We start from the raw sequence: 287,941 nt of genomic DNA, 5'->3' as shown, positions 1-287,941 counted from the left end.
AGTATCTCAAAGAGCTGTTTGCACACTCATGTTCATCACAGCATTATTAACAATAACTAAGAGCTGGAAGGAACCCAAATGTTTATCAACAGATGAATGGATAAAGAAAAAGCGGTGTCCATGTACAATGCAACATTATGGAGCCTTAAAAAAGAAGGAAATCCTGTGGCATGCTCTAACATGGATGTCTCAAGAATGCTGCGCTGAGTTCAATAAGCCAGTCACAGAAGGACAAATACTATATGATTCCACCTACATGAAGTATTTAAAATTAGTGTGGTTCGTGGGTTTCAGTTTTACAAGATGAAGAAGTTCTAGAGATCTGTGCATAGCAATGTGAATACTACCGAATGAGATGTCATACTGTTGAACTGTACGCTTACAAGTGAGTAAGATGGCAGAATTTAATGTTATGTATTTTTTTTTTACCACAATAAAAACAAAGCTGTGTGGAAATAGTTAAATAAATAAATAATAATGTGCTTTTCTGAAAGCATACAATTCAGCCTTTAAAAACAGTATGTAAGAATTTCTTTTTTTTTTTTAAAGATTTATTTATTTATTTATTTGACAGAGAGATCACAAGTAGACAGAGAGGCAGGCAGAGAGAGAGAGAGAGAGAGAGAGCGAAGCAGGCTCCCTGCTGAGCAGAGAGCCCCATGCGGGACTCGATCCCAGGACCCTGAGATCATGACCTGAGCCGAAGGCAGCGGCTTAACCCACTGAGCCACCCAGGCGCCCTGTAAGAATTTCTTTTTAAGTTTTGTTTTTTTAAGTAATCTCTAAATGCACTGTGGGGCTTGAACTCATGACGCCGAGATCAAGAGTCACATGTTCTCCCAACTGAGCTAGCCAGGTGCTCCTAAGAATTATTTTTCATAACATGATAAAATATTTATGATATAATACAAGTATTAAAAACAGTAAATGATAGTATTAACTAAATAAGGAGCATATGCTTGAATAAACTATGTTTAAAACAACTGAAAAAGGGGCTCCTGGGTGGCTCAGTGGGTTAAGGCCTCTGCCTTCAGCTCGGGTCATGATCCCAGGGTCCTGGGATCAAGCCCTGCATCGGGCTCTCTGCTCAGTGGGGAGCCTGCTTCGTCCTCTCTCTGCCTGCCTTTCTGCCTACTTGTGATTTCTGTCAAATAAATAAAATCTTTTAAAAAGAAATAAAACATCTGAAAAAACAACTAGAAGAAAAGATCTCAAGGTATTAACAGTAGGTACGTTTGGATGGGGATGATGGATAACTTCTGTTCCAGGTTCCTTTTTGTAGTTTTCCATACTTCACCAATATTCCACAAAATGCATTACTTTTATAATCATGAAGAAGCTAAAACATAAAAACTTTTATTAAGTGTCAACTAAGCATGAGGGCTCGGGAAGCAAAGATGAAGAACATGAAGAACGCTAAACTCTTGCTCGCAGTGGGCTTGGTGTAGCCAGACGATAAATTCCTGTCTGTGTGGCCTCGGCAGCTAGCCCAGTGCCCCGGCTTGGGGCTGAGCTCTGTGGAGCGGAAACCACGGTCAAAGTCATTTTTTCCCATCCAGACCTGAGCATTTTTAGATCTCTCCTCTCTGCTTGAACAGTAGTCACATCTCCCGTGATTGGGTTTTACCAAGCCACACTCATTCTTTTGAAGCTAATCACCTTATCACGGGGGTTATATTTAACAGATTATAAAAATGGATCATAAAAAATTATGAGGCTGGGTGCCTGGGTGGCTCAGTGGGTTAAGCCACTGCCTTCGGCTCAGGTCATGATCTCAGGGTCCTGGGATCGGGTCCCGCATCGGGCTCTCTGCTCAGCAGGGAGCCTGCTTCCTCCTCTCTCTCTGCCTGCCTCTATGCCTACTTGTGATCTCTCTCTGTCAAATAAATAAATAAAAAATCTTTAAAAAAAAAAAAATTATGAGGCTTTGCCAAAAAAAAAGATTATGAGGATTTGAACTACCGATGCCTCTCTGTTGGCACAGAAAAGTCTTAAACCTGAATGTGAGAAACTTGAGAACTCCTTTCTCAAACACTGCAAATTTGACTCTCCTTGTCACTCTGATTCTAACTTCCTTCTGTGCTCCCTGTCCCTGCAAAGCCTACCACCTCACCCTCCCACTGTTGCCTTCCCCACTGCTGTGTTCCACTGTGGACAAACGCCTGTGGCCCTTCACGTATATCCCTGGGTGCTTTTTACCACATCTCTCCTGACAGAGATCTGGCTGCCCCCTGAGTTCCCCCACTTCCCTCCTGGTCCTGTCCCAAAGGGAGGCTGTTTATTTTCCCCTTCCTGAGAACTTCAGAGCCACTAAATACCAGCATTGTCCTAGTTGCTCACTGCAGTTCCAAATCACAACTCCTTCGTCTTTATATATTAGAAATACTTCCCTCAAGGTTTGGGCTGTACCCTTCCTGTTGCTGTTTCCAACAATCATCTATCTGCCTGGTTGCCTATCTACATTCTATGAGCCCTCTGGAATCCAGCCACAGGTACTGATGACTTTTGTGCTCAGGAGCATGAGTAATCCTATACCTCAGTCTCAGAGTACTTGACCTTTACCTGCACTTCAGTTCCTCCCTGCCAACGACACACCCTGGACCCTGTCAACCTCATTCCAGTCCTTTTGTGTTCCTCACAACCCTTCAGCTCTGACATAGACCAGTTGGTTCCTTTTTCTTCTAGTTTCTACTTTGGGATCCCCTCAATTCACTCACCCATGACCCTGGTCCATTTGTTTATTTTTCTTGCAATATCTAAACCAAAAGTAAGTCAAACTATGTTCCTCTTAACTCTCAATCCAAGCTGCTGAATTAAGATATAGGAGAGAGGGGCGCCTGGGTGGCTCAGTGGGTTAAGCCGCTGCCTTCGGCTCAGGTCATGATCTCAGGGTCCTGGGATCGAGTCCCGCATCGGGCTCTCTGCTCAGCAGGGAGCCTGCTTCCTCCTCTCTCTCTCTGCCTGCCTCTCTGCCTACTTGTAATCTCTCTCTCTGTCAAATAAATAAATAAAAAATCTTTAAAAAAAAAAAAAAGATATAGGAGAGAGGAGGTCATTCATGGGCTGGAGGAACATGTGGATTGAGAAAGGGACGAGTGGGTTGAGGGTCCCGCTGTGACTGGAAATGTCAGTATGCAGAAATACCAATTCACATGGTTGTATGATTTTTTTCCAGAGTCCCAGGGTAGGAATAAAATGCACACGTGGTTGGATTTGGGAGTGGCAGTGCCGGGGAACAGAATGACAAGACAGAGGAGGAACTGAGATTGATGAAAGCAAAGGACCACAGCATTTAGATTGAAGAGGAAAGGGAATGAAATATGACAACCTCTGTTATCCTAGCATGCTGTGCCAATCTACTTTTTTTTCCTTTATTTGGGGTATATGAGAACCTGGCACATTAAGATCCAGAGTGTTCAAAGGAAGAACTTGCAGATCAGCCCAAGGTGGTAGAATCTGTCCCATCTCTCTTGGACTATTCACCAAGGATGTGACTGTGTTGATATGAAACCTGAGGAGACTGAAGGCAATTACGCAGTAGGGGCCAAGGGCTAGATTTTATTTTTTAGCATAATAAGATGTAGCATTAATAATTAAGAGTGTAGGTTTGGAGGCAGACAAAGCAGAGTTCTACTTTGGACCTGCCACATAAACAACTGTAGCAACTGGGCAAAGTAACTTCTCCTTGGTTTCTTTGTCTATAAAGTGAGGACAATAAGAATATATATCTCATAGAGCCGTTGTGAGGACTACATGATGTCCTGGGCTATTGTTAGTATTATTGTTGTAATAATACGATAGCAGAGAGGACGGATGCTGGATCAGGACTAATTTCCACCCTAATCTGGCATCTAGCTCAGAAGATTAAGATCATCAGTAACTTTAGATGATCTAAATCTAACTCAGCCTCCTGATATTTTCCTATGGACTCTTACTCCAATTTGTCACATATCCCATCTTATCTCATAATGAGACCTACATGTTCCTATGTATCTTTTCTCTTGGGTTGATCTTATCCAGACCTGTGGCTTTACACCAACCATATGCAGATAACTCTCCAATTTATATCTCATTCTGACCTCTCCTATGGACTTCAAATACTTACATGTACAACTGTCTCCAAACTTATACAGAGATATAAGTTTAAAATATTAATATACTTAATTTCATTTTTATATTCAAAATAAAACTCTTCTACAGGCAACGAAAGAAAAAATAGATAAATTGGACTACCCCAAAATTTAAAATTCTTGCGCATAAATGGACATGATCAACAGAGTGAAAAGACAACCATGGAATGGGAGAAAAGATTTGGAAGTCACGTATCTGATAAGCACTTAACATCCAGTATATAGAAAGAACTCCTACAACTCAACAACAAAACAAACAGCACAATATAAAAATGGGCAAAGGACTTCATAGACATTTCTCCAAAGACAAGATGCAAATGGCCAATAAGCACATAATATGATGCCCAACAACACTAAACATCAAGTAAATACAAATCATAACCACCATAAGATATCATCTCATATGGCTACTATTTTAGGAAAAATAGAAAATAACAAGTGTTGGTGAGGATGTGTCATAACTGGAACTCTTGTGTGCCATTGGTGGGAATGTAAAACGCTGTAGTCCCCATCAAAAACAGCACGGCAGCTCCTCAAACAATTAAAAATTGTACTGCCATATGACCCACACAATCCCACTTCTTGGTGTAGACATAATGGAATTGAAAGCAGGGACTCGAAGAAATATTTATGTACTTGTGTTCATACAGCAACATAATTCATGAGAGCCGGAAGATGGAAGTGACCCACATGTCTATTGACAGATGAATGAAAGAACAAACTGTGGTATATACTTACAGTGGAATATTATTCATCCCTCAAAAGAAGGAAAATTCTGGCACATGCTCTGGCAACACACGTGAACCTTGAGGACACTGTGCTTAATGAAACAAGCTGGTCACAAAAGGACAAATTCTGTAGGATTTCAGTTATATGAGGTACCTAGAGTGAACCAATTCATAGAGACAGACAGTAGAAGCGTGGTTGCTGGGGGCTGGGGGTAGGAGGGAAGTGGGGAGTTATTGGTTAACAGGGACAGGGATTCAGTCTTGCAACATCAAAAGAGATAGATGGAAAAAGATGGATGGCGGTGGTGATTGTACAATGGTATGAATGTACTTAAATGCCATTCATCTGTGCTCTTAAAAATGGTTAGGATGGGGGCGCCTGGTTGGCTCAGTGGGTTAAAGCCTCTGCCTTCGGCTCTGGTCATGATCCCAGGGTCCTGAGATCGAGCCCTGCATCAGGCTCTCTGCTCTGTGGGGAGCCTTCTTCCACCTCTTTCTCTGCCTGCCTCTCTGCCTACTTGTGATCTCTGTCTGCAAATAAATAAATAAAATCTTAAAAAAAAATGGTTAGGATGATAAATTTTAGGTTAGGATGATAAATTTTATTAGGATAAAATTTTAAAATAATAAATAATTTCAAATTGTTTTTAATTTAAAATAAAAAATTTTAGGGGCGCCTGGGTGGCTCAGTGGGTTAGGCCGCTGCCTTCGGCTCAGGTCATGATCTCAGGGTCCTGGGATCGAGTCCCGCATCGGGCTCTCTGCTCAGCAGGGAGCCTGCTTCCTCCTCTCTCTCTCTCTCTGCCGGCCTCTCTGCCTACTTGTGATCTCTCTCTGTCAAATAAATAAATAAAATCTTTAAAAATAAAATAAAATAAAAAATTTTAAATTAAAATGAAGTAGAACTCTTAATTTTCTATGCCCGCCACCCCTCCCAATTTCTTCATTCTAAAAACTGGCACCAAGTTGGTTAGGCCAAAAACCTAGGATTCATCCTTCATTTCCTTCCCTGTCGCCTATATCCAATAATAAGTTATGTCACCTTTTGCTTCTGAAATATATTCTGAATTCATCCATTCATCTCTTCTACAGATACTGCTGTCCTTCAGGCCATCACATGCTCTGGTCCGTGATGTTGTAATGGCTTGCTAACCAATTGGCTTGTTTTCATTCTTGTCCACTCCAGTCAATTCACAGAGCAGCCAGAGCACTGTTTAGGGTAGAAATCACACCTTAATCTTTCTCTTTTTAAAAATACTCTGATAACTTCTCACCACACCTAGAATAAAATTCAGACCCCTCACCAATGTTTACAGAGCGCTAGATGATCTGGTGCCCATACACACTGGTTTCCTGCCAACATCTCCGACCTTATGTCTATCACCATTCACTTTGATCACTATGTTCCAGTCACGCTGGTCTTTCCTCTGTTCTTCCAACACCCCAAGCATATGCCCTTTCCTTGAAGCCTTTGCATTTGCTGCTCCTCTGTTTGGTACACTCTCTTCCCACATCTTCACATGATAGGTTCCTTCTGATTCCTTGTGTCTCAGCTGAGTTATTGCCTTCTCAGAAAAGTACTCATTTACCATCCGATTGAAGGTAGCCACCCACTGACGATCACACTTGACCGTCATCCTCTTTTCTCTCTTCTTGGCACTTACCATTATTAGAAATTCGTATTTGTTGTCACAAGTTTATCAACAGCTTCACCATCCCCCAACTGCAGTGTGAGCTCTGTGAGAAGAGATATCTTGTTTGTTTCTTCAATTCCCAGAACCTGAACACTATTGGGCGCATAACTTCCTAGTCAAATATTTGCTGACTGAAAGAAGAAGTGAATAATATTAATGATCCAATTTTCCTTCTGTGTCATATATATATGAATATGTATGTATATATGTATATCTATAGTGTATACGTGTGTATATATATACACACAATATATGTATGTATGTATTTACATATATATGTATGTATGTATATGTGGTGTGTGTGTGTGTGTGTGTGTATCCCTTTTGAGAAGGGGTATCTGGATAGTTTAGTCAGTTAAGCTTCCTCTTGATTTTGGCTCAGGTCATAATCTCAGGGTTGTGAGATCAAGCCCCAGGTAGGCTCCATGATGGGTTAAGATTCTCTGACTCCCTCTGCCTTTCCCCACCACTTGTGGGCCCTCTCTCTCAAAAAACAAAACAAAACAAACAAACAAACAAACAAAAACCCACCTTTTGTGTAGCTATCACTAGTGTCTTTTCTATCTATCCTAGAATGTGGTAACCGATCTTTAAAATATAAGCAGCATATCTGACATTTCCTTTTATGTAGGTATACCCTGAAGAGAACAAGTTTACATTCCTACTCTGGCCCAAAGTGTAGCAAAGTCTAATTATTTATATGGAATTTCAAAATTGTCCTGTATTTTTAAAACCAAATTGTAAGCTTTCATATTGGAAATTAAACTCATTCAAAGTAGAAGTCTAGACATTGAAGTCTTTAAAAGATTGTTGAAAGTATTTCATCGTATATTTTTCTAGTCTAAAGAATGCTTCAAGGTTCATTCTCTTTATGGTTAGTTATCTAACTGCCCAGGCCAAAATAGACTGGGCTTAAAGGGCAGGACCATATAGCAGCACAAAGGTGACTTCTCTGGTCCTTTGACTATGCAACACCAAATCTCCTTCAAAGTCAAACTTCTAACCACAGCTGGACTCGTGAATATAGACCATTCTGTCATTATTTTTTTTTTTACTTTTCATAAATAAAGTAAGAGTTTATTAAGAGATTTAAAAAGATAAAGGAATATTTTAATATAACAGTTCACTTATGGATTAGCTTTCCATAAACTGAATGTTCAATCTGACGCTTAAAAGGATCATTCCTATAGGAAAGTGATTTAGCTTCTCTGCTCCATTTATATACTAATAAAAGAAAAGATGAAAAAGTATCACTTAGATAATAATAATAATAATAAAATGGTCTTAATGAGACAATGTTAAGGATTTCATTGCGACCTCCTCATAACAAACACATAGTTCATCGTAAAAATCTCTAAAATTGTAATATTTAATCAGAAATAGATACACAAGTTTACTCTGTAAACAATTATACTGAATTGAAAAATTAAGGGAAAGGGGAAAGGATTGAGTCTAAATTTTATAACTATCCAATATTATTAGGAAATATTCTATCTGGACTCTGTCATTAATATTATAAATCTAGGGGCAGCACAATGATTTTGTGTTGGTTCCATGTTAAAATGATAATATTTTAGACATACAGGGTTAAATAAGACATTATCTGTCACTATTTTGAAGTGTGTTTACAGTGGACAGCAGGAAAATGCCTGCATTTTCCCACTGACAACTGAAGTCCTGTTATGCCAAGTTCAACTACAGTGGCTCTAGTGGCCCCAAACGCTGATATGCATGGGTCATGACATGCCACTTGGGATGTCTGATGAGGTGGACAGACTCCTGTTCTTCCACCCTTGAGTCACACTCTGGTGTTCTGAGGCCAAGGCAAATAAAGTCTCACAGACATCTTGGCAAAAATAGCTATTTCAGATTTTACTCAAAGTGCCCATTCCATAAAAACTGTACATGATCTGTAAAATCAACAGCAGAACATGGACAGACCCTCCGAATCATCCTTTACTCTGACACTGAAGCCTAGACCTCCTCTCTCTTTTCCCAAAGGAAGAGTCCTTTCTTGGGAGGCTTCCCCTTCTCCGGGCAAGTAAGGGCTGACATCAGCTCACATAACTATAAAATGTCCAAATCTATAGAGAACACATAGTTCCTAAGATGCTTCTTTAGAGTTAATAATCAAAATTAAAATAATAACTATAGCTAATATTTCTTTCACACTTAACATGTGCTAGGCACAGAGCTAACCACTACCATCTAGAAAATTGAGGTTTGCAAAGTCTAAAAACTTGCCCAACTTTACAAGCTAGGACTTGAAGGAGTCAGAAACTGAATGTTGACAGCTATGCCCAGAGGCTATGCTCTTAACCAATACACTATATTGTCTCTTATCCTAGAGGTAATTACAAGGTTTATAAAATTTTATCCTGTTGAATATATGTTAAAACAAATCAAGGAGGTATAGATGTTTATTATTTCTTATTTTATTTTTTTATATTTTATTTTTTAAAGATCTTATTCATCTGCCAGAGAGAAAGAGAGAGAACAAGCAGGGGGAGTGGCAGGCAGAGGAAAAAGGGCCTGATGCGGGACTCCATCCCAAGACCCTGGGATCATGACCTGAGCCAAAAGCAGACACCTAACAACTGAGCCACCCAGTCTTCCTTATTTTAATTCAACATATTGTTTAATAATCTGTGTATTAGTTATTTATTGCTTCATAACAATTCACTCCAAAATGTAGCCACTTAAAACAATAAACATTTATTACCTCTCTCAGTTTCAGAGGGTCAGGAATCTGAGAGCCACTTAGCTGAGTGGTTCCAGTTCAGGTCTCTCATAAGGTTGTGGTCAAGCTGTTGGCTAGGGATGCAATCATCTGAAGGCTCAATTGCAGCCTGGCTAGCTTTGTAGTAGAACATATGACTCTTGATCTCAGGGTTATGAGTTAGAAGACCCATGGAGGATGTATAAATTACTTAAAAATAAAATCTTAAAAGAGAGAAAGAAACTCAACAGATGCTGAAGTCACTGCTAACAAGCTCTCTCACACAGGTACAGAGGGCAGCAGTTCTGCATTGGTTGTTGACATTAGCCTCATTCCTAGGCCCCACCTGGGCCTCTTAAAGGGCTACTTACTACATTACAGCTTGATTGTCCAAAAAAGAAATAGAAAGGGGGGAGGGGAGAGTAAAGAAACAAAGAGGAAACACTCAAATCTTGTAAAACATATTCACTTAAGTGATGAAACATCACTTCTGCTCTTTGCTATTGGTCACAGAGACCAATCCTGGTACAAAGTGGGTGGGGCCTAAGCAGGATATGAATATCAGTAGACGGGGATCACTGGGTGTCACCTTGGAGACCGGCTGCTGTGTCTGCTAGCACTTTAATCCATTTAAACTAGAGTTCTAACCTTGAATCTACTATCTGCCATGTAAATCAGTTTTACTTTATATTATTTATAAAATGGGAACATCCTAAACTCAGAATCTTGAATGTTGGAAGGCCTCAAGTAGCTGATTCTCTCAGAGTCTAAGTTCAAACTCTCTTTTAAAAGAATCAATTTCAATAATAATAACATTCAGATGGTAATCATGGCCCCACCTAGAACTGGAAGATGCTCCTTCGCTTTTTGCAGTGACAAGCAGTTTTTGGCAAAACGTTTCTTTTCTTAATATCTGCAACTTCTCCCATAACCTATTGAATTGTTTTCAGACCCCTTCAGGAGTGTTTTCTGATGTCCAACTGATGTTTCTCTTTTCTCTTTTTTTTTTTTTTTTTCAACTGATGTTTCTTAAAGTAAGACTTTTTCACATTGTTTGGTCTGGACACAGGTCAGCATTCTTCTCATAGAAGCTTTCATTTATTTTGAAATATTGAAACAATTTTGAGAATTGATACAAGAAACAAGTTTATTTTCAAGACGCTTGGTTTTCCTTTTCAGTTAGTTCCAGAAAAGGACTGTTACTTGAGATAAGATGTTAGAAAGGATTAAGTGTATTTCTGAAGCCAAAGTCAGCCATCTTCTGCGGACAGGAATATTGAACAGTAAGTATAAACAAAATGACTAAAACCTGTGTTAAGATTTTAATCTTCACTTTTAAAAAATTCTATTATGCTTTAAGGAAATTTTTATATTTCCCTGCATAAAACATGCTGGCTTGCTCTTCTTTATTTTTATTTTCAATTTAGAATATAATCACTATTAACTAGTGTTTATCCAATAGATCAATTTAAAAATGTACATTTAGTTCTCCATCACTAAGCCACTGTAATTACAAAAAGTAATATGCTGCAGTGTTAAATTTACAGCCCTCATTCTTAAAGGCTTTAGAATAGTGTTGTCCAATAATGGCCACTAAATAGCCATTAAAGTTACATGTGGCTACAGAGCACTTAAAATGTGGTTAACACAAACTGAAATGTACTGTAAAATACAAGGTGGATTCTTAAGATTAGTGGAAATGAAAAGGATGTAAGACTGTAAACTATCTCAATAACTTCTATATTGATTACATGATGAAATGGTAATGTTGGATATAATGGATTAAGTATCTTAACATTAATTTCATCCATTCCTGTTTACTTTTAATATGCAGGGTTGCCAGATAAAAATACAGAACACCCAGTTACATCTGAATTTCCTATGTCCCTGCTCATATATTAATATTATGAAATTATTCCTTAACTGAAATTCACATTTTAACTGGGTTTTTGTATTTTTATATTTTTATTTGCTAAATCTGGTAACTTTTTTTAATATGACTACTAGAAAAGTTAAATTACAAATGTGTTCTATCAGACAGTGAGGCTTTAGAATTATCTAGTTTTTTGTTTTGTTTTTGTTCTACCGACTGAGTTAACTGTGCAGAAATGCCTAATCTGAACATTTAATCCTAGACTGGGATCGACAATATGCTCGAAGTTAAATTTTTACATTTGTCTTAACAAGTTAAAGGCCAACGAAGGGGATATGTCGCAGACCAAAGTATAGAAAGGGCATTTGGATTAGAATTAAAAGGCAATGCTTCCAGCCTCCCCATCGGGGTACTTAACGGTTCCGGTTTCAAAATAATCCCTGCCACTCTCACACGGATGGGCGGTGTCAAGGGCAGCTACCTGGCAGTGGAGACTCTGGGCTAGTCACAGTCCCTCAGGAAAAAGTTGGCGGGGGTGGAGGAGGCAGTATTTTTAATACTTGATCCTCGTACCCTGCTCGTCTACACATCTCCTCTTCTGACTCTCAGGTGCTGGGCCAGCGACCTGGGCCTCGGACGCCGGGGCTTCGACCCTTACTGCCTTCCTTTGCCGAGGCCTGCAAGCTGGAGGGGATAGGCCACCGCCAGCCAGACCCCTCGGCCGCTGCCCCGCGCGAGACCCAAGTCCGCGCGGCGGCCCGGGCCCGCCCCTCCGCCGTCACGCACAGCCCCAGCCCCGCCCCCCCGTCCGAGCCGCACAGCCCAGTCCCAGAGCCCGCCCCGGCCTTCAGCTCTATGTAAGGCGGGTGTCTGGGGCCGCGGGAGCTCCCCAGCCGGCTCTAAAGGAGAGCCGTCTTTCGGCCGGTCCTGCGTTCGGTCGCGTACCGAAGGCCCGGCGCGCACGCGCACGCCCCGCCTCTGTCCCCGCCCCCGCGCGGCGCCGCGTCCTTCGACCCCGGGCAGCGCACCGCGGGCCGCTGCCGGCGGCATGCGGGACTACGAGGAGGTGACCACCTTCCTGGGCGAGTGGGGGCCCTTCCAGCGCCTCATCTTCTTCCTGCTCAGCGCCAGCATCATCCCCAACGGCTTCAATGGAATGTCTATTGTGTTCCTGGCCGCCGTCCCGGAGCACCGCTGCCGGGTGCCGGACACCGCGAACCTGAGCCGCGCGTGGCGCAACCACAGTATCCCGCTGCGGCTGCTGGACGGCCGCGAGGTGCCTCACAGCTGCCGGCGCTACCGGCTAGCGGCGATCGCCAACTTCTCGGCGCTCGGACTGGAGCCGGGGCGCGATGTGGACCTGGAGCAGCTGGAGCAGGAGAGCTGCGTGGATGGCTGGGAGTTCAGCCAGGACATCTACCTGTCCACCATCGTGACCGAGGTGGGTATCAGTCCTCGCGCCGAGGGCGAGGACCACAACGTGGGGAGGACCTTCGCTCTCCACCCCACATGGTGCGTTCTGGATGCTGTCCTTCTGTCCCCCAACACATTACACACCTCCAAGTGGGCATCCTCCAGGCACCACTTAGCGAAGTGACTTCTAACCAGACCGTGCCCCTCATAGCACGGGTGTCCTGCTGGCCACCAGTCTTGATGGGCACCTCGAAGAGGGAGCCAAGAAGGCATGGTAGCCCCTGGTAGATACTCTAAGACCCTGAATAATCAAAGACTTTTTCTAGATGGAGGTGGGAGTGTTGAATGGAGCAGAGCCAGAGCAAGCCAGAGCTTGGGCCACGGGCTGTCACAGTTTTTCCTCTGGTCTTTTGGCATCCGTTCAGAGAGAGAGAGAGAAAAACACCCCTCTTCTTTCTTGAAGAACTTTTAAAGCTAAAGGAAGCATGTGTATAAAATTGTCACGGCCTCCCTTCTCCAGTTACTTTCCTCACCCACCCTCACCCCAAAACGATAGTCTGGTCATACCCTATCAGGAATTGTTTACCTTGTGCTTTGGATTAGTTATCAGAATTTTATGCATCGGAAGATCCATTTGGGGTGACTTGTTGGTCTGGGATGTTTGGGAGTATTTGAAGGTAGTGTTGTTGGTTAGATTGACTTAAAGCATACAGGGTTTGTTTTTTGTTTTTTTGTTTTTTTTGGTAGGAATTGTGTTTGGGGGGGTGGGAAATTCTCATTCCCCAACCCCTTGGATTTTCCTTTTTAGGTGGCTTTGTCTGTCCCCTGGTGACCCTGCAGCCATTAGAGCTACATGTATGGCTGGTGTAAATGTGCTTTGCGTCTTACCCAGATGCTGGAACTCTAACTCTGTAGAGTCTCAGCAGAAGTGATCTAGCAGAACACTAGAAAGAGTCCTCAACAGGCAGCAGTTTCTCTGAGTTCAGGATCAGAGATTCACAGACTGGGAAAGCTTCCTGGAAGTGGCAGCCTCTCTGAGTCTGGGGTGTTCAGCTCTTCAGATGCCAAGAGGGGAACAGCAAGCAACAACCTAGAAGGAGGGCAGGGTTCACAGGGAAAGGGCTAATGAGGAGGGTGCACAGGTCCTGGTATGGCCTCAAACCCTCTGGGAGACTCAGAAGTCTTACAGGGGTTTTGAGGCCCTCTCTTATGTTTGTTCTGTGGGTGTCACCCTTCAGGGGAACCTAATCACTGCTCCGAGACACATGTGTGCATATACACACTTGCACATGTGCGCTTGCTCTCTCTGTCAGTATGTTTCGACGTTTGATGTCCTTAGCATCTGTGCCTCCTTAACTCCCCCAAATATGTAGTGGGAGTGTGATCTGAGTCCCACTGGGATCTCTCAGCTAGTGACATCATTCCAGTGTCCTGAGGCGTTGTTATGCCTCACAAGCAAGTTTCTCACACTCCTGGAAGCCAGTGAGGGTTGTGGAAACAGAGGCTGTCTCTCACGTTGCTGACAGAAGCCTCCAAGAAGTCATGCTTTGCAACACAGGAGTCCCTACAAATTCTGCTTCTGGCTGCCCATGGAAGGGGAAGGCATTGAAGTCAGAAGAAGCACCTTCCATGTTTTTGGATTTTGCCCTGACTTTTAGGTTCCCTCAGCTTACTCTACTCATTTGTTCTTGCTTCACCGCCCCTATTCTGTCTTGGGCTGAGGCTGGTGTTGGCACTACTGAGCTCCCAGCGGTCGGCTCTAACGGAAGGGTCCTTGAGCAGCAGCTACTTTGCTGCTAATGTCAGTCTTTCCTTTTTTGTATTTAGCCTATTTATTTAGCTGTCTTAGCGGTTTCGTAAGAGCTGTGTGCCCTTTTACCTACTTATAGGTTGTCAGCCTTTGCAGGGAGGCAAGGTTAATAGTTACTTAGCCTTTTGTTTTGGGATGCTGGAATGCCTGACTCTTAAGTCCAAGGCTGCCTGTTCCTCCCAGGTGAACAGCCACCCTCGGAAGTTACTGCATTAACATTCTGATTTTCTTTCAACCCGGACCTGGCTTGCTGATCACTGCAGCTAGTTCTGTGTGTGCTAAATGTTTCAAGCCTGCCCTCTGCCCCAGATCACAAGTAGAGGTGTTTATAAGTACATTGGTATTAAATTCTTCTTTGTTTTTCAACAGAAGATGAAAACTGTAGGTCTCCTGTTTGATTTTTTTTTTTCTTTGTTTAAGTATATATGTGTAGTATTAAACTCTGTGGTAGTTTTACATCTTGGCATCTCCCTGACATCATGCTGGATACAGACAGGGATACCCAGGGAAATTTTTGTTGAATGTGTTAATGAGAAATTTAAGAAAAATTATCTACAGTTTAAGAGCTAAAGGAGGAAAGGACAGTTTATTTCATAGAAGGGAAACTTGGGGCTGGTCAAAAAGCATTGACTGAAATATTTTAAAAGAAAATATAATTGCCTAGCCCTCAAATTGTGGCCTGCCCCTCTATGGATCTGCACAAGTTATTGGGATTGGTGGAGAAGAGGCGAAAGGGAATGTTTTGGGAATAGTTTGGTGGTCGTGCTTCTAGGCTGGCCCCTTCCCCGGCCCGTCATTCATGCATGGAGTACTTGGAGAATCAGCCATTCCACCTGCAGGGCTGCTCCAGTCTCTGAGTGCTTCTTGGCCCAGGACTGCCCCCTGCTCTGAAACCTGGGTGATTTCTCAGGCTGCCTGGGCTGCTTGCTTTTAGGTGTCTCCCTAGCTCAACTTGTAGCCAGAAAGATTCTTTTAAAAACTTACAGTTCTTCTTGCACCCATAAGTTGGGGTCCCTTCATCTAAGACCTGGCAGTTGTCTGTGTCCCTTTGCTTCTGCCCTTTCTGTACTTCTCTGAAGCCTTCTCCCCCAGCCCATAGCAATATTCTTACTTACTCCTTGTCCTGAAAAGCCTCTTTCTCTGGACTGTGTTTTCTGTCGGTGTTATCTCATGTACAGATCATCTTGGAAGATAGGAGAGCCCCAGCTATTATCACAAGCCCTCCTGAAGGACAAGCCACATCAACCTGGGAGGCAGGACTGGGCTGACTCCTTGCGGAAATACCTGGAATGTGTGCCCCACTGTTAAGTCTTTGCTGACTGCCTCATTTAAAGGAAACGCAGATCTTAGCCTTGCCTTTGGAGCTCAGGGCAAGACAGAAATGTCACTTGCAGGGCCCCTGGGGCCCCTGTGCACACAGAGTCATAGCAGACACATCTGACCATGAATGGTCAGATGTAGCTCTAGTCTAGCTAGCTGAGAACCAACACCCTGGGTCAAAGTTCTTAGAGGTGACACAGAGAAGAGGTTGAAGGAGCAAAAAAATAAATAAATAAAATCTATTCTAGAGATTGAAGTTCAGGGTTCATCTGGGTTTCGATCAGCCAAGCCTAATGTCCAAGCCCTTTAGTGTTGAAAGTTAACAGCCCTTTTTTTCATCCCTTCCCTCACTCACCTATGTACCAAACAGCCTTTCCTCTGCGGGGCACTGCCAGGCATTATAGAGGATATAGCAGCAAATTCTTTGTCTCCTTGCCCTGACAACCTTGGGGCAAGATCCACCTTCAACTGCAGCAAGAGGCAGGACAAAATGTGGGTAGGAATACATGGCATTCAGTAACAGGTGCTTATCAGGGTGTTTGACCATTGATGCGCTTAGGCCGGGTACATCTCAGCAAAGAGCTTGTGCCCTATGGGCACAGACCCTATCTTATTTCCCTTCCAGCCAATTCACAAGTAAGAACATTTAGTTCTCAGGGACTTCATCATTTCTGTATATCTCATAACTGAGAAGGAGTTCTAATTATATGGTGTGTACGAGATACATAATTCTCTCTCTTCGTAAAATTGGGTTAACAGCTTTATTGAAGTGTAACTGACATAAGTGGCAAATAAGTAAAGTGTACAATTTGAAAATATTTGAGAGAGAGAGATCCTTGAAATCATCACCACTAGAGAGGCACATTTCTGACCAGGAAGGATGGCAAGTCTAGGCCCCTTGCCAGAGTGGCTCCCAGATTTTTTGTAGGTTGTGCCTACTCTCACAGCTCACCCAGCTGAGGGGTCCCAGTGCTAGACTCATGACGTGAATCCTAAACCCACACATCTAGTTCTAATTCTGAGACTTGTTATCATCAGCCAGTCCAGCCCATCCCACACAGCAAGTGGAAGCATCAGTGAGCTAGTCTGTAGCTGCTTTAGTCCCAACTGGGGAGCCAGGACCTCAGTAGAGGAACGCTAGATTCCTTTGCAAATGCAACAAGCCTTGGGTGCATAGCTTGGACTGTCTGGGCTTCTCATCCTACCCTCCAAAGGAGGGTGCAAGCCAAGTCCTAGCTCCACTGCAGTTCATTAGGTGGTTGACAGGTAAGTGAATGGGCTTGGCTGGGTAGGATCTGGTCTGTGCGTGCCCTTGTGTTCATATTTTGAGATCTGTTATCTCTCCTGGCCCTACCCTTAGGCTCCCTGTGGCCAGTGGGCAGGAAGTGTTGGCTTTTGGAGTTTGGCTTTTGGAGGGCCCAAAACCAGGTCCCAAGGATTGTTAAGAATCATCAGTGGTGGGGGTGCCTGGGTGGCACTGGTTGGTTAAGCTTCCGACTCTTGATTTCTGCTCAGGTCATGATCTCAGGGTCGTGAGATTGAGCCCCACGCTGGGCTCCACATTGGGCTCCACTGGCAAGGAGCCTGCTTAAGATTCACTCTTTCCCTCTCCTTCTGCCCCTCCCTGCCTCAAGAATAAACAAACAGGGGCGCCTGGGTGGCTCAGTGGGTTAAAGCCTCTGCCTTCAGCTCAGGTCATGGTCCCAGGGTCCTGGGATGGAGCCCCACATCGGGCTCTCTGCTCTGCGGGGAGCCTGCTTCCTCCTCTCTCTCTGCCTGCCTCTCTGCCAACTTGTGGTCTCTGTCACATAAATAAATAAAATCTTTAAGAAAAAAAAAAAGAATAAACAAACAAACAAACCAACAAACAAAAAACAATTGTCAGCAGTGGTTGGAGAGCCCAGTTACTCCAGGGGGTTACATGTTTGCCCAGAGCAAGAACAGGCTGGACCCAGTGACAGGGGTGAGGCTACGGGCCCTAGAGAGATGCTCAAGAACCTACCCCAAGATGCCTTGTCAGCTGCAGAGTATAGTCTGACCTGGTTTGGGGTAGCACTGGCCTTGTCAGCCCAGAATTCCCTACCAGCCTGTACTGGGGGACCTGACATTGTTAGGGGAGGGGGCTGTAGAAGACCTGTCAGTTTGTAGTCTGGCTCAGCTATATGAGCCTCCAGCCATTGTGAGAGTCCCGATGAGAAGCAGCTCCTGACCCTTTCTGCAGTTTTTCATCTCTGTTGCTACAAAAGTTAATGTGTGCCGGCTGGAAATGGATCCCGTCATAGGAGCCCCAGTAGCTGTAACCTGGCCCCTGGAGCTCTGCCTAACACCCTGCCTTACACCCGGATGCCAGTACACCAACACCACGTCCCCCAGCTCTGACTCCCTGGCCGCTCCCATCCCAACTGTATTTATTTATTATGATTCCATTTATTCATTTGTCAGAGAGAACGCATAAGCAGGGGAAGCGGCAGGCAGAGGGAGAAGCAGGTTTCCTGACGCTGAGCAAGGAGCCAGATGCGGGGCTCCATCCCAGGTCCTTGGGATTATGACCTGAGCCCAAGGCAGCCGCCTCACTGCCTGAGCCACCCAGGCGCCCAGCCCATCCTGACTGTAACAGCCATGTCTGTATGGGGGCTGCCCTAGGAGCACTCACCCTTCTAGAAGGCAGTTGGTGTCTGGGTGCTAGCACCCCCGAGGCTGCAGGGGTGGGAGGGCTGCTATATCCTGAGCACTCAGGTATTGGTGCTCCAATACTTTTGCCTCCTGCTAATCTGAATTTTCTTTGGATTTGAGTTTGAGATCTCTGCCTCTTCCTTGAGATCTCAGCCCACCCAAGGTTTATTCCAGAGTGAAGAGCTGACTGTGTGGCTAAGTGATCCTTACCATTAGCTGCAGGTGTTCTTTGTGTCCGCCCTGGGGACTGCTTCCTACCCCTCTGAGGTGCCCTGAGGCTTTGTGCACACACTGCCTATCAGGGAAGCAGACTTGTTTCTCCTTCTGTCGCTGGTCTGGAAGAAATGCTCTCTTGGAAGCTGTACATGCCCTTTGCCTCTGTGACTGGGGAGCCAGCGGGCTGCACCGAGTGAAGGCCAGCAGCCTGGCACCAGCTGGGCCAGGGTCTGAATTCTCTGGAGGGCAGCGTTCTTGGTGATTACTGAGCGCCATCTCTCTGCTCTGGGAAACATTCCTTGGGAATCACCAAGGTTCTAGTTTTGGCTTTTCCCTTTTTTCAGCTCCTTGTTAGGCTTGGGCGACCCAGTGTCTGAATGTTCAGCTGCTTCCCTCTGCCTGCAGGCCTCTTTTCCTGGGAACTGTAGATGGAACTGCCCATTACTAGCTGGGAAACTCGAGCAGTGCAGCCTCTTCATGCCCCATCCCTGTTTCATACTTGGGGAAAAAGGCAAAATGGTGGAGGGGGGGACATCTTGTCTGACATTTGATAACCAATAAACAGGGGAGTGGAAGCTAAACCCAGTTTCTTGACTCCCAGCTCAGAGCTCTTGGCTGTAACTGGGCCTAGTGCTGTGGGCACAGCGTAAGGGATCCCAGCTGTTAATGTCACCTGAATGTCCCAGGGCTTATTGGCTCAGAGTGGCACCTGAACAGAACTGCAAGAACAGATCCGGGTGGTGTGTCCTAGGCCCTCTGGCCCTAGTCCCTTGCTGGGTGCTTGGACTCTTATAGCCCCAGAGCCCTGCTCTAGAACCACTCCTGTGCCATTCGAGTCCATGACCTGAAGCCCACTGAAAGGGTACCCTGCCCCATCCACAGCCCTGGGCTCCCCCTCCCCACCCTTCCAGGTTCCCAGAAGCAGCCATGAAAGACCTCACCTTCTCCTGGATTGACAGATGAGCACTGTACTTGCTTCCTCCCTACCCTCCCTCCTCTAATTAGTAGCAAAACAATGGAGCTGAAAACTATGAAAATCAGGGCATGGAGGGGGCCCACTCTCCATGTGAGGGAGGAGCTTCTCTGCTTTGCTGCCCACAGAAGCCTTTGCCTGCCTGCAAGAGCTCAGGTAATGGTGCAATAATGCAAACAGAGCCTGCAGGGGTAGAAGATACTCTCATTTCATTTTCCAAAGGGCCATAAATGTAAAACATTTAACAAAAGAAGTGAGTGATACATCTCTTTACTCCCCTTACAGTGGAACCTGGTGTGTGAGGACGACTGGAAGGCCCCGCTCACAGTCTCCTTGTTTTTCGTGGGTGTGCTGGTGGGCTCCTTCATTTCGGGGCAGCTCTCAGACAGGTAAGGTGGGTGTCTGTCTGCTGCAGCTGCAGGGACCATGGCACCAGACGAGGAGCATGTATGTGCCTGGCTCTTGACTTCAGATGGTGGTGTTCTCTCAGCCCAGGGTCTTGTGTTTTATAAAAGGAGAGAAAGCTCTGTCTGTGGTATAGACTTCATACCAAGCAAAGAGCCAACAACTTCTTCCCCCTCGTTCTTCCTGAGCAGAACAATCTGAGCTAAGTGTATACATAATCAAGTAGACCAGGAAATATGCCGTGATTCACTGCTTGTACCAGCCTGGCTGGCCTTTCCTAGGTTACTCTTTCATGTCTCCGAGCATGGGAGAGGTAGACACCACATACACATGCAGGTGAACTTTGTCGACGATCCTAAGGCATCCAGTGAATGGCCACCTCTGTATTCCCCAGACTGTCATTCTATCTGTGTGATGAGAGGAGGGCTCACTGGCCAGTAGGGCTGTAATAAGCAGAACTCTTGTGTTCACAGGGCTGATGCCCCTTAGCTTAGAGCTTTTAGCACCTACTTGACAGCAAGCAGGACATGTACTGTTTTGACCCATAAGAAGGTTATTTATATAATTCCAAGGCTTTTACCTCAAATTCCATTTATGGCTTAAGGAGTTCATCTACTCTTGAAATTATGTGCAAAATTTTAGAGATTGTATATGAACATTTTTTCTGGAGAAAGGTCCACAGTTTCCCTGAAGTTCTCAGAGGGGTCCATTATGTGGTATCTTTCTACCCCAGGGCTCCAGGGTCTATTGGAGAAGCCCGCGGTGAGAAGAGTAGCCTTCACTAAGGTCCTTGGCCATCCTGGCTCACTCAGTGAAGTCTCAGCATCCTCCTAGCTGGTTGAGTACTAATAGAGAAGTTCAGGATAAGAATGTCGTCCTACTTTAAGAGCAAAGTTATATTATCCCAGAGCACAAACTCAGGTGATGTCCTGGCATGTTTACCTCTATAGATTATTGTCTTTACCTGAGAATTCACTCCTCATAAGAAATATGTGCATTTCTCACTAGATTTATGTTTCTCAAGTGTCATCTAGCCATTAGAAAAGGGACAAATTATTGTAATCTCCAGTGAGCACTAAAGAGTCACATAGGCCACGACCACTCATTGACAATTCTAGACAGGCCTGAGCCATGTGCCCTTTCAGGGGAAAGATCTTTGCTTCCTGAGATCCTTAATCTAGCAGCAAGTATCAGTTGATTATTTATATTTATCTAACAAACGCACTGCACCTAATATGTGCCAGCCACTCTTAGAAGCACTATACAAATTTAAAAGAATGAAAAGCAAATAATCCCATCATAACCCTTTGAAGTAGGAATTATTATTATTTTTTTAAGATTTTTATTTATTTACTTGACAGACAGAGATCACAAGTAGGCAGAGAGGCAGGCAGAGAGAGAGAGATTGGAGGAAGTAGGCTTGCTGCTGAGCAGAGAGCCCGATGCGGGGCTCGATCGCAGAACCCTGGGACCATGACCTGAGCCGAAGGCAGAGGCCCTAACCCACTGAGCCACCCAGGCGCCCCATGAAGTAGGAATTATTATTACTCTCATTTTACAGGTGGGGAAAATGAAACCCAATGGAGTTACATGACTTGCACAGTCCCAAAACTGGCAGGTGGCAAAGCTAGGATTTGGGCCCAAAGAGTCTTGACCCCCCTGTTCTCGGGCCATGCTCTTCTAGAACTTGCCTTCTAGCAAGGCAGAATGTACTAAACAATTAATTGAGAGGTATACTTGTCCTTCGTGGTGTAAATGATACAGAGAAGTACAGGATGCTAAGAGAAGGTCTGATGGAGGAGGCCCGGAGAGGCTGCCCTGAGAAGGTGAAGAATGCCCTGGGAGTGGAAAGAGGAATAGAAATCAAGCAGCTATAAAGGAGTGGAGAGAGGAAGGAGCATTGGAAACAGTAGAAGCAAAATTAATGAGTATGTTGAGGACCACCTTAGTCCTTTGAAGGGCAAGTACAGTGTTTTACAAACCCTCTAGAATCTCATCAGTAGACTTCTTTAAAGGGCATCTAAGTCGAGTAGATGAAGTAGCTAAAAGTGTGGCTGTTCTGACTGGGGCCCTCCCTTCAACTCCCAGCATCACCCTACAAACTTGGCGACATCCCCATGGAAGATGCCAGACCATATGGGATGGACAGTTTCTGATCTCATTACTTCTAAGTAAGCTGGCTCAAAAACCTAGGCCAAACAAATGACCTCAGAGCAGTAGATTCATACCTCAACTTGTCTGGGATAACCACACTTTTCCTTTAGGGCAAAGATCAGTAAGCCTGAAATTCAAGAGCAATGAAAATAATCCTGGATGGTCACCATGTTTTATCTGACCTTCTTGAGTTACCTTTGTGTGCATGAATTACAAGAGGGGCACAGCCCTGGGAAGAGGTAGACTAATGCTTACTGTTTTTTAAGCACATTCATGGTTGACATCTTGTTGACAAACTTTAAGTCTGAGCCCAACCCCAGACTGGTTGCTGAGGACTGGTGCTATGTAAGGATTCGCTGGGTCTTTCTCTTCCCTACCATCCATCCCAGGGAGCCCATGGGAGGAAAAGCCATGGGTAGAGGTCACACCTGTCTCCCTGTAGGAGGGGACCTTCCCTTGGTTGTCATGTTTCATGCTCTTATACAATCATGCAGGGGGACTTAGTCTCCTTCTAAACCGGGTTTCTCAACCTTGGCACTATTGACATTTTGAGCCAGAGAATTCTGTGTGATGGGACACTATCCTGGGCATTTTAGGATGTTTAGAATATCTCTGGCCCCTACCTGCTAGATGCCAGTAGCACAAAAAACCAACCAAAAAAACCTGTTTCAGTGGAGAGAAGTGCCAGACTCTTTAATGTGGCAGTAAGGGTTTTGCAGCATGGTCCCCAGCCAATTCCTGTGGTCTTCTGTTGAACAGCTGACACCAGGCCCGCTGTCTGCTGTCTGCTCATGTCTTTGTGCCCCCTCCAGCCACGCCTGTGTGTGCTCTTCTCAAAATTCCCCAATCACCCCCATGACCTTCCTTGACCATCAAGCCTAACTCAGGGTCCCCAGTTTATATTACCCTGCTTTCTTGTGCCTTTTCTTCATAGCACGCATCAGAAATTGGTAAATAAGAGGTGTTATCATATGTAATGTTGGTCCCCTCCACTATACAATGAATATCATCAAAAGTCTGGTCCCTATCGTCTACTCCCCCTCATCAATAATAACTTCTTTGGGCCTCATCTCGGTGTCCCGTCATCAGGGAGAACTTTCCTGAATCCCTGCGTCCCCAGCCCCTACTCCCAGGCCAGGGTAGGGTCCTTGTGAACCTTGTGTCTCTTGTGAACCTGGGTGCTGGTCCTTCAGCACACTTGTGTCATTGTGTAATTGCAGGTTCGATAGTATGAGTTGTTTGATGAGACTATGATTCCTGTCTGTCTTAACCACCTATAGGCCACAAGCCCCTTGAGGGTAGAAACAAGAGTTTTTTTGTCTGTGTTTTATAATTCCCCTGTGTCCCTAGCACCTAGTATATATATAATTGAGGTTCAAATATATATTCTTTGAATGAAAATGGGTGTCTGGCCAGAGTCAGGTGGAACCTGCTAGGTTGAATGAAGGACATTGACTTGTTCCTCCCTAACAATGACACTGTCTTTAAAACAGATCAAACCCATAAAAAAACAACATTAAAAAAAGAATTTTTTTAATGAACACAGATACAGAAAACCATGCAGAAAAAATGTGTGGGTTGATGAATTATTCCAGGTAAATAACCTTGTAACTACCACCAAGTCAAGAAATAGGACCTTGCTGGCCACCAAAGAACCCCACCCCCCATGCACATGTCCCATCCCAGGAACCACAGCCCTCCCCCACATAAATAACCACCAGCGTGGCTATTACAGTAATCCCTTCCTTGTGGGGTTTTTGCAGCTTTATCAGCCAGATGTGTATCCTTAAACACAAGTTTAATCTTGTCTACTTAAAAATTTTTGATAAGTTTTTGCAGGATTGATTAAGGGATTCTTCCTCCATCCTTTTCTTTGCCAGATGTTTTATCTTTTGCACTCAGGGCTTTTCCACTATAGAAATTTCCAGTCTGCATTTTGCTGATTGCATTCTCATGTGCAGTTCAGCACACTCCTCCTTTCTTGGTGTTTCTGCAAATTGGTGGTGGATCTGGAGACTTCATCAGATCCAGGCTCATACCCTTTAGCGAGAGTAGGAATTATGCTAATTCAGTTATTTCTTCAGGGAAAGACTGTTAGTTGTTAATGAAACACAGTGCCCCATCATAATGCCCATTTGTTGAGGAATATAAAATGGTGATATTCTAATTTTATCACTTCTTTTTCATTTAATAGTTGGAATACTTCTATAAATGATATTTTCTTTCATCTGTTATTGGTTCCTATTCATATACTTTATAGTAATTTCAGGACAAGTGTTTCTTTCCCCCTGTTTGCCAGTCTTCTTTTAAAATGACTTGTTTCTTTATCATCCTCCAAAGTAAATCAGTTCTTTTAAAAAAAAAAAGAAAAAAGCCATATGAATGTATGGATTTAAGCATAGTGAATGCATTTTGATTTCTTGCAATCATTATCATAATTCTGGCACTGCCTTGAGGGCAGTCCTGGTGCCTGGGGGAGAGGGGTGAGTAAGAGCCCTGGGACCAGAGACAGGGACTGTCCATGCCCTGTACCCTGGCAGCCTCATCCATGACGCCTCCCTGAATGGCTCTGGAGAAAGTCCCTCTTGGTGGGCCCACTTCTGCTGCCTTCTCCCAGCTGGAACTCTGTTATTGTCTTTTCCTTTCCAGGTTTGGTCGGAAGAATGTGCTCTTTGTGACCATGGGCATGCAGACGGGCTTCAGCTTCCTGCAGATCTTCTCAAAGAACTTTGAGATGTTTGCTGTGCTGTTTGTCTTTGTGGGCATGGGCCAGATCTCCAACTACGTGGCAGCATTTGTCCTGGGTATGACCATCAAGTTGGAGTGGAGTACTTGATCCTGTGTTTCACTGTCACTCCACCACCCACTCTCTAGAGACAGCTGTGGTGCTCCTCAAGGGGAAGTGGTCTCTAGCAACACCAACCAGCGCTGTGTGGTGAACTCAGTTTGCCCAGCCTTGAGTCCTCAGGAGCACGACAGCCTGAATGCTGAGTTCCAGATCTTTTCTGGTCTTGGAGATGTGCACCTTGGTCCCCTTAGTATTCCATAGCCATTTTACTAGAATTCACCCAAGACCATCTGTGGAAAAATGGGACCTTCCCAGATCTGAGGTTGCTGAGAAAAGATAAGAGACATGATATAAGGAGCAAGGGCCACGAATGGCAGGCCCACCAAGAAAGAAGGCTGCCTCTTCTGCATAGCATTGTGTCCAGAGAAACTGACTGACAAGAACGAATTGATGTGAATACACTTGAGTTTCAAGACCTTCAGAGTTTTAAGTCCGAGTACACACTGTGGAGCTTTGGCTTGTTCTCACTGAAGAGTCACCAGTCTCACTCTCTGGAGGAATCTAACTCTAGTGTATTGATCTTTGGATTCCTTGGGTTGTATGTTGAAAGGATTGTTTCTTTCTCTTCACATTCAGTAGAATAGCCTTTTAAAAAAAAAATACTTCCTTGAGTCCGCATGTGTGTCCTTCATGATGACTTCCCCTTTCATAAATTCTTCCTCATGTGAGGATTACACGTTGAGACCTCACGTGGCATCTTTAGCACATGGCATGAGGAAGTGATGAAATTTGCAAGACAGAACCGTTCCTGGGAAGCCTAAAAGGTCATGGTGGCAGTGGGGGTGGGGGCACCCCAGCAGGTGGTCAAACTGCAGCAGGTTCAGAATCCCATCCCTCCCTAGGGCGCGGCTGCTCTCTTTCCTGTATGTTGAGAATTATACAAGAGAAGATGAATAAGGAAATGACCTAAATGAAAGGACTAACATGCCTCCTCCCTTGTTTCACACAGGAACAGAAATTCTTGGCAAGTCGGTTCGTATTATCTTCTCCACGTTAGGAGTGTGCATATTTTATGCATTTGGCTACATGATGCTGCCACTGTTTGCCTACTTCATCAGAGACTGGCGGATGTTGCTGCTGGCGCTGACAGTGCCTGGGGTGCTGTGTGCGGCTCTCTGGTGGTGAGTGTCGCCTGCGCCCAGTGGTGCCCACCAGCAGATGTCTTCTGTCCAGCATTCACTAGGGGGCAGCAGCAAGCCACAAATCCCTATTAAGGCTCCCAGAGACCGGAAGTAGCAATTCTTTGTAAGTCATTTCAGAATGTTTTCTCCATACTCAGAAGAGCCAAAAAGAAAACAAGATGAAATTCCCAGACATCAACAGACTTGTTCTCAGTCCTGTGCTGTGCTGATCGAAGTGCAGGGAGAAGAAGTAGTAGTAGCTGAGAGATGATGGGGTCTAGCATGACCTTCAGGAAGCCTAGGCGCTAGTTCTGGCTTGTGTTCCCGAGGCTTCACAGTGCAGGTGCTGGAAGAAGAGGGAGAGCACTGGAAGTGAGAGTCCTCAGGGTGGCCACACAGAGGAAGCCAGACTCCATATGGGCCTCCAAGATAGAGGAGTTAGGCTACCAGAGAGGAGGCCCTCCTTACCCAGAGAGGGAACACAGCAGAGAGGCTGAGGTGGGAATCGCACCTTGTAGGTGGGGTTGTTGAGATCACGGCTCCCCTCAGAGCTGAGAGCATTTCAGAGCATAATGGAAGAGAACATAGAGCATAGCATGGGTCCTGGTCATGACCAAAGGGCAGGGGCCATCAAATGACATAGGAAATAAGATCCACAAAGTCTCAAAGTCCCAGGTTCTTTGATAAACTTATGTAGGGGATCTGACAAGTCACTTGTGTGGATTCCGTATAGGGAGTGAGGAAAAACTGTAGGCGAAGAGGTCAGTGCAGAAGCTTCTGTGGATGCTAGAGCCAAGCCAAAGAGTACAGTGGGGCAAGGGGCTGGGCCAGCCTGCACCCACCACAGAAGCCAGGCTTCCGGAGCCCATCTTGTGCCTGTCTCCTCACTGTCCAGCAGGTGGCACCACCGCTCTTCAGAAATGAAGGTGGCCAGCCTGAAGAGCAACAGGCCCCTCTAAATTTTATGCACTCCAGGATACTCAGAAGCTCACACTTTGGATCATTAGTGGGTATGGTGTGAACCATCTCTGGTTGGTCTGGAAACACCAGACATTCCCCAAATGCATGTCTGGTTCTAAAAGCCCGTTTTCCTGCCTCCACATATGTTCCACCTGGTCTGTTGGGCAGGATGGTCTCAGCAAGATGGCTCCTTGTACTTCCAGGTTCATCCCTGAGTCCCCCCGGTGGCTTATCTCTCAGGGACGACTTAAAGAAGCAGAGTTGATCATCCGCAAGGCTGCCAAAATGAACGGGATTGTTGCACCCTCAACTATCTTCGAGTCAAGTGAGGTAAGCCCTGCAAGGGAGCTGGTGAGAGGGTCTCGGTGACCATGATTTTAGGGCAGCACCATGCAGGAGCCCAGCCCTCTCTCTGCCTGAGCCCCAGCAGCCCCCAAGCAGGCCTTGTTAAAATTCACAAGTTGGGGAGAAGGCACCAGCTGTTAAATCTCTTCACCTTTCCTGTGGGTTTTAAGTTGACATACTCTGTAAATTCTTTTCTAGGCAATCATATAGTCAAACCATTAAGAAACACTTTCAGTAATAGGCGTTTCATGAAATTGGCATTGTGGGAAATCATTGCTTCTTAATGCCTTATAGTTTCTCATTTTAAAAGAAATATAGTACATAAAATATGAAGCAGAAGTAGGTTTGGAGTTAGAAATGTTTGGTCTCCTTCCACTCACCAGTCATTAGTTGCTGCATATCCCCTTGCAGCCAGGTTCTTGATATCAGCCCCTTCCCCCTACCCCACCCCTCTTGCAAACCCTGTTCTCATGCACCATGAGTAATTTCCTGGCTCTGCCTGATTCCTGGGTCTTGCTTCTCCTTCCTGTTCCCTCTCCCTCCGCCCTCTGCAGCAGGCAGTTTTTCTTAGTCTCATGACTACCAGAAGAGGTTAGAAGTTGTAATTGCTGGCTGATGAGCTTCTGGAATGTGTCTCTGATCTGATGGGAAGATAAGGGACCTGCTGTGAGAACAGCCACCAGGAGTCGTACTCAAGTGTGTTCAGAAGGAACATGAGAGACGCTTGGGACTCGGGATGCAGACCCAGGGCTTAGGAGAGGGAGACCAGCTACCATGGGCTCAGAGAAGCTGCTGTATTGGGCCTCACAGTTAAGTGCTGGCTCAACACCAGCTCCCACTCAGCATGTTCTGGAAGGGGCTCGAAGCTCAGACGTCAGGGTAGGAGGAGGTGGCAGGGAGGGCTTTTAAGTGTGGGAGCCTTGGTGGCTTTTCATTGGGGGGTCTGTCTGGGGGAACCCAGAACCCCACTGGCATTGTTGAGGAAATGAGGCTATTTCAGGGGATCCATTAAGTCAGAAGTTGACCTTTTGTTGAACTGCTAACTCGAGAAAAACAAACTCCAAAGCTGGGTTTGCTTAAGAAAGCAACATCAGTGTGTTTAGACGTGTGGTTTATTAATGTTTGTGGCTGTGCCAAATTTCATAGGAAGTAACTCTGGGTGAAGCTGAGGTCAATTTTCCTGTTTTTCTATCTGAAATTTTTTTCCTTGGAAATAGACCAGTAACTACATGGTATGAGGACTCAAAACATTAATTCTTTTAAAATATCAGATCAATAAACTACATAGTCAGTTTCTCTCTCTGACCAGAGGGCAGGGAGCCAGCCTTGGGAAGGAATGCTCAGAGACCTCCTTGGAATGTGGTCACTGATGGAGGCCGGAGGTAGGGCCAAGAGGCTTGGGCCTCTGCCTTGGCTGCCTCTGCTGAGGGGCTGGTCACCACTTTTTCTCCTTATTCTCGTTCACTAATGGGTCATTGACAAGGCCTGGGGACGCCTTCTGCATCTCAAGGTGCACCCACTAAACTTACTCTTCTTTCAAAGAAACATAAAACCCTGGCCAACTCAGAGACACAGAAAGCTAAGGTGCTAGGGTTTGGGGTTTATTATTGGATCCCTGAGTCTCCAGCCTCTCCCTCCCATGCCCTTGTCATATCGTTCGTGCAGCTGCAAGACCTGAGTTCTGAGAAGCAGCAGTCCCACAGCATCCTGAATCTGCTTCGAACCCGGAATATCCGAATGGTCACTGTCATGTCCATAATCCTGTGGTGCGTAAGTGAGACCTACCTGAAGCTTCCAGACAAAGCGTCTGGCAGTGGCTGCCAGGTTTCTCATTGGCAAATGTGTCTCAGACCAAAACTGATCTGTGTCATCAAAAGTGGAAAGGAGCTGCCATGCAATGAGAAAAGTGGGCATATCATAATTCTGAGCTCGATGGAATCTCAGAGAAGGAGTATGAAATCTGTTGGATTTTTGGGAAGCTGTGGAGTCTTCAGGGAATCCTTCTAGGTCATGAGACAGATCCTTGGTCACTGTGGGCCCTAGTTTGTTTCTGTCCCCTGTGCTTTAGACAGTGACTGAAGATCCTTTAAGAAGGATCTAAGTGAAATCATTATGTCCTTTCCATTACAGAGACTGCTGGGTACTGTCTGGAAATGTGGAAGCAGGACATCCTCACTCTGGGATGTTCAGAGACTGTCCTGGAGGCAGGGCTGTGGTTCCTTCTAAGGAGGCATTTCGCCAAGTGTGTCAGAAGGGCATTTGTGAGTTACCAGAGAGAGGGGACACAACCTAGTGCCTCAGTAGCATTTGCTCAAGGATTCTAGCATTTGCTAGAATTCTAGCAAATTCTAGAATTTGCTAGAATCCTTGGGATTCTAGGAGAATACCTGAGCCTGCTGGGTGACAAAGGCAGACTTCATCCCTGAGTCCTTATTACTAGAGTCATCTAGCTTTGGGCCAGCCAGCTCTTTGGCTCACTGAAGGGGTTACTGTGAGTCACTTATTTCTAAGGAATGGCCCAGGATCCCTCAGGGTAGTGCACCACCCTTGCGTTGGCCTCAGACGGGACCAGCATTCAGCCTGCCCAGCAGACCGGCAAGCCTGCGATGAGTCATCTGTTCTGTGGTTCACCCAGGTGCTCCTCCAGCCCTGGATTCCCCAGGGACTCCTGGACATTTACTTTCCCCAGATGGCACCAACTGTGGTTTCAACGTGCAGATGAGTTAAAAACCTCTAATCCATAAAGGTCTGGTGTGCCAAAGAGTGCTTATCATCAGCAGACAGAGTGCCTGCTAGAGATGGGGTCCGGGCCTGGGATGCCAGGAAGCATGTGGATGAGAGGTGATGTGGCCCCACCACTGGGGGCCCCTCCCCTTCTCCACGAGTACAGTGGGGTTGGGGTCTGCTGCCTCTATTCAACCTCCTGGCTGGTTGCCACAGAAAGAAGGTCTGCTGGGGGGGGTCTTTCTCCCAGTGTTTGACCTAATGATTGTTCCTCCTTTTATCTGATCCCTCCAGTCCTGTCACACCCCACTCCATACTGTCCTCCGTGCTCACTCCCTCCCTCCTTCTGCAGTTGCTAGATTTGGGGAGGTTAGAGGGTAGGGAAGTAGCTGTTGTAGGTACTTCAGCTTAGGGGTTTTAAAGCCAAAAGGCAGGTTAGAGGGTGTTACTGGGTTTTTGGTGTTTTGTTTTTTTTTTAAGAAAGTAAATCTGTCTGAACTCTATACGCCTTTCTGCTGGGACACTTCCTGTTTGAAATGTCCTGATACTGCTCTGGCTCAGAGTTAGCATGGGGATGGGAGGATATTATTTTCTGTTCTAAGAAGACTTGGGGTTAAGTCTGCTCTCCTCCTGGTAAGGATAGTTTTGAATTTCCTGCAGTAATTGTATTTTTAAAAGTTGTTCCGGTTGCTGCTTCTCCAGCTTCTCCAGCTTCTCCCTGCACTCTGTTTCAGGATGACCATATCAGTGGGCTATTTCGGGCTCTCCCTCGACACTCCGAACTTGCATGGGGACGTCTATTTGAACTGCTTCCTTTCGGCAGTGGTTGAAGTCCCCGCATATGTGCTGGCCTGGCTGCTGCTGCAGCACGTGCCCCGACGCTATTCCATGGCCACAGCCCTCTTCCTGGGCGGCAGCGTTCTCCTCTTCGTGCAGCTGGTGCCCCCAGGTAGGGACGCTGTGCATCTGCAGTCTGGGGTTTTCGCTGAGTCACTCACCTCTACTGGGCTGTCTTCCCCAATTCATAAAGAAAATAAAATAGTGCTATGCAGCCTTCACCAAAAAATCAAGAGGAAGTGTCTCCTGGGACCAGACACTGGCCATGGCCGGGGCTTTTGGGGAGTGGTGAGAGCAGCCATATGGGCTGTGGTTAATGGTACTCTCTGCCCCAAGTTAATGAGTGCGTATGTGTTTTTCTCTGAAGAGTAAGGAGTAGGAAAGGGAGCCAAACCCATGGCTTTTTATTTTTATTTTATTTTATTTTTTTATATTTATTTATTTGTCAGAGAGAGAGCGAGCGAGAGCGAGCACAGGCAGTCAGAGTGGAAGGCAGAGTCAGAGGGAGAAGCAGGCTCCCCGCGGAGCAAGGATCCCGATGTGGGACTCGATCCCAGGACGCTGGGATCATGACCTGAGCCGAAGGCAGCTGCTTAACCAACTGAGCCACCCAGGTGTCCCACCCATGGCTTTTTAACCTGGCCTACCTTAGTCATTTATTTATTCAGCAAGTGGCTCTGGAGTGCCTCCCTGAGCTAGGCACTGTTTGGGGCATGAAGTAATGATGCAGAAGCAAACAGGTCGGGCAGAACACCAGGCCTGGAGCTCACACTCTAGTTGAGAAGACAAGAGACAAGTAAATAATATGCTTAATATGGTACAGACTGGGTTACCTTTTATCATAACAAGAAAGGAAATGGAGAACTAGTTTATATAGAGTGAACACGGACAAGGGCCCTGAAGAGGGGGCAGTGGAGCAGAAACATAGATGAAGTGAGAAGGAGAGAGTCTGAGGAGGAAGAGGGAGCTGAGCTGGAAGAGGTGAAGGGAGGGGCCGGGAACAGCGTGGGTCTCACAGGCCATTAGCTGGATTTGCTTTTCCAAACTATCTTGTATCCCACAGATGGGTGGGAGGGAGCCCTTTTCTGCAGTTTATAGAACACTTTGTGGACCCTTGTCTTCCATTGTGGTGCCCAGAGTTGTCAGTGTATGTATGGATTTGGGGGTCTCTGGTGATCTCTATGTGCCGGTCCCTGAGCCCCACAGCACTCTGCACAGGAACAGTGTCCCCAGCCTGGCAGGGGAGTCCATCAGGGTACACACAGAGGGGTTCACCCCAGAGCCCAGGGCAACCCACAGGCCAGAGTCTCATCATCGGCACAGCAAGCATGGTGGTTCCGGGGATCATTCCTGGGGGTCTGCTGCCCTCTGAATTGTTGAGGTCTGAGTAGAGGGAAACTTCCATCATCCACAAGTCCTTCAGTAACTCCAGTACATGCAGAGTACCCTTCTGGGGTGCCACCTGACCCCTTGACTGGCGCATCTTTAGTGACTTGTGGCCTGGAGCAACTTTACTTGGGCTGTTGAGGGGCTCATCACAGTGGTATGTAGGCTGAGGAGGAGAGTGCGTCCTCACACAGTGGCAGGTCCCAGCCTCCTCTCAGTAATCAACTGGGAGGGACAGCTTGGCTACATTCACTTATCCCACAGTAGGACATCAGAGAAACTGTCCCCCATATCCCCAAAAGCAGAAAGTATGTTTGCTTCAGGCACGCCCTGTAGCAGCACAGCATGAGTTGGTGCCTTCTACTCTCTTCCCTTTTCCTCTCCAGGTTGGTACTACTTGGCCACCATCCTGGTGATGGTGGGCAAGTTTGGAGTCACTGCTGCCTTTTCCATGGTGTATGTGTACACTGCTGAGCTGTACCCCACCGTGGTCAGAAACATGGGCGTGGGGGTCAGCTCCACAGCATCTCGCCTAGGCAGTATCCTGTCTCCCTACTTCGTTTACCTCGGTGAGTGCCATGGGCTGAGGGCACGTAGGAGGTGGGTTGGAAGCACTGAAGGCCCTTGATGTGAGCCATTGGGGGTCATTAACGGCAAAGCTGGCACCCACAGCAAGTGGGTCTGTCCAGGACGGCACCTGTGCCTGCACCCAGGCACCCTGGGGAGGACACATTCACTGATACGTGGAAAACAACTTAAAGACTAGCTGGAAATCAGTGAGATGAGCAAGCAGAGTTTTTCTGTTTTAGCCCTCCTAGGCCTTTCATCAGAGGATACGGTTTCTTTATCCTAAGAAACTGCATGGTGGTATCAGGAACCCATGTACTTAACTGGAGAAATTTCTTCTTGGAATCAAAGTATAAAAGGAGCACAGAGGGAAAGATGGCCATTTAGGAGGTCTGATGTGCTGAGAATTATTGTCATTTGGAGCAGTTTGGTTTTATACTGTGTATAGATCTGCCTTGTACCATTTTTTTAAAAAGATTTTATTTATTTGTTTGTTTATTTGAGAGAGAGCAAGAGTGCAGAGCAGGGGGAGTGGCAGGCAGAGGGAGAGGAAGAAGCAGGCTCCCAATTGAGTAGGGAGCACAACATGGAGCTTGATCCTAGGACACCGAGATCATGATCTGAGCCGAAGGCAGGTGCTTATCCGACTAAGCCACCCAGGCATCCCTGGCTTGTGCCATTTCTGTGTAACAGGGAACCGATTTATTCTTCCTTGAAATTGTTCCCTCATGGCAGCTGCTGTTCCCTGGCACAGCCCTTGCCAGCACATCTTTGGGGTGCGTTGGCAACCATCTTGAGAGTACTCAGGATGTGTTGTGAACATATTACATGTATCTGACAAGCAGAAACACCTTATCAGGCCTCAAGGCAAATCAAGCAAGTTGTGACCCATCTGGAGAGGTGGAGGAGTTATTCCTGTCCCTGGATGAGAATCTGGAGTTCTGTGGAAACCCAGCATTGAGAAATAGGAATAGTAATCACAGCTCAGTTCCCCTCCTCCCTCCTCCTGGTCTGCTCCCTTTCCCTGCACCATGGGGCGCTGCGGGACATCTGGGAACCTCTGTGCCGGCTCAGTTCTGAGAACTGTTCCGGTGCCAGATGCCAGTCTGGCAGCTCGGACTGTGAGAGATGCAGAAGCCTAGGAGGCATGTGGTCCCCTATGGAGTCCTGAGAGCACAGAAGGAGGGAGGGAGGGAGAACAAGTCTGACCACATCCTTGGCGTGAGGTTCTGTCTACTCTGCCGTAGGTGCCTATGACCGCTTCCTGCCCTACATTCTCATGGGAAGTCTGACCATCCTGACAGCCATTCTCACCTTGTTCCTCCCAGAGAGCTTTGGCACTCCCCTCCCGGACACCATTGACCAGATGCTAAGGGTCAAAGGGTAAGGTTGCTCTCAAGTTGTAGTGTTGATGCCCTGGGTCCAGGCCTGGCTGAGAATTCCTGCACAGACTCTCATACACACCATGGACTAGTTTAGCCATCAGAGGGGCAGAAATGACGTGTTTACAGACTGTCCTGTCTGGTCTGACCCAGACCACCGTGTTGCCATGTACCTCTTGAGTACCATAGCAACTCTGGGACAGCAGAGACTAGGAGAAGCCTTTCAGAATCTGCTCTAAGACTTTTTTCCCCCTTAGTGAGATAACCTAAGATTATCTGGGTTTTGTTTGTCTGTTTAGAGACTGGTAGACATCTTTTTTTTTTTTTTTTTTAAGATTTTATTTATTTATTTGGCACAGAAAGAGAGAGACAGTGAAAGAGGGAACACAAGCAGGGGGAGCGCGAGAGGAAGAAGCAGGCTTTCTGCTGTGCAGGGAGCCCGATGCGGGCCTGATCTCAGGACCCTGGGATCATGACTGGAGCCAAAGGCAGATGCTTAACGACTGAACCACCCAGGCGACCCAAGACTTGTGGACATCTTTTTAAAGATTTGTTACTAACATTGGTTTTGCTTGTTTTTATAGAATAAAATACAGGCAAACTCCAGGCCACACAAGGATGTTAAAAGATGGTGAAGAAAGCTCCACAGTCCTTAAAAGCACAGCCTTATAACACCACCTCCAATACATGAGGTGAGGAGGGAAGACTGTGTCTTGTCAGAAGCAGCTTGTGTAGACACGGAGTCCTTCAGCAGGGGAGGTCTTTGCTGTTCATCCTCTTACCCCTGGGTCTGACTTGCTCCTGGCTGGACAGCTGGACTCGGGCTGCCTGTGGTTTAGGCACACCACCTTCCCTCCAGACCAACTTGAGATACGTCCGAATGTGCAGACTTGCCAAATGATGGATGGGTGCTTCCTAAGAAGTTAACTATTCACCAGGACCTATGGGACCTGGAAAAATAGGAGAGGCACGTGCTAAATTTACATATTAATTTCAGACCTCCTGGAAAGACTGGAGGTCCCATCTCCCCACCTAATCTTACCCCCGTTTCCCTCTCATGGTGCACTTTAAAGGAAAAGAAAGAATCGCACAAGGAGTTTGATTTCTCACACTTTCTTAGTCACAGGCCACATTAACTGGGATTGTTGGCTTCCCCAGGCACAAGAGCACAGTTCTGGGGAAGTCTAAAAGTAATTACTTTGGAAGGAACTGAACAGGTTTAGAACAAGGGCAAGTACATTGATTTGTGAGCTCTTGTACCCCTCAGTGTGACTCCTGGGTAGACTTGTTTACATCTGATCCAAGCACTGGGCTTGTCCAGGCCCATACGAGATGCATCAGCAAATCTCTTCTCGTTTTCCACTGCGGAGTAAATCACATCTCCTAGCTACTGTGGTTTCTGATGTGTGGTTTGAAGGAAGTCTATCAGTGAGAAAGAGAGACAAGCAAACTCATCTCTTCTCTCAAAACTATAAGGTAGAATTTATTTGTGTTTTGTTTGTTTGTTGTTTGCTGTAATGTCTTTTTCTGCTTAAGTTATTTGCCCTTTAGAATACACTTAGGAAGGGCTGGTTCCCAGCCTCCTGATCTGTGTCCTTGTGTGTGTTTTTGTGTTTCTCAACCCAGAATCCCTCTGGCGAAGGTGTGCAGTTGCCGTTTGTGCAAGGCCTTATCAGCCTTCGCCACTAGCACCTTCTCTGTGTGCCAACAATGCCGTCATTGTCTGTGTTCCTTTTGTGATACCTAATCATGGGGAAAAAATTACAAAGAAGAAAGTCAAATTGTGTTCACAGTCTTTCAGCATTGCTCACTTGAGAGATATTTTGTGTTTGGTGTAACTGTCTTCTATGATTATGTTACCATGGTACTCCTAAAGCATAAGCCTCACCTGGATAAAAACCGTATTTTTGTGAAAGCTCCTGAAGTGCCTTGGGAAATGAAGATGTTTTAATAAAGAAAATGATTTTTTAAATAACAGCAACTGCCTACCACCTTTATTTCCACCATTTGGTGAGTCAGGCTGTACCATCACCTCACTTTGGTCTGTGTCTCCTTGTGCTCATTCTAGCCATGATTGGTACTTAGTGCCTGAGGCTCGGATTTCATCCCTTTCACCCTAGTAAGTGACTATAGACAGAGCAGCCTTCTTACACAAGTGTCTTGGACTCAGTTCCCCTGAAAGCAGGGGCTCAGACCAGCACTTCTATGTGGCTAGGTAGTGTATTTGGGAACAGGATTCCAGGGAGCAGGACTAAGGATGGGGAGGAAACAAGGAGAGGGGGAGACCCAGCGTGAGGATGTTAGAGCCAGCCAGAGCTTCTAAGGAGCCTTAGGGAATAGGTCTCAAAACCATCTGATCTGCCTCATGGACAGAAGGGCATTTATTTTTTGGCCCCCCTTCCCATCCATCAAAAGCAGCCCTACGGGAGTCCCCTCCCCACAATTCCAGGTTGCGCCTGTGTGAGTTCTGAGCAGGGTCTTCCTTCCGGGTAGAAAGCAAGAGGAAATCTATCGCAGCCTCCAGGGTGAGGCACTGTCAGGTTGCGCGTCAGGGAAAACAGTCAAAGCTTGTGTGAACTGGTCAGTGCAACAATGGCTGGAGTAAGTGGTGGGGCTGGGCAGACAGTGGTTTGGACACAGTCCACAACACATGTATATATAAAATGTGCCACAGGGTGATTTGAGCTGGAACGTACAGAGAGACCTGGGTAAAAAACTCCAGTGTTAGGTAAGTCAAAGGCCTGTCGCATAATATAATACGCAGCATCAAATTCAGGTGGGAAGGAAGGAAGCTCATCTTCTGTAACCCTGTTGGCTTCTCCACGCTCCTCAAACTTGATTCTGTGCCATGTTTCTAATTAACTGCCTTCACGGTGACTCCAGAATATAAATTATGGTCCCTCCTGCCCTTTCTCCTGTTGCATGAATGAACAGTTTCTGAGTTTTCTCTCTTATTTTCAGTGCTACTGATGTCAATCATTTGTGGCTTTCTGGGGGCCAAAATCACAATTACCTGAAAGCTGAGAACTCTTCCTTTGCCAAGGCAATAGCCCATGTTACTGCTTCTGGGGATGAGCCAAGCATCTGAAAGTTTAAGCCCTCTGTCTGGTCCTGCTGGACCTGTTTCTGTCAGAGCCATGGCTTGATAACCAAGTTATCCTGACCAGGGAGTCTCCTCTCAGGGAGAGAGGGGTGCATAGCCTTTAGTCACAGGGGGAGTTGGTGCTCAAATTAATACCCATTAGAGTTAGAAACCAGGATACCCACAGAAATACAAAGGGCAAAGCAAATGAAGTGAAGGAACAATTCAGATTCAAAAACTATTAAGGGTTCTGCCACAGATAAAGATAAAAGCAAGAGTATCCCCTAATGATCTTTTTTCTTTACTGGCAACTCAGAGTTCCCTAAACAGTCTCATGAATTCCAGAAGGGGTAGTGTTGGCCAAAGAGAATTATTCTATGTAACACCTAGTATAAGTGATGGTGAATGAGTTGGGCAGAGAGCCCTGTTCTCTATCAAGTAGTAAGTAGCCCAACAAATCTTTCCCCTGGTTGTTTATCATCTAATTGCTTTTCCTATAGGGCTTTGAGGTCAACAGAGCCTGGATTCAACACAGTATTAGCAATACCTTATGTTTTGTGTGCCATCGCTATACAAGCAATTTGGAAAAACAGAGGCCCAATCTTGTTTTATTTATTTATCTTCACTTTGTTGTGCTTTTTACAAATTGAATGTTCAACATATTAGCGGACAAAGTCACAGCAGTGGTGGTGGAAAGAGCAAGAGAACTAGAATTAAATTAGGTGTGGAACCCAAAGTTGTGACTCACTCGCTCCCATCTCATGGTAGAACTTGAATGGATGAGGAGTTGCTTCCTGTGGCTGAGAAGAGAACATGGTTTCTTGAGACTGAATCTACTCCGGGTGGAGAGGCTGTGAAGATTGTTGAAATCACCACAAAAGGATATAAGATATGATTTAAACTTAGCTGATCAAGCAGCAGCAGGGTTTGAGAGGATAGACTTCAATTTCAAAAGAGGTTCTACTGTGGGTGAAATTATATCAAACAGCATCACATGCTACAGAGAGACAGAACAGAAAGGAAGAAGCATTCAACGTGGCAGATTTCATTGTCCTATTTTAAGAAATGGCCATAGCCTGCCCGCCTACAGCAACCTCCACACTGATCATCAACATTGGTCATCAACAGCAAAAAGATTGCTACTGGCTGAAAGCTCAAATGATGTTTAGCACTTTTTTTTAGCGTCAAAGTATTTTTAAATTAAGGTGTATATGTTGTTTTTTTTTTTACATATAATTCTATTGCACATCTAATAGACAATAGTGTAAATATAATTTAAAAAATTTTTACTTATTTATTTAACAGAGATAATGAAGAGAGAGAAAACAATCAGGGGACGCAGCAGGCAGGGAGAAGCAGGCTCCCCACAGAGCAAGGAGCCCGATGTGGAGCTCTATCCCAGGACCCTGGGATCATGACCTGAGTCGAAGGCAGACATTTAACTGACTGAGCCACCCAGGTGCCCCTAAACATAACTTTTATATGCACTAAGAAACCAAAAAGTTCGTTTGACTTTCTTTCTTGTGATATTTGCTTTATTCCAGGGGGCTGGACCAAACCTTCAGTATCTCCAACATATGCCTATTCCTCTATTTGCTCATTTGATCCTTACACAAATTCTATAAGATTGACAGAGGCTGCCTAGGAAGAAAAAGTCAGAGGTTCCTCAGCAGAAGGCACATGTCTTCCTGGAGTTTCAGATGGACCCACCCTAGAAGGTCTAACTTTGGGAGGAAGGGGCTTGACTCAACAACAGTTGTGCTGGAAGTTGCCAGAAGACACTGGAACATTATCTTTCTGCTGGGTCAGCCAGAGGGCAGCAGTCAGGCACCTGACTAGCTCTTTTTACCTTAGAAGAAGTTTCACATGAGACACTCTTCTCATGAATGTGTAGAGTTGTGGGTATAGACTGTACACATCAAGGACACAGTGCTAAGTGCATGCAGTGGTATGAGTTTTTCACAGAGCCAATCTCCTGAGGAGATCTGAAATATTTATCAAGTAACCTTCAACCAGTTTTGAAAATTCCAAAAACCCTCATAGAAGTATGCTCCCTTACACCCGTCAAATGAGTATAAAAAGGTACAAACCTATGAAATGTTTTCAACAACATCAATCAAACAAGCATGCAGCATGATGTAAAACATACTCTTTAAAAATTGGTGAAAGGAAAGAAGATTCTAACACTGTTTCTAGAACATTCTGTGTACATCCTATCAATGTCATACCTAATAACCCCTACACTCTTTAGCGATAGTAAAAAGTCATCAACATCTGGAACAATCTCCCTAATATTCTCAAATCTGGGTGACAGCAGACTAGATGAAGGCCTCTATTTACTTGCCTCTTCAAAGATTTTTGGAAACTATTATAGAAAACATGCATGAAATGGAGAAAATGGACAGTGGGGCTAATCGCTGAAAAGAGTGTGACCTGCCTTGTGAGAAATGTTCAAGAGAATCCTTCAGGATGAAATGAAAGGATACTAGATAGCAGCTGAACTCCACATGAAGGAATAAAGCACATGGATAAAGGGAACAACCTAAATAGATACAAAAGACATTTAATTAATGAAAGTGAGGAAATTATTCCCAACTTTCCAGAAATAATAAGGATTGTAAGAGAACCCTATAAACAATTGTGTGCCAACAAATTAGACAACCTAGAGGAACTGGACGAATTCCTAGAAACACAAAAATTACCAAAACTGACTCAGGAAGAAACAGAAAATTGGAACAGACTTAAGGAGAGAGATTGAATTAATAATCAAAAACCTCCCAAAAAGAAAAGCCCAGAACCAGATGACTATACTGGTGAATTCTACCAAACATTTAAAGAAGAATTAATACCAGTCCTTCTAAATTATTTGCACACATAAAAGAGGAGAAAACACTTCCTGACTCATTCTGTGAGACCTACCCTGAGACCAAATCCAGACAAAGACATCAAAAGGGAACTTTAGATCAATATCCCTTATGAACATAGATGTGAAATATTCCATAAAGTACTAGCAACCCAAATACAGTAGCATACTAAGAGGAGTATATATTGCAACCTAGCAGGTTTATCCCAGGAACACAAATGTAGATCAATTTGAAAATATTAATGATGTAATACAACACATGAATGAGCTTAAATAAAAATTCTATCAATTGATGCAGCAAATCATTTGACAATATTCAACATAATTTCATGATTTTAAAAAAACCCTCAATAAACTAGAAGTAGAAGGGAACTTCCTCAACATGATAAATGACATCTACGAAAACACCACAGCTAACATTTTACTCAAAGTTGAAACTGAAACTCACATCCTAAGATCAGTAACAAGAGAAGGATGCCACTTGCCACTTCTGGAACTATGCTGGAAGTTCTGGTCGTAACAATTAGGCAAGAAAAAAATAAAAGCTATCGAAGTTGAGAATTAAGAAGTAAAGCTGCAGTAATCAAAACAGTGTAATACTGGCAGAATGACAAATACAGAGATCAATGAAAGAGAATAGAATCCAGAAGTAAACCCTCACAGATATAGTCAAAAAGGGTGAATTTCAAAAAAACCGCCAAGACCATTCAAGCGGAAAGAACAGTCTTTTCATGAAAAGATGCTTATAAAACTGGATGTTGTCCACAAGCAAAATAATAAAGTTGGACCCTTGTACCATATGTAAAAATTAACTCTAAATAGATTAAAAAACTAAACATAAGAACTAAAATCCTAATACTTTTTAGAAGACAACAGAGGGGAAAAAGTTTCTTTGGATTTAGCAGTCATTTCTTGGATATGACACCAAAAGCACAAGCAACAAAAGAAAAAAATAAACTGGACTTAATTAAAAACTTTTGTTATATGTCAATTACATCTCAATAAAGCTAGGGAAAGATGAAAAAATTTTGTGTATCAAAAGACACTATCAAGAGTGAAAAGGCAACCCAGAAAATGGAAGAAATTATGTATCTACTAAGGTGTTAATATCCAAAATATATATAAAGAATTCCTACAGCCCAACAATGTAAAAAAAAAAAAAATAGGCAAAGGGCTTAAGTAGACATTATCTCCAAACAAGATATACAGATGGTGAATAAGCACATGAAAAGAAGTGCTATTCATTAGGGAGATATTTTATTTGTAATCAAAACCACAATAAAAAATCACTTTAGGGGCGCCTGGGTGGCTCAGTGGGTTAAAGCCTCTGCCTTCAGCTAAGGTCATGATCCCAGGGTCCTGGGATTGAGCCCCACATCAGGCTCTCTGCTCAGCAGGGAGCCTGCTTCCTCCTCTCTCTCTTCCTGCCTCTCTGCCTACTTGTGATCTCTCTCTCTGTCAAATGAATAAATAAAATCTTAAAAAAAAAAAAAAATCACTTTACTCACTAGGATGGCTGTTGTTAAAAAGAAAAGCAGAAAATAAGTATTAGTGAGGACATGGAGAGATTCAAACACCTGTACATTGCTGGTGGGAATGTAAAATGGTGCAGCTATATTATGGAAAACTGTATATTTCCTAAAAAAAAATTAAACATAGAATTACCATATGATCCAGCAATTCCACTCCTAGGTAAATAACCAAAGGAATTGAAAGCAGGGACTCAAACATTTGTACACCTGTGTTATAGCATAGATAGCAGAATTTTCTACTGTAGATAAAAGGTGGAAACACTGAAGTGTCCGTCAGTGAATGGGTGGTTAAACAAACTTCAGTATATACATACAATGGAATACTATTCAGCCTTAAAAAGGAAGGGAACTCTGATACTTGTTAAGCACTGAAGAATAATGGTTACCAGAGCCTGAGAGGAAGGGGTAATAGGAGTGATTGTTTCATGGGTACAGAGATTAGTTTGAGATGATGAAAAATTCTAGAGATGGATGCTGGTGTTGCCCACTCAACAATGTGAATGTACTTAATGCCACTGAGTTGTACCCCCAAAAGTAGTAAAAATGGGAAATTTTATGTCACATATATTTTACCACAATAATTAACTTTTTATTTATTTTGTTGTTGTTGTTGTTGTTGGACGACTATTTTTTAATGGATTTGAATGGAGTTAGTTAGGTTTTATTTTGAAATTCAGGTTTTATTTATTTTGAGTGTTTTAAAAATTATTTTATTTTTATTTTTCAGTGTTCCAAGAGTCATTGTTTATGCACCACACCCAGTGCTCCATGCAATTTGTGCCTTCCATAATACCTACCACCAGGCTCACCCAACCCCCCACCCTCCTCCCCTCCAAAACCCTCAATTTGTTTCTCAGAGTCCATAGTCTCTTATGCTTTGTCTCCCCCTCTGATTTCCCCCATTCACTTTTCCTTTCTGTCTCCTAATGTTCTCTATGTTATTCCTTATGCTCCACAAGTAAGTGAAACCATAGGATAATTGACTCTCTCTTCTTGACTTATTTCATTCAGCATAATCTCCTCCGTCCTGTCCATGTTGATACAGAAGTTGGGTATTCATCCTTTCTGATGGAGGTGTAATATTCCATTTTATATATGGACCATATCTTTTTTATCCATTCATCTGTTGAAGGGCATCTTGCCTCTTTCCACAGTTTGGCAGTTGTGGACATTGCTGCTATGAACATTGGGGTACATATGGCCCTTCTTTTCACTACATCTGTATCTTTGGGGTAAATACCCAGTAGTGCAATTGCAGGGTCATAGGGTAGCTCTATTTTTATTTATTTTTATTTTTTTTTAATATTTTATTTATTTATTGGACACAGAGAGAGAGAGATCACAAGTAGGCAGAGAGGCAGGCAGAGAGAGAGAGGAAGGGAAGCAGGCCCCCTGCTGAGCAGAAAGCCCGATGCGGGGCTCGACCCCAAGACTGTGAGACCATGACCCGAGCTGAAGACAGAGACCCAACCCACTGAGCCACCCAGGCGCCTCAGGGTAGCTCTATTTTTAATTTCTTAAGGAATCTCCACACTGTTTTCCAAAGTAGCTGCACCAACTTGCATTCCCACCAACAATGTAAGAGGGTTCCCCTTTCTCCACACCCTCTCCAACACTTGTTTCCTGTCCTGATAATTTTGGCCATTCTAACTGGTGGAAGGTGGTATCTCAATGAGGTTTTGATTTGAATCTACCTGATAGCTAATGATGATAAACATTTTTTCATGTGTCTGTTAGCCCTTTGTATGTCTTCTTTGGAGAAGTGTCTGTTCATGTCTTCTGCCCATTTTTTTATATGATTATCTGTTTTTTTGAGTGTTGAGTTTGAGAAGTTCTTTATAGACCTTGGATATCAGCCCTTTGTCTATAGTGCCATTGCGAATATCTTCTCCCATTCCGTAGGTTGTCTCTTTGTTTTGTTGACTGTTTCCTTTGCTGTACAGAAGCTTTTAATCTTGACAAACTCCCAAAAGTTCATTTTTGCTTTTGTTTCCTTTGCCTTGGAGACATATCTTGATGGAAGTTACTGTGGCTGATGTCAAAGAGGTTACTGCCTATGTTCTCCTCTAGGATTTTGATGGACTCCTGCCTCATTTTGAGGTCTTTTATCCATTGCGAGTTTATCTTTGTGTATGGTGTAAGAGAATGGTCAAGTTTCATTCTTCTATACATAGCTGTCCAATTTTCCCAGTACCGTTTATTGAAGCAACTGTCTTTTTTCCACTGGATATTTTTTCCTGCTTTGTTGAAGATAATTTGCAGCACCAAGCACCATAAGATACCATACATAAGATAGACCATAGAACCAAGAACCATAGGATACCTTGGAATAAACCTAACCAAAGAAGTAAAGGATCTGTACCCAAGGAACTACAGAAAACTCATGAAAGAAATTGAAGAAGACACAAAAAGATCAAAAAGCATTCCATGCTCATGGATTGGAAGAATAAACATTGTTAAAATGTCTATATTGCCTGGAGCAATCTATACTTTCAGTGCTATCCTGATCAAAATTCCACCTGCATTTTTCAAAGTGCTGGAACAAACAACCCTAAAATTTATATAGGACCAGAAAAGACACTAAATAGCTAAGAAAATGTTGAAAAAGAAAAACAAAACTAGGGGCATCACATTGCCTGATTTCAAGCTTTACTACAAAGCTGTGATCACCAAGACTGCATGGTACTGGCACAAAAACAGACACATAGACCAATAATTAACTTTTAAAAAGAATTGTTTGTGGATAATGGCAATAAAAATTCTCAAATATCCTATTCAAATAGTAAGGTGACCATGAATTCTTTTTGAGAGAAACTGTTTAAAAATTATGCCTAGGGATGCCTGGGTGGCTCACTTGGTTGAATGTCTGCCTTCAGCTTGGGTTGTGATCTCAGGGTCCTGGGATCGAGTCCGACATTGGGCTCCCTGCTTGGGAAGGGGGTCTGCTTCTCGCTCTCCCTCTGTCCCCATGCTCCTACTTTCTATCTCTCTCTCTCAAATAAATAAATAAATACAAGTGAAAAAATTAAAAAATGAAGTCTAAGCTCATAATTAATCCATTTGCAATTCATATAACAAAGAGCTGACTTACCTAATATAAAAAGATTTATACAAATAGGAAAAAAACCAACCCCAATTTAAAAATGGCTAAGAGGAATAAACAATATACTAAGGTTGAAATTGAGATGTCTTTTAAACCTATGAAAAGGTCGGGACGCCTGGGTGGCTCAGTTGGTTAAGCAGCTGCCTTCGGCTCAGGTCATGATCCCAGCGTCCTGGGATTGAGTCCCACATCGGGCTCCTTGCTCGGCAGGGAGCCTGCTTCTCCCTCTGCCTCTGCCTGCCATTCTGTCTGCCTGTGCTTGCTCTCTCTCTCTCTCTGATAAAAACAAACAAACAAACAACAAAAAAAACACCTATGCAAAGATCATATACCTTACTCCTAATAAGAGAAATACAAATGAAAACAATACTGAGATATTTTCACCTACTCATCCATCCTCTTCTCTGTATAAATGTGAAGAAAATGTATAGAATATTTTTCTAATAATATATAGCAATACCTTTTAGATGGTACCAACATTTGGAGAAGCTTTTAAGGCATTTATTGTACTTTCTATAGTGTTTATATTCCTTACAAGGAGCGCATACATGTTTCAAAGTGGTTTTAGTTTAAAAAACAAAGCTGGAAGTAGATACGCAAGATGACAATAAAGATGAATTTTTTTCTGCATATTTTTTAGTATTTTTAAAAACGTCCCCAACCTTCTCCCAAACCTTCACATATTTTTAATTTTGATCCCTGATATAATACTCTCCCAATTCTACATTTTTCCTAGACACGCCTGTCGCCATCCTTCTTCTTTGATTTCCCAATTCTACCCACGTTCAAAGTTCACCTCAAATGCATTCTCTTCCTGGGATGCATGGTAGCTTATACAAGTGCACACACCTGGAGCAGATACGTGGTCTAGCTGGTCCAAAAGTAGCTTACCAGCTCTATAACATCAGGCAATTCACTCAATCTTTCTGAGACTCAGTTTCCTTACTTATAAAATAAATGACCTGTCTCATTGGGGTATCAAATATTTTATTTATTTATTTATTAAAGATTTTATTTATTTATTTGACAGACGGAGATCACAAGTAGGCAGAGAAGCTGGCAGGGAGAGAGAAGGAAGCAGGCTCCCTGCTGAGCAGAGAGCCCTATGTGGGGCTAGATCCCAGGATCTGGGATTGATCATGACCCGAGCCAAAGGCAGAGGCTTTAACCCACTGAGCCACCCAGGTGGCCCAAAGATTTTATTTTTTCCTTTTTTTTTTTTTAAAGATTTTATTTATTTATTTGACAGACAGAGATCACAAGTAGGTGGAGAAGCAAGCAGAGAGAGAGGAAGAAGCAGGCTCCCTGCCGAGCAGAGAGCCCGATGCGGGGCTCGATTCCAGGACCTGGGATCAATCATGACCCGAGCTGAAGGCAGAGGCTTTAAACCACTGAGCCACCCAGGCGCCCCCCAAAGATTTTATTTTTTAAGGAATCTCTACACCCAATGTGGAGCTCAAACACACAACCCTGAGATCAAGAGTCACACACTCCACTGACTGAAACAGCCAGACACCCCTCTTTGGGGTTTTAAATGGATTAAATTAGCATGTAAAATCTTTAACCATACTAAATATGTGTTGACAATAATATTGCTATCCCTCTGGGGCTCCCTAAGGCAATTATTAACTCTAAAAATAATTATCCTTGTTACGTTCTGTTTGGTCCATCAGGAAAATTATAACTACCTTTGGGAGAAGTCTCTTTACTCATTCATCCCTTAATGAAAGCCAGAGCCCTCAGGAAAAACTTCATGATGCCCACACCCCCTCCTTTCTCTTTTTAGTCCAAACAGGCTAATGATATCTAGGCTTCTTTTTTTTTTCCAAAGATTTTATTTTATTCATTTGACAGAGAGAGATCACAAGTAGGCAGAGAGGCAGAGAGAGAGAGGAGGAAGCAGGCTCCCCGCTGAGCAGAGAGCCCGATGTGGGACTCAATCCCAGGACCCTGAGATCATGACCTGAGCCGAAGTCAGCAGCTTAACCCACTGAGCCACCCAGGCGCCCCGGTATCTAGGCTTCTTGTAAACTCCCCTACTGTCAGCCTCCACACTTGACAGTGAGATGGATATGGGCTGTCTGGGGTCTATAACTAGTCAAAGACATGTTGTTTGACTTATGAGAGAGGTTAGTGCTCAAATCATAGTCATGATGTGTGTCCAAGCCTGATTTAGGAGGATGAACCAATGTTGGACTTGAACATAACCTGCCATCTCACAGGGATTCACTCAGACCAGATGATGCGGACTGCTATCTTCATGACAGGGCTATCCTCTGCCAGCCTCTCAAAGGACGTCTTGCTCAGGCAGACAAACATCAAAGCAAGAATGCCTTTGGGAGTACTGGCTCCTTTTCCCCACAGAGAGACAGATTTCCTTCTGTGCTGGAAATAGGTAAGTGTTTTCCTTTAGGAACACTTATGAGAGACTACTCCTTTTCCCAGGAAACCAAGGCCACCCAAAGCAAAATTACTTCTCTTTGTTCAAGAACAATTGTTCACTCATTTTCTATTTGTTTACTTTTCCCTCCTGCTTAAGAAAGTTATAGGATATTTTTGCTATTGGTAGATTGTATTTTTCTAGATGCTGTTTTAGTTTTGAGTTCTAAACTGAGGTTTGGAGGTTGTCCATGGAACAAACACTTCAAGAGAAGACCAGACTCTAGCTCACACAGAGGACATAGTTGATAGTTGATAGTAGCAAAGCACAAACATAACGTATGAGTGGGAAAGTGGACATGAGATTCTCTGCCCACCTGACACCTCACCCAAGATGGACAGAATCAAAGCCCCACAAATTGTGATCCTTTCCCAAAATTCTCCAGTTCAAAGAAGGGCAGCATTGTGTTAGTTCAGGTCCTCTTGGAGCATATGCCAAGATGGAATTAAACACACAAGAACTCTGGGGCACCTGGGTGACCAGTGGGTTGAGCCTCTGCCTTTGGCTCAGGGCATGATCTTGCGGTCCTGGGATCGAGCCCAGCATTGGGATTTCTGATCGGCGGGGAGCCTGCTTCCCCCTCCCCCTCTGCCTGCCTCTCTGTCTACTTGTGATCTCTCTCTCTGTGTCAAATAAATAAGTAAAATCTTGAAACACACACACACACACACACACACAAGCACTTTTCGAGGAAAATTCTCATGAAGGGTAAAGGGGAGAAGGAATGAGAATAGGCAGAGAGAGACTCAGATCATGACACAGGTCTATTCCCTCTGGAAAGGGACAGTGAAGGGAAAAGAATCGGGCAGGAAGAGCTTCAGTCTGCAGATTAGTTCTGAGAAATTATTGACTACATTGATGGGAAGCTGCACAGCACCGATCGCCTGTTAGAGGAGTCCCAGCTTGGGCAGAAATGGCCTGCCTCCTGTACCACCACTGAGTTCATTCATTGTCTGAGAGCAGCCAGAGAGTGTGTAGCCTGGTGTGTGTGCTGCAACAAATCAAAAGGGGAGGCAGCTAGTGGCTCTCAGCTCTGTTCTTTGTAGAAGGTTCTCTTGAAGGGTGGTGTGAGTAGCTACATGTCCACCACAATCATTCATTCAATTATGCAACCTGCCTGATATTTTCTCCTTTAAGACCCAGTCCACTGGCAAGATGCTAACCATTTCACCTCCTAAATATCTCTCACATCTGTCTGTTTCTATCTCCTCCACCACTACCACCATCATCTTGTTTCCAGCTGATGACCATCTTTCCATCTATTCACCCTACAGCATGTAGAGCAGGCTTTTTATCTTAAAAAAAAAAAAATTTCTTTTTGGTAAGATTTGTTTTTAAGTAATCTCTACACCTGACATGGGGCTCAAACTTATCACCCTCAGATCAAGAGTTGCAGGTTCTACTGACTGAGCCAGTCACTTGCCCCAGAGCCATCTTTTTAAAACATAATCAGATCAGTTTAAACAACATCAGAGCTCAGAGGATAAGGATCTAGGTCCTTAGTATGACCTTCAAGGCCCTGCCTATTATGGCTTTTGCCTTATTCTCCAGTCTCCTGAGGACTTGGGCTGTCCTTACTCTCTCTGCTCCATTGATCCTTTGAGCATCAGTTAGATAATAGTTCAAATCTAGCCTCCTTCGTTACCCAAATGCTCCAAGTTCTTTCCTGCCTCAGGACCCTTGCATATATTGTTCCCTCTACCAATTATCTTTTCTCCAATCCTATTCCCCTTTACCCAGTTAATTAATCCTTATTCCTTAGCTACCAATTCAAATATCATTTCTTGAGGGAAGCCTTCTCTGACCATCACACAAGTTTGAATCCTTTGTAATTTTGTCTCATAGTAAATTAAATGGACTTTGTAGCATTTAGGATGGTATTCTGTATTTGATTAATTATCTGATTGACTACCTCACTATAACGTGTGTTTCCTGATGGTAGAGACCATATTTTTTTGTCCATTTTCATTCACTATGGCATCTCTAATATTAGCAGAGTGGCTGCATTTTGTAGTTGCAACAAAACATTTGTTGAATAAAGGAAGCCTCTAAAAGAATTATTTGGTATTTTTTCCTTTTTATTTGAGTCACATTCCAAGTGTTTTCTAACCAGTGAATTTTCTTTCTATTTATATTGTTCTCCAGTGGCATGATCTCCCCCCACCACGTCTACTCCCACCCTTCACCCATGGTAAAATCTGTGAGGGCTGGCCTTGGACTTTGGGATTTTTCAAGGCTTCCTTGATGAGCACTGCAGGCCTGGATAAAGTGCATGTAGTGGCACAAGATTTTATTCTAGAGCTAGAAGGTCAGGGAGTCAGGGAGATAGGAAGGAGAAAAAAGTGAGTTGCCTCCAAAGAGCTGGGATACAAAGTTGCTCTTTGAAAGTTAAATTAGAAAGCAGACCAATCAGAGCAAAGATATACAACATGCCTCCTTTAAGACCAATAAGGACTCCAGGATCTACAAGGCCTAAAAGTAATGTTACTCACTATGGCCTTGCTCTATCTAAAAAAGAAATGTGTTCATCTAAGGAGGGACAGCCCTGGTACATTAATAAGGAGAACAGAGAGTGTCCACTGGGCACTGCCCCCCCCCCCAGGAGAAGGGCTAGCCAGGATAGCAGGAATGAGTGGCCCATCCTCCCAGAAGCTTGTTTGACTCCTGGTGTGGAGAAAGATACACCAAGCTCCCCAGGGCTGATTTCAGTCACATAATTTACCCTTCTGATTTTGGCTTTGAGCTCACCAAGCCACCTTCTGACAAGTAGGTTCCAAATTGTTTAAGAAGAGAGTGCACTCATCAGCTAACCTCAAAAGTCTTTTGTTCCTGACCGTTTTGCTTCTAACAGAAATGGTTAAGCTCCAGGCCTTCATATGAACCCTGACTCTACCACTTACATACTGTACATACTAACCTTGGGAATTCCCTCCATCCTTTTTACCCCCGCTGAAAAAAAGATCACAACATACCACATGATTGCAGGGAGAATTAAAGAAAGCGATGCATAAGCAATGTCCACAATAGCCAAACTATGGAAAGAACCTAGATGTTCATCAACAGATGAATGGATAAAGAAGATGTGGTATATATACACAATGGAATACTATGCAGCCATCAAAAGAAGTGAAATCTTGCCATTTGTGACGGTGTGGATAGAACTAGAGGGTATTTTGCTGAGCGAAATAAGTCAATCAGAGAAAGACAATTATCACAAGATCTCCCTGACATGAGGAAGTTGAGCAGTAACATGGGGGAGGGGGTTGGGGGGTAGGAAAGGAATAAATGAGACAAGATGGGATAGGGAGGGAGACAACCATAAGAGACTCTAATCTCACAAAACAAAACATGACAGTTGCCAGGGGGAGGGGGGTAGGGAGAGGGTGGTTGGGTTATGGACATTGGGGAAGGTATGTGCTATGGTGAGTGCTGTGAAGTGTGTAAACCTGGCAACTCACAGACCTGTACCCCTGGGGCTAATAATACATTATATGTTAATTAAAAAATAAAAAAATTTTAAAAAGAAAGCAATGCATGTGCTGTACTTAGTGTAGAGTTTAGCAAATAATAAACGAAATCACTAAGTTCACCTTCTGATTTTATACAATGTGGATTTTTAATCAACACTGCAACATTGAAAAGATGGAATTTGGGGTCCCACAAGATCAAAGACCAAATCTAGACCGTGGGAAATCACCAAGATGATAGACTACAGGCGAGTCTTTTACTCCTGGCACCTCTCCTGTCACATGGATTAACATCTATAAAAGGTAACCAGGACATGGCTTTAAAATCTTGCATCCCTACCTCTCTTTTCTTAACCCTCATCTCCCACACATACTTTTTATGCAGAAACAGATTTTCAGATTTACCTCTACTTCACTCTCATGGAATTAAGAATGATTGTCCTATCACAAGGAAGAGCTCCAAGAAGTCCCTTGATTTTTTTTTTTTTACTTTTTCCTTCATGCTACAGACCAAAAGCGTCATCTCCTGGAGGGGGAAACACAGGCTCTTGTTTTTCTAAGGTCACCATTTGGCCTGCCCCACTTCCCCACATGCTCTTGAGGGAAATACTGCAATTATATTTAGAAAGCCACAACACCAGTCACAGATCAAGGCTTCCATCATGCAGGGAACATGCCTGAATTTGAAACAGGCAAACCAAAGTGACTCTGCCAGATTAGACAGTTAATTTTGTTTCTCTGTTCCAGTTATTAGACTGTTCCATGACAAAAATGAACAAACACACACATTGTAAATTTGGTTTGGAGTACGGAGTCTTATCAATGTTTTCCAAGTAGAAACGCTTACTTACAAAAGTATTTTCAGATCTCAGTGACTGATGCTGGGAAGAGCTGTAGGGAGTTTTCTCAAACTTCAGTTGTAGCAGCACTCTACTTTAACAGAACTGGTCGATCCAGTGGCATAATTATAGGGGATAATTTTCAGGTGAGGTGTGAGGTGCCTTCCAAAACTACAGGGCCTCTTCAGTCCTTCAGAGTCAAGATAACACAATCTAAACTCTGAAAACGATTTTATTGTCATGGAGATCTTCAATTTTATCTGCTGACATTAGAGAATGTCTATAGGCATCCAGAAAAACAATGACTCGGTTGTTGCCCTCAAAGAACCCACCGACAGCCTCGCAGAAAATGCCAACTGTTTTCTCCCTCATATCGTTTCATTGAATTCCTACAACCTTGAGGTAGGTATGGTTACCATCCTCGTCCCACCAGGAAAGAAATTAAGGCTAAGGGATTCCACCCCAAATCACACAGCCAACAAACAACAGGCCACCAAACCTGATGGGCACCAGTTAGAGCAGGGAGTCCAAATCCTAAGCATGCTGTTCAGTTTTTCCTATCAAATGACGAGTCCCCCATTTCACGGGTACCCTTGACTTCTATATCTCCTTGGACCCAGGATGAAGAGCCTGGCACCTCGTGGTCACAACCAGGCTGTTCGAAGCCAGGGCACCGCCAGCTCGGCAGAGGGTCCCGTGCGCATGCCTGGGCCTGGGGGACCGGCCGAGCCCTGAGGGTCTGAGAACCGAACCTGCCTGAGGTGGCTCAGCGTCCCAACCCAGGACCCCTCAGAGACTCGCTCCCGGCCGCCCAGGCCAGACCCGTCTCCTGAGGGCAGAAACCCACGAAGCGCGGCCGTCAGCCCCCAGGCCTAAGCCGGAGCTGACTGAGGGGCGGCAGGGGAAGCGGCCCTCATGGGCCGAGCGAGACGCGGTGGGCCGCGGGGCCGAACGAAGGCGCGCGGCGGGGCCTCTTCCCTTGCTGCCGGGCTGCCCGCCTTCCTGCCCGGCACCGGCCCGCCGAGGCGTGCGCATCGGGCCCGCTTGCGGCCCCTCGGAGGCATGGGGCTCCGTCCGGCCTGCCGCCCGCGTGCAGGCCTGAGGCCCGAGCCCCCGCCTCTGGCTGCCAGCCCGCGCTCGGCGTTTCACCGCGCTCGGCCGAGGCCCGCCTCTAAGCCGTTTTCGCTTTCGCTTTCCTGCCGCCGTCGTTGAGGAAAATGAAAGTGACCGTGGCGGGGGCCCGGACTAGCGCAGCAGCTCGTCGGAGCGAGGGGCGCGGAGAGCCGCCGCAGTCGGCGTGGAGCCTGCGAGCTGGAGCCGCGGCCCGCAGCAGACTAGGTAAGCGCGGCCCCTTGGCGGCCGCCTCGCGGGCTCCGCCTTGCGGACCAGGCGGGCGAGACGCCAGGAGGAGCTGTGACGCTAGACGGGCCGGGCGGGTGGGCTCCTGCCGCGGGGCTGCGGGCGCTGAGCCGCGGCGCCGCTGGGGCCGGTGTGGCTCGGGTCCCCCAGGCCCGACTCCCAGGCTGGGGGAGCGCAGACTAGCGTGCCAAGGGTCTGGCAGCCTGGGGCCGAGGTCGCACAGCGGCACGGCAGGCCGTGAACGATTCCCATCACACGTTTCCTTTTTGGACAACGCCACCGGTCCCCTACCTCCGCCGGCTTTCAGTAACAATCCAAGTGGGAGTAAAATGCCGAGCAGAGTGCCTCCCCTGAGCTCAGCAGGGAGGAACTCATCATTTGCCCCTGCTTACCGTTCAGACTCCACTTCCTTCCCCATTTGGCTCCACTCCTCGTGTAGTTTGCCTTTCTGCATTTTACAGATAGGGTGCACTTGGGTGCCCCTGGGGTGCCTTCCAAGGGTTCGCTGAGCTGGCAAGCTTGCAGCTCGCCACTCTTGGCCATGGGCATGGACATCAGCTAGTCCAGGATGTCGCCCCTTCCCCCAGGCCCCGCCCATGAGAAGACAGGGGCTTTACTCCGCAGAGACTCCAGCACCAGCCCCCCTTCCGGGCTGGCGAAAATGGTCAGAGATGGGACCTCTCAGGGACCGAGTCCTTCCCAGACCAGGAAACTTCCTGTCGGCTGCATCTGTCAGCAGAAGGGTGAAAGAGAAGTGCTCTGGTCTTTGCCGTTCATCACATATACACTAACTTCATCGTGGTATGGAGAACTGCGCTCCACCTCAAGGCTGTGGAAACAACCCCTAGCAAGGAAAAAAAAATTTTTTTATCTCTACCTCTACCCTTACCCCTACATGTACTGTATCTATGTATCTACACATACGAGTTGCCCACGTGGCCAGTTGTGTGAGATGAGCTTACAGGGTAGAAGGCACTAAGTGTTGAAAGTAAAGGGACTAAATTTGCAGGCACTTGACTTCTATTTGAGTGATGACACTGTTTGTAGCCAATACCAAGAACCCCCTTTCAGTCAACTTTTGTCTCAATAAAAATGAATTCAACCTAATCACATGGATCTGATCATACAGCCCATTACTGAAGCACAACTCCAATGATCTTAACTTTGAAAATAGCCATTTGAATTTGACAAATGATGACATAAGATCTTAATTTTTAAAACATGGAATCCCTCCTCTGCCCTGCTTCAGGGCTATGTTGAGTATTTATTGCTTTTAGAAAATGACTTTATCATGAGCCAGAAAATCGGAGTCTTGATTCAATGAGCTATTCCCTTTCTGCTGAATTCCCTGATGTCCTCTTTTCTCTTCCTCCTGTTAACTAAATTTGAACCGTTGTGGATGGTTCTCTCCTTTTGCTCCCCTAGCTTCGTCTGCAGGGGTAAGAGGTGGTGTGCTGGAGATACTATGCCCGGCATTTCTACCACCCTGTGTTCTTGCTTCCATGTTCCAGAAAACGGAATTACTCAGCAGAAGACCAAGCAAGCCCCTGTCTTTCCTCCTACCTTCTTTTCTCCATAGCTTTGTGATTCATTGAATTAGCCAGCAGCATGTGATGGACCTTCTTATATTTTTCACTGAAAAGTAATGCGTGGGATTTTGTGTGCTTTCCTAAGTATCTAAGGTCTACCAAATTTAATTGCTCATGCACCTTAGTTCATGACACACTAATCCTTGCTCTATCTAGAGTCTCTCATGTACTTTACTTTGTTATTTCCTCCCTTTATACTCCAGTTCTCTGTCAGTACCCTCCTCCCCGAGCACACAGGAACAGACAGCCCTGCGGGTGTATTTGTTTGTTCTTTTAAACTCCCTTTCATTATATTTTCTTGTAATATGTGTCATCTTTGAAACCTATGTCATGTTTTGCTTTTGTTGCACTTACCTAAATAAATATTTTTAGGCTAGAGATGCCTGGGTGGCTCAGTCAGCTAAGGGTCGGTTAAATGTCCGACTTTGGCTTAGGTCATGATCTCAGGGTCCTTGGTTGGAGTCTCCGTACTCAGTGGGGAGTCTGCTTCTCCCTCTCCCTCTGCCTGCCACTCCCCTTGCTCATGCTCTCTCTCTCTCAAAATAAATAAAATCTTAAAAAAATAAAAATAAAAATAGTGACACCTGAGTAGCTCAGTCAGTTAAGGGTCTGCTGCTCAGGTCTGGGATCAAGGCCCTCGTTGGGCTCCCTGCTCAGCGGGGAATCTGCTTCTCTCTCTCTACCTCTGGCCCTAATCCCACTCGTGCTCTCTCACATTCTCAAATAAACAAATAAAATCTTTAAAAAATGCTTTCATGTCTAAATCTCTTACTATTTCTTTTCCCCCCTACATTATGTTTTTGAGTCAAACCGTATTGCTATATGTAAATCTGATTCATTCCTCCTGGTTGTTACAGAATTTCATATGAAAAGTATACACCGCAAGTACTTAATCAGCCTCCTGGGAATAGACGTGAGGTGGCCTGTGACTCCTTGCTTGCATGAACAATGCTGCACCAAACATCCTTTATGGTGTCTCCCTGTGTCTTGTGCAAGAATTTTTTTTTTTTTTTTTGAGACAGATATGAGATTGCCGGTTCTAGAATACTTGTGGGATGTCTTTGATTAAAAACTGCTACTTTGTGCTGCAGAATGGCTTCATCAGTTTCCTCCCACTAGGAGAGCTTCAAGGGTCCCTTTTCCAACATCTGCTGGCACTTACTCTTAGCTCACTTACGAATTTCGATCTTAACTGGTAGGTTAAAGCAGTATCCATTTCTGTTTTAACTGAGCATTTCATCATATTGTTTTGCCATTGGTAAACTGCTTACCCATCTAGCCATCTAATCTGCCCCTCTTTTCTTTCAGATTTCTGATATTTTTCTCTATAGGGTTTGCATTTTGTTCCTTATTGGCATCCTTATAAGTTAAAATGGTAGTTCTCTGTCAGATGTGGATGTTTTCAGTCTTCCCCTAATCTTGTTACCCGTCTGTTAACTTCATTTATGGTCTCCTTTTTATTATTACTAATAACTTTATTATAAAAGTAAGTAAATATAACTAAATTCAATAAATATAATAAAAGTAAATAAAAAACAACATTTATATACCATAAAATTCACTTATTTTTTAAATTATACAATTCAGTGGTTTGTAGTCTATTTAGAGTGTGTAACTGTCACTGTAATCTAATTTTAGATTTTTTTTTTTTACTCTGTGGGCAGTCGCTCTCCACTTTTCCTTCAATATGCCCCTCCCCAGCCCCAGGCAAGCACTAAGCTACTTCCTGTCTGCATTTGCCTGCTTCTGGACATCTCATACAAATGGGATGATTCAGTATGTGTTTGTTGTGCCTGGCTTCTTTCATTTAGCATAGTGTTTTATAGGTTTATCCACATTATAACATATATCAGTAGTTTGTTCCTTGTTAATGCCCGATAATATTCAATCATGTGGGTATACTGCATTTTGTTTATCTGTTCATCTGTTGATGCACATTTAGGTTGTTTCTACTTTGGGGCTCCTGTGAATAATGCTTCTGTGAACATTCATGTACAATTTTTGTGTGAACATATATTTTCATTTCTCTGGGATATAGACCTAGAAGTGGAATGACTGGATCATATGGTATCCCGACATTTAAACTTTTGAGGAACACCCAAACTTTTTTCCAAAGCAGCTGTGACATTTTCTGGTTTTACTGGCAGTGCGTGATGGTTCCATTTTCTTCAAGTCCTCATTACCACTTGTCCCTCATTTGGGCTAGAGCTGTCCTATCCTAGTGGGTATGAAGTTGTAGTACATGGTGGTTTTAATTTGCAATACCCTGATGGTTAATGATGTTGAATGTATTTTCATGCACTTATTAGCCATTTGTGCCTCTTCTCTAAAGAAATGTCTATTCAGAACTATTTTTAAAATTGTTATTTTTCTTTTATTATTAAATTGTAATGGTTCTTTATATATTCTTGATACAGTCCTTTTATCATATATATGAGTTGCAAATAGTTTCCCCTTTTCTGTTACTTGTCTTTTCACTTTCTTGTTGGTGTTCTTTGAGGCAAAAAAATTTTCAGTTTTGTTGATGTCCAGCTGGTCAATCTTCTGTCTTATCTTCTGTGTTTTTGGTGTCATGTCTAACAAATCCTTGCCTAACTCAAGGTTATGAAGAGTCATTCTTATGTTTTCATCTAAGAGCTTTATAGTTTACACTAAATCTATGGTCTACTTTTTTTAAAAACATAAATCTTTAAAATTTGGTAGTCATAGCTATCATTTTTCTCCTTTTAGCTTATGCTATTTACATCTCATTTAAGAAATCCTTACCTACCTGAAGATTGTAAATTTTTTTCTATATTTTCTCCTACTAATTTTATTATTTCTTCCTCTACTTTTACATCTTTAATCCAATTAGATTTTGTTTTTATTATGGCTTTGTAATATGTCTTAATATCTACCTTTTTAAAAAACTTTTTCTTATCTTTTCATGAGCTTGTTCTTTCATAAACATTTTAAAATTTGTAAAGTTCACAGTAGTCTTTCTGAAGTTTTGATTGGAAATTAATTGAAATCATTGGTTGATCTGGGAAGAAATTATACCTTTTATTGTCAAGTCATCTCACCCATGAATATGGTTTCTTCTCTCCATTTATTCATATTTTCTCTTAGATGTACTTTAATAGAGTTTTTCAAATTTTCTGCACAGGTCTCTTGCATTTTTTATTAATATAATTCCTAGCTTCAATAATATTACTAATATAAGTGGTTTCTTATTTAGTCGCATTGTTGCTGGTTACACTGTTACATATCCGCCCCCCTTCTCTCTGATTGTTTACTGTTAGTGTGAAGAAATGCAATCAGTTGTTTTTAGATTGATTTCACTTCTAACTACCTTTCTGAACTCATATTAATTCTAATGGCTTTTCTGTGGATTTTCTTGAGAGTTCTATACGAAATAATTATACAAGTTGCAAACACTGAGGTTTATCTCTTTCCTTCCAATTTTATACTTCGTTTTACTTTATATTATTTCTTATAGTGGCTACTTTTTCTATAATTGTATTACATGGTGGTGGGACTAGCTGCATCCTTGTCTTGTTCCATTCCTTAAAGAGAATACAGTTTTCTTTTAAGTATGATGTTACCTATAGGTTTGTAGATGATAGTCTTTGTTAAGGAAAGGAAATCCTTTTCCTTAGGATCTGAGATACCAAGAAACATAGATAAAATTCATATAATACTTCCTAATGAAAGAATTGTATAATAAAGTTTATCACATGTGGTGGCTAAACCAATTATAATCAAGCTTTGAAGAAAAGACAGTGGTGGGGAAGACAGGGGCTTGGTCTCTTAATTCTACTTCTTTAAGACCTAGGTTTTGTGATTTTTTTATTTTTGTTTTTGTTTTTGTTTTTTTTAAAAGATTTTATTTATTTATTTGACAGAGAGAAATCACAAGTAGATGGAGAGGCAGGCAGAGAGAGAGAGAGGGAAGCAGGCCCTCTGCCGAGCAGAGAGCCTGATGCGGGACCCGATCCCAGGACCCTGAGATCATGACCTGAGCCGAAGGCAGCGGCTTAAACCACTGAGCCACCCAGGCGCCCCTTGTTTTTGTTTTTAACTTGAATTAGTATTGAACTTTGTCAAATGCCCTCTCCATACCTGGTGAGATGATTATCTATTTCTCCAGCCCAATTTTCCATGTATTATTAGGGTATATCATCTTAGCTGTTTTAACAGTCCCAACATTTCACTGGCTTACACCAGGAATGCTATTTATTTATCACTCATGACACAATCCAGGGTTGTTGGTGAGATAGTGGACTCTCCTTTACTTAGTTGTTCAGGAACCCAGGCTCTTTCTTGCCAATTGCTTCCTCATCTCTTTGGACCTAGGTTCTTCATCGCGTCCTCCATGATGGCCAGAGATGACACAGAGCACTGCTCCTCATATTCCATTGGCAAGGACTAGTCACATTATCCCACCTATTGTAAGGTGGCTGGAAGTTTTGTAGATTTTTTTCTTTTTTTCCTTTTTAAAAAAATTTTATTTATTTATTTGAGAAACAGAGTAATTGAGAGAGAGAGCATGAGTGGGGGAAAGGAGCAGAGGGTGAGGAAGAAGCAGACTCCCCACTGAGCAGGGAGCCCAATTCGGGCTTGATCTCTGGACTTTGGGATCATGACCTGAGCAGAAGGTAGACACCCAACCCCATGGTGGGTGGGAAGTTTAATGGCATTCACAGGAGGAAAAGGACAGCAGAAAGGTGGTCATCAGTAGTAACTTCTTCTATAATCCATTAATGTAGTGAATTACCTTGAGAGGTTTGCTGACTTTGAATCATCTTCTGTTACTTTATCATGACATACTCTTAATACTTTTCTAGATTTGATTAGGTATTATTTTATTTAGGTGTTTGGCATTCATGTTTATAAGTTTAACTGGCCTGTATATTTCTTTTTTTGGACAGTCCATATTCCAAATTTCAAAATTATAGTAACTTTAGGTTGGGCAATGTTTCCTCTTTTTTTTATTTTCTAAAGTAACGCATTTAAGTAAAAATTTTCTGTTCCTTGGAAGTTAGTGGAATGCTCTTGTAAAACCTTCTGGACTTGAAACTTTGTGGGGAAGAAGTGTTTTAAATTACTTCAGTTTCTTAAATGGCTATTCATGTTTGCTATCATTCTTGTGACATTTTGTGGTAATTTTGGCAAATTTTCCAGAAATTTATTGATTTCAAAATGTATTGTGTGTCTTCAAAATTTGTTGTCATATAGTTATTTATAGTTATACAGAATAATATAGAATATTACATAATATTATTACATAATATAATAATATATATTATTATATTATATTCTATATTATAGTTATATAGACTAATATAGAATAACAGAATAAAATTATTAAGATCTTATCTTATTCTTTTATAAGTTTTTAAATGTTGGCTATATTTGTCATTTCCTCTTTTTTTCCTTTAGTCTTTTACATCTTCTGTCAATTATTCTTGTTTAGTCTCTCTTTGTTTAAAGAACTACTTTGATTGTGATGAGCACTGAGTAATGATATATAGAATTTTTGAATCACTATATTTTATACCTGAAACTAATATAGCAGTGTTTGTTAACTGTACTGGAATTTAAAAACTTAAAATGAAATAATATGAACTTAACTTTAAAATAAATTAAAATTTAAAAAACTCAAATACTTTGGGTTTTGTTAATCACCTTTATTTATTATGCTCTATATCTTTTATTTCAGTGATTCTGCCCTTATATTTATTATTTCATTTCTTCTTGTTTCTTTGGTTACACGCTAGTTGTAAAAGTTTCAAACAATGTAGACACTAGTAAAGTGAGATAGGAAAGCCCATTCCTGTCTTTTATAATCTCACTATAAGCAACCACTCGTACCAAATTGGTGTTTTTCTGGATGCTTTTCTCTGCTTATACATTTGTCTACAACTCTTCTAAACTATGTAAGTCGTGGGTCTGTTTTTCTGGTGTACACAACACACACATCCATTAAAATGGCATATCATAATTTACTTATCTCTTTTCCGCTGATGGGCAAATAGGTTGAAAGTCTTGTTTTTTTAACAGTGGACTTTAATTGATTCATATTTATTTTGATCACTAATTAGTGTGGCCTTATTTCTGCCACCTTGTTTTGCCAAATATTGATCATGAGTGCTTCCTTTTCTTTTTTCCTTATGATTTCTTCTGTATTAATCAAAGTGTCTATCTCCATTCCTTCCTTCCTTCTTTTTATTTGGTGACGTGGAATTCTGTATCTTACAAGGAGCCCTCTTTAATTTCTTAAGCACAGATAAATTTATGTTTTCCTATAAGTACCTAAAATTAATCAGAATCTCTAACATCCTCCCAAACATAAGAACCTTTTTTTTTTTTTAAGATTTTATTTATTTCTTTTGAGAGAGAGCACAAGAAAGTGAGCACAAGTAGGAGGACGGACAGAGGAAGAAGGAGAAGTAGACTCCCCATTGAGCAGGGAGCCTGATGTGAGACTCAATCCCAGGACCCCAGGATCATGACCTGAGCTGAAGGCAGACACTTAACTGACCGAGCCATCCAGGTGTCCCAAGAAACTTTTTAGTGTGTTTTTAATTCTCTTCTCTCCCACTTTTCCCTCATAGGCACATACTCACATAAGTGTCTGCCCAGGAATTACAATCTGGAAACTTCCTGTTATTACTAATTCTTCGTGCTTCAAAATACACTTTTCTTTTTCTACTTTAGAAATCTTTTTTTAACAATTGCATTAATCCGTAACCTATTTGTGTAGTTGCCTACCACATCAGGATAGGAAGGCTCACACATGTGCTTCTTTTAGAGTTTTCATTGACTTCCTGAATATTTATAGTGATTGGTGTGTCATGAGTAATGCTTCTCTGGCTTCCTTATTTCTCACAAGTCTACTTTGGAATCCATGCTATTCTGATCCTCATTTGACCTTTGCTGGCACAAAAACATTCTGAAGTATTTGCAAATGCTAGTCACTTCCTCGTGTTTTACTGAGTTTACTTTAGCTTGGTTAAATCAAGAGCAATATCAGTTTGTGTAAACTTACCACTAACTGAAGGCTCATGTAATGGCCCTGCCCCAGGGTCAGAGACTGTCTAGAGAAATATAAAAATCTCTTTGAAAATTCAGCTGCTGACTATCTTATGTTAAAGAGCTTAACATTTTAACATTTACTTTATAATAATTAACTATTTGAGGGTGAAGTAAAATGGGCGCTGTCATAGGGAAACTATGGTAAAACTAACTTGGATGGTGTTTATCAAAAGCTTTTTTTTTAACTTTCTTTAATTTATCTTTTTAAAAGATCTCATTTTTAAAAATATTTTTTAAATGTATTTATTTGACAGAGAGAAATCACGAAGTAGGCAGAGAGGCAGGCAGAGGGAGAGGGGGAAGCAGGCTCCCTACTGAGCAGAGAGTTCGATGCGGTCCCTCCATCCCAGGACCCTGCGATCATGACCTCAGCTGAAGGCTGAGGCTTAACCCACTGAGCCACCCAGGCACCCCTAAAAGATCTTATTTTTTTAAAAAATGTTTCTTTTTAAGATTTACTTATTAGAGAGAGAGTGTGAGTACCCCTGAATGGGAGGAGGGACAGAGAGAGAGGGAGAGAAATCCTCAAGCAGATTTCCCACTGAGCACGGATCCAGACACACAGCTCAGTCCCAGGACCCTGAGATCATGACCTCCCTATCAACAACTTTTTAAAGTGTCCATACACTTTTATCTCAATAATTCTACTTCCAGGACTTTATCTTAAGACATGTTTCCAGGTGCGTGGGTGGCTTAGTGGGTTAAACGTCTGCATTCAGCTCCAGTGGTGATCCCAGGGTCCTGGGATTGAGCCCCGAGCTGGGCTTCCTGATCAGTGGGGAGTCTGCTTCTCCCTCTCCCCCTAACGCTGCCCCCTCCACCCACTCATGCTTACGCTCTCTCTCTCAAATAAATAAATAAAATCTTAAAAAAGAAAAAAAAAACATGTTTCCTATGCAAGGTGATTTCAGGTGATGCAGGGTAATTCTAGGTGGTCTAACCCCAATTCACATAGTGGGAAAGTCATTCCTGTCAATTCCTTTTCAGTCTTCTGATCAAGAGAAGGAGAAAGCTTTCATTTTGGTGCTAGTATGTCTTTAACACCTCTCTATACATTTCCAGTCTCCCTTTCAATATAAAAGAATGAGCAAAGGAATAGCCATATCTTAATTCCATTTCCACAATGTTGTTTTGTTTCCCATTGTATTTGTCTTTATGATTGCCTTTCTTTATGACATAAGATGCTGGTTTTCCATTTATAGTAGTAAATAAAGTTTGCTTTTAGGACTCATTTATTTGAGGGCAGAAATGAATTGATTTAAAGAGAAAGGCTAAGTATAGGGCAGTTAATATTTAATTATGCTGAAATAGTTGTGGTGTTTGGATAACTGAAATGTGAGGAGCATGATCCTAAGAATGACCAGAGCTTCAGATACAGATTTTATTTTATTATTTTTTTAAAGATTTTTTATTTATTTGTCAGAGAGAGGGAGAGAGACCGAGCACAGGCAGACAGAATGGCAGGCAGAGGGAGAAGCAGGCTCCCTGCTGAGCAAGGAGCCCGATGTGGGACTCGATTTCAGGATGCTGGGATCATGACCTGAGCCGAAGGCAGCTGCTTAACCAACTGAGCCACCCAGGCGTCCCGAGATACAGATTTTAAATGGGGGGTGCTTAAATATAAAAATGTTCCTCTCAGTGAGACTTCTGCTATCAGAAAGTTTGAAACCACTCAGGTGTCCAACAATAAGGCATTGTTTAAATAAATTTGAGAGGCATCTGGGTGGCTCAGTGGGTTAAAGCCTCTGCCTTCAGCTCAGGTCATGATCCCCAGGGTCCTGGGATTGAGCCCCACATTGGACTCCCTGCTCAGGGGGAGCCTGCTTCTCCCTCTCTCTCTGCCTACCTCTCTCTGTCTACTTGTGATCTCTCTCTGACAAATAAATAAATAAAGTCTTTTAAAAAATGAATTTGATATCATCCTATGATATGATACTATTAGATATTAAAAAGTATATTTAATGACATGGAAAAATTACATACTGTTAGGTAAAACAAAACTGGTTGCAAAAGAAAAATATATACAGTATAATATACAAATATTATTGTTAAAAAGAAACTATATATATATATATATATAATATATAAGACTCTGTATGCATTTGTTTTGTGTGTGTGTGTGTGTGTGTATACACTAAAATTATTGGGAAAAGGAGTAGAAAAAAATAATTCCAAATAAGTTATGTTTGGGTGGTTGGGACTACAGATTTTTGTGTTTTCCTTTAATAAACATCTATCACTTTGTTACAAGAAAAACAATGTACACATATATCAATATCTATGTATATATATATATTTTTACACATATCAATTTTTTAATTAAGCTGTTCCCACTCTAACAGGGCTGCTTGGCATTTCGCCATGTGCAGGCACTCCTGAGTCCTTACACGTTCCTGGAATCCAATTATGTCCCTGTAGCCTGCTGCAGAACCAAAGGAAGATAGTGCTCTCAGGACTTCCTTGTGACCCCTCAGTACACTCCAAGATACTTGGTCTTTGTGGGTGTATATTTATACTTCCAGAGTAAATCAGAGGAATATATACAAAATTGTTTGGAATCATTTTAATTGCCTTTTCTTCTCAACAGTCCTATCAGGCAGGCTCACATCAGGATCCCACTTTTTTCAGTGGGTTTGGATCATTAAAGAAGAGTAGAGTAGATGCTGAAAGGGGGTCTCCTAGTTTCTCATTTGTTCTCATCCTATAATTTCTGCATTATTTTACTGGGCATGTTTTGTTTTGTTTTGTTTTTGCTTCTTAGATTTTTATTTGGAAATAATTTCAAACTTCCAGAAAAGGGACCAAAATAAAAATGATTAAAAGAATATCCAATAGTAAAAAGAATAGTTAAAAAATAAAAGTAAAAAGAATCTTTACTTGGATTCACCTATTAACATTTTACCCCATTTGCTTTATTTATATCTATATATAAAAATATATATATTTTTCTAATTTCAATATATAAAGTATATACTCCCAGTATATAATACATATGTTATATATTTAAATTGTGTGTGTGTGTGTGTATATGTGTATTTCCTGCACCATTTTGCCATGAAATTTCTATATGTCAGATATAATCATGGTTCCACATCATCTGGGTTGGAGGTGCATATATTTAAATTTGGATGCCATCTTTCCAAGATTACAAAATCTCTGTTAGGAAGAAAAAAAAGATGTCCACTGCAAGGCCTAATCCTTGGCAGAAACAATTGCTACCTTTGCCTTCTAGAAATTCCTAGGATGTTACTTCTTAGAGCTTGTTCCTGGAAACCCCTGGATTCCTTTGTGGGAATGGGGTTGGCAGGTCCCTGTTGAGTGACTAAGTGCTATCTCTCTCAAAGACAGCTTCCTTCTTTTACAAGGGTGCTGGGCTCTGCCCAGGACCAACTAGCCAGGTCCTGAACCTAACAGAAGCCTGTTGTGGCAATCCAGTAATATCTGCCAAGTTGTAGCAAGACCTTTGACTGGCCAACATCCCCCACCTCCGACTGCCCTGCCTGGGGTCCTTCAACTCCTCTCGACACCACTGCTACCACTGCAGTGATTCAGGCTGTCACTTCTCTTGTCAGTAACCTCTGACTGGTCTATCTCCCTTTACCTCTTGCCTATTTTTTCGCAGAAGCCAATTTGTGTTAGTCTCCTATTGCTGCTGTAACAAATTACACAAAACTAGTGGCTTGAAACAATACAAATTTATTTTTTTACAGGGACACCTGGGTGGCTCAGTTGGTTAAACTTCTGCCTTCAGCTCAGATCATGACCTTAGGGTCCTGGGATTGAGCCCTCTGTCAGGCTCCCTCCTCATCTGGGGAGTCTGCTTTTCCCTCTCCCTGTGCCCTTCCCCCCAACACTTACGCTCATGAACACACACACTCTCTCTCTGTCAAATAAATAAATAAAATCTTTTAAAAAATAATTATTTTACAGTTCTGCAGGTCAAAGTCCTAAAATCAAAGTTTTCAAGCTGTGTTCCTACTAGAGGCTCTGGAGGAAACTCATTTCATTGCCTCTTCCAGCTGCTTGAGGCTTCCTGGATTCCTTGGCTCATGGCCCCTTCCTCCATCTTTAACACCAACAAGTCTTTCTCATGCCACCCTGCTCTGCTGCTCTTCTTCTGTAGTCAAATCTCATCTGTCTCCATCTTGTGATTACACTGAGCCCACCTGGAGGATGCAGGATTATCTTCCCATCTCAAGATCCATAATATAATCCCATTCTGCAACATGCCTTTAGCCATGTTAGGGAACATACAACTTCTAGCGATCCAGACATCAGACAACTTCTAGCGATCCAGACATCATGTCTTTGGCAGGGCCATTATTCAGCTTACCACACAGTGTAGCCCTTTAGAAACACACAAACATCCAACCACATTATTCCTCTGCCTAAAAGTCTAATGTGGTGCTCCAATCCTCAGAGGATGAGGGCTTCTTGGGCCTGGGGGTACCATGCAAAGGCTGCTCACACCCCTTCTTCACCTACTCTACCTCCTCCCTCTCTCCTTGGCCTCTGGCTTGCTGTCTATGATCCAGCCTTTGTGCGTGGTATGCTTTTTACCAAGGATGTTTCTCTTCCCCACACTCCATTCCAGGCCTTTGCGAGGCTCCAGACAAGGTCCCACCTCCCTAGGATGCTCTTGTAGTGGCCTATGTCATTCTGCTGTCACACTTACCTGGGCTGTTATACCTTGGCATTTATTTAAGTGATTATTTGATTCATATATGCTTCTCCTATGTGGGTAAGTACCCCACACAGGCTGGGACCATGTCTGGTCTTTGCCCACTGTTGCATCCCAGCATGGTATCTGGCTTATGGTAGATGGTTAGTGAGTACGTGGGAATGAATGAACAAGTGAATGAATATTAATAGCATGGTCATCACTGCCCGTCCCCTCCATGCTGCTGCTGCTTCTGCACAGCATTTATTGCCTCTTCTCTTGTCCTTTACCTTCATCAGAATGGAAGCCCACAAGAGCAGGGAGTTTGTCTTTTGGGTGCATGTCTGGTCCATAACAGAGGCTTGAAAAATGGGGGATGCCTTATATCCAGGGTGCTCTGAACCTCTCACAGAGTTTTCATATCAGAGCCCTCTTGAAACTGGCTATTATCAAGTTCTTCATTTTAATTATTTATGCTAACTCAGTAATTAGGCAAATCAGCAAAGACCTTTAAAATGTTCAATTTTGGGGGGCGCCTGGGTGGCTCAGTGGTTTAAGCTTCTGCCTTTGAATGGAGCCCCATATCGGGCTCTCTGCTCAGCAGGGAATCTGCTTCTCTCTCTCTCTTTACCTGCTGCTCTGCCTGCTTGTGATCTCTCTCTCTGTGTCAAATAAATAATAAAATCTTTTAAAAAATAAATAAAATATTCAAATTTTTGGTGAAGATTAAATGAGTTAATAAATGTGAATCATTGAGAGTGGTGTCCAGCCCATGGTAAACCCTGTGTGAGTTTGCTTGTTATTGCTGTTAAGACTATCAAGGACTTGATGCTCAAGTCCTTGATAATCTAGAATGTTTACTGACTGTGTCTGGCGCAACACTGTGGTAGAGCCACAAACACAGAGCTGAGCGGGTTCACCTGGCTCTCGCACTTGGATGGACCCAGCTATTCCAGTTGCCTGGCGCTTAAGGTGAGTGTTCTCCACAACTTTGTCCTTTTCCTTGTTTTGCCTGCAGGTGGCAGCACGCCCTGGAATTCTCTGCCCTGCAAGCAGTCCCCAGGCTGGACCACAGAGAAAGAAGAAAATGGACTCCCAGCTGCCATCTGCAATGTGAGCATTTGTGGGAGGATTGTTTATGTGGGAGGATTATTTCGACCCTATTTTCCCTGAGCAGACAATAATTCTAAGTTGCGTATTTGGGAAAAAGGGTGCTTTCTGTCCGTAAAGCTAAGGGCAATGCACCAACCACTTTTTGGCCTTGTCATGAGAAGTCTAGGAAAGACCCTTCTTGATTTTCAGCACCTGCTTCCTTTGATGATGTTTTGTCCTTACTTGCAACCCCTTTAGGGCCCTGCCTGACAGTGACCCCATAACATCTTCCTTTAGTGTCCTGGTCTTTATCTGTAGGGAGCTTAATGAACCCTGTCCTTCCTCCTCCCCCATACCAACTTTGCACCAAGCCTCTGTGTGTCGGGCGTTGTGCTGTGCAGTTTCCACCTCATTCAGTCCCCACAAAAACCTGGCCAAATTAGGGGTATTACTCCTTTGTTACAAATGGAGCCAGGGCTCAGAGGTTAAATTATGTACAGAGCTCAGATGTAGCAAATGCAGGGTAGCAGCCTAAGGTCTCTAGAACTCTTGCCTCTTACCAGAAAATGAGGTTGGCCGCCTATGGGTAGAAAATGAACCATATTTGTTCTTGTAGACCTGAAAAAGGAACAAAGTAAAACTAATGGAAAACAAATTATAATCCCTAAATAACCTCCCTCTCTAAATTTACCATCCTAACTTCACATAATCCTATTTTTCTTCATGATTTCTTTTAATCTGAATTGTTGACTCACTAGTAAAATTTGCCTTTGTTGCTCTTTGCCTTATGCAAACCCTTAGGTGTTTTATTCTATGTACCACCTGATGCAAGGTAGCTTTGTGGTTCATCTGGAGAACCTGTATCCTCCATAAACTGGTGGAGTTTGAAAAGTGGCAAAGTGTGAAGAGTCTTCTGTGCCCAGGAGGTTGGGCAACCCATCTGAGGGTCCACACACTGACACCCCTGAGTGCCCCAAGCAGGACTCTGTCTCAGCTTAGCTCTCATGACTGGTGGTGCAACCTAAATCTTAAGTATCATTACAATGAGCTATTTGATCAACCAGGTCATTCTTAAGTCCCTGCCAATATCTGAACATTTTAAAATGCTACAGTTAAAATTGTGGTCAGCAAAAGACAAACTGTCCTTTTCCCCAGGGGGGTTACCTTCCTGAGCACAACTTTGAGACATTTCATTTCTGGCCACTCAGGACAAATAGCCTCAAGGACACATTCACTGTGGATGTTTCAAACTGATAGATTTACACAACCAGTCACTTACACAAGCAACAGTCACTAACTTATGACTGTGAGATATTTTTTCCTTGTCCTTTTTTTTTTTTTAAATAACAGCTTTATTAGGCTGTAATTCTCATACCATGCGGTTCATCCATTTAAAATGTGTGATTGAGGGACGCCTGGGTGGCTCAGTTGGTTAAGCAGCTGCCTTCGGCTCAGGTCATGATCCCAGTGTCCTGGGATCGAGTCCCACATCGGGCTCCTTGCTCAGCAGGGAGCCTGCTTCTCCCTCTGCCTCTGCCTGCCATTCTGTCTGCCTGTGCTCACTCTCTCCCCATCTCTCTCTCTGATTAAAAAAAATAAATAAATAAAATGTGTGATTGAATGGCCTTTAATATATTCACAGAGTTGCATGTCCATCACCAGAGTCAATTTTAGAACACTTTCATTACCCCAAAAGAAACTGCACCCCTGCATGTTTGCCCACCTTCTCTCTGCCTGTTTCCTACAGTACCCCCACCCCCGCCACCCCCACAGTGGCTCATCTACATGCCATCCCTGTAGACTTCCTATACTGGGCATTATGGAGATAGCGCCTCACCACCTGTGATCTTCTGTGTCTGGCTTTTTCCATTTCACACGATGTTTTCAAAGTTCGTCCATGTCACACCATGTGTCAGTCCTCACTTCTTTTCATTGCCAAATAATATTCCGTTGTGTGGTTATACCACTTTTGTTTATTCATTCATCATTTGATGGACGTTTGAGATGTTTCCAGTTTGGGCTATTGTGAACAATGCTGTGAATATTTTGTGCAGGTTTTTGTGTGGGCTGTGGTTGTGTCTTGTGAGTCCATAAGCTGTAATGAGCAAGTCTAGTTTCTAAGCATTTGAGAGAGAAATAGAACCATGTTGATGTTGTTTGGGATTTAAAGGGATAGTTGCTTTGTGTAGACATAGATTTGCACTCAAAGAGATTAACTACATGAGACAAGGTTAAATCCAAAAGGTATTTAGATCTCATTCTTCTCCAGATCACTTGAGTTTTCTAAATTCTGTTTTGCTATTCTTTGCCTTAAATAAATAAATAAATAAATAAATAAATAAATAAAGGAACAGGGAAGAAATATGTGTTGGTCCCAAGGTCTCACTTGAAATAACGTGGAAATCGTTTGGGGGAAGGGTGGCACGAGGATTTTTTTTTTTTTTTTGGGGTGCATTTGGCAGCTGGCTGGGTAAGGTGGAGGTAGGGACCAGAGAGAGGAACAAGAGAGGAGGAGAATGTGGGGTCACATGTGCCACCCATCCGCGTGGTTCAGCTTCCTGGTGGCCCACCCTTATGGCTATGGGGCATTGACCGGTCACACTTAGTGTGGCTATTGCTTGTTAACTGGGTGACAGCTGAATACCTGTGGGTCTAGTTTTACTCTGCTTCTGACTCACAGAGCTCTGGTGTTGGGCTGTTGTTTTTTAGTAAAAGCAGGTGTTAGGAAGAATGTGTTGAAGGACAAGTGAAGCCCCCAAGGGACTCTGCTTTAGATGCAGGACTAAAAATATTTCCGGGCTTTTTGTCGTCATCGTCATTGTCGTTGGGGTGTGTGTGTGTGTGTGTGTGTTAACCCCATTTAAATTTTCAGTTTAACTGTGTTTTCCTTCCTGAAATCTTTAAGTGAGGCTATTCCTTGTGATTTATTCTATGCATTTTTTAGGGAGTTCCTCTACTTCTCACATCTGGGTTGGAGTTAGAGACCTTTTTTTTTTCTTTTCACACCGACCCAGGTTGCAGAAATAGGAGTGATTTGAGTTTGCCTCCAACTTAACTTATTTCTTTGTCTTTATTTTCCTTTCCTTGGGACATGAGAGAGTATTTGAGGGGGGAGGTGTTTTTAACTGAATTCTGACTTCAGATGAGTCAGCAGGAATTTTTATGTATTATTTAATGCCTGATGGGAGACACATCTTAAGAAAAGAAACAGGCACCTTCTAATTTGAGAGTCAAAACTGTTCCCATCTGTTTACGTGCAATCCTGAGGCCACCAAGGGCCCACTTGTGAGCGCCCAGAAAAGCCCAAGTCGGAGAAGGCTTTGTGAGGTGGCTCCAGCACCTTAGTAGATGGGAGAGAGAAGGTGGGTGGTAGTTGCAGGCACATAGGCGTGACAGGGAATAGGAGGGTCAGGAAGAGTCCAGAGGGGTCATAATGAGTTGACAGGATTTGGGTGGTGGTAGGATTTGATCGTCAAGCCAAGCAGTTTGGCTTTAATACCATAAAGAATAGGAAGTAAAGGGGCTCCTGGCTGGCTCAGTTGGTAGAGTCTGTGACTCTTCATCTCTGGGCTGTGAGTCTAGTCCCATATTGGGTGTAGAGATGACTTAAAAAATAAAATCTTAAAAAAAAAAATAAGAGGGCGCCTGGGTGGCTCAGTGGGTTAAGCCACTGCCTTCGGCTCAGGTCATGATCTCAGAGTCCTGGGATCGAGTCCCGCATCGGGTTCTCTGCTGAGCAGAGAGCCTGCTTCCCTCTCTCTCTCTCTCTCTGGCTGCCTCTCCGTCTACTTGTGATTTCTCTCTGTCAAATTAATAATAAATAAAATCTTTAAAAAAAAAAATAAGAATAGGAAGTAAAGACTTTTGAAGAGGAACACACACTGAAGCAAAGACTTCTTTTTTTCCATTTTACACCTGGGTAAAGAAGTACCTTTCAAGTATTTTCTTTTCAAATAATTCTCCAAGACCCTGTGGCCAGGGGAGGTTGGATATCACTGACCCCAGAGTACATATAGGTGTGCCCTGGCCTGAGTCTTGGGACGGCCAGGGTGTCAGCCAGCTCCGCCCTGCGTGGCCCTGTGAGTCCCTGCGTGACAGCATCTGTTTGTCAGCGTCCCTCCCTGGGCGGAACCGGTTAGGGACAGAGGGGGACTTTGAATAAGTCACTTCCCAGCTTGTCAAAAGCCCTGGGAAGGCAGGGGCAGGCACCCAGCCAGACCTCCATGGTCAGTGCAGCAACAGTCCAGGCACGTTCCCAGAGCTGCAGAGACCTGCAGGGAGTTTGGGAGCTGCAGGGCCCCAGGCAAATCTCTCCTCCCCAGTGGGAGCCACAGGGCTGAGGCGGTCTGGGCAGGCCAAAAGCCCAGCTGCAGCCCCAGCACACGTTGCCTCTTGTTATGGCCCTGCTGCTCCAGTGCACTTGTTTTGTTCCGAGGTTTCCCAGTCATTCCTTGGCTCACACCTTCACAGAGTGTTCGGCAAACAGCTAAGCACCTGAAATGTTCGGGTGAGCTCATGGCAATGGACAGAACAACCCAAGGCCCTCGATTCCCCTAGCTTTACCCTTCTGGTCTCACCTGTAGACTTTGGCTAGGCATAGAGTTCTGGTCCAAAGGGAGGGAGGAAGGAAAACAATGACATGTTGAGGGTCTCTCCCTCCTTGGTGATCTCTGATTCTATAGACAGATTCCATAGAAAGTTCTTAAAGGGGTTCGGAAGATCCCTTAAGTCATGTCCTGGGGTTTGTGATTTATATTTATATTTATATTACACAACCCCTGTCCCACCCAGCTTTTTATTTGCTTTCAAAACACTTTTACAGGGCGGCTGGGTGGCTCAGTGGGTTAAGCCTCTGCCTTCAGCTCAGGTCATGATCTCAGGGTCCTGGGATCGAGTCCCGCATCGGGCTCGCTGCTCAGCAGGGGGCCTGCTTCCTCCTCTCAGTCTCTGCCTGCCTCTCTGCCTACTTGTGATCTCTGTCTGTCAAATAAATAAATAAAATCTTTAATAAAAAAAACACTTTTACATCTGTCCTTGAACTTTATAAAGTAATTCTGTAGGTCACAGTGGACATGGTACTGAGACCCAGGTCCACTTTTACTGACCATGGACTATGGACATGTTCCCTAACTTTCCTGTTCCTGCACAGTTTCCTTGTCTGAAAATGGATATGAAAACCATACCTACGTTGGAGGGCACTCTGAAGATAAATGTGACAATGTTTCTAGCACAGGACCTGGCTCAGAGTAAAACCTCAGTCATTGGTGGTTATAATGATGTAATTATTCCCATTTAACAGGAAGGAAAACCTTAGGTCAGGGAGGTTAAGTGACTTGCTTAAGGTCATAAGGAGAGTTAGAAGCAAAGCCAGAAATAGGAGCCAGGGCTCATGGGTTCCCTGATCAGTGCTCTTTCTCCCTGGGATTCATTTTGATCTCAGGAGAAAATGTCAGTACACATGGACAGTTCTGTCTGAGCCTGATCCTCTGGTAGCTGGTTCTGGCTTTTGTAGAGGATTGTAGGAGGTTTCCTCAGCACACAGGACTCTTGATCCTGGGTAAGAGGAGCCCCTCAGGGAGGGGTACCTGTGGGACTAGAGGACAAGGAGACTCCCTCTTTGTTTTCTGAGAAGCATAGAGGGCTTGAAGGCAGTGGGCTTCCAGTGCTCCTCTGCTTCCCCCTTGCCTGCTGTGGCCAGATCCTACAGATCTCCCTGGGGCTTCACAGAGACCCAGCCTGGCCTGGGGTGGGTACTGGGAAAGGCATGCAGGTAGCAGGTGGGTACTCTAAAATTCTCTATCCCTGAGCAGAGCTGGACCCTTACTTCTGTGGGAGGACTCCTTGGCTTAGTTAGGCCTAGGAACCGGGTATGGGTGGAGTCTCCTTAAAACCCTTTGGAAAAAGAAACCTGACTTTTGCCGTATTGGGCAGGGGTGGCAGACGCCCTTTGCAGCTGCCCCAGTCACCCTGTCACCAAAGGACTGTTCCCACTGGTCTTAGGTACACAGTGGTGGCCCTTGCTTCTGGTGAAGGAGAGTTAAAGACTTCCCAGATGGGTTTTCCCAGGAAATGGACAGTACTTTGAATTTCACTTCAGGCAGTCTAGCACAGTACAGAAGTCCACAGTCCATCAGGTGTGGATTTGAATCCCAGCTCTGCTTCTTGGTGTGTGGGGGTGAATAGGTGACACAAGCTTGGAAAGTTACTCAGCCTCTTCAGCTCTAAGTTTCTACATCTGTAAAATGGGAATGAGAACACCTACCTCACGTGAATGCAGTATGAAATAAAGTAACTATGCGAACATGCATGTGCTTGACCTGTGGGGTCTGTCATTCTTGTCATTATTATTAAAAACATCACTGGGCCCCACGAGTGTGTGGGTGGAAAGGGCTGTCATGTGTCACCCAGCCTCACGGGTGGAGGGAGCCTCACCTCTGCCGCCAGTGAGCCAAGGTGCTCCAACCTCTCTCTGCTCTGTGGTCGTTGGCAGTCATTTCTGGTGTAGTGGGTCATTCACTGTCTGCTTCTGTGTAGGACCCTGTCATCTTTTGCCATTTCCTTTCGGTTTAGTTTGGTGTTTTTGAAAGGAGAAAGGTAATTATATAGTTAAATGTATTGAGGTTTACTCTAATGAAGTTTTAGTGATATGATCTTCTTAACTCATGTACCAACCAGATGAAGACACAGAGGTTAAATGTTGGGCAAGCCTTCACTGTTTTCATGCAGCAGACCCCAGCTTCACTGGCCGATTCTAGAACCCACATGCAGCCCCCTAAACAGGTGGTGATCAGATTCTCTGGCCTGTTCCCCAGCCTGCTCTCTGGACTGAGCTATGTATCCCAGAGGAGAACATCTGCCCTACCTTAGAAACTTTTCTGGGGACACTGCAGATCCTTCTTTAGTAGCCATTCCAGGGTCTTATAGGGATGGTGGCTTCTCCCTCATTCTCCTGGCAGTGTCCCTTTCAGGCCATCCATCCTTCCTCAAGAGTTGTGAGGGACTCAGTTGGACAGTGTGCTCAGTGCCTGGGGTGGACAGGCAGACAGCAAGGGTGATGTTGCACTGGCATGTGGACAGGCCATCTGCTGCTGTGACTGCAGGATGCAGCATGCAGGGCTAATGTAGCCAGACAACCTCCCAGCCTTCCCTCTAGCCAAGCTGCCAGACCGCAGCTGGCTCCTTCCTCACAGGACTGTGTCTTCTTGGCTCTAAGGAAAACAGGGGGCCACCTGGATGGCTGAGGAGCTGATGGCTGGAACTGGCCCAGCCTGCCGTCCCTGGCTTGACTGGGGTGATGGGCAGGGGGGAGAGGGGATAATCTGCCCCAGCCACAGCAGCCACTGAGTGGTTATTTAAGTACCTTGAGGTCTGAGAACGAACATATCCCCAGAGGTGCCTTTATACAATGAGCATTTATTGAGCACCCACTGGGCGCCTCAGGAGACCGTAAGAAAGAGGCCTCACACAGGAGTTGATCTAGAGCTGCCTCCAGCCCAGTCGGCAGGGCCACCAGTGGCCACCAGGGAGCTCCACTGCTCTCAGAAGGATCCAAGGCTGAGGCCAACCGAGGGACCAGGTTGGTGGTGTTGCTGTTCATTGGGGCAGCTCCCATGACAACCAGGATATAAACACCTGAGGTCAAGAAAAGCCTGGAGCAAGATTAGGTGTCTGGATAGGGTGGGGCCTGTACTGTGATTTGGAGACCCTTAGGTGACCAGAATCTTCCAGGTGGCCTCTTCAACATGCCTACTTAGTTGTTTTAGTTAGTTAATTAATTAATTAATGCCCCACCCACTTCCAGAGAAGATTCTAAGTGACTCTATTCAGCAGGTGTCTTAGAGGGAAGAGGGTGACCGGAGTTTGCTCTCAGTGAAACACTGGGCTTTAGGCTCTAAATGGGGCATTTACTAGCTGCCAGTTCAGCTCCATACTCCCAGGTCTGGACTCCCTGAGAAGCACAGCCTTTGCAGCTTCTGTAATCACCTCTGGGTCCCTTTGCAACAAGTGGCTCAGACACCTTCCTGCCTTGAAGCAAATCATGTGACTTCAGAGAAGCAAATCTGACCTCAATTACCAGGTGCAAATATCAGTCACTGGGAGTAACCAGGAGGCCAGTTCCCTGCTTGTTTCAGCCTCTGGCGTTAAATATTAAGAGTGCACTGTTGAGGGTGTGATAAAGGCTGTCTCTAACAGTTTATGATTTCCAGTAAATCCGAGGGCTTCAAGGAAGGGCCAGGGCAGGTGAGAGGCTCTTGGCCTGGCCCTCAGCTGAGCTGGCAGAGCCCTTTCTGCAGGAACAGGAGGGGCAGGAGCAAGGCCACAGTATCTCCAGGCTCGCCTTATTCTACCGCAGAGCCCAAGCACTGCAGGTCTGGGTTTCTGCACCCAGCCCAGCAGTGCTGTGCACTCTTGGCAGCCCTAGGGGGGAAGGAAGACGTTGGTCAGCGGCCACCCATGCCTGCTTCCTGCTGGATGCTGGCTGGCTTCAGAGCTCTCGACGAATTCCTGTGTCTAGCTGGCTGGTGGGCAGCTGGAGCTGTGCTCCAGAAAGCTGGAGGAGCATTAGCAGCCCCTGGGACCCACCAATGCTGAGCTGAGATTCCTCAGAATCCAGCCACTAGGAAGCTGGAAGCAGGCAGCATACACCTTTGGCCTAGAAAGGGACCTGAGGTCCTCCTCCCACCTTCCATTGCCATGAGGGAGACCCATCTGAGTTTCTCTGGAGCATCTAATTCAACAGCAGAGATAGAGGATGTGCACCAAATCAAATCAGAACACAGTAACAGTAGTTCACATTCGTTTAACAAATATTTAAGGAACACTTTGCTGCGTGGCATACACTGTGCTAGGTGCGGTACATGAAGCTATGAACAGCCATCCCTGCTCAAATGGAGCCAACAGTCTAGTGGTGAAGACTGGAAATAATTAAACACATAAATAAAATGTTCACAGTAGCAATACGTGGTAGGTAGCAAATTAAAATGCACTAATGTGTAATCAAGTGACCAAGTGGCTGCTTTGGATAGGGTGGTCAGGGATGGCCCCTGAGGAGGTGGCATTTACAAGAATACTTGAAAAAGAAGAGAGAGGACAGAGGAGGTGAGCAGTCATAAGGTTACCTGTCCTGATTGCTGTTGGGGCAAGAGAGCGAGGGTGACAGCAGGAGACAAGGATGTTTTAGAACACATAGCTGAGGGCGCCTGGGTGGCTCAGTGCGTTAAGCCGCTGCCTTCGGCTCAGGTCATGATCTCAGGGTCCTGGGGTCGAGTCCCGTATCGGGCTCTCTGTTCAGCAGGGAGCTTGCTTCCCTTCCTCTCTCTGCCTCCCTGTCTGCTTGTGATCTCTCCCTATCAAATAAATAAATAAAAATCTTTAAAAAAAAAAAAAAAAGAAAGAACACATAGCTGAGTTAGCTCGATGCTTTGGGACTTGTAACATTTCTTATTTTCTGAATTATGCCCTACGCATTCATTCAGGAAACTTACCGAGTGTCCCCTGCGTGCCAGGCACTCTGCTGAACACAGTGAAAGCAAGATGGGCATGTCAGTGTCCCTTCTCAAGTCTGTTGAGTCTGTTGTGAGGGGGGAAGGCAGGGAACCAAGATAGTGTGGGAAGAGCTGTGGGTGAGAGAACCAAGGAGGGGCTTCCCAATCCCTGTGGGCCTTGAGGTAAGAAGACACTGTATGTGAGGCTCCCTGAAGGAGGTGATGCCTAAGGCATCCTGAGGGATGAGGTTAGCCAGCCAAAGAAGAGCGCTCATCTGCTCTAGGCAGAGGGAGTGACCTGTGCGAAGGCCTGGGGGGAGGGGTAAGCAGATGGGAGAAGAATGCCCTGGGGCCTGTACCACACGTTAGAGAGTGGCTTGTGGAGTGAAGACAAGTTCTGAGGGGGCCAAGTGAGCAGCCGCAGGCTTGAGGAATGAACAGCTGAGGCTCACAAGCTCAGATCCCTCTGTGGGCCTCCCCTCCCTCCAGGAGCCATCCCATGGGAGGACTAGCTCCCTCCACCACCATTCCCCAGATCAGAATAGAGAAGTCACCTGAACCAGCCACCCAGATGGGAGCAGGCAAGTATTTGCACATCCATGGGAACACATTTGAATGCTTGGATTTTTGGAGGGAAGGGAGCACTGAGATAAAATCTGTTCATCTAAAAGTAGGAACGAAGTTTTGCATTTCAGGCAGGAAGGCCTTTGCGAGTCTCATTAGGCTTTCTGGCGAGTCTGACTAGGCTGTAAAATTGCAAAGACTGTTATCACATCCCAATAAATGCATAATATGATCATGAAGTAGATAATGCTGGGTTTATTCCAGCCTGATGGGAGCATTCAACTCTCTCTCCTCCTTTCCTCTCTTCTCCCCTTCTTTTGTTTCCCTCTTACATTTCTAGCCCCCAGAACCCCTGGTCATCTTTTTTATACACTCATTACTCCTTCAACACCCTCCAACATAGATAACCACACTTGATTTCTGGGAACTCATCTCAACCTGTGGAAAACCAGGAAGTAAGCAGTAAGTTAAAAAGGTAGCGAGAAGAGAGAGAGAGAGAGACCAAAGTCCAGAATTAATCAGTATTTATTGAGGATTTGTGGACTTACTATGTTCAAGAACTGTGCTAAGCTTATCACATTCTCTATTTCGTTTAATGTTCCCCAGACCTCTTCCATTTGCCCCATGAGATCTGCTTCCCACCCTCTCCCCTTTCTCTGTGCCCTGGGAGGCTGCCTGTATGCAGTGCAGTGCCATGCACCTTGTTCTGGCTTCCAGTTTTGGCCGATGGCCACCACTGGCAGAAGATCAGTGGGTACAGGAAAATTAGGTCGAGAATTTATCCCCCTGGATCCACATCAGGTCATTACAATCCTGCTGCATCCTCCATGGAAACCCACAGCTCCTGCCAGACACCCATCCAGATGGCTGCCTTCTCTGGGCTCCCTTACCTCTTCCATTCTTTCACCCCTTCAGGCTGGAGGAGGTACCAACTCCCCACTGTTGCTAACCCTAAAGTGCTCCTTTATCCATTGTTGGTTTCCTTAAACCCTTCCAGTGTGAGGAGGCCCTCTGTTTCCCATAGGATCCTGACAGTAGGGTAAGCTTTATGAGGTAAGTACTGTATTCACCCCATTGGAAGAAAAGGAAAGTGAGGCTCAGAGAAGTTTAATAATTTGTCCAACGGTGTACAGGATAAAGGGTAGAACTAAGACTCAAATCCAGTATTCCCGATACCATGTTCCTGACGTGACTAAGCACATGTCTGTTTAGTCATTCCATCCCCACTGCTTCCCATGTGCTGGAGACCATCTCCCCATACTCCACTAAGTAACTGTTTGTTCCTTTATTTTGTTTCCCGATCCATAACCATTTAAAAAGAGCAAAAATTCGAAGTGGGTGCTAAAGGCAGGCTGTCTAGTAAATAGTGAGAAGGACCTAGTGACAGTCTGCAATGGAGAAAGACCTCATAATGATTAAAAACAGGCTGAAGCACTTCAGAAGCCTTCAGACTCCACCCTGGCCTTTCTATGTGTTCCGAGGGATGGCGGCATTGACATTATGAGCCTCTGGAGCCAGAAGTGAAGCTCCGAATTTGCCAAAAGTGTGACCTCAGGGTTGCCTAATTCTCCCTGGCCCTGGTTTGAATTTTAGTGGTCAGTTTTCAGGCCTAGTTTGTAACACCCCAAGCACAGGGCAGAGGTTCTTTTTAGTTCTGAAACTGCTGATTCAGTTTGCATGAGGATATTACTTTTTAAGGAACTTTCAAAAACACCTAAAATTTAATTGTAGCTATAGTTTAGTTAGAGAATCCCTGGGTAAAGAATTTTCTCCACTTCCTAGCATTTCAGAGTCTGACATCATTCAGGTTGGAGGGAGACTCTGGGGAGAAGGGCCAGGAGCTATTCGGTAGGTAGAAGGGCCTTTACCCTGAGACTCTGTCCACAGGCAGCTAGCTGTACCTGGGTTGTCATGAGGACATCACGTCCTGGATGTCCCGCCAATGGCTTGTCTGGCCGGTCCTTCAACATCATAGCTGGACAAAGCCATAGAGGGCTGCTTGACGTTTATTTGATTAGTAGTAAGGTCGACCCTTAAAAAAAAATTTTTTTTTAATTTTATTTATTTATTTGACAGATAGAGACCAGAAGTGGGCAGAGGCAGGCAGGGAGAGAGGGGTGGGGAAGCAGGCTCCTGTGAGCAGAGAGTGTGACGCAGGGCTCGATCCCAGGACCCTGAGATCATGACCTGAGCTGAAGGCAAAGGCTTTAACCCACTGAGCCACCCAGGTGCCCCTAAAAATCTTTTATATTGTATTTATTTTGGTAATTCTCTTCACGTGTATGGTAGAACTTGCTAGTTGCTTTCCAATATCCTATCTCCTCTTCTTTCTTAGTAACAAACTGAGTTTTTAGCAGAGCCCTTTGCCACTAATTAAAAGATTATGTGTCCTGGGCTTCCTTGCGGCCAGGTTTGGCCATGTTACTGAGTTCTGGCCAGTGAGATGTAAGTGAAAATATCATGTGGGATGCCCGAAAAGGAGAGGGGTGTACCTTCTACTCATTCTCCCTGTCTCCAGCCCACTTTCTTAAATGAGGGTACAATGACCAGTGCTAAGCAACCAACATGGACTGTGAGAACTGTGCCCTTAGGGATGGGGCAGAATGAGCTCGAAGAAGGATAGGTCTCTAATGACTCCTAGAGCCACCATACCAGCCCAGACTGACACCTCTGGATTTCCTTTTTTTTTTTTTAAAAACATGAGAGAAAAATACACTTCCATCTTATTTAAGCCAGTGTTTTTTTCTGTTATATGTAACTGAGCTAAATTCTAACTAACACAAAATGCTCTGTTTTTCTTCTGGAGCATGTTTTTTCTATTACTGATCAGTACTCTTTACATAGGAAGGATATTTTCTCTGTAAATGTAGTGATTATTCTCCCCACTTTTGTTTGCCTTTTGATTTTATGTATGAGTTTTTTTTGTTAAAGCATAGTTTTTTTTTTATGTTAAAATCTCTAGAGTTTTTTTTTTTTTAAGATTTTATTTATTTATCAGAGAGAGAGAGGGGGAGAGAGCGAGCACAGGCAGGCAGAATGGCAGGCAGAAGCAGAGGGAGAAGCAGGCTCCCTGCCGAGCAAGGAGCCCCATGTGGGACTCGAGCCCAGGACGCTGGGATCACGACCTGAGCCGAAGGCAGCTGCTTAACCAACTGAGCCACCCAGGCGTCCCAAAATCTCTAGAGTTTTAAGATGCTATTTGCTCTTGTGTTTGAAGTTCTTCTCCATTTGGAGCAGATAAATATCCACCAGTATTTTTCTAGATTAAAAAAAAAAAATGATTCACTGTTTATACTTAGCATTTCATCCATTGGTGAGTGCTGCTGTTGAATTTTGAACCTCTTGTAAGTCATGAGTTTCTAGCCCCAAGTAGTCTCCTGAGATGTAGGACAGGAGTATGTTACCTCTCGTGTCCACCATCTTTCTTGGCCTGAGCCTCCTAAAGGGCAGCATACTCAGCATACATACTCTCTCCTGTGCCTTCTCCCACTCACGCCTGTGGGTTTTCTGCGTGCTACTCAGGATAGCACCCTGGGCTGCTTCTGGGACTTTTGTCTTCACTATCCTCTTGTTCAACTCTATTCCAGCTCATCTCAAATTCCTGTTTACCTAGACCAGGCCATTGACAGATTTCCTAACTATCCCATTTTTTAAAATTATTTTTTCTCTGGAAAGGCAATATGAGGAATTTTTATATCTTTTTCTAAGTAGACATAGAGGTTTTTTTTTTTTAAAGATTTTATTTATTTATTTGACAGACAGAGACCACAAGTAGGCAGAGAAGCAGGCAGAGAGAGAGGAAGGGAAGCAGACCCCCCGCTGAGCAGAGAGCCCGATGTGGGACTCGATCCCAGGACCCTGAGATCATGACCCAAGCTGAAGGCATCGGCTTAACCCACTGAGCCACCCAGGTGCCCTAGACATAGAGGTTTTTAAATTAAAATTTTGTTTTCTGTTATGAGAAATGAAACATGTGCATCATCTAAAAAATCAGAAAATATGGAAAAGCCCTAAACAAAATAAAATTAAAAGCCAGAAAGTCTCCATTACTGCTACTTTATAAAGACACAAAACAGCCTTGTATGATGACAGATAGAAGCTACACTTGTGGTGAGCATAGCATAACGTAGAGTTACTGAACTACTATGTTGTATCCCTGAAACTAATGGAATGCTGTTTGTCAGCTCTACTCCAGTTAAAAAATAAAAATACACAGAGTAAAAAGTGAAATTCCCTACCACCTCAAGAAGTAACCTCTATCAACAGTTGGAAGTATTTCTTTCCAGATTTATTTATACAAACAAACATAAAAGATACGTATATGCACAGTCTTGTTCCTGAAAATTCCATCATGCTGTAGACTTGTTTAGCATCTGGCTTTTTAAAAACAGCAATATACTATGTACCTCTTGCTCACACAGTAGAGATACCTACTGTCTACCTTCCAAAGGCTGCATGGAAGGATTTCCCTGCATGGATACGTCATTATTTCCTCTTCCCTCCTGTGATGAGCATGGAGTTTTCCAATATCATGTAACTAACTGTATATGAGGCCGCCATAAACATTCTTATCCTTACACTTTTATGCATTTGTGCCCCGGTTCCTATTAAATTTCTAAAATTGAGGCTGTAGAATAAAAGGATACCTACATAGTAAATGACACAGGCTGCCAAAACCTCTTACCAATAAATGCAGTGTCCATTTAAATAACTCTTTCATCACCCACTTCCACACCACTGGTTTGCTTCTCACCCTGATGCTGGATTACTTTTGCAAAGTTCAGATCTGATCCCACCCTCCCCTGTTGAAGAAGCCTCGATGGCTCCTCATTGCCTACAAGACAGAGGCCAGATGCTGAGCATTCATCCAGGGCCCTCAGTCGGTTTGGGTCCTCTGAGAGGCACACGCCCAGATGGAATTTGGGGTGAGGAGACTTATGGGGGTGCCACCTGTGAAAGAGAAAGGGAAGGGGGCAAGGGTAGGCAGGCAGACTTCAGCAGAGATCTGAGTTCTGAGACACGGGGAGGAAGATCCTCCAGCCGTGATGCAGGGTGGAGAATGTCTCCGCATCCCTGTTGGGAGCTCCAGTGCAGATTGCCCACAATAGAAATCACACTCTGGGGAGAAATAGGCAGGCCCTGGCACCCTTGCTATCATCTGCCATTGGCTAGGGGTTTCCCAGGAGAAAATGTGAGCTTGACCTGGATGGTTTGGCAGATCCCGAAGTTGCAAGCTGTCACTCTGAGCAGCAGCTTCTCTGAATGGCACTTGTCCATGCCTGTCATGAACAACAGCCTGCCTTTTCTTTCCTGCTTCCAGACCCTATGCTCTGACTACCTGTCAGAGCCCACACAGCCTGCTGTCCATAACCCCCCAAACCCCCGCCCCAACCCTGACCTTTGCTCACCCAGTTCTTTCTGCCTGGTATGCCACTCCTCCCCAGTTATTCCAGTCTAAATCCTAATGTGTTTTCAAAGCCCAACTTCAATGTCACCCTCTCTGGGCCATCTTCCCTGATCCCACCATGCAGAATTAGTTGTTCCTTGCACCTGTGGTGCTATTTGTAGCTTAGTACTTCCCAGACTTGGTGTATTCTTAGCTACTCTTTTCTCAGAATCTTGTCCCCTCAAACCTCAAAACACAGCATAACAAATACTGACTGAGGTGTTCACCTGCCCCTCTCACAGCACCTTGAGGCTAGGGACCTCTGCCTCCTGGAAGGGTTGGAAGCACACAGTCAGTGACCCATAAATGTTGAATTACCTGGCCCTCATATGGGCAGGGCAAGGTCTTGGGGAGAGGGTGGGATGTTTATTGTCATTGAGCATCACCTAGCTTGGTACGAAGTCAGAGTTTCAAAACTAGAGCACGTCTTCCTCTGTTCATATATTCCTCCATGATTTGGAAAGACCCCAAATTTTTTTAAGTCATCATTTTATTGCCTCTGGTCAACAGATGGGAACTTTTGGGGGGGCTTCCCTCTTTCAACCACATTTTTAGGAGTTGGGATTTTGCATTTGTTCATCACTCATTCTCCTTATGGGTGTAAGAAGAACCATTATAAGACCCGGGATGAAATCTCCAGGTCAGATGAGTAATCATTTTTTGGTTGGGTGTTTGTGTAGTGGAGGAAGCTGGGAGGGATGGAAATATTTTTTCCTCTTCTTCTTTCCCACAACCACCAATTAAAGAACGCCTCTTGGAGGGGACCTGTGGGAAATGGCTGAGGGTCTCTGGAGTGGGCATAGTTGGGCTAACATTAGAGCTTGGTGAGAATGAGGGTGGGTGGAGAGAACAGAGGAAGAAACGCTGGCCCAGACTCTCTACCGTCCTCGCCCCCTTTAGATTTCCTTTAGCTGCTGTCCCTCAGCTGCAGGAGCCTGGGGCTGGATTGGCCACGCCCTCCATTCCCTCCCCACCGTCTCCAACCTGTCAGGATCTCAGGAGACACCCAAGGGTCTTCTTCTTCTTCTTCTCCTTTTTTTTTTTTTTTAAGATTTTTATTTATTTACTTATTTGACAGACAGAGACCACAAGTAGGCAGAGAGGCAGGCAGAGAGAGAGAGGAAGGGAAGCAGGCTCCCTGCTGAGCAGAGAGCCCGATGCGGGGCTCGATTCCAGGACCCTGGAATCATGACCTGAGCTGAAGGCAGAGGCTTTAACCCACTCAGCCACCCAGGCACCTCTCAAGGGTCTTCTTATATCAGAGTGAGGGCCATGTGCCTCTGCCTTCTCCAGTACTGCACTCTGTGCAAGTATCAGCAAGGAGTTTCTAGACTGAGGCCTTGGCTGTTGGTGCCTGTTTGGCAGTGGTTAGGAATTCTTAGAGCTTATAGTGTTAGGAAGCCCGTTGTAAGCCCAAGGTTTTTATCTCTGGGTTTACAGGCTTATCTTCAGAGGTTGTTGGACCCACCCTCTCTCCTCAAGTGGTATCAAATTATACATTTGGTGGAGTCAGAGTTCTCATCAAATTCTTTTTTTACCAGTAAAGTCCATGATCCAAACCGCTTCTTTAATCCAAAGAAGATTAGTCTTTCTTAAAAAAAAAAAAAGAATGTTTTCCTATGGGAGCCAGATTCTACTTGGATGGTTGGCACTGAGTAATGGAGACACCAGGTTGATTCTAGGAAGAAGCCCAGATCATCATCTTCACACTGTAATTGTCCGCTGAGGAGCTTTGCATCCCCTTTGTAATCAGAATTTGTGGTTTAGGGACCATATGGATTTGGTTGGCACAGATCCACAGAGCTGAACCCCTTAGAGTTGACGCCCATCTCCAAGGAGGACAACACAGAGACAGCAGCCCTTGCATGTGTGTAGAGGGCGCGGAAGAGAGCCCTGTTGATGCTAGTAAGCACAGAATATCTATGAGAAGACACTGTTGTCAGGCTTTTTAAATGAATTACAGCATCATTTTTCTTAAACACCCCTATAAACCTGAGTTCTAGACAGATTCTGGTCTCTAGGGTGACAGTTCTGATGTGCCCAGAAACTGTCAGAAGCATTCAGTGCACAGCAGCAGACCTTGAAGGGAAAGAAAACCAGAAAAGGGCAAAAGGGCATGAAAAGAAACTTCTTAAAGTAGAATAAAATTTTGAAGGGGGTTACGAAAGCACAGAACTTTAATGTGACAGCCCCTCTAGTTTTGACAGCCCCTCTCCTTGATTTTTTAAGTCCTGGCCACAGTCACAAACAGGGAGCCATCTCTGTTGAGACTTCCTGAGGGTTACATAAACAGTTTGGATGGTTCTATGTATATACGTTTTTTAAACAACAGTTTCTGAAAACACTGGAAAAACTCCCACTTATTTAACAGCGTGATGTCTGAGCCAGCCCTGGGAGTCCCTGGGCTACCTTACAGAATCACTTCCTCCTTACTGTAGTGGGGGCAGGGCCCTGGCTAAGTCGGAAGGCTCAGTGAGGGACCAAAGGAACAAGAGCTGGGTCTTCAGATTATTCCTTGTGAGGGCAGCTATGACTTGTCACCATTGGAGAGTGGGGGCATAGAATGTAGCAGACATAGGTCTTCTAGGGACATCGTCCTTGCAGGAAGGAGTGTGTGCTCCAGGCACACTCTGCCCATTTGAATCTTGTATGACAGAAGCATGGTTCCTGGGCCCCTAAGTCAGGGTGGGAATCTTCTCTTCTTTTTCAAGGTCTTAGCAGCCTCAGTGGCCTTGAGGGTTTCTGAGACCTGCGGGGCTGGGCTCCACCTGAGAAACGCTTATGTCTTTTGACACATCCTCATCACCGACTCCCATTCCCCCTTCCAGTAGCCTCTGAAAAGTATCTCGAGAGAAAAACTGGTTTTATGCACTATTGATAGTGGCTTAAAGGAAACAAGAAGGACCTCCTCCTTCAGAGTCCTCCTCCCCCTGCTCAGGTACCTCAAGTTTGCCATTAGAAATGTATTTCCAGTTAAGTGTTTTCCTTGCTCGGCTGTTATTTTGGAAGTGCAGTTAGCTGAAGATGCATAACTCATTAATGCAAATTAACTTTATCAAACTGATGCATTCTATTTAAAGAGGCCTGGCCCAGTGGTTCTAAGCCTTGTGGAGGTCACCCGCCCCTTCCAGAATCAGAGGAAATAGATGAACAGACACCCAGAATTTTACACACTGTGTGTGGATTTCAAGGACCCTTTTCTTGACCCTACCCTGGAGCTCTGAGTTCTGTGAGAAGATGGTAAATGGGAAGAGGTAGTGGGGAGGGGCGGCACAAACAATGAACCTGGGTGCTTCTAGAGATCACTTGTGGTTTTCCCCAAAGCTAGTAGTGCGAACATGTTAGAAATGAATGTCTGTCACCCAGCTGTGGTCACTGCCATGCTCTAGAGAGGAGGTGTGCTTCCGTCCACTCATGATGTTGGGGGCTTATAGGCAGTGTCTCTGAGCTCCCCAAGCTGCATGCACTCTATCTCCATTAAGCTGGTTGAGGAGAAAGACACCCATCCCACCAACTCCAGAGCTGACTTTCTGCTGGAGGAGGCAGAAGGAGGCTTGGGTCCATCTGTTGGGTTGGGGTCCTCTTGGCAAGGGGACAGGGGCCACCAGCCTTCTACAACCACCCCCAGCTCCCTCCAGACTACATATTAGAACCCTGAGTCTGAGATCTGTTTTATTTTCTTTGGGGAAGTCAATTTCACAAGTCAGCTTGTGATTCCCTGGGTATTGTTCTGTTCAAACTGGGGGAAACATGGGGAAAGTTTTTGGATCCAGACTTCATTCGAAAACCTCACAGGGGATTTTGGAGGTGATGCAGCATAGTGAAACAAGCGTAGTGATCATTTGTTGTCCCGTGCTTGTTATGTGAAGCTCCTTCTGCCAGTGGTGACTCAGGGAGGGGAGAATTTCCCCTTCTCGAGCCAGCTGGACAAGTGTCAACACTTCTTTCTTTGCAGACTCTGGCATGGGAGGAGGAGCAGGGCCTGGGGTAGGGGATGCCCACAGGGTTTGGGGGGCTGGGCCCAGTTGAACACACATGAAAAGAGGGGGTTCTTCTCTTGAGTCAGTCAGTCAGGGGTCCCCTGCCCTCACAGAACTGTTCTCAGCCCCTGCCACAGCACCCCCCCCCCAAACTGGACACCAGTTTGTGTGCTTTGAGCTGTTCTGAGACACACCTCTCCCCTTCTTCCCATCCCAGAACAAAGCCCAGGTTTTGTGTGGCACACTCAGGCAGGCACACCCTCATGAGCCACTGTTTTTCCCAAACTCACACTCAGACTTTCTCCATTACTTTGTGTTTTTTTTCTAGTAGTAGTGATTTTTGTCATTATTTCTGTGTCCACTGGTTTGCCTAATGTTAAAATAAAGAGTTCTCAAATAGAATGCCAGCAAACACTAGTCATAGATGAAGATATAGATAAATTGACATTTTATGAACTTCTCTTCCCCAAAAGTTACCACTGGAAGGGTGAAAAGGCAAGTCACAGACCGATATTTTCAGTAATGTACCTGACAGGGGACTTCTATTTAGAATGTACAAAGAACTTCTTTTTTTTTTTTTTTAAGATTTTATTTATTCATTTGACACAGAGAGATCACAAGTAGGCAGAGAGGCAGGCAGAGAGAAAGAGAGGAGGAAGCAGGCTCCCCGCGGAGCAGAGAACCCGATGCGGGACTCGATCCCAGGACCCTGAGATCATGACCTGAGCCGAAGGCAGCAGCTTAACCCACTGAGCCACCCAGGCGCCCTGTACAAAGAACTTCTGCAGGTCAATGAGAAAAAGACAAAATAAGCAAAAGTCTTTTTTAAAGATGTATTTATTTGAGAGAGAGAGAGAGAAAGGCCCACAAGAGTGGGGGAGGGGCAGAGGGAGAGACCCTCGAGCAGACTCCCACCAGTCTCACCACCCATGAGATCATGACATGAGCTAAAACCAAGAATCGTCCACTCAAGCAACTGAGCCACCCAGACGTCCCCAAAATAGGCAAAAGTCTTGATCAGCAACATCTTACAAGTGGATATCTATATAGCCAATAAACAAATTAAAACTTACAAGATATACATTCACCCAAAGGACTGAGACTTGAAAGACTGATAATACCAAATACTGCCAAACCCTTCTGCACTCCGAGCAGAAGTGCCAATTGGTATAATCACCTTGGAAAAATTTTTAGCAGTACCAACTAAAGCTAAGATTATGCCCATTTCATAGGCCATGAATTCCACTTCTGGTATATGCTCAAGAGGAATGAGTGCGTATATCTTCCCATGTTTGTAACGTTTTTATTCACAGAAGTCCCAAACTGGGGCACCTGGGTGGCTGAGTGGGTTAAAGCCTCTGCCTTCAGCTCAGGTCATGATCTCAGGTCCTGGGATCGAGTCCCGCATTGGGCTCTCTGCTCAGCGGGGAGCCTGCTTCCCTTCCTCTCTCTCTGCCTGCCTCTCTGCCTACTTGTGATCTCTCTCTGTCAAATAAATAAAATCTTAAAAAAAAAAAAAAAAAAAAGAATTCCCAAACTGGAAACAGCCCAAATGTCCCCTCGTAATAGGAAGGATAAAGAAATTGCATCATATCCGTACCATGGAATATACCACAGCCATGTAAAAAAAAGAACACACTATGGTGACACAGAGCAACAGAGACGAATCTCACAGACATGTGGAACAAAAGAAGCCAGACACCAAAAAAGTGCATATTATATGATTCTGGGACCACACCTCTCATCTGGGAACCCCCAGCTTGGCCCAGTCTCTGCCACATGCCACAGGCTCTCCGTTGATGTTTGTGGACAGTGAGTGATGTGAGACCCTTACTGCTGAAGGTGCCTTTAGAGCAACGTGGTTGTAAGCAGTAGGGTGGAATCCGTCTGGGAGGCCGCTGACAGGCTTACAGTTCTGCTGCACAATGAAGCAGAACCTGCATGCTGTGAAGAGGAGCAGAAAGGAAGCCTTTTCACCGCCAGGCGGAGGGGCTGCATGTTCTGGGAAGAGACCCTCACAGGTGCGCAGGGGACTAGGAGGGCTTCCTAAGGGGATAGTATGGTGTTGAGAGGACAAGAGACAGAAGAGGCCTGAGAAGGGCAGCCCAAGTTCAGGCAGCTGCATCACCAGGTGGTTCCTGAGCATTAGTGAGTGCGTGTCAGAATTGCCTGGAGGCCTTCTGAAAACACAGATGGCTGGGCCCCACCCCAGAGTTCTGAGTGTACCCAGAGGTTCTGAGAATTTGCATTTTCTAACAAGTCCCAGGTGATGAGCTCCTGGTCTAGAAGCTCCACTTTGAGAACCACTGGCTTAAGCCAAAGCCACCTGGTCCAGCCAGTTGTACCTCACCTGAGCCACAGTGTGAGGTAAGCCAACGGCAAGATGAGTCGGGGGTGTAGACAGGTGTAGTGGATGGTGACCGGAGGCTGAGGAATTTAGACTAATTTATAGACTTAATTTAAGGCCCATGGATAGACATGAATAAAGGCTGTTCTCTGGGAACAGGGTTCTTCCCACTCCATGGTCTGGGTACATTCAGCCTGAAGCTTAAAGCTATACAGATATGCAGGTGATAAATGCGTACTGCATTTGGCCTTGTAGAGATGAGCTCTACATGCATCATATCTACGGAGGGATACTCCATTTATACTGATGGGCAAACATGGACTTTTAAAAGGCTGTTATTTTACTTTCAATTTTTCTAAATGTAATTTTTAAAAATTTAATTCCAGGATAGTTCACATACAGTGTTATATCAATTTCAGGTGTACAACATAGTGATTCAGCAATTCCACCAGTGCACTCCTTAATTCCATCACCTATTTCACCCATCCCCCCACCCACTTCCCCTCTGGGAAGCATCAGTTTGTTCTCTAGAGTTAAGAGTCTGTTTCTTGGTCTCTCTCTCTCTCTCTCTTTTTAAAGATTTTATTCACTTATTTGAGAGAAGGAGTGAGATGGAGAGAGATCACGAGCAGTGGGGAGGGTAGAAGGAGAAGCAGACTCCCCACTGAGCAGGGAGCCCGATGGGGGACTGGCTCCCAGTGCCCTGGGATCATGACCTGAGCCGAAGACAGATGCTTAACCAACTGAGCCGCCCAGGCACCCGTGTTTCTCTCTCTTTGTTTTTCCTTTGCTCTTTTGTTTTGCTTGTTAAAGTCCACATATGAGTAAAATTGTATAGTAATTGTCTGTCTCTGACCTATTTCACTGAGCATTATACTCTCTAGCTCCATCCATGATGTTGCAAATGGCAGATTTCATTCTTTTTTATGGCTGAATTATATTCCATGGTGTGTGTGTGTGTGTGTGTGTGTGTGTGTGTGTGTGTGTGTGAATGTATATATTCACACAAACACTTACCACATATTCTTTATCCATTCATCTTTCCATGGACACTTGGGCTGCTTCTAAAATTCAGCACTTGTCAGTAATGCTGCTATAAACATAAGGGCGCATGTGTTCCTTCAAATTAGTGTTTTTGTATTTTTGGGATAAATGCTTGTGTGATTACCGGGTCATAGGATAGTTCTATTTTTAACTTTTTGAAGAACCACAGTGGCTGCACTAGTTTGAATTCCCACCAACACCACATGAGGGTTCCTTTTTCTCCACATCCTCACCAACACTTCTGTCTTGTGTTGTTGATTTTAGCCATTCTGAGGGGTGTGAGGTGAGATCTCATTGTAGTTTTGATTTGCATTTCCCTGACAATGAATGATGTTAAGTATCTTTTCAGGTGTCTCTTGACCATCTGGATGTAAAAAGGCGTCATTTTAAATATGCATCATCAAGATTCTTTGTAGCCATGCAGTACATGCATGCTGTGGGGACGGCCAATGGAAAAGCAATCTGCTGATCTGACCTTTCATGCAAAAGCAGCAGTTTTACTCTTAATAAAGAGAAAACTGCTCTAGATTTCTCTTTCTAGTGGCCCACATCCCTCCCAGGTTCCCAGGGACAAAGGGGTTACACCACACACCCAGTCCATTTCTATCACCAGAGGGACGCATGGATCCTGGAGGTTTCTCCCAAAAGGTCTCTCCTTGGCTAAGGGTGAGATAGTCACTTGGGTGGGGCTTGGGGAGGGAGGTCAACTCTGAATGCCTCAGGTGAAGAGTCCCTGCCCCTCCCCGGATTGTCCTGGTTGGGACACTGGACCAGCCAGACAGGCCATTTCCTGGATGACCCAGGTACAAAAAGCAGATGCCATCTGTCGTCCTGGGTGCTGGCTTCCAGTTATACCTCCGATAAGTTACACTGAGTACCAGCTTTCTGTCAAGAAATCTACTGGGAGTGGTAGAAACACAGATGAATCAGCCACAGACCTACTCTCCAGAAACACCCGATTTAATAGTGGGGAAGGAGACAGAGGCCATTCCTGGTCATTAAAAACCGTTCTTCGCAGGGGTGCCTGGGTGACCCAGTTGGTTAAGCGTTTGCCTTCAGCTCAGGTCATGATACTGAGATCTTGGGATTGACCCCCATACCCAGCTCCCTGCTCACCGGGGAGTCTACTTCTCCCTCCGCTCTTCCCCCACCCCATGTGGGCACTCCCAGATGCACTCTCTCTCCCTCTCTCTCAAATAAATAAATAAAATCTTTAAAAACTCTTCTTCCTGGTCTCTTGTTCCCTCCTTTCACATGCCTGGTCTGGGTCTAGCTTCCAGCACTCCCCAGCCCTAGAGGCTGGGGGCTGTCACCATTCACCAGAATCCTGGAGTCACAGAGATGAGTAAATCAAGATGCTTTTGGTCTGGTGGAGAGCCCTTCCCGCCCCATACCTGGGGATAGGGCAATTCTGACCAGGTGCCCTCCAGCCATTCCCCATGATGCTGAGGACATGACCATCAGCTCTGGGCTGGGGAAACCCAAGTCCCCTTGCTGGCTGGGCTCCACATTGACCAAGGGAGCCCAGGGACCCCTGCCTTTGCATCGACCTGGCCCAAACCAATCAAATCGCAGGTCTCTGGGGATTACAGCTGCTGCATACATGATTATCCACAGGAAGATGAGACAGGCTCAGGTGACTCAGTGCCTGCTGACTTCCCGAGGACCTCCTTTTTGTTGGAGTCCTGCCTCCCTTATTCCTTAGGGACCTGGAAACTGGCTTGCTCCCTCCTCACCGTCACCCTCATGTCCCCTTCCTCAATCCCATTTGCAAGAGAATCACTTACAATAGAACAGGGACCCAGAGATCAGAAGCAGATTTAGATCTTGCTCTGCAGCTCCGTTGGTGTGACTAGGGCAAAGCACCTAACCTTTCTGAACCTTAGTTTCCTTTATCTGTAGAATGGTGATAATGACCTTGTTTACTTCATAGTATTGTTCAGAGGCACAGAGGGTACAGAAGCAAAATTCTTGTCCTTAAACCGCCTTAAAGCCTAACAAGGGAGTTGGACAAGCACACTCACTGTGTGATCTGTACCAGACCAGAGGCTTGTTTGGGGTGCAAATAGTGAGCAGAGTGGAGGCAAACTAATTCTATCTAATAAGGGGGACCTGCAGAGCTATCATGAGGTGTGGGGCATGGAAGCAACTTTCCAGGGCTTTGGACTGGCACTTGTTAAACACCAGACACTCTGTTAAGCATTTTACCCATGTTTTATTTAGTCCTCACAATAAGCCTGTGAGATAGGTTTTATAATCCCCATTTTATAGATAAGCAAACTGAAGGTTAGAAAGGATCATGCATTGCCTTGGCATAGTATTAACTGAGCATCACCTACATGCTAAATGTTGCCTGTATAACAGTACACAAAACAGACCCAAGTCCTCTGCTTCTGGAGCTTGCATTCTATAGGTGAAGTCACTTGCCCAAAATGAAACTGGAATGTGCCAGAGCTGGGACTCAAACTCAGGTCTGGTGGCCTCCTGGGCTTGTGCTTTTCCCACCTCACCCCAGAACTCACTGCTCCCCAGGACACTCCTCTCATTGGGGGCACAGACTGCTCCTGCCAGCCCTTCTGGGGAATTTGGAGATTCCAAAGCAAGGCTGGGTCAGAGATAGGAGAGGAGCTGACATTTCTGTAGAACTTTCTGTGTCCCAGGCCCTTCCTGTCAGCACTGCCCCCCAAAAAGACTGAATGCCTGACTACTGGATGTTTTCCCTAGGGAGGGATGGAAAGGGGGAGCTTCCCCAAGGGGGATTCAAAGGAAGATGGGGGGCTCTGTATGCTTCCCTCAGAGGGAGACACCCTCTTCCTGGCTAAGGTAGGGAATCCCTTTGGATTTCACTGGGTTTAAGAATGGGGCCTATTGTTTCCCTAGTGTTTAGACCATCTGAGGGAGGAAAACTCCAGACCAGGGTGTATCTGAGGATAAAGTCAGCCTCTGGCATCTGAGTGGATTCTGGCTCCTTAGTAAAAGGCTCAGCTCTGCTCTTCCACTGTTCTGGGCTTCAGGCTGCTTCTTGTTGCCATGAGACTCATGACACTCCCACTGGGCAGTGATGTTGGTTTCCTCAACCCAAGAAGACAATCAGGGATTTGCAAACCTACCCCACTAAGAAAAAAAGATGCAGTTTACTCCTAGTGGCAGTCACTTGGAAACAATCTAAATGGCCAATGTTCGGGGATTAAATGAATTATGGCAAAAACATGCATTAAGTAGAATACTGTGCAGACATTAAAATCGGCACGTGGAAGAAAATTAATGGCATTAGAAGGGTGCTTATAATAGGTTTAGTCAAAATTCATAACTAAAACAGTGTACACAGGGGCACCTGGGTGGCTTAGTGGGTTTAAGCCTCTGCCTTCGGCTTGGGTCATAATCTCAGGGTCCTGGGATTGAGCCCTCCATCAGGCTCTCCACTCAGTGGGGAGCCTGCTTCCCCCTCTCTCTTCTGCCTGCCTACTTGTGATCTCTCTCCGTCAAATAAATAAACAAAATCTTGTGTTTTTTTTAAGTGTACACAGAAAAAAATGGATAACCCAATCTTGCTTTTTAAAAAAAGATTTATTTATTTATTTGAGAGAGCACGAGTTCAAGTGTGGGGAGGGTCAGAGGGAGAGAAGCAGACTGCCCACTGAGTACAGACCCCGGACCCCCAACCCTAACCCCACCAAGGCTGGATCTTGACCCTGAGATCATGATCTGAGCTGAAATCAAGAGTCGGTGCTCAACTGACTAAGCCACCCAGGTGCCCCAACCTGATCTGATTTTTAAAAACTCTGTGTATATTGCAGAGAAAAATGTGTCCAAGGATGTATACCAAGTATGAGCAGTAGTCCTCTCTGGGTAGTAGAATTGTAGATTTTTTTCCTCATCTTTTCCGCATTTTCCAATCCTTCAGTGAAAATGCACGTTTTTCGTAACCACGGAGAGAAAATCTCATGGTATATATTAAAGAGAGAAGAGAAAAAGAATGTCTCCTTTTGGCCCTGTACTTAGATAACCGCAGGCCCTGGCCAGCTCTGGGATATTTGGACGCCGAAAAGTAGTGGGTCAGGGGCCAGCATGCAGAGAACTAGCCCAGCACGAACACCACGCCCAGACAGTCCACCCGACCCCAAAGCTTCCTCTCACCCCATCTCATTGGTTGGCTTTGCTGCATTTGTTGGCATCTGTCTCCCCAGGACGATCGCTTCCTCCACAAGTCAGGCTCTATTACCTCTTCTGTTCCCTCTCACTTCCCATCAGGAAAAGCGGCTCAAATGAGATCCTGGTTTGTAGCATCAGAGGACATACTCAGCAGCCCCAAGCTCTGGGCATTGATCCTAAAGCGACAGGGGCCAGTGAGAAAAGTGGGAACTCCTTCATGAGAGTCTAGAAATAGGCAGATAGCTGGCTTATGGGGACAGAGGCTGGCTGAAGGTCAGCAACCTGCAGAACCTGGTCCAGGTTGGTAACTACGGCTGCCACTGAAATGGGCTGTGGAAATGCCAGCTTGGTGTGAAGTACAGGTGGAAGCAATTCGTCTGATCACTTCTTCCCCCTTCACTCCCAGGGCTCCCAGGGTTCCCAGGGCTCCTGCGGCCGCCATCTCACTTTGCCTATAGGCTGGTGACTTCAGCTCTTCTCTTTTGAACCTGTTGCAGTCAGGTTGTCATCCCAGCCCTTCCACTGAATCTGCCCTTGACCAATATCACCTGGGACTCTAAGTTGCCAAATCCGGACAAGTTCTTTGTCCTCACATGACTTGACCTATCACAGTGGATTTGGCCATCCTCCTTGAACCCCTCTTTCCTGGTTTTCCTCCTATTGTACTCCTTCTCGGTCTCCTTTACTGTCCCTCAGTCCTTAGAGTTTCCCTGTTGACAGTCACCCCCTTGGTGGCCTTACCCTGTGTCACTGCTTTAAAGAGCCACACTCTGAGCACTTGCAAATCTTCATGGCTAGTCTAGACCTCTCCCCTGAATTCGCATATCCACCTGCCTACAGATCTCTCCATGTAGTCTCTAAAAGGCATCTCCTACGTAACATCTCCAAAACTAAGTTCCTTATCTCCCCCCTCCAACAGGCTCCACCAGCACAATGCAAGCCAGATAGTAGCAATTCGAGTTCTAAGAATTCTTTATTTCAAACTCACCTCTAATCCATCGGTGATCCTGTTGGCTCTCCTTTCTAGAATCTGACCACATGTCTGTACCTCCATGCTGCCTCTGTAGTCCAAGCCACTGTCATCTCTTGCCAAAATTTCTGTAGTAGCCTCCTAACTGGTTCTACCTGTGCTCCCCAATTTATTCTCAACATAGTGTCCTGAGTGATATTGGGGGGGGGGCTTTTGTTTCGTTTTGTTTTGTTTTTAAGAAGTGGGAGGAGAGGGAGAGGGAGAGAGAGAATCTTAAGTAGGCTGCATGCCCAGCATGAAGCCCAGTGCAAGGGTGATCTCATGACCCTGAAATCATGACCTGAGCCGAAATCAAGAGTGTCAGATGCTTAACCAACTGAGCCACCCAGGCGCCCTCAGAGTGATATTGTTAAGATGTGAGTCACATCATGTCACTTTTCTGTGTAAAACTGTCCAGTGGCTCCCATCTGAGTCAAAGCTCACGTTCATCCAAGGGCCTTCTTTTTGTGCCCTGCATGTTCAGAACCTCACTGCCTCTCTGATCCCCTATCTTACCTCCCCTTCACTCACCCTGCTCTGGTGTGGCCCCACCACCCTTCCCAATGATCTTTACCATGTCAAACAGCCTCTCACCTCTGGGCCTTTGCACATGCTGTTATGTTCCCTCCACCTGGAAAGTTTCTTCCCCATTAAATGTCAGGGTTCAGACCTTTATTTCTTTCAGGTCTTTATTCATAATTCACTTTCCCTGGCCATACTATTTAGAGTTTCAGTACTCCTGCCCACCTGCTCCAACACTCCCTTGACTTTCTCCTGTTTGCTTTTCCCTCCAGAACACTTTCCTCTCCTGAATACTATATACTGTATTTTATTTCCTTCTCCCGTTGTTGGTCTTGCCTCATAGAATGCAAGCTCCACAAAGGCAGGGTATTTGTCTCTTTTGTCTACTTCTGTATCTCCAGAGCCTGAGGGCAGTGCCTGGCATATAGCTGGTGCTCAGTAAATGCCTGATGAATGGCTCTATGACTCAAAATACATGAAAGGATGATTTTCTGTTTATAAAAGGCCTTGAGGGGCCCCTGGGTGGCTCAGTGGGTTAAAGCCTCTGCCTTCAGCTCAGGTCATGATCCCAGGGTCCTGGGATCCAGTCCTGCATTGGGCTTTCTGCTCAGCAGGGAGCCTGCTTCCCTTCCTCTCTCTCTGCCTACTTGTGATTTCCGTCTGTCAAATAAATAAATAAAATGTTTTAAAAAAATTTAAAAAAAAAAAAGGCCTTGAGACATGGTGGAAAGAGCCCTGGAGTTCCTGCCAGCATAGGAGCATCGAGAGACCAAATGAGAAAGAAATGCCCCCAGTGGAGAACGTCCAGGTGTGGAAGTCTGATGTGGGCCAGCATGCAGCCAGCTCACACCTCGGTGGCTTCTAAAAAGTCACCACAGATGAAAGGGGTCCCAGTTCTCTTCCATCCAGACCTTTTCTTGCCCCAAGGCCTGCCCTCAGGACTCTGTCTCAATCACTTACTTTCCTTTTCTTCTCTAGGTGCCAGAGTTTGTAGCCTTTTGGAGGAAGACAACAACAAGGTAAGAAAACAATAAGACTGTGTCTAGTTTGGGACTTCCAAACTTACAAGGCCTTGGAAGGTATTCAAGGATGTTGAAAGTGTTGGCAGCTGGATGAAGCGAAGGTCCAGAGGACTCGTCTTGACTTCCTGGATAGAGTGTGGGTGCTGGGACAGTGAGGACAGCTCAGTATTTAACAGTGGATCATCAGCGGTGGCTGCAAGGTCTCAGACCCAAGAAGATTGTGCTCCCCTTGGGAAGACAGGGCAACCTCCCCCAAGCCAGTGGGCTGTGCCCATAGCCTGGCTCTCCTGCTCTGCCTCCCCGGCCTCCCTCCAGGCCTTTCTCTTTCACCCCTTGCTTTTCTGCCAGGCCTGCTGAAGTCAGGGTGTCCTGGGCATGCTTTCTTTTTTTTTTTAAGCAAGGATGGTTTGGATGTAAATTTAGAGAAATATAGGATGCTTCCTGCATAGGGGTTCTCTGATTCTGGGTTAAACCACAGTCCAAATTTTAAAGAGTGAAAACACTCAGTAAATAATGGCTGTGGGGAATTGTGTACCAATATACATAGTGTTAAAAATGTGTCCAGCATTGGACCAAGCAATTCCACTTTCTGGAATTTATCCTAGGAAAATAATCATAGTTATGCAAAGATGTGTGTACAAAGATAATTTGTCACTGCATTGTTTTTATAAGAAGGAGTGAGAGAGAGGAAGGAAGGAAAGAGAAAAGAAAGGAAAAGAATTGGAAAGCCTAAGAAAAAGGAATTGGTCCTTTAAAATCTGGCACATCCACACAAGGGCATGTCACACAGCAGAATGACCTAGGTGTATACTTAATGGCAAGAAAGATGTTTGCATATATTGCTAAGTTAAGGAACAAAAAAAAAAAAAAAAAAAGGAAATGTAAAAAACTCAGCAAACATGCAAAGCGAGTGGCTTGGGAAACAGGCTGGAGGGCTGAAATCCAGGTCAGTCTCTTTTAACACATATGAGCGCTCAGGCAGGTGATTTGATCTCCCTAAGTTTCTACTTCTTTCCAGTAGAATGGGCATAATAACACAGGTCTTGCAGAGTTGTAAGAATTGGGTGGGATTAACACATCTAAAGGCCTGGGCACAGAGTCCAGCCTGTGTTGAGTGCTCAGCAGGTGGGCACCCAGATGAGGTGTGAACCAGTAGTATTTCTACTTGTGTATAAGCCTGGAAATGTTCTGGAAATTCATAGTCAAGTAGTGGTTTTATTTGGCTGGTAAAATATTGAGTGATTTTCAAATTTTTTTTATTTATTTAATGATGGTGTTATTTTAAAAAGGAAGTAACAATTGAAAAGGTTAAAAAAAAAAAAAACCTGCCATGCATTTGGCAGGCAAGCCAGCTGTGCAGCCTGGGTGAGTAGAGGTAGGAGGGAGGGGGAGGAAGAAGGGTAGTGGGTAAAGGAAAGAACTGGAAGGACTGTTGGACCTGAGGGCTGGTGCCCAAGGAGATGCACTTCAGCAGCTCAAACTGCTATAGGCATGTCCCCCACTCTGGCCCCTCCTGGGGAGCTTCTGGGGCTCTCCTGGCAGGAGATATGGTGACTCAAGGCCCATCTGTCCCATGAGATGGCGATGAGTGTGTGCAACCAGCTCCGGCAGCAGAGCACATCAGCGGAGGGGCCCTGGGCCTTCAGAAACCCAGCATCTTGTCCAGGCCCAGAGCAGGAGAGTCAGGAAGTCCTAGGGAGTTCCTCAGTTCCTCAAAGAATGACTTGCTCCTCTCTTCTTTGGCTCCCTGGCCAGATCCACACTCAAGAGCAGGATCTCCCCAGTCAATACAACCTTCTGGGAAGGGGAGCCAGTGACTGGTGACCCCCCCTCGGTTGCTGTGTGGGCTCCACCCTCATCCCCAGGCACCAACAGCCTTCACTGGCCAGTGAGATTGGAAGAAACTTTTCCACGTTAAGGAGGTGCCAATTTATTCAGCATTCTCGGGGCATGGCTCATCCATGCAAGTGACTTCTCCAAATAACCAAACTTAATCCCATTGCATTGCAATTTTTCACTGTACTCATTTTTAATTAATTTCTGTTTTATCATGTTGATCAAAATAATGCAGGCATATGGTTTCTGTATCAACAGTACAGAGAGGCTGGGAATAAAAACCTTCTCCCTTAGCTTCCTCAGTCCTGCTCTCTCTAGAGATAGCCTCTTTCCACTCTTTCGTTAGTTTCTATTTCTGCTTATACTGTTATTTCTTGATTTACCAATTTTAGACATCTGTTGACTTGTGGGAGATAAGAATTGAGCTTCCTACAAAGTCATTTCCAGTTCTCCCCCATCTCCCAGTAAGAATATAACATGATTTTTGGTTAATTCAGTAGTGAATGTAGCGGTATTCTTCACTCCTGAGCTAAGTAGTGTGTTGTGTGGGGGAAAAGTCTTGTATCTTTGATAATTTTCTCGCTTCTATTTTACCCTGTTGGACCTACTGGATTTACTCTTCTGATTTTCTTATATTTTCTCTATTTCCCTGCCCATTGCCCTTGGGTCTCCTTTCTTGGGCAACTTTACTTGACTTTATCCTCCAACCTTGCTGCTGATGTTTTAATTTCGACTTTCATATTTTTTTTAAACATTTTATTTGTTTATTTGACAGAGATCACAAGTAGGCAGAGAGGCAGGCAGAGAGAGAGGAAGGAAAGCAGGCTCCCCGCTGAGCAGAGAGCCCAATGCGGGACTCGATCCCAGGACCTGAGATCATGACCTGAGCCGAAGGCAGAGGCTTTAACCCACTGAGCCACCCAGGTGCCCCACGGCTTTCATATTTTTAACATACAGTTATTCATTCTTATCTTCTGTGCCTTTTTTCATAATCGCATTTTTGTTTTATGGATATACTCTTGATCTCTTACCTCCATGAAGGCATTGTTTATTTTTCTTCTATTTGTTTTGTTTTTATTTTCTTCTATTCTCTTTATTATCTTTGTTTCTACCTAGCTGCTTTTTGCATGTTTGTTTTCTCTCTTTCATGTTGGAGGTATTCCTCAAATGTCAGATGTCCTGCCTGTCTGTTGATACTTATTAATGAATGGAGCAATAAAAATCTGAATTAAACTGTATGTTTGGGGACAACGTATCAGCTGGGGCTTTGCTATAGGGAGCAAGCTGGTCTTTTCATTAACAAGCCTCTAAATGTCAGGCTCTTTTCATAGAGCTAGGTTTCTTAACTTTGGAGCTATCGATATTTTAGTACAAATAATTCCTTGTTGTCAGGGGCTCTTGTGCACTACAGAATGCTTAGCAGTATCACTGAACCCCCAGATGCCTTTTCTAGACTTGTGATAACGAAAAATGTCTATAAACATTGCCAAATGTCCCCTGGGGGGCAAGATCACCCCATTGAGAACCACTACTTAAGCCATTCCACTTCTCCAGAGAAGCATTCTGACTCTTTGTTCCCATTACTTATGACTGCATAACAAGCCACTCCAGAACTTAGCAGCATAAACAACAGCCATTTTCTTCTTCTACAAGTCAGGAATTCAGAAAAGGCACAGCTCCACAATGTCTGGAGCCCAGGTTGGGGTGACTGAAATGACCAAAGGCTTGAGTCACTGGGATTTGGAACAGCTGAAGCTGAAGGATACACTTTCCAGATGGTTCTCCACTTGGCAGGGATAGCTGGGCTATCCCAGGGATGGCTGGGCTCAGCTGTGACTGGTGACCAGAGAGGCTGCACATGGCGTCTCTAGCATCCAACCTAGTAGCTAGATCTCTTACGTGGTAGCTCTGAGCTCTGGTGTGAATGCTCCAGCAAGCAATGTGGGGACTTGCATGGCCTTTTATGGCCTGGTCTTAGAAGTCACATGGCTTCACATGCAGTCACTTACCACTGCAGTCACAAGCCCCCCCCCCCCCCCCAGATTCAGGGGAAGGGACTGATTGATACCCACTTCTCAATGGAAGATGTGTCAGAAAAAAATTTGCAGCTATGTTTTAAATTCACCCCACTCCAAGAACAGGGTGTTATATGCCTGGGGCAGGGTGAGATGTGAGGCGTGGAGGCCTTGAAGCTCACTGTTCAGTCTTCAGACTTTGTCCTCATCACCCATTTGCATCCTTGTGTTCATCTGCCGTCTCCTCTGCCTCCGTCTCTCATGTTCAGAATCTTTAGTCTCCTGCTCCATGAGGCAGAGCATGGAGTAGGATCAAGAAGGATTTACCTGGTTCCTTAGCCCACTGACTCCTATGTCTGACTCCCACCATCATCATGACTAATTTCCCTGAGGTCTGAGCTCATCCAGGGTTCTGGGGGTAAAGGGGCTGGCCTCCTGTCAGCAGCCCTGTCCGTGGGCCCTAGGAGAATAGCTTCCTCCAGGCCAGCCCTCATTCCTCCCTCTGCTTTCTCTCTTCCTGGAGGCTCCTCAAATCTCATCCACCCATGTCTCCTTTACCATTCCCTTTGCACTTGAAGGTTGATACCATTTTCTTTCTTCTTTTTTTAAATTTATTTTCATTTATTTTTTAAGTTTTTGTTTAAATCCCAGTCAGTTAACATACAGTGTAATATTAGTTTCAGGTGTACAATATAGTGACTCAACAATTCCAATGCAGTGACCACATTTAACTCTTTGCTGGTAATTCAGAGTCATCTTTATGAATGTTCATGTTTACCTTGGAATTATGAAGCTAAGTAGAGCAATTTGTCCCTGCATGAGGGGGACTGGGATCACTGTGCTAAAATCCCTTCAGCCTTTTTTCATGGTCATCTCGGTCTTGGAATGCCTCTCATCCCATTCATTTGTGGTGAGGGTGCCACATTATAGCACATGAACTTTCTTTTCTTCTTCTTCTTCTTCTTCTTTTTTTTTTTTTTTTAAAGATTTTATTTATTTCTTTGACAGCGAGAGAGAGAGAGAGAGAGAGCAGAAGCAGGGGGAGTGGCAAGCAGAAGCAGGCTCCTTGCAGAGCAGGGGAAGACCTATATGGGACTCGATCCTGGGACTCTGGGATGATGACTCAAGCCAAAGGCAGTCGCTTAACTGATTGAGCCACTCAGGCGCCCAGCCATGAACTTTCAATCTATTCCTCCAGAGTGACTAAACCAGATGACTCTTCAGGGTGTCCCTGCCATGGCCTTGCTCCTACCTATTTCCTACCTACCCTTCCTCACTCCTTCCTGCATTCAACTTTTGTGGATTGCCTCAATCTGGCTCCATGGTACTTGCTTCCAGTTGGATTTGGCCAACTGAAGACCCCTGGGGGGGCTTGGAGAATAATGGTGGGGTGCTTTAGGGTCCTTTATCCCCCCAGTTACCTCCCTTGCTATGCCTCAGGTCAGGAGGATCTGGGTTCTTCACTTTAAAGCCACAACGCCTACAGCAGCCTTCTCCTCTAGCCTTGTGTAGGTTCGACTAACCTCTCCCTTCAGGTTGGAGGTAACAGCTCCCTCACTGTAGCTGACTCTAGGGGTCTTCTCTTCTCATTGTCCTTCTCCTTAGTCCTGCTCACCGTGGATGTGTACAAGCTCTCCTCAGTTACCTGGGCAGTGCGCATCTGTTTCCCACTGGGACTCTGACAATACAGAGACTTTTTCTCATTTGCATCTAAAGCAAGAATAGTCCCCGAGAGAGATCCTCCCAGTTCTTTGTATGAGCTTTGTGACATCTCAGGGCGACACAGGGGCTTTTAAAAATTCACTTTCGAGTTTTTAACTATGATGCACGATAGAAGGTACTGGATTAGTGACTTCTCCATATAGGGGAATGTGACTCACTAAAGTGTTTTGAGGAGGAAAATAAGCCTGTCAATAAAAGGAAGCCAGGAGAGAGAGAGTATATGGTGACTTTCAGAAATTATATGGCCGACTGGAAAACATCAACAGTTTCAGAAAATGAAGAAATACCTTCCTGAACAACAGATTCTTGTTGGGTCTCTAAGGTGAAGTGTAGGTTTGGGGGACATCCAGGCCATGTCTGGGTTGGATTCCCCTATATCTGACATGAGGAGTCCCTTAGGTGAGACCCACTAAGCTTGTGTGTTTCCAGCTCAGTGGCCTCCTTGATGCTTTTGCTTTGAGGAATAATGGGAAGCTTGTTCCTTGGATGAGGATGACTTGGAGCCCAGACAGGCCCACAGCCTAGGCCCTGGTCACATCTCACACCCAGGAGGAGCACCCGGAGCCCACCTGTCCTTCAGCCACCTCCAGATCAGTCTGCTTGACTCCCCTGCTGGAACACTCTCTGGATTCTCTTGCCTCCTCGATCTCCTGGGCAGGTCAGGCCTGAGTTTTTGGTTGGATTTGTACAGTCCATTGAAGCACACATACCTCTAGGGAAAAAGTAGAATCAAGTACTCTTCTTGGCCACCCATTTCCTGAAGCACAAAGAGGAAACATTTCATCAGTGCTTTGTAAAGGTGATGACAGGAAGGGGTAGTGGCTCCCTGGCTGGCAGGGCTGGCTGCATGGTGTTTCACAGATGAGGGAGGTGAGATGGCACATGGGCGGGGAGGCCCCAGCCAGGGACAGCACAGGCACAGCCCTGGGCACAGTGTCCCATGGGTTATTCCGGCAGAGCCATAAGCCCTCAGCCCTCCTGGGCAGGGAGGAAAGGCCTGGGGCATCACCCCCATTTCCCAGGGGGGAGACAAAAGCCAGATAAATGGGGAGTGACAGCTTCAGTGGAGAGACACTCCTGTCTTTACACCCCAGCTTCCTTATTCATGCTTCTTTCACTTCCACGGATTTCTTTTCTTTTTTTTTTTAAATTTGGGGAATGGAGACTAGACAGTTGAAGACAGATTTGTTTCTAACCTGGCTACCTTCCAGCGATGTAGCCTTTATCAGTTTAGCTTGTCCTCTTCCAGCCTACGCCACTCTGTGTCCCTTGGCCAAGGAAGCTCAGCCAAGCCCCCCCCCCCCCAGCGTCCCACCCAGGAGAGCTGCAAGAGGCCCAGGCCCCTTCCTGTTCACTCCTATTCTGCAGTCCATGTAGGAACATAGACATAAGGGGCAGCCTCCAGCTGGATGGTGGAGGGCCCCGGAGGGCTGGGGGAAGCTTCTGAGAGAAGCAGAGTCCTTCCCACAGCAGAAGGTTCATGGTCTGTGCACATGGGGGATGAGGCCCAGGAGGACAGAGCTCCTGTGTAGGCTGTAAGCCCATGTCTTGTCTTTTCTTGTCCAAGCTGCCCATTGTGGACGACAGTATGCCAGAGGTGGCCATTGCTGGGATGGCTGCCTCTAACCACAAGGAGAGGAAGGAACATTCTCAGCCTGGGCACTTGAACCCAGCACGCTGCAGTCCTCAGCAAGATGTTGCAAGTTCCTAATCTGGACCCAGAGGCCAGGGAGTTTAGGTATCCTCTGGAACCCAGAGTTGACTGTTAGCCACAAACACAGACATCCATGGGGCCAACACTGTCCCCTCCCCAACATCACATCCTCAGCAGTGCCTCTGGTCTGGGTAATATCCTGGGCAAGCCTAGCTGCCTCATCTCTGTAAATGGCCCTGCAGCAGCTATGTGACCAGCCACCTCTCTGGGGCGGGGGCGGGGTCCACCTCGCTGCCACACACACCATGACATACTGATGCAACCAGCTTTCATCAGACACTGCCAGGGAAGAAACACATTGCAACAGCGTGTGGCTGTACTTCCTCTGCCCATGCACGAGGCTTGCTCACCTCAGCCAAGATGGACCCCTTCCCAACCCAGTGTCGCACCCCAGCTGTGAAGTGCCTTCAGTCAGGACCACATGAAGCCCCTGAGCGGATCTCCTCCTCCCAAGAAATTAAACCAGTGGCTTTCAATCCTGGCGGGGCATTGCAGTCACCAAGGATATTTTAAAAATATTGATGCCTGGACCTCACTCTCACTCCAAAGATACCAACTGAATTGATCTGGGTTAAAAAAAAAAATCTAAGTGTGTGGTGAAGGATCACATACAGGTATCAGCACCGCCACAACAAACCCAAGGTGTAAATCTCAATGAATTTTCACTCAGTGAACTCAGTTAGCCGAAGTAACTGGCGTCCAGGTCAAGAAGCAGAGCATCACTAATGTCCCCTGGTGCTCCAAAAGGTAACCACCATTCTCACTTCTAATGGTAGAAATGAGTCTTGCCTGTTTTCAAGCTCTGTGTTATATAAAGGGAATCATATGGTATTAGGGGTTTTGTCTGGATTCTTCCGCTCAACACTGTGTGTGTGAGATTCATGCAAGCTGTGGCTTATAGTTGCTGCAGTCTGTTTGTTCTCATTGCTATAGAGAATTCTGCCATATGGATACCACTGTTGCTGGGTATTTGGGTATTTGGATTGTTGTTTGGGGCTTGGGGTTAGGACTACTACTCCGATGAGCATTCCAGTGGTGTCCTTCAGAGCACATTTGTATGCATGTCCCTTGGGTGCCTACTTAGAAGTGGCATTGCTAAGGCAAGTATGGATATGAATGCGTTCAACTTTCCTACCTTATGCCAATGATTTTCCAAAATGGCCATACCCATCTGCACCCCTCCAGCAATGTGTGAGAGTGCCAGTTGCTTCATATCTTTGCCAGCAATTGGTATTTTGTATCTTTTTCATGTTGGCCCTTCTGGTGGGTGTGTAATATCGCAGTGTGGTTTTCATTTGCATTTCCCTGATGACTAATACAGTTGAGCACCTTTTCTTATGTTTATTAGCCATTTAGATCCCCTCTTTGCAAAGTGTCTGTTGAAGTATTTGGACATCAGTATTTTTAAGAAGCTCCTTAGGTGGTGGTTGTGTGCAGCCAAGGTTGAAAACCATTGAACTAAACCACAAGTTGAGTATCTGCTACTCTGTTTCTCGACATCCTGCCCTTGAAATCAGAGTATTTTGGACCTGAGGGAACTTCATGAACCTAGGGAATGGTGACCTTTACACCCCCTACCCCACCAAGATGGGCCTACCTAGAAGAAGCAAGTGATTGGAGCTGGAGTTCAGGCAGTTGCAACTCTCTGGGAATGTAGCCTCCACTTCAGAAGGACCCAGAGAGGGCCTGTGGTGTCTACAGCTGCCACAGACATTTCCTGACCACAAAAATGATTCCTTACTGATCCCCCCAGAGCCTCAGGCAATCATGTGGAGGAAGTGGAGGGGCCACATGCCAGGTACTTCCCAGTTTCTGGGCCAACACGAACAGGACACAGCTCGTGTGGGGGTTGTGGTCAGCCAGGGACAGTGAAACATGTGTTACAAGGGCCTGGGTGGGGCTGAGGGAGGCCTGCCATCTGTGGCCTTTGTCCTGGGTGAAAGGGCAGCTAGTGAGGCTCTCCCACATGGGTCCAAGACTGGCCAGGTCTTGAGTTCTGCACGTTTGCACAGAGGTCCCTGTTGTTGTTTCTCTCACCTGTAATGATCTCCTTTGTCCTCTGCTCCTCACTGTTGGGGCCCCGCTCCAGGACCTTCCCTGGCTACCCCACCCTGTGAGCCCCTCACCCTGCTGAGCTTGTACAGCACTCAGGGAGACCATGCAGTGGGGCTTCTGGTTGCATGCTGCTTTGTACTGCTATGCTGTGTCATCGCTCATCACATCCCCACTCTGGACTGCACTCTGTCCCCGGGGACTGCTGAGCACCTATCTCTGGCTCCCCAACAGTGGGTAGAATGGCATTTGGTAACTCAGTGACAACAACCTCCAACTTGAAAAGAAGGTGCAATAAAAATATGGACCATACACCAAGTCAGCATTTTCCTTCCCTCAGACAAGAGCTGTGCAAGTGTCAAGCAGAGCTACCCTTTGTGAGTTCCCCGCTGGCACACGTGCCCCACATCTGGTGGGTGAGGAGCTCTGTGCAGTGAGTCTGGATGAGACCTCCAGCAGGGTACTAGGATGGGTGTGCAGAAAGGCCCCTTAGGCAAAGGGGATCCCAACACCCTGATGGAATTCACCATGGTGTCCAGAGCTCGGGAAGTAGGGCAACAGCCTCGCCAGTGCCCGTCCACACGCTCTTTGAAAAGAGCACAGTCCACCTTCCGTTGACCGAAGTCCTGCCGGCGGTGTGACATGCGATGGAGGCGTGTGGGCGAAGTTGACATATGGGAGACCTGTGAGCACAGAATCAGCTCTGGACTCCCTGTTGTGCTGCATTGTGTGGATTCAGGCCTATCTTGGAAATTGCTCTGGACACAGAACTTTTTGTGTCTGGTGGTCTAAGTACAGACGTCAGTGTTCTCTTGATTGGCACAAATGGTAGTCCGCATCGCCCAGTGACCAGGGTGCAGCCTGCAGCCTGGCATGGTGACGGATAGAAGCCTCTCTGTGGCAGTGCGCGAGCGTTCCAGTTGCTTCACATCCTTGCCAACAACTGACATGTTCTGTCTTTGGCCATCTGAGTCTCATAAATAGACCCCTCTCCTTCCCCTGAATGTGCATCCCAGCCTCTCCCCTTTCAGCAGAGCCCCCTCCCAGCAATCTTGCCCTTCAGTTCTCTCAAACCTGGGTCCTTCACGCTCTCATCCACTGGCTGCAATGGCACGGTGTTTGATGTGCTCCTGCCAAACTGTCTGTGTCATGCTTCCCTCCCCGCTTCCCCACACAGTCCAGCCATGCTGTCTGCCTCTCCCAGCCGAGACTCTGGAAAGAGAGAGCTCTTCTCTCCTCCTCCTCCTCAGGACTTATTCATGGTATTCATTTGACCCCTGCCTGTGCTGGGCTTCACACACAAGTCCCCCTGGGTCTGCTCTCATGAGGCTTCCAGCTGAGGAGGGAAGACAGGCATTAATTATTAACAAGAGCTCATGGAATGGTGGTGGGGATAAGCTCTGCCATAGCCTGATAACACCGCCCATATCCTCTCTGCACATGAGCACCTGCAAATGTCCACATGTCCTTCGAGGCTCAGCCCACATGTCACCACATCTGTACCACCTTCCCAACACTGCATCACCCAACAGGGTGGCCCTTTCGGTCCAGAACAGTCTTGGTTATAACTGCTCTGCACAGAGGATGAAATCCAAGAGCAGAACCCAGATCGTGCTCCCCTGAGTCCCCCACCCAGCATAGAGCCCAGAGCACTCATCAGAGGTACTTAGTAGATGAATGTAAACTCTTGCCAAGACCGAGCTAATGTGTGTGAACATCTTTGTGGGCTGAGAATCTTTGCTTGCTTGCTTCCTTTTTTTTTAATTTTAATAGACTTTTGTCTCTTTTTATCATGATGAAAGTAATTTGGATTAGGTCATAACAATGTGAATTTACTTAAGAAGACTGAATGGTACACTTACAAATGGTTAAGATGGTAAAATTTATGCTATGTGCATTTTACACAATTTACAAGAATAAAATTATGCAAAGAATAAGTATAGATGAGAGAATTAAGGGAGAAAGTTCCAGATTATTAAGAAATAAAGGACAAGGGCTTTGATTCAGGATTTGATTTAGACAGAATTGGATTAAAAATAAGTAATTTGCATTAGGGAAATGCAAATCAAAACCATAATGAAATATGACTTCATACCCTTTAGGATGGCTATTATCAAAAAAAATAGAAAATAACAAGTAGGGGCAAGAATGTGGAGAAATTAGAACTCAGTGCATTGCTGGTGGGAATGTAAAATGGTGTAGTTGCTTTAGAAAATTGTATGGTGTTTCCTGAAAAAAATTAAACATAGACGGGTGTCAGCATGGCTCCACTGGTTAAATATCTGCCTTCAGCTCAGGTCATGATCCCAGGGTCCTGGGATCAAGTCCCACATCAGGCTCCCTGCTCAGTGGTAAGCCTGCTTTTCCCTCTCCCCCTGAGAGAGTGCTCTCTCACTCACTGTTTCTCTCTCTCTCTCAAATAAATAAATAAAATCTTTAAAAAAAATTAAACAGAAAAAGGAGGCAGCAAGCATAGACAGACATGCTAAACACTAAACATTCTGAGAATAGTGCCTGTGACATAGAAAGAGCTCTTTAAATGAAAGTTACAAAGAAATCCATGCTATTATTCAACTATGACAACTTATAAGATAATACCAAGAAAATGGTGCAGAATATAAGAAACCAGGAGAAAAGGTAGAAATAATTCCTGATTCCTGCTCTCAGAATTGGTGAATTTTTCAGAGTATCGGGATGTCCATTTCTTTGAATTAACTTAGGCTGTCTAGGAAATTCTGAACTTCCTAGATCTATTTTTATGATCTTTAATCAATAATTTTCAGACACCACAAATTTATCTGCTTCTATTTCAATATTTAACATCTATTCTGCCGTCATGCTTCTATCTTAAATAAAATCACTTGACTTGTTTTAGTGATGATAGCAATTTGCTAAAGCATTTTGAAAATGTTATTTTTTTCGGTTAACCATAATTCAGTTAGAAAATTGTTCCCTAAATAATGAGTGTGTACAGTTGTTTGTGTGTAAATAATGTGTATAGTGATGTGTTTTTCTTTTCTTAGACACAATTTTCTTTCTCTCAAAAGGGTTGAGAAAACTGCTGTAGTTGATCAGTACTTGAATGATATTGGTGTAATTTCTCAGTTCAAAACTAATGTTCAATTAGAGGGTATCATGCTTAGCAAAATAAGTCAATCGGAGAAAGACAACTATCGTATGATCTCCCTGATATGAGGAAGTGGAGATGCAACATGGGGGCTTAAGGGGGTAGGAGAAGAATCAATGAAACAAGATGGGATTGGGAGGGAGACAAACCATAAGTGACTCTTAATCTCACAAAACAAACTGAGGGTTTGTTTTGCTGGGGGGAGGGGGATTAGGAGAGGGGGGTGGGGCTATGGACATTGGGGAGGGTATGTGCTATGGTGAGTGCTGTGAAGTGTGTAAACCTGGCAATTCACATACCTGTACCCCGAGGATAAAAATATATTATACATTTATAAAAAATAAAAAATTTAAGAAAAAACTAATGTTCATTAAAAGTTATTACATGATGAATATTTGACAGAAAAAAAAAATTGAACAGAATTTCCTATGATCCAGCAATTCCAATTCTAGATATATACCCCCAAAATTGAAAGCAAGAACTCAGAGGTGTTTTTTGTTTTTTTTTTTTTTTTTAAAGATTTTATTTATTTACTTGACAGACAGAGATTGCAAGTAAGCAGAGAGGCAGGCAGAGAGAGAGAGAGAGAGAGAGAGAGAGAGAGAAGCAGGCTCCCTGCTGAGCAGAGAGCCCGATGCGGGGCTCGATCCCAGGACCCCGGGATCATGACCTGAGCCGAAAGCAGAGGCTTTAACCCACTAAGCCACCCAGGCACCCTCAGAGGTGTTTTTATACTTGTTTTCATATAAGCATTATTCACAATAGCCAAAAAGTGAAAACAATCCAAATGTCCATTGACAGGTGAATGGATAAACAAAATGTAGCATATACACAAAATGGAAAATTACTCAGTCTTAAAAAGGAATGAAACTCTCCCACATAGGTTCATCTGGTGTGGATGAACCTTGAAGATATTATACTAAGAAATGAAATAAGCCAGACACAAAAGGACAAATATTGTATTGTCCCTCATTTATATGAGGTAGCTAGAGTAGTCAAATGCATAGAAATAGAAAGTAAAATGATGGGAGTCAGTGGCTGCTGGTGAGGGGAAGAGGGAATTAGTTTAATGAGTTTGGTGTTTATGTTGAGGACGACAAAAAAAATTTGGAGCTGGATGGTAGTGGTGGCTGCATGACGAGGTGAATGTGCTTGTCACCATTAAATTGCACACTTAACAATGGTTGAAATGGGACACCTGGCTGACTCAGTTGGAGGAGCGTGTGACTCTTGATCCCGGGGTTATGAGTTCTAGCACCACTATGGGTGTGGAGATTATTTAAATAAATAAAACTTTTTATGTATGTGTGTATTTCTTCTTAAAGATTTTATTTATTTATTTGTGAGAGAGTGAATGAGCAGGGGAAGGGGCAAAGAGAGAGGGACAGGCAGGCTCCCCACTGAGCAAGGAGGAGCCTGACAACCATCAGTTTGACCATCAGCTTGATCACAGGACCCTGAGATCATGGCCTGAGCTGAAGGCAGACACTTAACTGACTGAGCAACTCTGGTGCCCCATAAATGAAACTTTAAAAAAAAAAAAAATGGTTAAAATGGCAAATTTTATGTGTGTGTGTTTTACCGCATTTTTTTTAAAAAGTAATTTGGGTGTATTATGAACATTTTAGAAACCACTGGTAAGCACAAGGAGAAAAAATTTAAATCTTACCAGCTAGAGATAGCCACTATTAAAACTGAGGTGTGTATGTTTCTATTCATCTCTTTCCTTTCTATATCTCTCTCTCCAAAAAAAAAAAAAAAAAAGTGTGTGTGTGTATTATTCTATCTTCGGAGACCCCATTCAACCTATGGGAAGTCTCTTCCTCACATGTATCTCTCAACTGTTCCAGTTGACGCCGTTTCCTCCCTGGGAGCCACCCAGGACAAGTCTATCCCTGTCTGGTCATCAGCCTGGAATAATTTCTCACACCCAATTTCACCCCCCTGCACCTCCAGGGTGACAGTTCTCTGAAAATACCCATTTCCTCTGTGTTCCTGAAAACACGGTACAAGAGTGGGACCAGTCATGAGTTGGTAAGGGTCGGAGAGAACAGCAAGTGCCTCTACCCTTTCTCAGATTCCACACATCTTAGATGGGTCCATATGAGCATGTTGGCTTCTTATACAACAACGCACTTGTTGCGGGTCCTGCAAAAGCTGCCAGCTACTAAACCCCTGAGTCTGCTGGTCTGGCCTGCACTTGCCCGGGTCCTCGTGCTCTGCTTTGTTGTCTTGCTTCTTGGACCTGGTGCTGGACCTCACATTATCCCTGTTGATTCTAGCCTGTAGATCTGACTTCTGCAGTCTGCCAGGAGCCTGTGACCTCGTGCCCCAAAGAGCACACCCTCCCTCTCCACTGTGAGGGAGCTGTGAGAGGAGTGAGGGCCCCATAGCCTCTGACCCCGGCTGGGCCCTGCAGAGGAGCAACTGCTTCCTCTCTTCCTCCCGTGAGAAGTGGCCCTCCTGCTCCATCCCAGGCACCACCATGCCCTGCAGAGCTCTAAGTCAGCAGGAATGAATGAAGCTCTCAGGAAGAGGGGCTCCCTCCACCACGTGGGCTAGTGGGTGGGCTGTGGTAGGGCTAGTGGGTGGGCGGTGGTAGTTGCCCTGCTTCCACAGTCCTTGGCCTGGCCCCAGAGCCTTATCACACTGTCACATCCTATGGATGTGCCCCCAAGCTCCCACATTTGGGCCCAGGTACAGCCTCCGTCCCTACCTCTGCCACCTGGTCTAGGAGCCAGGGCGTGGCCAGCTTCATCAGCAGTGAAAAATGAAGCAAGAGGCCCCAGCCACTCAGGTGACTGAAGTTCATGTCTGTACCCCTTGATTAGCGATGGTGACTTCTTTTGCCTCCAAATCCAGCCACAGACGTAAGACTGTTCTCTCTTCACTTTGAGGCTTCCACGGAAGGGTTTATTCAAGGTTTCGACCAGGATCTTTACAGCCTCGTCCTGAGAAGATTATCTTTTTATTGCAACTTTGATTAATGATTGATCAAAAACTGATACTAGAAATACCGAAGAACAAATTTGCCCTAGAGATTAGGAAAGGTCTACATCTGCCAGGCTTAGGGAGCTCACCACCTGTTCCCTCCAAGGTCAAACTAGGGCAAGGGTACATTAGAAGGCCCACCTCACATACACACATACACACAGACACACACATACAGACACAGACACAGGGCAAAAAAACAAAAACCAAAACAAAACAAAAACAGATATAAATGTCCTTACAGCCTTTTTGGAATTAAACAGGCTATGAATTGCAAATAAATGGAACAAAGAACTGAAAGAAAGACCCCAAAGTCTCTCAGTAGATTTTTTTTCTTGCTTGCTTCGTTTCTATTATGCCTATTACAAAGTAACATCTTTTTTTTTTTTAAGATTTTATTTATTTATTTGATAGACAGAGATCACAAGTAGACAGAGAGGCAGGCAGAGAGAAGAGGGAAGCAGGCTCCCTGCTGAGCAGAGAGCCTGATGCAGGGCTCGATCCCAGGACCCTGGGATCATGACCCAAGCCGAAGGCAGAGGCTTAACCCACTAAGCCACCCAGGTGCCCCACAAAGTAACATCTTAAAGAGAAACTTATGTGAAGACCATAGGCTGGGCTTCTTGTAGACCTCTAGTCCTAGAAAACGGTCATCTGGAATGTGTTCAACACCTGCTAGGGAAAGGGGGGGATGCTGAGCAAAGTTTCACAAGCGTTCCCCACAGGAAGAGCCTTGGGGAGGGAATGGACCACACCTCAGCTATGCTCTAGGGTCGCCATGCCCCATCAGAACCACTGAAGGGCCCAGACTTCCTCCCACATCAGAGACTGGGCAGCCAGGAACCTGAATTTAACAACCTCCTGTACAGGGGGCTCGGCCAGTCCCTACCTTCTGGCAGCCCCAGGGAACAGGTGCTGGCAGGAACACTTTTCTTGCCGGCCTTCACTCCCCTGTGGTACCCTGGAGCGTGGGGAGTGGAGCTGCTTCTAAACGGAAACTGGAAAATGAAACTGGAAATCACAGCCTCGCCACCCTGAGTGCCGGGGTTTCTTTCCCACAGGGAGAGTCCCCGATGGGGGAGAAGCATGTAGGTAATGCAGTCGGTCGTTCAAGAAGCAGCCTGGCCCGGGGCAACCAGCGCACGCCGCCTGGGCAGCCTGCGGGCTCGGCAGCGCCAGCACCGGGAGCTGGCCGGTTGGCCTCAGTCTGTCTAGTGTTTCCTCACTAGGAAAATGTAATTCCATGATTTATATTGAAAACCTCGGTTCAGAGGTGCTTTAGAAAGGACCTTGGCTCTTGGTTAATCTGAAAATGTTTCATTCCAAAACCGTTTCTCAGAACTAACATGTCATACCAGCAGCTTCTTGCCCCAGCGGCTTCCTTCACCCCCATGGCCTGCCAGGGCTCCCACACTTGCACAACGCAGGACCCTGATGAGGAATGGAGGTGCTTGAGTGAAGCCGAGGCTCAGAGGTGCAAAACCATAGTCTCTCCCAGCACTAAAGCAGCTGCCAGCAAAGACACTGGCCAGGGGCAACTGGGACGACAACAGCAGAACGGGTTTCCTGGCAGCAGATTTCCTCAAGGGACCGACTGCGGGAGAGGAGGGCTGTGGGATGGGGGCCAAGAACCACTCCCCACCAGCCCTCTGTTTCTCTGCATTGCTCACCTCAGGGAATGGCCGCCCTAATACCCAGCCCCACACACTTCTTCTTTGATTAAGATCCTGGGGCCCCTGGGGTTCAGTCGGTTAGGCAGCTGCCTTTGGCTAAGGTCATGATCCTGGGGTCCTGGGATGGAGCCCCACTTCGGGATCCTTGCTCAGCAGGGAGCCTGCTTCTCCTTCTCCCTCTGTCCACCCCCCACCCCCAGCTCTCTGTCACTATCTTTGTCTCTCTCTCTCTCTCTCAAATAAATAAATAAAATCTTAAAAAAAAAAAAAAAAAAAGAACCTAAAGTTGCACCCTCTCCTAGAGCCCTGTGCTCTTCGGCTGTCTTTATGACTATTTGCCCAGTGTCTGTCTCCCTCACCTGAACGAAACTCTGCCAGGCCTGGAATTTGGTCTGTTGTGTCCTCGGTGCCCCTGGAATAGGGCCTGACACATTGGAGTTGCCCAATAAGGTGTGCTCGATACATGAGGGCAGCCTGAGGAGCCCAAGGAAAGGACAACGCTCCAGGGAAGGGTCTGCACCACACTCCAGCCCAGCCCCTTGGAGTGCCATCAATTGAGGATGCTGTGAACAGATGCCCCAGCTCTGCTGTCCAAGGTCCCCATAGCCCAGTCTGTGGAATGCCTTAACTATCCTGGCATGTGCAGGAGGTTCCTGACACTGCGGGCAGGGACAGGACATCTCCTGTGGCACCTCCTCTGAAGGGCCTGGCAAATGGACTTCTGGAGCGTCTTCCGGATAGGCCGGGACATTTGGCTCCCCAGGCTACCCAGAAGACAAAGGCCACTTTTAGCCTGGGAGTCAGGAGTTGGGGGTGGGGGCAGATACAGGACACTGGTGGTCGGCCCTCGGGAAGCAGATGTGGACAGGGACAGCAGCTCTGACTTCAGGCTGCACACCCTTTCACCTTCTGACTTCAGGCCGCACACTTTCTCGGACTCACTTTCTCACCTGCAAATGGGATCTGTTCTTGTGCGTGTGCTTTGAAAAGCAATATTAACAGAAGATAATGGGGCGGACTTTGGAATTGAGCTCTCTGGGATAAAATCCCAGCTCTGTCGTTCACAGGCTATGTAACCTTGAGCTGGTTACCGAATCCCTTTGCCTTTTTTTTTTTGTCTCCAGTAAAGTGGGAACAAGGATAGTGGATCCTATGAGTTACATCATGTCCCTGACACATGGTGAGGCCTCAGTTATCCTTAAGTATTATTACCTTAGCCAGGCTTACGAGGATCCAACAAGACGGCGTATGTGAGCACAGGTCCTCTGGACTCAAAGATGCTGTACAAATAGGAGGAAAGAGTATTGTTTTGGAAATACTGAAGGCATAGCTTCTCTCCCATGTTTGTCTGGGGTGGGGCAACAGTTTCCCTTATTTAATGTTAGACTAGAGATGCACAAAAGGGAGGTGAAAAACAGAAACTGCCGACCGTTTGAGCTGTAGGCTACACCAAAGCAGTGCGGCTGGTGCAGATGGTGAGGGCCTAGGCAGGCCAACTTCCTCTCTGTGTGCCCTGGGTCTTCCTCATACCAGCCGCTTCCCAAAGCTGCAGGAAGCGGGGCCAGGAACTCTTCAGGGTGTGGGCAGAGAGGCCTGGGCAGGGGTCGGCAGCCGCCAGGGTAAGAACAGAAAACTTTGCTGTCCTGGATGGGTCCAGGGCCCCTGGGGCCGTAGCCCCTGCCCTCTCTCTGCCCAGCACGGGTTTGTAGCAGATGCTTCCCCCTCAAGCTTGCAAGTGATTGTACAAGAGGCATCCAACCCGTGAGAGGCAGGCTGGAGAGGAGAGCGAATCTTTTCTCAAAGGAAATGCAGTTGCGGTTTGGAGACGTTCATTTCACATCTGTGGTTGGCGTTTCCCAGGGTTCTAAGAGGTGAATGCAGGGTCAGCCTCATGTCGCCAAATAAGGTTCACCAGTGACCCTAGCAACAGGCTTTGCTGCCCATTGGCTGCCACGGCGCCGCCTGCTAATGTGGCTTGCTGGAGGCCGGCACCAAAGCTGGGCTGAAGCTTCCACGTGCTCAGGGATCCAGCTGCTCCCTGTCACAAATCAGTGCCAGAAATCAGCAACCACAGGTAAATGTAGGTGGGAAGCTCTGGGCAAAGGTGCCTGCATGCCTGTGTTTCAGAGTGCACCCTGCTAGCACCTCACTGACCGTTCGCACACACAGCCCTGGATCAGCTCCTGCAGCTTGGTGGCCGGGTACCCGCTTGCCAGGGTGAGCAGTTCCTTCCCCCTCCCTGCCGCACTTTATGTGCCGGCTGTCAGTCTCAGGCACTCCACCAGTCCCATTCCAGAGTCCTACTCATGCCTCCTCTGTGCCAGCACTCTGCAAAGCTCCTTCTTCACCTCGTCTCTTAACTCAGTAGCCCAGTGAGTCAGTTAGTCCATTTTACAGGTGGGGACACTAAGACCAAAGGAAGCCAGCTAACTGACCCCAGACTGCATCAGGAAGCAGGGAAGAGTCGAGTTAAACCCAATTTACACAGGACCAGATCCCACACTATGAACCGCTGTACTCTATGGCCAGTCATTCAGTGTCCCTGTGCCTCAGTGCCTTCATCTGTGACACGGGGATGGTTACATGTACCTAACAGTGTTGGTACACAGTGAAGGCTGCGTGGAGTGACCTACGTGCAGGAATCAAGGGCAAAGTGCACTTTGGTAGTCCACCTTGCCCCTGTGGGCTTGGCGCCTCTAGGGCTGCTGCTCAGGCAGCTCACATGTTCCTCTCCCACGGAGTATGCTGCTGAAACATTGAGGTCTGTGAACCGGACTTCTCTGTGGCCCTCGTATTTGGTTTCCACTTCCTCATTCTCAGCCTCCTCTCCCCCCTACCCAGCTGCATCACTGAGGTAGGGAGGCTGGCGCGGAGCCTGCTGCCAAGGGGCCTTGACCTATGGGTACCGGACGGCATGGGGCGGCCGGCTGGGCTAGAGAGGACGAGATTCTGAAGACGGAAGGTGGGCTGATCAAACTGCAAGGGCAGGCATACCTCATTTCCTCTACCGCAGACAATGCTGGGGTGTGACAGCCCTATTTCCCCGAGAAACTTTTTCAGAATTAAAAAGTACATCTGGTGATCTGGTAAAGAAGAAGATACACATACCCTATAATCCAGCAGCTCCACTCCTCAGGATCTGCTCTGACCAAGCTCTTACCTACATGTGCATGAGAATGTCCACACAACACCAGGAAGCGTCCGAATGCCCATCAGCATTTGAGAATGCAGAGAAATTGTGCAACATTCCTACAGTGAAAATGAATGAACTACTGCAACTTGCAATAGCTGTCATATTGGATAGTAATCATGTAATAATGAATAACTCTCATCAACATAATATTGAGTAAAACACACAAAAGAACTCATCCAGTATAATTCCTTCCAGGAAAAGTTTAACCAGTGACAACACTGGACTATATTGTGTTTAAGGATACATGCAGAAAAGGTAAAACTATAAAAAGCACAGAAATCACTGTCACAAAAGCCAAAGTAGACATGATCACAGACGTGAATGTGGGGTGTTGTGATGGGGAGGGGCTCACGGGGGGTCTTGGAAGGGAGTCGGCATTGTTTCACCCCTTGACCTGGTGGCGGTTGTACAAATATTTGCTCTCTATTTGATACTTATTAAACGGAACATGTTATTAAAAACACTGAACATACGTGTTGTGCATTTTTCTGCATAATTACTGCTTCTTGATGATAAAAAAAGGTATACGTGTGTCCATTTCAGCCCTGAACGGGGCAGTGAGTGGACAGGGCAGGGAGTGGAAGCTGTACCCGCGGCAGCCTCTTCTGGATCAGCTCCTCAAGCGCCACACCGGTTGCCGACTTATAACTTACTGCAGACTGAGGGCCCTTGCCGGGAGTGGAAGATAAAGACTGGTATGTGATGTAGAACTGGAGGACATCCTTTGATATGTCACTATCACTCGGGAAGGTCACCCAGTGGTTCCTGACTCTGTCAACTTAGGGGGCTGGCATTTCCTAAGGTTGTCACTTGTTTTATTCATCCTTATTTTTCTAGACTGGAATAGGGCAGAGATGATAGTCAATAAATGCTTATTGTGTGAGCAAGTTACACAATGGGAAGTAAGGCCTCTTCAGGTCCCAGAGAGGCAGCCCACCAGGCTCCCTGCTTCTCTGCTCCATCCACAGGCAGCCCACCCAGCTAGAGCAGGCCCCCTTGGGGGGCACTGAGGGCTAATGCCTGCTGGCCAAGAGCTTGTCGGGTGTTACAGACAACCCTCCTCTTTCTTTTCGAGCTAAGTATCAGCAGTTTCTACAACTGTTTGTCTTCTAGCCCTCAGCATTCTAGTTGTCCAGCCTGGAGAGGCAAAGAGTATCCAGATATAGTCCGAACGTGGATGCAAATGGGAAATTGGGCTTTGTGGGCTTTGGCTGTCGCTGTGGTCAAGCTGTGATGGTATGGTCTCTGACATGGTAGAAGGGTTTAGGCTTGCTACTCATCACCATTCCTTCTTTGGTGTTCTCATGGCCTTTATATAGATACTTTTGTGAGCTTATACCCATGCTGTATGGTCCTTGTCCCAGTGTTGTATGTTCTCTCAGCTCACCTGAAGGCTCCCTGAGAGCTGGCTTGTGGTAGGCACTCCATAGATACCAGCTCATATTAATTATTTTATTGTTTTATTCTTTGAATGGACAGCCGTGGATTCGTCACTTATGGAGCATGTAATGCTTGTCAGGCATCGCTGGGTGCCAAAATATTGCAGTGAACAGAATAGGCCTGTCACTGCTCCCAGATGCTCTGGGAAGACTTGGGGAATTGAATGATAAACCCTGGTGGAGCTCACTATGATCACTGCCAGCACCCGACATTCACTGGGTGCTCCCTGTGTGTTCCACTCACAATCCGCCCCACCCCCCATGCTGGAATGTGGGAGTTGTTCAGGAGGACATCACAGGGGGTGGGGAGGAGCAGTGAGCTTCAGGTGAACTGAATAGAAATCAAGTCCTAGCTTTGCCACACACAACACAGACCATGTGACCATGGGTGATTTCGCTTGGCCTCTCTGAGCTTCAGTTATATTATCTTTGAACTAGGGATGACAATACAACCCTCAGAGGCCAGGGAGGATCAGATAGGGTCCCCACACAGCACAACTCCAAGGGGTGCTGTTCCCATTTTCGTCTCTGTCATGGCTGGTGGCCTGGGATTAAAAAAGAGCACATTGGCTATGTGAGCTGAAATTTAGAGCCAACAAACAAGAGCTGCTGTTATGCACGAGTCAGAGAGAAGCAGGGGTCACTGTGGGCCAGCAGGCTGCACAGGCAGCCAGGCTTTGTTCTTCAAGGAAGGGCAGGGCTCTGAGAAGTGCAGCCTGTGAGCTAGGCACATGCCAGGAGGCAGGGACTCCCAGGGCGAGTCTGAGAGAGGCAGACTGCAGCGGGGGGGTTGTTTCTACCTCAAGTCCTGAGTGAGGAATTCTCAGAGCACAGAGGAGCCCCTGGAAGTTGGTCAGGGAGCAGGGGTGGGTGAGAGGAAGGTGACGTCATTTTTGGGCTGCAGAGCAACTTATCCAGCCTCTTGTCTCACAAGGCCTGCAGGGGCCTGGCAGGGGAAGTGCTGAGTCTCCAGGGTCCCACAGGGTCCCACAGGAGGGAGTCCTGGACAGGTTCAACCTGAAACTGGTTCAACCCTGGTTCGTGGCTCCATAAAAGAAAGTCCCTGGCATTTCTGGACAGAACTCCCTCCTGTGCAGAAGCTGGTTCAACCCTGGTTCGTGGCTCCATAAAAGAAAGTCCCTGGCATTTTTGATATATTCATATATGTATTTTTTCTGACTGTAAAAGTGATCAGAGGTCATTGTAGAGCATTTTTAAGTTAAGGAAATAGTAAATAAATAAATACAATCACCTATAATCCCACCACCCAGTTTCTTCCAGTAGGTAGTCCACATAAAGTTACAATATTCATTAGATCGGAACCGTACTGATTGTGCATAATTTCCTATTCTACTTTTTCTGTATAAAAACGTGAGTGTTTTTATGAGAAGGAGGGGCTGTTTTCAATGTAAAAGAAACTCTAGAAAATTATTTTCCTTTGGGAAAAATAACAAGCTCAAAGCCATCATCTGTGGCGGTTGGTAGGACAGTGTGCTGGCCGCAGGATGGCTGTGTTTCATGTCTGCAGGGGCTCCGAACCAGGGGCTCCAACAGAGACAAGTGTTGCTCTTTTCTCCAGGCCAGGCCGAGTGTAGCCTCCTGCCTGCAGGCAAAGCAGAGCTGATGAGTGTGCCCTCCCTTCCGTCCCCAGTACAGGATGTGTGATTACCCACTCCATCCAAAGGCACATGTGGTTTATCGCTATTGTTTATTAATAAAAACACTGTCTGTGTTGGTGCAGCATATTTCCTCTTGCGTCACCTCCCCCTGTGAAGCAGGTAAGACAAAAGCTGTTACACCCATTGTATAGATGAGGAAACTGAGGCTACAGGAGGTCTCATCTGAGACCACAGAGCTAATAAGTGGCAGAGCGAGGACTTGATGCAGATCTGGCTGACATCCAAGTTAGTGATTTTTCCTCGAAACTTTTTTCATTCTAGTCCTAGCTTTTTCTGAGCCAAATTGGATTCCCTTAATGAAGCCAAAGACTAAGGGTGCTGTAAGTATAATAGGTGTGTGGAAAGGACAGAACTCCACCCTGGGAGGACAGGTCAGAGCCAGCACCGGTGGAGATTAGGGAAGTGGGGTTCAAGGGGGTGGCTATTTCCTGGAGACATGTCCAGCTGAGCCACTATTCTTTGGGTATCCTTCTTGACCCACCCAGGCTATGGGGGCCCATTCCCTGCCCAGTGCTCTAGAGTCTCAGGGACTCCCAGAACAGAATAGAGGCTTCCTCAGAGAGACTCTGGGGCTCTGTGAGACTGACTCTAACCAAGGGACTTGGAGGGACTGCCTCCCTCATCCGGATTCCCATATTGCTGCTGTCACAAAGTACCATAAACTAAGTGGCTTAAAATATAAATTACAGCTCTGTAGGTCAGAAGTCCAAAACGAGTCTCACTGGACTAAACTCCCAGTGTCATCAGGGCTCCGTACTTTTACCAGAGGCTCTAGGAAAGAATCTTGTTTCCTTACCCTTACAACTTTCTCAGAGGCCACTTGCATTCCTTGGCTTGTGGTCCCTTCCTCTGTCTTCAAAGCCAGCAATGGCTTTCACATAATGCCACCTCTCTGGTTCTGCCTCTCCTCCCTCCTTCCCCACTTAAGGACCCTCACCTGACTACATTGGATCCTTCCAGATAATCCAAGATAATCTCTTTAAGTAGCTGATTACAAGCTTATTTCTACCTGCAACCTTAATTCCCTGTTGACATTAAGATACCATAGTCACAAGCATTAGGATGTGGACATCTTTATTCCACGGTGGACCATTATTCTGCCTATTTCTCTGGTCTCCAAGGGCCTCATCTTTAGGCATAGACAGGCCAGACCACAGTCAGGATATGCCCACCTATGTCAGAGACGTTCTTTCTGCCCAGGTCCCCTCCCACCTGCCTGCTTCTCTCTCAGCTCATCCTGTCCTGGACTCCTCTTCTATTCTCTATTCCCAGTCTTAGGTAGAGAGAAGCTAGGCGGGCAACATGCACAGGTTTGGACACAGAGGAGGAGGATATGAGGCTGGGTGCACCAGGGCTGTGGAAAGCTCCAAGGGGCTGAGCACTTCCCACCCAGAGACCCTGCACTTTCCAAGAACTAGGGCCAGAACCTAGCCTATGATGACTCAGACCCTGAGGTCTAAGGGCAGCTCTTGGGCAGGAGGGATAGCTGGCCAAGTATGGGAGCCCCTCCAACTCTGGGCTGCTCTGGACAGCCAGGGCTCACCTCGCCATCTTCCCTCAGGGGATATTGCCTTCCTGCCCTTATTCATTCCCTTTCCCCCATCCTTTCCTGAGCCTCACTTGGGAACACTTGGAGGGGGTGTGCCTAGAGGGAGCCTCTGTCCCAGAGCTGCTTGGCGAGTTCTTAGGGGTTCTGAGATGCAGCAGGATGGCCTGAGAGCAGTGCACAGAGAGAGGGGCTGGACAAGGCCTTTGGCTTTCCAAGTACAGTGACCATCTCGCCCCAGTTTCCCCAGAACTTTCTCAGTGGTAGCCCTGAAAATCCCTCTCCTCGGTCCTGAGTGAACTGGGACCGTTGGCTACCCTACATCCAAGGCCCTTTGTACCTGCTAATCTACTCTAGATTACCTCTGCAGCCTGGACATCCAGCTCTTTGGACTCTCAGAGGCCAAGCGGTGCACAATATGTGGGCGCGGAGAGACCTGTGGGCTGAGGAGGGGCCCCAGGTCAGTGCTGGGGAGTCAATTGCACCATTGCCAGTGGACGTGTCACACACACGGAGACCATGACTGCGTCTGCATGGGACGGAGCTTCTAAATGCCTGCATGGGGGCCTGAGAAATTGTGTTTGCACCCAAGTCTCTCAAATTGTAATAGCCTGGTTACCTGGGTGGGGTCTTCCAGGTGGCTTTCACAAATGTGTCTCTTCACTCACCTGTGTTTCTTATTCTGTAAATTAAACTTTTTACTCATGTACATTGTTTATAAAACTATGAATGACTCTGCCTTCACGTCTCCAGCAGTCCTGCTGAGGGATGTGGATGGGATGTGCTGCACGCAGCGGGACACAGTGGCCTGGAGCCTGTGGCTCCCTGGGCTAGAGCCTGTGGTCCTGGCTGCTGGTTAGTCATGGGCCGAGGCTCTACTGCAGGGGTCAAGCTAGCTACCACTCTGTCCTCCCTGCTCTCAGCCTGCTCCCTTGCACTCCAAAGTCCAGCCTGGCTTGTCCCCCAAGGGAGGGCTCAAAGAAGCCAGGTGGGCGGTGGACAGAACAGGTAAGCAGATGCTGACCCAGGGTTTTATAAGAAATGCTCTCAAGGGCCAGTCCTACCTTGGCCCCCTGAGACTACAGAGGAGATGAGCTGCTTGCTCCTGGGAAGCTTCCAGTCTGGTCGGAGAGATTGGGTGTCCAACAGACCACAAGGGGAGTGGCAGACAGTAAGGGGATAGGCCCTGGATGGTGAGGCTGTGCTCTTGGGGGCCATCAGATAAGGGTGGGCCCCCAGGTCACCTTGTTTCTTAGGATGGCCAGAGACCAAATATGGGGTCCTACTGAGTGACCTGAGGTGGCATCCACCCCCAATAGGGGCAGATGGTCTCCAAAGCTGAGAACTCTGGCTGCTGGCCAGTTCATGACAGCAGGATCGTGATGAATGGTCACCAGCCTTGGAAAGTTGAACACCCCTTCAGGCCCTCCTGTCTACCCTGCCCTGCCCTCCATTTATTTGGGAGTGCCAGGCTCTATACCTAAAAGCACAGCCCTCACCATGGCTCTCAACATCCTCACATCTGCTCTTCTTCCCACCCTGGAAAGCCCAGAAGGAGCATTTGGAGGAGAGCTCTGGGTCCCCAGCAGAGACAGTTACCCCTTTCTCCCACAGGCAAGGGCAACAGTCCCCACCAAAGTCCACCATCACCCTGATATGACATGACTTCTTCATTGTTCTTAGTTTTAGGAAAGCAATAGCTATTCTTTCCTAATGACTCCATCCCTCTCTGCACCTGATCCCCAAGCCCCAACTCTGTATCCTTATGATTCCCTCATTCCATGAAGTCAGCTTTCTCAGAAAAGCCTGGCGCAGAATTACCACCACCTTCAGCCCGAGACTCCTATGGCCTTGGCCACTTATGTCATGCTCCTGAACTAAGATCTCAGGCATATCCCTTCACCTGTCTTAGCAAAACTGTGGCTATTTGTAATTGCTGTGGAAGAACTCACTGTACCTGCTCTGAATTGACTCTGGGCCAATTGGCTCTGGGCCAATTCAGGATTGACAGTGTGAGTGAGAAGTGGTAGGGCAGAAACAGAAGGAGACCCAGGCCAGGCCAAGGCATTTGTACAGAAATGGAAGTGAGGACCCTGACATCTAGGCTAGGGTCTGGAGGGCAGGGAAAAGCTTTTCCTGAAGGAACCCTGCAAGTGGGTCTGAGAATCCCCGCTGATGTAGGGCAGCAAACAACCAGTTGCCAGGACTGCTGTATTTTCTCAGGGACCAAGAAGCTGGGTTAGACTCAGGACAGCCATAGGGTGACTCCAGTCTCACGGCTAGACATGAGGATATACCTGTGAGTGGTCCTGGCTGATAGACTCACCCGGAGTTCAGATTGCTGAGTACCCCAGGACCTAGCAGAGGGTGTGGTTTACAGCAGGAGAACAGGAGAGTTCTTGTTGCCTTTCTCCCACAGAAGCACAGCAGAAACGTTCTCTTTGATCCCTAGGGCCAAGATAAGGCCTAGTAGGCCAGAGTCCCCTGCAGTTGGAAGCAGGTTCATAAACACGCTGGGGTGGCTAAGCTGCCCCCTGCCCTGAGGCCAAGTTACAGGCCAGTCTATGTCCCATTCCCCTAGGGCCCCACCCCTTGAAACTGCAGGTGGCCTCCAGGGCGTAGATGAGGCATTCCTCCCTTGAGGACCAGGCCAAACCCTACCCTACTGGGGCCCAGGAGCTTGGAGCAGCAGAGCAATATTGTCTAGGAAAAGGGGGAGCAGGGGAGCTGAAGGCGGGACCAAGTCCCATGGTGTCCACAGCAGATGCAGCCTTTGTCGCCTTCCTTCCAGGTCCCCAAATGCTTTCTCGGCACGAAGTGCTAGTGTCCTGCCCCAGGCAGACTCTTGCAAACGTCCTTCCCAGGCCTCAAGTTTCTTCCTCTGCTGACAGCCTGATACTGTGGGAGCCATCTGGGTACTGGGCACAGACAGGTGTGGGTTGGAATCCAGGCTCCATACTTTTTAGCTGAGTCATCGGGCAACCACCCTATACCATCCGAGCTTTGCTCACCTGGTCTGCAAACAAGGTGGTGTGGGCGCCAGTAGGATAGTGTGTTGGGGTGGGGGGGGGTGGTACCTGCTGCAGAGGGAGCACCCCAGACCTTTGTTGTCATTACCTAGCCAGAATTTAAGGTCCTTCCCCATTCCTCCCATTAGTGAGCCTGTGGAACCAGAGGAGGGCTGGAGGGCTGGATTTCTGCCTCTCCTCTTATACGCAATCCCTGTATCCTTGCCTCAGTACCTCTAGTATCCCCCAACTGAAATTAAACTGTTAGCATAGACTCCCTAGGCCTGCCACCCCCCTAAGCCTACGGAAGTGGGGGCTGCTTCTACAATCCCTACCCCCAGAATATCAGCAGAAATGGGTCTCTTGGGAGCTGCCTGGAGCTAGGAAAACAACATGGCCGGCCAGCTATGCCCTTGCACTGCCTTAGACTTGGCCTCACAAGAGAACCCTAGCTGGCAAAGACAAACCTCACTCTGCCCTGTAGGCTTAATCCTGGAAGAGCGAGTGCACCAGCTCCCCATTCTCTTGTCCTTGTGACCACTGGCATTAGTGGGAAGAAGTCAGTGCGGGGGTCCAATGAATTTCATGCATCCTCACCATGGAGGGTGAGTCGTGCCTGAGTTAAGCAAGCACATTACATCTGACAGAGACAAAGCCTCCCTGGGTGTTTCCACAGGGCTGTTGAGGAAAACTGTACCCTGCGAATACAACTTTGGAATCTGCATAAAGTGTGAAAGAAGACCAAATGGTCCCAGAGAATGATAGGTTAGGCATGGCCCAGCCCCCACAGCCAGCAGGGTTCACTTCCAGAGGAAAGGACTCCACCTCTAACCAGGCCCAGGACTTTCCCTTGTCTTCGGCAGTCCCTGCCTAAAACTTCCAGAGATCTGAGGAAGCTCTTATCTTGCACACAGCCTGCTGACAGATGTTGAAGACTGATATATCAAGAAGGTATGGTTTGTATCTGTCTTCCCTGAAGATTTTCTGCCTCCTTGACCCTCTCTGTGGGCAGCTAACATATTAGTCTCTTTTTCTTCCTATTATCAAGTGAGCTAAATGAATAAACCAACCCAGTTCATGTGATACCTTTGGACTAAGGCATTGAAATGCCTATGACTAACTAGAAATATCCCCGAATGTCCATAGATTTAACAGGAGTTCTAGCTGGTATGACCATGCCCCAATTTGCCACTTTACCCCAATGGAAAGTAGTCTTAATGACAATGTTATCACAACTCCAACAAAACAGATCTTTCATTGACGTCTTAGATTCTTTAGTCAAGACTTTCCACCATTAGTGCTTAGGCCAAAACTCTTGGGAATGAGCCACAAAAGCTTTAACAGACCCCAAGAATGACCTTAAATTATTATGACCAAATTTGGCTCCCATTATATTGATGTTGCTTTGTTCAGCCACTGACTGGCTCATGAGTTAGTGTCAGATGCTGTCACAGGTACTTTCTCCCCATCAGGCCTGGGCCAAGGTCCATGGCAGGGGGTGATGGGACAGATTGGAAGGTCTGGTTTTATCCCACACTGCTTCTCCAGGCCTGGTCCCCAGAACCCAGCTGCCTTGTGATGGGAGCAAGTAGTGTTTGGGAGTTCCTCCCCAGACATATCAGGGAGTTCTCAACTTTTTAGGACTCCTCAGATAAGAGCTAGAAAATGTCAGGACTTTGCCTTGGCTTTGGAGACTGGAGGCCACCTGCTACTTACAAGCATGACAAGATCAAGCAACAATACTTTCTGAGCTTGGCAGAATATATCAGACTGATCCTTGCCCATTTTCTAGGTTTTTCATCATTTTCTCACTCAGCCTTTCCTTCCCCACCAGGGGTCCATACTCCGTCCAGAGGGCTGGGCCCAGGAAGGGGATCTAAGTCCAAGCAATTTCTGAGACTAAGACTGGGGAGAAGTGTCCCAGGGCTTGGTTTCCCTGAGTAACCTCCTTACTGCCATGACCTCACTCCCTAGATGATGCTAGTGCTATCAGCTGATTTCCCTTGGCCAGCCTGCCTGCTGCTGGATACTGTTTATGCCTCAGGGCCAGGGACCCGGGGTGGGGAGACATGAAAAAAGCCCATATCCAGAACTTGCCCTCAGTCATTCCTTTAACTAGGCCTTATCTGAGGGGAGTACTGCCATATGGTAGGGGTTCCCAACCTGTGGTTTTCAGAAACATACTCCTTCACAGAGATTTTGTGTGCCTAAACTCAGCCAGAACCCTGAGAAGAAACGAAGGAAACCTGCTTCATGTGAGGTTATCCAAGATTTTCCTAACACTTTTGTGCACAGACCTGTCATATAGTATACTGTAGGGCTTGTATTCAGCACCAGTGTAGCTATTGCTGGCCATCAAAATAGCAAAATACTCTTGAATTGGCAGGTAAATAGCCCCAAGTCCGTCCCTAGTGTCCACCAGCCACCCCAGCCTCTGCTTCTCAGATTTGTCCCCAATTCAGTATCTATCTGTACTGTCCAATGTGGTAGCCATTGTCCACCTGGGGCTATTTGCATTTTAATTAAGAATTCAGTTGCTCCATTGCACTGGCCATATTTCCAGCACTCAGTTGACATATGTGACTTTGCCACTGCCTACTATAGTGGACAGTGTAGAGAAAGGACATGTCCAGAACTAGATCAGTAATGCCTAGCACAACAGGCCTCCGGAACCAGTTTTGGGCTGGTGTCTGTGGTGGTTGTCCATGACCAGACCAGTACCGGGTGTTAACTTTTTTGAAGTAGCATCTGAATACACTTGGATTTGAGTTTAGTAGGACATAAAGTTTATGGCAAGGTACTCAGAACTCAAAACCTAACACTCTCCAGGCTTTGGAGCCCCAGTTCAACTCACAGCCTGGCTATAAAGCCAAGGGCAAGTGACTGCATCTATAGACTGCATCTATATGAGCATGTCTGTATGCTAGGATTGTCCCCTCTTCCTGTCACCTTCTCTGTGAACATAACTCAAGGTTTCTGCAATAGGTGCGTGCCACTGCTCACCCCGAGTCAGGTGCAGGCAGGATGCCCAGAATGAGTTCTTCAGAATGTCACTATCAAAAGTAAAACCATCTGCAGTTTATCTCTAAATAAAAGGCCACACCCTTTATAAACAATTAACTTTTTATAAAAAGACAAATGTACATATTTACACACATGTATGTATGTGGTCACACATGATTTAGTGATTAGATGGTATTTCCAATTTTTAAAATCACACCAAGGCGCTCACACTTCCCTCCCAGGGCCTGCTGAGGGCTGCTGGGGCCTGCCTGAGGGGGGCAGGTGGGCGCAGGGCAAGGCACGATATAAATAAATGCAAGGCTGAGAGCTTGGGGGAGTCGTTAGTGTACACCTTGATCAGGAAAGTGGCAAGGTCCACCAGAAAAAGTGCCATTTTTTTTCCCAAGCCCCTCAGCCCGAGCAGGACAGAGCTCCTCTGAGGCTGAGGGAGCACTGTCCTGCAGGGCCCCGTTTTCCTTCACATTTCGCTGGCTTTGGAACAGTCCCTAGGGCTCAGCTGGGAAGGGAGGGGGATTCTTTGGGAACAGGATTCACTTAGTGCAATCGTCTCTTAGTGCAGAGTCAGCCCTGGGGTCAGCGCTGTGTTTTTCTGAGGTCACTGGTCTGTTCCCTTGGGCCACCTCAGTGACAGTGAGACCCTCTCTCAGCAGCTGGGCTTAGAGGGAAAAGCTGGAGGCTGACTCCTCTCTGAGACCTCCACCTGACACGTCCTTCTCAGAACCCCATCTTCCCAGGAGCCAGGGCCAGCTTTACCCCGCAAGATAAGTCCAGACCATGGCATGACTGACTGCAAGAGGTCACTATCCTAAGGAGGGAGGCCCCATCCCTGCTCAGCAGTGGAGTAACACTCTGCCATGTCAAGGAGCCCACAGGAGTCCTGTTTCTCTGCATCACAGCTACCGTGATGCCAGGTCCTGCTTGCCTAGGGGAGTAAAAGGGGCTGGGGCCCAGCTACGGCGCACAAGGAATGGCCTGGATAGAGGGCAGCCTGACTGGGGGCAACAGGCCCTCCAGCCAGTTGGGGTCCATGGTCTTCAGATCTGAAGATATCAGTCCAATATACCCTAGAAGATGTGAAGAAGGCTGTATGAGGATGGAGGATGAAGACAGGTGTGTTCTCCCGCCCCCTCAGCCTATCCCGGCCACAGACACAGCTGCCTCTACTGTCCACCCACAGCAGTAAGCCCCCCTCATCTTTAGGCAAATCTAAGTACTTGGGAGCAGCAGCCAATTCACAAGAAGCGTTTAAGAAAGGTGGTTTGCCTCTGCTGCTCCCTGGCCCAGTCCCCCACCTTTTTCCCACCCCCTGCAAACTTCTCCCTTATAGGAGAAATCCTTAGCTCCAGGGACTTCTTACCTCCAGGGCTGTCAACTTCTGGCTCCTCCTTGCAGCTGAAGTCTCCATAGAGAGGGGTGGGCTGGGCCCCGGGTTCATTGAGCAGGTACCCCTTCCCATCCACGTTTGTTGGCTGCCACCCTGTCTGCTCCAAGAGCTATGGACAGAGGAGCAAGAAGCCATCAGCTTACTTCCAGTGCAGACTCATCCTCTGGCCCTGCCTTCAGTGAGCCAAAGCTTCCCTGCCAGCCTAGTACCCTTGGCCCTTTGCACATTCTCAGGTGGATGAAGTTGTGGAATGAGGCTAGGAAGAGGCCTGGGAAGGGAGGGTCTGCCCTGGACTCCCACTCCCACATTTACCCTCTGGCACAGAATCTCCAAGACTTTCCCCCTCAACTGGGGGAGTAGGACATACCAACTGGGAATGTGGCTTAATGCAATGGGCAGCATTGTGACTCAAGAAAAGATGTCTAGAAAACCTGGAGATAAAGAGCTACAGCTATGTTTCAAGTTTTCTATGCTGATGAAACAGAGCCTGGGTATAACTACTGCAAAAATGTTTTTATATTCACTTTTAAAACTGAAGGGAAAAAAAAGGAAGAAAGAAAGAAAGAAAAAAAAACCTGGAGAATAATTTGCTTTAAAAAAAAAAAGAAAAGAAAAAGGGAATAAACCCCATCAGATTACAGATCCCAAAGGCTGATTATGAAAACCTAATGTGCACTCCCTAACCAGCGGGGCAGCAGGCCTGGGGTGTGCTGGGGCAGAGGATGCAGGCCAGGGACCCGGTGCAGAGAGTGGCTGACTCAGCACTGTTTCAGGCTCTGGAGCTTTGCTCCTGGGCAGCTGGTCAGAGAGCAGCTCCCTCCTATCCTCACTTCCACGGTGTCTCTCCCAGTAGCCAAGGAGGGCACCATAGGTGGGACACCTGTGGGACTAGGCAAGCAGTCCAGTCACAGGAGCCGCTGCCTATGCCCTCTGATTTGTAGGCTCTGAGTGGCTTTCTCTTTCCTAAGCAGCCACTTTGAAAGAGTGCCCAGGGAAGAATGGGCTTTACCTTCATGATGTCCTCAGTTAATTTCCCTTCTTCATCCTCATCAGTTGTGGCTGTGGGTGGGAAGAGCAGAGAGAATGGCTCAGCCCTGCAGCTCGGGCACCACCAGTGCCCTCACCTTTCATGCACGCACACACACTGGCCTCCCAGCAGACATCTGCGACCACAGAGATGCCAGAACAGGACACAGTCCTAGTGACTCAGCCTCCCGAACCCCGAAGCCACACCTCTTTCCACCCTCCCCCCCTGCTTCCTTCCTCGCCCTCAGAGACTGGGCAGCAGAGGAGGCAGGAAAACTAGCCATCAGAGACCAAAGTGCAGCCCCCGCCTCCCTCTCTCTTTTCTCCAGCACAGTCAGCTCTGTCAGTGCCTGGTGGAGTTCTGAGCATCCATCCTCTCTCCCTCAGGGAACCCTTCCCAGGACCCAAACAAGAGGCAGGCAGGCAGCCCTCAAAAGCACATACCTTCTGAAGTGGAGGGCATGGGTGACACCTGGAAGTTGTAGGGGTCACTGGTGCTATCCGGCACAATTTCCACTGGGATATGCCAGTCAGGGAGCGTACTAGTAACGGCACATGGGGACAGAGCTGAAGGACAGGAGAAACCGCAGGTCAGAACTGTGTGCTTTCTCAGTTTGCAGGACACCCAGCAGCCCTGGCCCTGCTGCCTGCTCCAACTGGCTACTGTCCTCAAGCACAGTGCCCCCTAGACCCAAGAGAAGGAGCCATCCCCATGACCTACGTGCTCTCATGCCAGAACCAGCCCAGCTCACCTGGAGTTAGGTCCCGCTCAACCTCCAAATCCTGCCCTATGTAGCCCTGGGCGGTGTAGCTGCTGTGGTCATCGGGCAGGGTGGAGCTGCTGAGTGCGTCGGAGAAGGTATCAGGACTGGAGTCACCACATGGCTGCAAAGGGAAGGAGGCGCTCAGGCCTAGGCTTGCTGTGGCATTTCTTCCCCTGCCCACCCTGACTCCCAGGAGACCAAAGACTAGCAGCTTAGGACCACACTCACCTTCCTCTTGGCCTTGCTCTTAGCATCTCGGCTGGACTTGGACTTCCTCTCTGTGAAGCAGATAGGCTGTCAGTCTTGGGACAGGCACATCAGCCCCAGCAGCCCTTCTCACCTCCTCCCTACCCCCCTCCCTAATTGCTACCCAAAGACCCAGAGCTCTTGGTTACCTTTCCTCTGGTTCTTGGTGAGGGGCGGGAGCATTCGGTAGACCCGCACGGCTGAGCTGCCCTTGTTCCTGCTCTGGTCCTTCACTTCCTCAATGTCTGGCAGGGAGTTCATGGCACAGCGAAAGTTGGCCTTCCATGTCTTGGGATCTGGCTCCTTTTCCCCTGCTTTGTATCGGCCTAGTGGGCAGAAGAGGGAAGAGGACTATCAGGGCCATAGGTGGGGATCTTCAGCTGCCCCCTGGCTTGGGAGGGGGAAGACAAGAGTAGCCCTGAGCTGTCATACTGCCAGAGACCCACACTGGCCAAACAGCCAGTATTCCTGAGTGACCATCTGCAGGCCTCAGGAGTTCTCAAATGCCCAGGCTCAGCTCAGACACATTCAGCAGGCCTCTCCGAAGGGCCCAGCCAGAAGCACTAGAGGGCCCATATGTCCTAAAGTGCTGTACTGGTGCTATACCATGACCAGTCTCCTTGCTTGGGCTGTCAGCAGAAAGCAAGTAGGGACTAGGGTTTATCTGATATTTCCAAACACAGGAGTGGACAAAGAGCAGGCATCAAAGAACAGTTCCTGATAGGCATGTTGACTGATCTGAGATGGACCAAGAGCCGCAACCCTCAAGGATAAAAGGAGGCTGCTAACTCTATGGGCCTTGGGTCAGGACCTTGGTGATCATCAAGAAAATCAAAGACCTGGGTCTCTTTCAGTATCCCAGCTCACAAGTGCTTGTGCCAGGGGGAGCTTTCAACCAGCCACGAACTCCTTGAAATCATACTTTCTAAGATATTGACTTCACAAGTTCCTTTAAGAACTTGGTGAAATGACTGACCTCTTCCCCCAGAAATACAAGTCCGCCCCCTCCTCACCCCCCAATTCTTTACACAGTCTCGGGAACTCAGAGACCCCAACAAAGAACCTCTGTGTTAACAGAAGTGACTCCCCTTGTCTCTTCCCTGGACCCTTCAGGGCTGGAGACCAGGGCACACACCTGTGTGAATGGCCCAGCTTCGGAACAGACAGGCATCCTTGTTAATGTCCCAGCCATGTTTGGCAGCGTGCTTCCATGGAATCTGGAAGATCATCTCCTCCTGAATGGCACACACACACATATACAAGGCTGTGTCATCTCAGAGGCCACAGGCTTTTTGCATGAGTCTGCCCAGCCCCCCAAGTCTGGGAAAAGTCTGACTTCCCCTTTTCACCCTGACATCTGGCTTGGGTTGACCCATCCTGAGAATGGCTTAAACAGACAACTGTATAGCTCTCAATCTCTCAGTAGGGACTCTGGGTTCTGAAGAGCTATGGCAACATCAGCTCAGCAAAGGTCTTCCTCTGCATGTTACAGATGTGTGGGACACACACAGAGCACGTTGGGATGCTCTCTGGCTTTCAGCACCAACATGGAAGAGAGGGCTCCATCCATCATACAGGACTGCTTAGGACACCTGGGACCACTGGCTCCTACACAGGGGGTCCTGGCCATATACCTGAGGGAGCCCTCTGCCAGTCTTCGATGCTGACTACCTGTGTGACACTGGCACTGTCACAATACCTCTTGGTCCCTCACTGGTCTCTGTGAAATGAGAAATCATAGTGACAAATATAAAGAATAAGCCCCACTTTTGTCATGATGGTGGTTAACGCTATGGATTTTTGAGTGCGACTATTCAGGTTCAAATCTTGGCTTTATCACTTCTTCTGTGAACTCACTGTCTACCTTTCAGTGCCTCAGTTCCCTTATGTGAAAATGGAGACACTAAAAGGATCTACTTCACAGGGCTACTGTGAGGACTCAGTGATGCAATATAAGTGAAAGACTTAGCACAGTGTCACACTTGCTTGTAGGGAGTGTACCCTAAGCATGAGCTATCGTTATTAATATTATTATTACTACTAAGTCTGCAGGGTCTGTGTTGCCGTTTGTGCACCAGCATGAGGTTTCCTGGGCCTGGGCCAATGAGGCAAGGTTAATTTTTGGGTCTGCTGCTGAACCAGCCATTCTTCTTGTCACTAGTGCCCACTTCTCTGTCTCCTAGCTTCCGGGAACCCTGTAGGATGCTGTGTGTTTGTAGTCTCCCTCAGAAGAGATCAGAACTTCTGGCTCTGCAGATGCTGGGAGGGTCCTGCTGCTAGAAACTGTCAGTGCCCTCAGGTGAGTGCCTCCTCCACTCAGAAAAAGGAAGGCAGAAGTTGCTTAAGTGCAGTCCAAGGCTGGGTCTTGCATCCCCCCTGCACGCAGGACCCACTGGGAAGCACATCTGCCTCCTCCCCATCACTTCCCTTTTTGAGCTGTATCTGAACCCTTAGTCCCCCAAAGAACATGTGTTAAAATAGCAGCAGAAAAACCCAAAAGGTTACACTCACTTTATTGATCCAGATCAGCCCTGGGATCTGGTTGGAATTAATCTGCATCTCTAGCCAGGGTCTCATGCGCATCCGAGTGATGGGCATGTTGGCTGTAAAGAGAAAACAGAGGCTCTGGTTTGGAGTCTGTAGAGCAGCCCCTTAGGCACTACTTGCCGGCCATCTATCACCACCCCTACCCCCACCCCTCCAAGGTCATTCAGTTACTTTCCTATGCCTTCCACCAAGTACCAAGTACTACAGTCATGGGGGAAGGGGCTTTCACCGTTATAAAACTGCCCTCTAAATATTTTCAACATCTTGGGCAAAAACACTTAAGCCCCTTCCCCCACACTCCTCTAAACACTCTTGGGAGGAGTCAGGAATGCAAGTGATAGTTTCAGAATTTATGTGCAGGAAAAACAGATAAAATACACAGATATCTTAATACCAGAACTTTCCTCCCAAATTCAAATCCTTTGGGAAGGGAGAGGCTCCTTTTGGTTGATGCCAATAAATTCCCCTACTTGAGTTTCTGCCACTACCACTAGCTGTGCACCTTCCCTAGTGGCAGGCAGTCACCCCGCACTCTACCCGTCACCCCCACCCCACCCCCATCTAATCTACGCTGCTCCAGACAAGGTACCCCTCCGGCCCTGCTCCCTTCCTCCGCTTGGTAGCCAAAGGAACACCTGTGGCGCCTCTTCCAAAGCCCCAGCAGGTCCGCCAGCCATCCAGGGCATCAAGCCCCAGCCCCCAACACCTGCACATACGGCCAGAAACCTAAGGCCTGGGCGCAGAGCTGGGACCACGGAAAGCCCGCGCGAGGGGCACCGGGCGCCCACGCGCGGACGTACACTCAAGTCCCCGGCACCGCTCACGGATGCGCGCGACAAACCTACCGAGCCACCCAGAAGGCCGGGTGGCTCCGCGCACAGAGATCTGCGACAGCGGCAGGGCGCCGGCAACCTCGGCTCGTGGGCGGTCCACGCCGCGCGGCCCGCCCTCCCCGCGCTGCCGCTCGCCGCTCCTCCAGCGCCCTCCCGAGACCGCGCGGGGGCCCAGGCAACGCCGCGCGCCCGCGACTCTCCCGGCTAGGGTTGCCGGCCCCCACTTCCTGGTGCCCTGCGCGCCTTTGTTCGACGCCACCGGTCCCCCCCGCAGCGAAGGCGAGCTCACCTCTGCAGCGGGCGCTATCCAGCGGCGGCGCCCGAAGGTCCCGGCGCGGCTGGGGCAGCTGTGTCCGCGCCGGGAGCGCAGTTCCGGGAGGTAGCGCGGGAAGGCAGAGGATGCCTGGGTCGAGGGGCCGTTGGGCACGGCTGGCCTTGGCTTGGCACAGCTCCTGCTGGCCTCTGCTCGACCGGGTTTAGGCGCACGTCCTGCCTCGACGAAGGAGTGGCGCGCTCTGCCAGGGCAGCGGCGCCGGCGAGAAATCTAAACACTTAGCGGGATTCCCCCAACCCAGGCCCGGCCCCGCCTCCTAAAGAGCCGCGAGGGCGCCTATTGGTCGGTGCCGCCCCATCATTTCGGGGAAATCAGGCTGTTGTAGAGCTAGCGGCGAAGGGGAAGTACAGGGCGGCTGCTCCTCCCCACCCCCTCCGGCCCGGCGCCGCCGCCCTGGGGCGACCGCGGGCCCGCCCCGTCCGCTCCCACTCCACCCCCACACCAGCTAGCCCGGGAGAAAGCTGTCCTGGAAAGCCGAAGGCCCCCGGCCCGCAGTTACTCCCCTCACTCCGTATTCTCCCAGCCTGCTTGATCCTGTGGCCAACTCTTCACCCTCCTCTCCTGGGGGTGGGGGACTTCTGTCTTCTGAGCGCAGGTGAGGTGGTTACCCGGGCACCTGCCGTCCTCTTCAGGGTGAACTTACCGGGATTGAATCCCTGTAAACTAGCCTGGTTCCTCAAGCCTGCTCATGCTGTGCCGAGAAAGAAGGGCCTGGGCCCTCATACTCCCCCTTCTCGAGCGGTGACCCACCTCTAGGGCACTCACCTCCATTGACGAAGTAAGGGAAAGCCTAATCTGCCTGGGGTGCTGCCTTGGGTCCTGCCTGGGGCTGCCGGAGGAGAGGAAATCCCGGTTTGGTCGCTGTAGGTGCACCTGACATGGGACTGGGAACTTCAGTCTCCTCAACTATAAAATAAGAAGCCCAATCTCGCTGGTTTACAGCGACGTAGAAATTATGTCTGTAAAACACCCTGCCGCACTTGGGGACAGCAGGTGCTCGCGGCTTTTGAGGTCCCTGCCCAGAGACTAACAATGGCAGAGAGGCACCTCCCCCTCTTGTGGGTCTACATCCTTGGAACTGCCATTCAGCTGACTTTAGGGAAAGGAAGGATTTTCAGAGAAGCCTCGACTGTTGAGTTGGGTAGGGCTTGGGTAGCCTTGTTCCTGCTAGCACTCCAGTCTTAGGCCACCTACACAGCCTCACATGGCCCTTGCATTGGGAGCTCCTTCTTAGCTGCATTGGTATTGCCTGGGGTCCTCAGCAGAGAGATTCTGGGCAGCATGGGGGAAATTGATTAGGGATGGCCAAGGCCATGGATGTGGCCAAAGAGTTGAGGAACCCAGGTCCCAGGCTCTTGGGAAGGGCAACTGCTTAACTCTTGTGCTTTAAAATAGACCTTGCCCCACTTGTACTCCTAGAGACTGGACTGAGTGTTCATTTTCCATCCAGAACTCTGGCCCAGCATGTTCCTTCCTCACCTTCCCCAAAGCTGCTGACTCAGAAGTCAATTGCTCCCCTAGGCTGGGCTGGCCCTGTCATTCCCCTCACCCAGCTCTCCCTTCACAGCAGCAGCACCCAGTTGCAATGGTGCAGGCTATAAATAGACTCGTTGATGCAGCATTCCACCTGTCAGTCACTCTACTGACTCCCTCCCACAGAGGAAATGGATGGGTTAATCCAATTCTAGTGCACTAGAATCTGATGCTATGATAACATGAAGCTTGGTTCCCAAGACACCAGCAAGAATGGGTCAGAGCGGTTTCCCAGAGTGCGGTGGGTACAGTCACTTAGAGAGGCAAAAAGGCAGGAGGAACTGCAAGGAAGGAGCCTAGATGGCTGTTAAGAAAAATGGAAGATCCAGAAGCCCAGCAAGGCATAGAAGGGTTGGGGCGCTTTAAATGGCAGATGGAGTGGTAACCCACTACAGAAATCAAGACCTTTGGAGCCAGAAGAGCAGAAAGCAGGCGTCTCCTGAGTTGTGAAGTCTGTTCTCTATGCAGCAAATGGATGCTTGTCCTGTCTCTAAGAACCTGATATAGGGAATGGAAAATTCAAAATGAGAGGGAAAGGAAGTTTGCACCTCATGTGTCTCATAAATTGATCAGAATGACCCTTTAAAGGCAATAGGAGCCTGTAAAAAGTGCTTTAAAAACAAGAACTTTATTTTAATTCACAGATAATAATCTGTATCTGTATATCTTTCCATGTCATGAAGTGTACTTCTACAATACAATTTGTAATGGTATATTTTATTCTGTAATAAGGATAAATAAAAACTTACTGATTAATCTCCTATTGTAGTATATTTAGGTTATTTCCATATTTTCCTAATACAGACAACACTGTGTAGCTAAAGCTTGCCCATGTCAATTTTTTTGCTTAGGAGAAATTCCCCAATGTTAGAATTTACTGATGAAATTGTCATTTACATATTTGAAGGGGTGTTTGACCTTTTTTTTCTTTTTAACTTCTAAGTCTAGGGATTCTTTTTTGATATTGAAGCCTGTAGGAATCTGCTTATCATGATCAAGGGTGCTACACTACCAGTCAATGAAATAAAACTACACCCCGGTTAAGTGTCCCAAATTTTTGTTGTAACAGCTCTTGAATCCATTCTAAAATGTATCACACATTTCCTATGATGCTAAGCAAAACAGCCTTCCCTAGGTTTTTCTTAGTAATTCAAGGCCAGGCCTTTAGTCCTCTCTGACTCAAAATACTCATCTTCTGTCATTTCAGCCATCCCCTGTGGAAAGTTAGCCTCCAAACACAAGCTCTGGTTGCCTTTTGGACACTACACTACAGCCCTATCCACAGATTCACAGAGACACAAGCAAAACTCTTGGCCTCCCTCCCCTTTCTACACTACCCCTAGCAGCTTTCTCTCATCCTAATTCCAGCTCCTTCCTGGTTAAAGTCTTTTCCTATCCTCCTCCCTTCTTTGTCTCACCTGGTCCTCCAGATCTTTCTTCCCTGCATCCTTGTGTTTTCACATACCAGGACCAGACTGTTACTGCTACAGCCTATCCTCAGGCCTCCCTCCCTCCAGGGCGGGCCTGCCCCTCTAGATGCCTCTGCACTAGGATGATCTGCCTAACTCTGTTTGATCCCCTAAAAATTCGGGTCCACCAGGAGCTTCTCAGTTTTCCCCAGACTCCTTAGCCCCACATTCAGGTCGCTGCTCACTCTGATTTCCCAGGTAATCAGGTTGATACCAACCTGATCTCCCCCAGCTCCCCTACCCTTGGCAGAAACTAGAGAGCAGTGGAAAGAACACAGGATTTGGGTCTGAAAGCCTGGGTTCATGTGCTTTTGTCACTTGCCATGTGGCCCTAGGCAAGTTACTATTCCTCTCTGGGCCTCTGTGTTCTCTGTAAAAGAGACAGTCTGCCTATCTTTCCTAATTATTATGAAGATGAAATTGGATAGACTATCAAACTTTCTAAATGGTAAAATGTGAGCAAAATGACATGTATTAACAGTAGTGCGTAAACCTCTCACTGCATTTCTGTTCTTTGAACACACTATCTTTCCCTTCACGTCTTTGCTCCTTCCATTTGCTCCTCATCCCTATCTTCCTCTGGTGTTTGGCAACACTCACACACACACCCCTCTCAGTCTCATTCCCCCCCCTTCCTCTCCCCATACAACACACAAAGTGTCAGTCTCCATTTCTGGGCCCAGAGGAAATTCATGGTCCTCTAGGAAGAACCCCCAAAGCTGCTGCCAGACCAAATTCCTTCCCTGCCTTGTAAACCCCTAGTTCTTAACTTTCATGCTTCCTTTTCTGCACTTACCACCTGGGTGGTGAACTTCTAGAGAACAAAGTCTGCATTTTTCTGCAAGAGACCTACCTGAGTAGGTTCCTCACATCTGCAGGTGGAGTTAGCTGGGGTTAGCTCTGGTCTCACTCACAGCATGCCTCCTCCATACCATTACTTAATAAGGATAATTTGCACTGTATTAGGCCCTGGAGTTTTCTAGGTTGGCGGAGCCTCCTTTGAGGTGATTTCTGCAATAGGGGTCAAGATCACCCCTATAGGAGCCTCTTCCCCATGACCATTCCAGTCCGTAGCTCCCTCGGTTGGGCTTTCAGAACACAATGTTCACCTCCTGGGGAGGTGGGGCTCCAGTTAGCTCTGAAATGCAGAACTCAGCCAGGCTTTCACCAGGTTTTTGAAAGTAGGAGGGCACTGGGTCTCTATGGAGCAGGCTACCCAGCGAGAAAGCCATGGTCCCCAAAGCAGATGAACCCACAGCATGCCTTCTAGTCTTCCAGCTCCTAAGGGAGGGCTTTCTAAGATCCTCAAAATTCCTTCCAGCCATCATTTCGATTTTGACAGCAAACCTGGAGGCAGGCAGTCCTAACCTGTGAAGTGCAGAACACAAGTCAGGCATAAAATCGTCCGAAAGCACCCAAAAGCTTGGAGAATCCAGCCCTCATCACCCGCCTGAAAGGAACCTAGTTGGCAGAACAAAAGTCGTTTCTTAATTCATTCAACAAATATGAATCTCACTCCTGCTCTGGGTCAGCTCTGGGTTTGGCTCAAGACGAGCGCCTCCCCTCTCAACACTCTGGCAAAAATGCTGTATGACACAGCAAATAAGCGTTGTGCTCTTACAAAAATCCTAAATACAGAGTGGGAGGCTGCAGCTGGTTGCACCTAGGGGGTCCTGGAAGAGTGGGCCAGGAATCGCTCCAGCGCTGTGGACTGTGCCGGAACCTCGGAGGGGGAGCGGGTGTCAGTGTGGGCTGCCGCTGATGCCCTGTGCAGTTTCATTTCTTATAAACACTGGGTTGGGAGGAAAGAGGCCTCAGCTCTCCATCCGCCCCGTGGGGCCCCGGACCGGGGGCGGCGGGTGCTCTGGGGCCAGGCCTGGAGGCCAAGTCCCGGAGTGACTCCGCCTGGAAGCACCATCCTCCCCGCCCCCCACACGAATGGGTGGTTCGGTAGCGCCTGCGCCCACTGTCGTTCGCCTAGAGCGCTCCTGGCAGAATTCTAGGCTTTCCTGGGGGCAGCAGCACCCTTATTTCGCCCTGGGGAACCCGAGTCCTGATCTGGAGCCCCTTGCTTCCAGGTGACCCACGCTCGCGCTGCCCCAACCTGATCTGAGCGTGTGTGTGTGTGTGTGTGTGTGTGTGTGTGTGTGTCTGGGGAGGGGGCACAAGCCTTTCAGGCTAACTTCCACATTCCTGCTCGGCTCCGGCTGGGGGTGAGTCCGGGTAACCGGCCGGCTTCCTGGAAAGGGAGGGAGGGCGGAGAAAAGCAAAGCCTCCCAGCCGTGCCGCCCTGGTGGCTGCCTGGGACCGCCCCTCCCCCTCCCCAGCTGGCTGCCCTACCCGTGCCAGGCAGCTCACCTGCCCGCAGCCCAGGGCACTTCCTTCTCCACCCCTCCCACCCTCCCGCTGCGGGCTAAGCGTTTTCAGCCAGCTCCGCAGTTCCAGGCTGCGTGAGCTTGGGCAAGCTGCTGAACTGTTATTTATGCCATTATCACCCCCACCCCTTCCGCGTGATGAAGCTAGCAACACTCGGGGTGCAGAGCTCTTTGTAAATGCCCCTGCCATTCCTTCTCCCCCCACTGGGTGGCGGGCACACAGTAGGGCGCCCACAAATGGCGCCCACCTCTGGACTGCTGCAGCGGAAGGCCGCGTTGCGTGCCCCGCTTGGGGCACTCCGCAGTCCGCTGCAGCCCCGCCGACTCGGGCTGGACTCGAAGCTATCCTGTGGGAGGCGTGGGTGTGCTGAGCGGTTGGGCTGCAGCGGCCAGCCAGACTCCGCAGGTGGGGAGGAGCCGGCTAGGCAGCCCAGAAGCGACCAGCCCACCTGCGCGGGCCCCAGCCCCCACTCCGGGTACTGCGGGGCCGCGCCGGAGGGGCGGGGCCTGGGTTTCGGTTTCTTGCTAATGCGGCTGCCACAGGGAAACCGAGGAATTTCCGGGAACCGCGCCGGGATCGCTGAGGTTCGCGCGGCAGCAGCGGGTGACGGCGGCCGTCCAGTGTCGAGGGCCAGTGGCCCTCTGGAAGTTCCAAGAGGAGCTGGGGAAAACCGGTCCCGGAAAAGCCCCACCTGAATGCACCTGCCCCAGCCCCCAAACAGAAGGGGCGCTGTGGGAGTGTGTGAGGGGGCTGTGCATGGGCAGGTGGAGTCTGAGAAATCAGGAGGCCCCTCAAACGGGTGAGCTCTCCAGTTGTACCACTGAGTGTATGTCACATCTCGTTTTATTGCCTCCATAGCTCTTATCATTGCTGAAATGATCCCCTCTATGTACTTTATTTATTTATTTATTGGATGATTCCTCCTTCTATGACTTGGAGCTCCTGGAGTGTGCAGCCCTGCCCCACTAGGGCCTAGAACAGAAGAGGGTCTCCGTATTAACTGAATGAGTGAGGAAATGGAGTGAGAAGCATGGAGGGCAGGTCTTGTGACCCTCTGACTTGCTTCCAGGAGACCTCTGGGCCCAGCTCTCCTGTCTCCCTACCCAGTCAAGCCCCAGCTAACAAAGACACCCCCACCCCCGCTCAGTAGAAGAGGCCTGGGGGGGTCATCCCCTGTAGGGGGGAGTCCCCTGTAGCTCCCTGAGAACTGCCCTCCAGATGGGGCTGTTGGGCAGTGCACAGACTATAGTCACCACAGAGGAATGCTGGCTGTGGGGGTTGGCCACTTCCTTCTCTCCCCAGGGCTTGCAGCTCAGGCCAGGAGTGATTGTGGGTTGGGCCTGGATCTGAGCCAGGAAGGATGGGAGTTTGGAATGGTGAGAAGAGTCCTGGCCTCTTCAGACCAAAGCAATGCCTGGAGTCTGGGTGGGCAGGGTTACCTAGATTCTTGCTTTTGAGACCCCAAGTCTGTGACAGGGATCTCCTTTCCAATAGCTCGAAGACCATGACTCATGAAAAGACAAAAAGTGGAGCTCTCTCAGTCCAAAAGAGCTGGGGGTGGGGCAGGTGCCACAGGGCCACGAGGAAGCAGCCAGTCAGCCAGTGGAGGGACAGGCAGATAGACCCTCTAGCATCCTTTGTCCAGGCCATCACTCGCTTCTTCTGGCACAGGCTAAGGATCAGGGTGGCTGGCCTGGGAGAGAGCCAGGGAAACTCCAAATGCTGCAAGAGTAGAGCTTGTGCTCCTAGCATAGCCCCTGGTGACCTGGTGACTCATACTGGGAATCCCAACTCCAGGGGCTGTCCTAAGAATAAGGCTCAGGATGGGGGGGGGGTGCCCCCAAGGGGACAGGCAACCATGATAGCAGTTTAGTGAAGCCCTAGACCAGTAGGTTATTGTCCTCTCCCTCTGTTTCCCAAGACTGGAGCCCGTGCCGGTCCTTTGCCTAGTCCAAATAGTATCTTCGAGGCAGGGAGCCAAACCCTCATCCTCGCCAATAAATTTGACGTAGGAGAGGACCAGAGTGTCTGTGTTGGGCTCCGTTCGAGGTTACATTTCAGAAACAGTAGGTGTACCTCAAGCTAGAAGATAACACAAATGTGTCTTTGTAGTTTGGACACAGCAAGTGCTGAGTTATAGGTATATTTATACAAGGAAAGCAGGGATGAGGCAAGGTGGGTGGTCTGGTGGGTGCTCTCTCTTGTTCACTGCTGTGGTACCAGGATCTGGCGTTAGCTGAGCATAGCAGGTGCCCTGTGAACCAGTGTCCCAAGGATGGGTGATGGATGAATGGATGAATGTATTCACATTGCCTCAGCAGCTTGCACACTTTCGCTGAGGTTGTCTTGGCATCAAGACAGTTTCTACAGAAAGTCTTGGATTACCCAAAGGGAGGAAGGATGGAGGGTTGTGGCTTCCCTGAGCAGCACTGTGGTCATTTCTGTCCGGTTCTGTCTCTCCAAGGAGACCTCTGCTCCCTTTCCCATTGCCCTGTTCCCTTGTGTGCCCTCTAAACCCTGCAGAGAGACTGGGACAGTACAGTGACAAGGGCCAGCCAGATACAGAATAAGAGGAAGGGGCTGCTAATAGCAGGTGGGTTCTCTTTCCTCTCTAAGAAGGTAGATCCACAGGGCACTTGGGCAGGTCGGTCAGTTTAGTGTCCCGTTCTTCGTTTCAGCTCACACCATGATTGTGTCATCAAGCCCTGCAGTCTGGCTCTGCATGCTTGGCATGGAATCTGGTTGTCCCTCTCCTCCTCACCCCACTTATGTGTGCCCACTTTCTCTCTAAAATAAATAAATAAAATCTTTAAAAGAAGGAAGGTCCACAAAGGAGAGCTCAATTTAGGTAGGACCTTAGTCATGAGTGAAAGGTTGCAGTGCTTTCTCTGAGTGAATTTGTCCTCAGGAAAGCATGTGTTGACTGACTGTCCAGCTGACTGGTAGGAGGAGTGAAGAGTCAGCAGAGAGCCACCCACCTGGATGGTCCAGGAGAAAGCATGACTGTCTGCTATCCAGCTTTGCCCATGACAAACCACAATGAGTGTGTCACTGTGTCAGATAGCCAACATGAAATGTTGCTCTGGTAGTATTTGAGAGGACTGGATCTATACTGGGGGATAAAATGGACCAGACTGTGCTGGGAGGAGGAGGTCTGGGCACCCCAGGAAACAAAAGCCATTCTTCCTTCCTGGAAAACCATTATGAATGTTGGAGATGGCTTTCCACAGGGGCTGGAGGGTATATGTCGTACTTTGCTTCTAGTGAAGCAGTAATTCCAGAAGGCTGAAGACTTAGGGGCATCTGAAAGTCATGGAATGTTGCTCAGCCCTGTGCCTGTGCTGGCCTTGTGGGGACTGAGAAATGAACAGCTGTGGTTCCCACCACTAATAGCCTGAAGACCATGGGTCTTCTGGGTGTTCTCCTGGGGCAGAGGATGCAGATGTTAGCAGTCAGAGCAACCTTTCTGGCACCCCACAGAGTCCTCACAGACAGTAGGCACTTAGTAAGTGCACAGCTGATTGCAGAATGACAGATGTGTGTAATACCTGGAGTATTAGACAAAGGGGCAGAGATGCTGGGGTATTGAGATGGAAGTGGTTGATCTCAGCAGGGTCCACAGATGGCTACTCTGAGGAGGTGGCATTCATGAGGGCCTTGAAGGATGAGTCACAGTTTAATAGGCCAGCCACGGGAGAGGGCATTCCAGGATGTGGGAACAGCCCAAGGAAAAGTGTGGAGGCCCAGAAGTACAGGACAGATCTTGCTTGCAAGTATGGCTTTATGTGGCCACCCCAGGTGCTGAGCCCGGACCAGCGATGGGGGCCACACTGGGAAGAAGCTCAAAGGTCATAGTCAATAGTCTGGACTTTATCTTGACAGACAGGGTCTCCTCAGGGCAGGACCTGTGGTTCCTCTCCTAGAGAACCGGGGTCTGTCACCAGATTTTTGCTGAAGTGAATTCTAGGGCAGACCCCAGGAGGGTAACCGGGAGTGACCAATGCTTTAGAAGACTTCTGTGGCTGCCAGGATGGATGAATGGGGGCACACCAGGGGGGGACTTGGGTGTGGCAAACAAAATGTAGGGAGGCAGTCACTCTCAGGAGCCAACTCTGTACTCGCACGACGGTGAGAGTGAGTGCCTCCTGACGTTTGGCACCCTAGGCACCTACTTGCTTCACACTAGTCTGGGAGCCGACTGTACGGGAGGCAGAGCAGTGGACAAGAGGCAGCTCGGTTGATCTGGGTGGAGTAGGTCTATGGCCATAGAGAGAAGTGGGCCTACTTGAGAGCAGAGGACAGGATTTGGGGATGGCCAGGATGTGGAACGGGTTGAAGCAGGGCCCTTCTTTCCTTTTATTTTTCTTTCCTTTCCTTTCCTCTCCTTTTCTTTTCTTTTTTAAGATTTTATTTATTTGAGAGAGAGAGAGAGCGTGAGTGAGCAGAACATAAATGAGCAGGGGCAGAGGGAGAGGGAGAAGCAGACTCCCTGCTGAGCAGGAAGCCTGCAATGGGGGCTCCATCTCAAGACCCTGGGATCATGACCTGAGCCCACGATAGATGCTTAACCAACTGAGCCACCCAGGCACCCTAAAGCATGACCCTTCTGATGCCCCCCATAATTTCCCATTCTGGGAAAAATGTAGTGAGGTCTCCACTCTGGTAACACGATTTTTATGCCTGCATCTGGGGCCAAGGCCAGACCCTGGGCCTTAGCTTTGTCTAGATTATGAGTCTGGGGATCTGAAGGTGTTGAGCTAAAATGAGTAGCGCAGGAGATTAGAAAGGTCACAGCCTGCCCCAGGAATGCCCGGTCACCACTGACCATAGCTAGAAGCTGAAATAGTAGTACATTAAGACTCCTGGGCCCTGCCCTTTGGACACTGGGTATGTAGGCTCAACATGTGGGAAAGCCTGGATAATGGTGCCTCCACTCCTGGATGGGGTGTATCTGTCAAACCGTCATTCTTCTCTCCTGGTGTCCAGCAGGACCAGAATGCACCCTCAGGGCCACATGTGTTCCCAGGGGATTAGTGGTTCCACTCCCTAGTCCCCACCCTTGGGAGTTCTGACCCTGTGGCAGCAGTGCCCCCTGCTGGCTAACAGAGAGATTTCCCCCTTCTGCTTTTGGAAAAGGGGGTGGAGGGGTTCAGGGGAGAAAAAAGGGTGCAGGGTCAGTGCAGGTTTAAAGGGCGGGCTCAGGAATTGAGGATGGACTTTGGCTAAGGCAGATAGGCGAGTGCCACCTGGTAAACAAAGCACCTGCTTCCTGGTCGGTTGCCTTTGAACAGGTGCCCGCGAGCAGGGGCCCAAGCAAAGACGGAGATGGCATTTTCTAAGATGACTACTGAGGGAGGTCAGAGAGCAAGGCCCCTGTAGCCACCCTCTGCACGCCATCCTGGCATCATGGCCCAGGAAAGCCCACATCCTGTACTGAGCACTTGTCTCCCCAGGTGAGCCTGGCAGCCCCTTGGATTCCCCCAGAATTAATCCCCTGGGCCCCACAGAGGATTTGTTCCAGAACTGAGGGTCCAGGATAGGCCTGTAAGGGGGCAGTGCCCTGGGCTCTGTAAAAAGAGGAAGAGTTATCCCCTGACGGAATTCCTGCCTCAGCTCTCCAGTCCAGGCTGGAATGGAGGTGGTGACACGTCAACAGAACAAAATCAGAGAGCCCATGAGCAGCTGCATGGCTGCTCTGATTCAGTTGCCTCTGGACTCACTCCCTCCTGAGCTCCAGGCCAGGACCTCAGAACATAGGGACAAGGTTGGAGTGCTGGGTGAGATGCCCAGTAGACAGAAGAGTGGAAGAACCCTGTACTGCCTCTGAGCTGGGAAGTCCACACACAGGGCCATACCACTGCCCAGAAGTTACTGCCACACACACACACAAAAAGGGTGGCTTTCTCTACCCCTGCCCATCCATGGCCCTGGCACCTGGAGTCCCCATCTCAGATAAGTAGCTTATGGGAATCTGTTTACATCATGACTCTTGGTTGCACAGAAGTCTGAGGCTTCTTCACCTGGCTCCTGGGAGTCCAGGCAGAGGTGTTAACCCCAAGGGAACTTCTCTGCCAGGCGAGGACAGGGTGGGTGCTGCTCTTCTCTTAGGACTCAAGCAGGGCCCAGTGCTCAGGAAAGCAGCTCCTTACTGTGCCCCGGGAGTGGCCCTAGCAGCCATCTTGATTCACCAGAACAGTGTCAGCTCTTCACAGAAACTCCTCAGACCACTCACCTACCAGGTTCTCAGGGAGAGGTGAGGCCAGGACTGTCTCAGGGGGAGAAGAGACTTCTCTCCCTCTCTCAGGGAGAGAAAAAAACTGGTGGTGCTGTGTGTTAAAACCGCCCACGTCCCTTGGGTCCCATGCTCAGTCAGCAGGCCTGGTGCCTTGTGGTCCAAGAGAGGCTGGGAACAAAGAGCTGTCGCTGGTTGTGGGACAGCTGACCCACCAGCCTAAGGATTGTGGGATGGGAAAATCAAGTTGCAGACACCAGGAAGACAGGCTCAGAGTAGCATAGCTGAAGTCAGAGTTTAATTTCTCTGATAAGCCGGCCTTGTGAGGCTTTCAGGCTGGCCTGCCACTGCGCCATTGCCTCGTGAGCCTTCCGGGTGGGCCTAACAGCCCCTGCAACCAAGGTAAGGCTTGTCCTCAGGTGGGAGCCCACGCCAGAGCTGGAAACACAAACTCTGCCACAGAGTTCCCAAAACACTTCTAGAGGAATTGGTCTTTTCTTTAAGGTTTCTCTGCAAACTTTCTCTTGTCATTTTCCTGCCTGTGTATCTTTTCTCTCTCCCTCTTCTAGCTCAGGGATACTTTTGGACCTTGGGTGCCATGGGGATGGATTACTTGACCAATTCAGATGGCAGACATTTACAATACAGCCAGCTGTGTGGGACAGAGGTAGATACTGTGGTGCAGGGATTTAGTGAGAATGCATTGAACCTATAGGACGTGCTAGGTACAAGTCTAGACACTGAGATATAGAAGCAAACAAGACAAATTTTCTGCTATCATGAAACTCATGTTCTAGTAAAGGCAGGCTAATAATGGGGGAAATATCATATGGTAATAACCTGTTCTGCCGAGTACTAAAATAGCATGGTATCACAGAGATTATGGAGGTGGGTACTTCAGATTTGGTGTTCAAGGTCTGTCTGTCTAAAGCAGTGACATTTTCTTTTAAAGATTTAGTTATTTCAGAGAAAGAGAGAGAGAGAGAGAGCACAAGCAGGAAGGGCAGAGGGAGAGAGAGAATCCCAAGCAGACTCCATGCCGAGTGCAGAGCCCCATGCGGGGCTTGATCCCACAACCCTGAGATCACGACCTGCTCAAAATCAAGAGTCGGACACTTAACCAACTGCACCACCCAGGCACCCCTAAAGCAGTGACATTTTAACTTTGTAAATGATGGAAGGGTCAGCAAAGTGCAGAACAGGGCAAAGAGCCCTCGAGGCAGAGGTAGGAGCTAATGTGAAGGCCTTGGGACAAGCCCAAGCTCAGTGTTTTGAGGGAAAAGATCACTGTGGCTACAGCATGATGGGTAAGGAGGACAACAGTAGAAGATGGGACCAGTAAGATCAACAGGGTTCAGAGGATGTGGGGCATCTTGGGCCCCCCTACCAGGGGGAAATGAATGTGAAAGGAGTGGAGTACCTTTGAAGGATGTGATACATGGAGGGGAAATGATCCAATGTGCCTTTTTAAATGCTTACTGGCTGCTGTTTGCAGACTGGACTGTCGTCCAGTCTAAGACTTTCTACAAGTGAAGCAAGAACATGGGGCAGGCCAGAATAGGGGGATAATCCAGGGGAGATGAGCCAGGGTGGGGTGGTATCAGTGGAAAGAACAGGGGATGGAACCAGGCAGAGTGTGGAGGGGGAGCCAAACAGAGATGAATGAAATATGGTGGCTACAGAATAGGAGAAAATATTTGCAAATTATATATTGAACATATATCCAAAAATGAGCTTACATATAGAATGTAGAGATCACCTCTTATCTACAGTTTCACTTTCTGTGTTTTCAGGTACCTGTGATCTAGTGTGGTCCAGGAGCAGATGGTCGTGCTTCTGATATATCGTCTGAAGGTCAGTGGTACCTTAAAGCTATGTTACATTGCTTACATCTCACATCATTGCAAGAAGAAAAACGGTATATAATATATGCAGTATAAAATATGTTATAGCTAATAGATAAATAATATATATTGCAGAAAAAGAGACATGTTATTTATAGGGTAGTACAATTTTTTCCCTTTAAATTTCTATTTAAATTCTAGTTAATTAACATACAGTGCCATATTGGTTTTGGGAGTAGAATTCAGACTCGTCACTTACCTACAACACCAGTGCTCATTATAACAAGTGCCTTCCTTAACACCCACCCCCCATCTAGCCCAGCCCCTACCCACCTCCCTTCATCAACTCTGTTTGTTCTCTATTGTTAAGAGTCACTTACGGCTTATTTCCCTCTCTCCTTCTTTTTCTTTTCCCCCTTCCTATATGTTCATCTGTTTTGTTTCTTAAATCCCATGTATGAGTAAAATCATGTGGTATTTGTATTTCTCTGACTGACTGACTTTGCTTAGCATAATACCCTCTAGCTCTATTTCACTACTTGCAGATGACATGATACTCTACGTAGAAAACCTAAAAGACTCCACCAAAAAATTGCTAAAACTAATACATGAATTCAGGAAAGTCACAGGATTTAAAATCAACATACAGAAATCTGCCGCATTTCTATGGGGTGCCTGGGTGGCTCAGTTGGTTAAGCGACTGCCTTTGGCTCAGATCATGATCCTGGAACCACAAAAGCAAATAGCCAAAGCAATCCTGAAAAAGAAAAGAAAAGCTGGAGGCATCACAATTTTGGACTTCAAGCTATATGACAAAGCTGTAATCATCAAGACAGTATGGTATTGGCACAAAAACAGAAATGTAGGTCAATGGAACAGAATAAAGAGCCCAGAAATCAACCTACAGCTATATGGTTAACTAATCTTTAACAAAGCAGGAAAGAATACCCAATGGAAAAAAGACAGTCTCCAATAAATGGTGCTGGGAAAACTGGACAGCCACATGCAGAAGAATGAAATCAGACCACTTTCTTACACCATACACAAAGATAAATTCAAAATGGATGAAAGACCTAAATATGAGACAGGAAACATCAAAATCCTAGAGGAGCACACAGGCAGTAACCTCTTTGAGCTCAGCTGTAGCAGTTTCTTTCTAGACATGTCGCCGGAGGCAAGGGAAACAAAAGCAAAAAAGATCTGTTAGGACTTCATCAAGATAAAAATCTTCTGTACAGCAAGGGAAACAATCAACAAAACTAAAAGATGGCCTACGGAATGGGAAAAGGTATTTGCAAATGACATATCTGATAAAGGGTTCGTTTCCAAAATCTATAAAAAAGCTTATTAAACTCAATACCCCAAAAACCAAACAATCCTATATTGGGTAATACATTTAAATTACTTCAGATTTATCGTCAGAGGGAGAGAAGGAAGTCTCTTTTGAGACCAGAAGGAAGTAGAATCACATCTTTCAGGTGCTGAAGGAGAAACAAAACAAAACAAAACCCATAAATCAAAAGTTCTGTAGCCAATAAAAATATTGTTCAGGAGTGAAGGTGGAAAGAAAGACATTCTCAGATGAAGGAAAATTAAAAGAATTCCTTGACAGTGGACCTGCTCAAAAATAATTGCTAAAGGAAGTTCTCCAGGCAGAGGGGAAATGATACCAGAACTTAACTTGAAATATCAGGAATGGTGGCTCAGGCAGTTGGGCATCTGCCTTCAGCTTAGGTCATGATCCCAGGGTCCTGGTATCAAGTCCCGTGTTGGGCTCCCAGTTCAGTGGGGAGCCAACTTAAAAAAAAAAAAAGAAAGAAAAAAATATCAGGAATGAAAGAAGTTCAATAGAAATGGTAAAATCTGGGTTACTTTAACATTTTATTATTTATTATTTGACATGCTCTTGGATTCTTTAAAATATCTTTTATGGTTGAAAAAAATCATAACATTTTCTGATGGGGTTTGCAATGTATATTTCTATAATAATGAAACTACAACATAAAGAGAGGAGAATAAAGGAACCTGTATGATGGTAAAGTTTTACATTCCATTTAAAATGATAAAATATCAGGACACTTAGGTGGCTCAGTTGGTTAAGCCGCTGCCTTTGGCTCAGGCCATGATCCCAGGGTCCCGCGAGCTTGTTGCTCCATGGGGAGCCTGCTTGTCTCTCTGCCACTGCCTGATTGTGTGTGCTCTCTCTCTCTCTTTCTGACAAATAAATAAATAAAATCTTTAAAAATAAAATAAAATAAAAGGAAAAAATGTCTATCCTAAGCAGATCTGAAAAGGTAAATAATTATATTATAATCCGTAGAGCAACCACTTAAAAAAGATAGTTATAAACAAAATAGATGCATTTAAATGGAATACTAAAAAAAAAAAAATGTTCAAATAATCCAAACATGCAGAAAAGAGAAAATGGAGGGAGGGTGAACAGAGAAACAAATAATAAAACAGTGGACATAAATTCAGTCACATCAATAATTATGTAAAATGTAAATGGTCCAGGAGGACTGTCAGCAAAAATGATGAAGTTGGGAATTCCAAAAGCCCATCCCTTTACAAATCAGGAAATACAGTGGCAAAAACTGTCAGAATCAGCTTTATTATAACTCTAGAAACTGATAAAAGTTTATAATAACACCAGGGAAATGTTTAATGAAGGGAAAAAAAAAACGCTACCTGAATTTTGGTAGGACTTTGTGGTGTTTTAACTTAACTAAACCACATTTCCCTTGCTCCAGTTTGGTGAGAGCCTTAAAGACAACAGCTTGCATTCCCAGTGTAGGTTCTTAGTACAAAAGGGAGCAGAATGGGCCTACCTAAAGGAATTGTAGTTGTTTTGACCTGTCCTCTCAAATACACGGAACATCCTCAAGGATAGATTATATGATAGGACACAAGGTAAGTGTTAGCAAATATAAGAAGATTGAAGTCATACCAAGGATCTTTTCTGACTGCAATGGTATTACACTAGAAATCAACAATAGGAGGAAAGCAGGAAAATCTATACAATACGTAAAAGCTAAATAACATGCTTCTGAATAACCAGTGGGTCTAAGAAGAAATCAAAAAGGAAGTCCAAGAATATTTCAAAGCAAATGAAAATAGAAACATTTTACATTTTATTTACATGCTGTACAAGCAGTTCATTCTTTTTCTTTTTTCTTTTTTTTTTTTTAAGATTTATTTATTTGTTTTAGGGAGGTGGAAGAGAAAGAGGGAGAGAATCCCGAGCAGACTTCTGGCTGAGTGCAGACCCCAATGCAGGGCTGATCTCATGACCCTGAGACCACGATCTGATTCAATACTCAACCAACTGAGCCACCCAGATGCCCCCTTGTAAAAACAGTTCTGGGAAGGACATGTAGAGCTATAAATTCACATATGAAGGAATTAGAGAGATCACAAAGATTAAAAAGATAGAAATTTAAAAACCTACCTTCACACCTCAAGGCACTAGGAAAAGAAGAGCAAATTAAGCCTGAAGTTAGTAGAAGAAAGGAAATAATAAAGGTCTGGGTGAAAATAAATGAAATAGAGACCAGAAGAACAACAGCAGTTATCAATAAAGCAAAAAGCTGGTTTTATGAAAAGATAAACACAAGTGACAACCCCCTAGCAAGAATGAGGAAAAATAAAGAGAACACTTAAATTCATATAATCAGAAATGAAAGAGGAGAAATAGTAACTGACACCACAGAAATACAGGGCATCACAGGAGACTACTTTGAACAATTATATGCCAACAAATTAGATAACCAAGAAGAAATGGGTAATTTCCTAGAATCATAAAACCTATCAAGACTGAACCAGAAAGAAATAGCAGGTCTGAACAAACTGACAGTGAGTGAGGAGGTTGAATTAGTAATTAAAAATAAACCCTCCGACACAGAAAATGCCAAGACTAGATGGTTTCATCGGCAAATTCTACCAAACCTTTAAAGAAAAATTAATGCCATTCCTCAAACTTTCCTCCACATGTGAAGCTGTAAAATGTTTAGAAGCAAACATAGAAGGGTATCTCTGTAACCTTGAATTAAGCAAAGCATTCTGAGTTATGATGCAGAAGCACAATCCATAAATGAAAAGTTAAACTAGGCTTCAAAATGTAAAACTGCTTTTCGGAAAGACATCATCAAGAAAATGGATAGTCAAGCCATGGACTTCAAAGTATTTGCAAATTCTGTATTGGAGAGGGACACCTGGGTGACTCAGGTTAAGCGTCTGCCTTCGGCTCTGGTCACAATCCCAGGTTCCTGGGCTCCCTCTGCCTCTGACTCGCCCCCTGCTGGTGTTCTCTCTCTCTCTCTCTCCCTCTCAAATAAATAAAAAAATAAAATATTTTTTTAAAATGCTATATTGGATAAAGGACATATCTAAAATATATAAAGAACTCAGAGGGCTGAAAACAGAAAACAAAGAAATGAGAGAGAATAAACAGAGAACAAAAAGTGAAATAGCAGACCTAAGCCATAATATATTAATAATTACACCAAATGCAAATGTTTTGGTATCATTAGCCATTAGGTAAGTGCAAATGTACTGTGATGAGATACCACTCCATGTCTAATAGAATGGATAAGATAGAAAATATTGGCAAAATGAAGTTCTGGTGGGGAGATGAAGCAACTGCAATTCTCAGACACAGTGGATAGAAATACAAAACTATACACCACTTTGGAAAACAATTTGGCAGTTTTTTATAGTCAAACACCCACTTACTATAGGATGCAGTAATCCGACTCCTAGGTATTTGTCCTAGAGAGCTGAAAATGTATATTAAATGAATATTTATAGCAGCTCTATTGATAATTGTCAAATACTAGCAGCAACTCAGATATTCGGTGAGTGAATGAATAAACAGACACACACATCCAAGCAATGAAAACTACTCAGAAAAAAAAAGTAAGGAGCACAACATGATTTGAATGAATTTCTAAGTCATTGTGCTGAGCAAAAGCAGCCAATCTCAAAAGGCTACCTACCTACTGCCTGATTCCATCAATGTGACACTCTCAGAAAGACAAAACTATGTTGATGGAGATTAGATCAGTAGCTCCCAGGGGCCCCGGGGTGGACAGAGGTACAGCTCCCAAGGGATAGTACTTGAGAGTTTTTATTCTGTATCCTGATTGTGTTTGGTGGTTGCACAAACCTATACGTGCATTTTAAGCACAGAACTGTTCATCAAAGTTCTTATTTTCACTGTATGTTAATTTTAAAGTAACATAGGTCACATATGGAATAAATTTTTTTTTTTTAAAGATTTTATTTATTTATTTGACAGAGAGAAATCACAAGTAGATGGAGAGGCAGGCAGAGAGAGAGAGAGGGAAGCAGGCTCTCTGCTGAGCAGTGAGCCCGATGCGGGACTCGATCCCAGGACTCTGAGATCATGACCTGAGCCGAAGGCAGCGGCTTAACCCACTGAGCCACCCAGGCGCCCATGGAATAAATTTTTGATACATGGCAACAATACAGATCAATCTCAAGATAATTCTACTGTGTCAAAGAAATCAGTCTGAGTATCATCCCATTTTTATAAAATTCTAGAAAATGCAAACTGATCTATAGTAACAGAAAACCAATCAGTGATAGCCTGAGGGTGAGGAGGTGAGGAGAGCTAATTGATCTGTTCACTATCTTGATCATGGTGATGATTTCACGGATGCATACATATTCTAAACTTAATAAATTGTACACCTTGGGTGCAGTTTCTCCTATCTTAGTTATATCTCAGTAAAGCTACCCTTGAGGAGCATAGGATCCAGGGACACATAAATGGGCAGTTTGGAAATCCAGAGTTATGTGAATGGTAGCCGTGGGATCCAAAGCTGGAACTCCCTTCACCCAGCTGCGAAATCCTCCTATGGCTGGTTACATTTAGCACTCTTTACCTTTTGTAGGCACAACCAGCATCACAGAAAACACACAGCCAGCTATCTCATGATAAGACTGAGCATTTGAAGGAACTTTCCACTCTTTCCCCAGTGCTCTCCCAGCACTGAATCTTTTGTCTTCATGGTGTATCCCACCCAAATTACCATTCACAAATTCTGTGACTTTGAGCAAGTTCCATGGCCTCTCTAATCCTCACCGTTCTGAGCACAGACAATAAAAGTTCCCCACCTGGCAGGGTTGGTGTGAGGACTGAATGACATCAAGGCTATAAATTAACAACATGTCCCCATCTGATAGATGATACTTCTGGGAGGATTTTGTCTTATATCGTATATATAGATATGTACTGCATCATGCATGTAACACTTTTTTTTTTTAAGATTTTTATTTATTTATTTGACAGGCAGAGATTACAAGTAGGCTGAGAGGCAGGCAGAGAGAGAGGAGGAAGCAGGCTCCCCACTGAGCAGAGAGCCCGGTGCGGGGCTCGATCCCACGACCCTGGGATCATGACCTGAGACGAAGGCAGAGGCTTTAACCCACTGAGCCACCCAGGTGCCCCAACATGTAACACTTTTGATATCAAAAAGAGAGTGAGAGAGAACTGCAGCTCAGGGTCAGGACAGTATATCCTAGGTAAGGTTAGATTCTTTCCCATCACATTTACTTCCTGGGGCCAAGACAGAACCCCCATCTCAGTTCACAGATGGGGCCATGAGAGACTCAAAGAGCTCATTGATGACAGAGCTGGAACTCCTGACTCCTAGCCCAGTGCTCTGACAACAAGAGCAGATATCTGGGACCAAGGCCAGACAGGACCCACAGAAATTGTAACCTGGGGGCTGGAAGTGGGAGAATGAAAGAGGTAGTTGATAGGCAAGCTATTTTCAGAGCCATAGCCGGCTGCGGTCCGGGAGCAGGGGGAGAAGGCAGGACGGCATAAACGAGCCACACTGATTACACTCACTCATTCCTCCGTTATTTACGATTTGGCAGCGCCATGCTAGGATATGAGGGATGAGTAAGATGGCCCCGCTCCCCGAGAGCTAACACTGATATAGGCCGGAGGGACAAGGAGATAAAAAACAGCATTTTGGCACAATTCTAATTCTGTCATCCATTTGGTCCCCAAACATTGGCCAGAGTCACCCTCATCCCCTGGGTTTGTTCTTGCTGCCCATTGGGAAAATGTTTAGCATGGGAAGGAAGAAACTGTGAGGCACTGAGTGGTCAAGAGAAGGAATTGAGACCAAGGGTGGGTGCTCTCTAGATCCTCCACACCCTCCCAGCTCAGGGTCCCTCCTGACTTCTCTCCTTGACTGGACTCAGGCCACTCCCGAGAGTCAACTGGATAAACACCCAGAAATTAACGACTTCTTTGTCGAAGACAGAACTAAGTCCAAAGACTTAGCTCTGTCCTCACCTGGTGGATGGGCTGCTGGGAGGGTAAGTTTGGGAAGCCTGGGGATTGCGCCTTTGAGGTCCGACAGTTAGTTCTTAACTTCTGTCAGCCACCAGAGGGCGGTGTTGGGGCATCTCAAAACCCCAGAAAACCGTGCCTCAGCCAGGGGACAGTAAACAGACCTTGACTTCCATCACCCAGGCTTCATTTGTTTGTTTTTTGTTTTTTTGTTTTTTTGGGTTTTTTTTGTGTTTTTTTTGGTATGTTTTAAGCACGTTAAACTCAAAGAATGCTTTGTGTGCTAGGGCTTCAATGGCAGCCTTGCAGCCAATTCCAGAATTCCGCGTTAGTAGGAGTCCTTGGGGGAATACCTGCAACAGCCAGTAGAAGGGGTTGGAGAGCTAAGAACGTGGGTCCCTAGGTGAGCAACGAACTGAGAGGGCGCAAAAGGGCTCCAGGAATTGTTCTATTATTAGAAATGAACTGGAGCTGGGTGAGGAGGAAGGAGGAGCTGTCAAGATGGCACAAGGCTGGAGAGAAGGGGAATGCGATGTGGAGTGAATAGGAAAATCCCCCACAGTGGAGAGACCACAGGTATTCAAAGAACAGGAACACTAGTGTTTAGTTTGAGGTGGCTTCTGCTGCAGAGATCTGTGCAGCTGGTCAGCTTTGTTGTGTGGTCAGGACTCCATGAAAGGGCTGCATTCTTTGGGCATGCAGGATCAGATCAGCGCCGGCAGAATGTTAGTATGAACTACACAGTGGGAGCAGGGCCCCAGCAGTTGTCTTGCAAAGCAAAGCCTTTGGGGATGTATAGCCACCTGGGCAAAGGCTTTGGACTTGCACGTGGGCAAAGATGAGTTTGAGCCTGCTCATTCAGGTCTCAGGAGCCTGGGAGAGCCCAGCTTGCCTCTGTGTGACACAAGAGGGCTCCAGGGCCATGATGCGAAAGGTCTGGGGAAAGGAATTGGGGAGCTGAGGTCCAGAGAGCCCCTACCACCTGCAGAGAGAACAGAATTCGAAGAGGGCTTTTCCTGCAGAAAGTGCAGCTGAGGTATGGATCCTAAAGAAACAGAAGGAGCTGCAGGGGTGAGAGAAGACAGATCAGGCGTCCACTACAATCCTTGCGTGACGCGGTCCTGCCTCCTCCAGCTCTTCCCACACCACCACATATTACACAGAGACCCAAGATCAAGCCACCAACCCCTAGAGCAGCAGCTTCCTAACTTATTTCCCTGATTAAACACGAACACCTTATCTCTTTCCACACAGACACAGAGTTCTTTTAAGAAGTAAGGCCAGGTAATGACCCTTCTCTGCTTTAAACCATCAGCACCTTCCCATTACTAGGAGAAATGCAGAGTCCTCTTTATGGCCTGCACGGGCTGTCTCTTCCCCCCCTAGCCTCATCTGCCACACAGCCCATGTGTCCCAGCCATCTCTGTCTTCCTGCTCTTTCTCAACTGCACCAAGTTCATTCCCGCTTTGGGACTTTCGCCCTTCTGTTTAGCTGTCTCTTCCCCCACCCCAGACTTCCACACGTATGGCTTCTTTTTGTCAGTTAGCTCTCAAATGTCACCTTCTCAGGCCTTCTCTGACACATAAGGTTACTCCCCAGTTCCTGCCAAATCTCCCTCTATCACAGCAGTCCCTATCCCTCCTCACTATCTGAAATGGCCTTTGCTTGCCATCCAGTGACTCCCTCTCCACTAAGATAAAACACCCTGAAGGCAAGAGCTTGCCTGGCAACTTCACTACTCATCTTTAGTGCCTGGCACCTAGAGGTGCTCAGGAATGATTTTTGAAAGAATAAATGTTCCGCCAACTCTGGTAGGTTTAGTGATGACTTCCAAGGTGAGATTAAGTCTTCCCAAGTGTAGGCAATAGAAGCAGAATTTGAACTCAGGCATCCTGACTTTTGTGCTAATGCTTGAGCTTGGATTAGTTTATCTCGACCTTTGTCTGTTCTTTCCTTGATAGCACTTACTGCAATCTATTGTTGTTTTGCTTGTTTGTTGTCTGACCCCTCAGCTGGTGTCATGCTGCTAGAATAGGATGGCATCCTGCCCCCTACAGTGTTGCCAATGCTGAGAACAGCGCCTGGCCCCTTGTCAGTACTCTGTGTTACCTGGGTGAGTGGATAAACACCCAGTGAGCAGACAAGTGAGGGGTGGCTCTGAGGAACATGAGTGCGCTAGCAGTAGGGGACTTTCCCAGGCACTGGCCCAGCAGTGCCCAGAACCCGCCAAGAAGTTGCCTCTTGCTGTTGCAGAAGGCATCTTTCGGGGTGAATGATGGCAGGCTTGCTCGCTTTTATAGCAAGGGAGTGTCATCTATTCTGCAAATCTTCAAACTTGAGGGTCTTCCCTGATGCGGGGCCTGGGTTTGGCCTTGCCCCTGACCATAGCCGAGAGTCCTGCCTGTCCACTGGGGTGATACCAGGGTTCTGGGTGGATCTGTGGAAACGTCTTCTTTTCCACTCATTACGTTATGTCAGCACCTTTTCAGCTTCTGAGAAACAGGAAGTACTGTGATGTGTGGTGGGGTTTGAAAGGATGATAAGAGACATAATCACATTTCTTTGAGCATGGAGGACTGGGGTTCCTGTTTGCTCTGACATGAACACATTACCTTTTCCCTTTAGCCAGAATTCTGGAGGATGAGGACTGTGTGGGAAATATGTTTTATGGGGGAGAAGAATAAGGGGATAAGAGCTTTTAAAATTATTGTCATGAAACATTATATGTACAAAAAATGTACAGTTTAAAACATAACAAAACTTTTAAAATCCATGTGTCCATCATCCTATCTTGTGAGGTGACTTTCTCATAATATCCCACTCCCTCCCCACCAGAGGCAGCCACTATCTTGATTTCTGTGGTTAATCATTTCTTTGCTATTCTTTATGATTTTATCACATATGTAGATAACCTTAAATTATATATGATTTTATTTTGCCCATTTTTGACCTTTTGAGAAAAATATTTATTCATTTATTTTAGAGAGAGAGTAGGGGAGGGGCAGAAGGCAAGGAAGAGAGTCTCAAGCAGACTCTGTACTCAGCTTGGAGGCTTACATGGGGCTCAATCTCACAACCCTGAGATCAGGACCTGAGCTGAAACCAAAAGTCAGACACTTAACAAACCAAGCCACCCAGGTGCCCCATTTTTTACCCTTTTATAAATGGAATCTTTTTGGATATATTTAAGACTTGCATTTACTGTTCAACAAAATGTTTTCAGGCTCATCTGTGTGGACCCAATAGCTGTACATTCATTTACTTTATTGCAAACCCAATGAATAACTAAATAAGAATTATCTATTTTATACTGACAGGCATTTCCTTTCCCCCCCAGTTTTAGCTATTAAAAACAGTGATGCTAAAAGGATGTTAGGTAAATGCTAAGAAAATCTGAATAAAGTATAGACTTTAATTAACAATAACGTATCAGTATTGGTTCATTAATGTGACAAATGTACCATCCAGTTGTAAGATTTTCATAGTAGGGGAAATTGGATGTGGAGTACATGGGAACTTTGCACTCTCTTCACAATTTTTCTGTAAATCTAAAATTATTTTAAAATAAAAAATTTTGGGAGCGCCTGGATGACTCAGTCAGTTGGGCATCTTAGGTCATGATCCCAGGGTCCTGCAATCGAGCCCCATGTCAGGCTCCCTGCTTGGCAAGGAACTTGCTTCTCCCTCTCCCTCTGGTGCTCCCCCCTTGCTTGTGCTCTCTCACTCTCTCTCAAAATAAATAAATAAATAAAATCTTTATAAATAAATAAATAAAATAAAATAAAAATTTGATGGGGCACCTGGCTGGTTCAGTCAGTAAAGTGTCTAGCTCTTGGTCTTGGGGTTGTGAGTTCAAGTCCCATGCTGGATGTAGAGATTACTTAAAAATTAAATTTAGTTTAATTTAATTTAAAAATTTGTTAAGGAAAACTCAGTGGTGGGGCACCTGAGTGGCTCAATCGGTTAAGGATCTACCTTCAGCTCAGGTCATGATCCCAGGATCCTAGGATCAAGCCCTGCATCAGTCTCCCTGCTTCTCCCTGTGCTCCTCCCCAACTTGGCACGCACTCTCCCTCAAATAAATAAAATCTTTAAAAAAAAAAAAAAAAAGATAAAAGAAACCCCAGTGCTGTTATGAGCAGACTTTCTTAAATCTCTCAATATCCGTGTGCAAGAATTTCTTTAGAATGCATACCAGGTTGAAATTCTGGGTCACAGGGTACACATGACTTCAATGTCCTTAGCTCTGCATTTCGAGAGTAACAATTTTTCCTGTCCCACACACAATGTATAAGAATTCCTTTTACTTCACATCCTGGGCAAAACTTGTGATATCTGGACTTTTTAAATTTTTGCCAGTCTGGTGGGTGTGAGATGCTATCTCATTGTGGTTTAATTTTGTATTTCCCTGATTACTAACAATTTTGAACATCTCTTTATGTTTATTGGCCATCTGTGCTTCCTGTTCTGAGAATATGCTCACTCATGTCATTTACCTTTTTTTTTTTTTCTGGTGGGTTATTTATCTTTTTCTTATTGAGGGCTTATCTTTTTCTTATTAAGAGGACTTTGTTACTCATTCTGAAAACGAATCCTTTGTCATTTATACGTAACACAAATATATGTCCTAACTTACAACTTTTCTTTTACTCAGTAGATTTGTTGAATGTTGAGTATATGTATCTTTTCCTTACTGATCTATGCTTGAGGGCTTTATTTATAAGATCCTTCTATTCATTCTGGAGAGCTCTTGTTTGCTCCTTTAGATCCACTTTGCACTTTTCTGTGGCCCTGGGTAGGGGGCAGACTTGTCTGGACTACATTAATGACTTCTCTCCTGGATTCCCCTCTGGGTTTGATCTTGAGGATCCCGAACAGGCAAACTAAGGGTGGGAGCTAAATGAAGTCAAGGTGTTTGTCTTCCCAAACCTCTCCTGGTAAGGCTGCTGCAAGTTAGCTGTGTCCCTGACTAAATATCCCAGCTCCTACCGGTGGCCCTTTCCCCACAGCCCTCTGTGTCTTGGAGTTTGACCAATCATCCCTCTCCTGTTACAGCTCCTGTTATTAGGCCTAGAGGATTGCGTTTTCCCTCCTGGTCTCCCTGCATCCTGTTCTCACTGTTAAAATCGCCCAAATAGTAAATAACATTTCCTCAAATTACCCAGTTTTCTAGAATTATTCCAGTTGTCTCCTGACAGATATGCTCACCCCAAGGTCATATTTTTATTTTACTTTATTTCTTTATTCACTTATTTATGTATTTATTTTTGAAGTAAACTCCATGCCCAGTGTGGGGTTTGAACTCACAACCCCAAGACTAAGAGTCATGGTGCCCTTCTTCTTCTTCTTCTTCTTTGTTCTTTCTTCTTCTTCTTCTTCTTCTTCTTCTTCTTCTTCTTCTTCTTCTTCTTCTTCTTCTCCCTCCTCCTCCTCCTCCTCCTCAAGACTTACTTATTTATTCGAGAGAGAGAAAGCATACATGATCAGGAGGAGGGGCAGAGGGAGAGAGAAAGAGAGAAGCAGACTCCCTGCTGAACATGGAGCCTGGCGTGGAACTCCATCTCATGACCCCAAGATCATGCCCTGATCTGAAATCAAGGGCTGGACACCCAACCAAATGAGCCATCCACGCGCCCCATCCCATCTTTAAAAAAAAAAAATTATTTATTGGTCTCTCTTTCTCTACCTGTCCTTGACACTCCCTCCCCTGCCCTTGACACTCCCTCTCTTGCCCTTGACACTACTGACACTTTATATGAGATAATTCTTTGCTGTAGGGGCTGTTGTGTGCAATGTAGGATGTTTAGTAGAATTCCTGGCCTCTGCCCATGAGATCATGGCAGTAGCCTCTTTTTTCTCTCTAGCTGTGACAACCAAAAATTGCCACATGTTCTCCCAGGGATGGGGAGGGTTAGGGGGGATTGCTCTTTGTTAAGAACCACTGCTCTACCCTATGTAAATATCTTGTTGACTTAATAAAGTTTGATATCTCATGGGGCAAGATCACCCACTCTGATCTCCTTCTTTAGGATTATGTTAGCTATTCTTGGACCCTGATTCTTCCATGTACATTTTATTTTTTTTTAAAGATTTTTATTTATTTATTTGACAGAGAGAGAGATCACAAGTAGGCTGAGAGGCAGGTAGAGAGAGTGGGGGAAGCAGGCTCCCCTCCAAGCAGAGAGCCTGATGCAGGGCTCAATCCCAGGACCCTGAGATCATGACCTGAGCCAAAGGCAGAGGCTTAACCCACTGAGCCACCCAGGCACGCCCCCCCGCCATGTACATTTTATAATCAGCTTTTTAAGTACCATGAAAAAAACTGTTGGGATTTTGATAGGTTTTGTATTGAATTTATAGATCAGGTTCCAAATTATGGTATTGACTTTTTGTATCCATGATCATGGTGGGTGTCTGTGTTTGTTGAGGTCCTTTTAAAATTATTTCAATAAAACTTTAAATCAGCTTTCAGTAAAGTTCACATTTTGTTAGAGTTATTCTTTGGCACCTTATAGTTTTCTAAGTGTTATAAATGATATCTTCTCTAAGATTATATTTCTATTTGTTAGTGATGTGTAACAATGTAATCAATTCTGCATATTGATCAAGCAGTTTGATAAATTCTTTTTTTAAGATTTTATTTATTTATCTGGTAGCAAGAGAGACAGTGAGAGAGGGAGTACTAGCAGGGAGAGGGGGAGAAGGAGAAGCAGGCTCTCAACTGAGCAGGGCGCCGGATGTGGGACTCAGTCCCAGGACCGTGGGATCATGACCTGAGCCAAAGGCAGACGCAGAAGGACTGATTCACCCAGGAGCCCCTAGTTTGATAATCTCTTATTACTTATAATCATTTACTACCCCTATGTCCTTTTGGGTTTTATTTTTGTCATTTTGCATCATCTGTATATATATACACACACACACACACACACAAATGTTTGTGTATATACACAAATATATATATATATATATATATACACACACAAACATTTGTGTCTGTACATGAATTTTGTTTTTTCTTTTACAATCCTTACATATATTTGTATAATTATACTCTTGTTGCAAAGGCCAGTACCTGCAGTCACAGTTTTTAAACAAAATGGAGTTAACATTATCCACGGTCACCAGTAACCCCTATAAAGTCTGTGCAAATTGGAAAAAGAAGCTTCTTCCTCAATACCCTTTACTTCCATCTGGTAGGAAATTATCATGATACATATTCAAATCCACAATGTCTATGATGTAAAATGTGCTCCCTGGGAGTGTGCTGTGCACATACAGTGGTCCTGCACATTCTTGCATTGGTTCCTGGCTTTATTTATTTATTTATTTATCTGTTTATTTATGGGAGGGGCAGAGGGAGAGGGCAAGAGAGAATCTCAAGCAGGCTCCGTGCCCAGTGCAGAGCCTGATGCAGGGCTCGATCCCACAACCTCAAGAGTCACCACTTAGCTGTCTGAACCAGCCAGGCATCCCCACATGTTATGTATATCTTTTTATACATTCTGAATTTGGATCGATAACATTTTCTTTACAATTTTTACATCCATGTTCATGAGCGACTATTGCATCATAATTTTCTCTTTTTTTTTTTTTTTTTGTGATGCCTCCCTCTGGTTTTACTAATATGTACTAGCCTCTCAAAATGATTTGGAAAATACTGTGTTTTGTTTATTTTCTGTATGAGTTTACATATGTTTCGAATTACATGTAATTTGAAAGTTTGGAAGGATTCACCCATAAAACTATCTAGGCTTTGTGTATTCTTAGTGGGAATATTTTAAATGATTAATTCAATTATTGTAATGGTTATAGAACCCTTTGTATTCTTGCATCAGTTTTTATAATTTAAATTTGCATGGGGCACATGTTTGTGTGCCTTCTCAGATTTGCTCCACTTTCTCCTTTCTCTCTCTTGGTCAGCATCTCACTCACACCAAGTCACCCTTATGCTTCCAGGCACAGTTGAAATGCCACACTATGTGGAATGAAGGTTGGCTCCCAAGCGGCTGCTAATGACATTGCCAATAATGCAACAGAGGTGAATTTGACTAATAGGATGTGGCAGACAAAAGGGAGCCTGGCATATGAATTCCCTTCTCCTTTGCCCTTTCTCTGTGCTGCTCTGCCTTCTTTCAGCACTCCTGCAGAAATTCCCTGGGATAAGCACATGTACCTGCAGGGAGATTTGCTATGCTTGCTCACACCTTGGTGTGAAGTTGGGGCCAGTACACTAATGTATCACACCACACTGCAGCATGTCTTTCTTGCCTCACCTCCCTCTTTCCCTCAACCTAACCAATATAAGCTTATAACTCCCAAATTAAGTGTCTGCTCTTTATTGCTTGCCTCAGGCTCTGCTTTCTGAGAAATCCTCAGCTATGGACAGTTGGTATCAGATGTAACAAACCCTCGAAATGAAATTTTGAAGTTTAATTGCTCACTTCTCTGAAATAATAGGAACCTATTGCTGATGCTATGCAGACTGACTTCTAGCATGCAGTGGCTTTGGAGGTTGTTTTTTTTTTTTAAGCTTTTAATTGATTAATTTGGATAAAGTGCAGATGGGGAGCAAAGCAATGGAAGACGAAGTGGGTGAAATATATGGGAGCTATGTTAATTGCAATTCAATTGCAACTGCAAAGCACAATGACTCTTCTGATAGCCCTGGAGACCTTACCAAAAAAGAGGGATAGGCTCAGAAAAATTTAATTCCAATTTAAAGTACACTCTGAATGCTAGCAGACTTCCATGGCAACTCTAAAAGAGACCCTTGGTGCACTTGGGTGGCTCAGTCAGAAGGGCATGAGACTCTCGATCTTGGGTCATGAAATTACACCACATGAAATTACCAAATAAATAAAACTTTAAGAAATGGAGACCTTTATCTCTTGCAGCCACAGGGCAGACTGAGCTGCGAATTATGCTCAGGGTCTGATCATTTGTAGGTCTTTGTAGAGCTTCAAAGGAGAATAGTTGTGCACCTATGGCAAAGTGTAGGACCTTATAACAAGAGTGTGGGACTGTAAGACCTGGGAAAGGAACAGATGGGTGAGAAAACCTGAGACTCTTGAAACCCCAAATTCTTCTGAGTTCTCCTTAACTGGAAGTAGCAGCCCTTTCCCCCTTGCCAAAGTGGACTATTTTCTCCTTGCTTAAAGAGATAAAAATTATTTCTCTTGAAACAGGTGCCTCCCAAGATGATATTTTTTCTCCTCTTCACACTCCCCACTATCTGCAGGTCAGTAATCAGAATTAGAGCTCAGAATGTTCATATCAGTTAGGGCCCAATCAGAAGACAGAAACTATACCAGCTATTTCAATAGAGAGAATTGAATATAAATAATTGTTAAGCAGGTATCGGATAACTGGAGAGGCAGAAAGGGAGCAATAAGGTATTATGAAGGTGGTGATTTGTGGGAAGCCGCTATTGCCCTTATTCCTGGAGATCAAAGGGAAGAGGTTAGAATTATTAAAACATACAACCTTAGGGGAAGAAACTCCCAGACCTGAAGATCAAAGCTTGGCAGCTGGTGGTGTTTCTGAGCTCAGAAAAGGGGCAGATGGTAATAGGATCCAGATCTTTAGGGGGGGAAGGTGCTGGTTGAGTGGTGCCGGGGTCTTGGGAGTCTTGGGATGAAATACTCTAAGGTTTTTGAATGAATGTTGGCAAAACTACAAACTGTAACCGGTTTCTTCTACTGGAGTGAACTGCTGCTGCCAGGGTAACACTAATATTAGGATTAGGAATGTAAATGACAGGAATCAGAGGCAAAAACAAGGAATAGTAGGCAAACAGGAATGAGCAAGTCCCTTCTTCCTCCAGCCTCCTAGTGTAGCGCCCCCTACTGATAGATCCTAACAGAATCAGCTGACAAGAGAGAACCTTGTTCACAGGGTCCCAGGTCTACTAGAGTATAGAAGGTGTGTTCGAAGGTGAGAGGCATTAGCTTCCCAGCTGACATTCAGGTGTGTTGGAGCTTACAGATATGTACTGTCAGAATCTAACGCCAAGTGGATCCTGTTAGTCCAGAGGAATAAAGAGTTGAGTAGATAGAGTTGAATTCATTGATGGGGGGCTACTCACTATGATGCAGGATTTAATGTTTTGTCAAGAACATTCAGAGCTTATCCTAACAGTTTACTGGAATGTCTCTTAGAAGCCTACAGAAGATGAAATGGAGATGCCAGAATTTCCTTTCCATCGTGTTGAAGATGAGGGCAGATAGCTCAGGAAGTAGGAATACTAGATAGATGTATTGTATATGGTCTGAGTACCCACTATCTGGCCATGTTCTCTGTAGGTCACAGAGAGCACTCCTTTTGCTATCATAGCACATGACACCTTAGTGAGGAGAAACAGGCATCATTGCAAAGGTTGGTAGTAGAAGTTCTCCATAAGCTGGATTGAAGGTGGGGGATGCTGCCATTGACATGGGCTCCCCGATAATCAGTGGGCAAGATGGAATTCCTAGGAAGGCAGAGGCCAAAGTGGTCATAATTACTACAATGAGCAGTCAGGCTATATAAAGTAACTTTGACCCTTGGATTTATAGTGGTGGCTAATATAGTAAAGCATTTCAAGAGGCAAGAGAGGTGGATAATTGATCAACATGCTATTCAGTGTATGGGTAGTTAGATACAATCAAAAGCTTGTGGTTGAGGTGTGCAAGAGCCATCACAATAAAAAATCAGACCTTTCATCCATCTCCCAGATTCCAGTAACCATTCATTAAATAGGAGGGACTCTAGAATCCTACTTCATGGAGTAAGCTTTCTTTCTTTTTTTTTTTTTTTTAAGATTTTATTTATTTATTTGACAGACAGAGATCACAAGTAGGTAGAGAGGCAGGCAGAGAGAGAGGGGGAAGCAAGCTCCCTGCAGAGCAGAGAGCCCGATGTGGGGCTTGATCCCTGGACTCTGGGATCATGACCTGAGCCAAAGGCATAGGCTTTAACCCACTGAGCCACCCAGGTGCCCCTGGAGTAAGCTTTCTTTCTTCAATCCTTTACCAGAGGGCCCTAGACCATTCATCAGAATAACCATGCACTGGTAAAGGACATACTCAGACTTTCCTCTTTTAAAAAAAAAGCAAACACATTTTATTTATTTATTTATTTATTTATGAATAAGAGAGTGTGTGCAGGTGCATGTGTGTGACAGAGGTGGAGTGGGGGAGGAACGGAGGGGGAGGGAGAGAATCTCCAGCAGATTCCACACTGAACACAGAGCCAGACATAGATCCAGTGTGGGGCTCAGAAATATATATTCTTGGATTTTTTTGTGGTGCAGTTTTTTAAAAAAATATTTTAATTTTTAAAAGAATTTATTTATTTATTTGTCAGAGAGAGCACAAGCACGGGGAGCAGAAGAGGGAGAAGGAGAAGCGGGCTCTCCACTGAGCAGAGAGCCGGATGCAAGGCCCCATCCCAGGACCCCGGGATCATGACCTGAGCTGAAGGCAGAGGCTTTAACCCACTGAGCCACCCAGGTGCCCCTTGGACACATTACTTTGAGATGTTCTCTGGGAAGGGTCCTCTGTGTCCCTCCAAAACTCAGCCTATTCACTCACACTGGCTCCTCTCACTGGGGGGGCACAGTGACATCCCCAAGATAGAGTGAGTGGTTGCCCTGTTGTGGGATAAGCTTTTGAGAGGAAAAATAAGGCTTAAGAAGGTAGTCCTATTACATGGAGGCTGCATTCATCATCCCCGATACCCTGGGTTCTGGAACCCCACGATCAGCAGCTTTGGGTGAGGGTGCAGTGGATATGATCTGCCAGGGGCCATCTGGATGTTTTTCCCTCTACAGGGAAAGTAGAATCAGTTTGAGGATCATAGTTTCTGCCTTTAAAACCCTTGGTACATCTAAGAAGTCGCATTTGGGTTGATTGTATACAGTGCAGATTGCTTTTAGCTTCTCTGAGCCCTGGTAGATTGGTAAGAGTTTGTGAGTGGGATTTCAGACAGGCTATTCCAGTCTTAAATCCACCTGCACCGTACTGGACTTTCATAAAGAAGTGGAAAAATATGGGATGCCTGGGTGGCTCAGTGGATTAAGCCGCTGCCTTCGGCTAGTGTCCTGGGATTGAGCCCCGCATCGGGCTCTCTGCTCCGCAGGAAGCAGGCTTGCTTCCCCTTCTCTCTCTGCCTACGTGTGATCTCTCTCTCTGTCAAGTAAATAAATAAAATCTTTAAAAAAAAAATAAGTGGAGGGGGCACCTGGGTGGCTCAGTGGGTTAAGCCTCTGCCTTCAGCTCAGATCATGATCCCAGGGTCCTGGGATCGAGTCCCACATCGGGCTCTCTGCTCAGCAGGGAGGCTGCTTCCCACCGCCCCCCCACCTCTGTCTGTCTCTCTGCCTACTTGTGATTTCTCTCTGTCAGATAAAGAAATAAAATCTTCACAAAAATAAAATTTAAAAATAAGTAAGTGGAAAAATAACCTTTTTTGAGAGAGAATATAAGTCTACAAGGGCAGGGAATTTTGTCTGCTTTATTCATGATAGATCCTAGTCCCTAAAACAGTCCTGGACCAGTTGGGAGCTCAATAAATATTTGCTGAATGGAATTAAGTTGACATTCAGTCTCTTTACAAATCGAGTTTCCTGTTTCCAGTCAGTTTCTAGAGCAGTCAGCACAGTACTGTGCTGACCCATCTTCCTCGGCTCGGCTCCAACTCTCAGGGCTTGATGGACGCACAGTTGTGGGTTTGGGCCATGACAGAGCATTAACCACCATGCCTGGTTTGTGCTAGAAGGAAAACTTGTCTTTTATCATGGAAGGTTTTGTATTCTCTGACCTGAGACTCTATGTCTGACTACTCTGCCTCCTGTCCTGTGCCCAGACACAGCAGAGTGGTTGTTTAACACAAACCAGGTGTGACCCATACAATCCATGCAGATAATGCATGGGGTAATGGCACCCATCGGTAAGAACCTCCAGCCTACACCTGCAACTGTATCCCAGCACGCAGTGTAGACCCTGTGATCAGTAAATGAATGAAGGAGTCAGTGGCATAGTTGAATATTCTTATTGGATCTCTCCTCCAGTTCTATCTCAGTTTTAAAATCTATTTTAAAGAACATACTTTCTGGATCCTTGAGAAATTTCCTCAAGCAGAAGAACCTTCAGTTATGGTACTGATTGTCATAGGCAGGCAGACTGAACTGCTACTGCTCTACGACTGGGAATACAGGATGATGGACCCCTCTAGAACACAGCCTTCTGAATATAAGTGCCTCCCAGCTTTTCAGTGAGATGAGGAAGAACTCTCCCAGGCCATCGTGCTCTGGGCTCCACCAAGAGGGTTCCTGCCTCCCTCCCTGGACCAGCAGTGGGATTGGTCTGCCAAATTCTTCTCACTGGCCAGGAAGAGACCTAGTTACAGACTTTTACACTCTCCTCCTCCCAGGAAGATCCTTGAAAGTCATTTTAATTCTCCAGCCAGTCCTGGAAGTTTCATTCATTCGTCACCTACCATTTAACATGCATCCTCCCAGGTTCTGGTACACTGTGTCGAGGAAACCATGCTCAGCCCCTGCTGCCCACATCCGCACTAAGGCCTACTGGATCACTTCCGCCTGTGGTTGGCCTAGCAACCCTGCGACCTCTGTCACCAGGGAGACAGGAATGCTCAGCCAGCACAGATGCAGACTCTCCCTCCAAACTCAGTGTGTTTTCACACAGACTGTGCTAACTTCAAGAGTAAGACAGAGATGGCTGGGTGGCTCAGTTAGTTAAGTGCCAGACTCTTGGTTTCAGCTCATGTCCTGATCTCGTGGGTAGTGAGATCAAGCCCTGTGTCGGGCTCTGGGCTCAGCTGGAGTCTACTTGGATGTTCTGTCTCCCTGTCCTTCCCCAGCTCACGCTCTGTCTCAAATAAATACATAAATCTTTAAAAAAAAAAAAAAAAGAGTAGGACAGAGACCAGCAACAAACTGAATCAGAGTTGTTTATTTTTGTTTTATTGGAACATAACATGATCTGATATAAATATTAATTTATCAAATTCTTAATTGTTTCATAAATAAATATTAAGTTAACAGACATTTTACAGAATGTTGTGTTAAATAAGGTTAAAGTACATATTTATTTTGCCTGGAGCAAACTGGAGGAAAATAATTCCATGATCGGATATCTGAAATTGTCTCTAACATTTTATTTTTATGCCTTCTGCTTGTGTGAGGAGGTGAAATAGTAGGTTGCCTGAAATATCTACTTTGTCTCTGAAGTTTAAATCTACGACCGATCATTAAGTGCCCCCCCCACAGTTGCTTGGCCCTCATTCTCATTCCAAAAGATTTTTCTTCTCCTCAAAAATCTTTCACTACAATAAGTCAGTTTTGTCTCAACTTTCTGTTGTCCACTCAGTGTTTATGACACCAAGAAACACTTGCAGGTAGTCTAGGAACTTTTTTACTCTCCATCTTTCTCCTCCACATTTTTTCTGTGAAAAGAGCAGACAAGAGGTATTGTAGGAAAACTGTCAGTTCTTGTCAAAACAGACCCAGCTAGAAAAATATACTTAAGTTTCCACCAAATATCTTTAACTTACTTTTTGGCTGTCTATATGTGCTTTTATGAAAGACAGATTTTGGAATAGTTTATCCACAGCCGCTGCTTGTGCAGTTCGGTTCCTTAATATGTCTATACCCTGAAAGACTTCTTCGATGCACAGTTGGTGCTAAATGAAGAAAATTTTTAAAAAATATAAATAAAACAAGCTATAAAAATTTGGTGCAAAAAGTTGGACTTTGTTTTGTGGAGTTTACACAAGTTCCTTTCTCCCAAAAGTATTTTCCTTGTTTCTTTTCCAGGTGGAAAACCACCTCATACTGACCTATAATTTCTTCCTTTTCTAAAAAAAATATTTTATGTATTTATTTGAGAGACAGAGAAAGAGCATAGTGGGGTGAGGGTCGAGAGAGAGGGAGAAGCAGACTCCTTCCTGATCAGGAACCACGATGTGGGGCTTGATCCCAGGACCTTGAGATCATGTCCTGAGCCAAAGACAGCTGATTAAACAACTGAGCCACCCAGGCACCCTGAGCTATACTTTTAGTAAGTAAATGATATTTATATAATTATTGAGTTTGACAAATGATATAAATTAAATGCTTAATGAGAAATAAAGTGTTTAAGAAATATAATGCAACATTACTGATTTACCTTACATCAGAGTTTCCTCTGACAGTTCTAAGTGGTGATTTTATTCTATTTAGACTAATGATAGCACATCTTTTACATTTTAAAATGACCATGACATACTCCAAAGGTATATATTTCCATTAGAGTTAAAATCATTTAAGAAATGACTATTAATATGAGACTTCACTGTATATTTAAATGTCTATTGACCATAATTCTAAAAATATAACCCTAAGTTGCTGGTACTTACAGAAAGACTTCAAAGTGAGGAAAGCCATAGATAGAGGTGAATGGAGACTGGGAGGCACCTCTCACCCAATTTGGAATTTTTCTGGAAAGAACGCTTGACATGAGGCTCTTTGAGATGTAGAACTGACAACATCAGAAAAGGGCCTGATGCACTTGCCTAATGGATTCTACTTAATATGGTAGAGTCATTCCTAACACCATTCCTAATATTCAAAAGCACATACATTCACATCCACACGCATAAAAACAAAATAGGTCAAATTAAATCATCCCAAGGTTAACTAATTCTTTGTAGCTTAAAATACAAAACTGATTCATGCAATCATTTTGTCAAATAACAATTTAACTTACATTTTTATTTTCAGGAGTAGGAATCATCAGGTTCTGAAAAGGAAAAGAAATACATTCATCTTTAACATATTTTAAGATTCATAACTTTTAATATAATGTTTCCTAGTAACATGGCTATGCATTATATATTACTAACACTCATAATTTCATTATTAATAACAGATCTTTAAAAATTAGCCACTGTCAATGATAACCCATGTTTTTTAAAGACTGCTGGAATCAAAAAAAAAAATTACCCCGTCACCTATCAGCAGAGTTCGATGAGTGGAGAGCAGTGTCAAGGTCTCTGCCACCAGTCTGTTCATGGGATCTTCTACAGGAGTGACAGAAACATAGGCAGCCCCAAGAGCTAGCAAACTCAAATGCAGAAGCAGTCTCATAGCTCTCAAATGCTCAGTGTTTGCCTTGGGCAAAGAAAGTGCATACTACAAGATTGCATCCCCAACCAATTTATTCTCTATCTTTGAGGAAATGAATAATTTCTAACAATCAGATAGAGGATGCTTAATAATGGCATATCGTAATACAAAATGTTTCCAATGCCTTATATCTTAAAAAAATAATTTTGCCTTTATCTTTTAATAATTATAAAAATCCCTAATTCTCCCCCTTTAAAAACATTTTCTATTACAAAGAAAATCTTTGGGTTGATGAATTATTGCCTCACATTTGCATTTCTTAAAATTGGAAGATTGAATTTCCTCTTTAAAGATGTGTATAAAAAGGAGAGGTATAATGCACACCGTTAGATTTTATACCAGAATGTATAAATATTGGGAAAGTCTTTTTCAGGTTAACTAAATTCTATCACTATTGTTATTAGACCAATCTGTCTGTTTTTTTTTTTTTTAAAGATTTTATTTATTTATTTGACAGACAGCGATCACAAGTAGGCAGAGAGGCAGGCAGAGAGAGAGAGAGGAGGAAGCAGACTCCTTGCTGAGCAGAGAGACTGATGCAGGACTCAATCTCAGGACACTGGGATCAAGCTGAAGGCAGAGGCTTTAACCCACTGAGCCACCCAGGCACCCCTGGTTTTTTTCTTTTTTTTTTTTTTTAAGATTTTATTTATTTATTTGAGAGAAAGAGAATGAGCATGAGAAGAGGGGTGTCAGATGAAGAAGAAGACTCCATGCTTAGCAGGGAGTCCAATGTGCAACTCGATCCTAGGCCTCCAGGATCATGGCCTGAGCCAAAGCCAATCACTTAACCAACTAAGCCACCCAGGCACCCCTAGACCCATCTGTCTTAAAGGAATTATTTTTTTAAGCTTTTATTTATTTGTGTATTTATTTGTCAGAGAGAGAGAGAGAGAGAGCACAAGCAGATAGAGTGGCAGGCAGAGGCAGAGAGAGAAACAGCCTCCCCGTTGAGCAAGGAACCCAATGCGGGACTCCATCCCACAACCCTAGGATCATGACCTGAGTCGAAGGCTGTGGCTCAACTGACTGAGCCACACCGGCATTCCTTAAAAGGAATTTAAAATACTTGCAGAAAGATGGTGATTAGAGCAGAGACCATCAAAACTTAGCAGGGTCAAGTTCACTGGCAACTATGTTAGGATCCTTCCTGTTACCAGTGACCAAAAACCCAACCCCAGCTGGTTGAAGCCAAACAGGGAATTATTAGATCATACAACCAAATGGTCCAGGGTAGGGACTCCTTTATATCTTGCTTGTCTTGGTGATTCTTCCTTGGCTTTCTTGTCGGCCAGGTCTCCAACTGTGGTCCCAAGATGATGTCAAATCTCCTGGATCGTTATGTGTCCTGTTCCTGGGTGGCAGGAGAAAGCAAATTGTGCTTTTCCGTTTGCTCAATCAGAAGTCCTAGAATTCATCTTCCTTGTGACAAAGGACCTCGTGTTCACCCTTGAACAGTGGCTGGGATATGCGTTATACTGACTAGCTCTCCCTGTAGCTGGAAGCAAGCTTCACCCCCACCCAAGGTGCTCACTGGCTGTGCAGATCAATGGAATGTACAAGGTGTAGCACAGCAAAGGTGGTGGGACTAAGTAAACTGCAGCATTGAATGACCTGTCTAAAGTCTTGGACTGCTACTTAGCTTCAGACGATTGTTGCCATGTGACACCCTTGGATTTCTGTTGCTAGATCATCCCATTTTTTTTAAAGAATTCAAAAGCCTGCTTATTATGTATAACTTCCTGATTTTTAAATGCTGGCAATTCATATTTTTTAAAAAATGATATAGGGTACCACTGTACAGCCCTTGATTTACAGTATAACTGTGGGTCAGGTGGGAGGGCTAGTTATTTTTAAAAAAACCCTTCTATTCAAAATAATATTTTGAGTAATATTTTATTATGGTAAAATACACATAACATAAAATATAATATCTCAGCCATTTTTAAGTGTACTTAAAACGTACACTTAAAGTGTACACTAACAATGTTGTACACTCCATCTTGCAAAACTGAAACTCCACATCCATTAAACAACAGCTATTTCCCCTCTCCCCAGCCCCTGGTAATCATGCTTCTACTTTGTGTCTCTATGAATGTGACTCTTCTAGGTAACTCATGTAAGTGGAATCATATGGCACTTGTCTTTTTGTGACTGACTTATTTCACTGAAAAGATCTTCAAGATTCACCCACATTGTAGCATTGCACAGAACTTTCTTTCCTTTCCTTTTTAAGGCAGAACAATATTCCATCGTATCATATACCGCATTTTGCTTCTTCATTCACCTGTCAGTGGACATTTGGGTTGCTTGCATCTTTCGGCTATTGTGAATAATGCTGCTATGAGCATGAGTGTACAAAATTAGATTTCTTAAAATGTCCTAATTCATTAACTTTTCCTCTGTGGGACTGATCTCCCAAACCTGACTTCAAACTCTCTCATAGCAAAGACCATAAAATAATGTATTTAAAAGAGCTTTATTAATGTAAAACTCCATACAAAGGGTAATTATTTTAATCTCCTGTGCAGAGGAGATTAACTTTTGTTGCTATTCCACCCTCTGAACGGTGGCGTCATCCCCCTGAAGCGTGGGATACACAGCGACTTCATTTTAAAGAATATGGTGTGGTGGGCACCTGACTGGCTCAGTCAGATAAGCATCTGCGTTCGCTCAGGTCATGGTCCAGGGGTCAAGCCCCGTGTGGGCCTCCTGTTCAAAGGGGAATCTACTTGTCCCTCTCCCTCTGCCCCTTCGCCTGCTCATGCTCTCTCTCTCACTCTCAAATAAATAAACTCTTTTATAAAAAGTAAAGAATATAGTATGGGAAAGAGATTATAAGAAGACGAACTTTGCAATGGAGAAACCTAGCAAACCTCAAACAGGTGACCAAGGTCAACATCAATGAAGTTACATTAATCGCAACTACTCTTAACATGATGTAATGAGAATGGCATTTTATCTGTGATCTTCCTCAGCAAACCCGATAACCTCTATCTAACCAGGAGAAAAACATCATATATATCCAAATTGAGGGAGAAATACCTGGTCAACACTCCTTAAAAGGATCAAGGTCATAAAAAAAGGAGCAATGTCTGAGAAACTATTCACCGTACAGGAAGTCCAAGCATGGTGACTAAATGTGATGTGGTATCATGGGTGAAATCCAGGAACAGAAAAAGGACAGTAGATAAAACCAAGGAAATTCCAAAAAAAGCAATGGAGTCTAGTAATGTGCCACTGTTGGTTCCTCGGTTGTGTCAAATGTGCTACAGGAAACTGGGTGCAGGATATATAGGAACTCTCTATAAAATTGTTGCAACTTATGCAACTCTAAAACTGCCTTCGGCTCAGGTCATGATCTCAGGGTCCTGGGATCGAGTCCCACATTGGGCTCTCTGCTCAGCGGGGAGCCTGCTTCCTCCTCTCTCTCTCTGCCTGCCTCTCTGCCTACTTGTGATCTCTCTCTGTCAAATAAATAAATAAAATCTTAAAAAAAAAAACTATTTAAAGTTTGTTAAAAATAACATTGCAAGGGCACCTGGGTGGCTCAGTGGCTCAAAGCCTCTGCCTTTGGCTCAGGTCATGATCTCAGGGTCCTGGGATCAAGCCCCACATAGGGCTCTCTGCTCAGCAGGGAGCCTGCTTCCTCCTCTCTCTTTGCCTGCCTCTCTGCTACTTGTGATATCTGTCAAATAAATAAATAACATCTTTTTAAAAAATAACATTGCAAGGTTGCTGGGTGACTCAGTCTGTTAAGCGTTTGCCTTTGGTTCAGGTCATGATCTGAGGGTCCTCCATCGAGACCCTCATCAGACTCCATGCTCAGCAGGGAGTCTTCTTCTTCCCCACCCCTCCGTGGCCTCCCAACCCTGCTTGTACTCTCTCTCTCACTCTCTGTCTCAAATAAATAAATAAAATCTTTTTTTTTTTTTTAAGCATTGCAAGTTGAGAAAAGTTAATGGTTGTTTTTACTTTCATTATTAAAAAGACGTTGCATCCTGTAAATGTCTTGCACTCAGGACCTTTTCACTAGACTGTGAGCTACTTGAGTAGAAAGATTTTATTTAATTAACCTTTTTGTCCTCAAGAGCTAGCCTATTATTGTAGGTACTGTTTGTTGGAAGAAAAAAAAAACCTGAATGAATAAGCAGGTACATGGTTGTGTTAGTTGAAAAATTAATGTGAATATTATGGAAACTCAAGGAATCTATTCCCTGAGGCTGGGAGCCTCAATTAATAGAAAAAGCTTTGGCAGACTCCTTGAAAAAAAAGATAAAGCAAAACTTTAAGCCTCAGCTCTAGAGACCAATGTGAACTACTATGTGAACTACTATGGCATTTAAAAAAACCCACATTATTTTAGGAGAGCAGAAAATTAGCAATCAGTACTTGGAATTTTTAAGAACTACTAGTAAATATGTAAAAGAATTTCAAATAGTATTGAAAAGTTGTATTTGTGGGTAATATCCAAACTTTTGCCCCAAAACCTTTATCTCTACTAGTGGCTTCCAAATTGGCAACATGTTTTTTAAAAACTGGTAAGTGTGGTTTTTACTAACTGTGTAGTCATTTAAGGTCAAATGACTTTTCTATGAACTGATTCTAATCAATCAACTGGGCAAGATGCCACGAATTTTTTTTTGTGGTGACTAAATGTAAAATGATAGATAGCATCACTTTTTTTCCTTCCTTTCTTTTTTTTTTTTTTTTGACCCTATTCTAACCTCGATGCTTTCAATCCCCAAACATATCTTTAAAATAATTCTTTTTTATTGAATAAATAACATTATAGGAAGATAAACAGAACTTCCTCCCCTCGGCATAGCAACTGTTTGTTTTTTGATGACTTCTTCCAATCCTTACTAATACATAGATAGCTTCATAGGGTTGCAATCAATGGGTATGACACTGTGTTTATCTTTTTGCTTATAAATACCTCTCTTTCATGAATCTACTTATTATTTTAAAGGTTACGTGGTATTAGATAAAATTGGTATCTATAGCTTACTTGACCATTTGGATTGCTTCTAGTCTTCCATAACTATAAACAATGCTGCTAGAAAGCTCTTTGTATAATTTCTAAAAATATTTCCTTATCCCAAGGAACATGTGTGGTCATTTTTACAGCTCTTATTACATTTTACCAGATCACCCCTCTGAAAATATGAAACGGACAAAAAATAAATCCCTTGCATATCAGTGTTTTACAAATTACAAAGCGCTTTCACAAACATAGCTTTGTTTAATCCTGCTATCAGCACTGTGGGATAGATTTCTTTCCTTGAAATTTAGTTTAACAGTTTTGCTGATATAATGAGCAAGATGAACCCCCATGAAAGATGTGATGCAAGAAGCCATGGTAATCAAAAAGATTGGTGAATATGTAGGTAAACCTATATAATGCTGATTAGAAAATAATTTATTTAGGGGATTTCAAGACAATGAGGAACAAAAATGCTAAACAATGATAATGTGGGAGATACAGTAATCAGAGTTGGTGCATTTTATTGTTCTTGTACTGTTTAGAAATTTCCTAAAGATACTAACTTTAGGACAACCCTCTCAGGTCCCCTCTCTCTTTGGGAACTTTGTACTATCCCTCAATAAACTTTCCTATCACTCAATGAAAAAAAAAGGTATTAACTTTAGATTTCAAAATAGGCATGTGAAAAATTTAAGAGGACCCACTAAAAGAACAGGAATAGAATGTACAACTTTCAAGACAGTAGAATAAAACAAGGGCATAAAAAACAGCTCAGTCAGGGTGTCTGGGTGGCTCAGTTGGTTGAGCAACTGCCTTCTGCTCAGGTCATGATCCTGTAGTCCCGGGATCGAGTCCCGCATCAGGCTTCCAGCTCCATGGGGAGTCTGCTTCTCCCTCTGACCTTCTCCTCTCCCATGCTCTCTCTCACTGTCTCTCTTTCAAATAAATAAATAAAATCTTTTTTTTTTTTAAAAAAAGCTCAAACCAGAAACCAGGAAAGGAGAAAAAGCAAAGAAAAAGAGAAAGAGATATGAGATATGAGAAATACATCCAAATTCATCATGAATCACAGTAATGAAAACAGATTAAACTCATCTATTAAAAGGCAGATACTGTAAAATTCTACCAAAAATCATCTCTCAGCTGTTTTCAAGAGATATAGTTAATGCAAAATGATACTAAAAGCTTGAAAACCAAGGGATGGAAAAATATACTGGATAAACAATAATCAAAAGAAAGCTTATGTATCAATATTAATACAAGAATTTGTGTCAGGGGGCGCCTGGGTGGCTCAGTGGGTTAGGCCGCTGCCTTTGGCTCAGGTCATGATCTCAGGGTCCTGGGATCGAGTCCCACATTGGGCTCTCTGCTCAGCGGGGAGCCTGCTTCCTCCTCTCTCTCTCTCTGCCTGCCTCTCTGCCTACTTGTGATCTCTCTCTGTCAAATAAATAAATAAAATCTTTAAAAAAAAAAAGAATTTGTGTCAGAAAGTACTATAAGGAAAAAGAGATTCACTAATAAGTATAAAATAGTATCTCATAGTAGTTTTATCTTTCATTTCATTAATTATGGTATAAGCAAAATAAAACACTTTCTAGTAATAGTTTACTGAGAAACAGGAACTTGACTAGTTTGCTTTTTCAGTTCTTTTTATTTTAGGGATTAATCTTTTTTATTGCAATTCATTTCTACCCCCCTTTCTAGGATTGTTCTTTTAGTCTTATAGTTTCCTATAAAACTGTCATAAAGTTGAATTTTTTGTCGTGAAATTTATTTTGTCACGTCAATTTTTTTCTTGTTTGCTGTTTTTTTCTTGAAGTATTTTAAAGTAAATTACAGAAAAGCATGATGCTCCATCATTAACACATCATATGTATCTCAAAAAAAGAATTATTTTCTTACGTATCAAGATACTGTCACATCAAATATAATGAAATTAACAATAATAATTTTTTAGCATGTGATTTCTACTGTGTATCGTGTATCCCCCAAATTCCTTTCACATCTCTATGTGCAAACAAAGATCCAATCTGGGACCATGTGTTGTATCTTTTTTAAAAGTAAAGTCTTTTAGGGGTGGCTCAGATCATGATCTCAGAGTTGTGAGATCGAGCTCCAAGTTGGGCTCTGTGCCACGCGCAGAGTCTGCTTAATACTCTAACTTCCTCTCCCTCTTCCTCTCCCCCTGCTCTCGCCCTCTCTCTCTAAAATGAATAAATCTTTTTTTAAAAGTCTTTTAGAATCTATAGCAGCCCTTGGTTTTAATGACACTGATCTGAGAGCCTGGGCCAGTGTCTTATAACACATTCCACCTTCCAGATTAACCTTTTTCCATCCTTGTGGTGTTATTAACCTAATCCTAATTCCTGTGAACTGGAGGCCAAGTATAAAAGTATGATTAGATTCAAGTTAATTTTTGAATACCAAACGCATAAGAAATAATGTTGGGTACTTCATGTTAAGATTATAGTGGAAGAATATAGTCAATGGTATTGTAATAGGTTGTATGGTGACAGATGGTAGCTACACTTTGGGTAAGCATAGCATATAGTACAAATTTATTGAATCAGTATGTTATACACGGGAAACTCATGTGCATCAGACTCCCTGCTCTGCGGGGCGCTTGCTTCTCCCTTTCCCTCTGCCTGCCACTCTGCGTGTGTTGTCTTTCTGTCAAATAAATAAATAAAATCTTTTTTTTTTTTTAAACTGGTCTCTGGGGGTGCCTGGGTGGCTCAGTTGGCTAAGCATCTGCCTTTGGCGTAGGTTGTGATCCCACGGTCCTGGGACAGAGTTCCTCTTTGGGCTTCCCGCTCAGTGGAGAGTCTTCTCCCTCTTCCTCTGCCCCTCTCCTCTGCTTGTGCTCCCGCCGGGCGCTCTTTCTCTCTTGTGCCCTCTAATAAATCTTTTTTTAAAAAAAATATTTTATTTATTTATTAGACAGAGATCACAAGTAAGCAGAGAAGCAGGCAGAGAGAGGAGGAAGCAGGCTCCCCGCCGAGCAGAGAGCCCCATGCGGGGCTCGATCCGAGGACCCTGGGATCATGACCTGAGTGGAAGGCAGAGGCTTAACCCACTGAGCCACCCAGGTGCCCCTCAAAAAAATTTAAAAATGGGTTCTAGTCTTTGCCTATCTTTAAGATTATATTTAGTTTGTTACATAAAGCATTACTGTAAGTTTCAATCTGTTGTGTTTCATTAGTAACTTAAAATGTGTATTACTATAACTGATGCTTTCATGTTCCTCTTACTTGTTACAGCAAGAGAGTACTCACTGGCTTTCCCCACTTGCATCCTTTGACATGAACATTTTAGTTTATGTATTAAGTTCTGTAAATGATTGGGGGTTATGTGATTGGTGGGGATTTCCTACACTTTTCTGGATCAATAATCCTAACGTTTTGTTTTGATTTTAATTTCTTCCACTATTGTTTTGTAATTTCTGTCATTTTTCTTATAGGTCTTGCATGTGATAGCCCTCCATAAATTGGGTTCCAGAAAGCAATATTCAGTCATTTTTTAGTAACTGTTTCTCTTATTTTACTTAACATTTATCACACAAACACTAATTTTTTTTAACATACAAAAAGCGGTACATACTTAATATATACAATTTGATGGCTTCAAAGGTTAAGTATAGGGGCGCCTGGGTGGCTCAGTGGGTTAAGCCGCTGCCTTCGGCTCAGGTCATGATCTCAGGGTCCTGGGATCGAGTCCCACATCGGGCTCTCTGCTCAGAGGGGAGCCTGCTTCCCTCTCTCTCTCTCTCTCTCTGCCAGCCTCTCTGCCTACCTGTGATCTCTCTCTGTCAAATAAATAAATAAAATCTTAAAAAAAAAAGGTTAAGTATAAACCACCAGGGAAATCATCACTATTGTCAATGTCATTGGTATATCCATTACTTCCAAAAGTTTGCTCCCACCCTCCTTATTTTTAACTTTTTATGTGCATGATAAGAATACTATCACAAGATCTGCCCTGTCAGCAAAGTTTTAAGTACCCAATATAGTACACAGTCTCTTATTTTAAAGGTGTCTATTCTTGTGGTGATACTTGGAGGAATGGATTTCTTTCACATTCTATTTGCGTAATGTTTTATAGTTTTGTAACTGCATTTGGCTTTTGGTCTACTATAGGAGTTCCCCAACTTTTGATCTTAAACACCTACACTCTTAAAAAAAATCACTGCAGACCCCAAAGAGCTTTGATGTGAGTTATAACTATCAATATTTACTCAATTGGAAATTAAAATTGAGGTTTTTTTAAAGCACAAGAAATATACAAGCGCACATTCTAAGGGCCATCATTGCGATGGCGTCACCATACGTCATGTGCGTACATAAGCGAAAGAGAATGAAAAATGGAGTGACGTCTTTCTATTGTTAGAAAATAGTTTTGAGATTAGCTCACACCGCACTCTCTTCCATTCCAGGCATCCCAGGATCACACTTAGGTAACCACTGTTTGTCACAAGCGCCTGCCTTCCTCAGAGTCAGGGCTCTTAAGGATGCCCCGCCGCACCCAGTAAGCAAGAGGACTGCGAGGCCATCAGCAAAAGACACACCCGGTCTGAACTGCTCCCGGAAGCCAGAGCTGCGCACGCACCGCGAACCTACGACTTCCCGGCGTGCTCCTGGCCTGCGGCGTAAATGCACGCTGGTCGTAGCGACCCACGTGACCCGCGGGGCGGCCGCGGCGGGAACCTGTGAGCGTACCGTTTCGCGTCTACTGCGTGCAGCCCGGGACAGGCCCTCACCCCGGCTCTCGCTCGTCAGGCCAGAAGGAAGCCGGTGTGGGAGGAAGAGTTCCAGCCAGAGCCTTCGCTACCCCTTTGAGCCTCCCAACTTGGAGTCTCGCGGGCCCTCACAGCGCGCGCTCGCCCTGCTCCGGCCGGAGGCACCGCTAAGTCTTGGTGGGCGGGGGCTCTAGGCCCCTGGTGTTGAGAAAAGAAACATTTGCAAACATGTCCCGGATCGAAAAGATGAGCATTTTGGGCGTGCGGAGTTTTGGAATAGAGGACAAAGATAAGCAAATTATCACTTTTTTCAGCCCACTCACAATTTTGGTTGGACCTAATGGGGCGGGGAAGACGGTAAGTCCTCAGTAGCCCCTTTCAGTTTACGGGCCGTCATGTCTTGGGAACTGGAGGGTGAAATGTCTGGGCAGCCCAGAATAGTGATAAGGACGAGAGGCGAGGCGTTCCTATGGCTCAGCTTTTGGGGCTCCAGGAAGTGGGTGGGGCCCGGCCCCTGGGCGTGGCCCGGTGTGGCCTGCGGACCCCAGCTCATTAGGACGCGCGACCAGCTTTGTTAGGGTATCCAAGCTTGTTGGATTGACAAGGTTGGCTTGAGAATCCCGCGCGCGTACTCAGCGAGCTTATATTCTTGTAGGAAGCCTTTTAGTCTGCACTGTTGTTTTTTGTTAAACACTTGCTCCCAAAACATAGCATTCACTTCCTGGCAGTTGTCCCATTATAGGAATTACTTAAAAAGTTATAAAATATGTTAAACATAGGAACTTCTGAGAAGAGTTTAGGACTCTTACCGAGTCATAATAGAAAGTTGGAGAACAGCTTATTTACTTTTACTTCTTAAGGTCCAGGGAATGTTTAGAAATTTGAGTTGGACCCTGGAGTGGCATTCATTTACCGGAAGAGGGTAGCCAAGAGACTGGCTTCTCTTTAAGGTGGTTTGAGAAAAAGCAGGGCATTGTCTGTATAACAAGACCAAACGAAACAAAAAGGGTACAGAGAGGTTTCGAGTTGAGCATTGAATGCTACACTCTTGTCAACTTGCGCTTATGTGAAAAAGTTATTTATTGAATGCCTGTTGTGTACCTAGAATTCTGTTAAGCTCTCTCCTGGAAGGAGAACACTGTGAACAGTAGCTGTGCAAATACATATAATTTGCTCACCTTAATTAGCTGTGTGACTGGGCAAGAGTGAGTCAAATGCATTGTGCTTTAATTTTCTCATATGAAGATTAAAAAAGTTTTCTACAACTTAAGATGAATGTGAAAATTAAGTAGTTAATGTATGTAAAGGTGGGTGGTTAGTAAAATAGGTGGCACATAGTCATGCATAGCTATTAGCCATTTTTTAAAATTTAACTTTAAAAAATTTTGGCTTTATTGGGGTGTGAAATTTTACATTTCGTATATAATATATCGGGATGATATATATATCAGGATGATTTAATGTACATTGTAAAAGGATCCCTCCTATCTAGTTAATTAACACGTCGATCACCTTTTTTTTGGTAAGAATATTTTAAGTTCTACCCTCAGCTAATTTCATTTCTACAAAACGCTGTCATCAACTATGGTAACCATATTTTACATTAACCATTGTTACTAAATTAGTTTGAAAAGTTTTAATGGGAAATAGAGGACTTTTTAAAAATAATAATTTATTTTATTTTAATATACCTTTTTAATTAGTAGTTTTTCCATGCAGTTATCCTTTAACATCTAATCATATCTATATTACAGGTTTTTTTTCTTTTTAAAGATTTTATTTATTTAATTGACAGAGATCACATAGTCAGAGAGGCAGGTGGGGGAGTGGGGGGGTGGGGAAGCAGGCTCCCTGCTGAGCAGAGAGCTTGATGCGGCCCTCCATCCCAGGACCCTGGGATCATGACCCAAACCGAAGACAGCGGCTTAACCCACTGAGCCACCCAGGTGCCCCTACAGGTTTTATAGTATCAAATTTTATCTTATAGTTCCTGTGGTAGATAATATTTTTATAACAAGTTATCATTTTATGATAAATGTTATGATAAATGATATGATAAATGGTTCTCTTATTACTAAGTAATAAAATTTTCTATTTTTTTAGACCATCATTGAATGTCTCAAATATATTTGTACTGGAGATTTTCCTCCTGGAACCAAAGGACATACATTTGTTCATGATCCCAAGGTAATAGTGCTAGTGAACTTAAGTTTTGGGGGTTTTTGTTTGTTTTAACATTTTATTTATTTATTTGAGGGAGAGAGAATGAGCAGTAGGGAAGGGCAGAAGGAGAGGCTGAGCAGGAATCCCAACGTGGGGCTCAATCCCAGGGCCTAGAGATCATCACCTGAGCTGAAGGAAGATTGTTAACCAACTAAGCCACACAGGTGCCCTGAACTTAAGTATTTTCTTTCTTTTTTTTTTTTTTTTCCCCAAAATATAGTGTTTGCAATTATAAAAGTGATAAGGCTTATTTAGAAAACCTGGCAATGGAAGAGTATGAAAAGATAGGAAAGTCCGCAGTCTTGGCACCCAGTGACAACCACTGTTAACATTTTCATGTTTTTTTTTTTTTAATTCTCTTTTACATACAATCTTACATAGCTAAAGTTATATCCCAATTTTGTATTCTTGTGTTTTTTCCCCACTTAACATTATCATAAGGTCCCATGTCATCAAATAAATTAAATTCTTAATCTAGATGTTTGGCTAGATTTTATTTTTTATGCTTCTTGTATATCTGAAATATTTCCTTCTTTAAACATGTAACCTACTACGAACATTTTTAATAGTTGCATAATTTTCTTAAATTTAGATTGCTTTTAGTTTTTCATTAAAATGTGCCATAGTTTAAGTCTTTGTGTACGAATCTTTGAATTACAGTGTTTATACCGTTATCGAGTGTAAAGGACATAGATTTTTTTTACTACATATTTTTGCTTATAGGTTTTTCTTGTTTTATATATGCAGTGATTTCATACGCCTCTCTCAGCTGCCTGCCAGTCTCCCTAATAGTTTGTGTATATTTCTCAGGCTTTTTTGTGTTACATACTTGTGTGTGGATTTAAATACACTCAAATGTAAATATTTCAAAACAGTGGGAGCATTTTATACTATTGTGTGAATCAAATTTTTAGTGACATGCTATATATATATATATATATATATATATATATATATATATGCACACTTTTATTTCATTGGTTTTAATTACTGAAATTAATCCACTGAGTTTATATTTTATCATTTGACCCCCTATTGATGGTCACTTTTATATGACTGAAGGTAACTGTAATTGAAAATATTTTTAAACTTTTCTCTTAGAGATAGTAAAATCATTTAGTACATTGACAGAGCCCCCTCTACAATGACTGTTTCACACCTTCTCTTTCCTTTTTTTTTTTTTTTTAAAGATTTTTTATTTATTTATTTGACAGAGAGAAATGACAAGCAGGCAGAGAGGCAGGCAGAGAGAGAAGAGGTAGCAGGCTTCCTGCTGAGCAGAGAGCCCGATGCGGGGCTCGATCCCAGGACCCTGGGATCATGACCTGAGCCGAAGGCAGCGGCTTAACCCACTGAGCCACCCAGGCGCCCCACCTTCTCTTTCCTTAAACCTGCAATCTGCTCTGCTCAGTTGTTGATCTTGCCTTGTAATTTATTGAAAAATTAGGAATCGGATAAAAAGTACCTTGTTTTCCAGTCTTCAAGTCTTTCAAACTGTGCTTCATTTGTACTGGTACTGTTTTTTTCTCTTGTATTAAAGGTAAATTGTTTACTGTTTTATCCAAAGGCAGCCAACTATTCTTGGAGGCTGGAACCAGTCAGTCCGTTTTGTCAATGGAAGTGTTTTCCTTTTCATTTACTTTCTTCTATATTAGCACTTTCTCCCTCTTCATAGGATCGTTCATATAAGCATGCTGTAGTAGCTCTAGTCTACAAACAAAAACCTCTCCCTTTACTCCAGATCACCATGTGGCTATTACCTCCATTCAGTCTTACAGCTCAGTTCACAAGAGTTGTATATACTCATCGTCTTTATTTTATTGCTTCTCATTTGTCCCCTGCCTGCTCTGTTCAGGTTTTCTTTCCCACCCCTCCCTTGCTAGCATTGCTGTTATAAAGCTGCCAGTAATCTTCATGTTGCCAGATAAAATGGTCATTTTCTAATTCTCAGTAACTTCTCAGAAGATTTGATACAGCTTCTTACTCCCTTTTTAAAAAACATTGCTCTTGGCTTCCATAGTACCATTATCTCATACCTCCTTTTTCACTGGCCATATTTTAGTCTCATTTACTGAGTCTGTTTTTGCCTTACTCTTCTTGGATGATCTTATTCATTCTCATGGCTTTAAGTACTGGTTATGTGCATATTATTCTTGATTTATATATTTAGCCCAAACTTCTTTCCTAAACCCTAGATATCTGTGTCCAGCTGTTTGTTTGGAAATTTAAATGGGCATCTTTTTAACATGTTCAAAACAGAACTCATGGTTCCTTGTTCCCCCATTCCTCTCACATTCTCAAGTTTGGTACTACCTCCATACCTGGTTTAATGATACCACAATTCACACATTGCTCATGCCAAAACCTGGTGTGTCATCCTTTGATTGATTCCTTCGTCTCCCCCTGTTGCCAGTTGATAAGCAGTTCTTCATTAGTTTTTTCAAATATCCATGGATATTTACCTGGCAGGGGAGATACCATGACCATGAAGATGGTTCTCCCAGGTAAGGTTCGTCCGTTGCGCTAAGATGTCTAACATTTATCCCTTTTTTCCATCTTCACTGCTCCTTTCCCAGTCTAAGCTACCTTCGTCTTCATTTTGAGTTTTTCCAGTAGTCTACAAACTGGTGTTTCTACCCACATTCTTTTGAAGTCCCCCACACCCCCCAGCAACCAGAGTTATCTTTTAAATATTCATTCTAGAGAAAATGTGTCATTCACAGTCTGGGAGTAACATTCTAGTTAGTGTTAATACCCAGAAGTAGGTGCATCCTTGATATGTTCAAGGAATCACAAGGAGGAGCAAAATGGCGAGGAGATGACTGGTAGAAAATTAAATCAGAGAGATATGACTAGTTTCTGCAAGCCCTTGGGTTCTGTTCTCATTTAAATAGGAATCTTTTGGAAGAATTAATGCAGGAGAAGGGCATGGTGTGTATTTTAAAGCAATCAGTCTGGCAGCTGAGAGAAAACTATTTGCAGGTGGTTAGGGTAGAAGGGTAGAGACTAATAAAGGAGATTTTGAGATAATTCAGGTGAGATATATTGGTGTTTTGATTAAGGTGGTAATGGTAGAAATGCTGAGAAATGGTTGGATTTGGGATGCATGCATTTTAAAGGTAGTACCAACAGATGAGTTGATGATTTGGATAATGGCGTATAAGAGAAGAAGCATCAAACATAACTTCAAGTTTTTTGACTTGAAAAACCAGATAAAGTAGTGTCGCTGTTTATCACAATGAGGAAACTCTGGAAAAGGAAATTTGGGTGGCTCTGGTTTAAACGTGTGAATTTGGGAAATGTGTTAGATATCTAAAATGTCCGGTAGACAAATAGAAGTTGTGTCCAGGAGAGAGTTTCAAGCTAGAGAAAGAAAATTAGGAATCACTGATGTATATAGTCAGTTATCTGTAATTAGCCTTAAAGCCTGATAGGATCACATAAGGAGTGACTGTAGAGAAGAGATGGAAGATTTTTTAAAGATTTTATTTATTTATTTGACAGATACAGATCACAAGTAGGCAGAGAGGCAGGCAGAGAGAGAGTGGAGGAGGAAGCAGGCTCCCTGCTGAGCAGAGAACCTGATGTGGGGCTCGATCCCGGGACCCTGGAATCATGGCCTGGGCCAAAGGCAGAGGTTGTAACCCACTGAGCCACCCAGGTGCCCTGGAAGATTTTTTTTTAAGGTGTTATTTATTTAAGAAAGAGCACAGGGATGGGAGAAGCAGGCAGAAGGAAAAGCTGGCTCCCTACTGAGCAGGGAGCCTGATTCAGGTCTCTGTCCAAGACTCCGGGATCATGACCTAAGCCAAAGGCAGATGCTTCACCGACTAAGCCACCAAGGTGTCCCAAGATAGAAAATCTTAACCTAGAGCACATTAACTTGTAGAAATAGGGACAAGGAGGAGGCACCTGCAAAAGATGCTAAAAGATATGTGGTAAAGTAGGGAAAACTGGGAGGGTGGGGTCTTGGAAGACAAGAAGATGAAGTGTTAACAAGAAAAAAAGGGATGTCAGCTGTGTCAAATAATGTAGATAGCTCAAGTCAGGAAGGTTAGGCTACGTGGAGGTCATTGGTCATCTTGACAAAACCAGTTTCGGTAATGTGGGAAAACAGGAGATAAGAAAGTGAAACACAGTTGTTTTATGAATTTGCTTTGAGTGGAAGGAAGTAGATGAAAATGTTTGCACAATCAAGAAGAGTTTTGTTGGGACGCCTGGGTGGCTCAGTTGGTTAAGCAGCTGCCTTCGGCTCAGGTCAGAATCCCAGCATCCTGGGATCGAGTCCCACATCAGGCTCCTTGCTCAGCGGGGAGTCTGCTTCTCCCTCTGCCTCTGCTTGTGCTCATTCTCTCTGACAAAAAAATAAATAAAATCTTAAAAAAAAAAAAAGTTTTGTTGACTATTCTGGTTTTGTTTTGTCTTGTATATTTTTGTTATTTTTCTGGATGTTTCTATGTTGACTGATGCTCTAGCATCTTTGACAATCTCACTCTATCACGCATTCCCCTTGCAAATGCTTTATCTTTCTAGAGCTGTTTTTCTCAGCTGTCTGCTCATGTCCTCCCTCTCGTTTTTCTGGCCTTGGTCGTTTAGCTTTCCTCACTTATTACCCCCTTTTCAGCTGCTCTCATTCCCAGTTCTGAGCTCCCACCCACACTCTTCATCAGCTCTTCTCTCCTGAGTCATTTATACCTGTTATGGAGGGAGTCATTCCCCTCACCTGAATTGCCTACATCCCCTCAATTTCCCCATCCTACTATGTTCTTCTTACCATTTCATCTCCTCTTACATATTCAGCTTCTCTTGTCTTTTCTTTTCCTTGCTTTAATTTGTCCCTGCACCTAATACTGTTTATGTTGTCTTAAACACCTGAGTTTTTTGGCTGCTCCTCACCAGTCTTTCTTACCTGTCTTCATTTGTTTTTCTCAGGAATTTTTATTTTCATATTGCTCCATTTGCCTACTTTCCCCCTTTCTCCTCTACTTCTTTCAAATTTTGACTACCTCAGTCCTTCCCATTCATTCTCTGACCTCATTCACATCTCAACTCTGTTGTCTGCATCTCATCAGCTTTGTTTTGCTTCTGGTTGATAACTATAAATTAACCAGATGCTTATTTCTGCAGGTGTTTCTTTATCACAAATTGCTCCCATATTTGTGTTTTTAAACACTATAGGATTTAACCCATGTGGGATTAATATGGGTTAATGCATATATACTTGGGATAGAGCATTTCTAGGCTGATAGAAATGACCTTGGGCAGAGGAAACAAATTGATGCAGAAGGGATAATTGCAGAGTTAAATCCTGGAGTAGGCAAGGAGAAATGAGATCCATGACTTGAGTTAATAGGAGTATAAGGTGTTTATCGGTTTTAAGAGGATGGCAGGCACAGTACATAATTGTTAAGTTTAGAGGTGAGAGAATAAGTCAGTTGTCTTTGGATTGTTTCTGTGTTCTCAGTGGAAAAAAGTTAAATTGTTGGCTGAATGTGGGAGAAGGGGTTTATAGAGGCTTGAAAAAGTGAGGTAGTTTTGTTTTGTTTTTTAAAGATTTTATTTATTTATCTGACAGAGATCACAAGTAGGCAGAGGCAGTTAGAGAGAGAGGGAGAAGCAGGCTCCCTGCTGAGCAGAGGACCCTGGGATCATGACCTAATCCGAAGGCAGAGGCTTAACCCACTGAGCCACCCAGGTGCCCCTGTAAGGTAGTTTTTAGCTCAGAGCTAAGTTGGTTAGGGAAGTGTTACAGAGTTACATGATGGTGTCATTGGGTCACTTGAGGTTTGAGGGTGAAAGTTTGTAGGAAGACCAGTCATCATAATTGTGTTTCTTCTGTCTAGTTTAGCAGCTCAGTGGTAAGCACTGAGCAAGTTGGAAAGTTGGATTTCATCAAGGGCTGAGTAAATTGGAAAAGTAGATTTAATCCATTGCCTGGTAAATAGAGTGAAAACAGAAGAAAAGAATTGACTATATTGTTAATGTATTTACTTATTTGATCAATCCTGGTGTTTGTACCGAATCTCCCATCACTGTAGTAGGGCTCCCAACACCTGGTGCTGGACTAATACTACCCCATGTGAATGCCCTCCTCACCTTGCTTGGGCTCCAATTCCTCATGTTGGTCCCTTCACGTGGATGGTTTCCCATCCTGCTTTGGCCTCCCACGCTAGACCACCTCCCCATTCCTCCCAGTGGGTATCTTTATCCGTTTGTCTGTAGATGTACACTTTGATTGCTTTTATATTTTGGCTCTTATAAATAATGTTGCAAAACATAGCTGTGCATTTTATCTTGTCAAATTATGTTTTCATTTGGGGGGTAAATACCCACTAATGGAATTACTACATCATATAATATTTCTGTTTTAAGGAGCCTCCATACTGTTTTCCACAATGGTTGTACCAGTTTACATTTCTCCCAAACAGTGCGCAAAGGTTTGCCTTCTCCACATCCTCACCAACACTTAATATTTTTTGCCTTTTTGATACTAGTCATTCAGACTGGAGTGAAGTGGTGTCTCTTTGTGGTTTTGATTTGCATATCTCTTATAATAATGCGGAGCATTTTTTCATGTGTCTTTTGGCATCTCTGTGTCTTTGGGAAAATATCTTAATCCAGTTATTTCATTTTTTTGGTGTTGAGTTGTATGAGTTTTTGGATACTAACCCCTTGTCCAGTATATCATTTGGAAATACTGTGTCCCATTCATTAGGTTGCCTTTTTGTTCTTTTGATGGTTTGCTTGCTGTACTAAAGCTTTTTATTTTGATATGATTCCATTTTGCTGAAGAGAGAGACATATTTGTAAATATGTTGCTGACGCTGATGTCCTCAAGATTACTATGTTTTCTATTAGGGGTTTTATGGTTTCACATCTCACATTTAGGTCTTTAGTCAATTTTGAGTTTATTTTTGTGTATGGATAAAGTGGTCCAGTTTCATTGCTTTACATGTAACTGTCCAGTAGATTGTTGTAATTGGCCATATAAGCATGGGTTTATTTCTGGGCTTTCTATTCTTTTCTGTTGATCTGTGTGTCTATCTTTGTGCCAGTACCATCCTGTTTGATTAATACAGCTTTGTAGTATTTCTTGAAATTTGGTATTGTGATACTGCCAACTTTGTTCTTTCAGAGATTGCTTTGGCTTTTCAGGGTCTTCTGTATATGATTCCATACAAATTTTAGGACTGCTTGTTCTAGTTGTGTGAAAAATGCTGTTGGTATTTTGATAGGGATTACATTGACTATTTAGATTTCTTTGGGTAGTGTGGACATTTTAATAGTATTCTTCCAGTCCATGAGCATGGCATATCTTTCCATTTGTTGGTGTCATCTTCAGGTTCTTTCATTATTGTTTTACAGTTTTTAGAGTATAGGTCTTTTTCCTCTTTGGTTAAACTTATTCCTGGGCATTTTATTCTTTTTGATGTAATTATAAATAGAATTGTTTTCTTAATTTTTCTTTCTGCTACTTTGTTATTAATGTATAGAAATGCAGTGGATTTCTGTGTATTAATTTTGAATCCTGCAACTTTTGAGCAGCCAGGACAGTGACTTCTCCCTCCTTAACTCCATCCTCAGTGCTGAAGCTCTTATGCAGGCTGTCTTCCTGGAATACTTCCTGTTCCTCCTGGAATACTCCCTACCTCCTGTCGTCTCAGTGCAGTTTGTTTATCCTGAAGGCAAAGTGATTCGTCTAAAATGCATATCTGCAACATGCATTTACCCTTGATTAAACCTCTCAGTAACTTTCCATTGCCTTAAGTCCAAAGCCCTTAACATGTTTTAGAAGGCTCTTTTTTTTTTTTTAAGATTTTATTCATTTATTTGACAGACAGAGATCACAGGTAGGCAGAGAGAAAGGAAGGGAAAGAGGCTCCCTGCTGAGCAGAGAGCCCGATGCAGGGCTCAATCCCCTGGGATCATGACCCGAGCTGAAGCCAGAGGCTTTAACCCACTGGGCCACCCAGGTGCCCCTAGAAGGCTCTTAATTATTAGTCATTTAGTCATTAGTCATTTCCTGTCTTTACTCAACTTTTCCCTATTTTCTGCACCATACTTTCTGAAATTACTTTATTGTTCAGTGACTCAAATTTTTTCATTGGGCTAACTCCTGCCCATCTGGCAGTTCTCGGTTGAAACATTCACTTCCTTTGGAAAACCTTCCCAGAACTCACCAAGGTAGATTAGATGCTCCTCCTCTGTGTTCCCAAAGGATCCTGCATGTCTCTTAATATGATATTTGACACACCTTTTTCTACTCTTCTATTTAACCTGTCTTCCATACTTCAAAGGAAAAAATGTCCTTCGTTTTTGAACCAAAACAATACATGAAAGTTACAAGTTCTTAATAAATTTGTGCTTAAATCATTTTTTTTTTTTAAGATTTTTTCTTTATTTATCTGACAGAGATCACAAGTAGGCAGAGAGGCAGGCAGAGAGAGAGGAGGAAGCAGGCTCCCTGCAGAGCAGAGAGCCCGATGTGGGGCGCAATCCCAGGACCCTGGGATCATGACCTGAGACGAAGGCAGAGGCTTAACCCACTGAGCCACCCAGGTGCCCCTGTGCTTACTCATTTTTTGAATGATTTGATGAATTAATATCAAAGTTAGATTCATGCCTCAAAGTTATTAAAAGGCCAACAAAAGATGGTCTGTGATTCAAAAAAAAATTCAGGATTTGCTCCAAGATAAACAACTGTAAAACTGGAACATATAACTGAAGCAACTGTTTTTAGGTATTGGGCAATAAATGCTGTAGGGCTGTGATCTTGAGAAAAGAGAAATACATGATGTGACTATGCATTCATTCTGGCTTTCTACACATGGGATTAGAACCCAGCGGAGAATAGTGGTATTGCTAGGTAGATGAGACAAAGGTAGGTAGAAGTGTGGGTTTACTGAAATGGCTGAAGACTGTGGGAAAGATACAGGAGTGGGATTGCTTTGCAGAGATGGGCACCAGAAATCAGTGTAAGGGACTGTTGAATCTTTGGCTAGATACTAAGCTGTGTGTGTCCAGGATAGGATTCAGTGAAGGCTAACAGAGATCAACTACTGAGGTGGAGGAGTGGGACAGTGAGCTGAATGAATATTGTAGAGGTTACACACTTCTTGGTGACATTTGAGTTTTGATATGCCAGAGTAGGGAAGCCTTCTGGAACCCTCGCATTCTTCTGAGACCTCAGAAGGACCTTCTTAGCAAATCTAAAATAAGCTTTGACAGAATCAAGGTGTGTTTCCAGTAAATTAACTGCTTGCTAAAACAAAACTCAACACTTTAAGGGAAGTCAACACAGTCCAGACTCTCAGTGTAGCATCTACAGTGTCTGAGAGTCTAAGATGTAATAAAAAAAAATCAGTGGATATATGAAGAAGCAAATGTGATCCATAACTGGGAGGAAAAAAACACATAGAAGGAGATCTAGAGGTAATAGATTTTGGTATATGTGCTGCCGAAGCGAGCACTAGAGGTAATAGATTTTGGAATTAGCAGACAAGGATACATAAGTTCAGCAGTTTAAAGGGAAATAGGTCATATGTGTGGAGGACAATCTCAACAGAGAAAATGAAAAAATACTCAAGAAGCTCAACACATCACAAATAGCGTAAACACATTTATGTGGTGTATTATATTCAAACTACTGAAAACCAAAGATAAAAAGATGATTTTAGCAGACTGAGGTAAAAGTAAAACATTATGCAGAGGAGAAAAATACTGACTGACTTGTCATTAAAAACCATCAAAGCCAGGAGAATATAAAGTGCTGGAGAATATAACTTAGTTTAAAATTCTGTATCCAGCAGAAATACCTTCAAAAAATAAAGATGAAATGGAGTACATTTTTAGTGTTTTTTTTTTTTTTTTTTTTTAAGGAAATGACAATTACTTGTTCATCAGCACACTTGTGCCACAAGAAATCTTAAAGGAGTTTCTTGAGGTTAAGGGGAAACGATACTAAATTAGTCTTAGAGTAAAGGTTGCTCTACATCTCCCTTTACAGTCTTTTAAAAAAAAAAAAAGGGTCAGAAGGATCAAATGTTGAGAAACTCAACTGCATGCCTGCACAAAGTTCAGTACTCATTAAAGGAGTAAAATGAAATTCTTTATTCAACAATGTAAAATTCACAGTAAAAAATTACCAACCATGCAAAGAAGCAGGGAACCCCTAGCCAGTAGAAAATTCACTCACAGAATCTGATAAAAAATGAAAGAGATGATAGAATTAGCAGACAGCCTTAAAACATTATTACCAGTCTTATAAGTGTATAGGAAGTTGTAAAGGAAAACATAAGTATAATGAGAAAAATGCAAAATAAAAGAAAAGACCCAGATAAAAGGAGTAGCAGTGTTTTTAAATACAATACAGATAGGTTAAAAGTAAACAGATGGGGGGAAAAAACCCTAAAATATGCCAATTGAAGTGGCACATTATATGAAGTAGCTGTATTAATATCAAACAGTATACTCAGAACCAGCAATGTTAGTGGGGTAAAAAGAGACATTTTATGATCATAAAGCGTTCAGTTCACCAAGAAGATATAACAGTTTTAAGTGTAAAGCTTTAATATAGAAGATACAAAAAAAATCTATGGAACCAGAGGAGAAATAAACAAATACACAACTATAGCTGTAGATCTCAACACCCTCCTGGGTAGAAAAATAGGAAAAGGAGGCAAAAAATCAGTAAGGATATGAAAATTTTAACACTATTAACCACATTAGCCCTAATTGACATTTATAGGACATTCCACCAATGAACAACAGAATATACATTATTTTCAAGCACACTCATAGAACATTCACAAATATTCTGGACCATAAACAGGTGTATATAAGTTAAAAGAATTGAAGTCCTACAGAGTGTTCTCTGAGTACACTAGGATTAAACTAGAAATCAGTAACAAACCAACTGGAAAATCTCTAATGTTTGCAAATTAAGTAGCATACTTCTAAATAACCCATGGATTAAAGTACAGGGAAATTAGAAAATACTTCAAATAAAAGCATAACAGAAGAATTTATGGGGTATATTTAAATAATGCTTAGAAATTTTATAGAATCGTGTTAGAAAAGTTATCTAAAATTAATGACCTGAGAGCTTCCATCTTAAGAAGCTTGAAAAAGACAAGGTAATTAAATTCAAAATATGCAAAGGGGAGAAAGTGAATAAAAATGAGAGCAAAAATAAGTGAAATAGAATACAGAGAAAACCAGTGAAACCAGAAGCTAGTTCTAAAAAAAGCAAAACAAAACATTAATAAGCAACATCAAGAAAAAGAAGAGAAATTAACAATAGTCACAGTAAAACAGCCAATATCACTGCATATCCTATAAGCCTTATATAGGTAATAAGACAATACTGTTTTTTAAAAAAACTATTGTTAGCAATTTTATGCCAGTAATTCAACTTAGATGACCTGGTCAAATTCTGTTAAGGAAGCCATCTACTAAAGGTCACCCAAGAAAAAAATGCACCTGTTGAAGAAATTAATGGTTTAAAACCTCATGATGAGGGGCGCCTGGGTGGCTCAGTGGGTTAAGCCTCTGCCTTCAGCTTAGGTCATGATCTCAGGGTCCTGGGATCGAGCCCCACATCGGACTCTGCTTGGCAGTGAGCCTTCTTCCCTCTCTCTCTGCCTGCCTCTCTGCCTACTTGTAATCTATCTGTCAAATAAATAAAATCTTGAAAAAACAAAGCAAAACAAAACAAAAACCCTCATGATGAGAACTTCAGGCCCTTATCATGATTTCCCTGAATTCTACCAAATATTTTAGGAAGAAATAATTTCAGTTCTACAAACTCTTTCAGAAAAGAGAGGCAGAGGAATTATGTCCCAACTCATTTTATGAGGCTAATATTATCCTTATACCCAAACCAGACAAAGACAATACAGAAGAACTACAGACAGCTAGCTCTGATGAACAAAAATGCAAAAAGCCATAGGAAAATTGTAACCAATCAAATTCATTAATATGCAGATAGAAATAATATACTGTGAATAAGTTGGGTTTATCTCAGGAATGCAAGGTTTGTTTAATATTTGAAAATTGATCAGCGTAGTTTGCCACTGATAATAGAATAAAGGAGAAAAATCATAAGAGCATCAGTAAGTACAAAAATACTTAAATTCATGAAGTGCCCGCATGGCTAAGTCCATTAAGCATCTGACTCTTGATTTCTGCTCAGGTCATGATCTCATGAATCATGAGACCTAACTCCACAGTGGGCTCCCTGCTCAGCGGGGTGTCTGCTTGAAGATTCTCTTCCTCTTCTCCATCCGCTTGTACTTGAGCTCACTCTCTCAAATAAATCATTAAAAACAAAATAAAATAAATTCAGTATTCACGGTAAAAACTCTGCACCTTCCTTCATCCCTAATTAATTCAATACAAAAGCCAGTTGGTGAAGCTGCGGGACGAAGGCAGAACCTAACTGGCATCCTGGTTGAGGATTGGAAGTCCCAAGTGAGGACTGTAGGAGTCTGTAGTGATTTTAATTATTTATTTATTTATTTATTTATTTATTTATTTATTTATTCCTATGGTGATATTTTAAAAATGAAAATAAATAATGGGAAAAGACAAAACCCTTCCTTATAGTAGAATCTTTTTTTTTTCAGCGTTCCAAGATTCATTGTTTATGCACCACACCCAGTGCTCCATGTAATACCCACCACCAGGCTAACCCATCCCCCTAACACCCCTCCCTTCCCAAACCCTCAGTTTGTTTCTCAGAGTCCATAGTCTCATGCTTTGTCTCCCCCTGTGATTTCCCCCATTCACTTTTCCTTTCCGTCTCTTAATGTCCTCCATATTATTCCTTATGCTCCACAAGTAAGTGAAACCATGTTATAATGGACTTTCTCTGCTTGACTTACTTCACTCATCATAATCTAGATCTCCAGTCCCGTCCATGTTGATACAGAGTTGGGTATTCGTCCTTTCTGATGGAAGCTTAATACTCCATTGTAGATAAGGACCGAATCTTTTTTTTTTTTTTTTTAGATTTTTTTATTTACTTATTTGACAGAGATCACAAGTAGGCAGAGAGGCAGGGAGAGAGAGGGGAAGCAGGCTCCCTGCTGAGCAGACAGCCTGATGTGGGGCTTGATCCCAGGACCCTGGGATCACGACCTGAGCCGAAGGCAGAGGCTTCAACCCACTGAGCCACCCAGGCACCCTGGACCATATCTTCTTTATCCATTGGTCTGTTGAAGGGCGTCTTGGCTCTTTCCACGGTTTGGCAATTATGGCCATTGCTGCTATGAACATTGGGGTACATATGGCCCTTCTTTTCACTACATCTGTATCTTTGGGGTGAATACCCAGTAGTGCAATTGCAGAGTCATAGGGTAGCTCTATTTTTAATTTCTTAAGGAATCTCCACACTGTTTTACAAAGTGGCTGCACCAACGTGCATTCCCACCAACAGTGTAAGAGGGTTCCCTTTCTCCACATCCTCTTCAGCACTTGTTGTGTCCTGTCCTGATAATTTTGGTCATTCTAACTGGTGTAAGGTAGTATCTCAGTGATGTTTTGATTTCAATTTTCCTGATGGCTAATGATGATGAACCATTTTTTCATGTGTCTGTTAGTCATTTGTATGTCTTCTTTGAAGAGTCTGTTCATGTCTTCTGCCCATTTTTGACATGATTATCTGTTTTTTGGGGTGTTGAGTTTGAGGAGTTCTTTATAGATCTTGGATATCAGCCCTTTGTCTGTAGTGTCATTTTTAAATATCTTCTCCCATGCTGTGGGCTACCTCTTTGTTTTGTTGACTGTTTCCTTTGCTGTGCAGAAGCTTTTCATCTTGATGAAGCCCCAAAAGTTCATTTTCGCTTTTGTTTCCTTTGCCCTTGGAGACATGTCTTGAAAGAAGTTGCTGTGTTCAGTGTCAAAGAGATTACTGCCTATGTTCTCCTCTAGGATTTTGATAGGTTCCTGCTTCACCTTGAGGTCTTTTATCCATTTCGAGTTTATCGTTGTGAACAGTGTAAGAATGGTCAAGTTTCATTTTATATATAGCTGTCCAATTTTCCCAGCCCCATTTATTGAAGAGACTGTCTTTTTCCCACTGAATATTTTTCCCTGCTTTGTTGAAGATTATTTGGCCATAGAATTGAGGGTCCATATCTGGACTCTCTACTCTGTTCCATTGGTCTGTGTGTCTATTTTTGTGCCAGTACCATGCATGCTGTCTTGGTGATCACAGCTTTGTAGTAAAGCTTGAAATCAGGCAACATGAAGCCCCCAGGTTTTTCTTTTTCAACATTTCCTTAGCAATTTCGGATATTTCTAGTTCCATACAAATTTTAGGATTGTTTGTTCCAGCACTTTGAAAAATGCCGGTGGAATTTTGATCGAGATGGCATTGAAAGTATAGATTGCTCTGGGCAGTATAGATTGCTCTGGGCAGTATAGACATTTTAACAATGTTTATTCTTCCAATCCATGAGCATGGAATGCTTTTCCATCTTTTTGTGTCTTCTTCAGTTTTTCATAAGTGTTCTGTAGTTCCTCGAGTACAGATCCTTCACCTCTTTGGTTAGGTTTATTCCAAGGTATCTTATGGTTCTTGGTGTTATAGTAAATGGACTTGATTCTTGATTCTGTAATTTCCTTTACATATTTTCATTGTTAGTGTATAAGAAAGCACCTGATTTCTGTGCACTGATTTTGTAGCCTGCCACATTACTGAATTGCTATATGAGTTCTAGTAGTTTGGGGGTGGAGTCCTTGAGTGTTCCATATAAAGTATCAAGTCATCTGTGAAGAGATAGAGTTTGATTTCTTCTTTGCCAATTTGAATACCTTTTATTTCTTTTTGTTGTCTGATTGCTGTTGCTAAGACTTCTAATCCTATGTTGAACCACAGTGGTGAGAGTAGGCATCTTTGTCCTGTTCCTGATCCATGGGGAAGGCTGTCAGCTTTCCCCATTAAGAATGATATTGGCCGTCGGTTTTTCATAGATTTTTTGAAGTTGAGGAATGTTCTCTTTGTCCCTATACTTTAAAGAGTTTTAATCAGGAACAGATACTGTATTCTCTCAAATGCTTTTTCTGTATTAATTGAGAGGACCATATTGTTCTTTTCTCTTATTGATTTGTTTTATCGCATTGAGTGATTTGCAAATGTTGAACCTCCCTTGCATCCCAGGGATAAATCCCACCTGATCATGGTGGATAATCTTTTTAATGTACTGTTGGATCCTGTTAGCTAGTATCTTGTTGAGAATTTTGGCATCCATATTCATCAGGGATATGGTTTGAAATTCTCCTTTTTGATGGGGTCTTTGCCTGATTTGGGGATCAAGGTAACACTTGATATAGAAATATCAAGGATATCAAATAGGGTCTGGAAGTTTTCCTTCTGTTTCTATTTTTTGAAACTCTTCAGGAGAATAGGTATTATTTCTTCTTGGAATGTTTGGTAGACCAAGGGAATCCATCAGGTCCTGGGCTCTTTTTGGGGAGGTTTTTTTTTTTTTTAATTAAATTTTTAAATTTTTTAATTAACTTACAATGTATTATTAGCCCCAGGGGTACAGGTCTGTGAATCGCCAGGTTTACACACTTCACAGCACTCACCATAGCACATACCCTTCCCGAAGTCCATAACTCCACCACCCTCTCCCTCCCCCTCCCCCCTGGCAGCCCTCAGTTTGTTTTGTGAGATTAAGAATCTCTATGGTTTGTCTCCCTCCCGATCCCATCTTGTTTCATTTATTCTTTTCCTACCCCCAACCCCCCCCCACCTTGCATCTCCCCTTCCTCATATCAGGGAGATCATATGATAGTTGTCTTTCTCTGATTGACTTACTTCGCTAAGCATAATACCCTCTATTTCCATCCACGTCGTCACAAATGGCAAGATTTCATTTCTTTTGATGGCTACATAGTATTCCATTGTACATATAAACCACATCTTCTTTATCCATTCATCTGTTGATGGACATCTAGGTTCTTTCCATTGTTTGGCTATTGTGGACATTGCTGCTATAAACATTTGTGTGCACATGCCCCTTCAGATCACTACATTTGTATCTTTAGGGTAAATACCCAGCAATGAGATTGCTGGGTCATAGGGTAGCTCTATTTTCAACTTTTTCAGGAACCTCCATGCTGTTTTCCAGAGTGGTTGCACCAGCTTGCATTCCCAACAGTATAGGACGGTTCCCCTTTCTCCGCATCCTCACCAGCATCTGTCATTTCCTGACTTGTTCATTTTAGCCATTCTGACTGGTGTGGGGTGGTATCTCGTGGTGGTTTTGATTTGTATCTCCCTGATGCCAAGTGATGTGGAGCACTTTTTCATGCGTCTGTTAGCCATCTGCATGTCTTCTTTGCGGAAATGTCTGTTCATGTCTTCTGCCCATTTCTTGATTGGATTATTTTTCTTTGGGGGTTGAGTTTGATAAGCTCTTTATAGATTGTGGATACTAGCCCTTTATCTGATATGTCGTTTGCAGATATCTTCTCCCATTCTTTCAGTTGTCTTTTGGTTTTGTTAACTGTTTCCTTTGCTGTGCAAAAGCTTTTGATCTTGATGAAGTCCCAATAGTTCATTTTTGCCCTTGCTTCCCTTGCCTTTGGCGATGTTCCTAGGAAGAAGTTGCTTGGCTGAGGTCAAAGAGGTTGCTGCCTGTGTTCTCCTCAAGGATTTTGATGGATTCCTTTTTCACATTGAGGTCCTTCATCCATTTTGAGTCTATTTTTGTGTATGGTGTAAGGAAATGGTCCAGTTTCATTTTTATGCAGTGGCTGTCCAATTTTCCCAACACCAAGACAAGAGATTGTCTTTTTTCCATTGGACATTCTTTCCTGCTTTGTCGAAGATTAGTTGACCATAGAGTTGAGGGTCTATTTTTGGGCTCTCTATTCTGTTCCATTGATCTATGTGTCTGTTTTTGTGCCACTACCTTGCTGTCTTGATGATGACAGCTTTGTAATAGAGCTTGAAGTCTGGAATTGTGATGCCACCAACTATGGCTTTCTTTTTCATCATTCCTCTGGCTATTCGAGGTTTTTTTCTGGTTCCATATAAATTTTAGGATTATTTGTTCCATTTCTTTAAAAAAAAAATGGATGGGACTTTGATAGGGATTGCATTAAATGTGAAGATTGCTTTAGGTGGCTTAGACATTTTCATGATATTTATTCTTCCAGTCCATGCACATGGAACATTTTTCCATTTCTTTGTGTCTTTCTCAATTTTTTTCATGAGTACTTGATAGTTTTCTGAGTTTAGATTCTTTCCCTCTTTGGTTAGGTTTATTCCTAGGTATCTGATGGTTTGGGGTGCAATTGTAAATGGGATTGACTCCTTAATTTCTTCTTTCTTCTCTCTTGTTGTTGGTGTATAGAAATGCAACTGATTTCTGTGCATTGATTTCATATCCTGATACTTTACTGAATTCCTGTACGAGTTCTAGCAGTTTTGGAGTGGAGTCTTTTGGGTTTTCCACATAAAGTATCATATCATCTACGAAGAGTGATAGTTTAACAACTTCTTTGCCGATTTGGATGCCTTTAATTTCTTTTTGTTGTCTGATTGCTGAGGCTAGGACTTCTAGTACTATGTTGAATAGCAGTGGTGATAATGGACATCCCTGCCGTGTTCCTGACCTTAGCGGAAAAGCTCTCAGTTTTTCTCCATTGAGAATGATATTCGCTGTGGGTTTTTCATAATGGCTTTGATGATATTGAGGTATGTGCCCTCTATCCCTACACTTTGAAGAGTTTTGATTAGGAAGGGATGCTGTGCTTTGTCAAATGCTTTTTCAGCATCTATTGAGAGTATTATATGGTTCTTGTTCTTTCTTTTATTAATGTATTGTATCACGTGTATTGATGGATTTGCGGATGTTGAATCAGCCTTGCAGCCCTGGAATAAATTCCACTTGGTCGTGGTGAGTAATCCTTTTAACATACTGTTGGATCCTGGCTAGTATTTTGGTGAGAATTTTCACATCTGTGTTCATCAAGGATATTGGTCTGTAATTCTTTTTTGATGGTATCCTTGTCTGGTTTTGGGATCAAGGTAATACTGGCCTCATAAAATGAGTTTGGAAGTTTTCCTTCCATTTCTATTTTTTTGGAACAGTTTCAGGAGAATAGGAATTAATTCTTCTTCTTTTTTTTTTTTAAAGATTTTATTTATTTATTTGACAGAGAGGTAGATCACAAGTAGGCAGAGAGAGAGAGGGGGAAGCAGGCTCCCTGCTGAGCAGAGAGCCCGATGTGGGACTCGATCCCAGGACCCTGAGATCATGACTTGAGCCGAAAGCAGAGGCTTAACCCACTGAACTACTCAGGCGCCCCATTAATTTTTCTTTAGTATATGTGCTGCCGAAGCGAGCACCCCATTAATTTTTCTTTAAATGTTTGGTAAAATTCCCCTGGGAGGCCGGCCGCCTGACCCTGGGCTCTTGTTTGGAGACTTTTGATGACTGCTTCAATCTCCTTACTGGTCATGGGTCTATTCAGGTTTTCTGTTTCTTCCTGGTTCAGTTGTGGCAGTTTATATGTCTGTAGGAATGCATCCATTTCTTCCAGATTGTCAAATTTGCTGGCGTATAGCTGTTCATAATATGTTCTTATAATTGTTTGTATTTCTTTGGTGTTGGTTGTGATTTCTCCTCTTTTCATGATTTTATTTATTTGGGTCCTTTCTCTTTTCTTCTTGAGAAGTCTGGTCAGGGGTTTATCAATCTTATTCTTTCAAAGAACCAGCTCCTAGTTTCGTTGATTTGTTCTATTGGTTTTTTGGTTTCTATTTCATTGATTTCTGTTCTGATCTTTATGATTTCTCTTCTCCTGCTGGGTTTAGGATTTCTTTGTTGTTCTTTCTCCAGCTTCTTTAGGTGTAGGATTAGGTTGTGTATTTGAAACCTTTCTTATTTCTTGAGAAAGGCTTGTATCGCTATATATTTTCCTCTCAGGGTTGCCTTTGCTGTGTCCCACAGATTTTGAACCGTTGTGTTTTCATTATCATTTGTTTCCATGAATTTTTTCAGTTCTTTTTTAATTTCCTGGTTGACCCATTCATTCTTTAGAAGGATGCTCTTTAGTCTCCATGTATTTGGGTTCTTTCCAGCGTTCCTCTTGTGATTGAGTTCTAGCTTCAGAGCATTGTGGTCTGAGAATATGCAGAGAATGATCCCAATCTTTTGATACTGGTTGAGACCTGATTTCAGACCCAGGATGTGATCTATTCTGGAGAATGTTCCATGTGCACTAGAGAAGAATGTGTATTCTGTTGCTTTGGGATGGAATGTTCTCAATATATCAGTGATGTCCATCTGGTACAGTGTATCATTTAAGGCCTTGATTTCCTTGTTGATCTTTTGCTTGGATGATCTGTTTATTTCAGTGAAGGGAGTGTTAAAGTCCCCTACTATTGTATTATTGTCGATTTATTTCTTTGATTTTGTTATTAATTGGTTTATATAGTTGGCTGCTCCCATGTTAGGGGTATATAGATACTTAAAATTGTTAGATCTTCTTGTTGGACAGACCCTTGGAATATGATATAGTGTCCTTCCTCATCTCTTATTATAGTCTTTGGCTTAAAATGTAATTGATCTGATAGAAGGATTGCCACCTCAGCCTTCTTTTGAGGTCCATTAGCATGGAAAATTGTTTTCCACTCCCTCACTTTAAATCCAGAGGTGTCTTTGGGTCTAAAATGAGTTTCTTGTAGACAGCATATTGATGGGTTTTGTTTTTTTATCCATTCTGATACCCTGTGTCTTTTGATTGGGGTATTTAGCCCTAAATGGGTAACTATTGAGAGATATGAATTTAGTGCCATTGTATTGCATGGAAGGTGACTGTTACTGTATATTGTTTCTGTTCCTTTCTGATCTACTGCTTTTAGGCTCTCTCTTTGCTTATTTCCCTTTCAATATTTCCTGTAGAGCTGGTTTGGTGTTTGCAAATTCTTTTAGTTTTTGTTTGTCCTGGAATATTTTTTTCTCTCCTTCTATTTTCAATGATAGCCTGCTGGATATAGTATTCTTTTCTGCATGTTTTTCTTGTTTAGTGCTCTGAATATATCTTGCCAGTTCTTTCTGGCCTGCTAGGTCTCTATGGGTAAGTCTGCTGCCAATCTAATATTTTTACCATTGTATGTTACAGACTTCTTGTCCCGGGCTGCTTTCAGGATTTTCTCTTTGTTGCTAAGACTTGTAAATTTTACTATTAGATGATGGGATGTGGACCTATTCTTATTGATTTTGAGGGGGATTCTGTGTACCTTCTGGATTTTGATGCTTGTTCCCTTTGCCATATTAGTGAAATTCTCCACAATAATTCTCTTCAGTATACCTTCTGCTCCCCTCTCTTTCTTCTTCTTCTGGAATCCCAATTAATCTAATGTTGTTTCATCTTGTGGTATCACTTATCTCTTGAATTCTCCCCTCATGGTCCAGTGGTTGTTTGTCTCTCTTTTGCTCAGCTTCTTTATTTTCTGTCATTTGGTCTTCTATATCACTAATTCTCTCTTCTGCCTCATTTATCCTAGCAGTAAGAGCCTCCATTTTTTATTGCACTTCATTAATAGCTTTTTTGCTTTCAGCTTGGGTAGATTTTAGTTCTTTTATTTCTCCAGAAAGGGCTTTTATTTCTCCAGACAGTGTTTCCCTAATATCTTCCATGCCTTCTTCGAGCCAGGCTAGCACCTTGAGAATCATCATTCTGAACTCTGGATCTGACATAGTACCAGTGTCCGTATTGATTAAGTACCTAGCCTTCAGTACTGCCTCTTGTTCTTTTTTTTTGTGGTGAGTTTTTCTGCCTTGTCGTTTTATCCAGATAAGAATATATGAAGGAGTGAATAAAATACTAAAAGAGTGGCAAAGACCCCAGTAAAATGTGCTTTAACCAAATCAGAAGAGACCCCAAATCGTGGGAGGAAGAAAGGGGGTAAAAAGAAGTTCAGGAAAAAAAATTTTAAACAAAAATAAAGGGAAAATATAAAAAAGAAAAAAGATATATATTAGACTGGTGAATAGAACAGGGTCACCCGCTTAATGGGAGTATTTTGGTCTCTTAGAACGAACTAGCTCCCAAAATTTCAAAGAATGAAAACATATATAAGGGTAAACACAATGAAGGGATGGAATATGACTATAAAGATGAAAAAAAATTTTTTTTTTTTAATTTCTAAAAAAGGAGTTGATAAGGTAAGTTGGTTGGAAGAATAAAGGAAAAGAAAGTGGAGAGAATTTGCTTAGGCTGTAGATTTAGGGTATATTTTGATCTCTTAGAAGTTGTATCCCAGATTTTTTTAGAAGAAAAAACCCTATGTGTATACAAAAAATAAAGTTAGATACAATGAAGGATAAAATATGACTATACTAATGAAGTTTCAAATAAGTTTTTTTTTATGAAAGGTATTGGTAAGATAAACTAGTTAAAAAATGTTAAAAGAGGAAAGGGTAAAAGTTAAAAAAAATTTAGCAAAAGAAAAAAAAATTTTAAAAATTGACTTTGCAAGACTAAAGAATCATGGGGAGAAAGCCATGAATTCCATGCTTTGCTTTCTCCTCCTCGGAATTTCTCTGTTATCCTTGGTAAGTAAACTTGGTCTTGGCTGGATTTCTTGCTTATCTTCTGGGGAGGGGCCTGTTGTAGTGATTCTTAAGTGTCTTTGCCGGAGGCAGAATTGCACCGCCTTCACCAGGGCCCCAGGTTAAGTAATTTGCTCAGCTTCACTTTCGGAAGCTTTTGTTCCCTGAAACACTTTCCGTAGAGCTCTGAAGGAAGGGAATGAAGATGGTGGCCTCCAGGTCTCCGACCCAGAGGAGCCGAGAGCTTGGGCCCCACTCCTCAGTGTGCCCTCGGAGAAAAGCGCTCAGTCACTCCCGTCTCCCTGGCTGCACTCCAAGGTCACCCAGCCTGTGACCAATCTGGCACACAGCCCCGCCTGGAGTCTCCAAACCCTGCAGATCCCTTTGCTCTTCCAGGGCCTCCCTGGAATCTAGGGTCTCCCTGGATCTTGTGGGGTCTCTCCTCATAGAGCAGTGGTCTTTGCCACTGGCCACATTTAAGGTAACTCCGAGTTGAGAGCTCACTCCTTGGCTCTGTCTCTGTAACCAGCTTCCCTGCTCTAATACCTGTGAGCTCTGCGACACTCGGACACCCCCAATCCTTCTGTGATCCCGTGGGACCTGAGAACATGCTGTCCCTGCGTGGGCTTCACCCCGGCTTAGCCTCTGGAGTGATGTCCCTCATTGGAGCAGACTTTTAAAAGTTCTGATTTTGTGCTTCATTGCTCTGCCGCTTGCCTGGAGCCAGCCCCTCCCCCCGCGGTCTATCTTCCTGTCTCTTTGGATTCACTTCTCTGCCAGTCCTACCTTTCAGAAAGTGGTTGATTTTCTGTTTTTAGATTTTCTGTTCTTCTTCTCTTCTATCTCCTGTTGGATTTGTAGGTGTTCAAAATGGTTTGATAAGTTATATAGGTGATCTCTTAACTGATGTTGTCTCAGCCTGCTACTTCTCTGCCATCTTGACTCCTCCCTTTGGGAGGTTTTTTGATCACTGCCTCAGTCTTGTTACTAGATATTGGTCATTCAGGTTGTCAGTTTCTTCCTGTTTCAGTCTTGGAAGTTTATAGGTTTCCAGGAATGCATCCATTTCTTCTAGGTTGCTTAACTTATTGACATATAGCTGTTGATAATAATTTCTGATGATTGTTTCTATTTCCTTGGTGTTAGTCGTGATCTCTCCCCTTTCATTCATATTTTTGTTAATTTGGGTCCTCTCTGTTTTCTTTTGGATTAGTTTGGCCAGTGGTTTATCGATCTTATTAATTCTTTCAAAGAACCAGCTTCTAGTTTCATTGGTTTTTTCTTAAAAGGTTTTATTTATTTATTTGACAGACAGAGATCACAAGCAGAGAGGGAGGCAGAGAGGTGGGTGGGGAAGCAGGCTCCCCACTGAGCAGAGAGCCCGATGTGGGGCTCAATCCCAGGACCCTGGGATCCTGACCTGAGCCGCAGGCAGAGGCTTTAACCCATTGAACCATCCGGGCGCCCTCGTTGATGTGTTTTACTTATCTCTAGTTTCTAACTCATTGATCTCTGCACTAATATTAATTTCCCTTCTTGTGCATGGGGTTGGCTTAATTTGTTGTTGATTTTCCAGTTCCTTAAGGTGTAAAGAGAGTCGGTGTATTCGGGATTTTTCTATTTCTTTGAGAGGTTTGGATGGCTATGTATTTCCCTCTTAGGACTGCCTTTGCCATGTCCCATAGGTTTTGGACCTATGTGTCTTCATTCTCATTGGTTTCCATGAATTGTTTAAGTTCTTCCCTGATTTCCTGGTTGATCCAAACATTCTTGAGCAGGATGTTCTTTAGCTTCCAAGTGTTTGAATTCCTTGCAAACTTTTTCTTGTGGTTGAGTTCCAGTTTCAAAGCATTGTGGTCTGAGAATGTGCAGGAAATAATCTCAATCTTTTGGTATCAGTTGAGCCCTGATTTGTGACCCAGTATATGGATGTTCTGGAGAAAGTTCCATGTGCGCTCCAGAAGAATGAGTATTCTGTTGTTTTCGGATGGAATGTTCTGTATATATCTATGAGGTCCATCTGGTCCAGTGTGTCATTTAAAGCTCTTGTCTCTTTGTTGATTTTCTGCTTGGGTGATCTATTACTGAGATTTGCATGTTAAGATCCCGTACAATTAATGTATTCATATCAATAGGACTCTTTATTTTGACTAACAGTTGGCTGCTCCCATATTGGGAGCATAAATATTTACAATTGTTAGATCTTCTTGCTGGATAGACCCTTTAAGAATGATATAGTGTCCTCGTGTATCTCTGACTACAGTCTTTAGCTTAAAATCTAATTTATCTGATATGAGAATTGCTACCCCAGCTCTCTTTTGAGGCCCATTGGCATGAAAGATGATTCTCCATCCCTTCACCTTCAGTCTGGATGTATCTTTAGGTTCAAAATGTGTCTCTTGTAGACAGCATATGGAGGGGTCCTGTCGTTTTATCCAGTCTGCAGCCCTGTGCCATTTTATGGGAGCATTTAGGCCGTTCACGTTGAGAGTGATTATTGAAAGGTAAGTTTTTATTGACATCATGTTGCCTGAGAAGTCCTTATTTTTATAGATTATCTCTGTAGATTTCTGTTCTATATCAGTCTTGGGTTCTTTCTTCTTTTATAGAACCCCCCCAATATTTTAGTAGTGCCTGCTTGGTGGTCATGTAATCTTTTAAAGCTTGCCGGTCTTGAAAGCTCTTTATCTCTCCATCCATTTTGAATGTCAGCCTTGCTGGCTAAAGTATTCTTGGTTGCATGTTCTTTTCATTTAGTACCCTGAATATGTCTTAACAGCCCTTTCTAGCTTGCCAGGTTTCTGTGGACAGGTCTGACATTATTCTGATGGTCCTCCCTCTGTATGTAAGGGATCTCTTCCCTCTAGCTGCCCTTAGGACATATTCTCTGAAACTATGATTTGTGAATTTCACAGTTATGTGTCTGGATGTCTTTCTGGCATCTTGGGGAAGGGGGGGTTGTCCTCTCTGCCTCTGGGACATGAACACTTGTTCCATTCCCCATATTGAGAAAATTTTCATCCAGGATTTGTTCAGCTATATCTTCTAGTCTTGTCTCTCTCTCCACCCCCCTCAGGGATCCCAATAATTCTGATATTGGGATGTTGCATGGCATCATTTATTTCCCTAGTTTTGTTTTCATGGCTTCTAAGCCGTTTGTTCCAGGCCTTCTCCTGATCCTTCTTTTCTGTCAGTTTGTCTTCTGGATCACCAATTCCATCTTCTGCCTTGGTTACCCTAGCTCTTACAGTATTTAGATTAGATTGAATCTCATTGATAGCATTTTTAACTTCTTCCAGATCAGCTCTCCCCTCCACCCTTAGAGATTCTATGTTGTCTCTAATGGTCTTCTCCAACCTAGCCATTGCCTGGATAGTTGTTCCCTGAACTCCCTTTCCAGAATATTGTTTATGTCCATATCCAGTAGTTCTGTTGTCACAGTCTCTGAATTTTTCCTCTGTTGGGTGTTCCTCCTCATAGTCATTGTAGTGAGAATTGGTTGAGGGGAGGTATAGCTGAATACATGTTCTTGGCAGGGTGTACCATGAAAAGTTTTGGAACAATCAGAAGTCTCCACCAAAAAGAAAGAAGGAAAAGAGAGGGGGAAAAAAAAACCTGCCAAAATGGGCCCCCAAAGTGAAATTATAAAGTACAAAGACAAAAACAAACAAAAAGACCAACAAAAGAAAAGAAAAAAAAAACAGCCAAAATGAACCCCAAGAATAAGATTTATATAGTACAAAAACAAAAGCAAGTACACAGAAACACTGACAGAAGGATAAGATGGGAAGGTGTTTATAAATCTTCAATGTGGGCGAGGAAGGTTATTTCAGTTCTTCCTGGGTGTATCTTGTTATCTTTGTTAAAAGAGTCAACTTTCCAGAGATACAGGGAAATTAAAACTGGTTTATATATAGGGGTAGTATTGAATAGGGAAAAAGGATTACCTTGAAGATTGTATCTATATGTATATTAAAAAAAATAAAAGAAAATAGGTATATGTGTGAAACAAGTTGAAGTTAAAAAGTTATTATGGAATATGTTGTATTAACCCTCTAGTTGTAATGGTAAGTAGGTTAAAAAAATTAAGAGAACAAGAAACGTGAGAATGAATTTTTAAAAAAAGAAAAAGAAAAGTTGTATCTATGTAATATATAGGTTTTGGTGTAATACTGGGAGCTTAATATATTGTTTTCCCCTGATGTTGGGGTTTTACAGTTTTATGGGGACTCTGTGGTGGTTGTTCTCTTGTTCTTTTGGCTTCTCTTCTGGGGGAGGGGACTGCCACATTGTTTGCCAGTCGATCTTGCTTTGGCTGAGTTGTTCTGCCCCTTATTAAGGTGCTGGGCTCTGTAGAAACTGGGTTTTCAGGCTTTTGTTCTCCAAAGGTTTTTGTTCTTGGGCAGCTTTCTGTGGCTTTTTGGAGCGTTGGTGGAAAGTAAACTGTCCGCATCCAGACCTTCACCTTAGAGAAGCCTCAGTTTGCTCCCCTCTGGGTGATCCAGAAGACACAGGCTCCCCCTCTGCAAACTCTGCTGAACACCACAACCTCCACAGGTGGTGCACACCCCCAGCCACCATCTCAGTGGTCACCCAAGGTCACCGCTTGTCTCTGTACCCCTGTGCCTCTAAAACCACAAGTGATACTGGTCCGGGGGAGCCCAAACCTGGGTGGCTGCCCTTGCCGGGATTGCTGTCTTGGGTCCATGCCCACGCCAGGTGCACTCAGGCAGCGGTGCAGGTCACAGAAGGCTGCAGGCCAAGGGATGCCAGTCAGGGTCTGCGCCAGGTCCTCTCAGGTGCAGAGTGGGTGTGTGCAGACCCCGTGGTCGTGCAGGTTGTGAAAGGCTAAGGGCCCAGAGACCCTGGCTGGTGCCCACACCAGGCTCTCAGGCACGGGAGGAAGAACGCCTGTCCCAAGCAGTGGTGAAAGCAGCGGAAAGCTGTAGGCTCAGGGACCATGGACTGGAGCCCCCACCAAGCTCTCTCTGGCATGGGTGGTCACTGGAGGTGACTGTCCTGGCATCGTGGGCTTAGGCCCGTGCCCATGACCGCCCAGTTGCACCAGTTGCCCCTTAAGTTCTTTTGTTGTTTTTGAGTGGTTTTAACCAGACTCTAATGCTGGTCCCCAGTCACAGGGCACTTTTCGTATTGGGGTATTACTTTCCAGTGGGTTGCTTCTGGTGGCTCTCCCCCTTTTGTTTACCTTCTGATATCAGTCTGAATTTTCCCACTCCGCTTTACCTCTCCACTAATGATCCTCTGCCCGGGTTGAGATCCAGAAGTGTATAATCTTACATCTCGGGGTGATTTCATAGGTGTTCAGAGTGCTCTGGTAGATACTTAGTTCACTTTAGGGGACTAGTTGAAATAGGGTCTTCTGCTTCTCTGCCATCTTGCTCCTCCTCCCCTTATAGTAGAATCTTAACAAATAAATGTAGGAGAAATAATAGAACTAGAAAATTACTATTTGATAGCCATAATAGAAATAGCTCATTCAGGTAAGAAACATTAATAGGTGCTAAAACTAGTGGAAGAAGGTTTGATGAGGTATGAGGTATTAACATCATCTCAATGTAGATCCCAAATATTTGTTAATAGCAAAGTATAAAAAATAACTTCATGGTAGAGAAGTGTGACAGATACCATTACCCCCATAGTGGGATAAATTGAAACCATGTCCCATTTGATAAGATGGAATGAAAGGAACACACGTCACTTCTGTAATATTCCTGCCAAAGGTACATAATCTGATTCTAGTCATGAGGAGATACTAGACAAACCCAAATTTTGGGAAATAGTCTGTGAAATAATGGTTTGTAAATTACCAGTCATGAAAGTCAAGTAAAATATGAGGAACTGAAGCTAGAGGCATGACAACAATATGTAATTCTAAACAGTGTGTAATACATGTGATAAACAGGGTGTAATACATATAATTCTGACCTGTAATACATTGTATAATTCTTTTGTTGTAAAGGGTGTACTGGAACAATCAGCCAAACTTGAATGGAATCTGGGGACCATGTGGTAGTAATACATCACTCTAAATATCCTGATTTTTATGTTTGACAGTGTCCCTGTTTTGTAGGAAATATTGATGGGACATCAAATCAGCAACTTAATCTCAATTGGTTCATGGGAGAAAAGTTTTATATACTGTATTTTTACTTTTCTGTACACTTGTGTATTTTTTAAAAAATCTGTTCTTGATACTTTTTTGTTTTGTTTTTGATATATTTGGTACTTAAAGTAAAACTTACTTGGAAAATTGACTTACCTGATCTCCTAATGATACTGAATAACAGAAAATAAATAATTTCAGTAAATAATTAAAGAGTACTCTTTTCCTCTTACATATTGGTAGCATGCAGAACTGGCACTCATTTTGGATATTTAAGTTCTTTTTCTCATTTTTGGTAAGATTGCATGTGTCTTGTCTTTTAGAATGAATGTTCTAATACTCACTAAGGTAGCATAATTTTTCTCCATTTATCTTCAAAGGTTGCTCAAGAAACAGATGTGAGAGCCCAGATTCGTCTACAGTTTCGTGATGTCAATGGAGAAGTTATAGCTGTACAGAGATCTATGGTGTGTACTCAGAAAAGCAAAAAGACAGAGTTTAAAACCCTGGAAGGAGTCATTACTAGAACAAAGTAGGTGTTTATTTATATTTGAATATCTGTTCATTTGAAGTCATTTATGTTCATCAGAACCTAATGGGTTTTTTCCCATTACCTTATTTTAGGGGAGCATATTAATTTTTTTAAACAGACTTTATTTTTTAGAGCAGTTTTAGGTTCTCAGCAAAACCAAGCAGAAAGTAGAGTTCCTGTGTACTCCCTGCCGCTGCACCCACTATGAACATTTATTGTTTGATCAATTTATCAGTTAAAAGGAATGATCCCATTAAAGAGTTAGTGATAATGCGACATTCCTTTGAGTAATTTGTGAACAGTTGCTCATTTGAAGGTGCACAATCACTCAAATATAGATTGAATGAATGGAAAATGCTAATAACATGTGTAGGAGTGAGATGAGAAGTATACAGATAGGAAAGAGATAATTTTTCCCTTTGAACTGTTACCTTTGTTATAGGCAGGTATCATCTTGTAATGGGCATGGATTTTGGAATTAGCTTGCCTTGGCTTCGAGGTTTTATCCTTGTTGAGCACATTACTTAACTGTCCCCTTACCCTTCCCTTTTACTTGTTATGTATTTATTCAACTAATGAAATAATTCTTTTAGTGAATAATGTTTAGCACCTATTATTTGCTAGGGGCAATATTTTAGCTACTGGCTTCTCAAGCAGGCTTTTCCTTGGCATTTAAACACACTCAGGTCTCTACCACACCACTTGGATTTCATTCCATGCCAGTTACGGTCTGTCTTCATCTTCCCCTTTCCAGCCAGTCTTCTCAAGAAGAGTTACTGATATTGTCTCCTTCTCACTCCTCCTCCAGCCCCATTCTTTTACTGAAACAGCTCCAACTAAGGTCACAGGTACCCTCTCTTAATTAGGATAATGCTATTGCTTTACAAAATAGATCTCATAGCAAGCCTGTGTTTTTTTTATTTGTAAAATAGGGATTCATTATTACTATTAATGTCTTAAAAAAATGTTTTAAGGATTGAGCTAATGCATATAAAACACTTAATAGGTAGTAAAGAGCTCCTATATTAGTTTTCCATGACTGTAAAACAAACCACAAACTTAATAGTTTAAAGTTTATTATCTTACAGTTTATTTATTTATTATCTTACAGTTCTGTAATTTATGAGTCTCAGTTGTATCTCACTGTTTAAAATCAGGATGTTGGCAGGGTTATGTTCCTTTCTGGAGACTCCAGGAAAGATATCTTTCCATGCCCTTTCTGCCTTTTACAGTCCACCCACAAATGGCCCTCCGCCTTCAAAGCCAGCAATAGTGGGCAGAGTTCTCACAGTACATCACTCTGAACTCTTCTGCCTCCTTCTCCCACTTAAGGACTGTTACGATTCTTTTGACCCACAGAATAATCTAGGGTAATCCCTGTATTTAGGGTCCAGATGATGAGCAACCTTAACTCCATCTATAATCATTATTCTGCCATATAACCCAACAGATTCACAAATTGCAGGGATTCGAATATAAGTATCTTTGAAGGGCCATTGTTCTGTCCACTGTAATTCAGTAAATGGTAGCTGTTAATAACTTCTTGAAAATCTTTAATAGTCTCCTGTGACATGACACTGTTCCCTTTCTCTTCTTGACAGCCATATCCTACCCAGCCAGTAAAGATAGGAGTTTGACTGGCTTCTAGATCCTCTCCTATTTTTGCTCTATATTCTCTTCCTAGTTCATCTCATTCATCTTCATTACACAAATTACTATATATTCATAGGTGACTCAGATATTTAGGTCTCCAGACCTTTATTTCTAGACCTGTTTACCCAACTGCCTTTCTCATGTTCTACCAGGTCTTTCAAAGACACCGCAGATTCAACATGTTCAAAACCAAGCTCATGGGTCTTTTCCCTTGCCTCCTAAAAAAACCTCCTACAAGCTAATATTCTTGTAGTACTCCTCATTGCAGTGAATGGCACTCCGGTCCATCCACCTGACACAAACCAATAACCTCTATCTGACACCTCCTTGCCCTGTATATTCATTTCATTACCAGGTCCTATGGATTTAACCTAAATGTCTGGTGAGTCTTTCTTTCCATCTCTGCAGTGACCATTCTAATTCAAGCTACCATCATCTTTTACTGGTTTAATGTGATAACCTCCTGGTATCTGTCCATCCTGTCTCCCTACAAAATATTCTCACTGTACTTGGTGTAATATTTTCAAAATTTATATATTGGAAATATATAAATTTCCAAATTTATATATTAGAATATATAAATGACAGTAAATACAGACACTACCTCTGCCCACCTAATCTGGTTTTTAACAGATACTGCGCAGAAGATAGGAAAGAAAATTTTGAGTATGTTCTTCTTATGAAATAGACTGAGAGATCTCTTGGAATCCAAGGGCAGGGATGATCTTGGTTGTAGGTATAATGATGTAGGGAACTCATCTTTTATTTATTTTTTATTTCTGTTTTTTGGGGGAACTTATCTTTTAAAAGACCCTAAGACACTTCTCTCTGTTGGATTGCTTTGTCAGTGTGACCTTAAAAGTTGAAGTCTACTGATAAAGAATACTCCCTGATGGGGTGCCTGGGTGGCTCAGTCAGTTAAGTGGCTGCTTTTGACCTGGGTCATGATACCAGGGTCCTGGGATCGAGCCCCACCTGAGTCTCCCTGCTCAGTGGAGAGCCTGCTTCTCCCTCTCCTTCTGCCTGTCTCTCTGCCTACTTGTGCTCTCTATCAAGTAAATAAATAAAATCTTAAAAAAAAAAAAAAAAAAAGAATACTCCTTGGGTTTGCTTAGGTAAGCATCACTAAAGTTTGCCTTTGTTCTCTTTTTACAGTGTGTTTGTTACTGAGCAGTCTCTATCTAAACAATGCCGTCTTTAGAGGTCTTTAAGACACTGTTGCCTATTTGGTGTGGTTCATCCTGTTTTATTCTTTAAAAGTCTCTTATTGTCTTATTTTTAAATTCTGGGGATGGAAGATAGTTTCTTCTGTTTATTGTCTGTAAATATTTAAAATTATTATATTTCGAAGTCCAGATGTAAAAATTTAACTCTGGCATCATTTCCTGTCCTGCCCTATTTTACACACTTTCCATCGTTGAATTGCTGAATCATTTAAGAGTTAAACTTTTTACCATGAGGAACTTACTGTAGTGGGAGGGGATGAGGGTCTCTCTTTTTTCCCTTCTTCTTTTTTCTTTTCTTTTTCTTTTTTTTTTTAAACAAGTACAGTGTAAAGGAATGATTAAATAGGTACAAATGGAGGGTGTTTTTGGTTTTTTGTTTACATAAATTCTCATTTTTTGTTTTCTGTAGGCATGGTGAGAAGGTCAGTCTCAGCTCTAAGTGTGCAGAAATTGACCGAGAGATGATAAGTTCTCTTGGGGTTTCCAAGTCTGTGCTAAATAATGTCATTTTTTGTCACCAAGAAGACTCTAATTGGCCTCTAAGTGAAGGGAAGGCTCTGAAGCAAAAATTTGATGAAATTTTTTCAGCAACAAGGTTTGTAACCTTTAGTGAGATTTGATAACCCATTAAGTTATTGAGCTGTGGTTGCAATTTGGATGCTTCTTTTTTAAAAGAGAAAATGTTTTAAAAGTTAAAAAAAAAAAAAAATCAGTTTCTACCTGTCATCCAGTAGCAACTACTGGGCATGTTTCCTTTCAGTTTTCATTCTGTACTTCTTTATTGACTGGGTTGATAATTTATATGTAAGTTTTTCATTTACCATTATATCATAAGCATTTTCTAAGTTACTAATAACTCTTTGTAAATGTCATCTTAACAACTCTGTAATATTCCCTTGTTTGAATCTACTGTAATTCCCTTGGACAGAAGTTTGATTTTTATTTAACGTCTCCAAAGGTACATTAAAGCCTTGGAAACACTTCGGCAGGTACGTCAGACACAAGGTCAGAAGGTAAAAGAATGTCAAGCAGAACTAAAATATTTGAAGCAAAATAAGGAAAAAGCTTGTGAGATACGTGACCAGATTACTAGTAAGGAAGCTCAGTTAACATCGTCAAAGGAAATTGTCAAATCCTATGAGAACGAACTTGATCCATTGAAGGTAATTTGATTTCTTTTATAATAGGAAGGTCACCTTTTATCCCAGTAGCACCCCTAAAGCACAGTATTTTTGTATAAATTTGTATGTTATGTATATTTCTTTTTTTTTTAATTTTTTATTTTTTATAAACATATATTTTTATCCCCAGGGGTACAGGTCTGTGAATCGCCAGGTTTACACACTTCACAGCACTCACCAAAGCACATACCCTCCCCAATGTCCATAACCCCACCCCCCTTCTCCCAACTGTTATGTATATTTCTTAAAGTATCAGATACTCTATAATGTTATGGTTAATATCTTAGTTCTCTATTGGATGGTTTGTCTTAGAATTGCCCAAAGAGCTTGGATTTGAGAGTAAACAAATTCATACCATGATACTAAGTTACTGATGGAGATCTTTGATTGTTAAATAATAACCCAACTTTACACATTGCTATATTCTTAAGGAGATTTTTTTTTTATTATTAACACATCTTTCCAGGGAATTTTTTTTAATTTGCAGGACATTCTTGACATTGCATAAAATTTGGAACTGATACATAACATGTTGATATATTTGGCAGTTCTCTAAACTCTTATGGTTTATAGGAAGGGCCATAAAGACTGTAAATAAAAATGTTCACTTCCTAAACATTTATTGATTGCTTCCTGTGTGTGAGGTGTATACAGTGTATACTGTGCTTGGGTCTACAGGTACAAGGAGTACTACAGTGATGTCCTTGCTCTTAAAGTGTTCCTAGCCGAAATAAGTAAGAGCAGTAAGAGCATGCTTGAAAATGGCTATTTTCTAGGTTTCAAATAGTAGAATTGTAAAGTTATTTAGAAGTTAACTGATTTGGCTCTTAAAATGCATCTCTAAATACTGGTATAGATTTTTTTTAATAATTATAGATTCATTCATTGATTTTAAAAGGTTTTTGTTTTAATCATCTGTTGATCATCATGACAAAGGTATTCCTTAATCCCCATCATCTGTTTCACCTATCCTCCCACCTACTTCCTTTCTGGTAATCATCAGCATGTTCTCTCCGTAGTAAAGAGGCTGTTTCCTGGAGCACATGGGTCGCTCAGTCAGTTAAGCCTCTGCCTTTTGCTCAGGTCATGATCTCAGGGTCCTGAGATTGAGCCCCACATTTGGCTCCCTTCTCAGTAGGAAGCCTGTTTCTCCTCCTCCCTCTGCAGCTACCCCTGCTTGTGTTGCTCTTTCTCTCTCTTTCTCTGTCAAATAAAATCTTTTTTAAAAAGAAAGAGTCTGGGGGTGCCTGGGCGGCTCAGTGGGTTAAAGCCTCTGCCTTCAGCTTGGGTCATGATCCCAGGGTCCTGGGATCGAGCCCCGCATCAGGCTCTCTGCTCAACAGGGAGCCTGCTTCTTCCTCTCTCTCTCTGCCTAACTCTCTGCCTACTTGTATCTGTCAAATAAATAAATAAATAAATCTTTTTTTTTTTTTTTTTAAGTCTGTTTCTTAGTTTATGTCTGTCTGTCTCTCTCTCTCTTTTTTCTTTTTTTCTTTTTTTTGCCTTTGCTCATATGTTTTGTTTTCATTTGTTTCTTAAATTCCATGTATGGGGGTACCTGGGTGGCTCAGTGGGTTAAGCCTCTGCCTTCGGCTCATGTCATGATCTCAGGGTCCTGGGATCGAGACCCGCATCAGACTCTCTGCTCAGCAGGGAGCCTGCTTCCCCCTCTCTCTTTGCCTGCCTCTCTGCCTACTTGTGATCTCTCTCTCTCTCTCAAATAAATAAATCTTTTAAAAAGTCCATGTATGAGTGAAATTAGTCTTTCTCTGACTTGTTTCACATAACATTATACTGTCTAATTCCATCCATGTTGTTGCAAATGGCAAGATTTCTTTCCTTTTTATGGCTGAATTACAGTCCGTTGTCTCTATATATCACATCTTTATCCATTCACCAGTTGATGGACACTTGGGCTGCTTCCATATCTCAGCATTGTAAATAATTCTGCTATAAACATAGGGGTTATGTATCCCTTTGAATTTGGCTAATACCCAGTAGTGCAGTTGCTGGATCATAAGGTAGTAGTACTATTTTTAACTTTTTGAGGAAACTCCATGCTGTTTTCCAGAGTGGCTGCCCCAGTTTGCATTCCCACCAGTAGTGCGCAAGTGTTCCTTTTCTCCACATCCTGAAGAGGATCTTGTGATTTTTACTCAGTCTCACAAGTGTGAGATGGTATCTCATTATAGTTTTCATTTGCATTTCCCTGATGATCAGTGATGTTGAGCATCTTTCATGTGTCTGTTTGCCATCTCGATGGCTTTTTGGAGAAATGTCTGTTCATGTATTATGCCTATTTTTTAATTGAATTATTTGTTTTTCAGGTGGTGTATCAGTTTTTTATATGTTCTGAATAATAACCCTTTATCGGATATGTTATTGTAAATATCTTCTCCCATTCTATAAGTTACCTTTTAGTTTTGATGGCTTCTTTTCACTGTGCAGAAGCTCTTTATTTCAGTGTAATCCCAGTGTTTATTTTTTGCTTTTGTTTGCCTTCATTAAAGGGACCTGTGTAGAGAAAAGGCACTATTTTCTGTGTCGGAGAAATTACTGCCTGTGCTCTCTTTTAGGACTTTTATGGTTTAAAGTCTCACATTTAGGTCTTTAATCCATTTTATTTTTGTGTATGGTGTAAAAAAGTGGTCCAGTGTAATTCTTTGACATGTAGCTGACTAGTTTTCCCAACACCATTTGTTGAACAGTCTTTTTCCCCCTTGGATATTCTTTGCTTTGTCAAAGATTGATTGACCACATTATTGGAGTTTATTTCTGGATTTCTGTTCTGTTCTGTTGATCTATGTGTTTATTTTTGTGCCAGTACCATATTGTCTTGATTACTTCAGCTTTGTAGCATAACTTGAAGTCTGGAATTGTGATGTCTCCAGTTTTGCTTTTCTTTTTCAAGATTGCTGTGGCTCTTTGAGGTCTTTTGTGGTTCCACACAAATTTTTAGATTGTTTATTCTAGTTCTGTGAAAATGCTGTAGGTATTTTGATAGGGATTGCATTAAATCTGTAGATTGCTTTGGGTGGTGTAGACATTTCAACAGTATTTGTTCTTCCAATCCGTGGGCATGGAATGTCTTCCCAGTTTTTTGTGTCATTTTCATTTTCTTTCTTCAGTATTCTGTGTTTTTCAGAGTACAGGTCTTTCACCTCTTTGGTTAGGTTTACTCCTGGGTGTCTTATTTTTGGTGTAGTTGTAAATGGAATTGTTTTCATAGTTTCTTTTTTTGCTGCTTCAGTTTTGGTGTATAGAAATACAATTGAGAATGATGTTAGCTGTGTGTTTTTCGTAGATGGCCTTTGTTATTTTGAGGTATGTCCCCTCCAAACCTACTTTGTTGTGGGTTTTTATCATGAATGAATATTTGTCAAATGCCTTTTCTGCATCTGTTGAAATGATCACAAGGTTCTTTATGATTCTTAATGATGGTGATGCATCACACTGATTGATTTGCAAATATTGAACATACCCTTGCAACCCAGAAATAAATACTACTTGGTTGTGGTGAATGGCTTTTTTTTTTTTTTTTTAACATTTTATTTATTTACTTGAGAAGGAAGACAAAGCATGAGCTGTGTGGAGGAGGCTGAGGGAGACAGAAGGCAGACGCTTAATCAACTGAACCCCCCAGGTGCCCTGATTTTTTAATGTATTTTTGGATTCAGTTTGCTAGTATTTTGTTGAGGATTTTTGTGTGTATGTTCATCAGAGATATTGGCCGGTAGTTCTCTTTTTTTTAATAGTGTCTTTATCTGGTTTTGGTGTTAGGTAATGCTGACGTCATAGAATGAATTTGGGTTTTCCTTCCTTTGAATTTTTTGGAATAGTTTGAGAAGAATAGGTATTAATGCTTCCTTAAATGTTTGGTAGAATTTATTTGTGAAGCCACATGGTCCTGGAGTTTTGTTTATTGGGAGGTTTTTTGTTCTTGTAAGGTTTTATTTATTTGTCGGAGAAAAAGAGATCAAGAGTAGAAGGGAGGGGGGGTTGTTTGGGTTTTATTTGCTTTTCTTTTTTTTGCTCCTTTAGGTGTAAGATTAGGTTGTTTATTTGAGCTGTTGCTTCTTTAGGTAGGTCTCTGTTGCTATAAACTTCCCTCTTAGAACAACCTGCTATGTCCCAATGATTTTGAACTATTGTGTTTCATTTTCATTTGTTTCCATGTACCTTTTTTAAAAGTTTGTTTGTTTGTTTACATATCTCTTCACCTAGCATGGGGCTTGAATTTACAGCCCTGAGATCAGGAGTGGCAAGTTCCTCCAGCCGAGCCTGTCATGCAGCCCTCTCATGCAGCCCTCCGTGTACTTTTTTGTTTCTTCTTTTATTTTCTGGTTGACCCATTCTTCTTTAGTAGCATGTTATTTAACCCTCATGTATTTAGTGCTCTTTCCACATTTTTTCTTGTAGTTGATGTCTAGTTTCACAGCGTTGAGGTCAGAAAAGATGTATGATTTTGCTCTTTCTGAAGTTTTTGAGATATGTTTTGTGGCCTGATATATGATCTGTTTTGGAGAATGTTCCATGTGCACTTGAAAAAACTCTGTATTCTGTTGTATTAGGATGAAATGTTCTGAGTATGTTAAATCTGTTTCCGTGTGTCATTCAAAGACATTGTTTGCTTGTTCATTTTCTGTTTAGATGATCTGTCCATTGATATAAGTGGGGTATTAAAGTCCCCACTATTACTGTATTATTATCAATTAGCTCCTTTATGTTTGTTATCAACTATTTGATGTATTTGGGTGCTCCCGTGTTGGGAGCATAAATATTTACAATTTTTGCATCTTCTTGTTGGATTGATCCTTTTATTATATTTTATGGTGTCTTTGTCTCTTATTACAGTCTTTGTTTTAAAGTCTTTTTTGTCCAGTATCAGTACTGCTACCCTAGCTTTCTTTTGAGGTTCATTTGCATGGTAAATGTTTCTCTATCCCCTCACTTTCAATCTGCAGATGCCTTTAGGTCTAAAATGAGTCTTTGGTAGGCAGTTACGTAGATGGGTCTTGTTTTTGTTTATCCATTCTGTAGCCCTGTGTTTTTTGATTAGAGCATTTAGTCCATTTACATTTAAGATAATTATTGATAAATATGTATTTTTTGCCATTTTATTGTCTTGTGGTTGTTTCTGAAGATTTTCTCTGATCCTTTCTTATTTTTCTCTCTTTCATGTTTACTAGCTTTCTTTAGTGATATATGTGGATTTCTTTCTCTTTATTCTTCCAATATTTATTAGTGATTTTTCATTTGTTACCATCAGGTTACCATTAGGTTTGTATATAATCTTTAATACATACAGCCTGTATTAAGTTGATGGTCATTTAAGTTTCAACCCATTCTTTAGTCGTCTTCTCCCCACATTTTAGGTACATGGTGTCATAATATCTTATAGTTCTTTTATTTTGTATATTTCTTGACTGGTTATTTTTTACAGAAATAGTTATTTTTCCTGCTTTTGTGTTTTCTATCTTCATACTGTCATTTTTTTCTGTTCACACATAGAGTCCCCTTTAATATCTGTTGCAAGGCTGAGTTAGTGATCATAAACTCCTTCAGTTTTTGCTTGTCTAGGAAACTCTGTTTCATTTTCTTTTTTTTTTTATTTATTTATTTGACAGACAGAGATCACAAGTAGGCAGAGAGGCAGGCAGAGAGAGAGAGAGGAGGAAGCAGGCTCTCCGCGGAGCAGACAGCCCGATGCGGGGCTTGATCCCAGGACCCTGGGATCATGACCTGAGCCGAAGGCAGAGGCTTTAACCCACTGAGCCACCCAGGCGCCCCTCTGTTTCATTTTCTATTCTGAATGATAGCATTTCTGGTTAGAGTATTCCTCACTATAGATTTTTCCCATTCAGCACTTTGAAAATATCATACCACTCCTTTTTGGCTTAGAAAGTTTCTGCTAAAAAATCAGATGGTAGCCTTATGGAGTTTCCTTTTCATGTGAGTGTCTTCTTTCATCTTGCTGCTTTAAATATTTATTTTTCTTTATCAGTATTTTGCTTTTTAAGTTACAATATATCATGGTGTGACTCTGCTTTTATTGTTTTTGTTGGGGGGATTTCTGTGCCTCCTGAATCTGGCATTTCTTTCCCTGGATTAAGAAAGTTTTCAGCTGTTATTTCTTCAAATAAATTCTCTGCCCCATTTTCTCTCCTTCTTCTTCTGGGATTCCTGTAATACAGATGTTATTATGTTTGGTGAAGTCACTGATTTCCCAAAGTCTGTTCTCATTTTTTTTTTTTTTAAGATTTTATTTATTTGTCAGAGTGATCAGAAGTAGGCGGTGCTGCATTCACGGGGGAAAGCAGGCTCCCTGATGAGCAAGAAGCCCAATGTGGAACTTGATCCCAGGACCCTGGAAACATGACCTGAGCCAAAGGCAAATGCTCAATGGACTGAGCCACCCAGGCACCCCTGTCTGTTCTCATTTTGCATAATTCTTTCTTTCTCCCTTTTATTAGGTTTTATTTTATTTATTTATTTATTTATTTGACACCGAGAGAGAGAGTACATAAGCAGGCAAAGTAACAAGCAGAGGGAGTAATAGGCTCCTTGCTGAGTATGGAGCCTGACATGGGGCTTGATCCCAGGACCCTGGGATCATGACTTGAGCCAAAAGAAGTTGCTTAACCAACTGGGCCACCCAGGCCCCCTTCTCCCTTTCATTTAGTTTTATGACTTTCCATTAGTCTCTATGGGTCACTATTATCTTTCTTCTGCTTCTACCAGCCTGCTGTTCATTCCATCAAATGTGTGTCTCATTTCATTTATTGAGCCCTTTATCTCTATGTATTTCATTATCTCTGTGTTAATGGTCTCACTGATGTGTTCCCCTCTTTTCTAAAGTCCAGTGAGTATTCTTATCATTGCTTTAAATTCTCCAACAGGCATGTTACTTATTTCTATTTCACTTAGATTCCTAGCTGTGGCCTTTCCTATTCTTAGATTTGGGACAAATACTTCTGTCTTCTCATTTTATCTAAGTCTCTGTGCCTGTTACTGTGTGTCAGGAAAGTCAGCTGTGTTTCCTTTTTTTTTTTTTTTTTTTTTTTTTTAAATTTTTATTTGACAGAGAGAGAGAGAGCACAAGTAGGCAGGGAGGTAGGCAGAGGGAGAGGGGAAGCAGGCTCCCTGCTGAGCAGAGAGCCCGGTGCGGGGCTCAATCCCAGGACCCTGAGACCATGACCTGAGCTGAAGGCAGAGTCTTAACCCACTGAGCCACCCAGGTGCCCCTATGTTTCCTATTTTTGAGGGTAATGCCTTTATGAAGAAGAGGTCCTATGTTTCCTGCAGTCTCCTGTGTAGTCTTCCTATGTAGTCTCGGGCCTGGTGCTTCTGGGAGCATCTCCTATGTGTGCTTCATGTGCTCAGCTTTTGTATCCACTTTATCCTTCAAATCAATCATTTGCAGAAGCTGTCTCTACCTTTTGTGGGCATTGTTGGGTCCCTGGCCTGATTGTGGCTCATTTTAACTAGGTGTACTCTGTTCTGCTTGTGAAGTGAGGTGTGTCACTGCTGCCACTGGAACCAAAGCTCTGAAAAACCCCTGGGTTGGGAGATGCAATGTTGACAGGGATTGGGGCCAGTCTTCCGGGGAGGGGGTCTGCTGCACTGGGACTGAGACGAGGCTGACTGGGAGCAGAGGTTCCACTGGGGTGTGGGTGGCATGGCTTGGTGTAAGTGAGTTAGGTAGCAAGTGTCCAGGCTGGGCTGGTTCCTGCAGATCGCTCTCTGCTTATGCTGAGGGATGGTGGGGGAAATGGTGCCCGCCAGTTCCTTTGTTCCCAGAGCGGTCTCTAAATGAATGTTGCCTCTCGAGGACATGCTCTGAGAGGAGCAACTAACCAACCTCTGCACTGTGTGCCCCAGACACTCTTCATATTGCTGTTTCCATGGTGGATGTCCACTGCCTGTTTGCCCCACATAAAACAAGAGCAGCCCCAGTGCCCTCTGAGCTTTCCCAGAGCCAAACACATTGACCTTTAAAATTCCAGGCCTTAAGCTCTGTTGGTTGGAAGAACTCAGAAAATTCAGACCCTCTCGCTTTTCAAGCCAATTGCTATGGGGATTTGTTTTCTCTGTGTGCTTCCCTGCAGGTTAGTCTGTCTTCTCACCCTTCTCTGTGACTGCTGTTCTTTCCCACCCCAGGGGCCATAATCTCTTTCTCTCCCAAACCGCATCTCTACACTTACTGTCTTTCGCACTGTGACTTCTTCTCTGCCTTCAGTTGTGGAGTTTGTTCTGCCAGACTTCAGATAGATTTCTGGGGTATTTAGTAGATAAGTTGTATTTGTGGGATGGGGTGAGCCTAGGGTTCTCCTATTCCATTGCCATCTTCTAATTTCCTGGTATAGATTTTTGAATTGTAAACTAGAAAGCTTTAGTTTTGTGTCTGTTCCAGTACCCATTGACATGATTGCATTTTTTAATGAATATTGGTTTTTTGTATAGCACTGTGCCAGGTGCTCTTGGGAATGACGAAGCCAGAAACTTTGGCCTTTCTTTTAAAGAACTTAAAATCTATTAGGAGAAACAAGGAAACTTTTTGAAAAGATAGGATCACGGGCGCCTGGGTGGCTCAGTGGGTTAAGCCACTGCCTTCGGCTCAGGTCATGATCTCAGGGTCCTGAGATCCAGTCCCGCATCGGGCTCTCTGCTCAGCGGGGGGCCTGCTTCCCTTCCTCTCTCTCTGCCTGCTTCTTTGCCTACTTGTGATCTCTGTCTGTCAGATAAATAAATAAAATCTTAAAAAAAAAAAGATAGGATCACAACGGAGTAATTTGAAAAGTTATGTGAATAATAAAGTTTAAAATACAGGTTTTTTAGGAGCTGAAGATGGTAACTGTAGCACAAGTGAGGAAAGAAAAAATGGACAAAAGTAGACCTCCTCAGAATAAAAAACTTGTTTTGCGAACTACATCATCGAGAAGCAAAAAGACAACCCACAAAAAGAGAGAAAATATTTGCCAGTCATATATCTAAAAAGGAGCTTTTTTCCAGAATATGTAACAAACTCTTAGAACTCAGTAATTTAAAAAAAAAAAAAAAAGTGAAAGAAAATGTGCAAAGGATCTAAATAGATACTTCTCTAAAGAAGGTCTCTCTGTGTCCAAAAACAAATGAAAAGATGTTTGACATCATTATTCATCAGGAACATACAAATGAAAATCACAGTGAGATACCACCTCACACCCACCAGAGTAGCTGTAAATCAAAAAGACATATTATTGTTATAGGATAGGGAGAAATTGGAATCATCTTATGTGCTTGTTGGAATGTAAAATGGTCCATCTGACATTGGAAAGCAGTTTAGCAGTTCCTTGAAATGTTAAACATAGAATTAACATATGATCCGGCAGTTTTACTCCTTAAATTTCTACACCCAAGAGAAATTTAAAAATATACCTACACAAAAACTTGTATAGGGACATTCCTAGCAGCATTATTCATAATAGTCAAAGTTGGAAACAACTCAGTTGTCCATGAACTGCTAAGTAAAATGTGGCATATTCTTCCATTGGAATATTATTCAGACATAAAAAGTAATGAAGTTCTGATATATGCTACAACAGGCAAGAACCTCGAAAACACATTAAGTAAAAGGAGTCAATGACAAAAGACCATGTACTGTACGATTCCATTTATTCGAAATGTCCAAAATAGGCAAATCTGTAGCGAGAGAAAATATATTAATGATTGTGTAGGGTAGGAAGTAGAGAGGAATGAACAGTGACTGCTGCTAATTGGCATAGCTCCCTTTTTGGAAGTTGAAATACCCTAAGATTAGGTTATGGTAATGGTTGCACGACTCTATGAGTATATTAAATAGTGTTAAATTGTGCACTTAAAACAGGTGAATTATGGGAGCCTGGGTGGCCCAGTCAGTTGAGCATCTTCCTTTGGCTAAGGTCGTGATCCCAGGGTACTGGGATCAAGACCCACATTGGGCTCTCTGCTCAGAGGGGACCCTGCTTCTCCCTCTCCTGCCTACCGTACCCCCTGCTTGTGCTCTGTCTCTCTGTCTAATAAGTAAAATCTTACACACACACAAACACAAACAGGTGGATTATGTGGTGTGTGAAATCTCTCAGTAAAAGCTACTAAAAAGGGGGGGATGGTCTTAAAGAGAAATCTGTCCCAAGCCTTAAAGGAAGGAGGGATGGCTGAACTGGGCTTTAAAGGATGGGGAAAAAATCAAACTCAATAGAGTAGAAGGCATTTTATATATGTTTGTGTTTTTATTTTTTAAACGTAGTATGTGCTCACAGTGAAAATAAAATGACAGAAAAATATGAGTTGAAAAGTAAGAGGTACTCTTCCAGTTCCTCATTTCTGACGTTCCAGATACAGCCTATCAGCAGTTTTCTCTTTTTTTGTATAAATACAATATAAATGTATTTACATCCACATTTTTATATGTCTGTTTTCACACATGTGACTTATCAAAACAGAATCATGTGAGGAAGTGCCTAGGTTAAGTAACCCAGAGAAAAATGAGTGAAAAAGAATTGCATTCAGATTATAGAGAACCAGTAGGTTTAGAATTTAGTTTAATAGACAAAAGAATGATAAACTATGATAAATGTTAGGATGAGTTATCATGATTACTGTGTATAGCTATTTGGTAATAACCAAGACATTGGAACACATTTTATCTTTTTTAGGAGCAGCCTGGTTAAAAAGATGACAGGCACACATAAGGTAGAAAAAGACAAGAGGTGTAAGGAGGAATAAGAAAGAGAGTTTCTGAGATAGCCGAGAGGATTACATTGGAATGAATTGGGGATATGACTTTGTTGATCATAAATGGGTAGGTAATTAAAGATATAGGGACAGTGAAAAGCAAGCTGTTCTTGAACAGTATCAAGGAAATCCTTATAGTTGAAATGGAATATTTGGAAAGAAGGTGTAGGTATGGCAAAGAGATGATAACTAGTATTTATTGAGTGATGCCAGGATTCTAACTAAGGCTATAACAAATAGTGAGGTCTTGTTTCTTTTTTTTTTTTTTTCCCCTTCAAGTTTTTATTCAGATTCTAGTTAATTAACATGTAGTGTAATACTGGTTTCAGGAATAGAATCTAGTGATTCATCACATATATACATTATTTCTTTATTTGTGTTTAGTTTTGACTAGTTCTCCATGAGTTTAATTTTATTCTCTGAAAAAAAAATCTTTTATTCTTTGTGTCCTCATAGTCTAGCCCAGTGCCTGGCACATTGCAGGAGGTTCAGTAAATATTTATTAACTGCATGATTTCAAAGGTTTGTTTTGCTTTGTTTTGTTTTAGCTCTGATATACAAAGTTAGGTTTCTTCCCTCTATGGAACTAACCATAAAGTTTGAATCAAATCACCCACACAGGAGCCATCTAGAGACCACTTCATTTCAAATACTGCACTCATGCTTTCTCATTTTTATAGATTCTTTGTCCTTAGGAATTCTGTCATAAACGACTTTATTTTCATCCCACCACATTCTATTCTGACCTTGGCTTTGTTTTGTCTTCAGTGGAAATTGCTTGAGAAACTTGTTTTTGAATTCAGAAAACACCTTCTGGCACACTTATTTCTTCCATACAGAAGTTCATGGGTCTTGTATAGCTGATAACCCAACTTCTTCATTGTCTCATTTCACACTGACACTTAAGCTTTAAATACTCTGCAATATTTTTTGTTGTCTTTCTATTTGTCCTGGCTTCTTTTACTAGTGGTGTGCTCTGAGAATAGTACCTGGGGTTTGTGCTGTGGCGACTGAACAGATTTATAGGACTATATGTGAACGACAGTGGAATTAGAATAAATTTAAGACAAATCAGATTTCAAAGAAGGAATATTCAGGATCTGGTGGACTGGCTAGATTTAAAGAATGAAGAGGTATCACAATAGATCCAAGCCCAGATAAAGTTAATACTGGTGGGAAGCAGTGATAGAAGCCGAGAAGTTTCTGAGTGTAGTACCATAACTGAGGTGTTAGCATCCAGGGCTTATAAGACTCAATCTGGTCTCTTTGTTAAACTGCTCAAAAGGTATTTTCAGAACACAGGATTTTTTTCACAAGTGGTATGAATGGTCTCATTTATTGATTGTCTACTAGATGCTAGTCTAGATGCTAGCATCTAGTAGACATCTAGCACCTATTAGGTAGGACATAATGCATAACATGCATTATGAAGCCCTGTAGTAACCCTGTGATGTTTCGTAGGCAAGAAAACTGAAGTTCAGGTGTTCACATTACAAGCATAGTGTAGAACCATGATTTGAGTCCAGACCTCTCTGAATCCCAAGCCCGTACTTTTTTTTTTTTTAGATAGATTTATTGAACTATAATTTACATATAGTAAAATCTACCTATTGTAAAGTATGTAGTTTGATGAATTTGGGCAAATGCATTACTGTAGTTAAGATATAGAACATCCCCTGCCTTACCCCAAGAAGTTCTCTCAAGTTTGTCTGTAGTCCTTCCCTCTACTCCCAGCTCTTGGTAACCACTGATTTGTTAGGTCATAGTTTTGCCTTTTCCAGAATGTCATATAAATGGAATAATATATTAGGTAGCATTTTGTTTCTGGTTCTTAGCTTGACCTTTTTAACTTACCTGTATTGTTGCGTGTATGAGTAGTTAATTTGTTTTTTTATTGCGGGTAAATTGTGTGGCTATATTATAATTCATTCATACATTCCCTAGTTGATGGATATTAGGCTCTTTCCAGCTTCTAGCTATTAGGAATAAAACGGCTATAAACTTTGGTATATAGGCTTTTCGAGATACCTTTTCCTATCTCTTGAGTAACTTCCTTGTGGTGGGTTGCTAGGTTATATGGAAGTATATGTTTAACTTTATGAGCTGTCAAACTACCTTTGAAAGTGGCTATACCGTTTTGTAGTCCTGCCAACAACATCTAAGAGTATAGTTGCTCTATATCCTGTCACTACTTAGTATTGTCAGTCTTTTTTATTTTAGCCATTGTAGTAGATGCATGATAGTATTTCTGAGTGGGTTTTTTTTTATTGTAGTTTAATTTTTCTAATGCTTATGGATGTTAAGTATCTTTATGTGTTTACCATATCTTCTTTTGCTAAGTTTCTATTCAGATATTTGCTTATTTTGAATGGGATTTTTGTCTTATTATGTGGCTGTGAGATTTCTTTTATTGTGGATGCAAACCCTAATCATCTAAGTGTTTTGCAAATACTGTATTTTGTTAACTACTTTTCCAAGGGCAGCAGTTTTTAATTTTGTTGAAATCCAGTCTATCATTTTTTTCTTGTACAGTTTGTTTGTTTTCCTAATTAGGAAATCTTTGCCTGACCCAAAATCACACAGATTTTCTTCTGTGTTTTCTTCTTGAAATTTTATAGTTTATGTTCTAACATTTTATGTATATGCTTCATTTCAGGTTACTTTTTATTATGGGGCAAGGTAAAGTTGAGATTTACCTTGTTACAGCACTCAGAGCCGTAACCATTCCAATCTTAGCTCTTATCATTAAGACTGTGACTTTAGACATGTTGAGTCCTCCAAGTCTCCTGCTTAAGTAATCTCATAAGGGTTAGAGTGGATGTGTAGCAGCATTTCACACAGTGTCTTCAATATAGTAGGCATTCAGTCAATGACAGTTATGAATTATTATTGGTGAAAATTGCTCATTCTTCCATTTAGCTAACATAGTGAAGATCAGTTGCATGTGTGGGGGGATATGTTAGTGAACAAAGTTCCTATTTTTAGGGTGATTATGTGCTACTTGTTAATGTACAAATCACAAGATAGGCTATTACTATAATTTTATTAAATGACATTAAAGTTAAGGGTGCATTATGGTGCAGCAGTGAAACCTTACAGTTGATACCTAAGCACTCTACTAGTGTGGTAGTTTAATAAATTAGGTTCTGAAATTATCTCAGGAATTGGTCAGCCTTGGAATTATAGAGGCAAACATTAGAAGAATATCGTCAGTGCCACTCCAGGGAGAGAACATTGAATCTGGTTGCACGTATTTCTAGGAGATTAGGCCACCAGCTTTCCCTAGAAAACAGCCAGTGAAATCATTTGTCACACTTCATATGTTCAGAGTTCTCTGTGCTTGAGCAGCCTTTGAATCAAAATACAGTTTTTCATGTAAATTTTGCCTTCAGCCTCAGAATGTAGTCATGACTCAAGTTTCTAGCTCACACAGTAGTTCTGTTTTTTTTTAATAGCCTATTAAAGATTTAAGTTTTTGTAATGTGGTACTTTACATAATGTGATTCTACCCAATGAATGAATGACTTATGGGAGGTGTGAGCACAAGATGTGGGCTTTTGAAGTTAGAAGTGGGGTTTAATTATTGTTTTTTTTCCTTAGTAACTCTTAGGAGCTGTGCAAATTTTTTAATTGTCTCATCCTCGGTCTCTCTATGCCTCCTATAATTTATAGCATTGTTAGCATTAAGTGAGAGAGATCACTTTTACTAAGTACCTAGCCAGGACATCTTACTTGTTTTCATTTATTTGCACTATAAACTATAGTGAAATTTATATACAGTATTGGTTTATTTTCAGAATCGTCTAAAAGAAATTGAACAAAACCTCTCTAAAATAATGAGACTTGACAATGAAATTAAAGCCTTGGATAGCCGGAAGAAGCAAATGGAGAAAGATAATAGTGAACTGGAAAAGAAAATGGAAAAGGTTTGTGGTGGTAGAATTTCATTTTTCAAAATTTTGAGATTATTAAAATGAACCTCATTTGAATCCATTTTGCCACTCGTATTTAAAAAAAAAAATACAAATCTTAGTGTTTGTGTTATTTCCATGTATATGTTAAAGGGAAGGATATTGAATAAGCTTTGGTTCATATTTTGTACTTCAGAGTGATAACTTGTTTTATTTATTCATTAAAGCTCCTATTTTGGTTCTCTGCACAGGTTTTTCAAGGGACTGATGAGCAACTAAATGATTTATATCATAATCACCAGAGAACAGTAAGGGAGAAAGAAAGGAGACTGGTAGACTGTCAGCGTGAACTAGAGAAGTTAAATAAAGAATCAAGACTTCTCAATCAGGAAAAATCAGAACTGCTTGTTGAGCAGGGTAGGACAAAACGTTAACTTGGTCTTTTTTCCTATTATATTATGCTTTTTCTGCACGAATAATGAATCTCCAAGAAATTATATAGAGTGAAAAAAGCCAACCTAAAAAGATAATATATGGTATGCTTCCATTTATATAACATTTCTGAAATGTCAGAACAGATTAGTAGTTGCCAGGGTTATTGAGCAGGAGGAGGAACTGGAGGAAGATTAGTATGTCTATGGTTGTAAAAAGCAACAAGAGCAAAAAAAACCCACATAAGTATGGTTATAAAAGATTGTGGGGGGGTGCCTGGGTGGCTCAGTGGGGTAAAGCCTCTGCCTTTGGCTCAGGTCATGATCCCAGGGTCCTGGGATCGAGCCCCCACATCAGGCTCTCTGCACAGCGGAGAGTCTGCTTCCCCCTCTCGCTTCCTCTTTGTGATCTCTCTCTCTCTCTGTCAAATAAATAAATAAATAAAATCTTCCCCCAAAAAAGATTATGGATACAGAAGCTTATTGTGGTATTTGAACTGTTCATTAATGTTCACTGTCATGGTGGAGATATGAACTAACACAGTTGATTATATTATGTAGAACTTAATATACACAAATAGATAAAAAGTAACACTGGGGAAATCTGAATAAAACTGGTGGATTGTATCAATGTCAGTATCCTGACTGTGAAATTATACTATACTATTGTAGAGTGTTACTAAAGGAAACACTGTCTTTTCTCCCAACAGTTCTGACGCCAGGTGTGTGGGTTTTTCCACACCAGGCAATCCTCCAGTGTTGGGCAGAGAGAATTTTGTTCTGACACTAATTATCTGGAGTCAGTGCTTTACCTGTGTAGTCCGACAAAACTGCCTATCCAGTTCAGATTCCAGTTGCAAGTCCCAAGTTGTCTGTCACCTATACTTCAGATCAGTTGGCTGTAAATCAGGAGTTCCCACAAACCCTTTCTGAGACTCAGTAATTTGCTGTAATCATTCATAGAACTTAGGGAAACTTTTTGTGTTTATTATAAAGGATACCACTCAGGAACAGTCAAATGGAAAAGATACTTAGTGCAAGGTATGCAGAAGGGTCTTCAGCTTCCATACCCTCTCCATGTGCATCACTCACACATGAACCAGCGCCGTGATGTATTCACCAACCTTTAAGGTCTCTGAATGCTGTTATTCAGCGTTCTAATGGAAGTTCCATTATATAGGCATGGTTGAATAAATAATTAACCATTGGTGATTGAACTCAATCTTCAGCTGCTCCATAGAGTTGAGGAGGTGGGTACTGAAAGTTCCTACTCTCTAATCCCATTGTTGGTTTATTTGAGCACCAGCTCCCATCATGGTAAGGGTCACTGCATTAGAATAAACTCCATTATGCTGAAAAGGACTAAGAATGAGTAACAAAAGATGCTCCTTCCACCTATATCACTCAGGAATTCTAAGAGTTTTAGGTGGTTTGTGCCAGCTACCAAGGACAAAAACCAAATACATTTTTTTTTTTTAAAGATTTATTTATTTATTTGACAGAGAGAGATTACAAGTAGGCAGAGAGGCAGGCAGAGAGAGAGAGGAGGAAGCAGGCTCCCTGCTGAGCAGAGAGCCCGATGCGGGACTCGATCCCAGGACCCTGAGATCATGACCTGAGCCGAAGGCAGCGGCTTAACCCACTGAGCCACCCAGGCGCCCAACCAAATACATATTTTTTATTATGTCGCAAAACCAGTTACCAGGGTGAACTGGGCAAAGTTTATAGGAGATTCTGCTGTGTTTTTGTTTTTTTTTTTTTAAATAACTGCTTATGAATGTACAGTTCTTTTAATAAAAAAAAACACTTGAAAATTGAATTATTATGGTTGTGTGTTTTAAAGGTCGTTTGCAGCTACAGGCGGATCGCCATCAAGAACATATCCAAGCTAGAGATTCATTAATTCAGTCTTTGGCAACACAGCTAGAATTGGATGGCTTTGAACGTGGACCATTCAATGAAAGACATATTAAAAATTTTCACAAACTTGTGAGAGAGAGGCAAGAAAGGGAAGCAGAAATTGCCAGCCAGCTGATGGTAAATATTGCTATATTCTTTTGTTTGTATCGGATTCTCTAGTTAATACTGTTTTAATTTTGGGGTAGACCTCATATTGTCAAATTTTCAGGTTAGTGTTAGGCTAGAATCTTTTTGAGATAGAAAAAACCCTTATGGAAGCAAATTTCTAAAATTTTTAAGGATAAAAATATGAAGAAAATACAGACTACATTTTAAATTTGATTTTGTTACCTTTCTTTTTTTTTCTTTTCCAGTTTTACTGAGATAATTAACAGGTACCACTCAACGTTTAAGGCATATGGCACGATGGACTGGTTTACATATATTGTGAAATGCTTACCACAGTGGGTTCAGCTGAAACCCATTTCCTCATGTAGATACCATAAAAGAAAAGAATATATATTTACCTTGTGATGAGAACTATTAGAATGTACTTCCTTAACTTCCTGTATATCACATGGCAGTGTTAGTGGTAGTCATCATGATATACGTTATAGCTATAGTACTTATAACTAGAAATTCGAACCTTTTGACCACCTTCCTTCAATTCTCCCTCCTCCCTCCTTCCACCTCTGTGACCACAAGTCTGATCTCTTTTATTTGAGTTTGTTTATTTTCAGGGTTTGTTTTGTTTTTAGGTTCCACAATGTAAGTGAGAGCATACAGTGTTTGTCTTCCAAAATTTCTTTTTAAAGGTAATCATAAAGAAAACGTTTGCTCATGGTTAATAATGATTATCTTTGGGTGATGGTTATTGCACTATTTTGTACTTTGCTCTATTTTTCTTAGTGTGCAGGTGTTAACTTTGTATTCAAGAAACTTTATTAAATGGTTCAGTGAAAAAAATTGTTAATGCTCATTCTTCTTATATGTAGAATGACTTTGCAGAAAAAGAAACTCTGAAACAAAAACAGATAGATGAAATAAGGGACAAGAAAACTGGACTGGGAAGAATAATTGAGCTAAAATCAGAAATCCTAACAAAGAAGCAGAATGAGCTGAGAAATGTGAAGCATGAATTACAGCAGTTGGAAGGATCTTCAGACAGGATTCTTGAACTAGACCAGGAGCTCTCAAAAGCTGTAAGATCCTTTTTAGTAATCTAATAACTTTAATGTGTAAAATGTTTAGAATCTTATATTCTGAAGTATATTATCTGTTGCTAATCTTAAGATTATGGCATTTCAATAAAAACATCAGTTGTCTATGAATGTCATACAAAATGAAAACATCTGAATATTATAATCATACCAACTCTTTGATTCTGGAAGTGGGTGGATTGAAAATTAGAATTACGTAAGAAGCTTTTTAAAAAGACTTAGGCTTGGGGGCACCTGGGTAGCTCAGTCGAGTAAGCGTCTGCCGTCAGATCAGGTCATGATTCCGGAGTCCTGGGATCAGGCCATGCATTGGGCTCCCTGCTCAGTGGGGTGTCTCCTTCTCCCTTTGCCCTCACCCCACTCCTTCATGTTCTCTCTAGAGTGGGGACTAGAAATATATGTTCCAAAAAACCAGGTGATTGTTAGGAGTACCTTGGTTAAGAACCACTTACCTAAGTTTAAAAAAAAAAAATTTTTTTTTTGCTCTAGGTTCCACGCACTGTAGATTTTACATGATTCTTGCCATGGTATCACTTTATATGTGGTAGAAATTTTCCTAGACCAGCTGCTTTTACAAATATCCAAATTCTCTTTCTTTTTTCTGATCTGTCCCCTTCCTTCACATATCTGCCACCAAAGTAGGCATCCTAAAGCTCGGTAGATTTCCCTCCCAGAACCCATCTTGATAATTTAAGTAAACATTTCAATTTGCTCTGTAACTTAGCATCTAGCATACATTTTTGTCAGTTTAGCAGTTTGTCACAGTTTCCCATCACATTGCCTTGTGATGATAAAGTACTCGTTAGAGACCACATCACACTATTACATGTTTTCTAAATGCCAGGCAATGTAGTACGTTTACGTGGGTACCTGATGAATACTTACCAACCAAAGAGTTACTAAACTGTACATTTGGATGTATTTTTCTCAGTTTTCTCTACCATTATAACCGAGTAAGATAACATTATAAGATTTTCCTTAAAAATCTGTGCTTTTTCTCTTCTAGGATAAAAGTAAACAGTAATATCTTGATCATTCTGAGGAATAGTTGATTTCTAATACATTTTGTCTTTATTTTAACACAAAACATATAAACTTTTGTGTTTGAATTATTAATAAGGAACGTGAGCTAAGCAAGGCTGAGAAAAACAACAATGTAGAAGCTCTAAAAACAGAAGTTATAAACCTTCAAAATGAGAAAGCAGACCTAGACAGGACCCTGCGTAAATTGGACCAGGAGATGGAACAGTTAAACTATCATACAACAACACGCACCCAGATGGAGATGCTGACCAGAGACAAAGTATGACCTTTCTTTTTGTTCTAACTATACTTCTGGTATTAAAAAAATTTACGTTTGTAAGGGATGCACTACAAAATACTTAGGTGGTGTTGGTATTGTATCTTAGGAGTTAAGTGAGCTTAATATTCTATAAAATAAGACTTTGGAGCTTAGGAAAACTATTTTCTAATTCCAAAAAATAATACTGAAGTATATATACACATGCCCATTGCTATTAATATTTATCACGTCATATAGAAGTTTTAATTTTTACTATTGTCAGACTTGTTACTTTTTTCTCTTATGGCACGGAAGGGTAATTCCCACTGTGAGACTTTAAGAATTTTGCATTTTCCTCTTTCATGTTCATTGTTTTATTTTTTAAGCCTAGAATTTTAGTCTAGAATTTATTTTTGTTCTGAGCCACCTAGCTAGCTCAGTTGGTAGAGCATGTAACTCTTGATCTCAGAGTTGTAAATTAGAATTTATTTTTGTTCTTGATACAATGTAGAGATCTTGGACTTTATATTTATTTATTTAATTAATTTTTTATGGGGCATCTGGGTGGCTCAGTCGTTAAGTGTCTGCCTTTGGCTCAGGCAGACAGAGTCCTGGAATCGAGCCCTGCATCGGGCTCGCTGCTCAGTGGAAGCCTGCTTCTGCCTCTCACTCCCCCTGCTTGTGTTCTCTCTCTCGCTGTGTCTCTCTCGATCAAATAAATAAATAAAATCTTTTTTAAAAATTAAAATAAAAATAAGAAAATTTTTTTATAGGCTGACAAAGATGAACAAATCAGGAAAATAAAATCTCGACACAGTGATGAATTAACTTCATTGTTAGGATATTTTCCCAATAAAAAACAGCTTGAAGACTGGCTTCATAGTAAATCAAAAGAAATTAATCAGACCAGGGACAGACTTGCCAAATTGAAGTAAGTAGTTTTAACATTTGGAGATGTACTACAGAGCTTTTATTTCATGCTTTTTATTTTTCATTGTTTGAAATATTCTACTTATTGTTATAAAATGGAATGTTTTATGTTAGTCAACTTTGGTTCTGCTGTATTTATCTATCAAGTAAAATGATGACATTAATATGGGCCTTTTGTTCCTTGAAAGTTTGCAGAACTTAGAGGATTAAAATTCTCCTTTATAAAAAAGAGGCCTAACACTATAAAATTCATAGAAGAAAATTTAGGGGGAAGGCTTCATTATATTGAAGTTGACAAATACTTTCTTGGACCTGACATCAAAAGCACAGGCAGCAAAAGCAAAAGTAGATAAATGGGACTACATCAAACTTAAGAACTTCTACAAAGCAAGGAACAACTGGGAAAAGGCAACCAACAAAATGGGAGAAAATATTCAAACCATTTATCTAATAAGTGGTTATTATCTAGAATATGTAAACAACTCCTGTAATTAACAACACAAAAATAAATAATTGGACTTAAAAATGGGCAAAGAATTTGAATAGACATTTCTCCAGAGGCCATATATAAATGGCCATTGAGCAAATGAAAAAGTACCTAATTCATCAGGGAGATGCAGATGAAAACCACAATGATAGATCACTTCACACCAGTTTAGCATGGCTACTACCAAAACAAAATCCAAAACAAAAAAATCAGAAAATAACAAATTATTAGTGAGAATATTGAGAAACTGGAACCTTTGTACATTGTTTGTGGGAATATGAAATAGTACCGCTGATAGAGAAAATGGAGGTTCTTCCAAAAAAAAAAAAAAAAAAAAAAGAATTACCAGATGATCCAGCAGTTCCATTTCTGAGTATATTCAAAAGCATTGAAAACATGATCTTGAGATTTTTGCAAATCCATGTTCATTACAGCATTATTCTTGGTAGTCAGATGAATGATAAAGATTCAATGTGTATGTGTATAATGTATGTTTCTGATTACTCAGCTTTAAAAAAGAAGGAAATCCTGGGGGCTGGCTCAGTCCATCGAGCATGTGACTCTTACTCCCCAGGATGTGAGTTCAAGCCCCCATTGAATGTAAAGCTTACCCAGGGTTGGCAGGGTGCCGGGGGTGGGGGCAGGCAAGTAATCCTGTCCTGCTACAACTTGGATGAACCTTGGGGATATTATTGCTAAGTGAAATAAGCTAGTTACAAGGGGATAAATACTGTGAGATTCTACTCACCTGAGGTACCCAAAGTAGTCAAACTCTTGAAAACAGAAAAGTAGAGTGATGGTTGCCAGGAAGTGGGAGAGGGGGGAAGGAGAATCATTGTTAAAGGGTTATGGAGTTTCAGTTTTATAAAATGTAAAAGTTTTAGAGATGTAGGACAACAGTGTGTATATAGTTAATACTATTGTATTTTACACTTAAAAAATGGTTAGGATGGTGAATTTTATATAATGTGTGTTTTTTACCACAATAAAGAAGTGATCACTTGTTTTAATGTCGCTTTGAGTGGTGGTTGGATAGAAGAGTCAAATTCTGAACAGATATTTGAGGAAGATAGTGGATTTTGCTTTGGCCATGTTTAATTTGTTTTTTTATGGGAATGGGTCTTAGGGAATATAATATTAGAGTTTGAAGTTCAAGAGTTTGGAAGTTTTTGCTTTCTAAGTAATAATTGGAGTCATTTGTATAGGCCATATCACCTTAAAAGGGTTATATGAAGAGAAGAGAAAAGGTTATAGTCAGATGCCTGGGAAACAGCAGTAGTTACTGTTGGTAAGCAAAGGAAGAGGAACAAGTGAAGGGAATTCAGGGAGCTGGGGAGAGAGCCAGACTGGAGTACTTCTTGAGACCTTGAGTAAATAGATCTTCAGTGAGGGGTCAGCAGTGCTGGGTGTTAAGATAATGATGTTGATGAACATGGCTCCATGGCTAGGATGGTCAAAGCATCATCTATATTAGTTACTTCTTTTTGTCTTATTTTTACTGTGACTCAAAATGGGAAGTATCAAAATGTAGCACACATGCACTCATACACATTCATCTGAAAGAAGTTTCTCAAAAGAGTATGTGTCCAAACAATGCTCAGTCTGTTGCAGTGTATTTTATTCTGTTTCATTTTTTTAAGATTATGAATACAATCCATTATATTGATTACATGACTTGCCCAGTGAATTATAACCTGTAAACCCTAATCTATGTTGGCATGATGGTTGGCTAGGATGATATTTAAGAGTTGAATTTGAGATGAATTGTATTAGTGAGCAAAGTCTTTGATGAATGAGAGAGAATGGATGATGATGTAAGTAGATGACAACAACAAGGAAGGGATAAAGAAGTTCTTACAGAAGTGAAGGGAAGTGATACTGAAAAGGTCCAAAGGGAATCAGGAGAATGTTCTTTTCTCTCATTCTCCTGCAAACATATTCGCTGAGCCTCCTCATCTGAGCTCAAAGACCATGAACCCCAAGGAATCACACAGTTTTGCCTATACACATAAGTCTGGGTGCAGGCCCATGAGCAGGTTTGGAAAGTGATCAGTGTCCAGGGTGGAGTTCAGGCAGAAGAGGACTGTTGCCTTGACTTCTAAAAAAAAGTACTTAGTTACAGCAAACCTTTGTAATATTTCTTGGCAGAATTTGTATTTACCTACTCAGATTTCTCAAACTTCATTTCTCATGTTGTAAAATTGTAATCTGTATTCGTTCTAATTTTAGCAAAGAACTAGCTTCATCTGAGCAAAATAAAAATCATGTAAATAATGAACTAAAAAAGAAAGAAGAACGGTTGTCCAGTTATGAAGACAAGCTGTTTGATGTTTGTGGTAGCCAGGATTTTGAAAGTGATTTAGACAGGCTTAAAGAAGAAATTGAAAAATCCTCAAAACAGCGAGGTAAGTTACCTTCTTTATATTATCAAGGTGCTTTGACACTTGAATTTTCACTCACTGGTAGCTATTAAGGATGGGAAAAAAATGTTCATCATCACTAGCCATCAGGGAGATTCAAATTAAAACCACATTGAGATACCACCTTACACCAGTTAGAATGGCCAAAATTAGCAAGACAGGAAACAACATGTGTTAGAGAGGATGTGGAGAAAGGGGAATCCTCTTACACTGTTGGTGGGAATGCAAGTTGGTGCAGCCACTTTGGAGAACGGTGTGGAGATTCCTCAAGAAATTAAAAATAGAGCTTCCCTATGACCCTGCAATTGCACTACTGGGTATTTACTCCAAAGATACAGATGTAGTGAAAAGAAGGGCCATCTGTACCCCAATGTTCATAGCAGCAATGGCCTCGGTCGCCAAACTGTAAAAAGAACCAAGATGCCCTTCAGCGGACAAATGGATAAGGAAGATGTCGTCCATATACACTATGGAGTATTATGCCTCCATCAGAAAGGATGAATACCAAACTTTTGTAGCAACATGGATGGGACTGGAAGAGATTATGCTGAGTGAAATAAGTCAAGCAGAGAGAATCAGTTATCATATGGTTTCACTTATTTGTGGAGCATAACAAATAGCATGGAGGACAAGGGGAGTTAGGAGAAAGGAGTTGAGGGAAATTGGAAGGGGAGGTGAACCATGAAAGACTATGGACTCTGAAAAACAACCTGAGGGTCTTGAAGGGCCTGGGGGTAGGAGGTTGGGCGAACAAGGTGGTGAGTATTAGGGAGGGCACATATTGCATGGAGCATTGGGTGGTGCAAAAACAATGAATACTGTTAACGCTGAAAATAAATTTAAAAATTAAAAAAAAAAAAAAAAAAAGGATGGGAGATTTAAAAATTTGTTTCTGGCGCCAAAGGGGTCAAGTTTCAGTCCCGGTTCTACTTAAATGGTTTTGTGACTTTGGACAGATTATCAAATGATTCCTTTACTTCAGATTCATCTGACATAATTACCTACCAAGTATGGTGTTAAGACTAAATGAGATTAATAGGTATAAAGCACTTAGAACAATTTCTGGTACACAGTATACTCCAAAATTTTGTTACTCTTTTTGTGTGTTACCAGAAAGTAATTAATACAAATCTGAATGTATTGTGCCCATTCAAAAAAGAATATAAATATTAGAGGATTTTTATTTTTTTCCTAATATGTCTATAAATGAAGAATGATCCTGTATATATGAAAAAGAATAGAACCATAATAACAAAACTCTATTTTATATTCTTCTCTTGGGTAATATATTTATTTTCTTAAAACAGCCATGCTGGCTGGAGCCACAGCAGTTTACTCCCAGTTCATTACTCAGCTAACAGATGAAAACCAGTCATGTTGCCCTGTCTGTCAGAGGGTTTTTCAGACAGAAGCTGAATTACAGGAAGTCATCAGTGATTTGCAGTCTAAGCTGCGGCTTGCTCCAGATAAACTGAAGTCAACAGAATCAGAACTAAAGAAAAAAGAAAAGCGGCGTGACGAAATGCTGGGACTTGTCCCCATGAGGTGAGAATAGGGATTTACTATTACTGCACATGAATAGCAGCACTTATAGAAGATGCCCATCCAGTCCCTGGCATAGGATAGGTGTTCAGTAACGGATTGAATGAATAAAAGTTCAAGTCAAGACTCTGAGCCAGTGTGCCCCATCTTGTGTTAATTATAAGACAAAGCAATTATTGAGGTGCCTCTATGACTCAGTCAGTTAGGTGTCTGCCTTTGACTCAGGTCCTGATCTCAGGGTCCTGACATGGAGTCCCAATGTCAGACTCCCTGCTCAGCAAGGAATCTGCTCTTCCTTCTTCTTCTGACCCTTTCCACTGCTTGTGTTTTTGCTCTCTAAGTAAATAAAAGTCTTTTTAAAAAATTATTTAAAAGTAAACAAACTTCTTAAACTAGTCACAGGGCAGTTATTATAATCTTTACTATTTTCTCTTTGTGTGGTGTGTGTGTGTGTGTGTGTGTGTGTGTGTGTGTGTGTGTGTTAATTACTGAGTCCTGGCTTGAAGGCAGAAATTTTGACAGATTGAGAACTGTTTGCTGATCTCTCACTTTCTAAATTCAGCAGGAGAATTAAAGTACTGAAAACTTCCCCCAACAGACAAATTTTAAACTCTATTTTTATGTCTTTTCTCCTTTCAAAAAGAATGAATCATCATGATATCTATTGTTCATTTTCCCTCAGTTACTCAAGAAATTCAAATAATGGCCTATTTATAAATAAAATCAAGTCAGAAAGTATGTGATGATGCCTTGGGGTTTCCCACAATGTAGATCATAAAACTGGTCACAGAGACCAGTATGACATAATCTTTAAGGAGCTGATGGTCTAAGGAGACAAGCTCTCAGAATTGAATATTTAGAAAGCTGGGCTTAATAAAGTTCTTAGTGGTTCAGACAGGTATATTAGTTAAGAGGAGAGAAGCCAGTGGACTATGGAATGAGAATAAGATTTTGAGAACATAATAGGAGGAGATTGTGAAATGTAGGGAAGTTGGTTCTGCTCAGTTAACACTTCATGATAAAATGCCTGTGTGATGATATGAAGTGAGGAGAATGATATAGATCTTGTAACTTCAAGTTGGGCTACTGTTAACATAATGACAGGTCAGGAGGATCATCTGCTTTTGAACCACAGCTGACCTCAGGTAACAGAAACAGTGGAGAGGGAAAGTGCAGCTCTATTACTGTAATGTTTGCCAAACTGAGAGATTTTCTATAAATTAACTGACTATACTGATCAAAAGTGTCAAGATCATGAAAGACAAAGACTGAAGAACTTTTGAAGGCTGTAGGAACCTAAGGAGAAATAACGTCTAGTTGCCATGTGGGATCCTGGGCTTGGCCTTAAAACAGAAAAACATTAATGGAAAGACTACTGAAATTGCTCATATCATCACACAGGCATTTTATCATATATATCATCACACAGGCATTTTATCATATAATCGTCTTAGGGAGTGAGGGTTCAGTACAATAAGATTTTTTAAATTTTTTTTATTTGAGAGAGAGCACACACTTGAAGGAGGGGAGGGGCAGAGGGAGAGAATCTCAGACAGACTTCCACTGGTGCAGACCCTGACTTGGGGTTCGATCCCATGACCCATGAGATCATGACCTGAGCCGAAATCACCAGTCAGACACTGCACCAACTAAGCCACTCACGTGCCCCTGTACAGTAAGATATCTTGAGAGAGACCATTTTCACTTAACTTTTTTTTACAGTATATTTTTTATTTTATTACAGTTTATTGTTATATTTGTTTAATTATTAGTATTATTAATGTCCATACCTTATTTATAAATTCTATCACAGATGTGACTATAGGGAAAAAAGGTGTATATATAAGGTTTGGTACTATCCATGATTTTAGGCATCTGCTGGGCGTCTTGGAGTATATACCCTGGGGATCTGCGTGGCTTCAGGGAGACTGTTGTAATTGTAGTGAGCAGGATCTGCCATTGGATACTGAAATCAGTGGGCAAAAGTTTGAGGAGAAGCAAGATATTGACATAGTCCCAATATATTTCTTATAAGATCGTTATTAATTACAAAGACAAAAATAGTAAATTTATAGTGGGTAAAACTGGCTGACACCATCTTAACCAAGTATGAAAAAGATTAACATCTCCAGTAATAAAGTATAATGATGTCATGTGTCCACTGATAGGATGCCCTGAGGATACAGTCACTTCTTATTATATTTTTGCCAAAAATGCATAACCTCCATTTTATGATAAGAAAACATTAGCCAGGGGCGCCTGGGTGGCTCAGTGGGTTGAGCCGCTGCCTTCGGCTCAGGTCATGATCTCAGGGTCCTGGGATCGAGTCCCGCATCGGGCTCTCTGCTCAGCGGGGAGCCTGCTTCCCTCTCTCTCTCTCTCTATCTGCCTCTCCATCTACTTGTGATTCCTCTCTGTCAAATGAATGAATAAAAAAACCTTTAAAAAAAAAAAAAAGAAAAGAAAACATTAGCCAATTTTTAATTGTGTGTTCTCTGTTCAGGCAAAGCATAATTGATTTGAAGGAGAAGGAAATACCGGAATTAAGAAACAAACTGCAGAATGTCAATAGAGACATTCAGCGCTTAAAGAATGACATAGAGGAACAGGATACACTCTTGGGCACAATAATGCCTGAAGAAGAAAGTGCTAAAGTCTGCCTGACAGATGTTACAATTATGGAGAGGCTCCAGGTAAATTTATTGTAGTTGAAGGCCAGATAAAACTTGTTTCTTAGGGGTTTGAATGTGAAATGTGAGAGTGGTAAAAACAAACAGATAGTATTCAGGTATAGGTTGAGTTTTGAGTTCCCTGTCCTGAACTGCAGATATTCTGATGGGAGTACGGCTTAGTTTACATTCCTGGGTTTGGATTCTTTATTCATGAACATGAGAATTAAGAAATGTCCTGTTTGTTTTCATATTTAGTTGGTTTCCTTTTGTTTATATATTTAAATTATTAAAATTCATTTTATCCTATTAAACCTTATTAAAATTTAATAAGAAATCAGTTACAAATTCAGATTTTAAAATACAGGTTTTTGGGGTTTTTTGGTTTTTTAAAAAAGATTTTATTTATTTATTTGACAGCACAAGTAGGCAGAGAGGCAGGCAAAGAGAGAGGGGGAAGCAGGCTCCCTGCTGAGCAGAGAGCCCGATGCAGGGCTCGATCCCAGGACCCTGAGGTCATGACCTGCACTGAAGGCTGAGGCTTAACCCACTGAGCCGCCCAGGCACCCATAAAACACAGTTTTTAAAGATACTGAATAATGATAATGTAATAAGTTTGTTAAAGGAAATAACTTTGTTTTATTCTTAAGATGGAACTTAAAGATGTTGAAAGGAAAATTGCACAACAAGCAGCTAAGCTGCAAGGACTAGACTGGGATAGAACTGTTCAACAAGTAAACCAGGAAAAACAAGAAAAGCAACACAAATTAGATACAGGTAATACAGTCTGTTTCTTCATATACCCATAAAGACCTCAACATCCCGGCATATGCTTTTTATCACAAATTTTGTATGTTATGTGGACAAGGAACTGTCTTTTTTGCAGTTTACCCTATATTCATTCTCTTTTCTCAAAGCCTCACTTGTTTCCTTGCTTTGTACAACAGATTTAGAATGATGGGAGGTTTTGAATGATGGATATGTGATGAGTTCTACACTTTTCTTAGTCTTACTTACCCTGTGGTCCTCACCCATGGGTGGCCAGAAAGGGGTTCCATAGCACTTTTCTTGCAGTGGGTGAGACCCATGGAAGCTGAGCCTTTGTGAATTCCGTGAACTCTAAAAATGGAAGCTAGCTGCTTGTAGTATTTTCTGTATCCTTACTTTAGTCACTGTGTATGTTTTTGTGTAGTTTCCAGTAAGATGGAATTGAATCGTAAGCTTATACAGGACCAGCAGGAACAGATCCAACACCTTAAAAGTATAACAAATGAACTTAAATCAGAGAAACTTCATATATCTACTAATTTACAACGTCGTCAGCAACTAGAGGAGCAGACTGTGGAATTATCCACTGAAGTTCAGTCCTTATTCAGAGAGATAAAGGTAAGAAAATTCATACAAAACTATTTTTTTTCCTCTTTTTTTTTTTTTTTAAATTAAATGGGCTCTATGCCGAACATGGGCTTGAACTCACAACCCTGAGATCAGTTGTCTCATGGTCTGCTGACTGAGCCAGCCAGGTGTGCCCCACATATCTTTTTTTTAAGTTAGTTCAAATATGTGAAATGCTCTTTATTGGTGTAGTGACTAAAACTGGTTACTGGGAGGATTATTATATGTGCTGCCGAAGCGAGCACGGTTACTGGGAGGATTAAATAAAAAATAGTATAATTCTTTCTGTGGCTCCTTTGTTGACAAAACTTGTACTAATAGGTAAAGGTGTCAGGGAAGATTTTGGCTATAATAAGGAAGAATTGGCTGCTTGGTTAATTATTGAACTTCCTATTACTGGGGCTGGTCAGGTGGCTAGTTAACTACACATACAGAGTCCTGTATGTATGGGATATTTGTCTTAACCTACCAATCCTGTATCCATGGCAGATACTGCCTCTCAGTCATAGCGCTTTTTCTGTTGATTCCAGGTGTAATCTCAGAATCCTTCCCACTATAGTGAGCAGGCTTTGAGTTACTGCATGGAATGGAAACCATTCAGCATCCCTCATCTACATTAATCACATCTAAGACCAAATCAAATTTTTGAACAGTTTTAGAAATAACAATCTTACCCAGCTTTTCATAATTGTAAACATTCAGTGAGTACTAAATATATTACTGAGTCTGTCATTAATTACTATTAATGTTTCAGAAGTATTTCCAAATTACAAATTATCAGAGGCTTAGAGTATGATAGGAAATAGTAACATCTTACATTTGTTTAATTTTTTTACTCTTTATAAAGCCCTTTGAAATTAAACAGTTCAGCGTCTCAGTAACCTTGTTGAGGTATATGGCTTAGTCCCCTTTTTATAAAGAAGAGATTGAGACTTCCAGATGCTTCATGTCTTAGCCAAGGTCATGCAGCTAGCAGGAGGCAGGGTTTATTTTCAGGTGGCTCTTCAATGTCTGTTACATTTGACTTCCTACCACACTGTACCTCTTCTCAATATGATAAAACACAAAAAATACACCTACACTAAAGTAATGCTAAGGGATTGTTTCTTCTTTTATGGGTTCATTAGATATTCATTATCTTAGCTTGAGTGTCATTGTTTTCTACAGTGATAAGTATGCTGTAGAGCTGTTAAAAGGCTGAACAATGTAGACTCCTGATTAGTAAAATAGTTGGTCACTCTGAAGTTCCTTTCCTTCCCAAATAGGAGTGGACATACCAACATCAATGTACCAATATGTTTTTATACCATAAAATATCTTAGCAAACTAAGTTTAAGGACATAAGTGTCCTGTATAGTCATATTTCCATCTGTAAAAGAGAGGCCTGAACTGAATCTCTTCTTTGGTCACACAGAGCTGACATGTGCCCCTACAAACTATTAAAAACTTATACCTGAAGCCACCTGCTCATATGCATGGGAGCACATGCCTGGATTAGGAATCAGATTAGTGGTGAAGCAGTATAGCATAGTCATTACAAGAAAGACTCTGGAATTGGACAGGATATGGATACTGGATCCTTCATTTACTTGCTTTTGTGACCCCAAACAAATCATTCTGTGCCTGTTTACAGATCTGAAATACGGAATGAAAATAATGGTAGGGCTCTTCATAGGATTGTTGGAAAAAGCAGATGAGTTTATCTTTCAAGCCTGACACATAGAAAGTGCTTTTGTTACGACTGTAAAGTCTGACACCTGAAATAAGATAATGGAATATAAGACACTATGTTTTGTATTTTTAGGATGCTAAAGAGCAGTTAAGCCCTTTGGAAACAACAATGGAGAAATTCCAGCAGGAGAAAGAAGAAATAATCAACAAAAAAAATAAAAGTAACAAAATAGCCCAGGATAAAGTAAGATTTCATTTATATTTTTATTATCGAATACATATATTAAACTTAATGTTCAGAGAACATGTTGGACAGTAGCATTTCATACGAAATTAAAAACATGGTAAGGTAAATAGTATTTTCAGATTTGTGACATAATCGACATTAAAAATTCTTGTTAGGCTAATTGCAACAATGTGGATGGAACTAGAGAGTATTATGCTGAGCAGGATACCTCAGTCAGAGAAAGACAGTTATCATATGATCTCACTGATACATGGAATTTGAGAAACACGGCAGAGGATCATAGGGGAAGAGAGGAAAAGATGAAACCAGAAGAAACAGAGAGAGAGAGACAAACCATAAGAGACTCTTAACCTCAGGAAGCAAACTGAGGGTTGCTGGAATGGAGGGACTGGGAGGGGTGGGGTGACTGAGTGGTGGACACTGTGCTGTGATGAGCACTATGAATTGTATAAGACTGATGTATCACAGACCTCTACCCCTGAAACAAATAATATATCATGTTAATTTAAAAATTAATTTAAAAAGAATAAAGATTCAAATTATTTTGCTTCTTAATCTAAAATAGAAGTTTTGAAGAGAGACTATTTAATCCAGTCCCATAGATGATAAAGGGAATTGTCTCAGGTTATAAAATTTTGACGGTGGTAGAAAGTGGAACCCAAAGCTCCAGCTTCCAAGCCACTGTCCCACTGTGCTTGCCTATTAAGTTTTTTTTAACCTGAATATGTATTTTTCCTTGGCAATAAATCTTCTGATATGCCCTGGTCCCAACCAGTGTATAAACATAAGAATTAAATAAATACTAAAATATTTTTCCACAGATGAATGATATCAAAGAAAAGGTTAAAAATATTCATGGTTATATGAAAGACATTGAGAATTATATTCAAGATGGGAAAGATGACTATAAGAAGGTAATTTAAAACTTAAAATTATTATTTGTTTATACTTTTATTTCTTGTGCTTAAAGAATTTTCTTTTTTGTAGCAAAAAGAAAATGAACTTAATAAAGTAGTAGCTCAACTAAATGAATATGAGAAACACAAAGAAAATATAAATAAAGACATGGGAATCATGAGACAAGATATTGATACACAAAAGGTAGGTCTTTTTTTGCTAGTTGCTTATGATATCACTTAGACCAATAACATTCTTCTCTTTATGTTTTAATTTCTACTTTTGTTTTCAGTAGCTCCATTAAGTAGAAATACATACAGTAGAGAAAAGCAATTCTAATAACATAATCTTTTCTTCCTTTTTTCCTATTTTATTTTTAATAAAAGACCCATTTAGTAAAAGTTTAAACATAGAAGTTTTTATTTATTTGCTTAGTTTAGAGAGAGTGTGAGCAGGCTGGAGGAGGAACTGGGGTGAGTGGGGAGAATCTTAAGCAGGCTCCATGTCCAGCATGGAGCCCAGTGCAGGGCTTGAACTCATGCGCATGAGATCATGACCTGAGCCAAAACCAAGAGTCAGACGCTTAACTGACTGAGCCACCCAGGTGCCCCAAAGCTGATTTTAAATATAAATATTTAAACATAAAAAGTTTAAATTAAAATTCTCCCTTCCTTTCTGCCTTGTCTCAGCTCACTCCTAGATGTCATTACGTTAACGTTTTTTGTTTGTTTTCAAAGAAGTTTCTTGGGGCGCCTGGGAGGTTCAGTCATTAAGTGTCTGGCTTCGGCTCAGGTCTTGATTGTAGGGTCCTGCTTAGTGGAAGACCTGCTTCTCCCTTTTCCCCTTCCCCTGCTTGTGTTCTCCCTCTTGCTGTTTCTCTCTGTCAAATAAATCTTAAAAAGAAATTTCTTACTCTTATCAGCAGGTGGAGAGATCAGTAATATATTTTGTGTATATGTGTATTTACTTAAATGTATGAGATCATACCATTCATATTCTGCACCTTGCTTTTTTCACTTAATGCAGTTTGATCTTATATATCAAGTCAGCTCACAGATCTACCACATTCTTTTTTTTTTTTTTAAACATTTTTTTTTTTTTAAAGATTTTATTTATTTATTTGACAGAGAGAAATCACAAGTAGATGGAGAGGCAGGCAGAGAGAGAGAGAGGGAAGCAGGCTCCCTGCCGAGCAGAGAGCCCGATGCGGGACTCGATCCCAGGACCCTGAGATCATGACCTGAGCCGAAGGCAGCGGCTTAATCCACTGAGCCACCCAGGCGCCCCTTTTTCAAACATTTTATTTATGTATTTGACAGAGACAGATCACAAGTAGGCAGAGAGATTGAAAGAGAAGCAGGCTGCACGCTGAGCAGAGAGCCCGATGCGGAACTCGATCCCAGGACCCTGAGATCATAACCCGAGCCGAAGGCAGAGGCTCAATCCTCTGAGCCACCCAGGCGCCCCTCTTTTTTTTTTTTTTTTTTTTTAAATAATTTTGTATACTTACATTAAGAGCTCATGACTTTTTAAAGATTATTTATTTGCCAGAGAAATAGCACAAGCAGGGGGAGCACGAAAGGGGGAGGGAGAAGCAGCTTTTCACTGAGCAGGGAGCCCGATGCAGGGCTCAGTCCCAGGACCCTGGGATCATAACCTGAGCCAAAGGCAGGTGCTTAACTTAGTGAGCCACCCAGGCACCCCCACTATATTGTTTTTAATGATCCTGAAATACTCTGCTTTGTGGGTGTGCCAGAAATTGATCACTTTTTTCTTGCTGTAGATGGTGGCAATGAATATCCTACATATATATCTCTATTTTTTCTCACTTTCTTTTCTTCCTTAATGTGAGATAAAAATCACACAGAACAAGGATGGTGGTAAAATAATCCCAGAAGTTGTAAGTAAAATATCTATATATTTCCAGTCATTTTTTCAGTTGATTGCTATATCATTTTCCCTATTAAGGAAATTAATTTCTGCCAGTATAAATCACTGAGAAATTATTTTCAGCATTCCTTTTGTAAGCATGAGAGTTAATGTCTTTACACCATTTCTGTATTCCTGTTGTATTAACAAAATTTGCTATGTGAACGCTTTAATCATTTAGTTATAAATGCTGGTTTAAAATCTGTTTGAAGATTAGCCATATCAGCTGTCTGCAGGGCACTTGACCATAGCGCAGGTTTCAAATACATAAATATTAGTCAAAAGTAAATTTCTGCCATCTAGATGTGCCTGGCTGGGTCATTTGGTGGAGCATGCAGGTCCTGAGCTCAGGGTGGTAAGTTCAAGTCCCATGATGGGTGTAGATCACCTAAAAAAAATTTTTTTTTAATTTTTAAAAATGTTTTATTTTTTTAAGATTTATTTATGTGAGAGAGAGAGAGAGAGAGAGAGAACACATCAATGGGAAGGTCTGAGGGAGAGAGGATCTCAAGCAGACTCCACGGAAAGCACAGAGCCCACTACCGGACTCAATCTCACCACCCTGAGGTCATGTTTGACCTGAGCGGAAATCATGAATTGGATGCTTAACCTACTGTGCTACCCAGGCACCCAACTTTTTATTTATTTTTAAGTAATCTCTACACCCAACATGGAGCTAAAACTCATAATCCCTAGATCAAGAGTTACATGTTCCACCAACTGAGCCAGCCAGGTGCCCCTCAAAAATAAAATCTTTAAAAAAAAATCTCTGCCATCTAATGAATGGTAAGTAACTATAAATTTATGATGGCATGTGTAATGAGATACTTAGTATTCCTCACTTATATATTGGTTGTCAGCTTAAAAATCACAGTCTCCGGGGCACCTGGGTTGCTCAGTGGGTTAAAGCCTCTGCCTTCAGCTCAGGTCATGATCCCAGGGTCCTGGGACCGAGCCCCATATTGGGCTCTCTGCTCTCTCTCTCTGTCAAATAAATAAATAAAAGAAATTTTAAATTGTTTTAAAAAATTAAAGGAAAATCACAGTCTACAAATCAGTAGTGTCTCTCCATGTATAAATGTATACAGAGATTATTAAGATTTACCCACCTGTGACCCTCTTCAAGTTGATGGTCTAAACTTCGTGGATCTGATTGTATTAGTTGACTTGTAATCTGCTTTGTTCTAGAAATGACTTAATAAATTATATACGTAGAGCAATGCCAAATAACATTTTAATTTAGTGGAAAAATGAATCAATGTAGAAACGAGGACAAGAAAGTAAAACAAGGAGAGAAGTATATAAAGTGTAGCCCATGAAATGTGATATGCTTGCTAAAGATTCTAGTAGTCACATAAGGATAGGAATAGGATAGGATGGGAATAGAATAGGATAGGAAGTCACAAGTCACAATTAGTTAAGATTTACATTGTTTCAGAGCTGAAAGGAATCCAGTTCCCATATTAAAAACAAAAATTTTTTTTTCTCTGGATAAATGTTTCCTGGAAACATTTATGGAAAGGAGGACACTGTGTAGATTAATAACGCCAGGTCTTTAACAAACCTCTTGAGGCTTTTTTTCTTTTTTTTCTTTTTTTTTTTTTTGGTCTTCCTTCCTTTTTTATTTTTCCCCCACAGTGTGTTTCAGCATCTTTTCTAATCTTCCATTAATGAGGTTCTTTAGCATACTGTGTGATTGAAGCCTAAAATAAATGTTGGAGTGTTCTAGGGAGCAAAGGTTAGTTAGAAGGCACCCATCAGAATCACCTGGGTTTACCACTCCTAGGTGTACAACCAAGAAGAATTTTAACATGTTCACCTAAAAACTTGTACAAGAGTATTCATAGCAGCATTGTTAACATTAGTTAAAATATGGAAACAACCCAGATGGTCATCAACCGATGAATGGATCAGTGGGGTATGTCCGTATGTATTAGGTTCTCTAGAGCAGCAGAACCCAACAGGATATATACGTTACACAAATTTTTATAAAGTTTATTATAAGGAATTGGCTCACATGATTGTGGAGGCTGAGCATTCCCCAGATCTGTAGTTGGCAAGGTGGAGACTCAGGGGATCTGATGGTATATTTCTAGGCTGAATGTCAAGGTCTAAGAGCCAAGGTTTCAGTTCAAGTCCAAGGGCAGGAAAAGACCACTCTTTCAGTTCATACATTCAGACAGGAGCAGGTACCTCTTACTTGGTGTTTTTGTTCTATTCAGGTTGTTCTTAATTGATATGAGGCTCACCCACGTTAGGGAGGACAGCCCGTTTTAGTCTCCCAACTCAGATGTTAATTTTATTCAGAAATACCTTCCAATATACACTCATAATAATGTTCAACCAAATGTCTGAGCATACTATGGCCCATCCAAGTTGACATGTAACATTAACCGTCACATCATAGGAGGGAATATTATACAGCCATGAAAAGGAGTGAAATGGTGATATATGCTACAGCATGAATAAACCTTATGCTACATGATGAAAGAATCTAATCACAAATGACCACATATTATGTGATTCTTTTTATATGAAATGTGAACATCCAAAGGGACAAAAAGCAAATTAGTGTTACCAGGGGTTAGGGGAAAGGGAGAGAAAGGAAATACATTGACTGGTAATGTGTACTTGGTTTCTTTTGGGGGTAATAAATGTTCTGGAATTAGTGGTCATGGTTGCACGACATGTGTGTATACTAACCTCTGATTTACACACTTTAAAATGGTGAACTTTATGATATATCAATTACATCTCAATTTTTTTTTAAGATTTTATTTATTTGACAGATATCACAGGTAGGCAGAGAGGCAGGCAGAGAGAAGGAAACAGGCTACCTGCTGAGCAGAGAGCCTGATGGGGGCTCAATCCCAGGACCCTGCGATCACAACCTGAGCCAAAGGCAGAGGCTTTAACCCACTGAGCCACCCAGGCACCCCACATCTCAATTAAAAAAAAAAAAAAAAAAGCACCTGGGTTATTAAAAACATACATGTCTATGTCTCCATTATAGGCCAATCTCTGGGGCACGGGCAGAAGCAACTATGCCTTGTTAAAGTTCCCAGGGGTTCTGATGTATCGGTCACTGACCTAAAGCACTGCAGAACTTTCAGGCCATTCTCTGTAATTAATGGCATTTTCCCCCAGCCAGACTTGGTAGAACTTGATCTGCAGTCAATTCAGTGTGCTGCTCCATTACAGTTACCTAGAATGCAGCTAATTTTTAGGCTTGCTTTAGGTACCCACTTCGTACATTAACTGTCATCAGGGCTAAATAACTGGGGTTTATATTTTGAGCCTAACAGTACTTTATTTACATGCTCATGCTCTATGAAATTCAGTCCACAGAATAAGAAATTTGGAAGTTGAATAATCTGCCTCCCTCATTTTTTAGATGAAAGGAACTGGAGGTGACCTGCCTTGCCTGAGGTCACAAAAGTAGTAACAGAAGTAGAACTTGACCCAGCATTGCCACACTGCTAATATTACATACAGAGAAACAATTCTGTTATATTTTAACTGCATCTGGCTTTCTTCTTTCTCTGATACTTTATATTTTGTAGACTGAATACTCACTGCTTAAAGTACAAGGATAGATTTGACCCAAAAAGCATTTCACTATCAATTACTGAGCCTAGGCACTGTGCTGATTATTTTACATACATGTTCATTCATTTAATCTTAACATCAGCATTATATGACAAGTGGTATTATTACCACCAGGTTACACATGTTAAGTAAACTGAGGCTCAGAATTTAAGCTCATTTGCTCAAAGTCATCAAATCATCAGCTGTAATGCTGAGTTTTGAGCCAAATGTACCTAACTTAAAAACTTGTGCTGTTTAACTACTGTGCTGTATACTGTCTTTCAGAATGATCACTGAGAGCAACTAGAAGCTGACCTAAAAGAAAAAAGAAAGAAACTCTTATTAGTTTTCTGTTCCTAATAAGTCCAAGTGTAGTCTCTTAGGGACAAATTTTTGAGAGTCACAGCAACTGCAGTGGTACGTGAGGTTGCCTGGCAACAAAGGGATATTTACAACCATATCGTTTTAGTTACTTAACTGCCTATAATAATGCCCTTAATAGATGTGTATGGATTTGTATTACTATTTGCAGGAAAACTAAAGGTGACCTTAATGACAGTTTAAAAAAAAGCCCACCTCAGAATAGTGATTCATAGATTGCAAGGTTAAGCATGTTACAGAAGTCCTTGGCTTCCCTCCTGGCCCACCTCCCAAATCCTTACTCCTTAGTAATTCCTGTGCAATTACTGTTGGCAAGAAGATTCTACCAAATACTTGCCCCTCCCTCGCACTTCCCATAACACTGTGTTTATTTCAGTTGGAAGGGTTAATGCAGGATGGTCCTAGTCTCCCCTTTGAGAAGTCTGGACTCTGAACTTGGGATGAGTTTTGTATATTAAGACTTTTATGAGTCAAATCTAGTTCTGCAGGCAGTTTTTTCCCCTGCATTCCAAATAGTCAACTTATAAACTATTTCCTGTTTGGCTCTTGACAACATAGTTCATAATCACCAGGAAGGTTACTGAAATAATTCTGTTGGTGTTGCTGCTGTTGCATGATGGGTCTCTTTTTAAGGCTAGAACTACTCAGAACTAGGCAACTTCTTATATTTTCAACTGGGAAAGTGCCATCAGGTATGCAGATAGGTACGATCTTTGTGAAACTTCTGACTGCCTTGTGACTGTCACTTGTCAACCTGAAGGTAAAGATGTTATTTGACATGCCTAACAGTAATCTCAGCCTTAGCATATGTTAAGAGATAAACACAACTAGGAAAAAAAAGTGAGGTGAGACTTTGATAGTATATTTCCCTTTTGTGATCTTTTACATCAGTAAGCTTTATTGTGGGGTTCCCATGCAAAATGATCCCAATGGGGTATAGGTATAAAATATTAAAACATGATGGGGCACCTGGGTGGCTCAGTGCATTAAGCTTCTGCCTTCGGCTCAGGTCATGATCTCAGGGTCCTGGGGTTGAGTCCAGCATCGGACTCTCCGCTCAGTGGGGAGCCTGCTTCCCACCCCTCTCTCTCTGCCTGCCTCTCTGCCTACTTGTGATCTGTCAAGTAAATAAATAAAATCTTAAAAAAATATATTAAAACCTGTAGTTATATTCTTCTATTTCATCATTTAAATATCTGTTTTGTGTATTTGTGGGCTGTCCATATTATTCAAAGTCTCAAGATCCCCTCACTCCTGCTTCTCCCTCTTTTGTTTGAGTTTAACCTGATTCTAAGTGAAGGCAGAGTTAGTACTGTCAGCAATTGTGTATTATGAATCACATGTTGGTAACCTGATTATTTTTGTTAACCAATTTGATATTATTTAGATACAAGAGAGATGGCTACAGGATAACCTTACTTTAAGAAAAAGAAATGAGGAACTAAAAGAAGTTGAAGAAGAAAGAAAACAGCATTTGAAGGAAATGGGTCAAATGCAGGTTTTACAAATGAAGAAGTATGTTTTTAAAAGGAGTCTTTAAATAAAGGTCCTTTTTATTGAAATGTGAAGAATACTCAATACATATTTTTTAAAAGAGAATTTTATCATATATGTCCCTTGAGACTTATAGGAAGGTGGACAGAATTTTTATACAACCATATGTCATGGCTTTACAATTGAATTACTGAAGAAGTAATACAGAATTTGTAGTCCTACAAACCTGTTTGGCAGGTTTAAATATGCAGAGTCCCAGATTTCTGTTAGCTTACTTCACAAGATGATGGTATCAAGTGTAAAGAGCACATATGGCCTGTGGACCATGCCTGGGTCACAGCTTATACAGTGTCTAATACTGCCAGTGGACCTATTGCCAAGTGATTTGTCATTGGAGACCCATTCTAGATAGTTCCAGTTGTAATTGCATGCCAGCCAGAGCTGCTTGTTTTTTGTTTTTTGTTTTTAATGATTAGTCTGTTACTTCTTTCATCTTTTATGGATACTTCTTTAGGTGCTACCTTCCTGCTACAGCAGAAATGATGTTGTTCATGCCTTGTGTGCCTTAGAGTTGCCTTAGGAATTATCTAAGGAACTGGTTGATGCTAAGGCACTAGAGCCAAACAGATTTCTTAACTATCTTAGCTAAATACAGGCCATTTATTCAGCCCTCCCTTACGATTTTCATTTGTTTTCTTGACTTTAAATCTGAATCAAAGAATGTGTAAGTTTTTCTAAATGGTATTTTAATGAAATTTTAATTTACTTGATAAAACCTAACAAATGGTTTAATCTTATGTTACTGTAAGTACTCTTTGTTTAGCTATTTAAAATCTCTTTCATATATTGAAGAAATCAGACTTTATAACTGATTTATAACAGACTTTATAACTGAAGATATAATCTTCATCTTCATTCTCATTTCTAAAGCATTAGAACATTTTGAGCTTGAGAAAAAAATCCACAGGAATTTATGACAAAAGCTAGACAAATATCCTAGCTCCTAAGCCTCAGCTCTTTGACATTGAAATGTTAGAGCTCTCAGGGGGAAGTTGAAAGAGTGAAGCTTTTAGAAGACAGTTACAGTTGAAACAACTTATTCTTTGCTACTGAAGACTAAAACCAGATATTTTTTAAATTTCTTCTATGTTTGGCACATAACAGTGATTTTTTTTTTAATATTCATTCAGACTACTAAGTACAACTGTTCTTTTTCAAATCTCTTTTCAACTAGAATGTAACAGAAGTGTCAATAAAACAGATAATATGGCCAGTTCTATAAGGATGTCCATAAACTGGGGAGCAGTACTTAGTAAGAAGGTCCTTAATAAGTAATTGTTAAAGGAATAAGATTTTTAATGCACACAAATCTGTATTATCTTGCTAGTTACAAGAAAAGTTTGGGTATTTTACTTTTTTTTAGGCTTGCACTTGTGCAAGTGAAATTTTGTTCTCATAGAGTACAAACCTTTACTGAGTATTACCACAGAAACTAATAGTTTGAGATGAAATTGTATTTTGTCTTTGATGTAGTGTGAACAGGATGATGACATCTATTACTCAGTAACGTCTTAGCGTTGGTAATTGTGCATTCTCCGTTCACAAACAGAATTTTGTGAATTTGTAATCTAGTCACCAGGAGTACTTTTTTTAAGTTAGTGTCTAAAAGTGAGGACCTTGCTCAGTGTTGATGTGTTATGAGAGTTCCTTGTTCAAGACACAGAACTCAGCTGTTCAGAAACCTGGACGCTTCAGAGATTTAAGAATTTTTTCTTTAGTACTAAAGCCTTAAATAAAAAGCAAGGAGAGACTTAACATATCTAGAGAGATCGGGCTTTTCCACATCAGGCTGCTAAAAGCTAAAAATGGTCCTTAATTGTCATGTTTACCTTTTATAGTGAACATCAGAAGTTGGAAGAAAAAATAGACAATATAAAAAGAAATCACGATTTGGCAGTAGGGCGACAAAAAGGTTATGAGGAAGAAATTATTCATTTTAAGAGAGAACTTCGAGAACCTCAATATCGGGATGCAGAAGAAAAGTACAGGGAAATGCTGATTGTTATGAGAACAACAGAGCTCGTGAACAAGGATCTGGACATTTATTATAAGACCCTTGATCAGTAAGTACTGGACTGGGGATTTGGTTCCCACTGCAATCAGTATCAACTAGCATATTTTAGTAATATTTTCCTCTTTTTTTTTTTTACTCTTTAAATATAGTTAATACATACTAAAGAATGGGAAAACACACATGTATGCTTACTTAAGTTATGAAGTTAAGTTTTACAGCATCTTAATCTTAAGGCGTACTCTTGATACCACCCTGCATAGCCATTCCAAGAACTCTTCCATTGTCACTAACTGGGATCCACTTAGATGCTTTTCCTCCTTATCTCCGCTTTCTGTCATCCCCTACTCCCTATTAATCACTGACACAGATTTTTGCTTTCTATGCTTTGAGGGAAAAAATCATATGTAGGGTTTTATTTTTTGAGCTTTTTTTTTTTTTTTTTTAAGATTTTATGTATTTATTTGTCAGAGAGAGAGAGAAAGCACAAGCAGGCAGAAGCAGAGAGAGAAGCAGGCTCCCTGCTGAGCAAGGAACCCCACATGGGACTCGATCCCAGGATCCTGGGATCATGACCCGAGCTGAAGGCAGCGGCTCAACCGACTGAGCCACCCAAGCGTCCCTATTTTTTGAGCTCTTAAAAACAGTATTCTGTGTACTCTCCTAGGAATTGCCTTTCTTGTTTTGTTTTTAAATACTCATGTTGCTTAGTGCTTTAGTTCATTAATTTTCACTGATGTACAGAATTCTGTCATGGGAATATACCATACTGCATGGTATATGGTCTTTACTAATATCTTTGCTGCTAGGAATATTCTTGTGAGGTCTTCTGGAGCAAAGGTGTAAGAGATTCTCTAGGTTGTATGTATAAGTAAAACCTTTTGCACTCAATTTTACAAAGTAATGTTAAATTGTCTTCAAGGTGGTCTTAGTAATCTGCACTGCTAGCAGAATGTAAAGATTTTTTCCTCATGTATCCTCTGATACTGATTTTGTCAGTTTCTCTCTCTCTCTCTCTCTCTTTTTTTTTTTAATTAACATGTGATGTATTATTTGCCCCGGGGGTACGGGTCTGTGAATCATCAGTCTTACATAATTCACAGCACTTACCATAGTACATACCCTCCCCATGTCCATAACCCAGCCACCCTATCCCTACCCCCTGACCCCCCAGCAACCCTCAGTTTGTTTCCTGAGATTAAGAGTTTCTTATGGTTTGTCTCCCTACCAATCCCATCTTTTCATTTTTTTTTCCCTTCCTACCCCCACTACCCCCAACGCTGCCTTTCAGATTCCTCATATTCTTAATTTTTGTGAATCTGGTGGGTGTACAGTAGTATTGTCTTCATCGGTAGTCCCCTGATTTTTAATGATGCTATAAACATCTTTTCATATTTAATCTTGTTTTTCTTCCTTGAAGCATTGGTGTCTTTCATCCATTTTTAATGTCTTGGTGGTGGTACTGATCTGCCTGTGTTCTTTATCTCTTCTGCATCCTAATTCTTTTTTAGTTACATGTATTATAAGTATCTTCTCAAGCATTTTATGTTTATCTTTCCACTTTGTTAGTCTTTTATTGAACAGATGTGATTTTCAGGTAGTTGAATTGACAAATCTTGTTTAATTAGCTTTTTGTGTCTTAAATCCTTTTCTACTGCCATTTGTTTGGTTTTTTTAAGGTTTATTTACTTGACAGAGAGAGACACAGTGAGAGGGAACACAAGCAGGGGGAGCAGGAGAGGGAGATGCAGGCTTCCCTCGGAGCAGGGAGCCCTATGCAGGGCTCAATCCCAGGACCCGGGGATCATGACCTGAGCTAAAGGCAGATGCTTAACCAACTGAGCCACCCAGGCGCCCCTCTACTGCTGTTTTTTCTTCTAAAAGTTTTAGCTTTGCTTTTTACATTTAATTACATACAAGTATTTAATGCTAAATCCTAAATTGAATTCTACATACATTGTGAGGTGGAAATCCAGTTTCATTTTTCCCTGGATAACCAGCCATCCTGGCTGTCGTTTTTGAGTAGCTAATCCTTTTCTTAATGATCTGCAGTGTTATTTCTGTTATATATCAGAATTCCCTTTTTGTACAAGTTGTTTCTAGATTTTCTGTTCTGTGTCACTAGTCACTTCGTCTAACTGCCATTTTTGAAACTGTTCTTAATTATTACAATCTTATGATATATTAAACAAAGCAGAATTTTGTTTTTTATTCAGTCTGATCATCTTTGATTTTTAAAACTGCCCTTTTAGGGCACCTGGGTGGCTCAGTGGGTTAAAGCCTCTGCCTTCAGCTCAGGTCATGATCCCAGGACCCTGGGATCGAGTGCCACATCAGGCTCTCTACTCAATGGTGAGCCTGCTTACCCCCTCTGTCTCTGCCTGCCTCTCTGCCTACTTGTGATCTCTGTATGTCAAATAAATAAACAGAATCTTTAAAAAAAAAAAAACAAACTGCCCTTTTAATTCATTTTAATTGATAATAGAATTATATTTAGTTCTGTTTCCTTTTTCTCAACTTACCTGCCTTCTCTGGGGTTGATTTATTGTTTATTCTTCTTCCCCTTTTTTGGGTTATAAATGATCTAGTCTCCTTTAGTTATTTGGTTATTTACCCTTTTTTTGCTGTTTTTGTTAAGAGAGAGAGTAAGGGAGGGGTGGGAAGAGGGAGGGGGAGGGAACCTCAAGCAGGCTTGCCAGACGTAGAGCCAGACATGGGGCTCAGTCTCACAACCCTGAGACCATGACCTGAGCTAAAATCAAGAGTTGGCCACTTAATCAACTGAGCCACTCAGATTACCACCCCCCTCACTCCCCACCCCCACTTTAAATTTTTAGTTAGTGTATTTGACTTAAAATCAAATGTGTTGATTCTTAAAGAGGTCCTGGAGCAACATTAGCAGCATCACCTTGTAACTTGTTTGAAATGCAAATTCTTAGCCTCCACTTCAGACTGTTGGATCAGAAATGTTGAGGGACAAGGCTCAGCAGGCAGTGTTCTAACAAAACTTCTTGGTGGGGGTGCCTGGGTGGCTCAATGGTTTAAGGCCTCTGCCTTCGGCTTGGGTCATGGTCTCAGGGTCCTGGGATGGAGCCCCGCATCGGGCTCTCTGCTTGGCGGGGAGCCTGCTTCCTCCTCTCTCTTTCTCTGCTTGCCTCTCTGCCTACTTGTGATCTCTGTCAAATAAATAAATAAGTAATCTTTTAAAAATTAAAAAAAAAAAAAACTTCTTGGTGATTCTGATGAACATCAAAGTTTTAAAATCATGGTTCTACTGTAAATTGTTTGATCTTCTTCCTGAATACAAATGAGCTTGTCTGCTGTGTTTCTGTTGTCTAGTATTTTAGTTTCTCAGTGTTTTTATATCATCTCAAATTAGTAATAATTGCTACACTGGTTTCATCCTTGGTGCTTATTTGGATAAACCCTCCTGTTTACCAATTTTTTAAAAATCGTACTCTTTGTTTCCTTAGGTTTTGTTTCCCTTCCCTGCTGCCAAGTTACAGCCCTTACTAATTTTTTTAGTATAGAATTATTAGTAGTGAAGTCTCTTTCAGTCATAGAAAAGTCTTTGCTCTCAATCTTGTAGTTTAGCTAGGCACAAGAGTTCTAGATCGAGAGGGGTTTTTTTTTTTTTCCTTTAAGCACTTTGAAAATAGTCCATTTTCTCCTGACTCCTGTTGCTGCTGAAAAATCATTCTAATTATTCCTTTAGAGTAATATACCTTTGTTTTCTGGTTCTCCTAAGATTTTTCTTTATCTTCATCATTCTGCATTTTTTGTGGGTACGTCTAGAGATAGGTCTGTTTTCAGTTCTTTTGTTCAGGTACTGTTCATTGATCTGAGGATTGATAGCTTTCATCACTATTAGGAAATTCTCTTCAATTATCTTTTCCTCAATTCTCTTTATTCTCCTCCCTTCATTTCTCATCAGACATAAATAAACCTTTTCATTCCTTCCTCCATAGGCATGCACGTACTGGTAATAAACTCATTGGCTTCCTCATAAATATTTTCCAGGTCTTTAGCTGCTGTTCATCCTACCTATTAACAGTTGCCTTTTTTTTTGTTTTTTAACTTCTCATTTCTGTAAGTTCTATTTTTTCTTTTTTCATAAATTGTTTTTTCCTATTTTGTCCTTAGGATTTCAATTTCTTTTATGTCTGTATTCAAATATTCGTATTTTATGTTCTTACGTTACCATTTTTTTATGTCACAGGAGTCTATTTCTTGCTATTGTTTGTGCTAATTCTAATCCCTATTGAATTATTTTTTGTTTTATGCAACGCTTAATTGTAACTTTATCTTTCCTGGTGCTTTTTTTGTTTTTCTGTGAGACTCTTTTGTAACCTTTTTGTGTGAATGTCCTTCCACATAACAGTTTTGATACTGATCTGCTAGGAGCTACAGGGATAGACTGCCCTGGGTCCAGTTTTTATGTTAATTTTTCAGTTCAGTCTGAAGTATACCAGTAATAAAACACTGAACCTTCAACCCATCCATTTACGTTATTTGCCCAGGAGTTTGAATATTCAACTTACTACTTTTCCATTTTTTCATTCAAGGTTGATGATACAGCTCTTAAAGAGTCTCAGCCTTTGTGTTGGGAGTCAGTTCTAACTCTGTGCCTCACTTGGGTCCTATGCCTCATGTTCTGTCCTGGTTGATAGTACCCAATCTTAAGTTTATGAAAATAATAACCAAATTTAGCTGCAGTATCAGATTACACACTGACTGTGCTGGTTTTTAGTCTTTTATTTCCATCACATAGGGATTTTCTTTTATTTCTTACAAATGCAACTGTGAATGTAAAATACTTTTTGTTAAAAATCCTTATCATGTTCCTAGGCGATTGTGGCAGGAGATTTATCAGTTACCTGAGGTTTTGTTTGTTTGTTTTTGTTTTCTGAAAAGGAAAATGTCCTCCTCATAGACAGGTTCTCTTTTAAGTTGTTTTCTGGTCAGGAAGTATGTACTCAACCGACCAGCCTTAATCAGTGGCATTCAGATCACAGGGCTCAGGAAGACAAGAGGACCCTGCTTTCACTATGAGGATTATTTTAGTTAATGATAAAAATAAAGGTGGCCCCAGAATCACCTAGTCATAACTTTGGAATATACAAGTTTGGGAAAGCTCATATTTTAAGACAAGTTGGATTCATTTACTCTGAAAACTGAATGAGCCCATTATGTTAGTTATTTTTTTTAATTAATAGTGCTAAGATTTTGGATTAAGTTAGAGTTCCAGAATGACTGTTAGGGGGTTATTCCATGGATACATCTTCCATCCTGTTTCTTAGCGAGTGAATAAGTTAACATTATACAGCTTCCTGGCTCATGGAAATCTATGCGTGCACCAAGTAAGAAACTCATTTTTTTAACCTTTGTGAATGTTGAAACCCACAAAGTTTCTAGACCCAGTGGGTTAAAGTGTTGAAATTTAAGGTTTTGAAACAACATTAGCAAGACATTATTAAAAAATCCTTACCTATGGGCACCTGGGTGGTTCAGTGGGTTAAGCCGCTGCCTTCGACTCAGGTCATGATCTCAGGGTCCTGGGATCGAGTCCCACATTGGGCTCTCTGCTCAGCGGGGAGCCTTTTTCCTCCTCTCCTCTCTCTCTGCCTGCCTCTCTGCCTACTTGTGACCTCTCTCTGTCAAATAAATAAATAAAATCTTTAAAAAAAAAAATCCTTACCCAGTAGACTATACGTACAGATATTGTCTTTCTTTCCTCCCCTTTTTGCCTTTCATAATTCTTTTTAGTCCTTCCAGCTATCTCATAGATGCCTTTAGGAGGCTTTATTTTTTAGTTCTTCATTAATAGATGTGTACCCAATAAACTAGCAAACTTTTTTAAGCACTAAGGAATAGGAGACCCACTTCTAGTAAGGCAAGTTTATTGCCTTACTAAGACTCCCTCCAAAAGGGAGTCTGTCATTAAAAACTTAATGTATAGAGTAGAATAACTTACATTGGTTGTTATGAAAAATGAATTCTTACAAAGTGGGAAATGTTTTTGTAAAAGTTGGTAAGTTCTACTTTTTGAAGCCTCAAAAATCCATAATGTGCAGTTAAAAGTATTTTCTCAAATATCACTGTTGACAGCTAGCAAATTGTTCAAATGCCCTGGGATTCAGTTCATAAAATGGAAATCTATTTATTTATTTATTTATTTATTTATTTATTTATCTGACAGAGACACAGCAAGAGAGGGAACACAAGCAGGGAGAGTGGGAGACGGAGAAGCAGGCTTCCTGCTGAGCAGGAAGCCCAATGTGCGGCTCATTCCCAGGACCCTGAGATCATGACCTGAGCCAAAGGCAGAAGCCTAACAACTAAGCCACCTAGGTGCCCTGGAAAGCTTTTTTTTTTTTTTTAAGTCTATTGTAGTCACCGTTGAGCCAAAGTTGTAAGGGAAACTCAGAGGCCATTTAGTCCAACTTTCTTTGTCATGTTCCATTCTTTAATATAAATTCTTAAACTCTCTATTTTTTTTTTCAAGATATTTTATTTATTTATTTGACAGACAGAGATCACAAGTAGGCAGAGAGGCAGTCAGAGAGAGAGGGGGGAAAGCAGGCTCCCTGCTGAGCAGAGAGCCCGATGCGGGGCTCTATCCCAGGACCCTGGGACCATGACCTGAACTGAAGGCAGAGGCTTTAACACTGAGCCACCCAGGTGCCCCAAACTCTCTATTCTTTACTAGTTCTAAGGAACTTAACTTTACTAATAAGAAAATGTAGGTTTCTGTTTCTATTTAATCATTCTTTGAGACAATTTTAAAGAGTGGGAGCTGTACAGAGAAGACATTAATATTGATTGAATACTTACTGTTTGTTACCCATAATCTAATTGAATTCTTGCATCTACCTTGTAAAGGTCAAGTATTTATCAAAAAGGTTAAGAAGGCTACCTAGGATTATCCAGGGAAAATTAACTTTGGTGATGGGGTAATTGAGGGGCTACTTTAAGCTTTTTTCTAAGTCAGGATCTTCTCTGAGAATGTGCCATTTATGCTGAGACCTGATTGTTGAGAGGGAGCAACATACTCACAGAAAGCAGAGATGCAAGCCTTCCTGGTGGATAGACCAGCGATGCATAGGCCCTAAGACCAATTCGAACAGAAGGGGTTCAAGGACTAAGAAGGGTAGCATAGCTAGAATATAGCGAGCAAGAGAATGAGGTCAGAAACAGATGGTTCCAGAGTATGTAGGTGCTCTTGTGGCCTTGGTAAATAGTTCGATACTATTCTGTGTTTGATAGAAAGTCCCAAGGGTTTGAAGCAAGGAAGTGATATAATCTGATTCATGGTTTGAAGAAACTGCACTGGTTCCTGTTTGGAGAATGGATTGCAGAGGGGCAAAGGTAGAAACAAGGAGATAGGAAGCTGTTTTCAAAATCCAAGAAATGGTGATGGACTAGACTAGGGAGGTAACAGTGGAAATGGAGAGAAGTGGATGGACTCATGATTTGTTTTGCATATGGAGTTGACTGGCCTTCTTTCTGAATTGAATATAGGTGAGGAAGAGGAAAGAACAAAATCAGAGGTTGTTCCTACATACTTTTACTTGAGCAACAGGATGTTGGGGGAGCAAATCGCCATTCCCTGAAATGGCAGCATTTGGGAGGGGAAAATCTAGAGTTTTGTTTTAGACAGTTTAAATGTAAGGCACCTGTAGGCATTTCGAGCAGTTAGGTGTGTAATCTAGAATTGAGAAGATAAATTTGGGAATCATCAGCATATATATAGTATTTAAAGCCACAGAGGGGGCGCCTGGGTGGCTCAGTGGGTTAAGCTGCTGCCTTTGGCTCAGGTCATGATCTCAGGGTCCTGGGATCGAGTCCCGCATCGGGCTCTCTGCTCGGCAGGGAGCCTGCTTCCCTCTCTCTCTCTCTCTGCCTGCCTCTCCATCTACTTGTGATTTCTCTCTGTCAAATAAATAAATAAAATCTTTAAAAAATAATAATAATAATAAAAAAATAAAGCCACAGAGGGAGGTTACGTGACACAACTGTAGATAGCTGATGAAAAAGGAGAAACATGTAAAAGTTACGATATCTTGAAAACTGAGTGAAGCGAGTTATTTCAAGAATCTAGTGTTATTGAGAGGTCAGATGAGATGAGGACTCAGAAGTGACCCTTGAATTTGCCAGACGGAGGCATTAATGATTTTAATGAGCAATCTCAATGGCATGGTTTAAACTGAAGCTTTGGAGTTGGATGAGGAGAGAATGGGGCTAAGAAGTAGAGACAGTGAGTAGAGATAATTCTTAAGAGAAGTTCTGTGAAGGGGAGCTGAAAAGTGGGGTGATAGGCAGAGGGGACTGTGGGGCCAAGGTAGGTAGGTTGGTCTTTTAAAAAATTTTACTTGCATGTATTCTGCTACAAGGTAACTCCTCCTCATAGTACATTGACCTGCAGACTTGGGGTTTCATATGTGTTAACTGAATAGAAAACTATATCTAGGACCCCTCCAGCTATCCCTCCATACTCCAAGATGCCTTGACAGAAGGAAGAAGAGAAATTCCCTCTATTAGGCACATGTTCATTCAAAAAGCTTTGTTAGTGTTTTCTTTGTCGGGCTCTGGGAAGACAGGAATATCATACCCTGTCCCTACTGTAAACTGCTAATGGTCCAGTAGGGGAGCCCATGGTGGGTACTCCATAGTCTGTATTTGACCTTGGTCTTGAATAAGGAACAAAGGGCACTTCAGTAGAGAAAAATACCTCAGTGCCAGAGCCGCCATACTGAGCAGAGTGAGGGGGTGTGAGGGGGCTTGATGGGGCCAGTCAGGAGGAGTTTGTGGGGGCGGGGAGGTGCAGAGGTGCTTTCCAGCAATTTAAGCTTGCCTAAGGAACAAAGCCAGGCTGTTTACTGAGTTCTGTTATCTAGTAATCAGATGGATTCTTCTAAATGAGAAAAAAAGAAGTGGTACAGATTTCCCCAAAATTGAGTCTTTGTGGGCTTGTGTTGGCAAATGGTGGCCTTCTTAAGGTTGATATTGTGAGCCTTAAATTTGCCTTCTCACCTAGAAGAAAGGTCCAAAATTTCCCTCATTGTTTCACCTCTTAGAATGAAGCATGCAATCAGTGTAATTGTTGCATTCAGCTGTCTATTTAGGGTAACACAGGAAACTAGCAGTGCATTTTCAAGAAAAGCCGATACCATCTGTTATTAGTAATCATCAAAAACATCACTGATTATAAGCTTGCCAGTGGTCAGAGACACTCATACTAGATGAGAAGGGAAGAAAATTATACCATTTAGAATATGGTAAAGCCCTTGCTCTAAAAAGAAGGCTTCAATTAAATGATTTTTTTTAAGATTTTATTTATTTGAGAGAAGGAGGGGTTTGAGCAAGGAAAGGGAGAAGCAGATCCCCACTGAGCAGGGAGCCCAATGCAGGGCTCCACCCCAGGATCGTGATCTTAACCAACTGAGCCACCCAGGCGCCCCGTGATTTTTGGAATGTATCATTCAAGAGTACAGTGTTCTATGCCCCAAGTTTTCCCGTCCTTTCCCCCCAAGTACAGAATGTTGCATGTTAAGTCACACTTCTTCTGAAACTCAGTGAAAACACATAACACAGTTTTGCAGCCAAGGCAGCCAGCTCTGCGAATCTGTCCAGAGTCTGGGTCCTTGTACTGGAGGAGAGCTTAGGGATGAGGGATTGATCCAAGGCTCTCCTCACAGCCACCATTCTTGCCCTCACCATGAATACAGTACAGTTCCACATCAGCAGCCTCACTAGCATCAAGCAAAACCAAAAGATAGCTGGTTTCTCATTTCTCACTCACTGCAGTTCTTTAACCAAATGTTTGTCTTTGAACGGTAGTTTAACCACTGCCTGAATTTTAAAAGCTGTTATTTAAGAGTGTGGCCAATAGTTTTAAGCATTTTGGGAAATTAGTTTAATAGTTTTTAAGGGTTGCATCTAGAAAAAGAGGTAATTTTTCTATTAAATATATGACTTCAGTTTGGTAAATGACAGATTTTGAGTTTTGCTAAGTAGTGAAAGTCCCTGTTAGTTTGGAACATGATACTCAGTAGAACGTGACACTCATCGTTCCCTTGTAGAAGAGTGCTTCCGTTGACCTAAATATAGGGAGACAGTTGTCATAGCAGTAAGTACTAGAGCAGTAGGGAAGAGTATCCACTGTGATCACAAATAGCAGTGGTCATAGCCAGTTTTTTGTTTTGCTTTTTTTTTTTTCTTTTAGCAATTTATATATCTGAAAATTTGGCACACTTTTAAATACAAGGATGAGGATAATGTTGGGAAATGTCTTTTGCAAGTATAATCTTTCTTAATGCTTTTTTCTAACTTGGTAAGTTTTCACTAACTTAGTAGTTTTTACCTTAATTCTGAACTAATTTTTTTTTATTAATAAGACTCATGTATTTGGCCCTTAATGTTTTATTCAGTGAAATAGCTGAGAATGGGGGGAAACCCACTTACTTGCTATTTTATGTGCTCCTTGGATTTTGAGCATCACTTCAAATTTTGAAGAATGGTGGTTTTCTATCTCAGTATTTGAGTCCTGGTTATGGTTTAAATAATGAAGGCAGGAAAGGCATTTTCCTGATAGCAAGGTTTTGGTCTATTTAGGTGATATTTTTCCAACCCCTTAGGTACCTGCTCTGGAATGACTCTGTTTCAGGTGTTCAATTCTCTGCTAATGGCTGAGTCCCAGAATCATTTAAAAACAGGACTCAGAGAAGCAGCAAAAACCCTGAACTACTGTCCTGGGGAGGCCTGACAAGCTTCATTTGTGACATCAAGCTGGAACCCATGTATACTTAGGAAGACAGTAACTCAGCGGCTTGCAGAAGCTTTTTATTAAAGGTCCAAGAGTAGGGGGCAAGTATAGGAGGCAGCTGGACAACTTAGAACAAAATGAAAAATTATCTCATTGTTGGGGCAGAAGCCATGGTGCAAAGAGGTGCTGAAGAACAGTGCAGTCAGCCTGGCGTGTAAAGGATGAAAAAGACATGGATGGAAACAGCCCGTGTGCTCTGCTTGCATGGATCTCTTTCTCTCTCTCTCTTTTTAAATGCACTATTTTATTTATTTTTTTTAAAGATTTTATTTATTTATTTGACAGATATCACAAGTAGACAGAGAGAGAGAGGAGGAAGCAGACTCCCTGCCGAGCAGAGAGCCCGATGCGGGGCTTGATCCCAGGACCCTGAGATCATGACTGGAGCCGAAGCAGAGGCTTTAACCCACTGAGCCACCCAGCCGCCCCTAAATACCCTTAGAGCAGTTTTAGGTCCATAGCCAAACTGAGCAGAAAGTACAGAGATTTGCCATATCCCCATCCCCTCTCCGTCCCTACCCATCTCTACAGCCAACAACCATAGCCTCCCCCCACCCCACTCCCTATCACCATCCCTCAGCAGATCACCCCAGATCTGTAGTTTACATTTTGTTCACTCTTGGTATTTTACATTCTGTGGGTTTAAATAATGTATTAAGTCCTTGTCGTGTGAGGATCACATTTTAGGACTTTGACAGAACATCAATACAAATTACCACTAAAGCCATCATTTTGTCCTCTTAAAATGCAACTGATTATTATTGAAATTTTTAAGGAACTCTTTCTACATGCAAAAGAGTATTTAAATATAAGACTAAATAATTTTATAAAACACTACTGTCTTAGATCTTGGACATTTTCACTTTCTTCTGGGGGTCACTTTTCACAAGAGTGAGAATAAATGTAACTGAGTGACATACACACTCCAGGCACATGGTGGGGCTGATGCAACTACTCAGATGACCACTGAGCTGCGACAGTTTCCGGTCCGTAAGATCATCGTTCGTATTGCGTCTTTGAGCAGAAGGATAGTTACTACACATCATGGATTTTCAAGGTCATTCTTAAATATTCATTATCTATAAAGTCCAAGGGCTACAAGGTGTGTTGTGAAGTTAATTTTTGGACCTGTGTCAGCTCACCCATGGTTCTGCACACAAGGTCCCTTCCCACCCAGTGTACTTGTACCAGGTTTATTTTCCTAAAGGTGGTAATCCCTATTCACTTCTGATATTAAGAAACACTCTCCATATTGGTCTTTCTCATTTTGTCTCTCACTGTTCAGTGTGTTGTAACCAAACTGAACCATTTTGTTCCCTTAAGACACCTCGTATTTTCCTGTGATCCTTCTCCCCCTGTGGAATGTTACCTTGATGAAGCCCCTTCCAAATGATGTCATTTTTCCTTCCTTCATGATATTTGTACCACTTGTACCACTTAGCCTTGTATTTCATTTATGCTTTCCTGTTGTCCATTACTATGTAAATTATAGAACACAGTTCATATTAGACTTGGGTTCATTTCCATGAGAATGACTAGAATTTATTGAACACTTAATATTAGGGTGATGACATTGTCATTTCCCTCACAGTACTTTTTGGATATTACGTACACACAAATAGGTCTTTGTTTTATGTGAATAGTATCACACTGTAGGTATTTTTGTTTTGTCTCTGAACATGTGATGAAAATCTTTTTATGTACGAAAGTTTGTCATTATAATGGCTACGTAATATTCTGTGAAATGGATGTAACCTGCTTGATTTCACTGTCAATGGACATATTAGAAAGTTTTTAAATGTTTGATGCTATAGATAATGCTACAACGAAAGTCTTTGCATGCTTGGGCAGATAGACCAATAGATAGCTTCTTAGAAACAGAGTTACTAAGACTGAGGGTATGAGCATTTTTAACTTGTTAGTGCCAAAATGGCTTCCTAAGACAAAAATTTGTGTTTCCACCAGTGTGAGAATACCCATTTCTCCATGACTGCATTTCATATTATCAACCTTTTTAATTTTTGCCAGTCCATTGCACAGAAAATGTTCTCACTTGGATTATATTTCCTTGTTTACTAGTGAGGTTAAATATCATTTTATATGTTGGCTTTTTGTATTTCTCCTCTGAGAATTATTGTTCATATCTCTTTACCACTTTTTGTTAGGTTATCTTTTTCATAGTGAGTTGTACCACTTTTTTTTAAGATTTTATTTATTTATTTGACAGAGATTACAGGTAGGCAGAGAGGCAGGCAGAGAGAGAGGAGGAAGCAGGCTCCCTGCCGAGCAGAGAGCCCCATGTGGGGCTCGATCCCAGGACCCTAGGATCATGAGGCTTTAACCCACTGAGCCACCCAGGCGCCCCCCACTTTTTTTTTTTTTTTTTTAAAGATTTTATTTATTTATTTGACAGAGAGAGATCACACATAGGCAGAGAGAGAGGAGGAAGCAGGCTCCCTGCTGAGCAGAGAGCCCGATGCGGGACTCGATCCCAGGACCTTGAGATCATGACCTGAGCCGAAGGCAGTGGCTTAACCCACTGAGCCACCCAGGCGCCCTCCACTTTTTTTTTTAAAATAGATTTTCTGTGGTAATCCTTTTCTCATACCTTGCAAGTAGTTATTCCTAGTTTGTCATTTGACCTTTAACTTTATGGTATTTTGGGACTTTTAATTTTTTGGTAGGCAAATCTTTAAGTCATATTTATGGCTTCTCCCTTAGAAAGGCTTTTCATTCCTAAGATTATAAAACTGATAGTTTTATTTATTTTTTATTTATTTATAATTATTCTGATAGTTTTATTTGACTTTTAATCCTTTATTTGGATTTTGAGGTTTATAATAAAGATGATGGATAGGGTGCGTGGGTAGCTCATTGGGTTGAGCATCTGACTCTTGATTTCAGCTCAGGTCATAATCTCAGGGTCATGAGATCAAGCACCCTGTTGGGCTCCATGCTCAGCCTGAAACCTACTTGAATTCCTCTCCCTCTGCTTTCGTGTTTTTATATGTGTGTGTGCGCGCGTGCATGTGCTCATGCTCTCTCGCGTGAGCGCATGCTCTTTAACTCTCTGGCTAATACAAATGAGTCTTTAAAAAAACATGAAGTTAAACAAAATAAGAATAAAGATAGAGATGTAATTTTTCCCTCTTTACAACACTATTGAAACTTTTCCCACTGATGGGAAATGTCAGTTAAAGACTAAAAGTTCTGTTTTGGGGGTGAGGGGGAGTTTATTTCATCTTGATTCCTGTACCAGTACTTTGATTTCTTCTTTTACCTATGTCTTAGATACTAACTTTAAAGTCACCTTGTGGGGGTGCCTGGGTGGCTCAGTGGGTTAAGCCGCTGCCTTCGGCTCGGGTCATGATCTCAGGGTCCTGGGATCAAGTCCCACATCGGGCTCTCTGCTCAGCAGGGAGCCTGCTTCCTCCTCTCTCTCTGCCTGCCTCTCTACCTACTTGTGATCTCTCTCTGTCAAATAAATAAATAAAATCTTTTAAAAAAAAAAGTAATAAAGTCACCTTGTGGATGTCATTAATTTTTTTTTAATCTCTTTGGGAGTTCTATATGGACTGCATTTAACTTAATGGATTACTTGGGGAGAATGGACTTCTTTGCCATATTAAATCTCCTATTTTGCACTCAAATGTAAGTTTCTCCTACTTAGTTCTTTTTGTTCTGTTGTAAAAGTTGTTCTTTTATAAGATTTTATAGTCTTTCCCTCTAGATCCTGTACCGTTTTGTTAGATTTCTTCCTAGGTATTTCATAATTTTTTATTGCCACTGTGAATAGGATCCTCTTTTCTATTAGGTTTCCTATTGGATTTTGTTTACTACATAATAATACCAATTTTTTATGTTTATTTCTGACCACTTTATTAGTCTTAATAGTTTTTCCGTTGATTTCTTAGATTTTCTTTTTTTTTTTTTTTTAAGATTTTATTTATTTATTTGACAGAGTGAGATCACAAGTAGACAGAGAGGCAGGCAGAGAGAGGGGAAAGCAGGCTCCCTGCCAAGCAGAGAGCCGAATGCGGGACTCCATCCAGGACCCTGAGATCATGACCTGAGCCGAAGGCAGAGGCTTAACCCACTGAGCCACCCAGGCGCCTGATTTCTTAGATTTTCTAAGGTACAACTATATTATCTGCAGAAACAATGACAAGTTGTTTTCCCCTCATTCTTCATTTTTCTTGTCTTACTGAATTGTTAGGTATCTCTAGGATATTATTGTAGAGTAGACGTAAGAAGAGGCATCTTTCTCTTGTTCTTTAGAAGTTCTCCTTTTTTTTTTTTTTAAGATTTTATTTATTTATTTGACAGAGACCACAAGTAGGCAGAGAGGCAGGCAGAGAGAGAGGAGGAAGCAGGCTCCCTGCTGAGCAGAGAGCCTGATGTGGGGCTCCATCCCAGGACCCTGAAACCATGACCTGAGCTAAAGACAGAGGCTTTAATCCACTGAGCCACTTAGGCACCCCATTCCTTTCTATTTTAACATTAAAATAGAAATATATTAAATATATTAAATTTAATGCTTGCTATGGATATTTGATAGTCATTTTGTCAAATTTTTAAAAATGTTTGTTTTTCACTTTCTGAATATTTTATCAAAACTCAGTGTTTATATCAAATTGACAATTGCTGAGATAAGCATTTTTTTCCTTTAATCTGTTAATGCAGTGAGTTATCTTAAATTATTTTTCCTGTTGTACTAGTCTTGCTTCCTTGGATTAAATGCTACTTGGTCATCATACCACTGGATACCACGATATTACTTGGTCTTTTTAATGCCTTACCACTAAATTTGATTTTATTTAGACTATTTGTATCTATATTCATAAGCAAAATAATTGGGCCTGTACTTTTTTTTTCCTTTTTTTTCCTTCTATCTCTTCTTGCTATGTAATACTTTATATACTTTAGAGCTAACGTTGATTCATAAAACTGAGCCTGGTGTCTTTGAAGAGGACATTTTGACTGCTTTTTAATTTTAATTACGATATTCAAGGGCTGTTAACATCCTGAGCACTTCTCTCTAGTTGTGACCAACTTGTTAATTTCATGAGACCTCAGGGGTTTTTTTAACTGTTATTGAGAAATGATTGACATACTTCGCTGTCTGAAGATATACAGGATGATGGTTTTACATATACTGCAAAATGATGAGCACAATGGGTTCAGCTAACGTGCATTTTCTTGTATAGATACAATAAAAGGGGGAAAAAATTCTCCTTGTGATGACAGCTGTAAGGATGTATTCCCTTAACAACTTTCCTGTAGATCATATGGCAGTGTTAGCCATAGTCATTACGATGTACGTTACATCCCTAGTGCTTACTTCTAACTGGAAAATTGTACCTTTTGATTACCTTTCTCCAATTCTCCCTCCTCCCATCCTCCACTTCTGGTGACCACAGATCTAATCCCTTTTTTCTGTGAGGTTGGTGTTTTTGTTTTGTTTAGATTCCACATAGAAGTGAGATCGTACAATGTTGTCTTTTTCTGACTTATTTCACTTAGGTAATGCCTTTTGGTCCTTCCGGATTATCCCACATAGTAAGATTTCCTCATTTTTTTAATGGCTGAATAATAATTATCCATTGAATATATACACATCTTTATTCACCCATGGACACTTAGGTTGTTTCTGTGTCATGGCTGTTGTAAATAATGCAGCTGTGAACATGGGAGTGCATATATCTCTTTGACACAGTGTTTTCATCTCCTTTGAATATATTCCCAGAAGTGGAAATTGCTAGGTCAAATGGTAGTTCTATTTTTAATTTTTTTAGGAACCTCCATAATGCTTTTCATAATGGCTGTGCTTGTTTACAGTCCCACCAACAGTGCACAAGGGTTCCCTTTTCTCCATATCCAAGCCACCTCTTATTATCTCTTGTCTTTTTGATGATGGCTATTCTAACAGGTATGAAGTGTTATCTCAATTGTGGTTTTAATATGTATTTCCCTAACAACTAGTGACACATCTTTCTATGATGTAAAATCATAAAAAGTATTTTTTTGTACTTTATTGGCCATCTATGTATCTTCTTAGGAAAAATGTCAGTTCAGGTCCTGTGCCCATTTTTTAATTGAGTTATAGGATACCCTTGAATAACATGGCTTTCAACTGTGTGGGTCCACTTAAATTTTGTATGTTTTTCAGTAAATAAGGTACAGTTCCATAAATGTATTTTCTCTTGGAATTTTCTTAACATTCTCTTTGCTCTAGCTTACTTTATTGTAAGACTCTAGTATGTAATATGTATAACATATAAAATACATGTCAATCAACTGTTTGTTATGGGTAAGGCTTCTTGCAGTCAACAATAGGCTATTAGTAGGTTTTAGGCCAGAGTTACACATGAATTTTGACTGTGTGGTACTTGGTACTGCTAACCTCCATGTTACTCAAGAGTCAACTTTTTTTGCCATTAAATTATAGGAGTTCTTTGTGTGTGTGTGTGTGTGTACTTTTTTTTTTTTTTTTTTTTAAGATTTTATTTGCTTGAGAGAGAGTGAGAGCAAGCGGACATGAGCAGGGGGTAGGATCAGAAAAGGAAAAGCAGACTACCACTGAACAGTGAGTCTGACTTGGGGCTCCATCCCAGGACCCTGGGACACAACTGAGCCACCCAGGCGCTCCTGAGTTCTTTGTATATTTTAGATATTAACCCCCTCTATCAGATACATGGTTTGTGAATAATTTTGCCCATTCTCTAGACTGACCTTTCATTTTATTTATGATTTCTTTTTGCCATGCAGAAGCTTTTCAGTTTGATGTAGTCCCACTTGTTCTTTTTTTTTTTTTTTAAAGATTTTATTTATTTATTTGACAGAGAGAGATCACAAGTAGGCAGAGAGGCAGGCAGAGAGAGAGAGGAGGAAGCAGGCTCCCTGCTGAACAGAGAGCCCGATGTGGGACTCGATCCCAGGACCCTGAGATCATGACCTGAGCCGAAGGCAGCAGCTTAACCCGCTGAGCCACCCAGGCGCCCCATGTTCTTTTTTTTTTAAATAAACAATTACTTATTTGAGAGAGAATTGAGAACAGAGCAAGGAAAGAGCAAGAGAGAGAATAACAGACACCCTGCTGAGTGCCAGTGTGAGACTCAATTCTATGACCCTGAGATCATGACCTGAGCAAAAATCTATAGAGTCAGACACTCAACTGAGCCCCCCAGGCGCCCCTATTTTTTGTTTACTTTGGCTTCAGGTATGATTTCCCAAAAATCATGTTGAAGAACTTACTCCCCATGTTTTCTTCTAGGAGTTTCATGGTTTTAGGTCTTAAATTTAGGCCTTTAATCCACTTCAAGTTAATTTTTGTGAGTGCTATAACTTAGGGGTCCAGTTTTGTGCTTCTACATGTGAATTTCCACTTATCCCACCATCATATATTAAAGTATTGAGTACTGGCACCGTTGGCACATTTTAGTTGGACTGTTTATATTTGGGTTTGTTTCTGGTCTCTAGATTCTTTTCTCCTGATCTATTTGTCTATTTTTATGCCAGTGCCATAATGTTTTCAAGACTATAGCTTGAAATCAATGTGTGATGCCTCCTGCTTTTTGTTACTCTTTCTCAGGATTTCTTTGGCTCTTCAGGGTATTTTGTGGTTCCATATAAATTTTAGGAGTGTTTTCTCTATTTCTGTAAAAAATGCCAGTGGGCACTTAATAGGAATTGGGCTGAATCTGTAGCTGGCTTTTGGTATTTTAAGAGTATTCCCACACAGTTCAAGGGTAACCTATTGAAGTGTGTTGCGAAATCGATGAACATGAGATCTTTCTCACTTATATGTGTCTTTAAATTTCTTTCATCAGTGTCCTAGTTTTCAGAGTAGAGATCTTTGACCTCCTTGGTTAGATTTGTACCTAAGTATTTTATTGGTTTTGATGCTATTATAAGGGGATCAATTTCCTTTCCAGAAAATTCGTAAAGTATCAGTTTTCTTAATGGTAAAATGAGGATAACTAAAGCTAACTCCCAGTATTGTTGTAAGGATTAAATGATGTAATTGCTTACTGTAATTATGCTTCACAGATTTAAATGGTCATTAGTAGTAACAACTGATGTTACTGTTACCCCTCAAGTGGATGTCATGTGGTTATCTTCATTATCCTCTGCTATTGCAAGTTGGGTGGTAAACTCCATACTGGAGAGAGATAATACAAAGATTAGCTAGTGGTCTGGCCAACAGCAGTAGGCATCAACTCAGTGTGACACACCCCTTTGGGAGTCTGGATCTCCCTCAGGACTAGAGCTGCTACGTGCAATGCTCTCTTACACAGGTGAGGAAGCACCACCTGTTGTACAAGGAACCCATGGCAGGGGCTGTGTGTGCACACCTTGGACATGTGGAGTTTGTTCTCCACCTTGGGTATGATTATTTAGGTTAGTTTTTGAAAGATCTTAAAGTTGAATGGAAAGATGACCTTTTTAAAAAGTTATTTGAAAAATCAGGATTGTAATATATGAAGAGTTGCGGATTAAGTGACTGATCCCAAGAACATTCTTTAGGGGTTTTGTTGCTTATTTGGCAAATACTTAGAAGTCTGGTGTCAGTCCTTTTAACAGGAGTGTAAAATGTCAGGGTGGGATAAACTAGATGTATGAATTAGAAAATGGAGGCTTGCAGCATTCTCACCAGCAAGCACAATACGGTTTTTTCCAGTCTTATTACTTCAAAATCCCTCATCTGATATTTAAAATGTATTTATGTTGAGTCATTTCTTTCTCTCTTACTGGTGAACCAAAAGATCATGAAATGATTCTGCAGAGCCAGTAGCATTACGTTCAGTTTCTTTTTTTGTATATATCAGATAAGAGACTTGCAAATGGAAGTAGGGCCACCTCACATCCTCTGTAGAGTCATGGCAGTGATGTTTGCCTTTTTGTCACTGATGCTACATTTATTAGTTCATAAACCCATTTCCAAAGAACCTAAGAGCTTTTTGATGAAAGGTGACTATAGGAAGAAAGAAGTTAGTTTCTAACAGGCTGCTTTTTTTTTAAATAAACATTTCTTTCCTTCTTTGTAGTGTTTAGAAAGTACTAGTTTCTGAAGTGTGTTGCAAAGTGAGGGTGGGGAGGCTGACAGGCCAAGTGGAAATGAATGCATATAATTGGAGTTTGGATTTCTTAGTTTTTAGCTAGGAAGGGAAAATAGAAGTTTCGAGCTTCATCTCAACTTAAGCCTATAAATTGTTCTTCCAGCCATACCTTCTGGTTGGAGAAAAGCTCACTCATCTGAGGAATTAAAGCCCCTGAAGAGGCTGACTTTTGGTAAACCATACTAGTAACAGAAGTGAAAAGGCCACAGTTCAGAGTTGCATGTACGTCCCCATAGACTAGGGAACCTTGAACACCTCCCAGCTTTTACTCATGCTGTCCTCCTGTAGCTGGTAGGCCTCAGTAGCTAGTCTTTCCAGCAAGCCTAAGAAAAGTCCACACATTTTGAGATTTTTACAGTATTTAAATACTTCTTCAAGAGGGGGTATTTGTCCTGTCACAGAGTGACCATGGAGCATTGCCAGGACTCGGGCCCTGGGTACATGCCTGGCTGTATTCATTAGTAGCCATGTTGTAGCCGTGTTGTAGTTCCGGTTATTGTTTCTAGCTCTTACTGTATTCTGCTTTTACCATTAGAAGTACCCATAATTTCATGAGATTTTTAAGATGTTACTTTTATGATATACATTATATGTCATATATTTTTAAAATATACTATTACATATAATTAATGTTACCACTACATTTATTTTAAGTACCAATGACTTCTTTTTCCAGAGCAATCATGAAATTTCACAGTATGAAAATGGAAGAAATCAACAAAATTATTCGTGACCTTTGGCGAAATACCTATCGTGGACAAGGTAATTGACATGGTTTGTCATGAATGGTTTTTCCAAAGTCCTGTCCCTAGCTGTTGCCACATAGGATCTCTTATCATGCCAGCATTATCGCCTGGACCCTTTCTGAATATCTCTTTGAGATTTTCTAAGAATTCTTATCTTGACAACATCATGTAGCAAGAAAAAAAAAATGCAAAGGTTTTCTATTCCAGAGCCTGACAGGACTTACATATTTGGCTATATACATATTACATTTAACTGATGACCTAATAGATTCTGTTGAAGTGTAGATAGGGATAAACTGAAAGACGATAAGAAGAAAACCAGCAGGAGGAAACTCTTAATAGGGGAACTAAGAAATGCAGAGCTGAGACTGAGGGTTGGGGCATCTGGGTTGCTTTTGTGTCCTGAACCTTCTTAGCCAGTTGAATGGTAATGTCAGCTCACATGTTATTTCAAAGGCTTACTTAATATTTGCAAATGACAAACGGCTGCAGAGTGTAGGTTCCTCTGAAACCATCTTTTTGTGTCAGATATTGAATACATAGAAATTCGATCTGATGCCGATGAAAATGTATCAGCCTCTGATAAAAGGCGGAATTACAACTACCGCGTGGTAATGCTAAAAGGAGACACAGCTTTGGATATGCGAGGACGATGCAGTGCTGGACAAAAGGCAGGTATCTCAAGAGCCCCGGGAGCCACCTATACTCAGAAAATTGATGGGGAGAGAGTACTGTTGGTGCCATGAAAGCATCCAGGGCTGCCCTGGAATGGTGAGAAGCTCCTCTAAGCACTCTTTGTTGCCATATAAGGTTGATCAGACTCACTTATCCCATTCCACTCTTCCAGTTCTTTTTTTTTTTTTTTTTTTTTTTTTTAAAGATTTTATTTATTTATTTGAGAGAGAGCATGAGTGAGGAGAAGGTCAGAGAGCAAAGCAGACTCCCCATGGAGCTGGGAGCCCTATGCGGGACTCGATCCCGGGACTCCGGGATCATGACCTGAGCCGAAGGAAGTCGTCCAACCAACTGAGCCACCCAGGTGTCCCCCACTCTTCTAGTTCTAACCAGCATTTCCTGCACCATTAGGTGGTCTTTTAGGAGAAGGGTCTGAAACATTCTCATGTGATAGGCCTTATGTAGAACAAGCAGCTAACAACCCTTGTTTCATAAAACTCCTTATGGAACAAAGTTATTATATCATCAGTTGTAAGACATAACACTATTTATGTGCCACCAAGAAAGAAAAAAAATGGAACCGTAATTGCAAGAGTGTGTCCTGATTTCGAGTGATCAGAGGTGGGGAAGGATGTTAGAAACAATGACCTGTAGTATCACCAAACGAGATCCTAGGTTGAGCCAGATGAGGCATTAAAATATAAAACTCTCATTGAGAAAGCAGCCTCATCACAGGACTGAGTCCCCACCCCTCTTCTCCCTCAGCCTAGCCTTTGGGCCTGTAGATCCTCTAAAAGAAAGGTCTGCTAGGGACATCTGGCTGGCTCAGTTGGTAGACCATGCACCTTTGATCTTGGGGTTGTGAGTTTGAGCCCCATGTTGGGTGTAGAAATTGCTTTAAAATGTTAAAAGAAGGGTTTGCTAGACCAGAATTCATGACACACTCAGTAGCTGGGCCAGGCACTTGGCTCCACATGTGGCTCTGGCAGAATATGCTATGTTGGATAGGGTGCACAGAGCAAATCAGAAAGAGGAATAAAGCTTTAAAGAGTCAGGAAAATTGGACCTGCATCCTTGGGAACAAGGCTGGGTTCCTTTGTGCACAGGTCTGTAACCAAGACAATCTGGATTCTTGAGCTTCCTTCTTTGAGATTAGAAGCAGATTATGTTTCAAAACCCTTCTGGACCCCCAGTTTTCTTAACAAAATCTTAAAATTCTCGAAATGGCTCACATTATCTGAGGTATTTCATAGTTTTCAGTTTTTGCTTTAACAGTCCTGCGTGTATGTATTTTATTGTCAGCCCAGACAGCAGATATTAATTTAAGGCACATGCAGATTATTATCTTAATCATAGTTTGCAAAAATGACAAATTTGTGATCTATAATCAGTATTCCTACTTGCTTTGGTGATTTTTAGTAGTTATGAATAAGAAAAAACAGTTTGAAACCCTTCCCTTTGGGTTAAGAATGCTTTGGAAATTATTTGAACAAAGTAGATTTCCCAAAGATACTCTGAAATTACAAAAATTAGCAGTAATTGCTTCCTTGGTGTTGGGGAAGAAGACAGACTAATAGTTTGGTAGAGGTGGGCCAGGAACTTCATTTAGGCTCTACTCTGAGTACATGGTAGTGGAGGTGGCAGCCACAGTGGGGTTCAAATACAGGAAGGAAGGGTCTTCCCCAAAGGGGGAAGTATCCCAAGTAGGAATACTGATTATAGATCACAAATTTGTCATTTTTGCAAACTATGATTAAGATAATAATCTGCATGTGCCTTAAATTAATATCTGCTGTCTGGGCTGACAATAAAATACATACACGCAGGACTGTTAAAGCAAAAACTGAAAACTATGAAATACCTCAGCTATGATCCTGACTTCTGCAGTCTCCCAGCCTGCCCTGGGCAGCAGAGAGAAGCTGTAAACTGTTCTGTCCCACGCTGATGCTCCTTTTGCTCACAGGTTCAGGGGATGGGGTATTGACAGCTCACACAGAAGTGGTTTATACTTACTAGACTGTTCTGTCACTCTTAGTTCTGTGTCCCTTATGCCCTCAGATGGCTTCAGCCGCATCTGAGGGTTTAAGTATTGGGTTTCTGTTAACCAAGAAGTGCCTCCAAGTGTCAGTTCCTTGGATGGCTTACATAAAACCATACTTCTGTACTTCTGATACATTGACCCAGGAATATTCTTTCTCTCTCTGTTGGCTTGCTCAAACTTATACACGTAAACATTTAAGTGTAGGTAAGGCACAGTATCCGGTGCCCCTTTTACACCATGGAACATAGAGATATCAAGATAACTCAGAGATAAGACGTGGGGGGGTACTCTGGAAGATGTCATGTGTCCATGTTTCCTAACTAACCTTATTATCAGGAAAATAAAATATCCAGGCCTTGAATTTTTAACATTGTTAAACTGTTACTCAAATTATTAGTTAGAGATAAAGGGTGATACATTTCAGATTCAAACCTGGGACTTCAAGTTTCATTATAGCTGACAAGATTTGTGTGTATTTGGGGTAGTGAGATCACCATTGGTTTTAGCATTTTACTTCACTGCCAGTGACAGGCTGAGATAAGTACCTGATGGCTCACATTCTGGAAGGGTTTAAACATCTGGCTACAGTGCCATGCTCTCTCAGATAAAAGAGCAGTGATTTACCTAAGGTCAGTGAGCCCATTACATTGCTCCCTTTCCCTGACCAAGATATTAGGCCAGGTCTGCCTACTTTCCTAAAAGTGAATGAGGAAAAGGTCTGTGCACTACAGCTCAGCTCTCCTGCTTTATTACAGGTGTTAGCCTCCCTCATCATTCGCCTGGCCTTGGCTGAAACGTTCTGCTTGAACTGTGGCATCCTTGCCTTGGATGAGCCAACAACAAATCTTGACCGAGAAAACATTGAGTCTCTTGCACATGCTCTTGTTGAGTAAGTATCTCCTAACCTGGGGGCAGGTTATGATAGAACTCTCTGTCTTACTTTAAAAACTATAGTGAAAACCTTGTCTGGATGTGTCTTCCTTGGGGAAGCTGGTTGGTGGCAGACCTTAAGCTTTACCTCTGATAGTAATTCTTCAGATGCTTAAAAAAAGAACTAGGTGGGGAACAGCAGTCCCAGACACATCCTGCATCTCCCCGAGTGTGTTCATAGGGAAACTGAAGGGTTTCCTGGTTTGGTTTGGTTTGGTTTTTCTGTAAACCACCCCCCCACCCTGCACCCAGCAGTGCCCACATGTCACGTAGAGGACTTACCATGCCCTGCTAAAACATTTGTAGGTGCTGACAATGGATTTTGGCCCATCTCCCCAGTCCTGTGAAGAATGATAGCTCTTACTCAAAAAGTATAGTAGTGGTTAAGTAGAAACTAGAAAGTAAAATCATACACACCTTTGCCACATTCACATGCCCTTGGTACAGGCTCCAGGGATAGGCACCCATTGCTGAAAAACTGTGCTGGCAGAGGAAAGGCACTTTCTCCCAGCTGAAGAAGCTATTTTGGGTACTCTGACTCCAGATACATTCTTTTTGGCAGAGCTGATAGGGAGGGGAGCCCTTTCCCAGCCATCTCTCAGTAGTCTTATGTGGCCAGCGCATGAGGGCTAATACTTTAGGAAGCCACATGCATCCAGCTTCAGGCAAGGGAGAAAGAAATGATTAGTTAAAAGAAAAAGTCTGATTTCAGTCTCATAGCTAGGTACCTCAGCATATAGGTAATGAGCAAAAATGTTCCCAGTACACCCACTCAGGCCTCCTGTGTGTCATACCAATGATGCATCTAGTGACTGGTGGTGGCAGAATTCTAAGTAGACCCAGCTCCTAAGAAGGCAGTGGGGCTTGCAAATGTAATTTCCCTTGCCTGTAGTTGGGTCTTTTTTTTTTCCTTTTCTCCCAGAGAGAATTAGTAACAGGTCACAAAAACCCCAGACAAAGGAATAAACCAGACTCCTAAAGTTGAACAGCACAGATATTAAGGAAAATTAAGTAAGACATTTCTACCTGCTTTAGTAGGAAGAACTTGATGTTCTAGAAGAAACTACATCATATATTCTTATCAGTGCCTATGTCAGACCTAAGTGAAGAATCACTTCAGGCACCTGTGCTGTCTGGAGAGGAGATGGGTCTCATATCTGGAGGGTTTGAAGGCCTGGGTCCAGCCCAGGCCTTTCCCAATTCCTATAGGACTGGCAGAGGCCCTGGTCATCACATTGTGTCATGTGTCTGACAAAGTTCTCAGTGGCTTTTTACCTAAAAGAAAGGATTATTTGTGCTCTCCAGTAATAAAATGTTCTAAATACACTGTTTCAGGATAATCAAGAGTCGCTCACAGCAGCGCAACTTCCAGCTTCTGGTCATCACACATGATGAAGATTTTGTGGAGCTCTTAGGCCGCTCTGAATATGTGGATAAATTCTACAGGATTAAGAAGAACATTGATCAGTGCTCAGAGATCGTGAAATGTAGTGTTAGCTCCCTGGGTTCTTATGTTCATTAAAAATAGTCACGATTTTTGCCTTAGAAACACAAGTCCTCAGGCAACTGCTTATTTCTGGTATCAACTGAGTCAGTAGGAAAATCTGTCCTCTCAGAGGAGCTTTGCATCTAGGATTTTGAATGAGAAGTTCTACCATCATTAAAATTGTTTCAAATGAAATTTGGACTGATTTCCTGGACTTCAGCTCCCTGTAGGCAGCCCCTGATATGCCTTGGTGGCGGGGAGGGGTCAGTAGCAACACAGTTGGATTCTGCTCCCCTGCTTCCCGGTACCTGAGTTTAATTCACTCGGCTTCCACTTTTCAGTGGACTTTGGAGAAGTAGATTCTCACTGTCTGGATAATGTGAATTACAACTGAGCCTTCATATCTGAAGATGACCAGAAATGAAGAGGTTTTAGTATTTCAGTCTGCTCTTAATTTTATAAATCCAGGAAGTGACCTCCCTCACTGGCTGTTGGTTTCCCCAAGTAAAATTCAAAGTAATCACATGGGTGCATTAGAGTTTCAAGGACCCTTAAATAATCATGTAACTCAGTTTGTACCGTCTTCCCTCCCCACATGCTCCTGTCAGGGAGCCATCCAAACTTGGGGCTTGGTCTAGACAGATGAAGTTCTCCACTGTGCACATCTACCTTTGGAAAGCTCTGATCCAGATCAGGCCTCCCTTGGCTTGGGGCATGATCTGCCATCATGAAGAAGTCTGTTCCTCTCTACATCTGTCCTGTGTATCATCTCCGGTTCATGAACAATGCTGATTGTTCATCCCGTGTGCATTACAGTGTAGAGAGCAAACAAGACTCACCAGATCCTAGCCTCCTCCTAGTGGGGTCCAACCAGACCTGGAAGAGTAGGACTCATTCTCATTACAGATGTCATTTCTAACAAAAATTCAGTCACACCTTTTTCCTGGAATTGCCAGCTGACAATGGGAAGCTTTTCCCAAGCATGACACGCACAATGCTACCAAGTCACACACTGCTGAATTAGACCATGGAGTGTTATCTTTCTGAATCTCAGTCATGTGGCACAACATTTTGTGCCACCTGTAACTCTCCTGAGCAAGCAGTACAGACAGGCCTTCTCAACCAGGGTGTGCAAAGAATCAAGCCCTGAGGCCCTCAGTGAAGTCCTCATCCCTAGAGCTTGTGAATGTTCCCTCGTGTGGCAAAGGGGACTTGGCAGATTTGATTAAAGGTAAGGAGCTTGAGTCAGGATTGTCCTGGTGGGCCCGAAATGTAATGGTGACTAGCCTCATTCAGGCAGAGCATGTGTGTTGCCAGAGAAGGTGGCATGCTAACTGAGGCCACAGAGCTGTGCTTGGAAAGAGGAGGAAGGGCTATGTGCCATGCACTACAGGCAACCAGGAGAGGCTGAAAAAGGAATGCTCTCCCCTCAGAGCCTCCAAAAAGGAAGAGCCCTGATTTAGGGGTTCTGATCTCCCAAATCATGTGAGAGAATTGGTTTATGGCATTTTAAGCTGCTTAGTGTGGGCTAAGCAGCAGCAGTAGGAAATTCATACTGTATCCATTGTATAATCAGTTTCTGTGCATCTAAGGTGATCTCAGTTGATCCTTGCACAACATAGGTTTGAACCCTACATATACTGGGGTTTTTTCCCCCAGTGAAGTACAATATTGTAAATGTATTTCCTCTTCATTATGATTTTCTTAGTATTTTTTTTCTCTATCTTAACTTCATGCTAACAAAACAGTATGTAAATGTATAATATAGAGAATATGTGTTTTATCAACTGCTGATATCATCAGTTGGGCCTCAGTCAGCAGTACAGTATTAATAGTTAAGTTTGGGGGTAGTCAAAAGCTATACATGGGTTTTTGACTGCACTGAGGGGTTGGTGCCTCTAGCTCCTGGGGTTCATTGTTCAAGGGCAAATATAGTTACATACTATCTGTGAGAGAACTTAAAAAAGAGTTACTTGAATCATTTTCTGTATTCTGTTATTCACATGAAGAACCCTGGTTGAGAAAGCCTGGTCCAGATTCTCACCCAATCCTTGGATCAAAGGGCCAAGCAGCACAGCCACCACTCCCAACCATCTACTTCCTGTCCACAGACTTACAAGGTTCGGCCATCCTAATTTGCTTTGAAAAACAAAAATTACTCTATTTACCAAACTAGCATGGTATCCACAAAGGTACCAGTCTCAGAGCAAAGATCCAAGAATTTGTAAATTAACTAGAAGCACTTCAATTCCAGCCATACATTAAACATACACAATAACCAATAGCTCAGGAATTCAAGAATATTTCAAAATGTGATAAATCTGTTCATAAATCATCACCATAATAAAGCCAAAGAGGAAAAAATTCTGATACCACATTTTTTTAAATAAAATTCAGTATCTCCTAACTTTAGCAAAACTAAAAATTTTTAAAGACTTTTAAGATTTTATTAGAGAGCAAGTGAGCGGAGGGGCAGAGGGAGAAGGAGAGAATCTCAAGCAAACGCCTACAAGCACAGAGCCTGATGGAGGCTTGCTCTCACAACCCTCACCTGAGCAGAAATCAAAGAGTCTGAGGTTTAACCGACTGAGACAACCAGGCACCCCCAAAATATTTTCTTAACATTATTTGTCATCAAATCAAAATTAAAGTCATCTTAATAGCAAAAGAGGAAGCATTTCCCATTAGATAAAAGACATGAGATCTTCTATCAACAGGTTTCTGAAAGTGCTAGTCATTACAACCTGGAATGACAATAAGGGCAATACAAGATAAATGCAGGCAATGAAATAGTTATTTGCAAATTGAAAGATTTCCCATTCCCAGATGGAGCTTCTCTTACAGCCCTTCTGAGAGTGGCTCCCTTCCCATTCCCCTTGTACCTGTGCCATGAAAGTGGGGTAGGTGCCTTTCTGTTCATTTCTGCTTCTAGATCACTCTTCATTCAACACCCCTGCTTCACATGAGGGATGAATAGGCATCACAGTGTGGAGATGAAGAATAGGAGGCAAAGTCATAAGCTAAACCCAAGCACCACCACTCCCTGGCTCTGAGACCCTGGGCAAGTCATTTATTCCATTTCCATATCTTTTACGTCCATTTCCATATCTTTCAAGTAGGTAAAACAGCTGGAGGATTGTTAATGAGGATTGTTAATACTGGAGGATTATTAATAAGGATGAAAAGACTATAGACTGCACATAAGTACCAGGTGACTGTTAAAGAAAAACCTGTCTTTAGTTTACTCTTTCCTGTTTCTGTTCTTTTGTGCCCAGCCTGCTCAACCCCTTATTCACTGACAAATTTAGCCCTCTGTTTGCAGTCATTCCCCAGGTCTAATTTCATAATCACAGTGATTTCAGCATTCAAATAATAATATAACATAACCCTGGCCTCTCTGCTCCCTTCCTGCACTGAAAAGACACTCCATAGTCTTTTTTTTTAAGATTTTATTTATTTATTTGACAGAGATAGATCACAAGCAGGCAGAGAGAGAGGGGGAAGCAGACTCCCTGCTGAGCAGAGAGCCTGATGCGGGACTCGATCCCAGGACCCTGAGATCATGACCTGAGCCGAAGGCAGCAGCTTAACACACTGAGCCACCCAGGTGCCCCAAGACACTCCATAGTGTTACTCCAGAGTCCAGTCCTTTCAGTAACAAAAAATGCAGCTCTCCATAATCTCACTATTAAGCACCTTGCTCTCCAAAAAGCGCCTGATACATTCACAGTTCACTCTAGGGGACTCCAACCCTAGTAATTCTTTGAGTCCCGCAAGGTTTCAGGTCCTCGCCTCCATCATATCTTTTCTCCCCTTCTACAGCTTAGACTCCGTGGCCCATCACTCTATCACTGTCTCGCACAGACACTCAACTTTCTTGCCCAGGTTCTGTCCTCGGACTCCTGCCAACCCCCAACGCTGCTGAAAGAGAAGCCGTTTCTCCCTACACATGCAGTTTCCCTGGCCTACTGATGGGGCAGCCCTCTGGTGCTCAGTCTGCTCCTCTTGGCTTCTCTGCACTCACTTGTTTGGAGATATCATCCACTCAGCTTTAAAATTATCTTAGGGTTCTCCTCAGAGTAGAACCTGAAATGATTCCAGTGAAAGGAAACAGGAGACTAGGGGAATTTTGTAAAGAGCAAACAGCCAACATAGAGTGTGTTCTTAAGCCAGTTACCACAGTTGGCAACTGTAGTCTAAAGGGAAAAGTGGTAAATACATGCCTCAGCGCTTTCCCACAGGGGCAGGAGGGCTGTGGTATTACATGCCACCTCCCAAGGGTCACTAAGGGCCATTGCGGGACAGGTCAGCCTACTGACATGCCATGTGCACCTTCCACAGAGCTGCCTTTCACACTTAAAAAGTAAAAACAAATACTAAGAAAAGCCTTTGACAAAGATACAGTTAACAGCAACAGACAAAAGTGGGCAGGAATACACCGGAAGTTCTTTTGATAGAAGCAGGGCACTGACAGCACTTTCCCCAGGCCCCTAGATGCTGACTCCTCAGATGTGTCTCCACTCCAGATCTTGTCTAAACTCCTGACTCAGAATCAGCTGCCTACTGGACATCTAGTTGCACTTGAATATCTAACAGACATCTG

At 42.9% G+C, this 287,941-nt stretch overlaps 4 protein-coding genes and 1 pseudogene across 11 annotated transcripts; 3 read left to right on the top strand and 2 right to left on the bottom strand.

The window, feature by feature from the left end:
- The first annotated feature begins 11,989 nt into the window (after positions 1 to 11,989).
- SLC22A5 (solute carrier family 22 member 5) lies at positions 11,990 to 36,255 on the top strand. 2 transcript variants are annotated; one of them, XM_032336772.1, is made up of 10 exons: positions 11,996 to 12,585; positions 19,835 to 19,938; positions 24,758 to 24,912; positions 25,906 to 26,077; positions 27,241 to 27,367; positions 29,048 to 29,148; positions 30,841 to 31,055; positions 32,716 to 32,898; positions 34,144 to 34,279; positions 34,863 to 36,255. In XM_032336772.1, exons 1-10 carry the CDS (start codon positions 12,193 to 12,195, stop codon positions 34,948 to 34,950), a joined length of 1,674 nt encoding a protein of 557 aa, XP_032192663.1. In that variant the 5' UTR covers positions 11,996 to 12,192; the 3' UTR covers positions 34,951 to 36,255. The 2 variants fall into 2 exon arrangements, with proteins under 2 accessions (XP_032192664.1, XP_032192663.1); XM_032336773.1 differs by lacking the exons at positions 32,716 to 32,898; positions 34,144 to 34,279; positions 34,863 to 36,255 and adding an exon at positions 31,565 to 32,709 and having other exon boundaries at positions 11,990 to 12,585; positions 30,841 to 31,335.
- Positions 36,256 to 52,627: 16,372 nt separating this feature from the next.
- On the top strand, positions 52,628 to 283,533 carry RAD50 (RAD50 double strand break repair protein). Of its 7 annotated transcripts, XM_032336765.1 has the most exons (29): positions 52,632 to 52,942; positions 67,308 to 67,402; positions 96,909 to 96,949; positions 148,509 to 148,569; positions 181,478 to 182,137; positions 183,884 to 183,967; positions 212,086 to 212,237; positions 215,526 to 215,711; positions 216,075 to 216,279; positions 230,850 to 230,978; positions 231,215 to 231,380; positions 233,238 to 233,431; positions 234,289 to 234,495; positions 235,634 to 235,816; positions 236,569 to 236,726; positions 239,442 to 239,617; positions 240,940 to 241,177; positions 243,678 to 243,867; positions 244,494 to 244,620; positions 245,036 to 245,229; positions 247,043 to 247,153; positions 247,978 to 248,070; positions 248,144 to 248,257; positions 255,339 to 255,466; positions 257,344 to 257,568; positions 278,137 to 278,222; positions 278,735 to 278,877; positions 281,678 to 281,811; positions 283,188 to 283,533. In XM_032336765.1, the coding sequence occupies exons 5-29, from the start codon at positions 182,009 to 182,011 to the stop codon at positions 283,372 to 283,374; spliced, it is 3,939 nt and encodes a 1,312-aa protein (XP_032192656.1). In that variant the 5' UTR covers positions 52,632 to 52,942; positions 67,308 to 67,402; positions 96,909 to 96,949; positions 148,509 to 148,569; positions 181,478 to 182,008; the 3' UTR covers positions 283,375 to 283,533. The 7 variants fall into 7 exon arrangements, 6 of the variants coding, with proteins under 6 accessions (XP_032192656.1, XP_032192659.1, XP_032192662.1 ...); XR_004284081.1 differs by lacking the exon at positions 278,735 to 278,877 and having other exon boundaries at positions 52,628 to 52,942; positions 283,188 to 283,291; XM_032336768.1 differs by lacking the exon at positions 181,478 to 182,137.
- On the bottom strand, positions 128,059 to 136,118 carry IRF1 (interferon regulatory factor 1). Its single transcript, XM_032336774.1, has 10 exons — positions 135,061 to 136,118; positions 133,903 to 133,994; positions 132,527 to 132,626; positions 131,541 to 131,717; positions 131,374 to 131,423; positions 131,134 to 131,266; positions 130,826 to 130,948; positions 130,365 to 130,414; positions 129,329 to 129,464; positions 128,059 to 129,035 (listed from the first exon to the last, which is right to left on the bottom strand). The coding sequence occupies exons 2-10, from the start codon at positions 133,987 to 133,989 to the stop codon at positions 128,923 to 128,925; spliced, it is 969 nt and encodes a 322-aa protein (XP_032192665.1). The 5' UTR covers positions 133,990 to 133,994; positions 135,061 to 136,118; the 3' UTR covers positions 128,059 to 128,922.
- IL5 (interleukin 5) lies at positions 170,122 to 172,042 on the bottom strand. The gene is made up of 4 exons (XM_032336775.1): positions 171,876 to 172,042; positions 171,640 to 171,672; positions 170,447 to 170,575; positions 170,122 to 170,338 (listed from the first exon to the last, which is right to left on the bottom strand). Exons 1-4 carry the CDS (start codon positions 172,017 to 172,019, stop codon positions 170,240 to 170,242), a joined length of 405 nt encoding a protein of 134 aa, XP_032192666.1. The 5' UTR covers positions 172,020 to 172,042; the 3' UTR covers positions 170,122 to 170,239.
- On the top strand, positions 186,458 to 186,575 carry LOC116587458 (annotated as a pseudogene).
- Positions 283,534 to 287,941: the final 4,408 nt, after the last annotated feature.

This window comes from Mustela erminea, chromosome 3 (assembly GCF_009829155.1).
Source record: "Mustela erminea isolate mMusErm1 chromosome 3, mMusErm1.Pri, whole genome shotgun sequence".
In the NCBI taxonomy this organism is placed as follows: domain Eukaryota; kingdom Metazoa; phylum Chordata; class Mammalia; order Carnivora; family Mustelidae; genus Mustela; species Mustela erminea.
This window is presented reverse-complemented; position numbering and strand designations above follow the sequence as displayed.

Excerpts from the sequence above, each read along its gene's own strand:
- SLC22A5 (XM_032336772.1), top strand. The coding sequence starts at position 12,193 with ATGCGGGACTACGAGGAGGTGACCACCTTCCTGGGCGAGTGGGGGCCC. Across the intron at positions 32,899-34,143 it reads TCCCTACTTCGTTTACCTCG|GTGCCTATGACCGCTTCCTG; the intron begins GTGAGTGCCATG and ends ACTCTGCCGTAG. Across the intron at positions 34,280-34,862 it reads CAGATGCTAAGGGTCAAAGG|AATAAAATACAGGCAAACTC; the intron begins GTAAGGTTGCTC and ends TTGTTTTTATAG.
- IRF1 (XM_032336774.1), bottom strand. The coding sequence starts at position 133,989 with ATGCCCATCACTCGGATGCGCATGAGACCCTGGCTAGAGATGCAGATT. Across the intron at positions 131,424-131,540 it reads CACCAAGAACCAGAGGAAAG|AGAGGAAGTCCAAGTCCAGC; the intron begins GTAACCAAGAGC and ends TCTGCTTCACAG. Across the intron at positions 130,415-130,825 it reads CATGCCCTCCACTTCAGAAG|CCACAACTGATGAGGATGAA; the intron begins GTATGTGCTTTT and ends TCCCACCCACAG.
- IL5 (XM_032336775.1), bottom strand. The coding sequence starts at position 172,019 with ATGAGACTGCTTCTGCATTTGAGTTTGCTAGCTCTTGGGGCTGCCTAT. Across the intron at positions 171,673-171,875 it reads CTCTGCTGATAGGTGACGGG|AACCTGATGATTCCTACTCC; the intron begins GTAATTTTTTTT and ends TTTCCTTTTCAG. Across the intron at positions 170,339-170,446 it reads CACATATAGACAGCCAAAAA|AAAAAATGTGGAGGAGAAAG; the intron begins GTAAGTTAAAGA and ends CTCTTTTCACAG.
- RAD50 (XM_032336765.1), top strand. The coding sequence starts at position 182,009 with ATGTCCCGGATCGAAAAGATGAGCATTTTGGGCGTGCGGAGTTTTGGA. Across the intron at positions 234,496-235,633 it reads ACCAGGAGCTCTCAAAAGCT|GAACGTGAGCTAAGCAAGGC; the intron begins GTAAGATCCTTT and ends ATTATTAATAAG. Across the intron at positions 257,569-278,136 it reads TATTATAAGACCCTTGATCA|AGCAATCATGAAATTTCACA; the intron begins GTAAGTACTGGA and ends TTCTTTTTCCAG.